Source organism: Hoplias malabaricus, chromosome 17 (assembly GCF_029633855.1).
Source record: "Hoplias malabaricus isolate fHopMal1 chromosome 17, fHopMal1.hap1, whole genome shotgun sequence".
NCBI classification, from domain to species: domain Eukaryota; kingdom Metazoa; phylum Chordata; class Actinopteri; order Characiformes; family Erythrinidae; genus Hoplias; species Hoplias malabaricus.
In genome coordinates, this window is record NC_089816.1 from 13160795 (window position 1) to 13363367 (window position 202573).

The 202573-nt window shown below is 40.5% G+C and overlaps 6 protein-coding genes and 1 pseudogene across 11 annotated transcripts; 2 read left to right on the forward strand and 5 right to left on the reverse strand.

Moving 5' to 3' along the window:
- Nucleotides 1–769: 769 nt before the first annotated feature.
- Nucleotides 770–7361, reverse strand: edc3 (enhancer of mRNA decapping 3 homolog (S. cerevisiae)). Of its 2 annotated transcripts, none has more exons than XM_066649667.1 (7): nt 7227–7361; nt 6450–6618; nt 6040–6332; nt 5434–5775; nt 5152–5305; nt 4851–5068; nt 770–4692 (listed from the first exon to the last, which is right to left on the reverse strand). In XM_066649667.1, the coding sequence occupies exons 2-7, from the start codon at nt 6611–6613 to the stop codon at nt 4358–4360; spliced, it is 1506 nt and encodes a 501-aa protein (XP_066505764.1). In that variant the 5' UTR covers nt 6614–6618; nt 7227–7361; the 3' UTR covers nt 770–4357. The 2 variants fall into 2 exon arrangements, with proteins under 2 accessions (XP_066505764.1, XP_066505765.1); XM_066649668.1 differs by having other exon boundaries at nt 6450–6663; nt 7227–7353.
- A 1773-nt stretch (nt 7362–9134) lies between these two features.
- On the forward strand, nt 9135–12006 carry kxd1 (KxDL motif containing 1). The gene is made up of 5 exons (XM_066649741.1): nt 9135–9382; nt 9871–9972; nt 10232–10384; nt 10814–10860; nt 11022–12006. The coding sequence occupies exons 2-5, from the start codon at nt 9878–9880 to the stop codon at nt 11267–11269; spliced, it is 543 nt and encodes a 180-aa protein (XP_066505838.1). The 5' UTR covers nt 9135–9382; nt 9871–9877; the 3' UTR covers nt 11270–12006.
- A 705-nt stretch (nt 12007–12711) lies between these two features.
- On the forward strand, nt 12712–19363 carry ergic2 (ERGIC and golgi 2). The gene is made up of 14 exons (XM_066649174.1): nt 12712–12883; nt 13798–13938; nt 14071–14179; nt 14288–14334; nt 14572–14639; nt 14730–14770; nt 14921–15022; nt 15586–15681; nt 15950–16005; nt 16313–16411; nt 16606–16703; nt 17058–17220; nt 17319–17398; nt 17753–19363. The coding sequence occupies exons 2-14, from the start codon at nt 13833–13835 to the stop codon at nt 17816–17818; spliced, it is 1131 nt and encodes a 376-aa protein (XP_066505271.1). The 5' UTR covers nt 12712–12883; nt 13798–13832; the 3' UTR covers nt 17819–19363.
- A 2302-nt stretch (nt 19364–21665) lies between these two features.
- Nucleotides 21666–23590, reverse strand: si:ch211-127m7.2 (uncharacterized). The gene is made up of 3 exons (XM_066650029.1): nt 23335–23590; nt 22487–22562; nt 21666–22327 (listed from the first exon to the last, which is right to left on the reverse strand). Exons 1-3 carry the CDS (start codon nt 23445–23447, stop codon nt 22013–22015), a joined length of 504 nt encoding a protein of 167 aa, XP_066506126.1. The 5' UTR covers nt 23448–23590; the 3' UTR covers nt 21666–22012.
- Nucleotides 23591–24758: 1168 nt separating this feature from the next.
- magi2b (membrane associated guanylate kinase, WW and PDZ domain containing 2b) lies at nt 24759–171296 on the reverse strand. Of its 4 annotated transcripts, none has more exons than XM_066648659.1 (24): nt 170925–171296; nt 137777–137893; nt 106383–106502; nt 96828–97043; nt 93700–93919; nt 91482–91561; nt 82137–82194; nt 81890–82011; nt 77381–77563; nt 69932–70440; nt 68244–68409; nt 58465–58496; nt 45373–45550; nt 43775–43810; nt 41539–41630; nt 40591–40786; nt 37853–38032; nt 37039–37224; nt 35490–35988; nt 34042–34234; nt 33728–33871; nt 33319–33457; nt 30180–30268; nt 24759–29006 (listed from the first exon to the last, which is right to left on the reverse strand). In XM_066648659.1, exons 1-24 carry the CDS (start codon nt 171220–171222, stop codon nt 28950–28952), a joined length of 4110 nt encoding a protein of 1369 aa, XP_066504756.1. In that variant the 5' UTR covers nt 171223–171296; the 3' UTR covers nt 24759–28949. The 4 variants fall into 4 exon arrangements, with proteins under 4 accessions (XP_066504756.1, XP_066504755.1, XP_066504758.1 ...); XM_066648658.1 differs by having other exon boundaries at nt 41515–41630; XM_066648661.1 differs by lacking the exon at nt 170925–171296 and adding an exon at nt 139005–139123 and having other exon boundaries at nt 41515–41630.
- Nucleotides 171297–176079: 4783 nt separating this feature from the next.
- On the reverse strand, nt 176080–181341 carry LOC136674099 (dual specificity tyrosine-phosphorylation-regulated kinase 4-like; annotated as a pseudogene).
- A 1943-nt stretch (nt 181342–183284) lies between these two features.
- On the reverse strand, nt 183285–198785 carry gnaia (guanine nucleotide binding protein (G protein), alpha inhibiting activity polypeptide a). Of its 2 annotated transcripts, none has more exons than XM_066648497.1 (10): nt 198722–198785; nt 198323–198572; nt 191433–191475; nt 191199–191340; nt 190910–191067; nt 188046–188174; nt 186033–186162; nt 185752–185905; nt 184630–184836; nt 183285–184435 (listed from the first exon to the last, which is right to left on the reverse strand). In XM_066648497.1, exons 2-9 carry the CDS (start codon nt 198438–198440, stop codon nt 184646–184648), a joined length of 1065 nt encoding a protein of 354 aa, XP_066504594.1. In that variant the 5' UTR covers nt 198441–198572; nt 198722–198785; the 3' UTR covers nt 183285–184435; nt 184630–184645. The 2 variants fall into 2 exon arrangements, with proteins under 2 accessions (XP_066504594.1, XP_066504593.1); XM_066648496.1 differs by having other exon boundaries at nt 198674–198780.
- Between the last annotated feature and the right edge of the window lie 3788 nt (nt 198786–202573).

The window sequence follows — 202573 nt, forward strand, 5'->3', positions numbered from 1 at the left end:
TCATATCCACCACTCTAAAAATATCCAAGTTGCTAAATGCCTCTATAATGCGTAACTTCCCCTCAGATCTCTCTGGGGTTACCATTAGTTATTTCGAATACTGAATCAAGCAGAACTATATAAAACTAGACAGAATCCCTCTTCAACCTCAGGTAACAAAGAGGACATCTCTTTCAATCCCTGGAATAAAATTAGTATTCTTAAAAACACATCATTGTAGAGTTCAGCCAATGTCTCTATAATGTCATGACATTCGGTTTTCTATCATGAGTACGTTTGGTCCCTACAAACCAATTCACACGCTAGTACGCATGCGCTGGTCGTAGGGGTCTAGCTACACTGAAAATGTGAGTCCTGCGACACCCTCAGTTCAGCTGGAGAACTGCAGTGAATGGAAGATATGGGCTGTAAATGCCAAAAAAAAAAAAAACATTTTTAAGGACATTAATAAGACTCGAAGGCTAATATTTTTTTTACTTCCATTTTAAAAAGTCGTCTTATGGGGAAAATGTCATTTTTCAGCATCGAAATGATTTAATATAGTGCTTAACTGATCATTCAGTACCCCCCCCCCCCCCCTTAAGACTAATGTCATTTCTTGTATTGGGAAAAAAACTACAATTTAGAAATAAACATAATTAGATTTAAAGACTTTACAATGATTAAAAGTATGCACAGGAATAAGTTTTGAGTGGGGAAAAATGCACTTCAGTCTCAAAAAAATTAATTAAATAAATAAATAAATAAATAAATAAAGGCTTTTGCTTCATTTGCTTTATTCACTCAGCTTCAAGGGTTCAAAACCCTACTGACATGTTAAGATTTTAATGCCTGTGTACAGACACCCAAACCATTCAGAACAGTATTGTTCTCCATGATCACTGAAAAAGAAATTCTTCCCTCAAGCTAAGTCAGATAGTAGTCATGTACTAAACGAAACCTGCATTATTTATTAAGAAATTTTCAAAATAACAGCTCATTAAACAAAGTGAAGTGACTTTTGTTACATGCCTTTTCTCCAGACTGTATAACAAAGAGGAAGCATGTACCAGAAGACGACAAAACTAAAGCATATTCAGAATCATTTTAAAAATCTGAACCGTGAACACGACCACACACAGAACAAGGCCCTAAGAATAAATGGCTTGTGTTGGCCAGGGTCTGACACTTTCTGCCTTTGCTGATGTCATTCACATCATATGAAAGAAAACAAATCCTTTACAAACAAATAAAATAAGACATTTAGAGAACAGTCACTGATATCAGTTATGTAATAACAGTAAGTGACTACAAAAAAGAATGAAATAAAGCATTAATGCTATGCTCCATAGCCATACGTCAGGACAGTTGAGAGGCTCAGAGTCCATTCTTGGTCTGTTTTCAGGAGACATGTAAATATTCCTGTCTGAAAATCAAAAAAAGTTAAACCTCACATTCAGGAATGGTTTTGACATAAGTGCATTTCTCTGCACCCAGCTACTTAAATTCTGCAATTCAAACACAAAATCAACCAGCAGTAAACTCCAGTGGATTCTGTCTGAATAAAAGTCAACTGGTGTGGGTTGAATAACAAAAACAAAATCTGAGAGGAACTTTTCTGTCCTCTGCAGTTAGAATAAATCTGGCATCCCTTGACGCACGCCTTATTTTTTGTTTCCAAAATTCCAATAGTTTTTGCTGTTTAAAAATATGTTAATAAAAATGCAGAGGAACAGCTAACGTTATCTGTTAGGATGACTTTCTTGATTATAAAGATACACAATCTCATGTTACAGATTATAGCATCAAAGCCCAGTTTTAGGAAAAAAATTTAAAAAGTTCAAGTCCCAAATCAGACTAGCTGTATTAAATGCCCGTAATTTTTCAAACAAAAGTTAGTATTGATTCCATTTTGACTCATCACTGTTCCAAGGTCCAGGCCAAGATATGACCTACAGTGAATGCCAATGTTGTTCATCTTATTATGATTTAGAAGGCTAAGATTTTATAACAAGGGGAAAATGAAATCCAAATCAAACTAATTGCTTCAAATTTTGCTGTATGGTCCATGTTGTTCAAATCTATCACCATTCAGGCAAGAACTCATTAAGAATATCAACTAAACATTTGCTTTACTACTAAAGCCACTACATTTGTAGTTATCGTATTTGAAATGTCCAGATACTAACAGTGACTACACAAAACCATAAAGTCTATTTGGCACATTTTTCCCCAACAGCCTTCAGTGGTTTTTTTTTTTTTTTTTTTTTTTTTTTTTTTTTTTTTTAAAGATATCAGCATAATTAACACGCATACATTCTTACACTCATCTCCCAACATTGTGAGATATTTTAGCCATTTGATATTCCATAAAAACGAATAGTCAAGACTCTTTTTTGAAATCCTTCAGCTCCACTGATGGATGCAAGTTGTTCACTGCATCAGTAAACACTATATTTAGGATACTATATGACAACAGAGACTAAACCTGTCACAAAGAAACATTTTATGATATGCAATATACTAATATTGTCCTCCATTAAAGAAGCAACATGTACACATGTGCCTTTTGCTGGCTATAGAACCATGAACACAAAACATGTATTGAACAGTTTTTGGAAATTTCACAAAAGATGGCCTATCTGGAATTCACGATACAGCCACTGTAGTACCACGTACACTAGAAATGGGGAGAACATTGTTTCAGAATAACATTAAGGCAGCTTCAAAGTCTCCTTTTAAACAAACGTCATGTCCAAAGATTTTTTTTTTTTTTTAAATACCACATTTTCCAAAAGATTGCATTACATAGGGAGATTCAATCAAGTAAAATCTCAGCCTTCCGAGTCTCCATGTTCCCCAACTGCCAAACAAAAAAAACATTTAAGTGCAACCTTCAAACAGAGAATCACAGAAGTAACAGACAGGTAGAATAACAGCCGCATAAGTAAGAAAGAAACAAAGAAAGAAAGAATGCAAGGACAAAAATAATTCAACCAAAATAATTTCTGCAAAAAACCAAAACAAAACCTCAAAAATCCCTAAACATAAACATACACTAAAAAAAGTTAACCTGTGTGAAGGAAGCAAGATATCACTCCCCTGAAATGGTTTAAGTATTAACAATTTACCTACACAGTTAAAAATGTGTTTTACCTGGAATTAATTCAAACATAAGTTACAATTCATAAATATTTTCTCCAACTAATAATTTTCAAATCCAAATTTAGAATGGAAATGTTTTTCAAGACACAAGTCACTTTAAACTAAAAAGAGCGTTTCAATAAGAAAGAGCATTTCAATAAGAAAGAGCTTACCTGTTTATCTATTTAGTTTCAAAGTTTATATCATGGTTCAGTGTATACATTAGTCCCACAATAAGGTCACACAATGCCATACAATACTTGTCAAATCAGATAGACACAACATTTCCACAGTTCTTGTAAAAATAGGCCTTTAAACAAACTATTTTGGTAATATCTGTTGGTATAAATCCGTTTTCCTGAAAAGAAACGTTCATATAAATTAGCCAATTGTTCTTGTTCAACAAATAAAACTAAGCAGTAACGTATCATATCTGATCATATTAAACCAGTTTCTATGAATCCCACAGAAGGTAAAATGTCCACTTTAAAACAATAGGGGAAAAAAACCCTGCCTTGTGCTCAGTGCTTGTGTGCTGACAATGATCACATTGGCACCAGATTGGAAAGAAAGGATATCCCCATATGCTACACATTTATCTTCTCAAAATGATACTGTGTTTATCTGAATACAAAGGAATTGATTATTTGAAATGAAAATATGAAGGGGAAAAAAAAAAAAATTTTGAAAAAAGTCCCGAAGCTAATTAGAGTGAGAACGGAAACCATCGAGTCCCAGGCAGGATAATTCTAGGTCTGCTCTGTGTGATTTTACACAGCTTGTAAAGGTTGAATATTACATCTCTGTGCAAACAGATCTGAGCCTGGCAGATCAAACCACTTCTTTAGTCTGTAAAGACTACAAAAATCATCCAAAAACTGTTCATTTCAAAATCAAAATGTTGGAGGTGGCAAATACTTGATGCTGGTTCCTCTGTAAATTCGCAGAAGGCGGGTGGGAGCCACATGCAGGCTGTTCTCCTCTGCTATTCTGCTTTATAAATTGAGCCTTACATTCCACCTCTCCTCTGTTTGAGAATTATGTTGCTTCAAAGAAATCAACAAAAAGATGCTGGATTCATTATGACCATAAAGTTCAATGATCACAAAGCTTATACAGAACTCTTACTCTCTTCTCCAACTCACAAAATAATAAAAAAAAGAATTTAAGGCAGGTTCTGGCTCAATACCCTGAACCCTGACTCAAGAGGTCGTGGGTGAGGGATGTTGTCTGCTTATGCTGGGTGCAATGGAATAACAAACTTGCAGCCAAAAGGGGAGTGATACTTGATGCCCACTTCCTGAAATACTTGCCGGGGAAGGCCTATGTCACACAGGTAAACACGGCCTGCTATCTCAGGCAGTGGGAGGGGAAGCCCCAGTGATAGGGACCACTTTGCTTCCACTGCTTGCTCCTGCCCATTCACTGGAGGATCTATACTCAGCACAGGGGCTCGGTTCTGGTTAGCCCAATCAGCAGCAGCCCGGTACCAAGGCTGGTCCCTCAGGAAAGTGTTCTCATGAGAGTCAAGGCAGTTTATGACCAGGTCAACGGGAGTGTCTGGCAAGTCTGTGAAAATTCAAACCATGCAAAGTCATTACTGATGATGCAAAACATGAATATGCCTGACACTATTTGTAATGATTAAAATCACTTAATATTAAGAAAAGCTTCACTGTGTAAATTGGGTTTAACTGGGATTCTGAGCTTTTGCTGTATATTCTTACCTTTGACAATGGAAACCTGTTTTCCATTTGTCTTACTGAACAGTGTTAGTTCACTGGTAATAGCTTCCAGCATCTTGACAAAGTTAGGGAGAAAGAGGATGACTTCTACTTCATGGTTGGCCAGGTGGCGGCCACAGCTGATTCCCTGAGCTCCTTGTACATGTGGCCCACACAGCAGTGCTACTGTCGGCCGTTGGTGCACATTTTTAGGGGTGAGCCTAGGATGTAAACATTTAAAGCATTTTTGGAAAATTAAATCACAACTGCTTATTTTTATACCAATATTTTTAAGCACGCTCACCTGTTTGGACCTCCAAGCAATGTAAGTGCCATCTGGCTAGCACAAACACCAGTCATCTCCAGCCTGCGCTCCAGAGAGAGACCGTAACTCTCTGCCATGCTTAGCAAGCGCTTGTGCAACTCGTATGAAATACTGGGGACCACCAGTCCCGAGTCTTGTAAAACAAAAAGGAATTTTATTTTTACAGTACCATCGTTTTATGTTTCAGTATTTTAATATGTTTATACAACAAATAAAACTTAAATTTTGAAAACAACTACAGTATCATTAGCACAAAGTTACCAGTGCTATATTCTTTCGTCCCAGGTTGAGGCACAGTGATTTGTCGGTAGACAACAGGTTTAGCTTCCAGAATGTTCTCATCATGGCGGTAGCGTGAGGGAGTCTGCTCTGCAGGAGTTCCTCGTGACCGTGCACCATTTCCTCGACGGTCAGATGACTCAATCTCTGAGAAAACAGCTGCTTTGTCAAATAGAGCCAGGTTCCCTTCAAAATCAAAGTCCTCATCTAGGACGTCATCCATGCCGTCTCCAAAACATTCATCATCTTTGTTTTTCATCTGACCATTCTTTGACCCATTCTTCTTTGGGGTGGCTTGATTTGCACCCTTACTGCTAGAGGACCCTGAAAGAAATTGAGACAACAACAAGTGCTTCAGTCAGTCCATAGCTGACTACAGTAAAAACTTTACATTCTGTAGACAGATTAAGCAGAGCCTATATCTGAGAAACTACATGTTTCAATATAGCAAAAAATGACTACAGAGTGTGTTAAATGCCTAAACACACAAACCAACCACAGTTTATGCAATAAATGCAAGCAAATTAAATGTACAATACTGAAAACTGTATTAACCGTACTTTTACTGGTGGTTTCCTTGATACTCACAAGAGTTGTGCCTTCGTCTGAAGCCTTTATTCTGGCCTGCTATGTCTACATGACGTTCTCCATAGCTCTTGGAATAGTGCTGTAAAGGTGACATCCCTCCCTCCTGGAGCCTGGGTTCAGCCTTAGTCGGTACGGTCACAGGGGCACTGTTGACTTGCGCAGTACCTCCACCCTTATCCTTGCGTCCATTGTAGCCAGCTGACGTGGAGTTTGAGTCAGGAACACTCCGCTTTGTGACTCCATTGGAGCCATGACGAATTTCCAAGATTTTGAGTTCTTTGATGTCCATAGCACTGTGAACACACCAGAGAACTAGCATTACACATCAGAAAACAGAAAAAATATGTGCCACAAATTTTTATAATTAAATGTACAAAAAAAGTGGTTTGGAAATAAGCTTCATTACCAACCTGAAAGTGACCTCAGGCACTGGACACTTGATTCCATTGTGAAATGGTTGTCTGAGGGAGATGGTTTGGCTGGACTGATCAACTGAGGAGACTTCACCTTGGTACACTCCTAAAGTTGCTCCACAATTGATTGAAACAAGACTGCCCAGCCAGTCTGCTGCCATTCTTTCTAATGAAATTAGAGTAAAGTAGACCAAACAACGATTTTTGCCACCTTCACATGAGTAAGAAGTAAAATGTAAAAAGACAGATATGGAAAGTTAGTGATAGAATTGGTACTGAGAGTTACATAATGGCAGAAACTGGAAGGGAGAGAAATTGGGAGTTAATGATGGAATGAGAATTGGTTGGGATTGGTTTATAGGATTTGGAGTCCAAAAACGTAAAAAAGTTTTTCTATGAGAAGAGCTATTAAATTACTGAAAGGAATGTAATGAATCCACAGCTCCGCACTAAGTTGGATGAAGAGGCCTGATTCCTGAAGAGCTAACGTTATATTTCAACGCAAATGGCTAATCAAAGCGGCTAGAGACAGCTGTCAAAACCTGGTAGAAATGAGCCTATAAGTAAACTACACACGTTTAATCATATATATGTACTAAAACAAACAGTTAATAAAACTGTAGTAAACGCGTCTTTTCTCCTGTTATTTAATGCGCGGCTGAGGCTAGCGGTGTTAGCGGGATACCGTTAAGCTATATAACGTTACTCCATAACTAACTTAGCGAGGGTCTGTGTTCTGTGCGTTTTAATCGGTGCGTAAATGCGTAAACGTACCTGCTGTTAACAGAGGCGCAGGTTTCCTGGAGTAAGTGTTTTAAAAATAAATGTTTAGTTAAATTCTCTCAGCACTGCTCTTCTGCTTGCTGAGGTTCTTCCTCGGTGTCAGAGCTCTAGTTCTTTACCGCCGCCACAGCCCTGGAGACAAACCGAGAAGTCACCTCGGCGACCGGAGCTTTACCAGTGCTGCTCGACTCCTCAAAACAGGGGAGTCGATTCTAAATCTGATTCACAGTTGTGAGAAATGTTAGAATCGATTCAAAGATTCGATTCCATGCTATAATCCCAAATAGTTACAAAAATTCGTACTTTGTGTACTGTATGTTTTTTTTTCTGTAGGGTAGTACTGCTGCGAGTACTGTTTTTATATTTTTTTGTTATGATATAAAACTACAGGTTAAGGACGCAGTGCAAACTACTTGCACTTAAAAAAAAAAAAGAAGAAAAAGAAAAACACAAGCAGCATTTTTCAGGGTGGTCAGAAGCCCAGTCCAGTCACCACTTTAGTGACATTAACAGTACACGGTTGCTTGGTTCAAATGCTGTATTTGGGATAGACTTTAATTTACAGATTGTAAGTGCCTCCCTGTGATTGTGTAAACTCATTTGGACATAAACAGTGGTTCATTCATTCACTCATTATCTGTAATCGCTTATCCAGTACAGGGTTGCGGTGGGTTTGGAGACTACCCGGAATCATTGAGCGCAAGGCAGGAACACACTATGGAAGGTGCGCCAGTCCTTCACACTGCAGCATACACACACAAACACATTCACTCACACCTACTGATACTTCTGAGTCGCCAATCCACCTACAAACGTGTGTTTTTGGACTGTGGGAGGAAACCGGAGCACGTGGAGGAAACCCACGTGGACACTGGGAGAACACACCAACTCCTCACAGACAGTCAACCACAGCAGGAGAACCACAGCACAAATGAACCACAGTGGTTCAGTTAAGATTATAAGAATAATTAATCTCAGTGAAAATATCAATCAATAAACAAATGAATTTATATTCACATTTTAATATCATACTCACCACCATCTTAGTTTATAAACAAAACAAACTTTCTAACTGGATCTCACCTATATCTCAAGAAATGTTTAGGTTAGTGGACTCTACTGAGCCCACATCATTGTAGACCTTACTGATGGCTTCAGGAAAAACACATAGAAGGTTCTTGTGAGCATAAATTTGATCTGCAAAATGAGTAACAGGATACACTACAGCTACTCAGTTTTGCATACATACACAGTTTTGGACCTGGAGTGCAATCAATTGTAAAAGGCTACATTTTACAAACACTTATACAGGAAAACCTTTAAATTACAAGATAGGTCTCATCAGTGTGCGCTTATTCAAAACCACAACCTGCAAGTGTGGAAAAAGTCCCCAACACCATATTAATGGATTTTGCTACTACTTTAGCCTAACTACTTTAGTAAGATGAGCCCTTAAAGAAGAAATCAAGTGAACACTTAAACAGCAAATTTAATGTATTTTCTGCAACTGCTTCATCCAGTTACAAATGCATACACACAATCATTAGGTGCAAGCTATGAACACAGCCTGGGCAGGGCCCCAGCCCATCACAAGCAGCAGAATGTGACCAAGTCAGACATTTCCTTTTTCCAACCCGAATAATGCTGGACAACGATGTTTATAAACTATAATCCACAAACCACTTCATGTTTTATATATAGTCTAAATATATAGGCCTGCAATCTATGGCGTCAGCAGTGCAGCTCGATTCCATACCGAGAGCCGACTCTTAGGTTCTATTTGGAACCCAGAGCCGACTCTTATATCTGGAACCGAACAATCGAGTATTTTTTAACCGACTCCTAGCCTTATTTTAGAAGTTTACTGATTCACGAGTGGATTTTAATTCTTATTTTAAGTCTATAAACAAACGTTCAAATAAGACAGCAGCGAATAAATTGTCTAAACGTGTTTTTAAAATTGGCTGCTCCTCCGGGTGTGACAGACTCGTCACATGACAAACAACAACAAAGATGTCTGCTCTCTGCAAACCGCTGCTTTAAGAATTTACGTGCCTCATAAACCCGCCGTTTTTGCGATTACTTGAGCTGTATATTAACATTTCTCCTTGGAGGTCCTGCTTGATTTGGAGTAGAAAACCACACGGGTAATATTCTATTAATCTATTTCGCCAGCTAGCATATATAAATCCTAACGTTACACCTTTATTCCAGACCCATAGAAATATAAGTGTAGTCTTTCTGATCGAGGGCGTAGAAGGAATCTCATATTTGTTTTTCTCCCCCCACATTTTCTACTTATTTGATCGTTTCAGATATGAAGCTATTTAAAAAGGTTAGTGAAATGGTGCTCTGTAAAATTGCCATCTCTGGTATAGTAAAACAGATTTCATTAAGGATGATGACTGTAACATACCCATTTTATGTCTTATATTCCCATTTTTTAAGTTGCTCAACTATTATTACATCAGAAAAATGATGGAATTACTGTTTTTAATATGTCCTTTCATATGACAACTGTCTGCATATGGACTTTGGATAAACACTTTGATCCCTACTTAAGTGTTCACTAATCTACAGGCATGAATCTACGGCTAAATCTGAGCTAACCCAGCTGTTTGTCTTTCTTTTAAAGTTGCAACATGGATCCTACTGCATCTGGAATCTTCTGCAACAGAATGCTGAGCATGGTCAACTCAGAGGATGTAAATGCCATCATTCAAGCCCAGAGACACATGTAAGTTTTTGCTGCTTATAATCATACATAGTAGAGTAGATAACTAATAAAAAATAATGAATTGTTGATTAAATGGTAGATTGAAAATCACAGTGCATCCCATTTCTACTGGGTAAGATAACAGTAACTTCAGGATACTTTTAGGAAATTAACTAGATCTGTTTAAAAACAATTTTCAGACTCTCTTCAATTAACACAGAATACATTATATACATTATATTGTGTGTGTGTGTATGTATATTTTAATCTCTTTATCCAGGCTGGACCGCTTTGAGAAGACCAACGAGATGCTCATTAACTTTAATGGATTGTCCAATGTGAGATTGCAGCAGATGAACGATCGTTTTCTGCTCCATACTCGAACTTTAATTGAGATGAAGAAGGACTTGGACAGTATTTTCCGGCGAATAAGGTATGGCCTCTTTCCATGATCCAAATTAGAGCCTTTATATGCTATATATCAACGTGTTTGCAGGCACTCTTCTAATTAGTGAATTCAGCTACTTAAAGTCCCAAAGCTAATACAGGCTTGCAATTGTGCAAAAACATGGCTTGTTTAATCTTTATAGAAAAGAATAACCAGTTGAAGAAGATGTTCTGGAGCAGATACTTAAAGATAACATAATTTCACTCTGCCCATTGCCAAACTTTGGAGAGAAGGGTATAAGTTGAAATGGTTAATGTCATTAAATATTCCCAGCAGTGATCAAACATTGAGTGTAAAACCTTCCCTGAAGAGTTGAGTCTGTTTCTGCAGCAAAGGGCATAAGGGGACAAATTCTCAAAAGGTTTGAACATATATGGAATCATTTGAAATAATGAAACTCATATCTTTGCCTAGGACGTTGAAAGGCAAGATTGCTAAGCAGTATCCTGAGGCTTTCAGCAGTAAGTTTTGCCCTGACAGTTTTACAGTGATCATTTTCTGCAATCACACAAAATGTATTTATTTGTTGTCTATCTATCTATCTATCTATCTATCTATCTATCTATCTATCTATCTATCTATCTATCTACCTACTTATTTATCTATTTATCTATCTATCTAGATGTTCATGAGTCTCCCAGTTTGGAGGATGATGATGATGAATTTGACCCCATTCCTCCCAGTGTAGCCACCACTGCCACAACAACTGAACAAAGCACAGAGTCATGTGACACAAGCCCTGATGTTATATCACCGACAATTAGTCGCTGCTCTGAGGAATTTTCCCAGGAGAATATAGATACACCTACATCAGACAGCCCTGAGAGGCCAGTGTTGCTGGATGAGGGTCCAGATTCTGCTGAGATCTAAGATTTTCTTTCAACATCACTGCATATTCGAGATACTTCAGTACCTCACATTACTAGCTAACAAATGGGCTGCGCGGGCTGAATCTACAGTGTTTGCCAAATGTAATTTTAAACAGTTATTTAATTTAAGGTCCTTGTCACTTTTATTTTTTTCCACAATTTTAAGGTCTCAGTGGGTAATACTGTTACAGACCGTGTGTGTTTTACAATATCAGAATAAGAGTTTATTTATTTTTGTCACATTAAAGTAGCACCATCTAACCATCAATTCTCAGTTAGGGACAGTTTCGCACAAATCTGTGTTGTTTTAATGCAAAGTATGTGACTGAAAAGCAGGGGAAATGCTCAGACTGCTTAGCTTTTGTTGTTTACACCAGTAACCCATTCCTAGGTAATCTCAGAAAAAACTGCAGCACATAATTTTGTTTTCCCAATATTAATCTGTTACAGTTTTTCTTGAGAGTGCTTAAACTGAAAATGCTACAATAAATTTAGAGTAATTATGAAGATTTTATGGTACTTCTGGGTAATGAAGCAGCATTTAATTGAAGATATTCTCAAACTGACCTTAGTCTTTACCCTTGGGGGGAAGAAAAAAATTTTAATACCGTTTTATATGGTATACAAAGATATTGTACAACTCTTTTAGACCTCCTGCAGGACATATGTATAAAGGATGGTATACCTTTATATTCAAATCCACCAGGTTTTATGGCTGTATTATTTGTGCTTCTTATCATGTCATTAAACTAATTTTAATGTAAAACATGTACATTTGAATGTTGGTGTAGTTATAGACAGTAATTAATACAGTACTATGCAAAATCAGAGACTGCACTTTCTTAGATTAATCTGTAGTCCAAAAAACAAACAAAAACAACAACACACATTTAGCTTAAAATTACACATAAGCCTGATTGGCTCACTATAATAAAACAATAAAAAATAAAATTTAGTAGTTGAATTTTCATGATAGAAATAATCTGAAATACACCTCAAGTTGAAAAAAGTGTCCATTATTGAGTGTGTGAGTGAATGTGTGAGTGTGTGTTGCCCTGTGAAGGACTGGTGCCCCTTTTCTGTGTTGGTATGAATGTACACTGATACACTGAGAATGATATATATACTCACTCCATTCAGTACTCCATTCTCTGACCTCCACTGACCACACAGTAGCACTTTTTAGTTTTACAATTACAGACTGTGTTCCACCTGTTGCTATACATGGTAGACTAAAATCTGTATTTGCAGAGTTACAAAGTGCTCCTGTGTGGTCAGTGGAGCTGATAGAATAGGCAGTGAATGTAAAAACAATGAGGCTGTCTTAATGATATGCAAAGGAAACCCGTTATCACTAAACATCAGAAACACAGAAAGCACAGCCCGCTGGGGGGCGGTATACACTTTATACACATTGTAGCATTGGTACCACGCTGTTGACGGGGTACTACAACTCCCATAATGCAACAGCAAGGCGTCGTCACAACTCAACATCAACCAGCGTTCTGCTCGGATAAAACATTCTTACACTGCGTTTAATGATTCCTAACACGGGTTCAGTCGGGTTGGGTGCCAGTTTACAGCCAAACAAATGAATTAAAAACAGTATTCAAAGGTAAGAGTCCAGTCTTGCTAAATAGCTGCAAGTTATAGTTTTAAGCTTTAGTGTGGGTTATTGCAGGTGTTAGCTGCTGCTAGTTTAGCGTGTTCTGTTATTTGCGCCTGAACTCCACAAGTAGACTGTAGTAACGAATATGGATGAAAGAAATTTGAATATACTATGTTATTACTCTTGTTCTAATAAAAAGTGTAGAGAAACGCTAAGAGACAATAACCCGTTAGTCAAAGAAAATGAGTAAGGCTGTTTTACTAGTAGTATATTAGCCTTTGTTTGAGTTTGAATTGATGTTTGAAGGTGTGGAGAACTTCTTTAACATCTGTGAATGTGGCTTTTCTACAGCGCACTTACCTTTTATGCTTTTGTGTTGCTGAAAACAAGGACTGAATAATCATATTAGAGTCATATCAGTATCAACAAATAATTGTTGATAGCACCCTCTGGTATTGATTAAACATTTAAAATCGTATTGTGACTTAGTTAACTACATTTTTGCCTCCTTTCTGTACATATGGATCGGTGAGTATGCAATTAGTCCCACCCTCTGTCTCCACTGCCTTCAGGTCAAAAGGATTTGTTCATAATGTTTATGATGCAAGAAACCCTGGATGTCGGAATCTGCTGATTTCAGACTGGCTTTTTAGCACTATGGTTTCAAAGCATAAATGCTCCGCCATCATGCTGACTGCGTGTTTTGTGAATATGTCTTTTGCATATTAAAACCACCACATGGACATGTTCACAACTTGATTTTCACTGCGGTGGGATTAAGGAGGTATTAGAGAGATCAAGATTTGATCAGTATTTCATGATCAAATATCACTGTCATAATCTATTTGTTTCATGGGCATCTATATCTCTTACTCAGTGCCAATTATAATATGACATTATAACTGTTTTCCTCATTACAGGTTCATGAAGGTATTGGTGGTGGATTGCACCAAAGATGCGGCGATTGTCCCGAAAGAAAGCCCTCAACTTTGTGAAGGAGTTGGATGCTTTCCCCAAAGTACCTGAGAGTTATGTTGAGACAACTGCTAGTGGTGGAACTGGTGAGCAGTCCCAGTCATATATGAATTCCCTTTCGTGATCCGTTTTCAGACTTTCATGTCCTTAAACCTTTCTGGAGAGTAATGTGAACACAACAGTTTTAACAAATGAAAATGTTGTCTTTCTGCTAACAGTATCTTTGATAGCCTTCACTGCCATGGCAGTCCTGGCCTTTTTTGAGTTTTTTGTGTATCGGGATACATGGATGAAATACGAATATGATGTGGATAAGGATTTTACAAGGTAAGGGATTTACCCAGGTATATAATCTGTCGTCTTTCTATCTAATCTGAATCTTAAATAATTATAGAGAAACCAGGAGACCTGACCTTTTTCCCCTCTTTTTTTCAGTAAATTAAGAATCAACATAGATATTACAGTCGCAATGAGGTGCCAGTGTAAGTATTTTTTCCCACAGAAGGTTATGTCTCATAGTTTAGTGTTGGTTTTCTAGAAAACTTCAAGCAAAACTGTATATTATTAAAAGTCCACCATTATAATTTAAGATCAAGAGCAGATTTTATTTGTCCTTGGAGTTTAATTTAGTCACATAAGTTCACATAATAAAATAGCTTGTTTTGTAAACAGTGTCACCTCCATTGCATTTAATCTTGGGATTTTCTTGGTTTCTCCAGTTGTAGGTGCAGATGTATTAGACTTGGCTGAAACAATGGTAGCATCAGATGGCTTGCTGTATGAACCGGTGAGAACTCATCACTGTGATAGTTTATTAAAACTGTTGTGTATTTACTTTATTTTAACGTTTTCAAGAGATTTTATGGCTCTTTTGCAGGTTGTATTTGAGCTGTCCCCTCAACAAATGCGATGGCACAGGTAATCCAATAATTCTGTCCTGCTGTAGTAGCAAGTTATAATTCCAAGTAGAAAGTTACTGTAACATCCTGTCATTTCATGCCCTTTAGCAAATGTGGCTAACCAACAGCCAAAACTCACGCATACTTTACTCTGCTGGTCTTTCACTAGGACACTTCTGCTGGTTCAGAACAAACTGCGAGAGGAGCACTCACTCCAGGACGTCATCTTCAAGAGTGTCATGAGAGGAGTCCCTACCGCACTGCCACCAAGGTCAGCCCTCAGTCCCTTTGTTGTAACACATTAACATCATGGTTCAGGTACGGGGCACTTGTTGTTTATAGAAAATGTAGATTATTGGTAATGGAATTGATCAGTAAGCAATTAATAGTAAACTGGAGGGTTTGTTATAATAATAATAATAAATGGAATTTTTAAAGCGCTTTTCAGTAACCCAAAGACGCTATTTCCAACACTTGATGTGTACTTTTACAAAATGTAATTTGTTTTCTTCAGATGTGACAAACATTGAAATCATAGGCTACAACACTGAGTAATGCAAATCCCAAGTCATTGAATTGTTTTGAAGATGTAATTTTGCTCTAATTCCATCCTCGTAAGTTTACATTGTCACTCATTTATTGCAGAATTTATCAAATATGTAGCACAGGAAGGCTGTGATTCAGGTTTGGATGCTGATCTCTGGAGCAAACATTCATGATTTGTTGATGTGCATTATGTATATTCACAGATATCTGTGAGCAGAACACCATCCGTTGTTTACAATTTTGCAGTTGCACAAGAGTAATTTAGGTAATTTTCTTTTTTCTATTCAGAGAGGATGATCCCTTGCAGCCACTAAATGCATGTAGGATACACGGACATCTATATGTTAATAAAGTGGCTGGCAATTTCCACATTACAGTTGGCAAGTACGCATCTTCATCTCCTTGGCATTTCCTACTAAATCCCCCTGTACATCAACCACTTAATTAAATCTCTGATTATGTGAGGAATCATACATGGTCTCCAGTATTTTTTACCTCTTCAAGTCATAAATTAGTGTATCTGGTTCAAATTATGCAGGTAATATTTGGAACCAGATATTATAATGACAGCAGACTATGCTCAAGATTCCTATCTTGATCTGTGTAGCTGGTTTTATAGATGAACTTTGTTTGTTTTGTCACTTCTTTGCAGAGCCATCCCACACCCAAGAGGCCATGCTCACCTTGCTGCCTTGGTCAGCCATGAAAGTAAGTTTGTTTGTCTGCTTAACATTCCATTCCATTACTGTGTTTGTCATGGAAAATAAAAGAATTTGGATGATGATGATGCATTTGCACTGGGATACCCACTGAAGGTATCTTGGTATACATTTGTAGAACTATATTTTCAATGGTGGAAATGTATGTTTGGGAATATAATAATTAAAATGTTTTGCATAGGCCAACATCAAATTTGGTATGTGTATACAGTGTGTTTTTTCTTTCTTTTCAAGCTTAATTGAACTGATTAAGCTAATTAAACAACATCCCGTGTGTTTCTATCATCCATCCACAGCATACAACTTCTCTCATCGAATAGACCACTTGTCCTTTGGTGAAGAAATCCCAGGAATACTGAACCCATTGGATGGAACAGAAAAAGTGTGCACAGATCGTAAGTGGATTTCAAACGCTTGCTAACGGTGATATAATATTGAACGGTGTCCCACTACACCACATTGCTATTTTACATTAGGTGGCATTTGTAATTAGTGCTTATTGATGTCTAAATAAATGATTTAATATTGTCATTCTCAGTTCCTTTTGTTTCATGCCTCTACAAATGTCCTGTTGTTTTCTGGTTGGTAGATAATCAGATGTTTCAATACTTCATCACCATTGTCCCCACCAAACTGGAAACGTACAAAATCTCTGCCGATACACATCAGTACTCTGTTACAGAACGGGTAGGTCACGGGGGAAATAAATCTGTTTGGTTTGTAGGATTAAAATAAACATTTAAACAGAACATTTTAAGAAAACTCCAGGATGTAATTAGCAGCCCAGGTTTTCCAGGAAGACACCCATTAAAACTAACAATGGTAATGCTTATATACTGTATTGTAATTTAGAAAATGTACTTAATTTACACTGCATATGCATGAATGTCTTTTTTAACTTGTATTTAGATGTTTGTATATTGTGTATAGGTTTAATAAATCTGTTATTAAATTTATTGAATGTTTTATGAAAATTAAACAGTCATGACTGAAACTCAACATAGCAGTGTAATGAAAGACACTTGGGTGCTGTGTCTGCAGGAGCGAGTGATCAACCATGCAGCGGGCAGTCACGGGGTCTCGGGGATCTTTATGAAGTATGATGTGAGCTCCCTCAGTGTCAGAGTGACAGAGCAGCACATGCCATTCTGGCAGTTCCTTGTGCGTTTGTGTGGCATCATTGGAGGCATCTTCTCCACCACAGGTATAACACCAACATATCAGCTTCCTTTTGGTAATTTACCTAGGATGTGGAGAGGAGAATGACCTACATTTGAATAAGAGTGTTCTGTGGTCTCTTAGGTATGCTGCATGGCCTGGTTGGCTTTTGTGTAGATGTTGTCTGCTGTCGCTTCAAACTAGGAGTCTATAAACCCCAGAGGGTAAGTTGTTTATAAACTAGCTATTTATTTCCACCTCTTTGTCACTTTACAATTATAAAGCAGGTATATCTCTTAAGTCTTAAGACGCACAAACATTTTGAAAGGTCAAGGTGCACTTAGGAATAAATTTGCGTTGGATTATTTCATGGGCTGATAAGAAAGGAAAAAAAAAGCAGGAAGTATTTGTTTACTTTTTTGGCTTCTGTTTATTTTATTGTTTAATATTTTTTCTAGTATTATTCCATTAAAGCATTGTTGCCAGGTGGATGTCTTGTGAATTGCGATGAGGACAACTGTTGAATCATGGACATTTTTATCCATCAACTTGAATGAGTTTCTGTTTTGTTCTTGTAGATCAGTCTTTTCGATGGTCATGTGAACAGCCAAACACCTTTACTCTCTGAGAACAGTGAGCACTAGCATAACCTGGTCCTGAGAATCCTCCATCCAAGACGCAAGCACACCAGCAGTCCCCTGTATTCTCCTTGCCAACGTGGTACTGCAAAGGGCCGTCCTCTCTAAGCACATAACTGTAACTGAAACTGTAAGACACAAGTATCGCTTATTACCAAAATCATGATTTATAATTTCTTCCCCTCTAGACATGAGATGAATTATTTGTAAGAAAGTGGTCTGATCATAGTGCACATTCATTATCTGTAAGCGCTTATCCAATTCAGGGTCGTGGTGGGTCCGGAGCCTACCCGGAATCACTGGGTGCAAGGTGGGAACACACCCTGGAGGGGGCGCCATTCCTTCATAGGTCACATTCTATTCATTTTTATTTATTATTTGTAGTTTAATTTTTGTGCTTGTGAGGGGCAGTTAATTCATCTGAAAGGTCATCTTTTAAAGGAAAAAATCCATCAGGTACCAAAGGCAGACATGTGTATAACAGATTACTTGGTGTTCCTTTCATACAGGCTTGATTTTAATCAGGAAACCCTGTAAGACACAATGAATCATGGCAGTATTATGATTTGCTTTGAATTTAGATGGTGTTCAGATTTATTTGTTTAACTGCTAGGGGAGGATAAGGTTTTATCTGTTGGACACTTTTCTCAGGATAATGTAATGATATTTATTTTTATCCTAAATCATGTCATTGAGATGATGGTGGTTAAAAATATAATGTAGATAAAAATTCTTATCAGAGGAAATGTTTGTCTGTTTACAGTTGGCTCACTGAAGTAGTTTGCAGAGTACAGATATTACTTTAAATTACAGAATTCAGTGAGCACTGTAATATGAAATCACAAGGTTCCTGGTGGAATGTATTGGTAATGAGGTTTAATATTGGGGGAAAATCTGGCTCATTTAGTATAAATTTTGTAGGGAACAAAGAAAGCAAGAAACACAAATCCACTTCAGTGGTACACTGGCAGACTTTTCATATTCATGTATGCAGCTTATTTAAACCGGCACTTAATTCAGAGTTTATTTAATATGGTTTGTCCACCCAGTTCATCGACCATTAAATTTTATGAGTCAGGTTTTATGTCCCCCTCCATGTTTCTGACAGATACATCTGTTAGTTAGTAATATTGGCCAATTCTGAGTACCTGCTGTTTTATTAGTGAAATTATTTTGTGAAATAATCATTGGTCTTGTACCAATAAATTATTTTCATGGTCATGGCATCACATCTATTTAATTAAAGTGGATAGTGATTAAAAATTTCCAAAGTATATGTATTTTTTGGACTGTGAGACCCTTGAGGCTGAGACAAAAAAACCTGAATGTTACGTTAGATGACCAGTAGTTTTCATCTCCTACTTCAAGACCAAGATGCAGTGTAAAGCAATGACGGAGGCCAGAGATTAATAGCTTAACCACATTTTTAGTAAAAATATGAAGTTTGGACAAACACTGAATGTCCGGGTGATAACCAAACAAAACTTTACATCAAGAGAGTTTTGTAAATTTTGACAAGCAGGAGGAGACGCTTTAACTGTGATGTTTAAATGTGAAGAATGTAATCAAAAAACACTTTTCCTCAACATCTGCTGCACTCCAGTCTTTTTGTTTGCTGGAAAAGTGTTGGATGTGAAGACTAGTCTGTCAGTAAACGAGTAAAATAAAAAAAAAAAAGGCTTAGTCAGACATGGTAGGATTCCTCTCTCTGCTCAAGGCAGAAAAACAGCAATGAGCTTTCCAAATGTTGAAAATCATGAAAAGAAAGGATGTTTGTTCAGTTTCAAACAAGTTTATGTGGTAAATCGAACTGAATAAATACTTACAGAAAAGTTCAATTTCAGCCACGTACAAAGAGCAAAAAGAGTTTCTGAATGTAATCAAACCAGGGAGAACTGCAGTTGCCCACAACAGTAGTCGTTCCCTTTAAATGGGCGGGTCCAAAACAAATACAACTACCAGACAAGGATTGAGGCTAGATTTGGAGGAAATAAATTAGGGTGGCATGACTTGAGTCCATGAAGTAAATATCTATGTTAAAAACTTTGAAAATGCTATAGAAGGCAAGAATCTGCATTAAGGGTTCTCACTGTTTGGCACCAGTTTTAAGGTGAAGGTGGAAGGTAGATGTTGGGGATTCAAGTGTTTCTTCTCGACGAAGGAGGCTGCCAAACTTTGCCCAATATGAATGGCCATATTTTGGCCACCAACTCAGCAGAAATGTGTGCAAAGCCTAAGACATCGACCAGTTCCAGCAGACCATTGCCAGCTTCTACTAGGCCATGCCCAATTCAGTTCTCAAATAAAAACAACCTGCTTCACCACAAGGATATTTCACTGCTTCTGTCCCTCAGGATCAGCTCCACTCCAAACCCCTCTGGGCCATAGAGAGCATCCGTCCAGAGCATTTCCAGATTATGAAGAATGAGATTCAGCATACTGCCTCCAACTCTTTGAACCTCAGCAAAGTCAGGCCAGACGAATCTCCAGTTCCTCTCGATGAACAAGACTTAGCTTCGTTAGTCAGTCCCTGCAAAGCCCAGCCATAGAAAGAGAACATAATTACTCAAGGAGCATCCAGACTACAAAGCATGGGCAACTGTGGCAGTATTTTCTTTAAACACCTTTTACTGTGGCTCACTACTGTACTCAAATATTTATCATACTGTACCATAAATGTCCAAATTTCAGCTTTGGCCCATTATTAATCCCTGCAGAAATGCACAAATGTTCCTATTACACTAACATACTAAAACAGTTTAAGTCTATCACAATGGTAGGAACATTGCTTGGTACATTCATTCATTATCTGTAACCGCTTATCCAATTCAGGGTCACGGTGGGTCCAGAGCCTACCTGAAATCATTGGGAGCAAGGGAATACACCCTGGAGGGGGCGCCAGTCCTTCACAGGGCAACACAGACACACACACACACATTAACTCACACTACGGAAACTTTTGAGTCACCAATCCACCTGCAACGTGTGTTTTTGGACTGTGGGAGAAAACCTACACAGACACAGGGAGAACACACCAACACAGACATTCACCTGGAGCGGGAATCGAACCCACAACCTCCAGGTCCCTGGAGCTGTCTGACTGCAACACTACCTGCTGCGCCACCGTGCCACCCTTGCTTGGTACAGTGTATATGTAATTTGTATGGTTCTGGTTATTAATGACCTCAACAACACAGATTCCCCCTATGGAGTACATTTGGAAAACTTGTCATTGATTGTGCAGCAACCTGTGGTAGATTGCTAAGATCAGGATCCTTAAACTGCACCATGCTGGACATTCTTTCTCTTGAGCAGTAGTAGATGGTAGATGAACGTCTTTCCATCTGCTCCAGATATTGCACCCCACCAGAGCTGGAAGCATCACAGACTGCTAGAATTGGACAATGAAAATATCTTCCACATTCTGGAGTCTCCAAATGCTTTCTGTTCTAAAGTGGACAAAGTAAAGGCCGTTCTCTGTGCCTATCAGGAGCAGCAGCAGATGCTGGCAAACCTCTTTCCTCTAATCCTTTATGTGCTGCACCCTACCAGAGCAGAGAAAAGCACCAGCATCCTCCTGGAGCACAACAATTCAGATAACCCATTGCTGGAGACTCTGAAGTGTACTGTCAAACACAAAATAGCCACAATCTGAAATATGTTGCCTTCAGCTTGATGGAACTGTAGGATTCCCTGATACCAAGCAATGGAAAAAATGTAGATAACATTTATTATTAAAAATGTCTTAAAATGGGAATTTGTTCCAAGATTATTACTTCAAACAAATATCTAATCAATACATTTAAAAAGTAGTATAATCCATTGATTTTTGTAAAGTTTATTCCAAGTCATTTTTGAAGTATTCATTGTGACGCTTTGACCCTGTACAAAAAGGCAACTGGTATTTTCATGATTCAGGCGCTCATATAACACAAAGCACAAAGAAAAAATTGAAAAGAAAGTAGAAAAAGCAACAACTATACAATATACATCTTTAAAGACATAATTTACAGGATAATTTATTATAATCTCTTTGCCAGTAACAAGAAAATAATATTCAACATATAATTTACAATAATATATAATTCCACTATAATGTACATGTATAATGTATAATGTATGCTGGGGAAGATAATTCCAGGACAAATCATAAAATACAATATTAACAGGATATACGTCTGACTCCTGGTCTGTGCCTCCTCAGCTGAAGAAGATGTCTCGAATGAGCTGCAGGGCGTCAGGGTCGGGGTCAGTTCTCAGAGACTCATCCTCAGAGTCAGACTCCTTCTCCAGAGCCCGTAAATGAAAAGGAAGCTGGTCTTTAGTGTCTGATTTTGTACTTGATCTTTCTTTCTCTGTAGAGGTGATATATGCCAGGGTCTCCTGCTCAGCAACATTCAGATCTGAGTCTGATATACAGCTCCTCTCCTGAACGTCTGAGTCTGGCTCTTCTTCTGAATCTGTCTCTGGAATAATGCTCACATTTTCAGTTTCCACTGGACAAACTTTTGCTCTCTGCAACAAAGAAAACCATGTGTAAGTCTTTCATATTCAGTCATGCACATTTTTTAATCCGTGACCAAAATTTCTTCATTCAGTCCTAGCACCTAACCCCGAGATAAAGGCACCGAGCTTTTACAAAACAACACGTGCTTTTCAATTAAATAAACCTACCTTTATTCCATTCCTCTTTAAAACACTTTGTGTTGTGTCCATGAGCTCAACTTCATTCATCCAGTACAACATCTTCCTGTTAAAGATAAGAATCTGTTTTCAAATCTGAACAGAACACGCCCCACAAACCTGTAGAATAGCTGTTTGACTAAAAATCCTTGAGGCTCATTTAAAATCCCATCCAGGCAATCCATTAAACCCCTAAAAACTCACTTGTGTTCATTAGAATTATTCATCCATCATTCACTGTCTGTACGCACACACTCACGCCTATGGACACTTTTTAAATAGATTATACATCTACAAAGGTTTTTGGACCGTGGGAGGAAGCTGAAGCACCTGGAGGATAACCATGCAGACACAGGGAGAACACACTAAACTCTGCACAGACCAGGGCTCAAACCCACAACCCCAGGACCCTGAAGCTGCATGACAGCAAAGCAAATTGCTATACCACCGTGCAACCCAATTCAGAAATTATTTATAAGAAATATTCACAAGTGGCTTAGTTGTAACCCTACACATGCCCGTTCATTCACTGTCCCTAGATATAGGCTACTGTTTAACTATCCCCACCTCTATCTCGACTCACCCCCTCCAATGCTGACCTGCAGCTAGAAAGCACCCCATTTTGAGTTCACGGGATTGGTCCCTGAGGTTTATGATGTAAAAAAACCCTGGCGGTGTGAATTCGCTTTTGATACTCTGTCATAAGAAACAGTTTAAAAGCAGAAATGCTCAGGCATGGTGTTGACTGCATATTTCTCTCAGAAGTTATCTAGCAAAATTCATCACTTGCATGTAATACAATTAAAACCAGATTTACACTGGAGGGACCTTTACGTTACCTTTCGGGACGTTTTCTTTTCCTTTCCCTTGTGTGTGTTCCTACTGTTTTTCTCTCGGAGTGCTTCTCACACGAAGTCATCATCCAGGAAGGGAGACTGCGTTTTACAGACATTACAGGGCAGGTTTTAACGGAAACACCTCGGTTTTATGTCAATAATTTACTCTATCTCTGTTACTGTGCGGCGCTTCACACAACAACACTCGCTGTTACTGAGTCTGTTTCATGGCTTTGTTTCCTTCACAACACTCTCTACCTGTGAGCCAATGTTAGAACTCAGGAAGTACACTACCAAGGGAGTATCGAGCCATTTGAGACGCGCTCTCTCAAACCACATCTCAGAAATACACAGACACTCGGCCTAGAGCGCCATCAAGGGGCTTGGGGAACAGACAGCTTCTATCTGAGGAGGTACGATATATGTTCTTTAATATCGAGCCATATGTAAAATATATTTAAACATTAGAAATCTCCTTGTGCACAAAAAGAAGGTAAATTTTGATTTGCACAATTACGTCTAAAGCTTAAAGATTAAAAAGCCTTTGCATATGTATTAAACAGAATTGTGTAGGAAATACATTCCTAATAACTCCTAAAATTCCTAAAAACTCAAATATCTTCCTAAAAGCAGCAAGTCTTTTGATCTGAAGATTCTTACAATGCCACAATGGTGCCACCTAGAAGCCTGAATGGAGATTTTGTACTAAATCTATTACAACATGGGCCCCTGTCTGGAAGCATAAACAGGGTCATTCTAGGCACTATAAATATATTATTATTATTATTGACGTTATAGAGCCAAATGTTTTGGTCACGTATACCAGTAAAACATATATCAGTCCCTAAACTGATGCTGGATGTACTCAGATGTTCCACTGAAGTTCACGCAGTACTTCAATCATTTCAAGCTGCATCTTTTTCTAATTAGTAATATTATTTTTTACTTTTTTGTCCAAATTACAGTATGTTACGTTATGGATTTTAGCCTGCCGTACCTAGTCTGTTATTGAAATGCCACATAGACTGTAGTAAAGTGAAATTTCACCCCATTGACGGCCATTTTGATGTCCTCCCTTTCTGACAGTTTCCTATGGGATAAGCTGAAGTGGCATTTGTAAAGCAGAACGTATCATCAGTATTGACCTCACTAATGTCTTTATTGTTGAATTACAGTTTTAAGCCTTTCCTAGAAGAGTAGAGAATGTTACTCCTTCAAAATACCTCTCAATACTTCACAAATTTCTGGAGCCAATCATGGCCCTTGATATTACATATATAACTTACATGACGTATTCAGCATAGTCTCTAAGCCCCTAAATGAAATTTAGTAGTTATCAGGACGTGATGATATGCTGTTTATTAATTTTCAAAAAGCTACAAAATACAACTCTCATTTCTGAGCAATTCCTTTATTTTTTTGTTGTCCAGTACCTTTGACAACTGCTCACACTCAGAAACAGACATGAGTATAATGAGTACTATAAAATGAATACTTTACACCATGTCAAGAGTTTATTTGACAGTGTTTCAGAATATCATACAGGTAAACAAGAGTTTAGCAAAATTTAATATATCCGCACTGTTGCATTTCATAAAAATATTTGATCACTTAAGTCTTTGAAACTATCAATAATACATTAAACCATATTTATAGGAGTACAGCTGTACAAGGTAAATACACATCTAACACTACACAGTAATATCGATCTGAAATGGGCCTCTTCAACGTGCCATCTTTCACAGATTCAATATTTTCCTTAGTAATATAAAAAATTTTTTTGTTTGTTTGTTTCCTTTTTTCCCCACAGCAGGCAGGATACAGCTTCAATAGTAAAAGCTAGAGCTGTGCAATAGATGCTCTTCTCTTTCTCGTCCTTTCTCCTCATGTAAACAGCAATTACATCTAGCACACTGCACCCACTCGTGAATCGATAACCGGTACAAATGGATGTGCTAGGTTCAAAACTAGCAGGAGCTTATGAACAGGGAGTGTTTTTATTGTAGCACATTTTTTTCTACCCCACCCCCTAAAAACCAGTGCACTGAAACTCATATTTGATTCGATTTGGTGAATATCATACAGGTCTGTGTACAGCTTTAAACTTCTGTATTAGTTACACTCCTTAGTGCTGTATTGGGTTGGCACAGTCGTCAGGCTGAGAGGAAAGCAGCAGAGGCCTGTGTATTTTAAGCTAATTGAACTGTACATGAAGGCAAACCAAAGAGAAGTGTTTTTTTATACGGCACAAAGTCCTCTTTCCCACCAGAGTACAGCATAGGATCCATCAACATGAACAAGAACTCATCATTCTGATACATTACTGTTTCTTCTTGATGCTTATTTTGAGTATCGGTGAAACAGAAGACTGTAGCTTGACAGATTGACTTTAGATTGAAATTGCATTTTTCAAATAGCAAAAACCACAATTTCATCAACAGTGCACAGAATGTAAGTGGAGAAAGTGACCTTGTAACCTGTCTGAAGATGAGCTGCATCAGTCAGAAGCAACTAAACTCTCATGTGCTGGAACATCACAAGCATCACTAACTTGCAGCCTGTCACAACATCCTCAGCATTCAATCCTTAGTAAATTTTTCCATCCTAAGCTTCTTGGCCAAAAAACAGACCTGGTCCTTCATTTGTAAAAAATAATCTTAATTTCTCAATTAAATTGCAGTTACAATATAAATCAGAAAAATCACAATTACCTATTTCCTCCAAATCTTTCGGCTTTAGACTAAGCAACGCTGTTTAACCCTTCACGGTCAGGGAGGAGATGCAGCTGGCTTGAATTGCTAGAGCAGTGATAGCTGGGATTCCAGACCCCCAGCCAGTAGTGGTGGAGTGGAATCCACAGAACAGAGCAAAAGCCAATGTTTGAAAGTGAAGATCTTTTGACATTACCAACTTAACCCCACTTTACTCATCTTTTCTTAAGAGAGTATTCATTAGTTCTGTGGCAAAGATCATCTTCACTGGTAGAGCAAGTACCACAATTTCTAATTAAGATAAGGGTTTGTATGATATCTTACTAAATGTGAGAGTTTCTGGGAGTCAGGCTCTGTATTATCTGTTGGTTTTGTGACAGTAGTTTGCTGAAAAGAAGACACTTTCTGTAAAAGCATCATTAATGTGGCATTTCAGGAAAATGCCGCAAGATAAGATAAACTTTATTGTCCTGAAGAAAATGTCTCTATGCCTTTTTCAAATTGTGATTCTATTACAGTGTAAAAGAATTTTTAAGGAACCTGAGTGTTTTCAAATATTCAGTTCTCTGAATTTCAAATAGTAAGTTAAAGGAAAGGTTCAGTGAAAAATCAAGAGGAGTGGCCAAATGTGGCTTCTTTAATTTAGCGCTGGAACTACCAGTGTAACTTTGCCGGCATGTTTTGATGCAAAAATACTTTCCATAAATCCATCCTAAACCTTCTCAGCACGGTCAAAATACAGATTTACAAGACAGATTACACTATTTCCACTGATTATTTAGGACTGCTGGTTACTGGCTCAAACAAGAGGGCAGTCATTTTATATTAAAAATAACCAATCGTTCTGCTCTCGCATGTAGATCACTACCTTCTGTCTGCACCCAAATGCATTCTGTCAACTTACTATTTGAAGTGCAATAAAACCTCATTGTAAAGCACTCAGCTGAATCAATTTTACACTGTGAAACTGATTATATTTTACACGTCTTTTCAGACCGTGTTATGTCTTGCCACGGTTTTTAAGAAAATAATAGAATAAAAAACTCTTTGATATAATTCCAGTACGAAGAGAAAGCTGGATGGAATGAGTAGGTCACAACTGCCGTCTTCTCTCTTTTCGTTATAGCGCCTACAGAAGTAGTTCCATACTAAAACAGCCACCGGTCTATTGGACCACTGATAATATAAAGTACTGTGAATATTTGCCTGGAGCGATGTATAATTTGAACAATGTTTGAACTCAATATCCACAAACAGATGCATTGTAAGCTTGAAGAAAAGCAACAACTTCTACGGTTGTGTGTTTTAATGAAATACTGAAAAACTAAACTCTATGCTTGTTCAAAACCCAATCGGATCCACGTTACTCAACCTTTTGGGTTGCCTCGATGGACAACTGATTTTCTGCTGTAAGGCACTCTGCCCCACGCAACTGGGTCCCCCATTCCTTTCATACTCCCATCGCTACTGCCCCAACATCCGGAGTCAAACACCTTCTCGTCCCCTTCTTCTTCACAAAGGGAGCATAGTTAAAACAAAACACTGGAGCTTTTCTACTCTCTGGATGTTAATCTCAACCCACGGCTTCCATCTACCAAGGTCCCTCCATGTTAGTGCCCTTGAGGGAAGGGAGTCAAGGGAGGGCTGCTCATCAGGATTGGGACGGGGCCCCAGCCCCACAGTGGTGTGGTTCATGAAGCACAGTACAGGGAGAATGAGGCTGGAATAACACACTGAGGCTTCAAGGAGTCCTGCAAGAAGAGTCGTGAGCAGGTTTGGTTCGGTACAGTCCACAGTCAGGTTAATACTGAGCTGCAAAAAAATTCTGCCTTCATAAATGGACTGCATTTCATAGTAATAGTAATAGTAGTACCACATGTTCCTTAGTTTCAGAGATACTGCAATACAGATGGATAGAGCTACAAGTCTTTATGATTGGGTCGCTAACTGATATGTTTTTATATGATGTTTTATTTCTCCCCCTCTCCTCCTTAGTGTTACTAAAAAAAAATTTCCTTCCACCTCAACCTTTTTATACCAATTGCTCTCATCCGAAAAAGCACTGCAATGGTTCACTTGGCCCTGTTTTTATCCTTCACACCAGGGCACATCAGAAGGTCTACGGTGGATTCACACTGACAAAAAAATGAAACACAACACTCATGTAATATTTGAGTTCATTGCGGATTCTTCGGTGGCCTGGGAATCCCCTTTCATGCTACACATAGATATCTGAATTGTCACCTTTCTCTTGTCACTGGTTGCTTCCACTGCTTCAAGAGCCAGGAAGGAACACAAAAGAATAGAAAAAATAAAGGACCTCTACATGAGGAACCATATGAAGGGAATGGTTCCCTTTTAGATGGTGGGAGGAGCAGAATGAGCGAGGATCCAGTGGGCAGGAAGGCCAGATGTGAAGAGTCCGGTCTGGTCTTCTTGGACAGTGTTTCTGCTATGGATCCTGAATCAAACTGAGCCAGGCTAGAGCTGCCATTAAATCTGGCTGGATGACACCACCAACATGTTTTTTCTTTAAAAAAAAAACACAGCCCTGGATCACGCAAAGCTATAGGGATGCAATCCTTCCCTTCATCCTTGGACGTCATGGGTTGTCACGCGCTGTTTGCGCTCGTTTAACTCCCCCTTGTCCTCCCTTTGTTCTTGCCGTCCTGTCTGGTAGCATCTTTACAGCACAGCTCTTCTGGATGGACCTGCCACCCCTTCTCTGTGTGCAGCTCCACAAAGCTGCACCAGGCGGAGCTGGCCTCCAGGGAGCAGCTTGTCTTGTCAGGAGCGGTCATGCAGTGCCTATGAGGGGGGCCGGCAGGGGGCCGGTGGGACGGAGCAGAGGCTGGGTGAAATGGTGGGTGATGGTGAAGGGTGTTGAGTTGCACTAGTGAGGCGACACTACTTTCTGCAAGGCAGAGGGGGCTGCAGGGACAGAACTCCGGGGGGCGGCACCGTCTAGTGGAAAACATAAAATGACAGTTAATGGCCTGCATAGTTTTAAACAGACAGAACTAAACAGTGCTAAACTTAACAAATAATGTCATGCTACTGTGCAAACTGGAATCACATTCAGGTGCGTTACTCTGCTGAAACCAGAGACCACCCTTCATGGTTTTAATGTCCTTTCAAGACCACTATCCAAGAAGGGAACAGAAACTCACATTTTTCCTGACAATTACCCAAAAATGTATGCATACATATCTTTTTGGAAGATCAGTGGAACGTTGCTTATTTCACTGTGTACTCGTATATAGTTGTAATGAGAAATATAAAGCCTCTTAACTCATTTCAAAATGTTCTGAATTTAGTTTGCATTTATTATTTTCAGGAGGTTTACTTCGAGTTTCTCAAAGACGTTCATTTTTTTGACATGTGTCACAAACCCTTTCTAAGGTCTGGAACGTTCCCTACACACCTTTATCCTTTAATTTAAATCGTCATGTCCCTTAGTGGCATTTACTGAACATCCTGGCTGCAGCCACATGACACTCTGTGAGTTTGTGTACGTGTGACCTCATTTACAGAGTGACAGTGTGCTTGGTGCATACGTAGATACCATAGAAATGCTTATTTTAAAACCATATTTACAGGTTTGTTGTGATGCTTACATTGCAGTTGGATTTTAACCCAAAAATAATTAAAGAATACGGCAAGTTACTGTTTTATATTCCTTATAATTTGGCTTTATGGTGAACTGAGTTATTATGGGTTAAGAAAAGTCCTGTTTTCTCTGTATCTTTAAGTCATTTGTTTTGTTTTGAGCTTCATCTTTGAAATGGCCTGTCTTTTCACATATTCCGCTTTGACTTTGCCCTTTCTTAGTGAAGTGGTGTCTGTAATCTTCTCTGAAATAGCTCTTGAAAATGAATTATCTTCTGCTTAATGCTCTTTTTGAGAAGAAGCTAAATAAATGAATGGTGCTCCCTGGTTTTGCACAGCACTCTGTCTACCCTATGGACAGATAAGGAAGCATCTTCACTCAAACCCAGAGCTGAGTCACAGATGTTCCTATGATTCAGACCATGTCATGCACACTCCTGTCCTTAACAACACATTTCAAATACAAGTAGTAAGTGATCTAAAAGGATAAGTAGAAGTAGAAACAGAAACATGCAAGTTGTCACAAACCGTGTCTTTAGAGTGTCCCATTATGAAGAAATAGGGAGAGGCAAGAGTGTCGCTTTTCATGCACATGGAAAGATTGGAAGGTACCATTCCTACAAGATAGGGAGTAAGATAGGGAATCTAGAGCATTACTGGAAATAGAGAAGAAGCAAAGAAAAAGAAAGAATAGAGGGGCTACTACATTGTCAGAAAAAAGGAACTGTACAGTTACATTTCTGTTCACTAAAGGTACAGACAGTACAATGGAGGCTTTAAAGTCCAAGTGTGTACTCTAAAGGTTAAACTACATACACCGTTATAGCAGAAAAGTGAATATTCACAATTATTTATATTACAGTTTAATTACAAAAAAGATAGGAAGAGAAATGATCTTAAATCTAGTTTCATATCCAATATTATTCATTACTTACAAGACTGCTATAATATTAAGATATTTGAACCAATTCCTAGACCATTATTTCTTGTTTTAAGTCATTTTATGGAGTGAACCTAGTTTATTCCATTAGCAAACTACTTGACCTGTTTCGCAAAATAACTCTTGAAACAATTCAAATGGTCTGACAATGGAATAAGAGAATTGTTCTGGATGAAACAAAAGAAACTTTCTAGAAATAGGGTGAATAATATGCTTACAATAATCTCATGAGGCTTTATTGTCTCATTTTAAGATATTTTCCTTTATCTTACGAGGGTGGCACAAGGACAGTGTCATTAGGGGCAGGGACAAGGGATGTGAATTTTGATTTTCATACAGTGACATGTAATCAGCACGTAAAGCAGAGCTGAATCTGAGGGATGCTTGACAGTTTAGAAATATATTTGCACATTTTTAAGCAATTTCTATTTTAAAAAGCAATACGATTCAGTTGTTAATGAAAACAAGGTCTTGGCGTGTAGTTACTCTTTAAGAAGATATAAGAAAGCGACTTGATGAAATAGCACATGTAAAATTGATGCTGAACACTTAAAAATCTAAAATTGCAATCATGTTCTTTAACTAAATGTACTGAAGACAGACTCCTGAAGGGACCACCCAAATGAGATGAAAAGTACCATTCCAGTGATATTTTTTCTGAGAACATACTAGAACCTAACACCTTATCTCTACTGGCCAGGGTTCAGACAGGCCACAGTAGGGCTGACGATATTCTGGCATCCCTCCATTGTCATTAGACCCTGTCCAAGCCTCCAGAACCTTGCTGAAACTGCGTAAAATCAGCAAGCTTTTCCTTCCCGACCCAAATCAAGAGGGGTGAGAATGAAGCTGATTGGCTATGGACCAGAGATCTGCATGTCACCTCACATACATATGCTTCATGTTCAGCGAGGTGATAGAAGCAAAGTTAGCCAAACACACAACAGACCACAACAGGTCCAGTCAACAACAGATTAGCCGACCTTGAGCTTGAGCTCCAGTTTTCTCCCCCGAGGAAGCAGCTGTTACATTTAACTTGCCTTAATTAAAGTTACTAACTTTATCAGTCAAAGACAAGTTTGTATTAATGCTCATGTTCTTGTGTACTTTTCATTTACAACACAGAGAGCAGCCAAAACACCGCAGACTATACAGACGAGCCAAGTCTGTGGGCTGAGTGAACAAAGAGCCAGTAGGATAAGAGCATAAGATTAGAGTCAGTTTAGAAGTGAAATCTACAATAAAAAGCCTTAGATGAGAGCTTCATACAGATGCAGGATAAATAACCAGCAATTTGACCAAATTTACCAAAAATGTAACAGAAATCTACCTCGAGAACCTACAGCAAGGGGTTTAAAGGGACACTAAAGCCAAAATTAAAAGTATAACTTCTGCTCAGTATTTGGTAAAAATGTTTATTTACTTATTACTGTGGTGCTGCAGTAGTCCTTAGGGTAACATTTTCCAGTGTAATCAGTAGTCAGTATACAATTAGACTTTATTTCAAAGTTGGAAAGTTTCAAAATCAACAAATTAAAATCATAATAAAATATCTCATTATATACAAACACAAAACTGATGTTGACTTTTCAAGTTTTCCGTCTGCATTTGCAATAGAACTGAATACTGATTTATTTTTGTTAATCCAGGTGATAAGTCAAATGTAATGTGTGTTAGCTCTACTCTAAAGTTACAGTTTTGGGGATATATGCAAAGATCAACCATAACATTATGACCACTTCCTTGTTTCTACACACACTGTCCATTTTCTCAGCTCCACTGATTAATACAGGAGCACTTTGTAGTTCTACAAATGCAGACTGGAGTCCATCTGTTGTTCTATATACACTGTTTGCGTCCTTTCACCCTGTTCTTCAATGGTCAGGAATCCCAGAGGACTACCATAGAGAAGGTACGATTTTGGAGGTAGAATAATATCAGCGTGATATGATATGATGTGGTGGTAGTGTGTTAGTGTGTGTTTTGCTGGTATAAGTGGATCAGACACAGCAGTGCAACTTGAGATTTTAAGCCCTCAGTGTCTTTGTTGGATTGAGAATAGTCCACCAACCCAAAATATATAATATATATCATAAAAATATATAGCCAGCAGCGTCCTGTTTCCACTGATGAAGCACTAGTGGATGAACACCGACTCTGCAGCAACCGATGAGCTACTGTCTCTGACGAGGTGGACCAATGAGGTAGGTGTGTTTAACAGAGTGGACAGTGAGTGGACACAGGTGTTTAAAAACTCCAGCAGCCACTTATATCAGAACAACACACACAAATACATTACCACCACATCAGTGTCACTGAAACGCAGAGAATGAACCACCTGCCAAATCAGACCTGTTTTGTGGTGGTCTTGCGGGGGCCCTGACCACTGAAGAACAGGAAGAATGGAGGAAAATAAAGCATACACAGCAAGAATTGAACTATAATTTGTAATCATAAAACTACAAAGTGCTCCTATATGGTCAGGGGAACTCAGATAATGGACAGTGAAGGTAAAAATAAAGAGAAGGTCATAGCTTTATGGTTGATATCCCACCCAAAACTTCAGGAGTCAACTTTATGGCACATTTCTCTATAGTCTCAAAAGCAGATGGTGTGCTGATTTAAAAAAAAATAATAATAATAATTAAATCGTTTTCATTTTTTTAATGCAGTGATGATATGTTATTGTGTGGCAACTATAGTGTTGGTGTTAATGGTGATACCCACCATATTCAGGCACCTGTCCAGTGCCCCGTTTCAGCAGCAAACGGACCCTGCGACCACCTGCCTTGATGAGCTCGATGGCACGGGCATGACTCATATCTCTCGTGCTCTCCCCATTTATCTCAATGATCTGATCACCCACCTATACACACACACACACACACACACAGCCTTTGAGAAATGCTTAATTTTCCTTTTGATCATATATTCTGTCTCTCCAAGCCTGTGCACGAATGCCTCCATGCCTTCTGCAAATAAATTACAATGTCCAGATTCATTTATAGAGCGCTTATATAGGAGGATCTAAGATGTACAACTCAGCCTGGGGTCATACTGCTATAGTCACAACCCAGTCTGGAACACAAGCTCATGCACACTGCAGTGCTGCAGAGGAAGATCATGCCAAACGGACCCTCATTCTGCCGTTCCGGATCGCAGGACCATCCTCGGCCAGCCGCAATACGAACAGGTCCATCTTGTACTCCCTCCCTCCTCTAATGCTGAAGCCAAAGCCCTTCACACTCTTCTCCAGCTCTACAGTGAAATAGTCATAGTCCTGCATAAACACAAAAACACAAGACATTGTTCAGCACGCTGATATATTTTCATTAGTCTTTACAACACCAGCCCACCGTAGTAAACCTGTGGGGTTTTGGAGAACTCATTGGTGGAAAGCAGTCATTACACACAACGTGGAAAAACAATTTATGAGATGTGTAGTCCTACCTGTGGCCTGTAGTCTGTGACTGAATGTTGTCTGTAGTCGATGAGAGGAGGGGGATGTCTGTAGTCCATAGTTGGAGGCTGTCTGTAGTCTGCTACTGGTGGATGTCTGTAGTCCACAGGAGGCTGTCTGTAGTCTGTGTACGGGGGCTGGCATATGTCTGGTTTAACATCCTGCCGAGCTTTAACCTCTGACCTGTAGATGCCAACATGTTCCAGTTAGAAGAAAGGCTATATGACAACAAATCACAGTTTAGGGCTTGATACTGGTTACTAAGAAGCACTGATGTATTATAAAGTAGATGCAGTGTACTGTAAATGTATGTATTACATTATCCAAATATTTGTCTGTCATTCAATACTCTGAGTCTCTCCAGTGCCAGGTATGGCTGTTCCATCTTAAACATAAAAGGGCTGCCACCACAGAGCCTTAACATAACATAACATAACGTAAGCTCTGGGAAAACTAATTTTCATCCGTCTTTGAGCAAGAACCAAGTTTGCCAAGTCTCAGTCTCTCGTCTTTCGCGATGCATAAATCAGAGCAGACCTGAGCTAGGCTTCAGTGTATGGTTGCTGAAGGGCTCCCTGAGCGGAGAGACATGTTTTATTGAGCAGATATCCACAGGTAAATAATTCAGAATGAAGACTTAAGCGATGTTACACAACCCAGTGAGAGAAAAGGAGAAGTGGTGCTTGCTTGGGGCAAACCTTTTCAGCACCTCAGGCCCCATGGCTCAACCCCAGGATTAGTGCAAAGGAATTATGTGCACACCAGTGGACAAACCACTCGCTGGTCTGCTGGTGTAACTAATGGGTCTCGGACTTGACCTAAATGTTTGCCAGCCCAAAGAACAACAGGAGCTGTCCAAGTCGAACAACATCCAATCATGCAGTCTGTTAGTGAGAAGGTATGAGGCCAGTAAACAAGGGGGCACCTTTATTTCATATCTCGGGCAGCAAAATAATCTCAAACTGTAGCTAGTCTTAGTTTATGAAATTAAATGGTCCTCTCTAACCATCACATATGATATACAGTAGTGTGAAAAACAATCATGGCATATATATATATATATATATATATATATATATATATATATATATATATATATATATATATATATATATATATATATATAAAATAATAATATTAGGGAATCAGATTACATTTTTAACAAAATATTTAATATTGTCTACACGGTTCCTTCATTCATAGTCTGTAACTGCTTATCCAGTGCAGGGTCCAGAGCCTACAGGGAATCACTGAGCACACAGCACGAACAAATGCTGGATGGGGTACCAGTCCAACACTGTGCCAGAGCAGCACTACCTGCTGCCAGGGTCTGATAATTTATTAAAATAAATACACAAACTGAAGCTGTATCACCAAAACAAAAATGTCTGAATATAAGACATGGCTCAGTTGTCCTAATGAGTAGTAAAGAGTGTACCTGCTGTCATGGAGGTAGAGTTGAGGCGGCACCGGGACGGGAACCCCAGCGATGGTGCTGAGCTGGACACCTGGAACTATGGGGACGCCTGAAACAACTGGAACAATGGGAACGCCCCCAACAACTGGAACACCAGAAACAACGGTAACTCCTGGAACACCAGGAACACCCTGGTCCATCCCAGGGCCTGGCTGGCTCACAGCTGGGCCTGACTGCACTGCCTCTAAGAGAGGCTGACTTCCAGATGGGCCGCTCTGGGTGCCTCCAGGGCTGGATTCCAGCTGCTGGAGGCAGGACTGAACTCCTCCAGGGACTGGCTCTAGCAACTGGGGACTGGGCTGAGTAGTAGCAGGGCTAGGGTGGGGGGCTGGGGGGCTTGGGTGGGCCACAGTGGGACTCTGCTGAGTTGCTGGACTGGACTGGGTCTGAGGGCTGTGCTTCTGAGCCACCAAGGGGCTTTGCTTCTCTGAGGTGGGGGCAGAGTGTGGGCCACTCACATCTGTGAAGTAGGAGAAGAACAAGTGGTGTTCAAGTGGAAGATTGTTTCATTTGAAGCAGTAAGTGCACCATTCACCAACAAACTTTATGGTGATTTCCACATTATACTGTATCTTAACTTTTGATAACTCACAGTTTTGTGTCAGATTTCCCAAGGTCTTAGTCTAAAAGGGCAATTCCACTAACAGTTCAAAATTTGGACAAAATGTAAACACACATTCAGAAAGATTTGATGTGAAGTGGCGCTAGAGATTTCTGTATAACTATGAAGCAGGGGGCTACGCAAATGTCCATTTTATTAAGGTATATGTTTTAAAGTTTTGTCATTTAATGGTAATTTATTGTCATTTTATTCAACAAAAAATAACCTACAAATGAAGTAGTTTGAAAATGAGTTGAAAACAGAAAATAATTTATTAGTCACTGTGTCTGTTATGAGCTCCATCGGATGAAGCGCTGCACAAGCCTGTGTACCAATATGTTCTTGGGAATAATATTGTATCCAAATATTAGCACATACATTATTTTAGTTATTATTATTCTTTAAACATTAAATGACAACTGTCATTTTGAAATAATGTTTGAATTATGATTTCTTTAAATTTGAACTACATGTTGCATAGAACTGTTTTAAATGTATTTGTAAACATAATGTATACTATACAAAATGGCTCACAAACCTACACATCATTTAACAAAAAAATATCAAAAAATGTTATGTTCTTTGGGAATAATTTTTCTTGTACTTGCATATCACAAAACTTCCGGTCAAAAGTTTATTGTAATTTCTGAGATTCTGAAATCTTCTGATATCTGGTTCCTATGTCCACCACTGAACCATTCTCACTGAGCTTACACTTTATCTTTGATATTGAATTCTAGACAAAGGTTCTTGGTCTAGAATTTTCTGACTACAAAATGCAGCTAAGCAATAATGAAGAAGGACATAGGAAGCAGACAATCAACAACAAATTAATTTAAGCCACAGGACATTTGGTATTACATAACAGCAGAAGCACTGATAAATTCCTGAAGCAAGATTCTGTCTGACCTTCCTCAGGGATGATGTGCAGGGTAACGGTCAGTCCTGCGTCTTTGATCAATTTCACAATGTCAGCGTGAGGCATGTTGATTATAGACTGACTGTTGACAGCCATGATGCGGTCTCCAACCTTGAGTTTTCCACAGCGGTCAGCCGGGCTGCCCTCAATGATCCGCCCAATCTTATGTGGCACAGCTGCAATAAGGTAGGTATTGAAATTACAAATCAATATTGTATTTCAGAAAGCAAGGAACATGTGAGATACAGGCAAAGAAAATGGAAAACATAACAAAGTGAATTTATTCCTTTCCTCTGAGTGGGCAGACACTCGTCCAGAAAGGTTTACAGTTTAAGTCATGTTACAATTGTAGGCTAAGTTAGCATTAGGAGTCTTGTCCAAGGATTCTTACTCATATAGTGTGATGTTCCAGCCTGAGTTGAAAACTAAACCCTCCTCTGTTACATGCAGGGCAGCTGTTTACACAGATTACCCAGTAATCTACATCACATAACGTTGGCACTCAATAATTAGGATCATTATTTTCTTGACTTAAGCCTAGTCTTGGGCTGCATTCAAACCTGTACACTTTCAATGTGTCAAAAGTAGTACACCCCTATTAAAATTTTATTTATTGTTACAGTATGCGTAATATTATAATATGTGGTTTATAATACAAAATAAAACAGCCCTGGACCATTAAGGATTCAGAATTAGGCTTAATCCTGGTCTAGAAACCCGACCGTTAGAGTTTAAGTTCACATGTAAAATCCTGAAAAATGAAAACAGATGCCAGTGATAAGTGATGGAGGGGGAGAGACTGACAGATTGTGGTGGTGTTCTCGGGTCTGTTCAGGGAGCTGATGATGACAAAGCCGAAGCCTTCAGTCTCTTTCCGGTGGATGACTACATCAGTGGTGGGTGGAAGGTTGACTGGACACACTGCGTGGCCTCGAGGAGAGCTACTTGGATTTGTCACTGCACCATTCTCTCCACAAGGCTGGCCTGCAGGGGGCAGTAGAGACAATCTCAGTCATTGCTATAGGGTTCAGTTTAGCTAAAACACAGTAAAGAGGTTTAATTCATCGTTGCTCTGGTCAGTAGCTGTATGGTTGACCAAAAAATGAGGCAATAAATACGAGTGAATGAATCCACAGTTTAGTGCCCGTACTGAATGTGAACTAATGTTTGGTTTGACAACTGTTTGTAGTTATTATGCTATTATCTGCTGCTTTAAAACCTTCACAGACGTGATCCCCATTTATTTACTGCCTTGTCCTGTTCTCTTGCTATTTTGAGTTGTTTGAGAAGAACAATTTGAACATATAGGCTGCATGATATATTGCTTTTATTATTATTATTTTATTTTTATTTATGTTTGCATTTTTATTGGGTTTTTGATACATTGCTTTTAAATGTGAGATGAAGGTTTGGTTAGGCACATGGACAATTTACTAAAAAATAGTATTTAATGTATGCAGAAAAGAGCTAATCGACTTTGGCACTATGCAACACAGGGCATATCCCAATACAAAGGCCCGACAAACAACTCCTAAATACGCAATAACTAAAGAATCTTAATATTCCAGGCCTGCTGAACCACTCAGTCACACTGGGCACTGGTACAGTAAATAACTGTTACAACAGAAATATCTGGATGTTTTTCAACTGTTGTTGAGCTTTTTAAAACTAGTCCCTCCATCAAGTAGGTCAGAGCTCTGGCCCATTTATCTTGTCAGATGTGCTGCTGGTACAAGCTCGTTTTGCTTTACGGAATCCTTTGTTTAATAGGACCCACATCTGCCTGCTCTGCCTTCTAGGAAATTAGCATTAGCTATTTACAGAACATTAAAACATTTAAAACATTACAAGAGGAACTCTTTTATTCCAAAGCAGCAGCCATACAGAGGTTGTCAGGTACTTTAGTCAGCCTCAGGCAAAGAAATTATGGACCTGCTGCTCTTTTACAAGCCGTACTGATCCAGAGCACTTAATAGGGAAAGTATTTCAACTGTTTTCAAACCACTTCAGATACTTACGGACCCATTTCCAGAAAAATGTGAACATTACGTATAATTAAATAATAATAATAATAAAAAAGGAGTGCATGAATAGTTAATTTGTTACTGACAAAAGCACAAAGAAAATTATTCTATTTTCTATAACCCTTTCAATTTTTTCACTTATTTTGCCTCATAATGACTGTAATAATATACAGGACGAGACTGTGGTTGTCATGCTCTGGCCCTGTCTTGGGGTTTCCTGTTTTGTTTGTGTTTTGTATTTCTAGTCTCTCTCTCTCTCTCTCTCTCTCTCTCTCTCTCTCTCTCTCTCTCTCTCTCTCTCTCTCTCTCTCTCTCTCTCTGATTAGTTTAGCCCTCTCTCTGTTTAGGGTTGCATTTCACTTTCTGTGTCCTTGTTTAGGTTTCGTCTTGTAGTTTCTGAGTGTTTGTATCTGTATAGTTTGGTTTGTTAGTCCCTCTGGTAACTCTCTTTTTGGTCTGTTTGTATCAATCTCTCTGGTCTGTTTGTATCTTTCTATATCTGTCTTGTCTGGTCTGTACCTCTTGGTAACGCTCGAGTCTGTCCGTATCTTTGTACCCTTGGTCTGTCTGGTCTATTTATATCCCTGTCACCCTTGGTCCGTCTGGTCTGTTTATATCTTTAATTCCCTTGATTGGTGTTTAGTCAGTAGTCCTGTGTCTGTTGACTTTAGTTCAGTATTGTTTGTACAGTCCTTTGTTTTTCTCTGTTTTTGTTTGCTTTTCTTACGTGTAATAAATTGTGTTATTGCATTTGTGTCCGCCTCCGTCAGTCCACCCGGTCGTGACAGTGGTGGGCCCTACGTGAAGCTATAATGGATTGGCATAGGATATTTTACATCTTATCCTGTGTATGATTATAACTACACATCAGTAATAATAAATGTTTCTATTTACAAAACACAATTGAGTTGGACAGTTAAAACATTGGAAATGTTTCCTTTGTACATTTATCAGTTAAAGAAATCTTCAAGAGAATTACAAAATCACTCAATCGAATTGCTTTGTAACACACTAAAATTGTACTGACACATTCCAATCTGTTTTACTGACAAATAACATAAGACCACTCTTCATTTATTACAGTCAAAACCCAAAACTAATCAGAAGTTTCAACTTCTAAATATGTCATTTGTGCAGTATTTTTAATGTCCACTCTTGATCTGTATTAAATGTTACATCCTATTTGAGAGGCTTGCTTTCAAATTTCCAAAAACTCAGCAATTATATTTTTCCTAAACACTAGAAGTTGGGGTCTTAGAGGTTGGGTTCACTTCCTACAACTCAGACAGAGTTAGAATAGTTTACCAGGTCTTGTTTGGTTGTTAGCAGTCCCATTTGTAATGCATTTCAAAGTTCTTTGACTTTTCCTTTGCTCCCATGCACTGGGAGGAAAGTTGTTTTGACTGGAGAACACAGAAATGAGGTGTGGTCTTTGACTTTTGCACAATACCGTATGATGATGTATTTGTTGGTTGTATTGCGTAAGTGCAAATAAAACTGATGCTGTCCAGTACTCACTGGGCTGAGGAAGGACCCTCCGTCTCACAGTAAGAGTGACCTGACCGTTGCGGGCGGCCGCGTGCATGAGGTCAATGACGTAGCGATGTGGTCGGCCTGCAACAGGCATCCTGTCTACTGACACCAGCTCATCACCTGGACGCAGACGACCATCCCGCTCTGCTGGACTGTTTTCGATTATGGCTCCAATAACGATCTGTCAGAGGACAAGTCTTCATATTAAAACTCCACACCTTTAAAACAAAAGTGGAACTTACAGGAGCAAGCAGTCACTATCATCTATGCTCCTTCTGCTTCCCCAATAATGCATGGACTGGATGCATCAGGGATTACTGAACTGTATTTTAAACATGGCCACCTAGATGTAGATGGCGGTAAAGTGACTGATTGCTCCTATGATGTTTAAATGATTGCCTGGTAAAATGGTTTTTGGTAAAACTCATTATCTAAACACTGCTATACATGTTTCGGCATCTACTTGTAAAATACTAAATGAACTCTGTATGTATGGGAATCGTGAAGGAAAAAATGGAACTGAAGGCATATTCTTGGAGAGCACATGGCATGGTAAAGCAGCAGCTAATTTGTATAGCCCAGACAGTGTCTTGATACTAAATTGCTTGAGGTTGAGTGGGCTTTATGTGGAGTGCTAGCCACAGCTAGTTTGAAAGGTGCAAGTGAGTGGGTAGCTCTATCTACAATAGCAAGCAAGTATTATGCAAGAAGGAGAAAGTCTATGTCTTTGCCAAAAGAAAGCAAAGGAAAGCTTTGTTGCCCAACAGTGGTCTATTGTTCTGCTGTTGTGTGCGACTGTTTGGTACAGATTATAATTCCCATATCCCACTCTCTTGCTCTCTCTCTGATTTGCTAAGCTGGAATGAGATGAAGCGATCGTTGGGAACTCCTCGGTCGCCCCATACGAGCCTTGTCACGAGCCTCCGGACTCACAGCCTGCACCGCCTCGTCCCCTCCCAGGATCCTGAAGCCGAAACCCGTCTTCTCCCTCAGCAGGTGAACCTCTACCTCCTGGTATTCAGCACCTGAGGAGGACACAAAGCTCAGTTTCACTTCAGACACATTCTGTATAGTTCAGCAACATTTCCGTCTAAAGGGTGGTTTCTGTAACACCAGTCAAAAGCTTGCACACATTCTCTGAATGATTTCCATAAACGAAACTCTCTTCGAACTAAAATCTCAAATGCATTCTGACATTGTGTCCTCTTTAAAGAATCATAAAGAAGTCCTGCTATGTTTTATATAAACACTTGAGTATAATATAGTCTGTAAACATCCTTAGCATTACACAGTGCACTAAAAGGACATCTATGAAACATAATCTGCAACAAGCAAAGCCAGTTAATTCACTCTATTGTAATGGCATAAAAATATTCATTTATCAACCTTCTCTGCCTACACCAGCTTTCCTCCAATTCATACGGAGGTGTTTCAGTCTAAGCCTAATTTTCTTTGTGAATGAGCCACAAAACAATCTGTTTGCTTACTAAAAATAGCAATTTGCAACACTTTCAATAACACGTTCAAATTTTCACTGCTTTCAGATCAATATATTTAAACATCAAGTACAAGCCACTAAAGCAATGAGAATCCACATTATTAACAGCAAAGGATAAACAGCACAGTCTTTATCATTGATCTTTAAGGGGTTAAAGCTCATGCTTATGCATGCTGTACCGCCTCTAATCAAGTAGTTCTCAGCTGCCAACAAAGTCTCAGCCTAAGCATCTTCTTCGAGGCTGGGAAACATCCCAGGTGACTCCTGAGGAAGCTGCTTGAGGGAATGTCAAGAGTGTACAAGGCTGCAGGAAAAGGGGGAAGTTGTTTCTAAAATATTCTAAAACCTATAATAGTTTTATTTTGTGTTCGCAGAGCACAACCCCATATGTAAGAGGTGTGCCCAAACCTTTGACTGGCATTCTGTCAGCATGCTTGAAGTAAACAGAGGTTTAAAGGAACATAACTTACTCACACTCATCTGCACACTCTGACTCAACAGAAAAACACAGGAAATCAAAGGATAACAACAATAACAGAATAATTTGGGAATTCAGGGAAAATACACCAAGGTTTAAACTTCCTGTGAGACTGTTCAGCCAGCTATCCTATAAACTACAGTTATCCTCGTGCATTTAGAACACGGCTCATTAACAAATCAAACAGACAATGGTTATTAGTCAGGAAGAACAAGCCGTCCTATCTAACCCAAATTCCAGATGCACAAATCATGGACTTGACATGCATTTGGTAAAAAGGTAGAACAAAATATATAGTATTAGTAAACTCTGATTCAAAGGCATACATCAGCGATTGAATGTGTTGTTGTTCCACTTTAAACTACTTCAGTGAGTGGTCGCCATAGTAGCTCACCAAATCTGCAGAGTCTACTTGCCACATGCCAGTACTGACACAGCCCTTCCCTTCCACCTGGGCTTAGGACTTGGACCACAGCCACACTGACCATCACTACTCCCAGTGGCTGTGCAGGGGACCCAGGTGACCACACCGGACTCCATGCAGGTAAAAGACCTGATGGGAAGGCCCTTTAGCTTTGTGTCAGTGGCACTGCCATGGAGCCATAGTCCTGCCACGTTAGCTCTTGAATACGATTACATTAAGGTTCAAATATGAATGTGAGTAATGTGAGAAATTCCAGAATCTCAGTTTGACATTTGAGATTTATACATTTGTATTCTACCTACATTTTACTCTTTTATTCATTCACAACAACACGGACAAATTTGTGTCTTGTATTTCCTTTATGTAAACGTGTGGCAGCAATGTTTAGACATGAAGTACGTAAGGATGGGATACTGGGAGCAGTGTAACAATAATAAATACTAAACATGTGTAAATTATTTAGAAAATTTGCTAGTTTACATTTACATTTAGAAGCTGATATAAGCCTTCAAATTACAGTTGAGAAAATACTATATATTTTGTAACTCCATAAAAGAATCTCTGCACTGTGCACATATGTAGGTCATCTCTCATCCTATACACAGCAGAGCTGAGCCTTGTGATGTAGTACAAAGCAGAGGCAGGCTGGTACACATGGAGTTAAATATAGACCTGCTATCCACTGGGATTTCACCATAGACAAATACACTAACTAGTCAATATATATGCATCATAACACGGAAAACAAACTGCAGGATAATCTACTTGCCTGTGGAGTCAATGAGCGTTCGTGGTGGCCCAGGCTCTGTGAGGAAAATAATGAGGAGATGGTAATCAGCGAGGCTTTATAGAGCTAAATGCTGATTTTTATGAGAATGAATGGCCTAGATTGGTCCTCATTCACACAGAATTACAGTAAGACGTGCACGCAAAGTCCTCACGCTTGCGTAATGTGAACGAAATTACTTCTCTACAGCTGGATGAATACGTGCTGTAATGACCTCTGCCTATTGCAGCTGAAATTTGGACATATGGGAGGCCATGCTGTTGTTGGTGGAGCAACTAGTTTGAGTTAATGAAATCAGCCTTTTGGGCACTGGTTATTGCTGTTGCTCAAAAAAGCACAACAAACAGAACTCACGTTCTTGGTCATGTCACCAGCAAACTGTGAAAGTAGCTACACAATGCTCTCAACACTTGTGTCTATTTAGACAAGAGAGAGTGCAAAGAAGTCAGCAACAAGCACACTGACCACTGAGTGACATCTGCTGGTTTAAAACTGAAAAGGGTGTGTAGTCAGAAAGTCTCAATCACACTTTTTAACCCTTAACTCTCATTGTGTTGCCTTATTCTCTCTGGGTGAGTAAAATCATCTTCCTACTCTCATTTTCACTCAGCACAACGTTAGCCAGTGTGTGACTCTGCTATCTAAGATCAGAATTCGGTAGTTAGTATCTGGTTTCACTTATCTCAAAGGAAGCACGTAATAGCCTTTGCTGTCCAGAGAAACATTTCTGTCTCCATTTTTGTTGATTGTGGTTTATTATATCATTTGAACACAGCAGCTGTCCTTCATGCTGTGTGAAAATAAATGATGAATGGACCAATAGAAATTCCAAAATTCCAAAATTACTTGGAATAAAATATTTTTACCTTGACCCCCATTGAAAGGTTTCCTTCTCCTGTAAAGTTACTTTTATGGAGATACATAAAAGTACATATGGAGAACATATGATTTAATCATTAATTCATTCATTGTCTGTAACCGCTTATCCAGTTCTGGGTTGTGGTGTGTCCGAAGCCTACACGGAATCAACAGGCACAAGGCTAGAACACACCCTGGAGGGGGCACTCAGACACACATTCACTCACACACACTGACACTTTTGAGTCACCAATCCACCTACCAATGTGTTTTTGGACCGTGGGAGGAAACCGGAGCACCCGGAGGAAACCCATGGGGAGAACACACCAAACTCCTCACAGACAGTCACCCAGAGCGGGAATTGAACCCACAACCTCCAGGTCCCTGTGACTGTGACTATGTATGTAAGTCCAGGATTTTATGGGAATAAATTGTAATAATGTTGACGTGAGCTTATGTCCAAACCCTTGACTGTGTTACAGAAAGATTCAAAGCATTTTAATTTTCTCTGTCTTTATCAGTGTCATTGTATTAAAATAGTAAAAAAATAGAAAATGTATAGATTTACTTTCCCTAAAAACAAAGTCTGGAAGTGTGGCAAAAGCTCATCATAATCAAACATCTTGGCTGACGTATATGAAGATACATATGATCTTGTTTAAAATTTAAGAAACTTCTCTTGCTACAGATTTTCTACACACTACACAAGCCTGTAGACTCACGTCTGCTCTCGTAAATGGCACGGGACTTCTCATACAAGTCGTAGGGGTCTGGCTTGCTGAGGTGGGCTCCCTCTGCTTCCGTGGATGAGGTGCAGTGGAGTGGTTGGCCGGGGTGGGGTCCACTGTGTGCTAGGCCTGTAGCTGAGAGGCTGGTCTGGGGGCTTCCCTGGGGGTCCCACTGCAAACACACACACACATACCACAAACTGGTCAGGACTAGAAATGTAGGTCATGCTGTGAGCCTTAAAGCTGCAGTCAGGGTTCTAGATGTTCTAGAAAGGTAGTAATTACCTTCCACTAACAAATTTATCAATTTAATCCTTCACTAAATGTACTGATAGAGTTGAACACATTCATGTAAAGACTGAACTATGATGAGAATTCATGCACCGATCCATGCATCTATCTTTATTTTTCTAACTGATTTATAGAAACCCTCCTTTAGTTTTACTTAATTTATTATAGAACCTCACTGCTCACTCAACAATGTCCATAGAGAAACTATTAAGATGTGGTGCTTACTTCATAGTATCTGGCATTTACTCAGTAATACCTGGTGATCACCAGTTTTTATCTAAAAAATAAATGTACATCCTTTCAAAGGCACCAAATTCAATTTCTTGTTTTTTTTATTGTATTGTTATAAACCCATCTGACATATTATTAAAATGACCCCCTTTTTCTACATTCTCTGTTCATTTTACGAGCTTCACTGATGATATAAATGCATGTAGTTCTACAATTACAGACTAATCCCTCTATTGCGCTTCATAATTTGTTTGACCATTTCTCTCTCTTGTTCAATGGTCAGGACCACCACAGGACCATCAGAGAGCAGTATTACTTATTACTACTGCTCTTACTTATTATGTAGTGGATCGTTCCCAGTGTTAGCGTCATTACCAGCTCTGGTGGGGTCTGGACAATTGAAGAAAGGAGTGAAATGCTGCTAAAAAAATCATGAAGAGCAATTAATGGACTACAGTCTGTAATTGTACAGGGTGAGTCATAAGACACAGGACACCCTTTTATCTGAATATCCCAGATAGTAATGGGTGAGGAGGCGTGTTTTAGGCTATGTCTGGAATATGGCTGCCATCTTGAAAGCTGGATCAAGGGCAAGTTTTTCCGCTGGGAAGGTGGTTAATTAGCATATCAAAGAAATAAAAGGGTGTCCCGTGACTTTTGACTCTCCCTATAGAACTACAAAGTGCATCAACATGGTCACTTGAGCTGATAAATTAAGTGTTATATAACAACAGGGTTCTTTTAATGTTTTTGCTGATTGGTTAATAGTACATATTTGAAGGAAAGTGGCAGTGGCACAACAGGTAGCATCGCTGTCACATAGCTCCAGAGTCCTAGGGTCGTGGGTTCAAGACCCATATCGGGTCACTGCCTTGAAGTGTTTGGTGTGTTCTCCCACAGTTAAAAACTAGTTGGTGGACTGGCTGTGCAACAGTGTCCGTAGGTGTGAGCATTTGGTGCACTGTGATGGACTGGCGCCCAGATTGCAGACAATGAATGTATGGTTAGGTAAGATTAGTCAATACTACTTTACAGTACTAAGTACCTGAAATGCATATTTGTTGTGTCAAGCGTTAAATAAAGTAGTAAACGCTTGAAGTAAATGTGTTTGTCTCTGACATTTGAGTTTATGAAGTTAGGCAAGTGATTACTGAAATTATTATTGTGTTTTACTAAATAATCAAGTTTCCAATGTCCAGTAAGCTATACAAGCTAAACACATAACAGTTACAGTCACACAGCTCCAGGGGCCTGGAGGTTGTGGGTTTGATTCCAGCTCCGGGTGACTGTCTGTGAGGAGTTGGTGTGTTCTCCCCGTGTCCGCGTGGGTTTCTTCCGGGTGCTCCGGTTTCCTCCCACAGTCCAAAAACACACGTTGCAGGTGGATTGGCGACTCGAAAGTGTCCGTGAGTGTGTGAGTGAATGTGTGTGTGTCTGTGTTGCCCTGTGAAGGACTGGCGTCCCCTCCAGGGTGTATTCCCGCCTTGCGCCCGATGATTCCAGGAAGGCTCTGGACCCCCCGCGACCTTAAATTGGATAAGCGGAGAGACGTGAAATACAATGATTGCTTTCTGTTTTTTATTCTCGTAAAAATACCATGAAATATATTACATATGCATATGTGTAACGGTCTGAGAGTGTGTGTGAGTAAGTTTTATAATGACTAAACTGGTAACGTTTGTGGAAAAGGGAACCTGCTCATTTTACCCATAAAGTTGGCTCCTTATTCAGTGACTTCAACACTCCTTTCCATCTTAAATGGCACAGTGGTAACATTGTGACATCTCTAATATTTGATTCCACCTTAAATGAGTCAGCAGATATATTCTAACAACTATTCGGTTCTGGACCAGCATTTACTTTGTGTCACCGCTTTGTTCCATTGGAAATGGTGCAGCAGTTACAACCTGGGGCCTCTACTATGTCGTACCACCTTAAAAGGTGCAGGCCAGATTGTAACTGTTGCAGCACTTAATGTGGAATATCTGAATAAGAAGCTGGGGACTAAGAAATTAACTTTAGCCTTATTCCTTTGGGATTAAAACCTGGCTCTCTATAAAGATGTAGGAAGACTCGGGAGACCTGGTGATCCTTTCAGGAGATGGATTGAGCTCACAGAGATTGTGTCTGTGAAGTGTGGTAGGAGATCACCAGTGCTGCAGTTAGATGCCTCAGGCAGAACGAATCCCCCACTACCTGTTAACTTTTCATTCTAGTCCTATCAGACTGCTAACGCTGCTCAGATCAACTCGAACAAAAGCAGAGTTCCACAAAAAAAGCAGCTCTGCACAAAATAATTTAATAGTCAAATAAAAATAACTGAAAAATTTTGGTTACGATTCACTGAAAACGAACAAACATGTACAAGCTCATAGATCAGCAAAACTCTCCCCATTCAATGAACAGTACTTCTACCAATCATCTTTAAATGATAAAGGAAATGACATACCGTATTTTTCGGACTATAAGGCACACATATAATCTTATGATTTTCTCAGAAATCAAAAGTGCGCCTTATAGTCCGATGCGCCTTATATGTGTACCCAAAAATGGCTTAAGCATTACGGCCACCATAGTCAGGATCCTCACTGAGCGCCGTGATACATACAGCTCTGTGCGCAGGAGCCCCGTGTTTCATTTATTTATACCAACTACCCCAAAAATGCCTCGTGTTAAGAGACATGCTTATGATGCAGATTTTAAGCTTAAAGCTATAAGTCATGCAGTAGAGCATGGAAATAGAGCAGCTGCAAGAGAATTCAACATAAATGAATCTATGGTGCGTAGGTGGAGGAAACGCCAGGTAAAGAAGACCAAACTGAGTTTCCAAGGAAACAAATCAAGATGGCCACACAACTGAACAAGTTGAGAGTTTCCGTGAAAGAGTTAAATAAAGTTTGACTTACGGTCTGAGCTTTGTTTTATTTAATGCGCTGTGCCTTATAATCTGGTGCGCCTTATATATGAACCTAGACGCCTTAGCAGGCCCTTATTGATAATGCGCCTTATAATCCGGTGCGCCTTATAGGCCGAAAAATACTGTACACATAAAAGAAGCAAATGTGCAAATAAAAAAAGCTCTGGGAGATTACAGGTTTGTGTCTGTGATGCCACAGCTGTCTGAAGCTCAGTATCCCTGAATGTGTTTATGATGACGTGGATCCTGAAAAGCAAACAATGGAACCAAATACTAAGACTGAACTTTGGAGGACTCCTGCAGATTTACAGTGAGAAAAGGCCAGTTTTCTGAAAATAACTGAACCTGTAATAAACACAGCCCTTGGTAAAAATCTGATGTATTTTTGTTCATAGCAGTCTCTGCTCATCTGGGAAGGTTATACAGAAGTGAAAATGCTTTTGCTGAGATTTGACTCATTCAGCTTTGAGAGCATCCTGAAGGTGCTTGATGGCTCCATCAGTCCAAAGAACACAATTCCACGGCTCCACATTCCAAGGGCTGACACATCTCGTTGACATTTGGCATTGTGCTTTGGCTGCTGCAGAGTGTCCTATTCTACACAGTATCCGACTGAATATGATTTTCTCTGGGGATTGGGGGAATTACATGGCAGTGTGTGTAGATTTTACACCTGTGTGTGCAGCAGCTGTGCTTTAATGGCCCTGCACTCTATTTGTCCTCATTGCTAAAATGTTATATTAGCAAGAAATATGTGATAAACTGCTGCTGCATCAACATTTTTGTTTAGTTTTATTTAATTTGTTTTGTGTCATTCTAAACGTCACATATCATGTTAATCAGTTAATGAACCCTAAATTGACATATTCACGGGAAACAAACTGACCCTTCCAGACATCAAACGCTCCACATTGCCCTACTTGATGTATATCCACTAGAAAATGTCTTACATATACACTTCAGTGACATAGAGCCCACAACGAGGAGCCGCATGTTTTGTAGTGGGTCACTGAGGGTCAGACAGCCGGAGGTAACTCACTAACTAGCAGCAGTAAAACTGCAGAAAATCCCACTACATTTAAATTTCTGTTTAAAGCATTCATATACGTCTGTAGATATTTACTCATTATTATTATATTCACTAACTTCTTAATAGAATTCTCACCTTAAATGGTAAAGGAGTTTAAAGTGTCATTTAAGGTGGAACAGCAAATTTGAATAAGATATGCGCTCTTGGCTTTATCAATTAGGTTTAGTCAATATGTAATCACACAACAAAGACATGATAAATACTGTGGACACATCTTGTTAAATTTTCCTCTTTGGGTTCTCATTTCAGCCTGCGCCACACTTGGGGAGTTATGTTTGACTCAGAGACTGTCAATCTGCAGGGGTCCATGCCCACACAGCAGAAATGTAAAAGGGCACAGAGAAAAAAAAAAACAACGAACAAAAGACAACATACTGCTTTCAGTGATGTTTTTGGAGAGTAAAAATCAGAAGGTAGCAAAAATATACACAAGTGCTGAATTAAGTTTCTCAGATTATATAAAAAATGTTTTCAAGGCCTTTAAAGCTACGCTACATGTTTAAATGCATGTAGCAACATGCAAGGTGCTTATGCTCTCTGAAAACAGGATAACACCAGTACATTCTCATATCTAAACACAGAATACAGGGATGCAGAAAGCAGCAGTACAAACTGAATTTAGAATTATGGTAAAATATTGTACAAAATGAGCACTGTAAATAATGAACCTACATTTAATGAATGTAATTATGCACTAAACATTTTTACAGTGATGTGCTGTTAATACTAGCTGAATTCACTAATTAGAGAGGTGTAGGGATTCTTCTGCAGATGCTGGATACAGCTCATTAGTGTAACTGATGCCTCCGCGATAGAACTCAATCAAAATCTACCATCCTTCAAAAAAAAAAATCAGTTATTTACAAATCTCACACAGAACATCATTTGTGTCCCCATTTGTTTTCCTAGTGTGGCCTCACCCCTTTCTTTATGCACTATTTTCTCGCTCTACCCTAATGTCGCAACAGCCTGCAAGTGGCTCTGCAATTACACTTCCAAAACACTAGGGCTGAATCGCAAATATCTTCCATCTACAATGTAGATCTTCAAAGGGCACTATTTAGGGAGTAGGGCTCTAATTTGAACAGAGCGTAGTTGGCATGTGTAAGGGGCGTGAAGGGATGAGGGGTGCGGACAGACGGAGGGTGGACGCAAACGCTAATAACACAGACTTTATTTACAAAACAAACACAAACGAACTAGAACAGGAAGCGGGCATGAAACGAGCACTAGAAACGAGGCAAACAACACGAAGAAGAACACGAAGAACAAACGAACCATACGAAGAACAACATGAGAACTATGAACGCGGAACAAGGTACAAAGCGTGTAACAAGGAACAAAGAACACGAAACCAGGAACCGAGAACAATGAACGACAAGAGGAAGTGAGACGAGAGGGCTTAAATACACTAACAAACGAGAAACAGCTGAAACGGATAACAAGGGAAAAGACGAGGAGGCGGAGACATGGAGATAAACAAAACAAAGCCATGTGTGGAGAAAGAGAAAACAGACTAAACGGGACGTGAGTGTGACAGATGCCCCCTCCTGAACGCGCAACTCCCGGGGCGCGTAACCTAGACCCCCCAGAAGCTGGCGCAGGAGGGAGCATGGAAAACAAGAGACTAAGACAAGGAACCGTGGGGCAGGAGACAAGAGACTAGAATAAGGACAGAACAGAAGACTAAAGACGGGTGGCAAAGCGCTGAAACGAAGAGAACGGACTGGGGACAGAACTAGAAACGGGACGGGAATCGTGAGAGGGCAGGAGACAAGGCAGGAGCAGACACACATGACTGGACAGTGTGCTGGACATGAGGCAGGACCGGTGACAGGACTGGGTGACGGGACTGGACTGGAGACCGGACAGAGGATTGAACCTGAGACAGGACAGAAGGTGGAAACGGGGACTGATGCAGGACAGGGGCAGAGACAGGGGACTGAGACTTGGACTGGACAGGCTGCTTAACATAGGAAGGGAACGAGGACTGGACATGCGACAGGGCGGAGGGTTGCAAAGGGGACTGAACAGGAGACGGGACAGGTAACTGGGACTGGACTGGGGTTTGGTGCTGGGAACGGACAGGAGCAAAGACTGGTGACGAAATAGGGGACAGGACAGAACCAGAGACAGGAGATTGGACAGGACTTGGCAGGGGAACCGGGATCAGAAGGTTTACGGGGACAGAGACGAACACCGTGACAGGGACAGGAATAAAAGTAAAAGCTGACAAGGGTACAGGGACAAGCACAGAGACAGGAATCAAGACAGGGACAGATATAGGAATCAAAATAACAAGGGGGTGCCCAGGACTGGCAAATGTCTGCGGGGCAGTCCGAGGAACCAGCCTGGGCACAGTTCTGGGGATCGACCCCAGAGTCCTTGGGGCCGTCCTCCGGGTACGACCAGAAGTGACCGTATCTACAGTTACCGGGGCAGACACGGCCGTAGCAACAGTCTCGGGCAGAGGAGCGGCTGGTCGCGCCGCTTGCACGAGCAGAGGAGCGGCTGAGGGAGCCGCACCCATGGAGACTGGAGACCCTGCGACGACCTCCACGGAGACAGGGGAACCTGCAGCGACGTCGTCCACGGAGACAGGGGAACCTGCAGCGACGTCGTCCACGGAGACAGGGGAACCTGCAGCGACGTCGTCCACGGAGACAGGGGAACCTGCAGCGACGTCGTCCACGGAGACAGGGGAACCTGCAGCGACGACGTCCACGGAGACAGGGGAAGCTGTGACGACGAAGAGGGGAGCGGCTGGCTGCTCTGCTTTCACGAAGAGGGGAGCGGCTGGCTGTGCCGCTTTCACGAAGAGAGGAGCGGCTGGCTGCGCCGCTTTTGCGTTGAGGGGAGCCTCTGCTGCTCGCCGGGCTCGCGCTGGGGCTTTAAAGGGTTTAGGGGGTTTAACAGGTTTTAACAGGCGCACTCTCAGAGGTGCGCCTCTGTTAGCCTCTCCTGCGTCGTCCTGAGGCTGAAGGCTAACAGCCCCAACCCGTAACCCCCCCCCAAAAATTTCCCCGGACTTGAGGGGACAGTCCTCGGGAGCAGAGGGTCCTGCGGAGCTGACCTCGAGAGTCGATCGCGAGAATCTGGCTCTCAATAATTCGCTAAAGGTCTCTACTGTAATATGCAGGGTTCTTTCTCTCAGCACGCGATCAGCCCACTGCAGTGCTATCCCTTTAAGAAGGGATCTCATGAACATTACCTTAATAAATTCATGTGGCGCTGGAACAGTCAGGTAATTAAGGTACAGTTGACATTGCAGCAGGAAACCCTCAACGTTTGAAGTTCCCTCAAACTCAGAGGGAACTCCCATAAAGGACGGCAGGGCAGCAGGTTGATCCCCCACCCTTACCGTTAGCGACTCCTGGACTCTCCTGAACGTCTCTTCGAAGGAAAAGTCCGTGCTAGCTGCGTCCATCTTTGGGTCGTTCATTCTGTAAGGGGCGTGAAGGGATGAGGGGTGCGGACAGACGGAGGGTGGACGCAAACGCTAATAACACAGACTTTATTTACAAAACAAACACAAACGAACTAGAACAGGAAGCGGGCATGAAACGAGCACTAGAAACGAGGCAAACAGCACAAAGAAGAACACGAAGAACAAACGAACCATACGAAGAACAACATGAGAACTATGAACGCGGAACAAGGTACAAAGCGTGTAACAAGGAACAAAGAACACGAAACCAGGAACCGAGAACAATGAACGACAAGAGGAAGTGAGACGAGAGGGCTTAAATACACTAACAAACGAGAAACAGCTGAAACGGATAACAAGGGAAAAGACGAGGAGGCGGAGACAAAGGCGGAGACATGGAGATAAACAAAACAAAGCCATGTGCGGAGAAAGAGAAAACAGACTAAACGGGACGTGAGTGTGACAGCATGAGGTGAATCAAATACATAGCTGCCATTTTTTCCAACGTGTACCCGCTCCTTGCAGCAAGATTTTTTTAATCTATTCGAATGATAATTTACATCTAATAATACTTTTATTCACCATGAATTTGCTGCTGCTTCTTCGGTTCAACTTGATCCATGTTCATCTTATTGTGGACCAATCACAGTCATTGAGGCCTGTATCAATGCGACACTTCTGGAAAGGAGTGCGTCAGACTATGGCGTAGGGTACAGCTACGTCTTAGAGTTTGTGTCTATGTGGGACATACATTTTGCTTACAGTGTAGGTTCGATGCAGAAGCATAAATTGGCTTTAAGGCCTACTCTATAAGATTCAACAGCATCAGGGAATGTTCATCAGTGTTCCCTTCTTGCTGCGATGAAAGTTTGTACTCTTTTGGGGACACTAGATGTTGGAACAGAGCTGCAGGGATTTGAGTGCAATATAAGGCTGAATTCACTCTTTAAAAAGATTGTCCAAAAATTGTTGGACATGGTTTAGCTCTGTCCCTTGTGAGTTTTGGGATGTGTATTCGTAAATGTACTACACTTTTTGTAGTGTTTCTTCTCTGGTCTTGTGTCTAAATTTGTTTCTATAATATTTGCAGTATTTCATTTTGTCTTATGTTTATTTTGCTTACAGTTCACGTGCATGCATCCTGCTCAATGCCACTCTCGTTTGACAAGTGACACAAGTCTCCCAATTTCACTGCCTCCCACTTATGTAGTGATTGGATGATTACACGAATGTGGTAGAACTGCGAAAAGGTTAATGAAAAGTAATTAAAATGCTGATGTGGTTGAATTTCATTAAACCATGCCTATGTGACAAATGGAGTGTATAAATGTTTAATATTGACTGCTATGTTGTGTTATAACAGGAAATGGAGGATGAGAGACACCTCATTATGTTTGTTATGGATTCTTTGCATCTTTTCCTGCCTTCAAGTGCTCCTCAGAAATTCCTATTTACAACTTTAGTTTCCAAATATCATATGATGTGTTCAGGAGGTTTAGGTCAGAAACAAGCCAGAGGAATAACACTTTTTTGTTTGCTAATATTTTCCTGCTGTTAAACAGACTTTATGTTATAAAGAGCATCTGTATTAGTTATAAATAATGCTTTTATTGAGTTGGGAGCATGACATATAATTTACTCGCATAATATTTTTATTCCTGAACTATATTTTTGTTGCTGAATAATAAAGATACATACAGTATTTACAATAAAGAGACTACAGTGGCCATTCCTTCAGTTACAACATCATTTAGACATGGTAGTTTCCTCTGTGATTTTATTACTGTCTGGACTGGCCATGTCTGTGTTATTCTCTCTAATTCCCTGAGAAATGTGAAGGTTGCCTACTGATTTTCACCAAACTCAACCATAGTCAGGACTCTGTCCCATCCTAATCAACACTAAGATGTTACTAAGATAAAGATTAATATATAATTGTAAATGATTACGTGGCCACATGGAGGGTCACAGAATACGATGTGTGACAACTTAGTAAAGCAATGCAATCTGAATATGGCTAGTGTAATGTTCTTCATCTCTACTCATCTTGTAAATATGATATTACTAACACTATATCCAGGAAGCCATATCTAACCAGGTTTAATGCGTACTTAGAGGGAGCAGACAAGAAGGAAATAAAAGATGAAAGGAAAAGAAATGTATGTGAAAGTGTTAAAAAAAAGCCTCCTTCTTGGAAATGATCTCACAAAGCGCTCTGGAGATGTTTCTAGTATTAAAACGCTGGGGGGGTTTTCAAGGCCATTTCAACATTGATAAAACACTGGAATAGAGTGCGGTAATAATCCACATGCAGGAGTGGAGAAGGGCTGGAAATCACAGTAAGACAGCTGTGGCGTTTTAGATTCAGCCATGAGGCAAGGCCGGGAAAAGCTTGTTCATGGTCTGGCAGAGCAATTCACTTCCTGTGACAGCATGATGAAAAAGGCAGATCTCGGGGACAGAGGTAGAGGAATATCAATTGAGAGTCATCTGCATAATCGTTGGGACTCTGAATAATTTCTCTTCATGACAAACACATTCTGCCTTCTCACACACACACACACACACACACACACAAATACACACATACACTTCGCTATCAGTTACAGGGCTTTGTTTGCTAATGCAGTAACATGGGAAGCATACTGATTTGGCAGGCCACCCACAGCGACTGCATTAATGTGTCTGTCACCTCACTTCATTCTCCTTTCACATTTCTCCACACCCTATAAAGCAGCAGATACAGGATGGAAGCAACCAGTTGTGCCAATGGTGCGGGTAACCACCAGCCTCCTTACACTGATCCCAGCTCAGCCCTATACAATCTCCTCAACCAGCTCCTAAACCAGGCTTCAGGGAAAGAGCTGGTCCCAGATCAGACTTAAAGGGCAAATTCCATTGGAAGCCAAATCCTATTATGCTCCACAAAGATGTGATTTGATCCCTTACCCCGCGAGACCGTCAGATCTCCGAGCACTGTCAGCGCAGATAGGGAGAGAAAGGCATTATATCTGTATTCATTTTCCACTGCCATTATGAGACCCGCCAGGATAGCCTTCCACCAGAAAACTCTGAGTGGAATATCGATGGGCTTTTAACAGGGCTTCAGCTCCTGAGATAATTGCTACCTTCTGACAGGAAGTAACAGTAGCCAAATCTGATTCTTTGTTTGGTCATTCATATTAGCATTTTAAAGGCAGGATGCTAAAATTGAAGAGAAGTCATGGGTATGGTTAAATAGTATCTATATGGTGTCTTGTCATAAACGGGAATAATCTGACTTAACTAACAACTGATTTTAATTAAAAACACATTCTTACAAAATGTAATCCTTTGTACTTTTTTCATTTAATTTCTGCTTGTGACCATGGGTCCACCTTTGGAACGTGTCTGTTCTAGTAAGAGATTAGGGCCCTCTCTATTCATACATTTAGTCTTTTCTGACAAGCAGATCATAATAAATGTTTCAAGTGCCTGAAAAAGAGGTCTCACAGTGGTTCAAGCAGTTCACAACAGTCATATATAATAATACATGTGTCACAACACACTTTGTTCAGTAGAGGTGCTCTGGTTTGCCAAGGGCCATCTCCACATCCAGCCATTTTACCTTTAAACAAACTATTCTATTGCGTACTCTGTGGTTTCTCTGGCTTAAGTGTTAATTGAGAAGTTGCAACCAGGGTAACCATAAAATGCCCATAATCCAATATATTCATTCAACCTGTTTAGGCAACATGTGTCTAAATGTATTTTCCTCAAAATTAGCAACTTTACTGAAGGCTTAGCTTCCTCACACAGACGACTATTACTGTGCAAGACTCAGGTGCATCGTGGGTGACACATGGGTGTCATAAGCAAGTGAGGATGGCAGCAAAAAAGTAGAAGGTGGACATAAGGAGCTATTTGTCAAAGAAACTTGTAAGTCACCTAAAGTCAGGTTCACTAATGAAATGAGTCCATCATAATAACAGCAGGCTAAAATCGTCTGTAGGTGTGATTAACAGTTTTTGGAATTAACTGCACAATAAACTGCCAATTGTCAGTTCTCTTACATTGTCATTTTATCATAAAGCAGAAAGAAAAATAACAGGGGGGAGGGTGGTGGGGGTGGATGAGTGGTAGATTCATAGGTCCCCACTAATATCAAGAGCAAATATATGCCATTGTTCTAAATACAACATTTGTGTAACCATGACGATGGTCTGTTTCCATGGATATTAAATTATCATGAAAAATACAACGATGACTTCTGACCTGTTTGGGCCACAGTTCACAGGTCACACTTCTGCATACTGAACGTATTCTGGATTTCAGTTGCACATAATGGGTAGACTCAAAATCCACACCGACTGATTCAGTTTTAGAGCTCACTATGTTGCAAACAAACATCACATATGACGAAAACGGTTTGGGCCAACTGCACATTTCCACAAGTGTGGACAATTTCACTTTGCCAGCAGCCTTAGCACCTGAACATGCAAATCCAATGCAGCTAACCAAGTATGGGCCTGGCCAGTACTCACATTGTAGAAATCCTAGCTTGGGTGGCTGCAGGATACGTTGCTGTTGAGGCCTGTGTCAATCCCAATACCAAAGTGGAGTAACAGGGACACTGACACTGAATAAATGTCACGACCCTTAGGATGAGATTTAAAACCAAGTTCCTGACTCACTGAGGTCATAAGAAAGCCCTGGGAATTTCCTCCAAAATAGTCCAGGCGTTACCACAATGTCCTGGCTAAAAACGGGCTCAAACCTGACTGCAGGCTCCCCTCTACCTGATGCGTGATAGCTGATGTGTGGAACGCCTACCGAACCAGATTGGCAGCTGTCACATCTTCAGGGTGGACGCTGCACATTTGTGGTGGCTGAGAAAACACCTCAATGGTAAATCACTTTGTGTGTCTGAGAAACAGCACCCCTTGTGGCACAATTCCCAACTGTGTGAGTTAACATAGGTGAGTATTTTTATGAGTGAGTGTGTTACAAACCAGTTTCTATGTTTGTGGAAGCTTCGCAGCTAAAAATACATGCTTTTATAAAACAAACACCGGTGACTTCATGATCACATCATCGGAACATGTCACACAACAGATTTTACAGAAAGATAAAACCCAGTAAAATATTTACCTGTTTGGTGCCGTCCCAGGGTGAGAAGTGTCCTAACAATGAGGAAACAAGAAGAGAGAGAAACAGGGAGAGTAATAGGGGAGAGAGAGAGAGAGAGAGACAGAGAGAGAGAGAAAAGCAAGACAAAGACAAGGAGAAACAGAAAGAAAGAGAAGAGGATTAAATCATATTATAATACTCAACTATCTGTCCCTTCCTGACCATAACCAAGCCTTGCTTCTTCATGAAGAGGACGATAACGTCGTTTCATAACAGATGCAAAATTATCTCCAGCCCTATCTCCTCTCTCTTTTTAAATGCTGCTTGCACTCAAATGCATGGAGTTTTGTTGCGTTTATTTGCAAGATAATTACATCATTAGCTCTGGGCAGGACTCAGGATTATAATTAATACGGAGATTTACAGAGTCTTACGTGCTGAACTGAGGGCTGAGTTCAGGATGGGCTAAATTTCTATAGCTACACAGCAAATCACCACAGATTGATGCAACACAATCAAAAACAAACAAGGCCAAAGCAGCCAAAATTAGGTATGTGCTGTATGATTAACCCTTAGAGGTTTGGAGTTCCTGTTGCTTTGCTACACCATTCAGAAGTAATTCCAGCATTATTTTGTTAATTACGTAACTGGTTTCAACTGAGCCTTTAACAGAATAAGAACAAATAGCAAGCTGGAAGTGTGTTTATGATTTGTTATTCCAAAATTATGATGTTTTGAAGTACATTTAAGCAATTTTTAAAGCAATTATAGCTTCAATTGTAAAAATTATTATAATTATCTGTCCTAAGCTGTCTTTTATTCTGAAGGTCTTCATAAATAGGCATCTATTTTGAAAATAAATGGAATCCCAGGACTTTTGTCTGAGGTTAACAAGAACAAATACTAGTTAAAAAACAAGGATGTTTTCAGTTCTTTCTTAAACAAATGTCTCAAAGGAAAAAAGAACAACTCGGAGGAGACCACGATTATTGAAATCACTTTATTTGCTTGATGAAATATTGGTGGCTTCCCAGGTGTTCACTGCTGAGGACAGTTGCTCATAAATCATAAAGTGGTTTAACATTTTAATAAAAAAACAACAACATGAAAGCACTATTTGTAATCTCTTACACGCAACAAAGCTTTGAAGTGGTAGAGGACAATGTTTTAATACAGCTCAGATTTGAGTGGTTTTGTCAGAGGTGTTAGGGTCAGTGGTGTCAGACCTGCCCTCCACGCGGCCCGAGGTTCAGCTCCTCGCTACAGAGAGAACACTATACTACACCAATAAATATCCCTTAGGCACAACACCTACCTCTGCTTTATTCCAACTCTGCAACATGATTCAAGATGTAAATTGCTCTGGATACCAACACATGTCAAGTAATTTTACCATTTTCCATTTTCAACTGACCATATAGGTGCACTTGGTAGGGTTAAAATAACACACTGTTTTTCATCTTATGGTCTGAATGTTTTGTTTCGCTCATTCGCACATGTCGCTCTGTTTTTCCAATGGGTAGGACACGCACAACTTCAGCAACACTTGTCCGATTCACTCGTACCAGTGCAACACACACAAACACACCACCACCACCACATCAGTGTCACTGCAGCGCTAACACTGATCCACCGCTTCAGTAACACCTGTCCTGTGGTGGTCGGGACATATCACACAGTATAAAGAATATTTTATACTTGAATTACAGGACAACATTTGTACCTGTTTTACCATTTCAATAAAAAATAAATAATTAGGTCTTTACATTCTGTGCCCCCAGGTTTGAGACTAAGCTCAACCAGAACTAAGCTCACCTGTTCTGGTGCCAACAGGTATGGCAGAAGTTTAAAGGCAGAACTGTGTGCACAACATACTTCATTCACCAAATTCAAATCTTTGAAATCTATTAAAATATATCCTCTTCTACGTACAAACACATACATGGTATGTTTTAAATCGTTAAAAACGAGACGAACCACTATCTGATAAAATCCTCTGGGTCTAAGGGTTAAATAAACAGAGCAAATGAAGCTGGGGACTGGACGGGCTTCGTACACCTCAGGTGAGAGGATACGTGTGATGAGGGCTGGCAGTAATGTGCGATGCAGGAAAGTGAAAAGAAAACTCTTGTGGCTGCAATGTCCTCTCTCCTGCCCCAAGGAGAGGGCATACGCCAGTTCGGTGGCTCCGGAGTCCTGTTGTTTATTTTGAGCAAACACGAGTTCACGTGAGGACAATGAGAACTGACACACAAGCGCGGAAGCGTTTGTCCTTCGATGTGACCTGATAGTGGATGTAAATATGCAATTATTGAATTTAGCTGCTTAAAGGAGAACCTACTGAGGCCACAGATGGTCACTTGCACACACACAGCTTGTATAATCTCCAAAGAAAAGCAGGAAATTAGATGAGACACTCAACATGAGTTTAAGGTCACTATGCCCAAAGCCAGACATCAGCTACAGGGGTTAAAAGCCCTCCACAACTGGGTTGTGGAGCAGTGCGACTGCCTTCTCTGCAGTGATAACCCATCTTCCAATGGTTCTGGGATGAGCTGGAGTGGTGGTTGTGATCCAGAACTTGTAATTCAACACCAGTACCTGACCACACTAACATGCTCGTAGCGGAATCACCTCAAATCCCCACAAAAAATGTTCTAACAACTGATTAGCCTTCTGGGGTGGACAAACACGCTCAACAGTTTTCATTAATAACATTGTGATAATACTCCACAGTTCAAATATTTCCTGAATCTACAGAGTCAGCTTTTTGGATCCCAACTTATCACACAATCTCACATGATTTATACAGCTAGGAAAAGGGTGGATCTGTTTCTCACCAAGGTGGACTGGTGTGTTAGTCTGCAATTTGTGTGAAATGTCCAATGAACACTTAGGAAATCACTACAGATCTACCCCTCACATCTGAAACCCTTCATTCTTCATTCAGTTGGTGACTAAGGAACATATGAAATAGAGCTGTGCCGTATTGATTACGTCATCATTTTTTAACGATAAAAAAAAAATCAATATCATAACAGTGATATTCTGATTGATTACCTAATGACATCATGCAGTTAGCCACAATATGGCATACGCTCTTCACATGAGTCATTTAGGCACAGTGAAGTACTTCTTCTGAATTTTGAAATTTTGAAATTTTTTAAATAAATAAAACCATTTCATATGATTCTCGAAATTAATAAAAAAGTTTTTCAGTGTTTTGTCTTATTGACAAGAATATCGTTATCGCCAAAATACCATATAACATCATGATATTATTTTAGGGCCATATCGCCCAGCTGAAAGAGTGTGGGCAAATTTTCCTGCTGCTGAAGTTACTCCAGCAGTTTTTGAAAGTGGTGAGGAAGATAACGAAGCCTTAGAACCTGAGGGGTTTGACTGATATACGGGGGTCATGCTCTATGCAAGTGCATTTAAACTTTAGAAGTTATCATCTCTGTTCAATTAATTATTTTTTTTGAGATACATATTTTTCTTTGGACAGCAACAATATGCATAAATGCCCTTTGACCCCAGAGGTTTACATCTTTCCAGAGGAGTAGAGCAGTGGAACAAACTACCCCTAAATCCTCTCAATTTCAATATACTTACTAAATGAGCAGGTGTCCAAAACTTTCAACTCTGTGTGTGTGTGTGTGTGTGTGTGTGTGTGTGTGTGTGTGTGTGTGTGGAATACTCAGAGGAATGCTGATCATGATCTTTTTAAAGGCCATGTCGCAGTGATAAGAAAACTAGAATGTGAGAAGCCTCTGAGCGGCTGACAGAGCTTTAAGCCTGCTTTTGTGCAATTATGTTGGATGTATGCAGCTGACATTTGGGGGATGCTTCTGTGATTTAATTAAAAGCTGTAAAGATTATAAATTAAACAGCCAACACAGAGGCCACAAGGTTTAGATCTGAGTGCTGAGCTGAGGGGGCTTCAGCCACCCATTCTTTCACCATGAAGTGTGGCTCCAGCTTGCAGTGCTCTGTTACTGCCTGGTCCATACACAGCAAAGATACAAGTGGTGGGCAAGAGGAAGATATATATTTTCATTATTGTCATAGTAACACAGAGAATCTCAACTGATGCCGCTGTCTGAGTGTTGGTCTTACTGGCAGAAGATCTTGTTCTTGAGTTCCCTCCCTAGGGAGGCCACAGACTGCAATCGGTCTTGTTCTCTGGGAGGGTGAGATGACCCTCTCTTTTCCACAAGTGACAACCTTGAAATCTGTCAGTTAACATTACAAAACTGGCCAGTTGGTGTTCTCCATCAAGTGTTCCATCATTATGTTGGAGGTATTTTCAGAAGAGGCATGTGCATGTGCCAGCCTTCACACTCCTTGTTTGGCAGCACAGTGTGACTGGGGTTTCCTAGATGAAGGATGGAACTGGCAATGACTAAATTGGGTGACAAGGGCTGCGTACTACTACACTAATACTATACTGTATAAACTATGTACTAGACTTAAAAGTGTGAGTTTAGCAGAATAGTACACAAAATACTAACATTCTACAGTTTCTTAGTAACAGAACATAATGAACTGTTGTTATGACAACGCACGTCACATCAAGCTGCAGCTGGAAGGCTGTCCATGTCTGAAACTCAAATATCTCTATCCACACTAAAGGGTTTAAAATAGTGCATTGTATGTCAGACAATAAAACAATGTATATTCAATATAAGCGTCACGTCCCTCTGTCTACCCTTTAGTGCACTGTGTGTAGTAGTATGGGCACTATTCGGCAGAGCCAACAGTTTTCAGACATCAGACCTCTGTTTCCATTTCCCATTGGACTGTAGGACAATAATGCCCCTCATTACTGTACTCAAAAATGGATGAGTTCTAAGTGTGCACTGTGGATTTTTTTAGTATACTCAACTTTGACACTTGGAACTATACTACATACTCAAACACTAGTTAGAATTAGTATTAAGATGCAGCTAAGGAAAGAGAATTGTTTCCTGTTTTGGAGGTCAACCTATCATATGTGGCACTTCTGTTTTGTAGCTTTGTGATGTTATGTATTTGCCCACTGTAATTAGACACACCATGTGCTCTGAGTATGTGTGTATGTCTGCTGTACACGTGTGCGAGGAGGAGGCGAGAGAGCGAGACATTTGTATGCCTGCTTAAACTAACCGGATTACATCAGAGGCTATCTGACCGGGACGGGGCTTGGCATCGCTTACGAGCTGAACGTGAAGCCTTTAGCGAATGTGTGCCTCTGCCAAACCACTGAGCTTCCTTCCTCTCACTCAACATGAGCTCGGCCCTGAGACAAACCAGCGGAGATCTGAGAGACGATTACACTGCGTACTTGATGGAATGTGTCGCTTCAAGCCGTATGTACGTTTTAAAAATGAATTAGTAGTGTGCCATGTACTTTGAAGTGTGCATTGGACTGTGTGCTGTTCATGAATTATTCAGTGCCAGGGAACACACTGTAAACTGAAGCTACACGCGGACAAATGCTTCACTGAAAGATAGAGATGGCTAGCGAGATTAAAATGACACGCAGATGATGCCTCGCTGTCTCAGGTCTTGGATTTCATTCATAACACTATTGCTGAGACTCTTTTCCCTGACGCTCTCTCCAGCTCTAGACTGTGGCGAGTGAATCATCAGGGATGTGGAGGATGTGGCCTCAGAGTGAAGGGCTCTTTCAGATGAGTTCAGAGGCTGGAGGACTGCAGGGAGCTCTCCGAGGTCCTGAAACAGCTCAAAGCGCTCACGACTGAGGAGAGTTGTCCACTGTGCTGAAATGGCATGAACACTGTGATACTAGAGTCGGGAGAGCCCGGAGACCTATCAACTCCGACCTGCCTCCACCATCATAACAGTGCAGTCAATAGTGGTGACAAAGGAACTTGCTTCTGTAGAAAGTTTAGAGTGCTAGACTGGACAGTAAGACAAAAAGACAAAGAGTTGTAACCCCTTAGATTCCTTACAATCTGAACTAACATAGTAGTTCCATAACATTCACATTCACACATTCACAGTTAGTGAACAGTAGGGCTGAGGATGTGCAATGTGGATTTATATCACACATAGAGGACTAATCATTGTTTAATTAATGGGGAATAAACTGTCCATTGTATAGTTTTAAATGGCTATAAATTCAAAACTTTTAAATACATGTCATTCATTTTTCAGAATGAAGAAAAAAAGCTCAGGTTCAACAGAAAGTGACAGTTAGCTTCAACAGTTAAATATCAAGTGTTCAAAGCATTCTAATTTCAGTTTTCAAAAAATAAATAAATAAATATATTTCTGAGATAAGTTGGTTGCATTTGGACGCTACAATCCAAGAAATCTCAGACATTTGTGTGATCAGACACCACTCAGAACACACATCTAGGTGTCACAATATTACTCGAGTTCACGATTACTGTTTCATCATTTGTATAATGACAATACTTTCTTAAATATATACATATATAACCATCCTACCTATTTAAATGCTGTTCTGTCACATTATTTAATAGTTTGGTGTGATTGTGAATGGATTTTATTGATGCTACATGAACAGACTGTATTTATTAATTTTGTTCCTTTTCAGTTATTAGCTCATCATATAATAATATTTCTTCCTTTGTTCACATGAACATGAAAACGGAAATCACCTGATTTCCACAGAACACAGTTTCCAATGTTATCCCTCCAGCGAAACAAATCTCCTTGGCAACTGCAACTTATAACACTACCTTACTTCAAGAGGAAAAACAGCTCAGTGGTTTGTTGTTGCTTTTTGGGTGAAAGGATTCTGGTATATGTGAATGAGTGAGTGTGTATGCATGTGAGTGAGTGACCTAGTGAGTGTGAGGGTGTGTATGTGAATTGCTGAGTACATAGTTTGTGTGTATGTTAATAAGGGAATACATTTGTGAGTATGTGAGTGCGTATATATGTGAGTGTTTGTGTGAGAGAGTGAGAGTGTACAGTAAATAGTGAGTGAGTGACAGAGTGAGTGTATTAATCTTAGTGAGTGAGTGAATTTCAAAATCTAAAAAGGCCTAAAGGGTCTTGAGCTTGTAAAGCCTTTATAACATCCATTAAGGGTCATTTGCCCAAGAGATTTAGGAACCCAGTGTAAGGTATTTAAGAAGAACGAGTGGCATTAATTATTTGGGCTAATTATGAATTATTAATGAATTAACTTTGACACTACTAGTATCATACATTTTTAAATAAAGAAATACAAAGTTTCCTTCCTTTCAAACATTCATTCATTATCTGTAACCGCTTATCCAATTCAGGGTCGCGGTGGGTCCAGAGCCTACCTGGAATCATTGGGCGCAAGCCGGGGAATATACCCTGGAGGGGGCGTCAGTCCTTCACAGGGCAACACAGACACACACACACACATTCACTCACACCTACGGACACATTTGAGTCCCCAATCCACCTACCAACGTGTGTTTTTGGACTGTGGGAGGAAACCGGAGCACCCAGAGGAAACCCACGTGGACACGGGGAGAACACACCAGCTCCTCACAGACAGTCACCCGGAGCGGGAATCGAACCCACAACCTCCAGGCCCCTGGAGCTGTGTGACTGCGACACTACCTGCTGCACCACCATGCCGCCCCATGACTTAAACAATACGTCTTTAATGATTAAATACTAAGCTTGTAGTTCAGAGTGTTAACTCCCATTGCTGCTTTACACCATGGATGCTTCTAGAAAACAAGCACGTTCATTAAGATTAACTGCAGCAATAATCACATCAAACCTTGGCGAGCATTAGTGAATTTGTCTTATTAATCAACTCCCTCTGACAAGTCTCGCTCAAATAACAGCAGCCTGCTGTGATGTGTTGGCTCCTGATTGGCTGGTTGTGTGCCTGCCCTGTCACTCTGATGAAGTCTGCCTGCTGATTGGCTCAGAGCGCTGTGCGTTTGTGGCGTGTGGCTCGGTGTGAGATCTGTGTGTTAATCGTGTGAACATGGCAACGCTGGCTGGGACCTTGGCAATGTGCCGACTGTGGAATTGAATGGTCTCACACCATCGGCCTGTGAGTCACTCTCTCCTACTGCGTGTGTGTGTGTGTGTGTGTGTGTGTGTGTGTGTGTGTGTGCGTTAGCAAGGTCTTCTAGGGCCACAGCTTTCACTAAAGTGGACAGAGCAAGACAGAACTGTGAGAGAAAGAGACAGAGAGGAGATGGAGAGAGAAAAAAAAAGCCCAGTCCAGACTGGGACACAGTTCTGAATGCAGCTTTGTTCTGACAGCACACTGCGATGGCTGGAGTGTGAGTAAGAGCAGTGATGGTTCATCAGAGAGCGGCCAGAAACCCAACCAAAAACACACACATGGCCTCTCACTCTAACCCTGCCTTCAATCTGGTCCAGCGCGACTGTTTGTTCTGACTTTAAGGAAAAGGTCAGACATGTATCGCTTAGAGAAACTCAATCCTTTGTCTGAACACCTTGAGCACCCAATCATTACTTTTAGAGACGGCACAGAACCTATTCCCTGTCTCAATATCAGGATGATTCCAGCTGCAAAAACTCAGGCTCTGATAATGGAGGTAATAACTCTGCTCTGTGTTTTGGCTCCAGGTAAGGGTTTAAATGCTTTAATAAAAAAAAAAAAAAAAAAAAAAAGGTCATCTGAATGTTTAATATTTTGAGCAGCAGCCGATACACAACATTGGCACTGAGATTGAAAAGTGGTATGGTGACATTTTTAGTTATTAGTTATTATTAGTAAAACCGAAACTTGAGGGAAAAGCCTCAAAGCAAACAGAAAGTATGTGTTTGCCACGTGGAGGTGGTTCCGAAAGCAACCGTGTAAAATATATTTAAAAATATATAGAAATATATATATATAATCAGTTCATCATCTGGAATGAAGAGATATTTGTTGGAGTCAAAATACAATAAAAATCCTCACTAACACCTGCCAAGACGCCCTGCATTCTCTCAACAGGATTAGCTTAAAAACCCTTCAAGGAGTCATCAGACATTTCCTCCAGTGATTCTACTTCACATTATGAAACATCCATCTTACAGACACGCGACGGCCTCTACGTACCATAGATTCTGTACAGAACCTGTTGAACATGGCCACCCCCACGTGGGAGCCCCGCTCTATGTAGTCATAAACTTCAAAGCATTAGCTTCTTCATCTTCCATGAGCTGCATTTTACAGAAGAAACGTAAACACTGTTAATAATGACTACTTTCCTAATTACCGTTTTTGATGCGCTGCTGTTAAAAACATGACGTGTTCCTTTTACTCAGCCAAACAATTCTCAAATGGCACCATGGAAGCTTCTCCCCATGCACGCACTCAAAGACACGTGCAATCTGAACCTGTGTGGTCAGTTCAAATTCTGAAGGGCAGTGTTTTGTGTGGAGTCCAGCAAGTTGTATTGCATGCTCTGTCCTCAGGCAACTCCCTCACTTCAAAAGAACATCACATGCCAAAGAATGTTTACAATAGACTCGGCTCAAACCGAGATAATCCTCGGGCTGGACATGAAGCTGACCGCTGCCACACAATGTGACTCAGAACGCACAAACAACAAAGCCCTTGAACAAAGAAGATAAAAGAATGATAAAGATGTTCCTAAAAGAAAACTTCCTGGCAGTACCCCGCAGTTTGGGAATAGTTTCACCTGCAGGTGAGAGGAAAAAATAAGCAACGTTAGCAGATCATGCTCTTCTTAGACTGCATCTCGAAATGTCTGCTCGAGAGTCGCATGAAGGGCAGTTCCATGAAGACAGCAGATCTAATGAACTGCGACATTTAATGACACCCTTGAGAAAAGAAAGGACGAGGCCGGTACCTGTGGCTGCTGCTCTCTGGACGACTAGAGTGGCTTCTGTGCCCACGGCACAGTCCTTCAGGATCTGGACCACCTGTGAGTGGTTGAGTCCCTGCAGACCCTGCTGGTTAATCTCCACGATCAGATCCCCCTCACACAACCCCGGACATCCCTGCGGCTCCAGCACCTACACATATCAGCATTTCATCAGGGACAACACAATCAGTAATGCACTCCAGGGTAGAAAACTTCCTAATTATCAGACTGTGCTGTGTATCACAAGGAGAATGTTTCTCTAGATAAGAACTTATAAAATGTAATCAAACATTTAAATCTCAAAATAAGATCCATATTCAAGCTCTTAAATACTATGTAGCTGTCCTGAGTCCAATTCAAGGTGAAATACACTGAAGTTCCAACTGAGAGAGTCCACCCGTTAATTTAAATGCTACTGATTATATTCCATATCTCAAGTTTTAATCTACAATTTGCAGGTACACCTCTCACAATTACACTTTGGTGAACTTTGAAGATCTAAAGTGTTTTCAGAAATTTCAAGAGACAGTTATTAACAGATCATAATTACAGTGTTTTTGCACATTAATTTGGGGATCTGGAACAGAAAGAGAACAAAAACAGGAGTGGAAGAGAACTGAGAACCGAGCTAAAACTGCTTGAGGGGAGGGGAGGTTTCCTACAGTCTTCCTAAGTTAAATAGTGCAGATTGTGCAGTGCTGAGCCCAGAGTATTAACGACAGTGCCTCTGTTCTCCCTATTGTTCTCCCTATTACAGCTCAGTGAAGCATAACTAGAACTTGAAGCCATAATTTAAAAGTAAAAATACTACTTAGTGTTGCTTTACACCGGACGTTCAGAACAGGGCTGTTTGGAAAGTGGGGAGAATTCATCTTTCATCTAGAAACACAGTTTAAATCACATACTTTTTATCCTCAGTGTTTATATTACACCCCACTAAATCCAGCCTGCTCATAAGTTGCTGGTGAATGTCTTTTGATTAAATGAACTGGTGAAAAAAACCACCCGCAACACACCTGTGGTACAATGAAATTATAACATTCTCCCCCTGGAGACTTTAACTGCTAGACTTTAAAGTAACAAAGCAAACTTCTCTGGTCTCTCAGCATTTGCAGTCTTTCACTTCACATTTCCCTATTACGTGAACATGCTGAGTTGTGAAGCATATTGCAAATGATGTGTATCTGTGTGTATATGCATTATTCTCATGCATCGTTATGATATCTAAATATGTGTGTATGTACTTCTGTATAATAATACAATTAAAAATTAAATTGTCTTGTCTTTGTCTACATTTTTTCAAGCAGCAACATTTTACATGAAACTGCAGTCACAGGGGGACCAAAGCTGTGCTTGTGCTACCACAGATCCACCTAAACCACCAGACCATGAGGAGCTCTGAAACTCAAGACACACCTGGAGAGAGCAAAACCAACCTGGAGGAACACGGCGACCAGTGGTTCCCCTAGTGGCAGCTCTTTCTGACGTGTTTTTGAAAAGCTTTCAATGTAGGCTAGCTTACCTGTATTGAAAAAGTGGCCCTACCGACACTAGACATTCTTATTAAGCTGCTTTTACTGTCACAATTCAACCATGTAAACTGCTTATCAACATCTGACGTGGAGACCTTGTTTGGGACACTCATAAAAACACACTAAAGTGAGGATAAGCACCTGTTTCACTCGCTGGCCTGTGGGACTGTCTGCTATGGTGAAGCCAAAGCCCTCAGATCCTTTTGTCATGGTGAGGCTCAGAATCTCAGGAGCTGCTTGAGCTCCTGCTGTTGCCCCTGACGATGATGCCATGGAGACACTGTCATCAGGCGGGGCTCCCGGTGTGCTGAGGGACGGCGGCTGAGAACCATCCAGGTGGGTGTCTCCGGGGTGGGATGTCGGAGGCAGTCCTTCACCATGCTCAGAGACCAGCCGGCCGCTCAAAGACATGTACTCCATGTAGTTATCATACGTGTTCCTTCCATTCAGCAGCAGGGGGTGGTCCACCAGGCCAAGAGGGGCCATGCTGGAGCTGGCCGACGGATCCTCAGGGTCATAAGGCAGGGGGTAACCCCGGCAGAGCACCAGGGTCACACTCTGACCAATGGGGACTGATTGGAAGAGTTTAACTACGTCCGCATGTGTGGTGCCCAAAACACAGATATCGTTGATGTAGACAATGACATCACCTATATAGAAGAGGATAGCACAGACAAACAAAAACACACACATTCATTTAAACCACTGCACCCTAGAGTAGAGATGGACAACAATTCAATATCAATATATATCGCAATATAAAATGTTTCAATAACAATGACATGATATTTTAAACAATTATTTGTATATCTCCATATACACTATTTAATGCATCTGTCACTGATAGACCTTCATTACAGGGCACTGTCTTTTAGTTAAGATAATTTAAAAATATGAATATTGACAAAGCCAATAGAGATGTCATGTTTCTTGTTGTTCTTGGCAGTTTTTTCTGGGGCTTATGTTGTTTATATTGATATCGGGATTATATCTTATCGACTGAAATGTAGAAATATATTGTGATAAAAACGTTGGCTGTATCGTCCAACCCTACCCTAGAGGGGAATATCTTTTCAGTTTGTAAACAATGGTTTCATTCTTACTCTTATTTACAGGAGGCAGTGTGTTTTTTTATACATGTCAAGCCTTTTGGAACACACTAGATGGCTGAGAGGATGTTCATCTGTGGAGTAGAACTGAGGTCTAAACATTTTTCCATGGAAATAAACAGTGTTTTAATGAAAAACCTTCATATTGCCTGGTGAATAGAACTGTTCCAAAGGTGATGTATTCTGTTCTGTGTATATTTCCCCTCTGAATACTAGTATATTTCCATTATACGGATCATCATTTTGATGATGCTACATGCATAATTTCATTCCTCTACATTTAAGGCTACATTAGGTTACCAGCCTCAATGTTCTGATTTTTTTTGCTCATATCAATTTTGCTCACTTGATGAAGAGGTTAAATTAGGTCAGATACAATGTTTTAGCAGCACTTACTGGCACTTTAGGTTTCAACACTTTATTTGCTGGAACAATGCATAACTGTGCAAGTACAGTGGTCAAAACAAATGAATTCTCTCTAAAGTTTATATGGCCAAGACTTTAATGTATGAATCTAATCTAAAAGTTGCTTGGATGTGATCTATCCAGATTTATCAGATCTGTACAGCTCTGAAAATAAAAGGTTTGTGAAACATTAAGGTAAAAACAGCATTTGTGGCACATAAAACTGGTAGAGAGACTCAAGAAGAGAAAGAAGCAGAAGAACTTAAAAAATGTAAAGGTGGATTACTAACACGAGAGAGAAAACATTTCCAAAAACCCCACACAAACTAACAAGCATTAGCAAGGATGCTAATAAAAGGGCTTTGGCAGCTGTAACTGGAGCGGTTGTGTAATAGTGTTGAAGAAGTGTACGGTTACATTATTAGACTTTGTCAGTTAAAGCTGGAGAATGCAATTTGTAGAAAGCAGCAAGTATGAAAATACACCACAGAAAAAACTCTACTTTCAGCCCTCCTTTCAAAGCCACTCCACCAAAACACATATACACACACTGCCTGACTACAGCTACAGGAGTCCAGAGAGAGAGAGAGAGTTGGACAGAGCACTGCAATATATCAGCTTCTACTTGTTTCCAATTTCTCTATGTTTAGCATTGCAATCTTTTGATGGGGTCGGGGTAACTCTCTTAATACCTTTCAGCTTAAGTACAGAACTGTGTAAAAGTCTCTGCATCTGCACTAAATTAAATGATTGGATGGGTTTTTTACAGTCCTGCAGCTACAACAGGTCATTTTTTCTTTTTTATTTTCAGGGGATGTAAAGAGTATGTCAAAAAATATAACCAACTCAAGCTTTAAATGTGCAGGAGTATTAGCTTGATTACAGAATGCCTGTAGTAACATTAAGAACATCGTAACTCAGAGGAAGTCATAAAATTTGAAGGGGGAGATGTACTTAGGACAACATTTACTAGATTTGAAATGGTTTTGATTTTGAAAAAGACATTCATTTCTGTTCATAGAGAAAGTGGCTCAGATTTGCAGGGGTGTTCTGGTTTGGACAGTCCAGCTCTCCACATGGTTCCGTTCCAATCTTTGGGTAAAACTCTTAACACTACATTCACTACATTACTCATCTGTTACATGAGTAAAAATGTAAGTTACACCACTGGTTTAAGGAAGTCATAGATGGAAATACAGTTTAATCTGAGTTCTGGAGAAGTCTGCAGTAAAGTAACTGTGTCCAAAGTCACTGTGAAAAACAGCACATGGTATCAATCCTATAACCAACGACACAAGACCTCAGAGGGTCTTAGAACTCAGCAGACGACACCCCCACAATTCCTCCTGCCCACCATCCACATCACAGACATACACAGACACAGTGGGTTCAATTTAGGGGCATCAAGGGGTGTGTGTATAAAGGACGAGTCAGCCATCTGGACCATAATGAGAGACCTCAGTGTTACAGACAACCTGAGGGTGATCTATATGCTGTATACTGAGAGAGAGAGAGAGAGAGAGAGAGAGAGAGAGAGAGAGAGAGAGGGAGAGAGAGAGAACCAAGATATCCAAGCCATTTTCCCTCCCCATCAAAAGAGGATAAATTAAACACATTTAAATCTGAACCTTGGTCACGCAGCGTTATGCTGAAGTAAATGCATAGCCAGTGTGTATAATTATGCATGAGGCCTCAGGAAGCAATGTCTCCACTGGAGCCTATAGACACGGCCCACTTACCGAGCAGCTTTTGAGAGCTCAGGGTGAAATCAAAGCTGAATTAAAACACTTCTACACTGACTAGATAAAAGAAAAAAAAAATAACAAAGCATTTCTGCTTCTCCAGCACTGGGTACATAAGCTCTTCAGACAGTAAAAGCTAAAGTAGCGTGGAATCAACCCGTGACGCCTCATAAAAGCACCTCTCTGTCAGAGAACAGTCTCCCACAACAAATGCAACCTTGCACATGGCGTGTACAAGCAAGAAGTGTTACCACACCGTTGCAACAGGAATGACATCTCCATTTGTGTTGTGTATGTGCATGAATTTGCGTGTCTCTCTCTCTTAGGGTTTACCATTACAGTGCCTGGTTTACAGTGAGAACAAGTGCCCAAGGAGAGTGTGAAACCACTGCCTCCGTAAACATCTTCAAACTTTCATGAGGCCAGAGCTCCATGGGCAGCAGATTTGATCAAATGTCTTTTCATTCAGCTGACAGGCCCACTTCAGTCCTCTGCGAGCTCTGTATGAAGACTCTCCACCAAAACTCTTCTGGAATCAGTTCAAAGTAAGTAAACTTCAGTCTGAGTCTTCACAATCAGACTTTGGTCTGATTAGACCCTTCACCTCACAGGGGACTGACTTCAATCCCTGACTCTCATGACTCCATACACTAACACCTATATCCTCCCATTTGTTAGGACTTCCTTAGTGCTATGAAAAAGCTAATGCTTACTTCCTTGGGACATGTTAAGCCAGCTGCCTTTCTTTATGAACCACAGCTATTGCAACAGACAGCTCAGTTGCTTGGAGGAGAACATTAACCCCTCTCTTGGACTGTCAGCCTCAGTTGGCTGAGGCAACACCTGGAATGACACTTGTTACCTTCCGATTATAGGTTTGTTATATGCTACTGTGCACAATTCAGCAACTACCAGAAAATAAATGCAATCTGGCTTAGTGAGGCCTGTCACAGTTACTACATAATCACGAGATCACAAGTATTACTGACAGGAGTTTCCAGAGCAGTTACTTTTAACAACCATTTTTACATGGAACAGTGAAAAGAGCCAGAATTTGGTGCTTTCAAACAGTTATGCTGAAGCATGTGCACATAAATAAATGAAAGCAAAGTGCACAACACCCTCTGAGGGCAGTAGTGAGTAATGTTTGTGTATTTAAGTAAGAGCCGTGTAACGTATAGTTAGTACTGTTCCCTGTCCTGTTTTGGTTTATTTTATGTTTTTTTTCCTTTTGTCATGTGACCTAACTGGTCATGTGATCAGCCTGCCATTTGTGTTACGTCTTGACTGGAATCCAGCACTGTGTCTGAAATGGCTCCCTATTCACTATTCTCAATATTACTCATTATACAGTGCACTATTTGGTGAACTAAATTCAGGAGAGTAGTGAAAAATTTCGAACACTAACTCATGCATGCCGACTGGTTTCCAGTCAGAGTTGGACTCCGTCAGGGCTGCCCGTTGTCACCGGTTCTGTTCACAATTTTTATGGACAGAATTTCTCGGCGTAGCCAAGTCGCGGAGGGTGTCCGGTTTGGTGGTCTCAGGATTCCATGTCTGCTTTTTGCAGATGATGTGGTCTTGTTGGCTTCATCGAGCCGGGACCTCCAGTTTGCAGCCGAGTGTGAAGCGGTAGGGATGAGGATCAGCACCTCCAAGTCCGAGTCCATGGTACTCAGCCGGAAAAGGGTGGAGTGCTCTCTCCAGGTTGGAAGTGAGATCCTGCCTCAAGTGGACGCCTCAAGTTGTTCACGAGTGAGGGAAAGATGGAGCGTGAGATTGACAGGCGGATCGGTGCAGCGTCAGCAGTAATGCGGGCTCTGTACAGGTCCGTTGTGGTGAAGAGAGAGCTGAGCAAAAAAGCAAAGCTCTCGATTTACCGTTCAATCTACGTCCAAACCCTCACCTATGGTCACGAGCTTTGGGTAGTGACCGAAAGAACGAGATCGCGGGTACAAGCGGCTGAAATTAGTTTTCTCCGCAGGATGTCTGGACTCTCCCTTAGAGATAGGGTTAGGAGCTTGGACATCCAGGAGAGACTCGGAGTGGAGCCGCTGCTCCTCCACGTCGAGAGGAGCCAGTTGAGGTGGTTTGGGCATCTGGTTCGGATACCTCCTGGACGCCTTCCTGGAGAGGTGTTCCGGGCATGTCCAACGGGGAGGAGGCCCCGGGGCAGACCAAGAACACGCTGGAGAGACTACATGTCTTGACTGGCCTGGGAACGCCTCGGTATACCCCCGGAGGAGCTAGAGTCGGTGGCTGGGGAGAGGGAGGTCTGGGTTTCTTTGCTCCGACTGCTTCCCCCGCGACCCGGACCGGATAAGCGGTGGATAATGGATGGATGGATGGATGGAACTCATGCATGTTTTTACCAAACAATGCAGTGCATTATGGGTATCTGCTATCCACTAGTATCAGCTTGTGTACATGGGTTGTACACTAACTTTTGCGCTGCATTGTGGGATTGTTTGAGTGCACTGAAAATTTTTGAACACTTATACAAAAAGGCAGACCCAAAAGTAGTGCACTATATAGTGAATAGGGCTCAGTTTAGGTGTTTGTTTTATAGTCTGTGTTTCTGAATGTCTGCCATTCGAAGTTGTCTTGTGTTCTAGTCTGGTTTGTCTCTTGTAAAGAGTTGTTATTTAATAGTCTTGCCTTTGCCTTTCATGTTTTAGGTATCTACTGTGTCTAGAGTTTTGTGCTTGTACTTTCCTTAGTTACTGTGCTCCATTGTCTATAGTCTTCAGTTAACCTTAGGTTTCCCTTGTGTTTAATAGTGTATCTGTTATCTTGTTTAGCTTAGTCCTGTAGTAAAGTTTACTTAAGTCTGTTAACCTTGAGTTCTCTGTCTTTTTCATATTTAGTGCTGTCGTCTGTCTGAATTAAGGTAATCTTGCATGTTTCATCTGTGGCTTGTCTCCTTGTGTGCATGGTTTGTATTTTGAGTTTCCTTATTTCTAAGTGAGGTATAATTTATCCTGTGTGTTCAAGTATATAGTCATGTATAGCCCTTATTATTGTCTTGGTTTGTCTCTGCGTTTAGTTTAGTAATCCCTATGCTTAGTGATTTTGTGTCTTTGCTTAGTTTATATTCTTTTGTGGTTCTTTCCTGGCCTTTGTATTTGTATTAATGAATAATACTGCATCTCTGCAAGTACTTCCATCTCCTTTGTTCCTCGCACCACACCCCCAGTGTGACAAGCAAGAATTTCTTATATGCTTTATATATTACTAGCAATTAAATAAATATGCTTGTTAGCTATTTTAGCCACTTACTTTTTTAATGTCAACCAAATAAAAATTATAAGGGTTAATCATTCATTCATTCATTATCTGTAAGCGCTTATCCAGTTCAGGGTTGCGGTAGGTCCAGAGCCTACCTGGAATCATTGGGCGCAAGGTGGGAATACACCTTGGAGGGGGCGCCAGTCCTTCACAGGGCAACACAGACACATTCACTCACACCTACAGTCACTTCTGAGTCGCCAATCCACCTACCAACATGTGTTTTTGGACCGTGGGAGGAAACCGGAGCACCTGGGGAGAACACACCAACTCCTCACAGACAGTCACCCAGAGCGGTAATCGAACCCACAACCTCCAGGTCCATAGAGCTGTGTGACTGACACTACCTGCTGCACCACCGTGCCGTCCCTTATAAGGGTTAATATAAAAATAAATAAATTGATAATTGATTATTTCAAGAGTGAAAATTAGAAGCATGTAGCTTGTAGCATGGAGTAGGTTATCTGTTTTAAAAACAGTTTTAAGTTTATTGAAATATTTTTACCACCCAGTAGCATGGGATAAATTAAATACTCTGATGACATAAATAAAAAACTTCCTTTTCTATATACACCACAGAACGTTAAAACAATTTCTACCCTGGCTGTCTACTAAATCACTTTGACCTCATGCACGCACTGAAGGCTGGAATCAGAGAGGGGTGCAGCACTGGTAAACAAACAAAAGAAAGATGGAGAGAAGGCTTCTAACAAAAAAAATGCTGGATGAAGCCAGAGGGAAACCCAGAGTGAAAATCTTTGTTGCTGTTGGGTGTTTTCTTACATGTGAATTAGACATGATGTAGGGGGGTGGTGTTTGAAGGTGGCTTATTAAACATTCCTTTGTTTAAGGGGAGTGGCTTTGGAAGGAGGGCTGAATGTAGAATATATAGAACTATAGTACAGGATAGTATAAAATTATAGTCTAGTAGAGTGAAGATTGTTTATAGCGGAACAATAAGCCTTAAAATTAATACTATAATAATATGACTAGTGGGTATTAATGAGGTTAAAGGTCAAGATGGGCCACAACTATTTGTGACTCACCAGTGGCCATCTTTCCATCCTGAGCGGCCGGTCCTTCGGGAATGACGCTCTTGACCTGCAGGAACTCGTCAGGTTCGTCTCCTCCAATGATGGTGAAGCCAAAACCCATACTGCTCTTCTGTAGTGCAGTGGAAAGAAATGTCCCCTTCAGTTGAGTGGCGTCCCGGGTAAACGGAGGCTTTTCTGTGAGATCCAAGCGCACACACACACACACACACACATACACACACACACACACACACACACACACAAACACACAAACACATGTGCACATACACTCATATGAATCTCCGATGCATCAGTTCAATGTATTGGATCGGTACTGTCACGAATACTAACACTATAAAGACTCACACACACACACACCTGTCGAATTTTACAGGCAACAAACACATACATAAAAAAGCAAACAAACGCATATAAGTGCCATCTTTCCCACCGAGCCTGGAACATAGAGACTGTGATAATGCATAAGTCCAAAGCCGGCTCAATTTTCTCCATTGTACAGAGGCATTAGAAATCAGGCTGACCAATCAGAGCTCTCGTTTCATGGCTGCAGTCCAAGAAAATGTGCATCAGAACAGCTCCCCTTGCTCATGGCAGAGCACAAGGGCTTGAACAACACACAACACGCTGCCTATAAAATGAAAGGAAATACACTATATGGCCAAATAAATATTGTGGATACATGCTCATCTTTCTCACCTCTGCTGAAATGAAAAGATACTAATGTGGAGTTTGTCCCCTTTGCTGCAGAAACAGACTCTACTCTTCTGGAAAGGCTTTAGATTAGATGTCAGAATATTTCTGTTTGTTGCACTACCCATGAGACTGTTAACAATGTTAGGTACTGTTGTTGAAATATTAGTTCTGAATCACAAACACCACTCCACCTCATCCCAAATACATTCAAAGAAGCTCCACCACTCCAGGGAACACAGTTTCACTGCTGCAAAGACCAATACTGGGAGGGTTTATATTTCTTAATCCAATGCTTGGTATTGGTCATGAGGACACGAAGCTCAAGTGCAGCCAAGTGTCCCATTTCATTTCATGCTGTTCTACAGAGATACAAAGCTGAACACGTTCACTTTACCACATTAACCTCTACAGTATTCATTCATTCATCTTTGGTAACCACTTTATCCTGATCAGGGTCATTGTGGGTCCAGGGCCTACCCTGGAATCATTGGGTGCAAGGAAGGAACACAAATTGGACAGGGCACCATCCATCACAGGGCAGCACACACTCAACCAGTCACTCTCACAGCTGTGGGCAATTTTGCATGTGTTTTTGTATTGTGGAAGAAAACAGGATCACCTAGAGGAAAGCCATGCAGACACAGGGAGGACACGCCAAACTCCTCACTGACTGTGACCAGAGGTGAGGCTCAAACCTAGGACACAGAGAACTTAGAGATGTGTGGCATCAACACCACCTGTTGCACCACAGCGTCATCCAGATTTAATAGTTTATAAAGTTTGAACTAAATATTATAAAAGCAAAACTTTATACCTGTGACTAATTATGAGGAGAGAGAAATTTGGGATGGTGTCCCTGTAATGAAATCTCTTTTGTTAAAGATACATATTCTATTTAGGTTCTGGTAAAATGCTTTTTCTAGATGGAGAAATTAGTTATCAAAACTACACATCCATGGGGTAATACATTTCCAGTGACGTAATGTATTAGGAATTATTGATTTCCTTTCAAACATATAAATAATAAATAAATAAATAAATATATAAATAAATTAAAAGCTGGTTGGGTTCAACTGTGGTAAATCGGGTCGTCAAAGGATGTCAGTACTCTGTAGCATTTTTATAAGTAATTTATAGAAGAATAGAGCTTAGAAATAGAACTAGAAATAAAAAGTGAAAGGAAGACAGCAGCGACCTCACCCTGACTGGAACTGGGCAAACCTCCAAATTGTGCCACGGGGAAAGGAGAAAGCTATAAGAAGACGCTACCAGGAGGTCAATCCCAACTCTAAAGGAGATCCAGACATATAATGGCACTAGGTTACCCTTACTCTGCCCCACAAAGTGCACAATGTGTGGTGTTACTAATCTCTGATATGGCAAAGGGAGCCAAGGCTCAAGAACATAAAGCATGCTGTATATACTCTACAGTATGAAAACAGTTTAATAGAGTTTAACACTATTGAAGAGTAATAAATCACCCTTTTCTTATTTCATTTCCTGTCTAAACAACCTCACATTACAGTGTATTCAAAACAACAAGTATTCATAAACACATACATATTCAACAACTGTACATAAAAACACATTTTCAGCATTTTGTGTCTCACATTTTACATTTATAACACCTTAGGTTCTTTTTAAGATCTGCAGGGAGCTCTTCCCCACTCAAAGTTCAGTCTTAGAAGTTGGTGGCATTTGCTGCTTCTCACAAACCAAGTAAACACATCCATTGAGGTTGTACTCTGTGGTGACCAGTACATTGTTCTGAAAACACCATTAGCTTTGCTTGATTGGCAAGTGCTTTTTTTGTCTATTTTCTTTTCTCAGTCATGGCTTCTTGATAATTATATATCCTTTCAGACCCATAGTGTTAGATGATAGATGTTAGACTAATGCAAGCTTTAAGCACTCTTCATCTGATGGGTAAAGTTTTTCTGGGTTGCCACATCTTGCATGGTTATTAGGAGTCCCATATTCCTTGTATAGTGTTCTGGAAACTTTTTTTTTTATTTGTTTTCCATTGACATTGGGTTTTGTGCATATCCCTATATGTAATTTCCTCATGCTGGCAATAGCAGATCTGACTGGAAATCAAATAAATGAAGTGTGGTCTCTTCATTACTGTGCAGTTCTACATCTCTGATGTGGTAATGTTGTAGGAAATGAACAACCCCTGATGACATTTCTCATTTTGAGAGAAATTATATCTCTCACTAAACTGTAGCCAATTTTTAGATCAAAATGTAAATGCACATCTGGAAAAGATGCAACAGCCTACATCCTAGAACATGTCTTCTCAGGATGAAGCCTCAGGTACACACGTTGAGCTGAAGAGAATAACCGGTTTCTTGGCTAGAAGTCAGAGTCTTTGAGGAACTTTAAGCATCACATTGAACTCCAACACAAACAAGTGACTCTGGAATACAAAGGGAAACGTCCTCGAGTGGCCTAGACAGAGCACAACCTACATCCAATAACACTGCTGAGAAGTAAACAGCGTGAATTCATTCATTTTGTGATTTTAATTAACTTCTTTTGTCACAACATTGTGTTGCATCCTCATGTGGGATTTGAGTTGTTGGTGTAATGAGGGAAATAAATCTCCATTATATGAATGTGGAGCTTTCGAAAAGAAAAGGAACCCAGCTAACTGTGAAAAAGGCTGCAAACCGAGGGCAACCGTTTGTAAATGAAAATACAAAGAGGGCCATACATCTGCAGAAGAGACATATACAGGGCTAGAAATGTGCAGAAACAGAATGACCCTGAGCTATTTGCAGGTCAACAGTAGTAAATCCGGAGTCATTTTTGTGGACATTCCACGCCTGATAAGAAAGACTGAATCATTCACTTTACTGCAAATCATCCCTCAGTTTTATTGCCTTCTTTTATCTCACATCCCAGGGGTTAAATGGATTCCACATTGTTATATGATACTCATATGATATCCATTTGTAGAATTTTATTTTTCTGTCTTGGAACCATAAAATCTGAAATATTCTAGTTCTGATAAGCTGATGCATGCTTTTTGGATTATAGGTGGACTACTGTAATGCTGATGGTTGGCCTTCCAACAATGGGCAAGCAACTGAAAGTCCTGTAACGTATTATCGAACCAAATACCTGTACCTCCACATGCCCTTCACACTTCATGTGGAATGAACCGGTAGAAATGGTCGAAAAAGACATCGGAAAAGATTTTGTTCTGTTTATTTCCAATCAAATTTAGGAGCGGTTCTCCTCCTTGTGAAAAGATAAGAAGGGCTATGAAGATAAGAGTTTTTGATCCAACAGTGACAACACGTTTAAACCAGAAGTAAATGTTATTTATGTGACACCTGTACAGCGCTGTATAACAGAGAACAATTCTATTTCATTCTATAATTTATTTTAAATCAGTGTTTTGAATCTTAAAGTGTTCATATCATTTTAATTAAGTATCACCTTTTATCCCTCAGTTTTGGAAACACTGCTAACTCATTGTCATTTCTTCACTGTAGTTAGACATTTTGATCACCTGCACTAGTGCAGTATGCTGTTAAGATAGAGCTTTTTAAATGGGCTGTGACACGATAAACTTTCAGAACACTGCGCTGGACAGTGCTTGTGAAAGACCTAAGGATAAATAAATGAGCAGAAAACTATCAAAAGCAACAGTAGAGAGGAACACTACAGTTGCCATCAGGGACCACTGAAAGTGAACCTATGAGTTTATGCATTAAAACCGAGACCTTGTATTATTATTATTATTATTATTATTATTATTATTATAAATAATAAACTATTGTTGTTCCAGTGGCGTACCTCTGTAGATGGTGGGCAGCGGCAGAGCCGAAAGGCCTTGGCTTTGCATTTGCTGCTGCTGCTGGACTCTCCTCTTGGCCTCCAGTACAGGGTTCTCGAACTGTGTCCTTCTGTTAATGTGGCTGCAGGGAGGAAAGGCAGAGCTCTCATTCAAACACTCATTCTCTCCATCTCTCTGCCCATACTCACACTCTCAGTTCATACAAGATTATACGCTTGAAGGAGAATGTGGAGTGACAAGACTTACTCAACATAGTAACTGCCATATATAGGGTCATCTATTTTCTCCCAGCCATACGGTAACTCTGGAAACACAAAAGAAAGAAGATTCAAATGACATAATACATCTTCATTACAACAGTGCTGCGCTGTTAAAACAGGGTTCTGCGTTCTTGGTTCTTTCGACCCACGTTAAAGGCCCAGAAGCATAAAGCTGAACTGAGCTGTTGTTCCTGTGTAAACACTGAATCACAGCTGCACACAAAGTTTGATTGTCCCACACAGATCCAACATTGGATAGAAAGCATAGTATTAATGTTTTTGAATCATTCTCCGTATTCTGTGTATTTTCTGAAACCTCACATCAAATAATAAGAGGCTGCTGAATTACCATGACAACCAAATAAGCATAACGTGCAGTGAGATGGAATCAGGATCCAAACAGAGGCTTCACAAGATGCGTTTTCATCGTTTATGGTCTTTTTTATTCAAAACCATATTCATAAACAGAACCACCGTAGTAAAATCACAGTGACTGGACTACGATGCAAATATACAGTTAAAGTCTCCTTTATGTTATCAGTTAACCCTCAGAATTAATTATTTAGAATTAATTTCCTAGAACATGTCTCCTAACACCTTAAAAGTGGCTTAGATATAACTCTACACTTACGCCATCATTCAGTACCCGCGGATCTAGGAATATGCAATTAGTCTTTGCCTTTATCTCTACCCAAGCCTCCACCAGTCCCCAGCAGTTAGAAAGTGCTGTTCCACAGGTTAATGTGATTGGTTGCTTACACTTATGATGTCAGGCACCCTGGCTTTGATGAAGAAATATTCAGCCATGGCACTCACAGCTCTTTTAGCAAAACCACCACAGTGAGATGTTAATAATGTAAAAAAGCTTATGTTCACCTGGACACACACTATCTGGTTATGAAATGTTTTATTCGGAGGTCATTCATTTTGAGGTGTTATAGATGTCTTTAATTTAACACAACTTTTATTAATGAAAAACACAAAATGTAAACAAAAATATTGCAACCTCGTGTGCATTTGTGCAAAAAATCTCACATTATCTCAAGAAATGATGCTACTGAGCTGTAAACAGAGGTAAACAACAAAAACGTCTGCTCTGTTTCATGTAAATCCCAACAAATCAACACAGAATATTTTTAATTCAAAATGTTATATAGATGCCTTCAAAAATATCAGACAGACCCAATCAAAGGTCTGTTGTCATAATTTTAATAAAACAAACAAAATAACATGCTTCAAGAAGGTCTCCCTGTGTGTTATATGTATAACTTCAGCAAATTTAAAACATGTAGGAAGTCTCAGTGTTGTTGTCCTTTTTTTTAGGTGTGCAAGGCTTTGATGAAATTTAGACGCAGTACTTTAAAAAAAACAAACAAAAAAAACCCCATAAAAAATGTCTTCAAGAACTACTTCTCCTCCTCCCACTCTCAGTGTTTTAAACACATTGGACGTCATGCAAAGGGTTCAGTGTTAAAAACAAATATCTTTGCTTTTACACCCAAAAAACAACGAGAGCAAGGGTGAGAGCAATATAGCTTTAGATTTGAGATGTTTTTAGACTGACATTTTAAGCCAAACACACTTTAAACACTATTCACAGGCAAATTCAAACCACACACGGCTGTAGTCACTTGGAACACAGTGAATTTATAATACATTCTTAGCTACTGGCAGTGCACAGGCTTTCAAACTGCACTTTTAAATCCTTCAAAACAACAACCCAACCCCAACACTGTGGCCATTCAACAGCTGAAAGCTCTGTGTGCACTCTGGCCTGGTCACTGCTGTCCTTATCTCATACTGGAACAGTAAACAGTAGCTTGTGAAGCTGTGAAAGCCCAGGATATGTAGAGTGAGAGGTCTAAAGCCTGAAGAGTCGGAAATTGAAAAGCTTTGACAGGGCTTAGCAATGAGGGTGGAGGAGTCTTCACACTTCAGCTGAAGGGTAATAGAAATCAATTCTTCCCTTAACACACATACACACACACACATACAGTGATTTGACCCTCTCTATAGTTCCTCAAAGCCAGGTTCTTTCAGGCTTTATATTAACAGAAGACGTGTTACTGCTCGAGCATTCGTCTGGCTGTAAAAGTTCAGCTGTGTATCTGCAAAAGTGAGAGAAATGAGTCACTCCAGAAACTCACTGCTGTCCACTCCTTCACCCAGATCACACAGAGTTTAATCAGCTTCACTGTTACTGAAGAGTCTGATTAAAGCTCTAAATGTAATCTCTAGTTTTACTTAACTGTTAACAAAACATCAGAGGAATCTGAGATTTCTCTATATGTCAGAGAACACCTTTCATTCCTTTAATTTCCAGTCAAAATGTAAAAGACAACACATACATTTTCCAAGATATTCTTCTGAGAAGACAATCTGCTAGACTATTGAGGGGTGATATCAGAAGAAAATAAATTAAACAAAACAGTAAAACCATCATTGCAAGACCTGGCGGCGCACCACACGGTCTTCTGTGAGACACAGGCAAATATCAAGCTTGACTCTTGCTCCAGAACTGAAAAGAAAATCCACAGTTGTTTCTGCCCATCCTTCCACTGTGACAATACAAGTGAACACTATGGGTCTGAAAGAATGTGGAGCTGTCCAGATGTTAAAAAAGTAGAAAGAAAAAATTAAGCATGGAAATCAAACAAAGAAACTGCTGTAATTTCAGAACAAGGAACCGGCCTCCCCAGAGCCCAGACCTGGATGTGTCTGAGATGGTTTGAGAAGCTCATGAGAAACAGAAAATGTAACCAAGTTCTAAGATTTAACCTTGGAGGTGTGAACATTTTCTTTTCTTTTTTTTATTTTTTAACTGAAAGCAAGTCTTGTGAGAAGAATGAATGCTGAAGGGTAGGAGTAATAAAAGCAAAGGGTAATATATACATATAAATGAAAAATAAATACATAAATAAATATACATTTTTGCCCTTTTTTCACCTTGTTTAGTGCTTGGGACCCCCACAGGACCATTACAGAGCAGGTGTGCCTTGGCTCATTCTCAGTGCTGCAGTGACACTTATATGGAGGTGCCTCACACACACACACACACGTAATAGGTACATAACGGTTTCTGGTTAATTCATTATTTACGCATTAGCCCGATGATGAGATGTGATGAGCTGGTTTTACACATTTGTAGTTGTCGAAGGCCCTCTAAATGTGATATCAAAAAGCAGTGTAGTCTTAGGCCCTTTGGAAGCATATTGGAGGTCATTTTTGGACTGTGTCTAAATTTTGAAGAACATAGTTCACAAAAAGCAAAACTGAAAAGCTCTTTCATGGCTGGCAGGCTCAGGACTGCTCCTTTAAAGCAGACCTTCAGCGCTTAATTTGAAAATGGACTGAGGACCACCGATCTCTTCATATATCTTACACACTTGGATTACCACAAATTGGAATTAAAAGTCTATTAAGGGGGGAGATGTGAAATAGAAGACCTTAAATACCCATCTCGGGTGAACCTCCTTAAATCAATGGTCCTTCATCGCTAGTTACCATGGCAACTACAGAAAAAGTCTCTTTTTCTGGCTTTTTCATTCAGAGTGTCTTATGTATATTTGAGAGCAAGCGCAAGTGTAAATATGTGTGTGTGTGTGTGTGTGATAATGTATGTGAGAGAGAAAACGTCACAGTATTCGGTATGTGACCTTTATGTCGTAGTATTCTTATGTGTCAGTAAACATGAATAGAAAAATTCTCTGTGTAGCATGTTTCTTGAATATGGCACAAAGAGCTTCTGTATAAAACCAGAATCAGCTATAACTTGGAAAACACAAATTTAAAAACATCTTCTTTGTAGTTTGAGTAGTTTGTAGTGGCATCTTGCCTTGGACAGCTAGAATAGCAGGTCATGTGTCCAGCAAAATGAGATTAGTATGTACAGATCATTCCTCGCAGGGGAGCTGTGGTGATGTGTGATGAGAGGGGATTGTGCTGAGGTCAGGCAGTTGAAGGGAGTGGGAGGGGGCCCTCACAAAGCTGATATTAGAACCTTACTGGAAAAACTCCTTGGTAATTTTAGTAATGTGAAGGTACATAGTGTATGCAGAAAAGAAAGTGCTTTTAAACCAGTAGATTACACAGGGCTGCTCTGACTAATAAGTGTACTGGAGAATGTACTCCAGCAAAAAATAGATCCCAGTTCCGAGCGGGAGTGGGTGAGGAGGAGGGGTATTAGTAGTCATGTCACACAGAAGCACTTAACAGGCCGCTAGAAAGAGATATTGATTTTCCTGGTGCTGTTAAATTGCATCCCAACTCAACAGAGGGTTTTAAACACGGTAGATTTGGGTAGCGAACACAATGATACATAATAAACACAGGAGGAGTTACGAGTGTTGGGCCTTTTACGAGGAAGTGTGTAGAAGTGTCTGCAGACAATGATTCTCACACAAAAACAATATCTACTTGTCACTCCCATTTGTTTGGTGTTTTGTTGGATAATTTACCTTGGGCCTGTAGATCCAACACAGTGCCTGCGTGAAGTGCGGCTTCCTCATCTGCTCTGCACAAACTGCTGCTATATTAATGCAGTCTTGATGGGAATCTCATGCATGGTAAATGCATTGTTTTAATCGGCACAGGGAAAATTGCTAAAAATGACTGAAAATTGCACAGTGTTAATAGAAACTGGACCTAAAATGTACAGTCAGCATGAGAGAACATGCTGATCGGTAGGGAAGATCATTATGTAATATTAATTTACTGTATTACATATATTTACAATTCTTCAGGCTGTTAACTACTCATCTGTGCAGGAATAATAGGGGCAAAAAAAGATGATCCCTTCCTTCCACTTTCACACAAATAAATTGGCTTTCGTATCCTGAGAGTGCATTTATATCTATGGTTCTATATGTACTTATATATACTTGGTCCGGACCAAACAAACAGGGCAGATTTCGAAAGACAATCAAGCTCCACTTCTGATTTATATCTGAAAAAAATTCCACAGATATTTATATTTTTCCACTTTAAATACACAACTAAAAACTGTCAAAATCCAGTTATTGAACAAAAGATGATAAAAGCAAATAGACCAAACACAAGACAATGTACAAGAAAACACTGGACTGAGGAGTGAATATAATGTTATAGTGTGGTTCTTAGGAAGGAACAAATGGCATGTAAAACACCAAATACAAAGGAAATACATTTTGAATCATGTCTTCCACCAGTTAAACATAGTGAAGGATCAATGCATACATTTACACAACATCTGAAGTTGTTCTTCATTTAAGGCATCAGATTTAGTGATGAGTACCAATGCAGTTTAATAAGGAAACGACATTTCAATCATATTTGATTTTTTTCACACCACTTATCAATTATTAATCAATCAATTGCCCTCCCCCATGGCCCCAAACTGTCTTTTTAGCTCAAAGAAATTGATCAAAATAACTCAAAGCTGGCAAACTAAACTAACCAGGTTTCTGCTTTTCTTTACTTAATGCAGTCTGTACAGGATTAACTTTTACAGTGCCCTCTGTGGAGTTCAGAAATGTTTATTTCAAATGAGAAAGAGCAATTGTAGAAAATATCATTTGCATATAAATGACTGCCCTATTTTATCTATTGAAATAAAATTTGAAAATGTTGTCTAATAATCCATTAATTGAATAGTCAGTCTCATATTATATCTACTTTCAATACATCATGTATTACCCTTTGCTTGTTTGGGAAGAAAATAACTGTACAGCAAGATAATGACCCCAAACACACTGCTGAGAAGTTTAAGACATACATATTATACACTTGCCGATGTTCACAGAAAAACAGACCAGCCAAACCAAAGCCCAGACCTCGCCATGAATCATGGCGCCTGGGTTTACTTGGGTTGTGAGAAACATAAATTGCAACCAACTTGTAAGACTGAACTTTTGGAGAAGTGGAAAAATATCCCTGGAGATTTCTTTGAAACACTGAAAGCATGTCTCCTGAATAGAACAGAAGATGTAATGAAGGCAAAGTGTGAACACGCTAAATGAAGAAAGACCTCATAAGTTTAGTTGTTGAGGCTTCTGTTTAAATATCTGTTAAATGTATGTTTCCTGACAGTGACCATTTTGACTGGAAATGTTAGATATGAAAGGGTGGTCTCTGCCCAATGCACAGTATAATATCTTTGGTGATATTGTAAAGCAAGTGAAAAACTGTGCACTACAATAGTTTTCCTATGACACAAAGCTGAGTAACAAATGTAAATGGTAACAAATGTCCTCTCATGCCTTGATGCTTATATATATGTATGGAGAGAGAGAGAGAGAGAGAGAGAGAGAGAGAGAGAGAGAGAGAGAAAGAGAGTTTAGTATATATTATATGTTGCATAATATATCAACTAATGAGGTCATGTGTGTACAGAGGATTTTATAACAGCTTCAAATGTAAGTTTGCATCACTTTAAAACTGAAACGATGCATTTTAAAGTCAGGAGTCATAAAGAGATGATGAAATTTTTGCAGCAAAAACTGTCAAGTCATTTGAGAACAAAAGGAGGTCCACAGAGTGGAGACAATGCTTTTGTGTTTGCTTTGTATGGACCTCTTTAGTCCTTTTTGTTTTCCTTCTTCAAATTAACTGCACCATATCATTTGCAAGTGGATTGGACTGACCTCCCCTGGGACATTTGCTTTGCTTGTTTGGTGCATCACAGAGTCAGAATGGCGTTCTTGTTTATTCTAATGAATCCCACTAGTGGAACAATAGCATCAGGGTTGGTTTAAATTGAATCAAAGTTTTGCTGTGTGATCAAGGAAAAATACACTGTCAGAAACTGGAAAAAAAATCATCTCAGCAAATCTACTGTTCTCTGAGGTCACAAACAAAGACGTTTTGTCAAGACTGCATTTCAGTGGTTGGTACAGTGTAGTAGGCAGCACTCTACAACAAAACAATATTTAGTTCCTTTGCAGAAACACCATGTGATACCAATGAGATTTCTTGGGCAAGACTCCAAGAGCTACATAATCCTACCCCTATAACATGATTAAAATTGAAAGTCGCTTTGGATAAGAGCTTCTAAAAATGTCATGATGTGAATGGAGTTATTACTGTGACTTTGTGTTTGAATTGGTTAACATTGATCTACCATTTGCAGCCATTCCTGAGTTTAATGCATTTAAAAGTTTTTTATTGTTTCTAAAGCCAGGCCTATTTATCTGGTGACACATAACACTGCAACACTCAATAGTGTGGTACATGCCAAAGTCTTCTATGTATCTGTACAAAAACATTTAGTCTGACTGACTTTTTGTAGTCTAGGGTGCTGAGTGCTCCCAATGAACGTCATACACAATCCCTATGGAGAGAAATGTCTATGGACAACTTCCAGTAACAGTAAAAACAACATGCAGAGTCCTATTCTACCAAGTGCTTCTGACACTTAGCTATGCCACAGTGCATAGTGAAAATAAAGGCTTGTTGATATTAGGAGTTTGTGAATGATAATAAACATCCAACATTGGTGAGCTTTATACCCCTCAAACCAACACCTAGAACTGAGTATGGTGAAAGTTTGTGTCCAAAATGGATGCACTTAAAATACCTGACTAAGTAGCTAAAGAATGTCCAAATGATTGACAAAAACACCCCTTGTAATTAGTGAAGACTTTAGTCAACCTTTTGGACATACAGTGTAAAGAGTCTGCATATGCTCCCTACGCTTTTCCTTCCATTTAGCCTACGCATGTTCACCTGTGTGGGGGCAGTGGCACTGCTTATCTGGAGTAGGTTTGGGCAGCTAATCAGGCATCGCCTCCCCCGCCACACTGCCATCAAACAACAGCGATCCTGAACAGTGGTTTGCTTGAAGCAAATCAGGCTTAAAAACAGACAAGTGTATGACTGGCTTAAAGGAATACATCTGAGATTTGTGAAAGAAGACAATAGCTGGTATCTAAAGGGCATCACTGCAATAAATAAATAAATAAATAAATAAATAAAAACTGTGTGCACAAAGTGACAGAGGGACATTGGCACAGAGGTGGCAAGATAAAAATCACACAAGCCTGCATCTTTCCCGGATGCTTCAAAAGAATTGTCAACAGATGAAAAGCAAACCTAACTCACTTTTTCTTTTTGATGTACTGTAACACACCATCTGTTATTTCAGTTATTATGTGCGGCGAGTGCATGTCCACATCGAGGAGACATCAGGAGACACCAGAGTGATGCTTCGTTATCTGTAAAGCTCTTCTTAACTGGGTTGATGATTAGCAGTCATAAACACTCTACAGCATACACAGGAGAGGCTTCAAAGTAATTACAGCTAATTTTCACTTAAGTCGAGACGCTGTGAAATGACAGGATGACAGACTTTGTTGTTTGGAGGTTCAGACTTTGGGAACACTGTGAATATCTCAGCTGTTATTTGGGGTAACACAACTTTTCCCAAATCTGGGGGAAAAGCCTCCTGTCCAGTGAAGCTCTAACTACTGAGCTATGATCGTGTGTTATGTAAGAGCTCCACAACAAACTCTCCCAGGGCACCCACATCACTTTCCTTACAGTTCTCTCAACATAGTAAACCTACTCCAGCTGTCCCATAGGGAAAGTCAGGTTATGACACAACAGCAGCACAAATAGAAACTGTGACAAACACAAGCACAAGTACACACACACACACACACACACGCACGCACGCACACACACACAAACAAACACACACACACTGTCATGTCTGGGCCTGTCTTAATATAGAAAATCAAAAATTCTGTTGTCATATAGTAACATCCTTAAAAATCCTTAAAACCTTAAAACCTGCTACACCAATTTAATCAATATATTATTGATATTTATTTAAAATCAATTTCAAACCAGTCAGATAAGACACCAAAGATAGTTCTAGCTACAAGTTTACTGCAATTACCTATTAAACCTGTTCACATAAAACAAAATATTACAGGTATACATATACATACAGAATAAATACAAATAAACACAAATACAGGAACAAACACAATAAGAATGTTATGGTACCCTTCCTCCATTCACAGAATCTGATCATTAGCAATCACTGAAGAAACAGAAATACGTTTAGCTGTCATTTAGTGATCAGCTCACTCAAGGTTGATGTGTCCACTAGGTATAAACAGAGCCTAAGCTTCACCAAAACTCAACTGCATGCTATGCTAAGGATTAAAAACATCTAATGTTTGTGGACACTTGCTCATCCAACATTTCTTCTAAACTAAAAGGCACATCTCTGAAATCATAATAACTGGCAGAAAATCCACACGTTTAAGATTAATATATTTTTCTAGTGAGTAGATGCACTAGAGATGACCAAGTGCACTAGCACACTTTAAAACTGGAGTACACTTACCATCATCTTCGCATTCCTCTGGTGGTTTGGCTTTCTTCGCTAATCGTGGATCAAGCCATGATGTTGTTTTGGTGTTGTGACTATGAAAACATAGAAAGAAAACAGTGTTAATGCATTTACTACTAAGGAAATGTTCATTTACACTCCAATGTAAAATACGGGCCAAGCCCAAAGTCAAAAAACATTACGTTATTATGAGCAAAAAATAGCAAAAAACAAGACATGAAGAGTCTATAAAACAGTTTAAAACATTATTTCAGAAACAAAAGGGATGTTTTTAGAAAATTCTGGTCTTCTTTGATAAGTTACATGACCAACTTGTTATTGGACAAACTTGCCCTTGATCCAATATGGCTGCTTTCAAAATGGTGGCCATGTTCCGGATTTAGCCATACTTATACATACATTATAGCGTATGTATATGTATGGCTATACCCGGAAAATGGCTACCATTTTTAAATACATACACACACCATTTTGTTGCTGTCCAATCTCCATTTTTATCACTTTTCAGTTTACTACATCATTTAAACACAACTGTCCTTCACACCTTGGAAATCCTTCTTGAAGAATGCACCAATAGGAATGTTCCACATTTAGTTAGTAAATTCTTTAACACAGGAATTTAAGGATTTTTTCCACCTCCTGGAATCTTGGCATTTTGGAGATACATGTATTTCATTGGACAGTGATGATATATTCCCTGAAGGTTTTAAATCTGGACTTTGACCAGAACAAGAGTGTGGTGGATTTCTCTCAAATAATTATGGTCATTTAGGAAAACAATTTTCAATAGTCTCCTATACTCCAAAGCAATTCTGCAACTGTCCTCGGTACTCTAAAGCTTTCCTCAATAGTCACCTGCACTCAAAAGCTTTTTTACAATATTCTATTCAATATTTGCTGTAGTACCATTATGAGTTAGTAGATTTTTCCCATTTTTTTATTGCACTGCATTTACTACTCACACATCCTACTGATTTATCAGATTATAAACTGGACCCTTTTTGACACAGACTAAACACAGGCTAAATGGAAGTTCTTCTACCTTCTCCTTCTGCACAGCTGGCTGCATATGATTCCATCAGCCAGCTGCTTATAAAGAGCTATTAAGGATTTCTAGTTAGATAAAGTGTTGCCGTAGCACTTTTAAACACATGATGAGTAAGATTCACGACTCCATATCCCACAAGTCCTCGCTACGGTGGGCGGCACAGTTCCAGCTAGCAGGATGGCAATCAATAATTTTAATGAGCCCCATGCCTCCCGTTACACAGAGAAAGAGGAGAAAGGAGGAGAATAATTCTCCCTCATTCTGTCCTTCTGCTGCTGTTTCTCTCACTTGCTCTCTCGCTTTGTCTCCCCCTTCTCCCACCATCTTTTGCTCCTTTCACTCATTATGTCTCTGTTTTAATAAATGTCTCACTCTCTGTATCTCTCATCTCTCATCTTTGTCCCTGTATCTCTATTCTCTCACTTACCATAGGTCTCCATCTCTCTGTCTCTCTCCCTAGTCTATCTCTGTACATCTTTTCATATCTCTCTCTCCTTCTCTCAATTTCTCTCCTGTCACTTCTCTCTCTACATTTCCATATATCTTTACATGTATATCTCTGTAGACCTTCCTTCCTCCCTGTCTCTCTTTCACTCACTATGTCTTTATTCTTCTCTATCTCTCTTTATGTACTTCCTTCCCTCCCTCTCTTTGTACTGTGCATTCTCCTCCATTTCTCTCCTGTCTCTCCCCCATATTTTTCGTCTCTCTGCCCATATCTGTGTCCTCTTTGTCCCTTTATCCATATCCCCTCCTCTCTCCCTCCTTGTGTTTTATACTTTTATTTTTATCTATATCTCTCCCTCTCTCTTTCTCTTTCTCGCTCAGTAATGCTGATGTATATTATATCATGTCTGGTTGAGAAATGTGCAGCAGTTTAAGGTAAATTCACTCTGCGGCACTACACAGCCACAGCTCAGCTCAGTATACTGTGTCGATTCACACTTAAACCATAGAGAGGCTGAGTAAAAAAGATCAGCAGTTTAATTTACCAAGGCAAACTTATAGGATTTTTTTTGTCAGTTTTTACTCATGTTCTCATAAATAATTCATGTAAACATGTCACCATTGAAAAGAGAATGCCCTCATTTAGCTGCACAAAAAAGTGTCTCCACATGCTTTGTCTCTGTTGCTGAAGCCTGCTTTGAAGTGAACTTCACTCACTCTATGAAGTAGACTTCTCCTTTCTCAGTATAGGCCATCTCCCAGTTATCGGGGAGTGGCCCCAGCTCATCGTTGCCCTGCGAGTCTGGGGGAGATTTGGGCGCTTCCCCCTCCTCTTCTGGGGCATCTGTGGCCATGAGTGTGGGGGTCTCGGGTGGGCATGACTGTGGGGGCACATCACCCGAGGCATCAGTGCTTTTGTCTTCATGCTCGCTTGATTCTGAGGAAGAGACAGTGCACAAGTGAGTCTGTGTTTCATAGGATTAGTAAGTTTTAAGCAATATTTAACAAAAAAATTAATTAAGTATTATTAATTTATTTCAACACACAAGAGACAAAGAATCAAAAAATTACTTTGTACTCCCAGAAAGAAACGGTTTATGGTCCATAGAATAGGTCTCCCATATGGGCCAGCCATGTTTAAATTACATTTAATACGGACCACTAGGTGTCAGTATAATGGCTCTTTCCCTGGACAAAATGACTGGTTCATTCAAGCCCTACTGGAGCTGGAATAGTTTTACTGAGTGAGATGATGTGATTTGAGGGCTTACAATAATGATCTGTGACAGTGGATTTTACAAGTCTACTATTCCAGAGAGAATTTCACTACGCGACAAAAAGTATGTGTACATTTCCTCATCCAACAATTCATTAACAGCTTCTACTTATTTGGGAAATCTCTGGCATTGTTCTGCTGAAATCCACATTTTTTTCATGGAAATTTCATGAAAATGGGGTCTGTAGGACAAATAGTGCACTTTTATAAATAATCAAACCCAGAGCACCTACGGAAATAGCAGTCCTGTTCGAATCAACCTCACTGTAATGTAATAAGAATTCCTGTGAACAGACAGCAGCAGCCTCAAAACAGACACAGTTCCTTTACTCTCCTGTTCTAAACAGTTTGACTGTAATCTACAAAGCATTTTTACTGAAGGTCAAATCAGGGGAAGAAGGAAATTGAAATATCTTGAAAGTACCTCTCATGAGGCGACCAATTTCACACACAATTTCTGTCCTGTAGGGCAGCATGTGGTAAAGCTGAGTGAGCCCACTTTACAAACCTAATAATGTTCTGTCTGCCATTAACCGAGAGTTAGCTTGTGCTGCCTGATGTTGTTGTTTGTTTAATTTTAATTTCATCGCTGATGTAGCATGCAGATGTGGGCCAATTCTAGCAGAGATGTGGCACTGCTGGCCCATTGTTAGTATGGCAATCTGCATGTGAACACAGATTTGCCCACATACCAAAAGTGCTCATTTGGCCTAAGTCACAAAACACATCTGGCCCACATCTGGAAAAGACATGTCTCTGCTAGTTGTGGTAAACTGGATGTGAGCCAAAAGTGGCTCCAAAAGTGACTTGTAGTGACAAGTGGCCCTATTCACTTGTTTATATGATCTTCATTTGGCAAGTGGGAGCATTCCACCCAAGGACTGTTGATCCGCTTGGCAAGTGGACCATGAAAATGAAGGACGTGCATTAGACCAGGGCAAGAGTAATCTGTGTTTGGTGTTTCAATGTGTGCAATCTGGGGAAATATGAGGAAAACCACTGGTAAGGAGTATAGACCGTCTAATATATTGAAAACTACATTGCCAGAAACCCCTCTGGTAAAATAATGCAATTTAGATAGGGCTTATTATTTTCTTGCTGGTCAAACATTTGTAAACACCCCGCGTCTTAATTTTTCTGACTGAATTACCTTGTTATTTTACTGTAAAGATTTTATTATATTTGCTATATCCAGTCTTATGTTCATTAACATGTGTCTAACATGTTCATTAACATGTGTCTCATGTGTCTTCCTTGTTATGAACAGCAGATTTTTGTCTAAATAATGATGACCATATTCTTTGTTAAACTGTTGACTAAAGCCCAGGTTAAAGCAGTGATTTGAAAACCTAAAAGGACTGAATGCTGATTAGTGCTGACAAGTCAAGAATGGATTAATATGTACTGTACATATATGACATAGGTTTTCTCAAAAATAATAAACCTGATGATACTTTAATATGGTACTTATTTAAACATTTGAAAAATCCCATGTCCCCAAATTTCTTACAAGGATTACAACAGGATCTAGGATGGTTTCTGATGGAAATTAACTTCAAAAGACAAAGAACGACAAAAGAAAATCTATAAATGATTTACTTCTCTACAGCTATATCATTCTATACATTAAAAACTGAACACATTCAGTACTGCAGCCTTCCAGAGATCCAGTCTCATTCCTCTCAGTGGTTGAAATTTCAAGCCTACATTAAAGCAACATCTTGGCACCAAAAATCCAATTCGCTAAATTTAGTTCCTACACAGAATTATCATAAATCAGACAAGTTTAGTGTCTGAAGCTTGCTTCTTTAGTTTTGTACTTCAGCTATGTGGCTAACGTAGCTTAAAGTAATGGTTTAGGTAGAACCATGGTAGAGGTTTATGTGCATCATTTAGCACTGGGAAAACAGCATGCCTAAATCATCACATACCAGAGCTGTTAGTAATCTCAAACAGACTTATACTACAAACACAATATATGTCCAAACATTGGCAGACATCTCTTCTAATGGACCTTCTGGGGACAGAAGCCCCACACAAAAGTTATGTAGAATACAATGACAGAAGCCTTCAGCTATCATGCTCAATGCCAAGTGTAGCTGAGCAGTGGAACTGCATTCTCTGGAGTGATGGAACTACCTCTACAGGCATTAGGATGAACTGGAGTTGTATTTACAATTCAGAACTAACTGTTCAACATAAGTACCTGTCCTCACTAATATATATATATATATATATATATATATATATATATATATATAATAATGCAAACAAATCCTAACATCAGTGTTCCAGTATCTAGTGTGAACTTTTCCAGAAAAGCAGAAGCTGTTATCACAGGAAAGTGGGGCTAAGTCCTCATTAACATTCCTGATTTCAGAAGAAACAATGGGTCAGAGTGTGATGTGGTGTAGTTGGAAACAGTAGCCGTCCGAGTTTGGTTCAGTTGTCTAACTGTGTCTATTCAGAACGTTAAACTACTTCATGCTGTCAGTGTGATGACTGAGTGATGTTTGACTGAGGGATGTTTGAAGGATGCTAATACATCTTTAAGTGTTGTTACTCTAACCTGGCGTGATGGCGATGCCGTTGCCATTGACGATGGGGCTCTCTTCCTGCTCCTCCTCTGGTGGCTCAATGCTGTCCTTCTCCATGTTACTGACAGACTTGTTCCTCTTCCTCTTCCCCTCGGCACTGGGTCGGGCCCCCGGCAGCAGCTGGTCAGTCACATTAAACAGCATGGGCGTGGGTTCGGCCGGGGGCTTGGGAGTGCCATAGAAGTTATCTAGAACCAGGGAGAGGAAAAACATTTCAGAAATGTTCACAATCTTACTGTTAAAAATCTAAATAAATTATGATCCGTTTTTAATGTTATTTGTTTATCCATGAAAAAAATAGTGATGTACCAATGTGCATATAACTGCCGCTGTAAATGCAATAGACCAGGCTTCACGTCCCTGCCCGGGTACCTGCATCGAGTGCTAACACTTCATTATTAGAACTGTACATTGATGTGAATAAGAACCAAATGCCAAATGCCACAAATGTAAATGTATAAAAGACTATTGTAGTTTTAATAGTATAAAATATAATAACATTTAAATGATGAGATGCAGGCCTTTGCTGCCCATGTGATATGTTCAAACCTGTGCATGAGCACTGGGGAATCTAAAGCAAAGTGTGAAAAAAATGGAAAGATTGTTTAGAAAAGCAGAGATGGTTAGGGTACCATTCTGCATGGGACAGATTTTTTAATCCACTCCCTCTAGTTTTCATCCCTACGCCGGCTGTTCCAAAAATCATTTGTCACGTTGCCACCGGCAACATAGATATTTCAACCCCCGCCTGTCTGTTCCCATTCAAAGGCCCATATGAGTGTCAGTGACATCCAAAATTCGACTCTATATATGATATTCATCTATTACATAAATGATTCTCTCCTGAAACAATACAGCTACTGAACATTAGGCCAATTCAGATTGTTTAGTGTAGGCTGTTTATTCTTCATAAATACAAGGCTATGCATTGCTTCAGATAAATGTTCACACAAATTTAGTGTCCTCTGTGAACATACAACTACACATTAAAAGACGCAGTAGACCATGTTAAAGGAACATTAGGTAATATGTTAACCTTGAAGTTACAGCTTCAGCATTGTTGTGATGTACATGCTGAGCTGTAATAGGGGGAACAAATCCTCTGTCTTTGCTACTCTGGGCTCAGCACTACTGTCACGGATCACGGGGCGGACTGACAGAAGCGGACGCACTTGCTAAAGCACAGAAAGTTTAATTATAACAAACGATATAACAAAACTACGACAGGCAACAGTAGAAACAACACAACACGAAATGAAACTAAACTAACACATAGACAGACTAGACTGGGGAACGAGACGGTGAAAGGAAACGAAACAACTGGATTTAAAACAACTAAAGTCAAACTGCAGAGACAGACAGACAAACTAAATAACACGACTGATACGACTAAGGACAAAGGAGAAATGTACGACAAACAGGACGTGAAATAAGAGGGCTTAAATACTGACACAAACGAGACACACCTGGACAGATAATGAGGAGGACGGGTTAACACATGGCACGGACGAGGAGGCGGAACAAAGGGGGGACGAGGGCGGAGACAAGGACATAAACAAAATATAGCCATGTGCTCCCCCCCCCCCATGAACGCGCAACTCCCGGGGCGCGTACTCCTAAACCTCCCAGGAGTTGGCACAGGAGAGGGCACAGAAAACAAGACTCAAGACTAGACAGGAACAGACACAGGAACTGGGGACACGACAGGACCGGGTAAATGAGATGGGACATGGGACATGACAGGAGACTGACAAAGGGGGGCAACAAGAGACTGATAAATAGACGAGAATGGACGGGAGTGGACACATGAAACTTGACGGGAGACTGGGGTTGCACATTAGACAGGAACTGTGACAAGACAGGGGACTGAACAGGTTTGGGGACAGAAGACTGGACATGGACAGGTGACAGGACATGGGACTGGAGTGGGGACAAGACATGTGACTGAACATTGGACTGATACGGGGACTGGACAGATGACAGGACTGGGTGCTGGGAATGGACGGGAGCAGAGACTGGTGACAAGACACTGGACCTGACAGAAACGTTAGACTGGAAAGGGGTCTGTGACTGGACAGAAGACAGGACAGGTGACATGACACTTGACTGCAACGGGGACTGGACTGGAGACGGGACAGAGGGTTGAAACAGGGACTGGACAGGACTAACAGGGGACTGGACATGAGACAAGACAGAGGGTTGAAACGGGGACTTGACCGGAGACGGGACTTGAGACTGGACAGGGGTTTGAAACAGAGACTGGACAGGGCTGACAGGGGACTGGACATTCAGGGGGACAGACACGAATACAGTGACAGGGACTGGGACAGAGACAAAGGCAGACAAGGGCACAGGGACAAGGACAGAGACAGGAACCAGGACAGAGACAGACAGGGGAACCAATATAACAGGGGGGTGCTCAGGACTGGCAAATGTCTGTGGGGCAGTCTGAGGAACCAGCCTGGGCACAGTTCTGGGGATCGGGCCCGAAGTCCTTGGGGCCGTCCCACGGACACGACCAGGAGCGGCCGGGGCCACAGTCACGGGGACAGGAACAGGAGCGGCCGAGGGAGCCGCCCTCACGGAGACAGGAGCGGCCGAGGGAGCCGCCCTCACGGAGACAGGAGCGGCCGAGGGAGCCGCCCTCACGGAGACAGGAGCGGCCGAGGGAGCCGCCCTCACGGAGACAGGAGCGGCCGAGGGAGCCGCCCTCACGGAGACAGGAGCGGCCGAGGGAGCCGCGCTCACGGAGACAGGAGCGGCCGAGGGAGCCGCGCTCACGGAGACAGGAGCGGCCGAGGGAGCCGCGCTCAGGGAGACAGGAGCGGCCGAGGGAGCCGCGCTCACGGAGACAGGAGCGGCCGAGGGAGCCGCGCTCACGGAGACAGGAGCGGCCGAGGGAGCCGCGCTCACGGAGACAGGAGCGGCCGTAGCCACAGTCACGGGGACAGGAGCGGCTGATGGAGCCGCCATCACGGAGACAGGAGCGGCGGGTGCCGCCATCACGGAGACAGGAGCAGCGAGTGCCGCCATCACGAAGACAGGGAGACCTGCGACGTCGTCCACGGAGACAGGGGAACCTGCGACGTCGTCCACGGAGACAGGGGAACCTGCGACGACGTCCACGGAGACAGGGGAACCTGCGACGACGTCCACGGAGGCAGGGGAACCTGCGACGTCGTCCACGGAGGCAGGGGAACCTGCGACGTCGTCCACGGAGGCAGGGGAACCTGCGACGTCGTCCACGGAGGCAGGAGAACCTGCGACGTCGTCCACGGAGGCAGGGGAACCTGCGACGACGTCCACGGAGGCAGGGGGACCTGCGACGACGTCCACGGAGGCAGGGGGACCTGCGACGACGTCCACGGAGGCAGGGGGACCTGCGACGACGTCCACGGAGGCAGGGGGACCTGCGACGACGTCCACGGAGGCAGGGGGACCTGCGACGACGTCCACGGAGGCAGGGGGACCTGCGACGACGTCCACGGAGGCAGGGGGACCTGCGACGACGTCCACGGAGGCAGGGGGACCTGCGACGACGTCCACGGAGGCAGGGGGACCTGCGACGACGTCCACGAAGACAGGAGAAACTGCGACAACGTCCACGGAGGCAGGGGGACCTGCGACGACGTCCACAAAGACAAGAGAAACTGCGACGACGTCCATGGAGGCAGAGGAATCTGTGACGTCGTCCACGGAGACAGAAGAGGCGGGCGTCGCGCTCACGAAGACAGGAGAGGCGCGCTCCGCGCTCACAAAGACAGGCGCGGCCGTTGGCGCCGCGTTCACGAAGATAGGCGCGGCTGGAGACGCCGCGCTCTCGAGGACAGGAGTTTGTGCTGCTCGCCGGGCTTGCGCTGGAGCTGTAGAGGGTTTAGGGGGTTTCACAGGCGCACCCATTAGATCCCTCAGAGGCTCAGTTAGCCCCACCTCCGTAGTCCTGAGGTTGGAGGCTAAAAGCCCCTACCCTTAACCCCCCCCCAAAAATTTCCCCGGACCTGAGGGGGTAATCCAACATCGACGGGGTTACTCCAGCGTGTTTCTTACGGCGACTCCTTCGATTTCTCCCGTAGGAGCAGTCAATCGATTCAGGAGTCGACTCTATTGAAGTCCTTGACTCGATTAGAGACTGGATTATATTCGCCTGGACTTCTTTTAGCTTCTCGCTGGAATAATCCATTGAGTCTCGAATCGAGTCCTCTGTAGGAGGGAAAGGAACCGCGCCGGGCCTGGGCTGGAGCCGTGGACTCCATTCTGATGCTGTTCTTAAAGCCTCCTCCACTGGATATTTAGGGCTTGTTCGAAATGGAGTCCGGCGAATAGCACCCCTCCTTACAAAGTAGTCCGAGCTAGCTGCGTCCATGTATGGGTCGTACATTCTGTCACGGATCACGGGGCGGACTGACAGAAGCGGACACACTTGCTAAAGCACAGAAAGTTTAATTATAACAAACGATATAACAAAACTACGACAGGCAACAGTAGAAACAACACAACACGAAATGAAACTAAACTAACACATAGACAAACTAGATTGGGGAACGAGACGGTGAAAGGAAACGAAACAACTGGATTTAAAACAACTAAAGTCAAACTGCAGAGACAGACAGACAAACTAAATAACACGACTGATACGACTAAGGACAAAGGAGAAATGTACGACAAACAGGACGTGAAACAAGAGGGCTTAAATACTGACACAAACGAGACACACCTGGACAGATAATGAGGAGGACGGGTTAACACATGACATGGACGAGGAGGCGGAACAAAGGCGGGACGAGGGCGGAGACAAGGACATAAACAAAACATAGCCATGTGCTAAAAGGAGCACATGACCGGGGACAACAGACATGACAGGTCGAATGCGTGACAACTACAGAAACTGTACTATGTTATTTTTGAAGAAGGGTAGGAAAACACCCAAACCCTCAGTGCTGTAAAAGCGAATTAAACTATGCAACTGTAGAGGGAGCCCAGGAGCAAAAAATACCAAATTTTACCTTAAAAGTGTATGTCATAGCTGAAATTACAAGTGCTTAAATATTAAATCAACATATTCCTGGATAATGGGCGAAACTATCAGATTTCAACATAGGTGGAGTATGTCACCCAGTGAAGAAAGGTTCTGCTCGCTGCAACTCTCCCTGAGGATCTGTCCACACACACTGAGGGCTTGCTCTGATGGCACACTGGATTTCTGTCTTACTCATTACGTTGCTGCTATCTCCATTTCATTTATGCTTGATAATAATTAAGTGGTCATTACAGTAATTAGTACTAATTTGCAGTATTTTTCTACATGTATGAGCTGCTTGCTCTGCTGCTGCACACACTGGATACGTTTATAGCCTGTTGATATTAAAATACAGTCCCACACTGCAAGACCATGTAGGTCCCACGAATCCCATGGAGTCCTGCAGGAATGCAGACATCTAACTGGAACTGTGGTTATTGACCTATTCTGCGTGATTTACTAAGTTTGGGCACCTCTGTATTCTATGCCTTTTGAAATCATATGTAAATTCACAGTAATCTTCCACATGAGTGCTGCTGGGAGACTTCTTTTAACAATGCCAGCAGCCATAGCAGCTCGACAGAGACGCAAGCATCAAACACATGATGAAGGAATATCTAACAACAGTTTAGCGCAAGTACAACTCTCAGCAGCATGTTGTTCTGCTGCTGATGTAATATGCAGACGCTGACTCTGTTATTTACTTAAGATGTATATTGTTTCTATTGAATGACAGTAGGATGTTTCAGTGGGAAATGCATTTATTAAAACCCCTCATCAGCACACAGTTAGTACGGTGGTCCTGTTCTTAGCTGGAGTAAATTGAAAGTTAATTTCAGGCTTATTGTGGGCTCACACTGCTGTGGCATGGAGACGTATTTTGTGCTGCGTCTGCACTCCCAGGTACATCTGCCTCCGAGCCTGGTGTTCACTGGTGTATTAGTGAACAAAATTTTGCAACAGTCACACCACTTTGGGAGCTGCTTAGTATGCGCCATGAAGGTTGCTGTGACTTCTTAGAGCAACTTTTCAATCATGTTTTGAATAACTTTGCCCGGTTCCTTTTTTATCGTAGCGTGTGTGATGTTTGTTATTAAAGGCGACCTCTCTCTCAAGGCCCTCGAACTTTTTCATTCAAAATTGAAAAGAAATCATGTGTATCGGGGGGAATCTGTTTAATGATTAAAAATTTAGCATGCGTGTGTGTGTGTGTGTGTGTGAGAGAGAGAGAGAGAGAGAGAGAGAGAGCGGCAGAGAGAGGCGCAGAGGCTTATGAATTCATCTGCAGGTCTATGGGGAGCCCAAGGAGAGTTGCTGAAGTCCAGAGATGTGAGAAAATGTCTGATTTCAATTACATACTGTGGCCCAGAATCACAGCAAGAGGACAGGAGCTCCCTAAAGCCCTCACAAATATGCTGATATACTGTAACCTCAACTGCTAAACAGGAGACAGATCAGACTAGTTTTCAGAGAGACATTCCTCTTAAGGGTAAGTATACACACAGCCAGTGGTGCTTAACCATTGAGCTGAAGTGTAACAGAGGACTGACCCAAACAGCACTTTACAGGCTTTGAACACTTCAACACTCCAGGTGAGAGCTTGAACACACACTGTGAAAATCACTCCTAAGCCATTACTATTTACGCATCACGTTTAAACATAATATCTCACATCTCAGGTATCTTTTTCCGGACAGAGGAACGGGAGAAAGGGCGGAGATTCTGAACTTTAATTGACAGAAGGATTCACAGAATAAATGAACAAACAAGTAAAACAGAGCTAAACGAGAAAAGGGAAGGTAACACTGCTAAACATTTCCTGAAGAAATAAACAGACAAAACAAAATAAGAAGACAGTAAAAGTAGCAGCAGAGGAAACAGAACAAACAGGAACACAACCACCAGGACACAAAATGGAGAGATAAAAATAAATAAAGAAAGAAAACATTAACAAATCACAGGACCAGAAACAGACTAAGACTGAGAGTTTTAGCTTCAGTAGCTTCCTCTGGCACTTTCTGAGGAGAGGTGGGTCAGTGCCTGGCATAAATGTATGAGGCATGGAATTAAATTACCTATTAATTCATTCATTCATTCGTTGTCTGTAACCACTTATGCAGTTCAGGGTCACGGTGGGTCCGGAGGCTATCCGGAATCACATGGCACAAGGCGGGATCACACTTTCACTAACACACTCACACACTTTTGAGTCACCAATCCAACTACCAACGTGTGTTTTTGGACCGTGGGAGGAAACCGGAGCACCCGGAGGAAACCCACACAGACACGGGGAGAACACACCACACTCCTCACAGACAGTGACCAGGTCCCTGGAGCTGTGTGACATAAAAAAACAAGTCCTCCTTGACTTCTGGCCTTGGGGGGCTGAGGCATATTCAGGGATCAACCGGGCCATCTCCACGTGATTAACGTTTAGATCACTGGGACACAATATCTTTTCTTATCCTTCTAGAAGACTCCAAATATCTTAAGCTAATAAATAGAAACTGATATGAATAATCTGCTGCACTCTTCACAAAATGTGCTAATAGCACAGGATGGTGAGATAGAAACGCTTGCGAGTGGTCTTCTGCTCTCTTAGAGCACAGTAAATGCTGAAACTGAGAGTCACATTAAAAAACCACATGCGTCATCAGAATGAAAGGAGTGGATTTGTAAAAGAGCGGCATGGCCGAGGGCCCAGTCGAGCCCCATCTCCCACTCACTGTCTTCAAACAGCCTGCCACTAGCAGCAGAGCCATGCAGAGAGAAAGACAACGAGAATCAGGCTAAAGTCTTCTCCTCCTTCTCTCCTAATGGCCCAAAAGAAACCTGCATCTGCTTGTGAAACTGGTCCACACCTGACAGTCCTCTCCCTGGGGCCAAGGCTGAACCGGGCTCGGAATCTGTTCCCTCAATGTCAGAGAGGACCGTGTTCCTGCCGTTCTAGGCAGCCATGCCGGAGCGCATTAAACGTGGGTGTGTATTTGCATTGGTTCTTACAGGTGAACAGATGTTTGTATGGAAAGATGTGAATAACACTGGAAAAAGATGGCCATCAGCAGCTGAAGGTAAATAGCAGGTTTGTTGATTTTATCTTACAATTTTGTGACATGGAAATATATATTAAATGTGGTAATACTGGCAATCTCAACGGTCAAGTTCTCCATCAATTTCAGGTGAAATTTTGTGAGATTTGCCTGAAAATTATAGTCAGGAGGCGGGGGTCAAAACGCTCAATCTCCCCGTGTGTAATGGTTCAGCCCAGGTCCCCAGGAGGGAGAAACCATGGCTGTTTTTTAGCATGCTTTCTTGTGTCTCCTTATGCTCTTCTGTTCTGAAGTTATCTTCCACTGCTCAAGTCATGGTTCATTTCTCAAGATCCCAAAACTGCAACTGTCTGTCAGTAAGTGCTGTTTTTGCATTTGGGCCAGAAGGGTCTCGCATCTCATTTTCGACTATTGTTATTTTTCTAGAAATAAACAGTCAACTGGTAAAATCAAATGTTACTCTTAAGGCTGAATTCGGCTTCAGTGTTCATTCAACCCCAAGTGTACGCCACAGCCTGCGTGAGTGCCCTAAACTTTTGTGAGCGTTTGTATTTTTGAGTTGGTGTGTCTGCGTCACTCTGAAAGTACACCACCAAAGCACTAGGGCTGAATCTTAAACATCTTCCTCTACACCGTGTCGTACACAATGAAGTGGTGTAGTAATATTAGTTTTATAATCTGTGAAGTGGGGCGGCATGGTGGTGCAGCAGGTAGTGTCGCAGTCACACAGCTCCAGGGGCCTGGAGGTTGTGGGTTCGATTCCCGCTCCGGGTGACTGTCTGTGAGGAGTGTGGTGTGTTCTCCCTGTGTCTGTGTGGGTTTCCTCCCACAGTCCAAAAAACATATGTTGGTAGGTGGATTGGCGACTCAAAAGTGTCCGTAGGTGAGTGTGTGTGTTGCCCTGTGAAGGACTGGCGCCCCCTCCAGGGTGTATTCCCGCCTTGCGCCCAATGATTCCAGGTAAGCTCTGAACCCACCGCGACCCTGAGCTGGATAAGCAGTTACAGATAATGAATGAATAAATCTGTGAAGTGCACTATTTAGTAAATGGAACAGAGCGTAGTTTATATGCAATGCTAGGAAAAAAACTAATATAAAGACTGTACTTTTCCCCTGTTCCCGCTCCTCGTAGAGTTTTTTTTCCCCAAGGTGTCTGTATTTTTCCCTTGTTCTACGTGTTTGTTCTTTCCTTGAGACCAAACCGATGTCTCTTCCCATTAATTTACTGCTGCCTGCAGTCTCTGTAATGTGATAAACAGGTGTTCAATCCTCTGTTCAACTTGAACCATGTTCGTCCCACTGTGGACCAACCACAGCTGTTGTGCTGGGCGTTAATAGAGAGGCTCGAGACTATGTGAGACCTACATGTTGCTTAGGCGTAGACGTAGGTTCAATGCAGAAGCATAACTGGCCTTTAGCATCCAAATAAGCTTTTAATGATTACAAAACATACTACTCACCTTCATATGTTCCGCTCTCGAGTAAGGCCCCACTTTTCTCCAATTCCATAAACCGATCAACACTCACAAAGTTGTAGTCCACGCCCGGGACCTCCCCCTCTTTAGGCTGTCGTGTGGTACCTGGGGAGGAAGAAGATGGGATTTCAGAAAATGAATACCCTTCGTGTGATTGGAGCATAATCAATACCTGCAATCAGTACCATTACCGGCAACTGCACTCTGAATGAGACTGAAGGAGACTGGTTAAGATCTGCCTCTCCTTTAAAAGGGCACTGAGACAAAAGGCAGCTCTAAGCCAAGTATCACACAAAGCTGATATAATTTAATCCATGGACCTTTTTTCTGTATTTTTTCCTTCAGCCTTCCAAATGCAGGCAATCTGCAGCAGATTCGGACTGAAATTAGTTTTGAAATAAAGTCTAGGGGAGTTGAACTGAGGATGAGGTAGAGTCAGAGTCGGGGCACAGCTGAGGGGGAGTTTTTACAGGGCCCCTGAGGAGTCGCACTCTCAGTGACAAGGCAGTGACAAATGACCTGATCAGACGGACAGCCAAGAGGCCAGCCACTGGACTGAGCTTCCTGCAGTGTTTCTACCAAACACCATCGCTGACCGTTCAAACTACCACCACTCAGAACCAAATAAACAGATACCTCTTGTCTTCCATTCTGCTTTAGAAGCTGGAGGAAGGTGAGTAAATTAAGGAAGAGATTTTCACGGAGCTCCCAGCGTCAGCACAGATCTGCTATTACATGTCTTCAGAGAAGCTTAATGATCATAATCAATAACAACAGGCATCCTGTAATCAGGGAAACATGATTACACCAAACCCTGCAGCTTCTGACCGAGACCAAAGACTGCACCGTGAGGTAGAAATGAGATTTGCACCGTGGTTAAGAGAAGTAGAGCAAACGGAGAGCTCAGAAGAAAACAAACAACTCTCATACATAAACCTTTTCTTTAGAAAAAAACAATCCCACGCATTTAGAACCTAAATATCCCTTTAGTCACCACTCATTAGCTCTCTGTTAAACCTAATGAGGAATGCAACAAATACAAAGAGAGAGCACAAACGTGCGTAGTGCGGGTCAATACGGTGTCAGATTGAAAGACAGACTGGAGGATGACCAGAGAGACAGAGAGAGTGGAGACGAATACATTAGGAGTGTTTATATATAATGAAAAACACAGGATTCCCACACTGTGATGTGTATATTGTATGGGTCTGTTGACCATTCTCAGCACCACAGAAACACTGACAGGGAAGTACTTCCACTAACCATTCAAACTGTACCTTGCTGTCTTCAAAGACATTGACAATCCATCTCTTTGTGTTGAGTTTAAACTGCTTTTTATCTCAGTTATACACGTTATTTTCACTTTTCTGTGTATCAGCACAGACTCCTGTATGTGGTAGTATCTTAGGTCAAAGCTATTTTGGACTCTATTCGCACCAGATGCATTCTCTGTATAGACAAGCACAGCACTTTTTAAAGTCTAAGTGCTAAACATCAGAAATAATGCGAATTAAAATGTAAACGTAACTGTAACGAATCGATTCAGGAACCAAAAACCAGTCAGTTTTGTAATCATCATCCTTATGTTACCTTTTTAGCTTCAAATTGTTTTATACCTCATTTTCTAACCATTGATAGGTGGTCTACTAAAATCGATATAATCAAATTATTCTGTGCAGGTTCGTTTGCATGCACCTGCCTCCTATTTAAAGAGCAACACCACAACAATTTAACCTTGCTTGCTGCCCCCCATCCGTTTTCAAGATCCTTCACTACCCTCCTGAATTCAGTTCCCTATAGTGCACTATGTAGTGAGTAATGCAGGGGATACTGAGTTTCAAACACAGCTTGGGTTAACTTCCATTTGTTGCCTTGTTGTAAAACTCAGTCAATGGAAAAAAAGTGCTTTGGGAAATGGAATGGAGTTATCGTCTGCATTTTGGACACACATCCACAGCAAAACGGCACTTTAGGTCGTGGTTTTTGAAAATAATCTCCAAGGACACAGTGTGAGCCTGTGAATGTCTGTTCCTGTTTACATTAGCAGAGTGTGTTCAGATTCAGCCTGAATTATGGCTAGTGGTTGGCTAGTTCTGTTCAGTCTGTGATTTATGAATTGATTCTGTTTTCGCAGCTAAATTTAGCTTTATTCATACATTACACTGTGCAGTGAAGGAGCCAGAATGTACCGCAGTCAGTTCTTTTGGATCCATCTGTCCAAAGGCACAAACTGTACTGTGAAGAGCAGTTTTTGAACCAGGTGTTATATTTTCTTTTCAGTTATTTGCTTTACCCTATATATTGATGTCATATTGTATAGGGTACTGTCACCCTTTATTGAGGCTGTCAGGCTCATTCCAGATTTCTGGATCATTTTGCATTCTCATGTGGATGTGGATGTGAAAATGATTTTGGTGTGGAGCATTCTGAATTAATTTATTTTAATATCCATGTGTGGACAGGGCTGTAGTGTGTGCAAAAACTCAAATAAAAACTGTTCAGTTTTGTGTGTGTGTTTTCACTACTGTTTCACAGGGATCTGATGTCATGGCACATGATTTTAACCAAACACTAAACAGGGACCTTAGCACAACACAAATTAATGGCTTTATGGTGACCACTGGTGAAGGGCTGGATCTACCACACTATGCTAAAGCACTGGATCCCAGTCCAGCTCTTATAAAACCCAAACTATGCACAACGTTGTGCTCTTCCTGAGCAAATATAAGTTTTCAACTCTGCTTTTACATTAACAAAAAGATTAAAAATGTGCAGAGCATTGGATTCCTCAGAAATGCTGGAGAACATTCTGTGCTGTCCTTCAGCTTGTTGGAGTTTTTCCAGTGTTTCCAATAAACCAGCCAATTTCTTAAGTATTTTTCAGTGTTTAAATTTACACAATTTTCCAACAATGCAAAAGAAATCTTTAGTTCCTTGTTAGATTCTGTATCTGTGACCTAATTTAGACCACTTAGAGACACTGGGCCTCAGAAAGCTTATTATTTTCCAATAAACATTCATTCATTATCTATAACCACTTATCCAGTTCTGGGTTACAGTGGGTCCAGAGCACATCTGGAATCATCGGGTGCAAGGCAAGAATACACCCTGGAGGGGGCACCAGTCCTTCACAGGGCAACACACACTCACACATTCACTCACACACTTACACCTACGGATACTTTTGAGTCACCAATCCACCTACCAACGTGTGTTTTTGGACTGTGGGAGGAAACTGGAGCACCCGGAGGAAACCCACGCAGACACAGCGAGAACACACCTCCTCCTCACAGACAGTCACCCGGAGCGGGAATCAAACCTTCCAATACACATTCATTCATTCATTATCTGTAACCGCTTATCCAATTCAGGGTCGCGGTGGGTCCAGAGCCTACCTGGAATCATTGGGCGCAAGGCAGGAATACACCCTGGAGGGGGCACCAGTCCTTCACAGGGCAACACACACTCACACATTCACTCACACACTCACACCTACGGACACTTTTGAGTCACCAATCCACCTGCAATTTGTGTTTTTGGACTGTGGGAGGAAACCGGAGCACCTGAAGGAAACCCACGCAGAGAGAGAGAACACACCACCTCTTCACAGACAATCACCCGGAGGAAACCCACACAGACACAGAGAGAACACACCACACTCCTCACAGACAGTCACCCGGAGGAAACCCACGTAGACACAGAGAGAACACACCATCTCCTCACAGACAGTCACCCGGGGGAAACCCACGCAGACACAGAGAGAAAACACCACACTCCTCACAGACAGTCACCCGGAGCAGGAATCCAACCTTCCAATAAACATGTTTCGTCAAAACATTTCACATCTCCTACTCTACAGCCAATCAGTATTGATCTCTGAATAATGAAAACTAGATTGATGAAAATATCACTGTTAAGCACATGACCTAGGGACTGGTTCCCCAGTGACCAGTGTACCTTTCAATAACCAGTTTTCCTAGGCTATGTTCTCTCCATGCCGACTGCTTAATTTATGAATTCCCAATTAAACATCCTATTCCTTCCAATATTTCCTGACTGAGGTGCAGAAGAATAACTCATTTCCTCGTGGTGCTCAAAGGTCAGATGCTCAACCTGCCACACTTTGACATCCTTAATCCCAGCCTGTGCAATCCCTCAGATACACAATTCTAATCACATTTAATCAGAGACAATGCTCTGTCACAGAGCCCTCATAATTGCATCATAAATATGCCGCGACACCTGTCACAACTGTTTATGAGAAATGAGATCATTGTGCAACAGATGAGAAATATTTGCCTTTAAAGTGCCTACAGGAGTGACAAATGACTGGACCTTCCCCAGGAGAGACTTGCTGTTGCTCTGTAACTATTGAAGAGAATAGAGGAGATTACAGATGAGACTGATAGCCAGCAGCAGCGTGTACACTGAGGCCACACTCCTCACCTAGTCCCACAGCAACTGAGCTGACAGAAAGGATAAAAAGAGCACTTAATGGAGACATGGCCGTTCACATGCAACAACAATCAGACGATGGACACGCCATTACCGCTGCAAGATTGGAAGTGGCAGCGATAAACGATTAGGTTTACTACACATAGAGGGACCTCGCTCTTACAATCCATTAATTGGATAAATAGCTCATTCCTGTTTCCCAGTAAGTTGAGACCATGGCTGAGAGACACCTACGAAAGAAATACAGCTCAATTAATTCTGATACTGAGACTTAAACATAGCATTAGTTTTATACCAATTTCATACAAGCTATTCTTTTTTAACCCAATTTTCTCTTAAATTTAGTCACAGTCAGTCACACCTTGTGGCTAGGGCTCTCCCACTCACATGATGGCACCGAGCTGGAAGGGTGAAGGTATCACAAGCTTTTTCTAACTGCCCAGTTCTGTGATGTCAGGTAAGAATGCCCAGGTTGGCTAGCATCCAAGCACTGAAACACTCCTTATAACGTCAGTGTGAATTGGTGAGGCTAAAATATGAGGAGGGAAGGACCCCCAGAACAGGAGCATGTGTTTTGTTCATATGAGTAGAACAGATTAGAATCTTGTATTTTATTTCTTTTTTCTTTCTTTCTGTCAGATAATAACACACAATATCATCCTGGACAAATGAGATGATTTGTCCTGATTCTAAATATACACGCAGTGGTAGTCTGCAAGTTTGTCGTAAGGGGGCGCCTTCCAAGAAAACATTTGAATGCATTTGGACTAAAGCTTTGGTTTTGAAACTATTCACAAACTACATATTATTATAATAATAAAAAATAAAAATCAGGCTTCAATCATTTTACTACACGAAAGAAAGAAGCCCAATTAACAGCAGCATTTTACACAATGAGTAAGTCACAAATATTTCAGGCTACATGTTTCAGAACTGGATCAGACCCTCCTGCTGTTTACACTCTGTTATTGAATCCAGCATTTTCTGCTGATATCAGCCAGCACTGATAGTTGGTGTCAGCTCAGTGCCATTTCTTGTTACAGCACCGTGCACAACAAGCCTAAAGCAGTCAACAGGGCAGACAGACCTTCTTTAGAACTACAAAGCCTGTGTAAATAGGCCATTCCTTCATCAGGCAAAGCGAGCTAATGCATCAAGGCTTCTTTCTTTGCTTTTCTTATTTTGTAACAGAGCATCCAATATGTGTACATGCATATGTAGACTTTCTGCCCTCTGCTGATTTTCATGTTTTATGCATGATGCCTGGCGCATATTACGTAAAGATGGGCCTAAAAGGGGCCGTCCGTCCCAACTTTAGCTCAGTGCTTTCAGGTGTTGCTGGTTCTTTTTAAGCAAGCGTCCACAGACTCACTCATGATTCAGAGGAGAGGTGTGTGTTACATCACAGAAATCGCTGCTAGTCCAGGTTTCTTTTTTATCATTAGGTATAATCTGAACAAGAAAAGTCCATTTTGACTTAAGGCCTAAAAAATGTAAGGAAGTGGCTCTGAAAGGCCAAGACACTGATCACAAAAAGCAGGACACCAAGCTCAAATAAGTTCAGTTAACTGTACAGAGAGAGAGGAAGTGAGGAAGGGAGACAAAGTGAGAGGTGAAGAGTGAGTGAGTGAGTGAGTGAGTGAGTGTATGAGAAAGGGAGAGAGAGAGAGAGAGAGAGAGAGAGAGAGAGAGAGAGAGAGAGAGAGAGAGAGAGATGCATCATGCTCAGCTTATGTAATATGCAACACAAGAGGACATACTGTGGTGCTGAATATTCAAGAAGCAACTCTGTCTATGTCAGTTCTCTAGAATATTCTAAATGGCCCTAAATATGGAAAGTGAATCCATTTGAATATTCAGTGCTGCTCTGGGGAAGGAGGAGGACTAACGGCGAGAGATTAAACCTGTTTGTATTGAAACAGTAAAAATAAATAGTGCACAGTGGCACCAACCTGTGCATTTTGCCACTCATCACATCATTCATTCATTCATTCTTTTTCTGTAACCATTTCACCCTGATCCAGGTCGCTGTGGGTCTGGAACCTACCAAGTACTGTTGTGTGCAAGGCAGGAACACAAAACAGGTTACCAGTCCATTACAGGGCAACACATTCACACACTCACACCTGTGGGCAATTTCACACACTCACCCAGTCACTCATACACTCCCACACTTTCACACACTATTTTTCTGCCCTCCACTTATCTATGTATATATATATATATATATACACACACACATCGACGGTTATCTTTTTATACAACCTAATGATTAGTAAATTTGAATTTAATCAAATCAAATTTATTTGTATAGCACTTTTTAAAACTGATGATGTCACAAAGCAGCTTCACAGAATTCCAGTAAAGGCAAAGTTTTGACATGAAATGTAAAGATGTAAAGAATGTAAACACCCCCAGGTGAGCAAGCCAAGGGCGACCTTGGCAAGGAAAAACTCCCTCAGAGCTGAGGAAGAAACCTTGAGAGGAACCAAGTCTCACATGGGGGGAACGTATCCTCCTCTGGTCAATCTACTGGTAATAATAGTTCAAGAAGTCCAAGAAAACTTCAGCGTAGGGCGGGCAGCTCCAAGGCAAGTGGTGGTGGCTGGAGCGTGGGCAGCTGGTCTGAAGCGTGGAGCAGTCATCCATCAGTGTCAAGCCAGACGGGTGGGCAGTCGTTTACTCAGAAATAGGTAGAGGGATGGAATTAGTTTTGATCTGTTTGGGTGAATGTAAAGCAGAGAATGTGAATATTCCCAGAGTGCGGCTAATGACTCTGGCAGATCTGACTACAACAGCTTTAACTAAAAAGAGAGAACCAGAAGGAGCATTACCTACCAAAGACTAAACTAAACAAATTAGTTTTCAGCCTAGATTTGAAGACTGCGATTGTGTCTGAGTCCCAAACATATTCTGAAAGATCGTTCCAGAGTTGGGGGGCTTTATAAATAAAAAGCTCTTCCCCCAGCTGAGGCCTTCTGAATTCTAGTAACTAATAAAAGTCCAGTACTCTGTGATCTGAGTAATAGTGGAGGCTCATAATAGGAAATAATATCTTGAAGGTATTCAGGAGCGAGCCCACACAGATAGAACTGGACTGATCTGTTCAAGTTTTCTTCTTTTAGTAACTCCCCTGTCTGCAGCATTTTGAACTAGTTGAAGTTTACTTAATTTTTTTCTGGTGCATCCTGACAGTAGTGCGTTACAACAGTACAGTCTACAAGGTCTACACTTTAAGGTCTACACGTTAAGCTGTATCACAAAATGGAATGAATATCTCTGGAGTAATTGCACATGAAGCAATAGTTAAAGTGCAAAATGTCAAGAGCCATCTACAGGGGAATAAAGCCCCATCACTGGGCTGTGGAGCAAAGGAACTGTGTATTTGGAGCTCTATCCAAACACCTCTGGGATGAGCTGTAAGAGCTAATCCTCACATTAATGTTCCAACATCCAGTGTGAAGGGGTTTAGAGGCTATTACTGCAGAAAATGGGACCAAAATAGTTATTAAAACTCTATGTTTCAGAAGAAAGGCATACAAAAGCTGCAATGCTAACACTAGATTGTTTGTGTACCTTGGTACCAATATGGACTGGGAGGTTCACTTTAAGAAACTAGAGTTAAAAAGAGTTAAAAATAAACTACAATTTACAAACCACTCTGAGAGAGAATCTTTTGCTGTAGTCGCCACTGATGTTAAGGAGCTTTTGGTCATTTTCAGTGATTCTGGAGCAACTGTGGCCTTAAAGTTAGAGGAGTGTGCTGAGGGCTGGAAGCATACCACTTCAGTCCCCTTGACTGGCAAGAAAAATGTGGGTGGGGGTTTTAAACATGGCGGCCCTATGTGGGGGACCCACTCTATGTTGTATAAGGTCTAAAGTTCATTCAGGGACTACAAAGCTCTACAAAGTCTGTTCCTTCAACTCATAGGTTGCCCTTTACAGGAAAATAATCACTTTCCGATGCACTGCTGGCTCAAACATGACTTATTGCTCCTTTAACAGAGGAATACTCTGACACCGATTTGTGTTTCTAGAAGCTGCTGCAAAACAGCAGACGCACGGTAAATGCATTGCTGAGACACAATGTGCCGACACTCCTGTTATCATAACCCAAATACTATCAGAAGCACTACACTGTACAGTGTGCTTTTTATCTGATGTAACTGCCTGGTCATAATGTTTCCATAATGACTCCCCTGACTCATTCGGAATTTTAAACAGCTCCCTTTTTGCAAGCTTTTATTTTGTTTGTGGGAAACAGCTTGTAATACTAGCTTTTGTTGCTACATATTACATTTATCATGAGAGCGAGAGAGAGAGAGCCAGAGCGAGAGAGAGTGCACAAATTAAGGGAGAATTATATTAGTTTTCATCACTTATAATTAGTTAATACTGCACATTTAAGGTGTACTCATCATGGACGCAGACTTAGAGCTGTAAATAATCCCCTTAGAAAATTTATGAAATGAAATGGACCACACGGGAGCAGCTTATGATCATCTTGCTCTAAGCCAACACTAGGCAACCGGGATATACACCCCAGCACTGGGCAGTGAAGAAGTGAAACCCCAGTGTCTTTGGGATGAGTTGCCGTGCTGTTTGTGATCCAGAACTAAACATCCAACATCAGCACCCGATGTTCTTGTGACTGACGTCCCGACCACACGTATCTAGATACATACAAAAACTGAGATTTTTTTCCCCTCCATTTTCGAAAATATCTACATTCCTACATTTGGTTGCATTATAATTCCAGTCCAATAGGGGGCCATAGTCCCACTTACACAGAGACATCATATCACCAGGAAACATGAGAGAAACTCACAGATTAAATCCCAAATCACTCCATACTCCAATGTAGTGCACTACGCAAGTCATGAAATTACTGACTCTAGATCTTAAACATGCATATATATTTATAATACAGTATCAATTATATTTATTCATATGAGGGAATCTAAAATCTTGTGCAATCTACATGCACTTGTATAAGTCACGTAATTCATTACATAGGGGAGGCACGCTGGCGCAGCAGGTAGTGTCGCAGTCACACAGCTCCAAGGACCTGGAGGTTGTGGGTTCGATCCCCGCTCCGGGTGACTGTCTGTGAGGAGTTTGGTGTGTTCTCCCTGTGTCCACGTGGGTTTCCTCCGGGTCCGGGTGCTCCGGTTTCCTACCACAGTCCAAACACACACCTTGGTAGGTGGATTGGCGACACAAAAGTGTCCGTAGGTGTGAGTGTGAGTGAATGTGTGAATGTGTGTGTTGCCCTGTGAAGGACTGACGCCCCCTCCAGGGTGTATTCTTGCCTTGCACCCAATGATTACAGGTAGGCTCTGGACCCACCGCGACCCTGAACTGGATAAGCGCTTACAGATAACGAATGAATGAATTCACTACATAGGGAATTAGGAGTTATTTGGATTTCATTCACAAACAGGTATGCTGTGTGACATCAGTGTTTTTGAAAAGCTCTGTTTTGGCCATGAACATGACACCACTTGCAATCTTCACCTTGGAGATCGTTTACATAAACCTCCATTTTCAGTGACTTTAAATGCAGTTTTCTTGTGGACAGAAGGTCAAAATGCAGACATTAACATCTTAAAATGTTTTAAAAAATATCCAGATGTTTGGATGGGGCCTGAGTGCAAACAAATCTTTACAGCAATGTTCCAACATTTAGTGTAAAGCTTTCTTAGCAGATCCGAAGCTGTTACTGCAGAATAGTGGGGACAAACTACCTACTGACAGCCTTGATACTGGAAGAAATGTTGGATGAATAGGTGTCTACACAAGATTACGATCATATCGCCCCAAACTGTCGGGACTCATCGGAGAGGCCTTGAACAGCAGACTTCTAACACATTCAAGAGACGAATTTGAAATCAAGACAATATCCCCTGGAGCCATTCCACTGACTGATTTGGGCCTACGTCTCCAGTCAAAATATGACACAAAGTGGCGGCGGAATACAATGGAATATCAAAACGCTCCATATGACTGCTAAGCGCTTGAGATTATCTTCCATATGTAGTGACTCATCCTATCACTTCTTTTTTGTCTTGGGCGACACTTCCTCTCCCTCGCTCACTGCTGCTGTCTCATTACGAAACCTTTCGAGAAAAAAGAAATGCAAATAGAAAATGCAGCAATTAACCCATCTGCCTGAAGAGTGAACTGCAGCAGTGTCCAGCTGTTGCTATATATTCATGTATGACATAACAAATCTGCATGTGAGGGAGAGAGAGAGACAGAGGTAAAGAGACAGAGAGTAAGATATATATATATGAGTGGCAATTGAGGATGATGGCGCGTTTCCACCCTCGGTGCACGTGCAGCTCGCGTTGCTCACAAAAGGCCTGGAAATGACACGCAGGAAACGGAGGGAGTGCTCATTTGCATGTACAACATGAATATTTATGAGCCTCATCGGCCGGATTAATATGAAGTGCCCTCCATGCAGCTTTTTGGACAGAAAAAAGGGAAAATGTCTCTCTTTTTTTTTTTTTTGAGAAGCTGAAGACTGAGACGGATATAGCTGCTTATTTTGATGTTAATTTCTCACGCGGATAGAAGCAGCTGGAAGAGAGAATCCTGTGTTTAAGCCGGTTAGTCTGTACTGCTGCATATGTTGGACCTTCTGTCTTGCTTTAGAATTTGAATTTAAATGACCTGGGTTGGGGTGGGGGTGGAACTTGAGCTGACAGTAAATTGATTGATGAATCATTGATGGTCAATTTGGTTGAGTTTTGGGCAAAGGACAACACCCAAAACACCTTCCCTGCCTCAAGCACCGATTTAAGTGTGGTCCTTATATAGTCATGTAGTTTCAAATAATCAAAATTTGTATCCTCAGAATAGTACGTTTTCAGGGAAGGAAATATTTTTAACTTTAAATGAAAGATAATTGAACAATATTTTGCCCTGTGAAGGACTGGCGCCCCCTCCAGGGTGTATTCCCTCCTTGCGCCCAATGATTCCAGGTAGGCTCTGGACCCACCGCGAACCTGAACTGGATAAGGGTTACAGATAATGAATGAATGAACAATATTCTTCCAAATTATTTCTGGCCCATTTCTATTGGTCCAGTCATCATGAAATATTGACACAATGTAAATGGAAGCATGAGATTCCTAGAGCACAATTGGCTTTGCTGTAAGACAACCCTCTTTCACCCATCACTGTCCGCAGCGCTGGCTACCACAGGGGTCTGTCAGCTAACATGACGGATGTATGGTGTGCGTGCTGCTCTGATGCTCTAAATTGTTCAGTGGTGTTGCATCAGTGTCAGTTCGAAAAGAAGCCTTGGGCTGCCTCATGTATCTCAGCGGAAGCACATATCCACATCCCCAATCCCACTTTGTTAGGCGAGTGAGGGGAGATTCAGGGAGATGGTGGAATTGGAGACAAGTAAAAGCCAACAAAACTGGAGACAAGTAAAAGCCAACAAAACTGTAGACAAGTAAATAAAGTAATTCATACTCTATAAAAATGAATGATTATTATTGATTTAATCTTATGCTTGATGCAGTTCCACTTAAAAAAAAAACAACCAAACACACAAACAAAACAAAAAAAACTGCTTCAGAGCAGTGTGTTAATGAGCAGAATCTCAATGCCCAAGGTGAGTGACAATTAAAAAACATGTGTATCTTTACCTCTGGGGAAATGATTAAATAGATCCACAGAATAAATCTGATTACAATGAGCACAGGGGGCGGTTCAGTGCCCCATGACACACACACACACACACACACACACACACACACACACACACACACATATACACACACACACACATACACACACACACAAACATACTGATCTGATTATAAGGAATGATAACAGTTCTGAAACAGCATGCAGATTTAGCTCCTCTCGGTCTCTCACAACATCGTGGGGCTCTCAAAAAACACACAATCATATAAATACAAAATGATTTTGCTCTTAAAGGCATTTGAAGGTGGATAAACTCAGCAAAAAGGCTTTCATCTGAAGCACATTTGTCCACATTTTCAGGAGAAAAGGCTTCCGTATCCTCATTGTCCTGTAGATTCAGTGTCTGAAAGAGTTCTATTTGGCAATGACAAAGGTTAACGAAAATATATTTTAATTCAATTCCTTAAATAAACAGTGATTAGATTCAGCCACTCCATTCAGAAATAAATTAAATGAAATACAAGGATTAAAAGAATGAACTAATAGCACAGATACGAAAAAAATAAAACCTTCACAGGCAAGAAGCAGAATACATTCAGGCCCTCGAGTAATTTTTACTACAACCCAGACAGCAAATAAATAAATCTCCTGGACACAGGCTAACTGGGATAAATAAGGTCTTTTCTTTTCCTTTCTACCTCCATTTTAAAGTGTAATTTTCAAATTTCTAGCCTACATTATTTACAATCTTACGATTCTTCCCTCCTCAAAAGGTTACATAGTGGTGTTTCTGCAGTGATGAGGCCAGAGTAGCAATTTCAGGGGCTCTATGCAACCAATTACAGGTCACAACTATCCTGAAGCTGTAATTTTAAAGTTACACAGTGTTCCTTTAACTTAAAATGGAAGTTAATTGAAAATGTTTTTTGTCCTGCACAACCCTTTTATCATAGTTCTGTACAGAAATGTAGATAAAGAGTTCTACCTGGCAGTGAGGAGTCCTCCAGACACTAACCCAAAAGTGTCAGGACATCTCTTCATCAGGACCCGGGGACATGCCTCGTGCAGTCATGCGTGTGTGGTGGATGTTAGAGCGGTTAGTCTTAGTTCACTAGTGCACTGTGAAGGGAGTCAAACTTCAAATCACAGCCCTGTGAATGTGAGCCAGCAGAAACCCCACAACCACTTTTCACAAACACCTCTTATGATCAGCACTGGCTCATCAACCTGTCCTGTAGAGCTAAGGTTTGTGGTAATTGAAAGGATTTGCCCACAAGCTGAGATGGCACAACAGCCTTTTCTCTTTTCCCACAGTGATAGGAGTTCAAACCCCTGAGTATGAGCCGATATGAACACAGGTCTGATATTTTTTGCATTCATCTTCTGTAACCACTTCACCTAGATCAAATTTAAGGTGTGTCCAATGCCTACCCTCAATTACTGAGCTCCAGGCTGGAACACACCATGGACAGAGCACCAGTTCATTGCAGGTCATCACACACTCCCACCCAGTCACTCACACGTGCAAACAATTTCAAACAGCTAATAAACCTGCCAACACGGGGATCAAGGACTGAAACCAGGAACCAAAGATTCAGAAACACTCTGCTCCCCCACAGGACAAAATGCACAAATACCAAACGCTGAAGTCCAGAACACTTCTGACAAGTTCTAGAAAATTCCAGGACTTTCAGTCTAGTCTCTAAAAAGAAAGCAAATCTATTTGGGCTTGAATACCGCTTGTGTTTTTGACCTCAGATATTCATTCGAGAATCCAACTGGTAACCCTTTCTACCGAAACACCACACAGGCATCAACAGCATGGATCAATGCTTATATTGACCTCTGAAGTAAAATATTACCCTCTATGTGAACCGAATCTCACCAATGCAAAACAGAAAAGGAGCCTACCAAAGATTAAGTTGGTTTTATATGTGATTTGGACAGCACTTAAGTTTCTAATTCTCTTTTACCTCTATCTGTTCAATGCATTCTAACCACTTTCATATCAGCTCAGAGTTCTAACAGACTGGACTAAGGCAGGTGGAGAGTTCCACAGAAAAAAATAAATAAATGGCATAGAATAGCAAGGGTCCTTGAAGAATGAGCCACAAAACTGTCCGAATAGTGGGTGTCTGTGTGTTGTGAATACCTGGTTCTAGTGTGCTCATGGTGGACGTAACTCCTTTCAGAAGCAAACCTGAAATAACTCTGCCAGTTGAGGTCAGATGAAGGCTGACAGTGAAGGGTGGACTTAGTAGAGCGTTGGCGAAGCAGTTAGGGGGCTGTAAGGGGGGCTTTAAGAAATGCTGTAGACCTGGAGGCCTAGAATTTGCCTGTAATCTTCTGCAACTCCGTTGCTGACTCTCCGTGACGCGGGGGCTGCACTCCCCTTGAATCTGTGGTCAGTCCAACCTTGAAGCCATGCGCCACTCTGCATGCTGAATCACTGACGCCTCAACAAGGTACTACTCCAGAGTGAACTTCAGGCTCAGGATTAGCGCTCACAAACTCTGAATGGACGAAACTGTTTAACACTTATTCAAGATCTGTTCGCCCCACAGGAGACTAGGCAACTTTTAGAGCGACAAATTATAAAAGCAGCTCATGAAATCCCTGAAGGTTTTTTTTTTTTACTTTTTTTCTTCCTGCTCAAATACATGATTATTACAGTGTCCCTAAAATGCCCTTCATTAGGAAGGAAATCTGCAGTTCAATCCCTCACCTGGCAGTGTGTGTGTGTTCACTGCCATAGATGGGTAAAAATTCTCTGCACTGTTGTAAAATTACTATATTAATGTCACACTTCCTGCTCCATTTCTGTGTTTTCTGAGTTCCCTTGGCCCTGTGTTTGTTTTTGTTCCTGTCTCCACTTTAGCCCCACCTTGTAATCAGTGTTTCCAGCTGTGCCTCCTTTGTGGTCCTGCCCTCTCATTATCTTTCCCAGGTGTTTCTTGTCTGTGTTCCTGCTTATACACCCCCTAGGTTTCAGTGTCCCCTTGTCTGGTGTTGTGTATAGATGTATGTTTGTGTCTTATAGTTTTACTATATGTCTATACCAGTTCATGGCTGTTTCCTTTTTGTTTCTGCTAATCCTGCTCACATTTGTTTTCTGATGGTGTTGCTTTGTTGACTTTTGTTTGTGTTAAGGGCGGCACAATGACGCAGACGGTAGTGTCTCCGTCACACAGCTCAGGGACCTGGAGGTTGTGGGTTCAAGTCCTGCGCCGGGTGACTGTCTGTGAGGAGTTTGGTGTGTTCTCCCTGTGTCCACACGGGTTTCCTCTCACAGTCCAATAACACACGTTGGTAGGTGGATTGGTAACTCAAGTGTCCATAAGGGTGAGTGAATGTGTGTTTGTGTGTGTGTGTGTCGCCCTGTGAAAGACTGGCCCGGACCCACCGCAACCCTGAACTGGATAAGCGCTTACAGACAATGAATGAAAGACTGTTTGTGTTAATAAATTCCTTCCTTACATGTACGTCCACCTCATTGACCTCCCTCAGTCGTGACAATTAACTAAAAAGTGATGTACACTTAGTTTAAACAAACAAATTAATGAAGAAATTATTGGATTAACGATTGAATGAATAAACAAACAAATTAATGAACACTGCCAAGAGATGTTTGGTGTGCAAATCTTGTTTTTTAGTTTTGCACTGGAGTTACTAAAGTCTAATAAAGCTAAAGTAATATATTTAGGGATGTGATAAGATTAGATAATGTAGTGAAGATTGAATGCTAGCAAATACAGTCTAAATACAGTTCAAATATAATATCCTCTTTTATAATTTACCAAAATTAGTTTAACTTTATTTATTTTAACATGGCTGCAAGCTGTTGTGACGTTTTAAACATGACTGTGATTCACACTGCAAAATGATGCATTAATTAACATGACAAAATGAGCATAGCATACATAATGTAGCACTATGCACAGCTATCAACTATAAATGTATAGTTTATAACCTTCGTAAAGTTAAATTATCATAAGTTGGAGTGTTACTTGACGTTGTATCTTGATGTTAGTGTGAATTAAATGCTAACTACATAAAAGTGCTCCCAGCAGCAGTGAATGTAGAACATATACGCTCATCATAAGTTCAGTTCCACGTGAGACTACAGTCATCCAAGCACAGGGGTCCAAAGAAGCTGGACCCCCAACTGAGCGATTCGTGACTCATTTTGTCATTCACTGATTCATGCGTCCAAATACATATCCACATATGGAGACGGCTCAGTTCAGCGTGGGGTGAAACAGGTGGTCTGTCTCTGCTTAAAGCCCACTGTCAAACACCATCAAACAGACTCAGGGGAAAACATTCTGTCAGTAAACTAATTAGGAAAATTGCTAATAGGAAAACTGATGATTAAGGAATAATAAAGCACTTGAAAGTGTAGTTTCATTTGCATGAGATAGTCATCAGACTCATGCAAATAACAGCTCAGTGATCAGCGAATGGGAATGTGTATTTGCGCTATTTACATTTTCGGTGATTCCTTTTAAAAATGGAACAATACCAGCTTTTTTGATACTGATATTGATACTGATATTAAAGGGGATATGTTTTATGGAAAAATCACTTTTTCAGTGCATGTGTGAAGTCATTATTGTATCTGCAGACTACTAACCCACAAAATCTGAAACAAGACAATGTAGCAAGTCTTTTGTGATCTGCCTGTCAGAAAGAGATAAAATGAGTCATTCTGATTTCGCTCAGCTTCCAAAGTCATATGCAGAGACACAGTGAGCACAGCAAGATAAAAGTGCTGATTAAATATGGAGAAAAATGAAAGGAGAAGAAAAACAACCAAGTGAAAATGACTAAAAACCAGAGTGTGTACTCCTTGTTCCTGGGCTCTCACTTTCTCTCTCACTTTCGCTCATTCTCATTTAAAGGAACAGGCACTGAAATTTACAGGGCTTATTCTTATTTACAATATACAGTAAACATATTCTTATTTACAATAACAGCCTGTCAATATAATTTGAAACTGGCCTAAAAACAACAATATTTTGCTTTTTATATATTGACCTGGGGCGGCACGGTGGTGCAGCAGGTAGTGTCGCAGTCCCACAGCTCCAGGGACCTGGAGGTTGTGGGTTTGATTCCCGCTCCGGGTGACCGTCTGTGAGGAGTTGGTATGTTCTCCTCGTGTCCGCATGGGTTTCCTCCGGGTGCTCTGGTTTCCTCCCACAGTCCAAAAACACATGTTGGTAGGTGGATTGGCGACTCAAAAAGTGTCCGTAGGTGTGAGTAAATGTGTGTGTCTGTGTTGCCCTGTGAAGGACTGGCGCCCCCTCCAGTAGTGATGGCTGCAGTAGCAATGAAATATATTTGAAGAAGAGATATACTAATGCTGATACAGGCCACTTTGGTTGGAGCACAGGCCATTTTCCCAGAAGAATTATCGGTAAAAACTTTATTATCACTACGAATAGAGACTAGTGTCCTGAAATCCTTTATACTAGTTTTCTATAAATCTTAAAGCTACTTAAACTATCATTATCCAGGTCTGTTCTGTGAGTAAATACTTAACAGGTGTGGGATTTACAAGGAAAATCCATGGGCTAAATAAAAATACAATAACTCTCAAAGAGACGTATAAAAAAGGCGTGATTAGGGGGCCCAGCATGAAGAGAATTTAGACAGATAGAGAGAGTGATAGATAGGAACTGTAAACATCTGTGTTTTGTATCAGTGTGTTATAAACATGTGCAGCTTCAAATTATTATTATTATTATTATTATTATTATTATTATTATTATTATTATTATTATTATTATTATTTTATTAGCCAAACTGCTCTTTGGGGCTGTACTGTTTAAACACAAGTCATTTGACAATGAAAGTTTATGCAGTTTTTTGTTACTTTTGAGCCCCAAAAAAGGGCCTATTATTACTCTTTATACTTTAAAATTCATATTGTAATTGTGAATAATTTCCACATGTAACTAGGGCTCAATGTTTCAATAAAAATGATATGATTTTTAAATTAATTTTCAGTATTTCAATATACATTATTTACAGCATCTGTCACTGACTGACGGTCATTGCGAGGCAATTTCCAGTTCACTGCCCTCAATTTTAAAGTTAGTTTAAAAATATGAATATTGACAAATCCAAGAGGTTTGTTTTTATGGGGATGTCATGTTTCTTGTTGGTTCTGGGCAGTTTTTCTGTGGCTTTTCTGCTGTTTATATCAATATCAGAATCATATCGATTGAAATTTAAAAATATATCATCCAGCCCTACAAGTAACTATTGACCATCTTCACTGTGAACACCTATAGATGCTTAAAATTCTCAACTTTATCAATATTTTATATTACACCGATATTTATAGACCCTATGATACATATGGAGATAGTTTTGGAAACAGAATGCTCTATCTTCTACTACATCTCCTTCTGTTTTACCCTTTCTCTCTATCACTCTTTCTCTCTGTTTTTCACTCTCTCTCTACCTAACTGCCTGGATGCCAGGAAGGATGAGGCGAGTCATATAACAGGGTGAAGTAGTTGGGAGAGGCATTGGGAGAGAGAGAGAGAGAAAACCCTGGCGGATTCAAAAGCTATTAAAGTGTTTCATTCTGTCACCCAGCGAAGAAGACGTAAGACGACTAAGCCCTGCCAAGCACACTCCAGCTGAGGAGAAAGAAAGAGAGAGGGAGAGAAAGGAAAGAGAGAGTTGCTAGTGTGTTTAAAGACAGTGCAAATATAGAGCTGATTCTCTTTTCTCCATTCTTCTACCAGCAGAACGTAGTCTGTACTTGTTCTGAAGTTACAACTTCTGTTTTCCTCAAACCCACGATGTTCTTCAGTGAAGCTGCTTTCTGCTTTCGTTTGTTTCCATTTTATTACATTAACCTGGTTTACAAACAACTCAGTTAATACCCTGTGACATGAACCTAACGTTAACCACTGGAAAACAGTGTAGTTACAATCAGCCCAAGTAACTGCTTGATTTTCAAGAACCTACAATGAGTAATTAATAATAAACTGAGCTGGATTTTGCTAACTGAGGAAAGAAAGCAGTGGTGAAGAGAGGGAGTAATAAGTGGAGTTTATTAGAGTACCACACTTAAACAGGACATAGTGGCTGTGTCTGAAACCCAAGGTAGAAACCTCCAAGGGCCTCATGTGTCAGTGCCTCACAAGGCAGTGTTTTGCCATAAAGTTTCTTGTACACAAAGGAGATATGTTACTAAGGCAGGCAGGATATAGATACACATACTAAACACAACTATGGAATTATTGGAGCAAAATCATTGTATACAAACATTTCATTCAGACATAGGTTATCAACTTTTCTTCCTCAGAATACTGCCTAGACAGCATTTATGACATTTCAGACACAGTCCATTTCTTTGATGCTGAGAAGTGACAAGCAAGCCCTTAAAACAGTTCCTAGAAGTAACTAGGTGCAAGTAGTGCCACATTACAGAGAATTAATTAACTGTGAGTATGTATGAGTCAGACAGTTACCGCTCAGTTCCACGTGGTGCTTGGAATTTTGAAAATCGATGCATTTGTCCTTTCTTGAGTAATAATTCTATGCAAACTTAATATCTTCCACCCGATGACACTCGGCTTATTAAAGAGGACATATTATACCCCTTTTACACAAGTTAACAGTTTGCTGGGGTTTTAATGACACACTTGTAAAAAACCACAAAGATCAAACAATACAGCACTGTTCTGCCCTTGTCTAACAGCCAGAACATCCCATTTCTGCGCCTATTCCTTTAAATGATAATGAGCCACAGCTTGCCCCAAATCAAGCACCCAGGAGCGAGAAGCAGCTCTGGTTTTTAGTCATGTTTGCATGGTTATACATCTCCTGTATTATATTTTCTCCATACTTACTTGCTTCTGGTGCTCAATGTGTCTCTTTTGCTCTGTTTAACCTCATCTTGGTGCTAGGTTTAGAGATGTGATTGGAGAGGCACAGACGTGGACGATTCGAAAGTGTCTGCAATCTATGTAAGAAACCCATGTTTTCGGATCCTGCCCCAACAAACCTGAAAGGACAGTCTTATTTCAAAATTTCAGGGATTTGCACTGGCTCCAGATCTCCACATTAATATGCAAATGCACATAAAACATGAATTTTTCATAATATGTCTCCTTTAAGGAGTTTCACTGCAGACCATTTGGATCATCAGCTAGTTTGGTACTTCTGCACAAAGTGTCTTCCATTACATTAACGTGTACTTGAGTTACAGTTCCACACAAGTGAGAATACATTCATCTGAGTGTAGATTTGTGTAAAGCAAGTGCCTCTGGTCGCAAGCAACACCACATTCATTAAACGCATCACAGTGTCCACTCACATATAAACACATAAGAAGGAAAGACGTTAATAAATACTACTGAAGATATACAGAGTAATCCTGAGCAAAAACCTATGGCATTCTTCTGAGGGAATTAGCCATTCTCCTCTCATCATCAATCAAACTGCAGGAGCTTACGAGCACATCAAAGAGCAGCGGAGGCTTGTAGCAACTCTTAACAAGAAGAAGCAGCGGAGATGGCTTATGACACTCTCATCATCCATATTTCAGAGTGCCACATTAAATGAGGCCGGGCACAAACAGAATAATCAGTATGACAAAGGCCAACACAGGAGACGTGTATCACATCAGGGCAACCCCGGTCTGTATCCACACACTCGGCTACTGAAGGGAATACCCAGAATATGCTAATGTTCCTCAGAATAAATGAAATTAAGTCTGATCTGTTTAGCATTATGCAAATGAGCTCATTCTAATGGAACCCTGCTAGCTTTCATTCAATGTTAACTGTGTCTGAATATTTGCTATGTGTCTGAAGTATTCTCACATACTGGCATCATCCCAGACCAGCTTCCACTGCTCAGCTTCTACATTCACCACATTATGTCTGATATCAGCAGGAAGGCATGTACACCGTTCATTAATAACTGGTGGGAAGCAACTATTTTAGGACTGATTTCACTGGATCTGTCTCTTAGAAACCAACATTTCACAAATATATAAATCTTTAAGGCAGCAGTGTAGATGCATCCATGAAAAGATGATGACATGGATGTATGGAAACACATCATTAAATCTCGATAAAAGAGAGATTAGACACAAGAACAGCTTTTCGACAGGGTCCACCGGTGGCTAGATGTCCACCACCTTCAGAGAGTTTTTGATATCCGAGTACACATAAGAGCTAATAAAAATAATATTTGGGTACAGTTGAGGAAAGAAAAAATAACAGATTGTAAACAAGTGTTTAAATTGATTTACTGGTGCAAGGACGCTACAGCATCATCAGCCATTTAAAAATACTTTACATTCAAACAGCAAAGGGAAAATTTTCAGCCACCTTGCTCAAGTAAACAAATGAGTGATGCACTGAGCTAACACTAGAGCCAACCAGTGCAACATTAGATAATCATAACCCACCGTCTACAGAGTTCTTTTATCCTCCGTGAGTCATACGCCAACAAATTTATCAAGGGATTACTGAGAATCTCTAATTTGATACAACCAGAAGCCAGCTAAAGGAGTGTGCATAGTTACAGAAACCCATCTACTCAGCTACATCTTTGAAGGGAACATCTACGATTGTGGGAAACTGCAGTTCTCTCTGATCTGTTTACGTTCAGAAGCTCCGTGTCTTTAAAGTGGAACTGTATGTTGGAAGAGACAAATGACTACCATTTGTACATAGCTGAAGTTAAAATTGTCTGTAAGTCTTTATTCACTGTTTGAATTACCACAAAAACTCATTTATAACTCAAGTTGTTTAGTTGTGTAGCACGCTCAGTCGGTTTTCATGCAGTTAGCAGCCTCCTGAATGTATAACTACCAACCTAAATAATTTGAAACAGAAAAAAATGGTCAGTATTACCCACCTAAGGAGCAGGAGTAGAGAAATATCCTCATCTCTTTTCATGATTTTCAATGTTTGGAGGCTGTTTTTCTGCCATTAGCAGAGAAAAAGGGAGCCTAGTATATGTGACTGAGCCAATATGGTTTTTTTTTTGTACTTGTTTACTGAACAGGGCTTCATAAACACATTAGACAGGTTTCCGGCATGCAAACAGATTGGAGAGCTTCTGAACTTTATAAAAAGTGTTTTGATTGCAATGGTGAAAGTTGCCTTCAAGAAGCACAAGCTTGTTCAAGGCTGTAGGCTCTTTACAGCCCCTTACACTCGGTGGTATACACCATTGGTATACTAAAACCTATGAACACTTTTGAATAGCCAGTCCACCTACCAATGTGTGTTTTTGGACTGTGGGAGGAAATGTGACCACCCAGAGGAAACGTGCACAGACACTACAAGAACACATAAAACTCATGTCAAACAGTAGCCTAAGGCAGGGTTTGAACCTCTAACACCAGAGCTATGTGACAGCGACTATACCAGTTGGTCCATTATGCTGCCTGTATACACCAGACTATATTGTCAATTCTAATCCCATTGACCAAATTCTTCTGCCCTGTAAACAGGAGACCATGGTGGCTGAGCAACAAAATGTCAGAAAATTTCCCCATGCATGGCACAATAACACATGTACATGCTTTAATAATAGCACATTAATAGCACTCATACCGATACAGTGCACACTAACACACCACCACCAGATGAGTGTCAGTGCTGAGAGTGACCCACCATGCAAATAGTACCTGACCATTGAAGGACAGGGTGAAAGACATCTAAAGAAGAATGCAGAGCAACAGATGGTCAATGGTCTGTGTAGAACAACAGAAATGTGCTCATGGCCAGTGGAGCTGATAAACTGGACTGTGAGTGTAGAGGCAATTTTAATGTATTGGCTGATTGATGTATGCAAGAAATCTGGCGTAATATAAGCAACAAAGCCAAAAATAAGCAAAGGGGAAAAGACAATATCACAGCAGGTACCAAAAGCCAGGATTTGAAATGAACAGAGGATAAAGACAACAGCCGAAGCTGAGGAGCAATGAACAAGGGACAGAGTGGCCCTAAGAGGCCTTGAACACTCTGTTGAATATGTGCTCTTTTCAAATGACTCCAAACTCATCTACAGCTGCTCTGAGTGAAGCACTCAACTAAATGACGATCCCTCGCTGAGGGGGAGGTAAGAATATAAATTGTTCATTAAACAAAATGGTGTTGCCCTGGGGCGATGTAGGTTAGTAATCGCAGTGACTCTGTTCTTTAGTGGTGAAGGCATTTGTGTGAGATGTGCATTCAAACGAAAGGAGCCATCCGCCACCAGATCCTCAGCTCCAGTGTTTACTGCAGGGAAGGTATAATCACCAACTAACAACGTACAGTCACACAGCAGGGTGTTTTTAATATTCAGAGGCTGAGGCTATTAATAGAATGCATTTCAACTTGCAGTTACCAGTGCAATTCTTCTTTGTGTCTAAAAAGCAAAGTAACCCCACGATCCTTATGGTACAGTTCATTATCCCTGGAGTACCCGCTTTAGACGGAGTAGATTTGTTCCAGCCATGAGCTGTGTAACCTTTCAAAGACAATATTTACCTGCTGATCTGAGAATGCACCCACAGTCTGGTACCCAGACTAATTATCCTCAACGCAACAAACCCAGTTTGAAAAAAATAAAAATCGAACCAATGATCCAGAGGACTGGGCTGCTAAAGAGTATTGTTGCTTTGTGCTGTTCGCCTCATTAGGAAGAGAACCGGCTCAAACAGGGCCGTAAGCCCTCGAGGAATTCAAAGCCCTCACAAATCCACTCTCCATTCTTTGGGTCTCATCTGCACATATCGATTGGTTCGTATTCCCTCCGCTCTCTCATCCGCCTTAAATCCGCCACCGCCGTCCAGGAGAGACCCTAGTGTCCGGCGGCTCAGTGTCCGCCTTAATGAGGCCGCTTGCCGGAGTTTAATGGGTGACTTCAGCACATTCTAAGACTGTGAGAGAGAGAGAGAGACTGATCCAGGAACAGATGACTGGAAACCTCTGTGTTGGGGCTTGTCGTCACTTTACAGACTGTTTGTCTTCAGCTTGTCTGGAAAAGCGCTGAGGCCCTTTCCAAGCGTCTGTCGAGGCTTACTGTGAGACACTACTGTCCAACTCTTCACACAGAGCTGAATAAATATGAAGCTGCACATGCACAGTATACTGTGAACACAGTCTATGTCTGGGGCATCTCTACATGTTTCCAATGCATGCACAGGTCTGGATCGCACTCATCCCTGAGAGCATAAGTGAGGTCAGTTATTGCAAAATTATAATGAGTTCCACTAAACCACGGCTGAGAAATGGAATCTGGAGGAATTTGGCTAAAGAGAGAGACCGCTGAATATTGAAAAGCATGAAAAGTGTGGAGGATGTTGCTTTATTCCTGCTCATATATATGGGTGATTTTGACCCATTTTTGCTGTTTCAGATGTATTATTTAAGGTGGAACTGTCTCTGACCACTAACTTTCCATGAAAGTAAACTAAACAGTAACTAAACAGCTCGAGTTACAAATTGGCACTTTTACACTGCATGGAACCTATACGACTCTACTCGACTCGGCTAGGCTCTTTTCCAAAATCCCTGCTCACTCCAGGTTCCAACCGTGCCGAGTACGTATTAAATGGTGACATGTAAACCCTGCAGAGCACTGATTGGCCAGAGAGATATGTCTATCACCGCGAAATGCAGAGCTCATTCAAATCCAGCACAAACTCACCACTTGTAGGGCAACTAAGTTACAGCAGCGTACACATTTATTTTTATCGGACTCAATGGCAGCTCATAACTTTACCTCATGGTGTTTTGAATAGGTTTATATGGTCCTTGGGCAGATGGTCGATAAAAATTCCCAGCAAAAGCCAAACGTGCAACAAGGAAACCTGATCTGTGAGAACTGGGGCGCTGTGTCCAGTCCAAAAAACACAAATACTTGATAAGTAAACAGCAGTTAAATTTACCACAGGCACTGTTTGGGATTCCAAAGCATGTGGTTCCCGTTAGAAACAGGGTTTTTCAGCATCACCGGCTCCATTTTGCAGGGGAGGTGTACTAGTGAAAAAAATCAACAAGCTTTAAAAGAGCCAAGCCATGCCGAGTCGAGTAGAGCTGGACTCATGCGGTGGAAAAGCACCAAATCAGTGTCTCAAGTCATGTAAAGTTGACAATGGTGCAGAATAGGGTTATTCTCAACCCCCCCCCCCTCCTTTTTTTTAGCACAGTGCTAGTCAATGCTTGTGGCTGTTAGTGTTCTCCTCCAAGCGTACTGCATCCACACACTGCTGAACTGGACAGCAGTGGGTCCTAAGCAGTGATTAAAGGACTAAGGAATTTATGGTTAGTGTGGCGATGAGTGATTGGCTCAGGAACTGATGTCAGTACAGTACAGGTCTTTTGTGCCAGGATACTACACTATACAAGCAGTAACATTAAGCATACTGTATATACTGTTTCAGTATGCAGTACACAGTATCCAGTGCACAGCATGCTATTTTGAACACGGCCCATTTCTTTCCGGACTATGCAGCTGAGTGGCTTTGTCAGCACGTGGTGGCTGAGTCCCAGGAGAGTCGCTTCCACTATGAGTATCTTTCTCAGGAAGAGCTACGGCTCTATAATTCTCCCATCTGACAGAGTGGCAGGGCAAACCCACAGCATGCATAATGCACGTGCCCTGTAGCCAGCACTCTCCCTGCACCACCATCGCTCCTCCAATACAACACAGCTCTCCAACAGCAGAGTAAAACACACCAGCACCTGAACACCGCCAGGACCTGCTCTTTCCAAACACTCTGCTCATTTAACATCACTCCAGAGGGACTACAAATCGCACTCAGCCAAGAGCCATCAACAGTGCATTATTAATGTACAAAGATTCACTAAAAGAGTCAATTTAACAGATATTTATTAAGGCAATTTTTATTTGATGCTGAAAAAAGTTTTTAATGCTTTTTTAAGATGGTTCATCTTTGTTTTCTAAATTTGAAGCCAATAGTCAAAAGATAAATAATGAAGCCTGAATGTGTCAAATTTATTTTTGAATAACATTATCAATATTCATAATAATACTAACTTTACACAAACAGTTTCATTCTAACATTTTCATCACCAACACCCCATTACAGACAGTCACCCGGAGGAAACCCACACAGACACAGGGAGAACACACCACACTCCTCACAGACAGTCACCCGGAGGAAACCCACACAGACACAGGGAGAACACACCACACTCCTCACAGACAGTCACCCGGAGCGGGAATCGAACCCACAACCTCCAGGTCCCTGGAGCTGTATGACTGCGACACTACCTGCTGCGTTTCTTAATCAAGAGAAACAGCAATGAAAGCTGGTATATAAAAACTGTACGTGAACAAGAGAAGTACCGTCTCTGAGTTGTAAAAGGCCTTCAGGTAGGAACTACAAATGCATAAAACCATTAAATATGCTAATGATTTAATAATTCATTGTTAATGTACAATTACAGTGTAACTTTGGCACTACCATATAAAATAGGCAATAGATTCCATATTATGAAAACATATACATATTACTTACATATATGTTTGGCATAGTTTTTTCATTTAAGATTTCTAAACATTTCTGAGCCATTTTCTTTTTAGAAAACACATCCAGTGCTCTTATTCAATTTCTGCAAATCCAAAGATACAGATTCAAAAAGAAAACAAGGGCAATGACACCAGAAACCCATTTTATTCAACATTCACTATGCAGATTCCATCTCTCACTTGTGTCAGGAACATCTGCCAGAATCCCAACACAAGTGTGAAAGAGAAATTAAAACACTGACACAAGTTGCGTGCACGGCATCGCTCCAAAGTGGAGGGCCTAAGCTGGTTTAGTAGAACTTTAAGCTGAGGCAACTCAGTCACCTGCAAATCAGCTCTACTCTCAGCTGAAGAACATGCCACAGTTATGACAAGCAAAAGTAAAGGCTTCACACAGTCTGAGACACCACCACAGAAAAATCTACAGGAATCACCTGCTGTATCTCACTCAGCCACACAGCTGTCTCACTGTCTTCATTTCCTCAGTCTCATCTCCTGCTCCCTAATTACCCCACATGACACATGATAACGTAGCACCGTACCATGGCTGATGCCGGCTTAGGGGCTTTGCCTGCTCCGTGGTGGGAAAAAAAGGCATCAATGCACTGATCTGACAGTGGCACTTTAAACTTAGCAGGTTTTAAAATAGAGTAATAAAATATATGGTAATATTTTACTGTAATGCTCATTGTACTTTATGCATCATAATACCTGCAATAATATTTTATGAACAACCTACCACATAAAACAGACTATTTATTATACAGGCCAACAAAATACGTGATATTTTATTCCTTAAAGCACATTATGGTGATGCAAGTTTGCTGTAACTCTAACTTTTACTCTGCCACACGTTTAAAACACTCAACCTTAGCATAAAGATTTGTTTGACTCTTTTTTTACAAGTGAGTTAATGATAGAGTAGTTTTTTGTACCATAGCAATGCCTTCAAGTGTATTTTTATAAAGTTGTATATGTTGCCCATATAAGTCAATCACAAAAAAATACATTCTTATCTTACATTTCCAATCAAAATCATGTCCAATGTCCAATTAAAATCATGCATCTCCCAAAACAGCAAATTTACAGGTGAAAGAAAAAACATTCTTAACTTTCAATGGAAGTGAATATAAAAAGATTTTATTCCTTAATTCATTTTGGAGCATTTCTAATGGTCCATTCATGATGAAATTTTCACACAATGCGAAGAACAGCTGCTGTGTTCAAATGATGCAGTAAATGAAAAATCCACAAACATGGAGAAATGTGTTTTTATTTGGACAGCGACAATATGCAAGAATTGAATCACGTTTTCATAAAGCTCTGCATTATTTCTTCTGATGAATCATAATCACGTTAAATGATGAGGTCAGAGATTAACACCCCTGATGACAGGTAAATGCAGGGTCTTAATTGTATCAAAATATAGTGAGTGAGAGACAGAGGGGTAAATAGGCCTAATTGAAGTGTGCGCTGTGTTCTCGTCATGGCCATGCTGCCCTGCGGAAGAGCTGGCCTTTCATGATGCATCCTGACGTCCGCTCGTCAAAGTGACTGACAGAAAGAGACAGCGGAGCGGCCGGCGGCGGGAAGAGGACAGTCCCACTCTGAGCTCTGACCGCTCGAGCCAGTGGGATGGCACTGAAGCACTGCCTCAAAGTAGAGGCCCAGCAGAATGGCTTCAGTGCTCTAGTTCCTGCGTTCTGAACAGTTGTCCCACAGAAACAAGCCTGGGAACTGTCCATACGGCGTGTACCCAACATCCGAGTGGCAACAAACGGCCTGCGTTTTTATTTTTTCCATGTCATTGGCTAGGGCTAAATTATTTATAATTTGCACGCGCACACACACACACACACACACACACACACACACACACACACACACACATATATATATATATATATATATATATATACACATACATACATACATATATACATACATATTCATTCATTCATTCATTATCTGTAAGCGCTTATCCAATTCAGGGTTGCGGTGGGTCCAGAGCAGGGGTGGGCAATCTTATCCGCAAAGGGCCGGTGTGGCTGCTGGATTTAAGTCCATTCAGGCTCAAGCACACCTGATTTCACTCCTTTAATTAGTTGGCTTGAGTAAAACAAATGATCATGTGACCTCCTGGTTGGTTGGAACAAAAACCAGCAGCCACACCGGCCCTTTGCGGATAAGATTGCCCACCCCTGGTCCAGAGCCTACCTGGAATCATTGGGCGCAAGGCGGAAATACACCCTGGAGGGGGCGCCAGCACTTCACAGGGCAACACAGACACAAACACACACATTCACTCACACACTCACACCTACGGACACTTTTGAGTCACCAATCCAACTGCAACGTGTGTTTTTGGACTGTGGGAGGAAACCGGAGCACCCGGAGGAAACCCACGCAGACACGGGGAGAACACACCAACTCCTCACAGACAGTCACCCGGAGCGGGAATCGAACCCACAACCTTCATTAATTACTACCAAGTTATGCTCATTTGTATTTGGCTGTTGCCTGTAGAGGATGTGTTAACTTATTTTCATTGAGAAAAGCAACAAAACCTGAGGTATTCTAACTTATGCCTATGTCCCCATATACCCCATATATCTCCAGTGTGATTACAGTCTCCTGGAGAACTGAAAGGACTAAATTCTATGCAGAGAGAAACAAACACATTAGAGGAGCATGGCAGGGGGTCTTTCAGTAATCTGCAGCTGTGCATAATAAACAATAGCTTCTGTGTCACTAGATTCATACACACATGGCCATTAAGATGGGCACTGGTAAGTAGGTGGCACGGACAGAGTTTCTAAAATTAAACAAGCCAGCCCATGACCTCTGAACCAGGAGGGAGATGACATGATGTATTTATGGCTGATTTGGCTTCACTGGGTTCAAAACAGCATGTGGCCGACCACAAGAGGCAAAAAAAAAAAGAAAAAAAAAAACTGGCAGAACAAATGTTCATAGAGAGACAGTCTGGATGTAAACAGAAATATCCCAGTCAGCCCTGGAATTCACCAACAGAGCAAAGCTGTGGAGGGTTACACCAACAGACACAACTGATTCAAATCCACATAGAATTGACACTGCTTTAATTACCAGTGACACGGAATCTCAGTCAATGTCATTTTTCCATAGAGACTGTGAGACAAGAGTAAACAAACCTTAATCTGAAATGTTTTTAATCACCCTGCGAAATCCGCCACCCAAGTCGCCCTCTTGTTCCTCCCTTGGCAAATATGCGTGGTATGTCTAACGCACAGTTAAAGCATTACCCTGTCCTGTCTCTTCCAATCCCTCCTCCTCTACATTTCCTAGCGGGGCTGTTCGCTTACATTAATGATTCTCTGTATGGCAGGAATACTTCCAGAACCGCACGCTCATGACTGCGCAGCACGAGCATAAATCAAAGGCATCATTTTAGCCAGCCGCTCCGTAATTGTGATGTGTTTTGTGCTGCGCTATGGAGGGGGAGGGGGGGGACTGTCGGCAGGCAGGCCTGGAGAAGAGATGGTGGTTGCCTTGGAAACCTTGGGCTGAGACACAGAGCGAGGGAGAGGACGAGAGAGTGAGACTGAGCAGGCGGAATGAGTGAGGAAACTATAGATGCAGAGCGGAAGACAATATCGAGGTGATGGGGTACGCTGTAAGCAGTAGGATGGAAGGAGGAAATGATAGAAAATGAATACAAAGAGTGACTGCTGGACAAAAGATAGAGACAGATATAATGAGGAATAAAGAGAGGATCTATGAGCACAGAACCGAAGAGGAAAATATCGACTAAACAACTGAGAAAAATAAAGAACAGAAATAATATTAAACGAGAAGAAAGAGCTTATTCAAATAGATACCACTACTACAGAAAATACAAACAACTGTTGAAGAATAGCGGCTGTAGCTGAGCGGTTTTTCTCACCCTGGTTCAACAATATAGCAGCTAGTCATTATTAGTTATGTCTATCTGTAAAACTCAAAAACTCCTCCTCTCTTCAAGTCCCAGTTGAATAATGATCGTCAGATATTATCCAGGTCACGGCACCAATTTAAAAAGGCTTGAGTGTTTCAACTGCTATCTCTCCAGTTCAGCTTCACCTAAATCCGAAACACTGGTCCTGTTAACACTGGGGCTGAAACCAAGCATGGAGTTAGAAGGACACACCAATTCAGTCTTGCCTGAAGTGAGTCAAGACAAAACGACTAAGCAGATGACAACCTTGTACGAATGAAAGTCAACATCTCACAAATAAACACACATATCCAGATACTAAAATCAGCCTCCTGAGGAGTTGGTGGACAATAGCAAAATGGATCAGCATGTGGACCTGGAACTTTCTGTTACCAGGAAACTACCATATTTTCTATCACTACACAAACTGCCTTTGTTACATTCCTCTTCTTGAGGATTCCTCTTCTTTCACATTAATGCAATTACATCCTTCTCATCTTCACTGACAGTGATACAAATATTTAAAAGGTTGTTGATAGCTTTGCATAATTAACTTCACCAGGTCAAACAATCTAGGAAAATAGTGTTTAGGTTCAGCATGGAAAACCAAAAGTTCATGCCACCTACATTCAGCCACTCTGCAACAGCATAAAAAGCTCAGCCCACATTCCAAACGTTCCCAGGTTACATCAAACGTGTTTAAGCAGTAAAAGCACACCTTATGCAATTAGTCTCAAGTAGATACGGGATAAGTACAGTAGATCACCATGTTACTCACAGGGCACAGTGCGGAGGTAGAGGTTGTCCCGTATGATCTGCTGGAGCTCGTGGTCCACTGATCCCTTCTGAAAGCGAAGGTTAAGGTAATGGCGAAGGTCTTTATCCACAACACCTCCTGCGAATAAAGAAAAGGATGTATAATTTTTTTCCATCTCATTCCTCCTGTTTGGTTTGAAATGATCAGAGGAGAAAATCGAGGGCTGGAGTGGTGCCTCAACATCCTTGACCATGTTCTGAGCTTTTGAGAAATCTGAATGGATATCAGCAGAAATCTGATTCGCGGAATAATAACGAGGACTCTAAACCGCTGGAGGGGATGAAAGGAGTGATTCAACAGAGTGTAAGGCTTTGGAGTGCTCACAGTTTGCCTTGACACCATAACATCATGAAGCATGTAACAGTGCATCTGAAGAGTTTACCTACAGTAGGAGACACTACTTGCCGCTCAAGCGGTTTTCCATATTTGATCAAGTCTCAAACAAGATGAGTATCCTGCAACCTGCCATTTTTATAAGTTGGGACAGAGAATGTTGAGAGGTCACCCTTGCCCATGTCTTCTCCTCTTTCCATTGAGCCGGTCATAACCTTGACTGATCAGTAAAGCTGGGCAACATGGCCCGCCATAAACTGACGGGTACAAAACAGCCTCTCCAAGGGGAGCTCAGCTTAACCGTGTCTGGTGTTAACCGGTGCATAATTACACAGCTCTGCCGCCAACATAACCCACACACTCGCGCAGGTGAACAAAAGAGGGACAAGCCGGCATCTCTGACATCATCTACACACCAAACCTCGACCTGCCTGCTTTGTCTTTAAAGCACTGCGGCGATGTCGTTGATGCCCTGCGAGCAGACGCGTGACCAGTTTGTGACACATGGCAGGCACTGCAAGGGCTATCAATCACGCGCTGCTTTGACATTGTCAACAGAATGCAGTGATGGAGGGGGGAAAAATGAGGCCAGGATTGCACAGCTGTTGCAGAGGAAAAGAAGCCACTTCCGACATGCCATCACACAGATCCAGCACAATGGAAAAAGACAATGGAGCATGGAGAATCACCTAGAGGAGATTTTCCTCAATGGAAATTACACATCCATCCTTCGCTGATCCTTATCCATAATTAGAATCCCCGCTTTCTGTCTCCCCACCACCACTACCCTAGGAACTATTGTATCTCAATGTAAATCCTGTGCCGTGCTTCTATAGATGATGTTCTACTTACTCACCAGTCCCTGTGGCCAAAATCCTTCCCCCTCTTTCACTTGACTCCGATTTCAAAAAATCTAATCCTTCGTGTATCAATGGAAGCTGCGATGGAGTCCCCCCTCTCTGCATCTAATTTAGCCACAAGCGGAGAGAGGGGGAGACGGTGTGTGTGTGAGAGAGAGAGAAAGAGAGAGAGAGCGAGTGAGAGAACAACACAGAAAGAGGGAGAGGCAGAGAGAGGGAGTAAGAGAGACAGAGAGGGGGAAGAGGGAGATGGAGAGTCGTCGACAGTCAGGAGACAACAGTGAAGAGAAAGCCTTGCCAGTGAGGAGCCTATCACAATGATTCCTGTTTTCTGATTGGCCCGAAAGATAGCAAGGTCCTGCAGTTCCCCCTGTCTGTCGGTTGAGGAACTGCTCTGTCTCTGTGTGTGTATGCACATGATACAGATGCTTTCGGACACACCACCAAAAAGGCCAGCCTGTTCGCACCAGATGCTGTCTGTTAGCTGCCACTGGCTGAACTTGCTGACCTTGCGAAGACATCAGTGTCAAGTATGAAGACAGGAAATAGCAGTGATCTTTACAACTGCCGCTGAAGAGCCGCCACTTGGAAGAGTTCCTCGCTGCTGAAGCAGTTCTGCTGTGCTTCGAGGAACAGCATTGACCTGTTGGGACTGCTGCCTCTTAATTCCTATTGAACTCTGGCTTATTGGTACAACGAAAAACAAATGAAGGCAATTGGCTGCAGGTAATCACCAGGATTCCACACACAGCCACAAAATAAACTACACAAAGGGAACGGTAGAAGTCATTTTAACAGTAGCAGGGGCAATAACATCATAATAAATGGCATTGCGTTTCTGAGTATATAATCACTGCTGAATCAAAACCTTGTATCTCCAAATACCCTTTTTTATCGATGTGTTCTGCCAATGTCTGTGTGGGTTTCCTCTGGGAGCTTGTTTGGTAGGTGGATTGGCTGTGTGACATTGTCCACAGGTGTGAGTGTGAGTGAATGGGTGAGTGTGTGATGCCCTGTGATTGAACCTCACCCTGTCCAGGGTGCATTCCTGCCTTGCTTTACCACCGCATGGGTCCAGCTTCACACAACTCGAATCGACACAGCTCGGCACGCTTAAAACTTGTCGCTTTTCCACTGGCAGGGCTCTCCGGCGAAATGGAGCCAGTGATGTCAAAAAAATCCTGTCTCAATAGGAATCGCTGTCTTTGAAAACCACAACAACGGTGGTGGTAAAGTTAAAAAATATGGTGCATTTTTGATTAATTACACATATATAGCGTTTTTCTAGATACTCTATACTAGATACTGTATATTCTTTGGGATATTAAGGAGTCACCTCAACCATCACCAATGTACAGAATCCATTTGGATGATACGTCGGCCGCCGATCCAGACTAGTACACTCAGCACACATCAGCTATTAGGCAGCAAGGACAAAAGAGGGGCTGATTAAACAAGTTGAAGATAGGAATGATTAGGAAAATCGAAAGGACATCAAGGACATCTTTTGTGACTTCAGAGTGTCAGGACCTTGGTTCTACATCTCATATGTAAGACAGCACCACTTGTTCATTTCTCTGTCCCTGTCAATGCACTTCGGTATTAGAATCCATAAAAACAACGGTGAAAGCACACCCTGTTGACCCTACCAACACAACCAGCTTTCCTTGGATGTCTCCCAATAAAGTACTGGCCAAAACGCAAACCTGCGTAGCTTCAGTGGATTTCATGTTGTGCCGTTCAAAAGCTATGGCTGCCCCTTCTGAGGTAACGCATAGCTAACATTAGCTGTTAACAGCTATTGTTTTTTAGCTAACATGTTTGTGTCCTGTTCCAATAAGTGACATTACACTGAAAGAGAAACACTTGGAAACACAGCCTGCCATTTTTTATTCTTTTGGCTCAGTTTTGTGTTGCTGGCTTAAAGTTACTGTAACAAACTTGGGCACACAATTAAAGGAACATTACAATACTGGTCTCCCTGAATCTGTCCTCTCTGAACTGACTTTTCAGCAAAGCTCCATTTTTTTTCAGACCTTGTTTCAGGTAAGTGGAAACTGTACAGACAAAATGGTTATGGGCATTATTTGTCTGAGCATTCAGCGCTCAACACTGGAATAAGCACATTAATAAAAATGCTCTCTATAAAATCATTATTCCCAAATCCAGACAAGTCTCAGCTCTCCTGATTAGTGCAGTGATCTCACGCTTTGGTGCGGTTTGACCGTGGAACTGAGGACAGCACGTCCCACTGGTTGCAGAGACCCAGAGTGTGAGATGAAGGCAATAAATCCTGCCTCATTACATTTCTGGTTATTTGATTTACAGGAGGAAAATGGCAAGCCAATGCTGAAACAAATGAGAAGCTGACTGCCGCTCTGCTCGAGGCTGGTTACAGCCGTAAACAAAGCGCGTCAATGCTTCCAGCAGTCAGCTGGACGTCACCACGCTGGAAGCTTCTCATGCCCCCCAGGCCTCCACTCGGGGAAGCTTAGACATGTTGACAGCACAAGGGTTATACTCTCAGGAAACATTCTGGCTGGCTTTCCTTATTTTTAAACACATTCTTATCGAAGGGTAGAGACTGCAGTCCAACAGTTTACAGCAACAAAACAAAAGATTTGAAGCATCAGTGACCTTTCCATAAACAAGCTATATCCAAATGTGTAAACCCTACACCAAAGAGATGGGGACCCATTTTCAGCAAACATCACAGCACCAAGATCCCTGTAAGATGGCAGAGAGAGCATCCACTTTGATGCACTGAGATTAGCACAGCACTACGGCACTTTCTGGGGAAGAAGGGGCAGATTAGTTAGCCTCTGATCGCTCATGCGTGTCTGCTAGCTGATGGAAGTACTATCTGCCATGCTGAAAACATTTTTTGAAGCCTTTTAAAGCCTAAAAGATTCACTACATCAATGTATGGCATGTGCAGAACCGGGTGGTTTTGATGTTCTTATATCTCCAAAACAGGAAGGTGAATAAAGATTCTTAAATGTCTATTTACGGGCGGCACAGTGTCACAGCAGGTAGTGTCGCTATCACACAGTTCCAGGGTCCTGGGGTTGTGGGTTCGAGCCCCGCTTTTGGTGACTGTCTGTGTTCTCCTCTCATGGTCCACAAACACACGTTGGTAGGTGGACTGGCGACTCAAATGCCTCCATAGGTGTGAGCGTGTGAGTGAATCTGTGAGTCCTTCAGGTGCACCCCCTCCAGGGTGTGTTCTGGGTAGGCTCCAGACCCACCACAAACCCTCCGGTTTCCTCTCACGGTCCAAAAACACACGTTGGTAGGTGGATTGGCGACTCAAAAAGTGTCTGTAGGTGTGAGTGTGTGAGTGTTGCCCTGTGAAGGACTGGCGCCCCCTCCAAGGTGTATTCCCGCCTTGCGCCCAATGATTCCAGGTAGGTTCTGGACCCACTGCGACCCTGAACTGGATAAGCGGTTACAGATAATGAATGAATGAATGAATGAATAATGGTATTAAAGTGTTTGAAAATTAAAGACCTCTATACCAAAGGAACAATGTTGTATCAACATACATGGTGGGCCATTTATATGGATACACCTTAATAAAATGGGAATGGTTGATGATATTAACTTCCTGTTTGTGGCACATTAGTATACGGGAGGGGGGAAACTTTTCAAGATGGGTGGTGACCATGGTGGCCATTTTTAATTTGGCCATTTTGGATCCAACTTTTGTTTTTTCAATAGGAAGAAGGTCATGTGACACATCAAACGTATTGGGAAACTACAGATACTGGAAGCCTGTGCTAGCATTTCTCCTGCAGTGTTGCTATCAGTGTGGGAAGAGTGGGAGAAGAGGGTTGCATTGACAATCCAACACAATGGGCAGCACTTTGAACACATTTTATAAGTGGTCAGAAACTTGTAAATAACTCATGAAAGAATAAAGTTACGTTAATACCAAACCATTGTTTTTCTTGTGAAATTCCCAATAAGTTTGATGTGTCACATGACCCTCTTCCCATAGAAGAAATAAAAGTTGGAAAAATGGCCGACTTCAAAATGGCCGCCATGGTCACCACCCATCTTGAAAATTTCCCTCCCTCCCATATACTAATGTGCCACAAACAGGAAGTTAATATCACCAACCATTCCCATTTTATTAAGGTGTATCCATATAAATGGCCCACTCTGTAGACTAAAGCTCCTATGTTTATTCAGATTTTGGGGGATTCAGACAGGAACAAATTGTTAGGATCTTCAAATCTCATTGAAACAATGTTTTACTTGGTATGTCAGTAAAGCAAAGAAAGAAAAAAATAATAGTTATTACATATCCTAAATATCGCCTGTGTAGGGCACAGGGTGACACACACTCACACATTCACTCACACTCTCACACCTATGAACACTTTTGAGTCACCAATCCACCTACCAATTTGTGTTTTTGGACCGTGGGACGACCGGAGCACAGGGGTGGAGCCAGGCACCTCACCACCACAGAACCAATTTTTGCAGAACCATTTCTGTAGGGACGCAACTTAACAGCACACCTCAAGCAAGTAGTTCTCCAAAGCAACAGATGGTCGCTCTGTACTCAAAGCGTATATCAGTAAATGAGTGAATGATCAGGAAACACTACTAGATTCACAGCAACTTCACAAAGAAAAAAGATAGCATAATTTTCTGTGCCACCCCTCAGTCTGGCCACTCCTATGAAAATTGTCTGGCTCCACCACTGCCGGAGCACCCAGAGGAAACCCACACGGACACAGGGAGAACACACCAAACATCTAGCAAACAGATAGACATTTAAATTTTTTCTTATTCATTTCCTTGTATTATTTTCAGGTGTTTAGTCAGTCATTCTAAACACATTCTAGTAAGTAATTCAACCTGTTTAAATATAGAAAAGTCAATCACTCTGCACCACACTGAATATGAACCAATGAACACAACGAAGAGAATTGCCTGATGAGGTCAGATGTCAAAATATTATAAGCAAGCATGTTAAAGGTTAATGCAATAGAGCCATCTTCAAGAAGCTTCAAGTTCCTGAACCTGATACTGAAAACTTTTTTTAGATGTATGGGTCCCTGGGACTTACGTCAGACTCCCTAGGTGCAGAAACAAGAGTAAATTAAGCCGTGTATTGGACAGAAGTATCGTGTGAACGGTAGCTAGAGCTGAAAATTTCCAAAGAGACACAAGTTAAACAATTATCAAAGTTCATTACCTCACTGACCTACCTAGTTTTTAGACTGCAGGAGTAAACCAGAGCACCTGGAGGAAACCCAGAGTGACACTGGGAGAACATAATAAACTCCTCACAGACGGTGACCGGACAGAAGCTGTGTGGCATAATTAATACCTGTAGCACCACTGTGATGCCCCTCTAGAATTTCACAGATAATCCCATTAGTTTATCAGTACCAATAATCATAAACACCAATGTTATGTGACACCTATACCAGTATAAATGTATGAACAATGACATCTAGCATATTGCTGTAGCCTTCCTGATGGATTACTCATGAAGGTCCTCTACAGAAATACAGAAAGTGATGGACTGAAGGTAGCACATCAAAGTCCAGCTCATCATGTGTCAACAATGAGTGACAACAGAAACAATAGCACTGACAAGAACAGATGAAGGACAAGCACCCAGTAAAATGACCATTTGAAAGCTCTCTCAATTCTTCATTGCTCTGATGCTCAGTCGGATCCTCAGTTCAGTCACATCCCAGCTGTTTCCAGTGCTCACGACAAAGGCTTGATTAACAGATCAATAAACTGATTTATAATATCAGACATACTCACACACACACACACACACACACACACGAGAGACAGAATCTGAGTACAGAGATTAGAATCTGGCATGTATTATCACACACACACACACACATTTCCTAGTTCTTTGCTGAAGCAGATAAATACGGTATGTGGCCTCACTACTTCAGACAGGAGAAAGAATTGCTTAGTTTCAAAGTTAAAGCTTGATTAATTGTATTATTTATGACCAAACAGTGTGTTTGTTGGCCTTCAGACATCAAAACACAGAGAGAAAAATCATCGGATAGTGGTGGCGCTGATCCAGTTCTGTCCCAGAGCTAGCCTGAAATAGTACACCACTGCTTGCGGCATAGCTAAACGTAAAGCAAAGTCAGTGTGTCCCACAAGTACAGCATTAAGCAATGGCTCGTTCACTGGTTTAATTCCAGGTGATGCCTCAGTGTCCCCACACTTTATGTGTATATTCCAGACTATACCACTGCAGCCCTCTCTTTTAAGTATAGCTTTATGATGGGTTTTTAAAACTAGAGGTTTACAACAAGAATTTGTATCACAATAGACACGTCATCAATAAAGTTATATAAAAGTGCAAAACGCTTCATAATGGACAGGGCAACAAGTGACACGCAAACAGCCAATCACAAGCAGCAATCTGTTTCCTCTTCAACTGTGTGGAGAGAGTTTATTTAGCAGTTAGCAAACAATTAAAAAAATTACACCTAATATTATGCAGAGGGGGCGGCATGGTGGTGCAGCAGGTAGTGTCGCAGTCACACAGCTCCAGGGGCCTGGAGGTTGTGGGTTTGATTCCCGCTCCGGGTGACTGTCTGTGAGGAGTTGGTGTGTTCTCCCAGTGTCCGCGTGGGTTTCCTCTGGGTGCTCTGGTTTCCTCACACAGTCCAAAAACACACATTGGTAGGTGGATTGGCGACTCAAAAGTGTCCGTAGGTGTGAGTGAATGTGTGTGTTGCCCTGTGAAGGACTGGCACCCCCTCCAGAGTGTATTCCCGCCTTGCACCCAATGATTCCAGGTAGGCTCTGGACCCACCGCGACCCTGAACTGGATAAGTGGTTAAAGATAATGAATGAATGAATGAATTATGCAGAGGCCAGCATACAGTGCTACACGCTAAATAATGTCATTAAAGTGTCTATAATTGGTAAAGTTGAGCACAGTGGAGTAATGACGCCAGTTCAGTTTTAATTGCCAACAAGCTAATTAGCTGATTAGCACCAGCTAACAACAACAGCATAAATACAGACATAAATATATTATAGTCTCCCAACAGCTGAGATTTTACATGTCACTTAGTTAACATCTGCATTTCAGGGGAAATGCTGCGCTCTCTGGTTTGTTTACATTTAGAAGCACCACATCTTTTAATGTGGAACCGTATGTTTGCGGAGAATAACGACCGTGGCAGAGGTTTTACCTGTCTGTAAGTTTTTATTTGTTTGAATTAGCATAAACATAAACTCATTTGTAACTCAACTTGTTTAGATTTGCAGTTTGTTCTGTCCTGAATTTAGAGTCAGTTCCACCTTAAGTAATCTAAAACGGCCAAAATATTTCAATATTACCCACCTATGCAGCAGGAATAGAGTAATATCTTGATCCCAGTTTGTAATTTTCAACATTTAGAGGTTTATCTGCAATCTATGCACCTCCAGATGCCGTTTCTCTGCCATGAGCAGAGAGAGAAACCTAGCATAGAAGAAAGAGACCTTGGCATCCTCAGAATTTTTTGTTTACAATGAAAAGAAATGGTTATGAAATTGCTTTGCTTATGTTCAGACATGGTTAAATGTAGTACTTTTATTCTCTGGGGTATAGCCTGCATATTGAAGTGTGGAGATTAAAATGTTTTCACAATGTACTCAATGGCACAGGACACAGATTACTTTATATATATATATATATATATATATATATATATATATATGTGTGTGTGTGTGTGTTACACTTTTCCAATGAGTTTTTCATTTTCTGGACAGGATTTAGAGTTAGTGAAATGTTTCCTTGTGAATTTAATTTTATGATTAAATATTTCATTCATTCATTATCTGTAAGCGCTTATCCAGTTCAGGGGCGCAATGGGTTCAGAGCCTACCTGGAATCATTGGGCGCAAGGCAGGAATACACCCTGGAGGGGGCGCCAGTCCTTCACAGGGCAACACACACACACTCACACATTCACTCACACCTACGGACACTTTTGAGTCACTAATCCACTTACCAACGTGTGTTTTTGGACTGTGGGAGGAAACCGGAGCACCCGGAGGAAACCCACGCGGACACAGGGAGAACACACCACACTCCTCACAGACAGTCACCCGGAGGAAACCCACGCAGACACAGAGAGAACACACCAACTCCTCACAGACAGTCACCCAGAGCGGGAATCGAACCCACAACCTCCAGGTCCCTGGAACTGTGTGACTGCAACACTACCTGCTGCACCACCGTGCCGCTCTTGATTAAATATTTGAATAAATAAATAAATATAATATATAATAATAAATGAATATAATAAATTTTTTAGAAGGATTTTCTTTTAAAACTGTGGTAATGTTACAATATTTGTGTAATTTACAGTGCTGCTGGAGTTTATAAACCACTGAAAATAGTCCACCAACTAAAAATGGCCACTGATGAAGGACTAGAAAATAAGCAACACAAACTATACAGCAACAGATGAGATTCTGTCTGACTTTACATCTACAAAGTGGACCAACAAGGTAGATGTGTCTAACCAAGTGGACAGAGAGTGTATAAAGTCTTTAAACACTCTAGCTGCACTGCTGTGTCTGATCCACTCATACCAACGCAACACACACTAACACACCACCACCACTTTAGTATCACTGCAGAGCTGAGAATAATCCACCACCCAAATAGTACCCGCTCTGTGGTGGTCCCATTGGCAGCCCTGACCATTGAAGAACAGGGTCAGAATACGGAGCCACAGATGGACTAGAGTCTGTAATTGTAGAACTACAAGGTGGTATTGTATGGTCAGTGGAGCTGATAGGATGGGAACTTAGAGATGGTCAGAATGTTATGGCTGTTTGGTGTATATACATCAATATGATGTGATTTGAGAACCCCTGGCTAAGAGGTTCATTTGCAATGACCAATACAATTATACCAAATCAAAAACAATATACTGTTCAGCCTTCATCCAGTCCCTGCCATCACCATTAAGGTAAGGGCTGGATTATAGCTGAATATTGATTTCAGTAGAGGTCAATAAAACATTCCACACTGTTTTGCTGTGTTTGTTTTTTTGACAGCATAATCATGACTGACACTCCTGGCCTAGCTAAAGACGACGGAACAGGAAAGCACATTATTGATCCAGAGAAAGTTTTTTCCCTCCCTCCTCAGACCACTGGAGGACAGCAAAGCATTTGCAGCTGGAAGCAACTCCAGGGAAGTATTCACACAAAACCTCGGACACAGAGAGGAGAGGGGGGAAAAAAGAGTGTGTGATGCCATCAAATCAATATCTCCCTCTCTGCCATTCACTCCTACAACAGGTCAAATCACACATCTCGTTAGCAGCATGTGGAAACACACACACACACGCACAGGGTTCTTTCAAAGGCAAACAAAAGCCCACCCCACCTCTCCAGAACAAGCCAGTGTAAAACTGAAGTCTGAATGACAGTGGTTTAATCGCATTGATTCTAGACTGATATTTCAGGAATTACAAGCGATTATTATAACCTTCAACAGAACAGACAGTGGTTTTTTCCTCCAAAATAAAAGTCTCTGGCTATTTTTAGTATCACAGTTGTGTATTCTAGGCAGTTCTTAATCATCCCAAAATAACTGATTAAACCAGGGTGATATCTGATTCTAAAGACATTCAAATACTTCAGAACAGCACTGTATAGCCAAAAGTTTGGGAACATTTAATTATCCAAAACTTCATCCAAAATCTTCTGACATGAAGGTTATAAAAAGGTAGCTTATCCTCAGTTTGCTGCAGTAGATGTTTTATGCTAGCACATTTCAATGAGGGTCTGAACAAAAGAACACTGGTGAAGGGACTTGTGTCAAGTGATTGTCCTGAATGATAAACTCCACTAAAGTTCTAATACTTTGGGGCATCCAAAAAATTTAAGTCAATGTGAGGTCAGAGATTTTGAACCCCAGGTGTGAAGGCTGTTATCTAACCACTGGGCATGTGGCTCACTTACCTGACCACATCTCAATTTCAGCATCTGCACAAGGGCGATAAGGCCATGCCACAAATCATTACAGTCAAACAGTGCCCTCTCTTGCTCTCTGTCTGTCTGTCTCTCTCTCTCTCTCTCTCTCTCTCTCTCTCTCTCTCTCTCTCTCCCTCTGTATGATACTGAGTTATATAAAAAAGGAGCCTCGTGATCAGCACATAGAAGCAGTTAACAGGGAGTTGCTTTGTTTTGCTATTGAAATTCAAATGTAATAACGAGTGCTGCCAAGTGATTAATATAAACCATATTGGATAAAAGCATTATTAGATAAAAGTGGTTAATTGCTAATGTTAAGTTGTGATTAAAAAGTGAGTGGAAAAAAGATGTATATATTACAATCAGTAATTCATTTTCTACAATTAAATCATGTGAAGGCGTCCTGAACATTAAATTAAAGTGAATGAAAGTTCCAGTTTTTATCAGCATCCAGTGACAGTGACTCTGTGAATGTAGCTCTACGTTTTGATGGGAAAAGGTTATTGTTTTTAATTTACTGCTCATTGATTTATCCACTCTTTGTTGGACTGGCACCCTGTCCAGAGTGAGTTCCTGCCTGTGATTCCGGGTAGGCTCCGCTGTCCAGTGTAGCTTGCCAAATGCATCTTCCAGCACTAAGAAAACAAATGTTCTTAATATTACTTCTGGTATGCAATAATTTGCATTCAACAACATTCAATTCTCAGAACAGCAGCTAAACATAATGAATCCAGAGAGCCATTAATAGATGCAGCTACATAAATCTGTGCAAGAGAAATATAGTGGCAGGGCCTTCAGGCTGGAACTATGGAATGTTTAAATGTTCAAAATAGGATAATTTGGCATTAATAATTTTAAAAGTACTTACACAACTGCTGAATTTCAATTTTATTTACTTCTAGGTGTCAAAAAAGTAACATTTTACTTTTGGTATTAATTTTCATGATTAAATATCACAAAAAGTTAACAAAAAAGTTTGAATCAGAAAGTTCCAAAAGAATACATTTTTACCCAATGCAAATCATACTGGAATGTCTCTGATCTCTGTTTATGAACAGAAACATGATTTATATGATACAGATATGGTATAGTTATGGTGTAAATCAACCTTACTGCAATGAGCTATTTAGGTTAAAAATATGTCAAATAGCCGGTGGAATTGTTTGAAACTTAACAGGGTAAATGTGTTGAAGTGCTTTGACAGCATAAATAGTTTTGCTTTTCTTTAAATATCAATCTCATCATGTACACTTAAACAAAGTGAACACAACGGTCCTTATAAAAGTGTGCAGCAGCAGCAGGGAGGAACAGGCCCGGCTCTGACTCACTCTGTTTATCCTGAGACTGTGTGAATAACACTGTATAGCCACTTGCCATTCTCATTACAGCAGGCTAAATAAAGAGTGTTTCTGTCCTGACGCCTCATGTCAGGAGTGTCAAACTCACAGCACTCCACTAACACACTCCATTCAGCCTGTGAATGTTTCTGTAATTTGTTGATGAGTTCACTCAAGTGTGTTGAAGCACAGAAAACATTACATCTCTGGTCCCCAAAGATAAATAGGTTTATCACTTTTATCACAATCATTATATAATCGTCTGATTGGAATTGTTTAGCCAGTCCCAGTTACGCCAGTGTGTTCCCGCAGTCATTACTTTTCACAGCTGTATCATGATGCAACAAATATTTCCGAGACAAGCTGCTTAAAGCAGCAGAGTTTACTGGTTATTTAGCCAATATGCTTAGCAAATAAGTTTCTCAATGGAAACTGCAGAGATGTTTTTCAGCCTCTCCAAAGTTCAGTCTGAAAAGTTATTGCATTTTCTGATTCTCACAATTCAAGGAATCCCAAACACATTTAATGTTTTTGGAGGCCAGGGCTCTGGGGCGACTACTCCAACATTCTGAGAAGTGTAGGAGTTTCTTCTTAGTTAGATTTTTTAAAAAATGCTCATCATCTTTTCCTCAGCAACAGCTCCCTGACAACTCTACATCCTTTCAGACCCATAGTGCTGAGTTACTTTCCTCACATTAGAAAACCGTCCTGCTAGCAACATCATAAATGGCTAGCACTGCACTGGAAATTCTGCTGTCCAATAACTGTCAAGAAAGGTAGACAGTCAGTCTGCTTCAGAGAATCTTTCATTCTTTCATTTTCCATAACACCTTCATCCTGACCAGTGTCACAGTGGGTCTCGAACTTACATGGAATCTTTGGGTGCAAGGCAGGAACACACCAGTCCATCAGAAGGCATTAAACACTTACTCAGTCACATCCACCTGTGGATAATTTCACACAGACAATTTACCCACCAACAGGTTTTCTTGGATAGTGGGAGGGAGAAATTTGTCACTTGGAGGAAACACACAGAGATACAGAGAGAACACCAAACACCTCACAGGAAGTGACCAAACGTGAAGATCAAACCATGACCCTGAAACTATGGAGCTGTGTGGCAGTGGCACTTCATGTCAAATTTAATTTAATGTCTGCTTTGTCAATCTGCTTTTACATACATCTTGGTGTAAACTCATGTTCAGCTACACCCTCCTGAGGCTGGAGGCAGTGTGTGTGTTTGGGGGTGAGTTACTGACGGGAGGACTTGGTGAGAAATTTCTACCAGTTCAATGGCTTTTTAGGACAGTGGATACAGGGTTACGAAATGTTGTATAGTCAACAAACATGTCTCCCATTTTCCCAACATTCAGTTGAAGAACTGATCCGTAACAAAAAAAAAACAAGAATTACATCTCAGTGACCATGGTACTGTGCTCCTAACAATCAAACGTTATGTCATATATATTTTCCTGACTGCTCTGACATTCACTTAGATACAAAATATAAACAAATTTGGACTGAGCACAGCCCTGAAGACAACGAGATTATAAAATGTTTCCTGATCTTGGGCATCTTTTACAGCATTGTGAACAAATAAAAATGTTTGAAGTTTAAATTTATTGACAAAAATATTTAACTTTTTGAGGAAAGGTTATTATTGAGTCTATGGTCACTCAAGCATTATTTACATTTTTATTTTTGTTCTTTTGTTTGTTTGCGTGCATCCAAGAACATCAGCTGATTCCTTGTTTCTTCTGCACATTTTCCTTTTTGTTTCTACTTCCCTAACTAGGTAATGGCTTAACGACAACCACCTTTTCTTTCAGATGCATAGCATTGTGCTGTTGCCTCACAGCAGAAGGACTAACAGAAAAAACAAGTGTCTAAATCTGGATCTCCCAAATGCTTTGAGGATGCTTTACGTACTGTTATTGTGACATGGGGGGTCTATCAGTCCTCGCATGGTTGTTATGAATCCATCTTTTTTTGCAGATTTTCTCAGAGGTTTATCTTATATCTGTCCTCCTTATAAATGCAATCAATAAATTGTATAAAATAGCCACTTTGACTGGAGATATTTCAAAACAAGATATGTGCTGTTACCATTACACCAGCTTTTCTGTAATCACACATGCTACACAAAGGACAGGAGAACAGCTTGTGGCTGTATTTAAATTTCTGGGCTGCTCTGCAGGCTTAACACGATCAGAGGGATGAGTGTGGGAGCATGTACAGAGATTAAGATTTCATTCAGGTCTTCTCCAGTCGGGGACAGTTTTCAAGAAGGGCTGATAAGAGTGAAGTGTCCTCACTTAGACAATGTCTGAAAGCTATCAGAGAGAATGTGTTTGACAGTGCCTGGACAGGATGCAATCAAACAGAGCCATGTTTTTGGGAATATGAACGAGGATGGAGGGTTCTGCTCCTCTGATTAAACAGAGTGCTCTAATGTATTCAGACTGCTGCCTATTAAAAAGACGGGCATCATTTTATCAGTGTGCATGAGTTCAAGACTTCTGTTCATTAATCCACTGGACCCAGAGACACTGGACTGAAAGCTCTGTGGAGTAATGGCCAAGGTTGGGTGGCTTTAAAAAGAACCAGATCCTATCAACATGCTATAAAATCTCCTTTCCTGAAAAACGGTACCACAGTAAAGGTTAGGAACTGACAATTCAAAAGGAATGTTGATTTTCTAAGGAAAGATAAATCCACATCCCCATAATTCATCAACATCTGCACATTTACTGTAAGTTTGAGTCATTGGTCACTATACTTAATGACAATAGCTGTCTACAGGAGTATAAAGCTGCCAAGCATTGGGCTGGGGCAACGAAACTGCATTCTTTTGTGCGATGGCGAACTATAGGATATGAGTTTGTGATCTAGGACTAATTATTTAACATCAATATCTGATCTAACTAAGGTTCTCAGGGATAAATGCAATCAAATCCTAACTGCACTGTCCCAACAACTATTCTAAAGCCTTTTCAGAAGATTAGAAACTGTCATTGCCACAGTCCGCCCTGGAACACCCCACCACCACCCAAAACAAAAACAAAAACAACAACACTGACATGACTTGTTTCTTTTACAGCAGACGTGATAGGTTTCTGAGGTGTCATCACATTGTCAGGAAAAGCCACAGGAGATCTCGTGTTTGAGAAAAGCTTGTGTCCTGAGGCATATTGAGGCTGGCAGTGTTGGATAACAGCAGCTCTGACCACACAGATTAGGCAATGTGATGCTGATGTCATGTCAAATATGTCCTTTCCTAGAGGCGACCCACTCAGGAGGCCGTCCCACCCACGGGCCAGCATCCAGCATCCAGTCCCATATAGCAATTTCCTTCAATCTGCCTGAGAAAAGTCACAGTTCTCTCTTTTTTTAATCCAAAAACATCTTGAATCAGGGATGATTACAGCACAGTTAGATGACTAACGCTGCTGACCCAATTTCACACCAGTGACATAATTCCCTCCTCTCCTTTTCCATGTATTGGCCAGAGCCTCTTACAAAACCTTCTCCAAAACTGAAACACTATGTTTCACAGGTCCATTCTGTTTTTTGACAGAATGGTACAATAGCAGTCTGAGCGCAGGCTCTTTCATATGGAGATTCGCATATGGAGATATGAGAGTTTGATCCCTGGTGATGCCTCTGCTATAGTTTGTGTTTTGTTTTGTTTTGAGATACACATGAATTACTTTAACTTCACAAATCCTGATGGATAACAGTTCTAACAACCATAGATTTCCATGGTGAGACTAGGGTAAGCACACCAAGTTACATCAATAGAAGTCCATGTAAACTCACAGCAGGAGTAAATAATGTGTGTAAACTTACTAAAGAAGTATTTGTACAGGATACGTTTTATATGGAGGGCTGGAATATATCACAGATTGAACACAAAGTGCACAAAGTGGATCAGACACAGCAGAGCAATTAGATTTTTAGCCTGTCATACTGTTTCGATAACAGTCCACCTACCAAAAATATTCATCCCATTAACGACCTTATCTTCTAGAACTTCGTAACAGACCATGGGCGAGAAGATGGCAGAAGATAATGAATAAATGAATGAATAATTATGAGAATACACAGATACACATCAGGTCACTTGTGGATTTGATTGTGGAACGTAATTCAACCTCCATCCTTGAGAAAAACGCCTCTACCACTGGTTATGATGGAATAATCTCCCTACATTTCAATTCACACTGGATTAATAACCTGGGGGTATTGTAGAATAGGCTCCTGAATCTGTTCTGAAACGGAAGCTCACACTCAGAATAAATTACTCAAGTGGTTTATTCTAATGGGATTAAATCTACTGATATATCAGAAACAGACTGGAATGCACATGCTAATCATAAATTAATACGTCTAAGGAACACAGTAACACTCTAGGTAGTGCAGATGCAGCATTATTCATTAGTTCAGCTTTCTTCAGGTTGCAGCAGCTGGCAAACAACCAAGGAAAAAAAAGGCAATCACAGTCAGCAACCAGAGCCATGACAAAAAAAGGTAAAACAGACAGACTTTCAAAGCAAATATTCTTTAGGGAACAATTCTGGATCGCTCTGATGAAGCACCTGCTATGGGATATTGAACAAGGCACTGGAGCCTAAAGCGACTGAGAGATTTAACGCCAGAGAAAAGCCCTTCCACACAAGACTAACCACTGCCTTCTCCCATTTATCCTTTCTCTGAGCAAATCTCAAACAAGATATTCCTCTCTGAGTTACGCATGAGCTACTAATCCCAATGTCAACATTCCCTTCATTTGCAGCATGTTGAAAACAAGTGAATGTTCCCAGCTCACGGAGAGAGTACATCACTGGACAATGTAAAGAAATCCATGTTAGTTTAGATGTCACCATACAGTTAGATATATTTTATTCAATTTTATTCAATTTAGTTATAGCCATTTTAAATCATTACCTGAGTCTCCTCTATTCACACACTATTCAGCAACCTGGAAGAGTGAGGGCAAACACGTTTCCTCTTAAACACCTTTTCAAACCGCTGGTAGTATAACACAACTGGTCACTGTAAATGCTTGGAGGAGAATGTTAATTTCCCAGATCTGCTATGCTATCTAACAGCCGACTGCACTGGCTGCCATAGTGCTCGAAAGGCTGAGGTATAACTGTGGATCAAACCAGCAATCTCCCAAACAGAGGGTCAATACTTATATTACTGCACCACTTTCGGTGGATATTAATGTTGTTAAAGCAGTCCATTTTCTATTACTCACTTGGCACCGAGGCTAACTTCTTTAATTATTTGCAAGAACAGTTGTGTCAGTGCACTCAGAAGAAAGGTTTCCACCCGGAATTACCCTGAAATGAATAACTGAAATATCTGAAGGCTGTGTTTTCATCAGTTCTGTACAAGGGCATGAATCCTCGAACCATAAACACACAATCAGATCCCTGAACAAAACTGCTAGAAGAATAATGAGTGAATAACTGTAATGTGGGAAGAAATCTTGTGCAACAAATAGAGACAATGAATCTAAACATACTATATGACGCAAATACAAAATGGTAATTTATTGGAGAACCAAAAGCTTCCAAACTTTTAACATATGTTAATCTAGCAGGAGTTTTGAAGCAGGTACATTGGCCAATTCAGGAGCTTTGAACACAAGGTAAAGAAAACTGCCTAAAAATATAAAAATGACAAAGACTTTAAATACTGCATTTTCTTGCACCAGGCCCAAAACCATCTGTTTCTGACCAGTCAATTTCAAGAGCACTGTTTCTCTGTAGAAAACATATTTCAAAGGCATTTAAAAAAAGCTCATCTGCAGAAGCTAGTGAAGTGTGTGGAAAGCCAGAATCTATTCCTGTAGCATAAAGACCAGAGCATTAAGAGTGATCAAATACGGCCTGAGCTGTGTGTATGAAGAGTTGTGGCATGTGCCCAGTCTCCTCTTGCCCTGTATTCTCCAGGATTAATGTCCTGCTGAGTGACAAGGCGACATGCCTCTCCAGTTCTGCATTAAAGAAAATGAAAAAGACTGTTTTTCTTATGACAATCTGGCCTGGCGTCTAGAGTAAATGAAGCAGGCTCTTATTGCCTAACAAACGCCAAGCAGCAGATCCCTGGGGTCCAAGCAGAGACTCGTCAAAGCCAAGTAAACCCATCAACGTCATTAACTTAAAGGTGACCTTCACAGAAAAGACAAGCCGTGTTTTCACACATGTCCTTACAACACACAAACACAACTCAATGAATAATTAATCCCTCCACTGGCTTGCTTACACTGCTCAAGCTGGGGAAAAGACTCAGTGAGCTTTAGATATGATAAAATCTCTTACAAAAAATGTTACAAACAGAATTTATGCTTATAATTCACAGTTATCGCTTTCAGTATCAGAAACAACTAAAAGAATTTATAATTCTTAATATTAATTATTTCTTACTCGTAGCTTATTGAAGAAAGCAAAGGAATTCTGTGCAAAGACTCTGAACTTTGCAACATTTGTCAGATGCTTTTATTCTGAGCGACTTATTTTACTACAGATGCAGGTGAATGTACCGCTAGAGTCTTGCCCAAGGACTCTTATTGATATTGAACATAGACTTTGCCTAGGTCAGGTATGATATTAACCTTCACAATAATATAAGGCAGTAATAATAGTAGTAATTTTCATAACTGATTATTCAGCCCGTTATGATCTCAATAAACTTTTAAACGTTATATATTTAACATTTTCTCTCACTGTAAATAAAATAATACATGAACAACTTAGTATTGATTAACATTATTATTATTAACTCTTTAATGATAAAGAAATCTGTATTTTTAAATGTGTTTTTTCAGACAAGATGAACCTGTTTCACTCACTCGCTCACACGTTTAGCAGGCTTGGCATTCTCCACAAGGAGGAGCTATTAGCGCTCAACTAGCTTTTGTTACCCTAGGAGAAACTAATTAAAAATGCACAATGTTTTAAACACTATATCTAGCATATGTTCTAATATTTTGCAGTGATGAGTCAGGTATATTTACGTGGCAGATAAGAAAGTGGCATGTTTGAGTGTGAAATATCAGCTCCAGCTGCATTTTCTGCCTCTGTGATCCACAAGCCTAATCCGTTTGCCTCAGGCCTGAGAAAAGCCTTCCACCTGATTGGTTACAAATTTATTAACATTGGAGTCACACTACTGATAACAGACCCGGCTTTACTTTCTCTGCTGAAATGCCCTTTGCAAGTGTGTTCCGTTGATTGCAATCAGACACTTCTCTTGCTCATGTGGGCATGTTATAATCATCACACCAACAGGAACCAGTGGCTGTCAGACTAATAACCTTTCCAGAGAATGGGGCAGTGCTCCAAGCCAAGGTCCAGTGTTTTGAATTGAATTGTTTCTTATGACGTTCTGCCATATACTCCTTCTCTTGATTGGACCTGTACTTGATCAATGTCAGAGCTCCCAAGGATTTGTGTTATCATGAATTGTTTGTGACGTCTGCTAGCAAACATAGACCAGGGCAGTTCTACTAAAGTGCAGTGAGCTGTGCTTAGGGTTGTAAAGGGGTGGAAAATGTCCGAAACAGTTCCAGTAAATTACCATAGGAAATATTCAGAAATGTAAATTTCCATGGAAATTTTGGGAACATTGAGAATTTATTGAAATTAATAGGAAATAGGATTGAATATAATTAAAGGAACTATATCATAAACTATCATCAATGTACCATTTTTATTTGTCAACAGCAGACATGAAGGTATAACAATACAAATAATAACTATGACACCTATGATGTCATAGTAGATGCATGTGGTATTCTTCTGTTCAATAAAAATATAAACTCACTAAAGCTAATGGTCTTCAAAATGTTAAAAAAATTGTTAATAAGTATGAACTCTTGGTTACAGAAACCCATTGAGGCAAAAAATACATATATCACTTCATATATATATATATATATATATATATATATATATATATATATATATATATATATATATATATGTGTGTGTGTGTGTGTGTGTGTCATGTGCCATATGCCTGGGATTAAGGAGCAGCCTTGCTATTCAACTGTTTTGGTATCATATCTAATTTTAGCCAAGATTATGCTTCAGTATATTTTTACAAACTATATGTAAGTTTCTCACGTTTAGCTTTGAATATTCCTGTTTTTTATTCCCATTAATTCCAATAATTATTCCCAGAAATTCCCAGTAATTCCCATGGCAAATTTCCCAACTTTGAAAATTCCCAGAATTTTGCAGCCCTAGCTGGGCTACAATACCATAAACAGCAGTTCAGAAAGAGGCAGTGGTTTCACATGTCTCAGAGTATGGGAAAGCCTTCACACTCCTAGTTTGGTAGGGAGACCCTAGTTTGGTCATGTGACCCTACCTCCTAAAGTACAAAATGCTTGAAAATGTAGATTATATATTTTAATGTACAGGTAACACATATATGATAATCTTAAATTAATTCATGTGTTATGTTTCTTTTTGGATTTTAAACTGTGGAAAAATCATTCACATCTTAATAGGAGTCAATGAAACAAATCTGCTGGAAAGAACAATTTCTTCATTATTACTCACATTGGATTATCAACATTTGAACCTCATTTTGCTAACCTTACTGTGCTTACTTTGTACTTAACTTGGCTAAGCTCAGTCCATGGTGTGATTAAACTTGCGATGCCAGTTATGCACATTCAGCAGGGTTATTAATCTGCACTATGTCTGCTATACAAGCTCAAAAGGGCAATTAATCCTCGCTGCACCTGCCCCATGAGCTCTGTATTTTGATTAAACCTATGACCACTACACGGTGTGATTAAACCTCACTATGACCACTCACCATATGATTAAACCTGACCATGACCACTCACTACAGTGATTAAAACTGACTAAGAACACTTCGCTGAGTGATTAAACCTCACTATGACCAGTCACAGGAGCGATTAAACCTCACTATGACCACAAACTGGAGCGATTAAACCTCACTACGACCAGTCACAGGAGTGAATAAACCTCACTATGACCACAAACTGGAGCTATTAAACCTCACTATGACCAGTCACAGGTGTGATTAAACCTCACTATGACCACACACTGGAGCGATTAAACCTCACTATGACCAGTCACCGGAGCGATTAACCCTCACTACGACCACACACTAAAGTGATTAAACCTCACTATGACCAGTCACCGGAGTGATTAACCCTCACTACGACCACACACTCTAGTGATTAAACCTCACTATGACCACACACTGTGGTGATTAAACCTCACTATTACCACACACTGAAGTGATTAAACCTCACTATGACCACACACTGAAGTGATTAACCCTCACTACGACCACACACTGGAGCGAATAAACCTCACTACAATCACACACACTGGAACGAATAAACCTAACTATGACCACACACTGGAGCGATTAAACCTCACTATGACCACACACTGAAGTGATTAACCCTCACTATGACCACACACTGGAGCGAATAAACCTCACTACCATCACACACACTGGAGCGAATAAACCTATCTATGACCACACACTGGAGCAAATAAACCTCACTGTGACCACTCACCAGTATGATTAAACCTCACTATGACCACACACTGAAGTGATTAACCCTCACTATGACCACACACTGGAGCGAATAAACCTCACTACCATCACACACACTGGAGCGAATAAACCTATCTATGACCACACACTGGAGCAAATAAACCTCACTGTGACCACTCACCAGTATGATTAAACCTCACTATGACCAGTCACCGGAGCGATTAACCCTCACTACGACCACACACTAAAGTGATTAAACCTCACTATGACCAGTCACCGGAGTGATTAACCCTCACTACGACCACACACTCTAGTGATTAAACCTCACTATGACCACACACTGTGGTGATTAAACCTCACTATTACCACACACTGAAGTGATTAAACCTCACTATGACCACACACTGAAGTGATTAACCCTCACTACGACCACACACTGGAGCGAATAAACCTCACTACAATCACACACACTGGAACGAATAAACCTAACTATGACCACACACTGGAGCGATTAAACCTCACTATGACCACACACTGAAGTGATTAACCCTCACTATGACCACACACTGGAGCGAATAAACCTCACTACCATCACACACACTGGAGCGAATAAACCTATCTATGACCACACACTGGAGCAAATAAACCTCACTGTGACCACTCACCAGTATGATTAAACCTCACTATGACCACACACTGAAGTGATTAAACCTCACTATGACCACACACTGGAGCGATTAAACCTCACTGTGACCAATCACAGGAGCGATTAAACCTCACTATGACCACACACTGAAGTGATTAAACCTCACTATGACCACACACTGGAGCGATTAAACCTCACTATGACCAATCACAGGAGCGAATAAACCTCACTATGACCACACACTGGAGCGATTAAACCTCACTATGACCACACACTGGAGCGAATAAACCTCACTATGACCACACACTGGAGTGATTCATGAGTGAGTCCGTTTTCTTAGTGTTGTCAAACAAACACAAACCAACACAAGCATAACTGTCCAGTTCACGTGTCATACCTGTGAGTGATAGACATAAAATGGTATGAAATTTTATTATCATGATTATTGTGGCCAAAATGATCAAAGATATCAGTATATCTCAATATTGTTAAATCATGCTGAAAATTTCAAAATGTACACACATTTAAATTATTTCACCAAATTTTACATTTAACAACAAAAATTAGCAGCACTGTATACTTATTTAAATAAAGTTTAAACAAAAACAGATTTAAATGAACAATAAACTGTGCAGTCTTGTTTTTCTGTTTGCCTTCCCTAAAGCTGTAAAAGTCCTGTGGGGTTAAGACAGTACTCATTGTATTCCATTGAACTCATTGAACCATTAATTATCATTAAGTAAAAGGTATACCAACTTGGCTTATTAGAATGAGCTGGCCCATTAGTCTGACCACTATCACCCAAGAGTTGGTTTAATGGTGAAATATTACCAGGCAGGCATACTTTTATTAAACCTATTTCTGGTTCAATTTTACAGTTTATTGGAAGCTATTTTTTAGCAAATTTTTGAAACACTCCATTTTGTCCTACCTACCTTTTAGAAGGAATCTCAAAGAGGTCCAAACAAAATGGTGCATTTTAAATAAGCACAGAGAACAATATTAGGACTTAGAATAAAGTGGTAAAGACATGTCCCCTGTGGCCCTGCCTTAAATAAAGCATGGTATTCAGAGAGTTTTAAGTGACTTTGAAGAATGATGAAGCACTATGGATTTCACATTCACTGATCCTTAGATATTCTTTTTCTCCCCTGATAGTGCAGTGTGGATTGCATGTGTAGTTCGTAGGAGGATCATTACATCATTCTGAAGTGTGTCAGTACGCTCCCCCTCTTCTCTGTATTAAATCAGTTCAAATCAGCTCTCGCTGTATCTGTTCACTCGCTGTGCTTATACATATAACATGAAAATGATGAGTGCAGGAATTAGGAGGATCTTTTTAAAACTGGTCACAGTAATAGAGAGGAGACCAACAGCATAATTTAAAAGACCTGCAGAGGAACCAAAACTGTAGACATGATGGAGTTTTGGTCAAAAATAATGTTTCATGCCACATATTGACAACATCAGAACAAAACTTAGCACCTCAGTGTAAGTGAATGTAATGAGATATAATTTCACATAATTTTGGATTGTTTATTTTCGTCCATCTGTTATAAAATTCTGACACCATGTAAACAGCAGCTGGTGTTTTAAAATTATGTAAAAAAAACAAAAACTCATAAATGGAGAGAAACGATGCTATGTTTTAGTATTAGCTCATTTTCCAGTCTACGAACTGGATAGGTACATATGTGCATTTAAGCCTAATAAGGCCGACAACGTCAGTACATACAGGTTTCTACAGAACTGTCCAGCTTCTGTTGTGTATGGACTGGCTCCAGTGTTTAAAGACACAGATTGAAAAATATATTACAATAAATAGAATGCTGTAATTAAAGATTAGAAAATGAAAAATGAAATAGCAAAACATCTGTGTTGATAATTTTTCCTAACACAGCATCATAATTCCACTTCAAAGCGAGACACATTTTTTGACCCTCCGGCTAGAAAAATCTTCCAAGTGTCAAGTTTGGGCTAATCCCTTTACAAATCTATTCATACACACTATACGTATTACATAATTCAAAATGACATCTCATGTCAGGTCATACTGATGGCAGTTAGTAAAAATAGAGCAGGAAAAAAAGGAACCCTCAAAGACAATAAAGAGATTCAATAAAATCAAGAGATTTTAACCACTGCTAAATCTTTTTGTAAAAATGTCCACTCACATCTTAAAGAAGTTTCTAGATGTTCTGGTTTAAAGACAAACAGAACGCTTCTGAAGAGAAGGGGAATGCTGCAGACTGGAGACGAAGTGGGGCAGGTTCTTGGGGGAGGAGCCTGTCAGTAATTTTTTTCATCAGCCAATCTAAACAGATCTCGGTAAGTCCAGCCCCAAGGTTTTTAAGGGTTGGTTAGATGGTGAGGTGAATGAGATTTGTTCTCAGTGAACTCATGTCAGTTAGTAGATGTTGTGAAGTACATTTTGAATGTCCTGGTTATGTGTTAAAAGTTCTGTTAAAGGCTAAGCAGCAGCTCTATGAAAGTGTCAAACAAATAAATACAATGGAATTTGAGTTCCTAACTTATGTTTATTGATAGTCAGAAAACACGTTATTTCTTTGTAATTCAAGCAATAAGGTTTAAAAGGACCCCCCCCCCTCCCAACGGTGTTAGCAGACTCTAATTGGCGTCTTGCCTGTGACGTAGATGGTGAACAACAACTCTAGAAATGGCACTTAATTTAATGCAAAATGACGAAAAGGTGTGTTGTTTTTGGCTGCAATAATTCAATGTACACTGGTACATCTGTGCATAAATGGCCCAAAGATCCCAAAATATCCAGAAAATGGACTAAATTTGTCAACTTTAAACGGGCACTTTGGAAAGGACCATCCGCTCACTCCGTTATCTGTAGCTCATTTCACTGGTGCTTTTCCAACAATATGGGCATGTAAGGAAACCAACGAAAGGTGTTCAAGAGCCTCTGTAACATGGAGGTAACCAGGGTAAGGACACTTACTTCACCTGTTTTAGTTGGTGTTAATTACAGTTAGCTTGACTTGCTAAACTCGGTGGCTCAGATTATACTCGGCTACGTAGCTGCATTACGGAGGTTTATAGTGTCGGATGAATTCGAGTTCGACTTCGATCACATTTACAAGAATAACGGTACCTCTAAATTTGAGTTTAGCTCATTGCTAGGCTATTGTCATGAAAAATGTTGGTTATTTAGCTAGCTAGATACTGTCATAACAATCAGTCATAACGGTGTTTTACAGCAGCGTTGTTCAGCTGTTTTCCACCAGTGACATCACGGTTACGTTTAAGAATTTTCGTAGCGAATTCGGGTTTTTCTGTCAATTTAATAAAATTGTCAGTTTTAAAGCAAATTAAGCATGCTATTTTCATTTTAATTCATACTTATATATGTCAGTCACTAAAATAATGTGAAATATTCATGGAGGTCCATTAAGTGGTGCTTAGCCTTTAATGTGAACTAAAACAACACAGTAAGAGAAATTTAACAAAGTAAATAACCGTTTTGTACCAACAAGCTTCTTGTGAAGAGAACTCCACTCCCCTTAAACCTTAATATTTACATCCAGAGATTAACTGAACTTTTACATGAACTTCCATGAGCCGGACAATAACCCGGAGTTGGAAATGAGACACAGACATATTGCCATTTTTGCTCTTTATTATACGCCCTAACAATAGCGTATTGAACAGGAATACATTTTCAAATAGTATTTGTGCTTGATATGTGCTGGGACCAAAGCCGTATTCCACCGTCGGCTAAAACATTCTAATGCTCTGCCCACAACAGCCGCCACACACTCGGCCCAAAACACAGAGAAACACAACAAATAAGCTCAGCACAGCATTAAACCCCAAAATGAAGCCATGAACTGTAAACAGTGGAGCTGATAAAGAGTGCCAGCAATTCCCGGACCACACTTTCCTTAAAACCTTTGGCAATTTCTGACTGGCAGTTCATCGGTGATATGCGGTTGGGTAGTGCAATAAGTGATTGACAGTATCTCCACCTATTCACTATTCCCATTGGTTTTCTGGGCTACAGACACACATGCATGGCTTCTGAGGGTGCAGCAGCAAGGTCAGAGGCTGTTTTGATATTTTTTTAAATCAACAAATTAAATGAACAACTGAACATATGAGGAGGATAAAAAGCTAAAAGCTTGTTAGCAAGGCAGCTATTTGGACTTATTTTTCTGTCTGTGGTATCCGTTCTGTGCTGAATACAGGTAAAACTGTTGTCTTCCTTATGATTCTGTTCAACAACTGAGAACAGACATCAGGATTGTTTGAAACCAGAGTATGTATTGAACCCTGGGGGTCAAAATATGGAGAAAATAATTGTATACAGAGTTAGCTGTGTACATAAGGAATGTTTAAGCACTTCTGGTCAGAAGTAGGTCATTACGACAACTGTACCATCTTTTAACTGCCTATAACCACTAAACCATAAGAGAGAACATCCTGGTAAAGAGCCATCAAAACCAGCAACACACACCCGCATGCACAAACACACACACACACACACACACACACACACACACACACACACACACACACAGCAGTCTGCCCCCATTAAATCAAAGTCTGATCACTTCCAGCAACATACAAGAACTGACTACTTCAGATGTGTTAAGAATGCCTATATTTGGCCCACAATATTGCTCAAGCAAGTCCTCAAGAGCTTAATTTCTTACACTGGCATCCAACAGTGTACTGAGTTGGCAGCCTCTGCCACTGACATGCACTGTTGTCTGTCTATACATAGGAAGGGCTTTGCACCAGTAACACACACACACACATCACACTGTTGTCAGAAAAAAAAGGAAAGACAAGCAAAAGCCATTCTGAATTTCAATGTGCACCTATCACACAGTGTAGAGAGCATGTGGTGTGTTATAGCGGGGAAAAGTGGAGCTACGTGTTTTTTTTTCTTTGGAAAGCAGAAATACATTGCCAGTCATATCAAGATCTTCATAATAATTCATTTTTAAAGTATTTTTAAGGTACAGGGAGAAAATCTAGAGCAAAAGCCTGTATTTTGTCTGACTATTGTTGATAGGTTTGACAGTACTACCAGTCTTAGACTCTTTAAACCTGCTCAGTCATGTTTAACATGCATCATGTAGATATATCTCCCATCAAACATCACTTATGTGTGTGTGGGGCTGGGGGTGGGGTGTTTTGACCTTTACTGATGACTTTACTGATGATGGGGATTGTTGGGACTGGGAGAATATCAGCCTCTAAAGTGTACACACAGTGGTACCAAACCCACCAAACCAGAGTGAATGACAGAACATGTCTTGTTAAGGAAAGATGTCACAGGAGAATGGCCAAACTTCTTCAAGTTGATATGAAGGTTACAGTAACTCACACTTCACAAAATCAGAAAGGATTTCTCAACCCATGACTCATCTAGTCTTAAGGTGGACAAACTACAACAGGCAAGGTTCAGGTTTGATGCCGGTCAGCCAAGGACAGGAGTCTAAGGTGATTCCACAGTGGACAGAGGCACACTAAGGATTGACAGTTAAAGACCAGAAAACTGTCACATGGTCTCCCATCAAAATATGCATGAAACCATGCACCCAAATTGTTTGGGCAAACAGTTCACTTTCAGCTATGCTTATTATTGCTGACCATGTGCATCCCTTTATGGCCACCTTCAGCCTTTATTCCAGTGGATACTTCCAGTACGACAATGCAAGCCATCACAAAGCACAAAGTCATCTCAGACTGCTTAGACAAACGAGGCAAATTTCAGAGTGCTTCAGCTGCACTCTGTTCCCCGTTCACCAGATCAGGCTTTGTGATGTGGTTATGGGAGATTTGCAGCATCAATGCAGCTGATGAATCTGTGACATATGCATGTAAGCTTCCCAGAGAAAATAATTAGCTGAATGCATCATTCCTTAAGCACCCACTTGCCTTAAATGTGACTAATTATGAAAAAATGAAAATGAGTTTACCAAGTCAAAAACTGTGAAATAAGACCACATAATTTTAGAATTGTACCACTCCCTGATCTGAGTATCTCCAGTCACATCACTGGACCCGTATTTATGTGAGAGTGTAAAGGGGAGGTTAAACAGAGCAAAAAAACAAAACAAAACACAACAAGCACAGACAAGATTTTACAGGTGCTGAAACTGGCCGTTCTGAACAGGGCGGTTTAGACATGGTGGGAAGTGCACTGTGTTGTTTGAACCTTCTGAAATTTGAACAAAGCAAGTCAGAGATGATTAATTAAGACCCCATGACTGTGTCCACATTTGGATAAGAGGTATAAAACACCATATGGACAAAAGTATTGGGACACCTACAGGAGCCTATAGGAATGAATATGGAGTTGGTGCCCTGTTTGCAGCTATAACAGCTTTCACTCTTCTGAGAAGGCTTTCTACAAGATTTTGGAGTGTATCTGTGGGAATTCTTGCCAATTCATCCAGAGGAGCTTTTGTGTGGTCAGTCCCTGAATTGGCTCCATTCTAGTTCATCACACAAATGTTCAGTGGGGTTGACATCAGTGCTCTGTGTGGCTGAGTCATGTTCTTCCACACCAAACTCAGTCAATGATTATGGACTGCTTTATGCACTGAGGCATGGGTATGCTGGAACAGAACAGGGCCTAGGCCAAACCAGTTCGTGACTTCTACACACTGTTCACCTCAGGATTTGGGTGATCCTGCTCTGTAACTTTACTTGAGTTGTTGTGGTTCCTAAATGCTTCCACTTTTCAATAATCCCACTCACAGCCCTTCGTAAAATAGTTAGGATGGACAAAATGTCACAAACTGACTTGTTGCAACAGTGGCAACCTATAACAATCCCACACTTGCATTTAATGAGCTCTTAAGAATCACCTGTTTTTTCCACAAATGTCAGTAGAGTTAAGCCCTATTGGAACAGGATTAGTTTTACCTGTGGACGTGGGAGTAAAATAATTAATTTCTGAGTATCTCAGTAGTTTTAATCCCATCCAAATAGACCATTTCAGTCATTTTTTCGCAGTGCACACTACCGTTTCAGGAAAGATTCCTAAGCCTTTTACCTACTGTAAAGTGAGCAGTAAAAATGACCCCAGGTCATATGAATCCTGTTCGGATTGATAATATTGATAATATTAGTAATGCTGCATTTGCATTTTCTTGAGAAGGAAGGAGGAGCGTTTAGTGATGAATACAGGGGTTGAACAATGAAACTGAAACACCTGTCATTTTAGTGCGGGATGTTTCATGGCTAAATTGGACCAGCCTGGTGGCCAATCTTCATTAACTGCACATTGCACCAGTAAGAGCAGAGTGTGAAAGTTCAATTAGCAAAGGGGAAGAGCACAGTTTTGCTCAAAATATTGCATTGCACACAACATTATGGGTGACACACCAGAGTTCAAAAGAGGACAAACTGTTGGTGCACGTTTTGCTGGTGCATCTGTGACCAAGACAGCAAGTCTTTGTGATGTATCAAGAGCCACGGTATCCAGGGTAATGGATAGGCCGGGCTGCTATAGCCAAACCTTTGGTCACTCATGCCAATGCCAAACGTCGGTTTCAATGGTGCAAGGAGCGCAAATCTTGGGCTTTGGACCATGTGAACCATGTATTGTTCTCTGATGAGTCCACCTTTACTGTTTTCCCCACATCCGGGAGAGTTACGTGGTGGAGAAGCCCCAAAGAAGCGTACCACCCAGACTGTTGCATGCCCAGAGTGAAGCATGGGGTTGGATCAGTGATGGTTTGGGCTGCCATATCATGGCATTCCCTTGGCCCAATACTTGTGCTAGATGGGCGCATCACTGCCAAGGACTACCGAACCATTCTGGAGGACCATGTGCATCCAATGGTTCAAACATTGTATCCTGAAGGCGGTGCCGTGTATCAGGACGACAATGCACCAATACACACAGCAAGACTGGTGAAAGATTGGTTTGATGAACATGAAAGTCAAGTTGAACATCTCCCATGGCCTGCACAGTCACCAGATCTAAATATTATTGAGCCACTTTGGGGTGTTTTGGAGGAGCGAGTCAGGAAACGTTTTCCTCCACCAGCATCACGTAGTGACCTGGCCACTATCCTGCAAGAAGAATGGCTTAAAATCCCTCCGACCACTGTGCAGGACTTGTATATGTCATTCCCAAGACGAATTGACGCTGTATTGGTCGCAAAAGGAGGCCCCACACCATACTAATAAATTACTGTGGTCTAAAACCAAGTGTATCAGTTTCATTATCAAACCCCTTAAATCCACAAAACGACATGTAGGTATGTTTTGTCCACACTAGTAGCCTCCATACGTGTTATGAACTTGTGTCGTTACCACTAAACGGGTTATAATATTGGTTATAATAACTGTGTTAAGGGGTAGTAAAGTTTTTTCCACCTTCTCGCCCGTTGTCTGTTGTGAAAGACTAGAAGATAAAGTCGTTGAGGGCTGTATGCGTTTGGTGGGAGGGCTGCTGTCAGAACCGGTGTGACAGTATAAAAACTCCTGTAGCTCTCGCTGTGTATGATCCCCACTATGTGACGGCAATGCGGGAATCAAGTAGCTTCTCCCTTTGGTTATTTTCACAGAGATTTCTTATCCAGTGCGAAACCACCATAAACATTACTGATGTCTTGTGGAGAAATTACATTACCCCAGCTCCACATGTTAAACTAATCCCGTCCGAATAGGGCTTTAGACTGCATTGCTAGATGTCTTTTTAGGGGATTTTTTATATACACATGTGGCAATAGGATTTAATGAAACACCTGAATGTTTAACACAATCCAAAAAGCTAAACCAGTGACTTGAGAGAATTCATGACCATGTTAGCCCACTCTCCAACTAATTTTACATGAGTACAAGAAGAACACAACATGAACACTCCCACCTTCCCGGATGATGAATACAGGGTGTCTGTTTATGACTGCTTCCACAGACGGGACGATGGGACACTGGGAGAGTTTGGCTGACTCACCCAACCTCAATCCAAACTGTCAATTTGGAACACCTACGCTGTGCTTGAAATGACTTCCTATTCACTATTCCTACATTACTCCCTACATAGTGCACTATTATAGGGAATGTAATTCAGTAGAGTAGTGAAGACTATACCTGATGTGAGTTTTTATGCCACAGCACAGTGTGTTATGGGCATCTCTTACCTACTAGTGTACATGGGTGCACTAAACATTGACCACTATGTTTTCGGACACTAACACAAAATGGCGAAACGGCAGAACCCCAAAATCGTGCACTATATAGTGAACAGGGCACAGTTCTGGACACAGTGCCTGTGAGAGGAAGTGTGGAGTCCTTACTCAACAGGGCTGATGCTCTTAAGACAAATGGACACATAATAAACAATTATATGAGAAACAATCCATTTTGAACCTTGTTTGTGTACATTATATGGCCAAAATGGTATGATTTTGTAAAGAGCTCATGAGAACAATCTTCCACTGCTCCAATGCCCAGCATGGTGACCTTAAATTTGTGCACAGCTACTCCAATGCGTTCCGTTTAATTTCATGCTTTTCTTTGGAGATTACAAAAGCTAGTGCATATAAGGGTTGTGCCTTAAAGCAGCTCATAATAATGTATATCAAAATAATGTATATGCACAAATACACGTATGTGTATAAATATAAGCATATTGTGTTTTGTGTAACATCAGAGACTGCTCTCTACCTCTAAGTTCTCAAAAGAATTTATGGATAAAAACAAATGTGAACTATTGCCCAGACTGTGGTCACTATCTGTATGAGGCTCCAGATGAGGAGTGGTGTCTCTTAGCAGTCTCTCACTCACTAAGACACTTTCACTGCTCCTCATACAGCTTTGTGTCCCTTACAGAGCCAAAGGCATTTTATTTTAACAGCTCAGTGAAAGCCAGCACAGACTGCACAACACAAAGCACAGACGGAGAGAATGTGTCTGTGTGTGTTGTGTCTGTGTGTGTGTGTGTGAGAGAGAGAGAGAGAGAGAGAGAGAGAGAGAGAGAGAGAGAGAGAGAGAGAGAGATAATGTATGTATGTGAAAGGAACAGAGAGAGAATATGTGTGCCTATTTGAGAAAGAGAGTGTGGGGACAGGGCTGCAAAATTCATTAAAGGCTGTTAGATAAAGAGCTGGAGGTGCTGGACTGATGGTGACACAAACGAAAATGACCAATGAAAGCAACGCTATGGACAGCAGCAGCTCCACCTACTGAACCAATAACACAGAGGAACAGGAGGCAGGATCATTCCTGCTGTAAACACAGCACACAGTGTGGCCTAACGTCGCTGGAACAGCATGCAAAACCAAGACAGTCTCTCTCTCACACACACACAGAGCACGGGAATGCACACACGCACGCGCAACCCTGATGTTTACGCCGTAGCCGCCGTTAGCCTGAAGCCGCCGCCTCACCTTGCTTCACACACTTGAGCCTGAAGGGGTCTTTGCAGTGCTTAATAACGGCCAGCACGTCCCGTGTGGTCAGCCCCGCCACCGGCGTGTCGTTGACCTCCAGCAGCAGCTCGTCCTGCGCCAGCTTGCCGCTCTGCAAGAGCACTTTGCCCGGCCGCACCTCGCCGAAATACGGGAAGTTTCCGTTCTCGGCGCCGCCTCGCAGCTCGAAGCCCAGCTCACCGTCCTTGTTCCTGCTGAGCAGCGCTTCGTGGACTTTGTTCGTCCAGTGGTTCTTCTTCTTCAGGCTCTTGGACATCGCGGACCGCGCGTACTTAGCCTTTCCGCGTGTGACTGAGAGCCGTGCGGCGCTTCATCCCTGCGCTGCCCGCGCCGCTGCTGCTGCTGCTCGTGCCGTCTGCTCCGCGTTCTGCTCGCCGGAACCGTAGCGCGTGCAGCTGCAGCGCCGTTCACCGAGAGCTGGGCGCTGCGCAGCGCGTTTGGGCTTTTTTCACTGCACCCGTTTTCATACAAGACCCGCCCTCTAGTGTCGGATTGGACAGTACTGTCCTGGGTTCTTGGCCAGGATTGGCTAGGAATCATCTAAAACCTACACTGGGATTGGCTAAAAGGATCCGTTATTCTGGACTGCGATTGGCTGTAGTATTTCATTCCTGTACCGGGATTGGCTTCTAGAATCCCGCTCTGCTGGGAAAAGATATTTAGAACCAATACGAATAAAATGTTTTTTTCTTTTTAACGGGGAATGGCTTAAGGGTTACAATTAGAAACTATGACCATCTGTAATAGTTTTGCCCTTGTAAATATGTTTTATTTTTGTGCTGCATCTGTACCACGGATCATGGTTTTCGCTGTTGAAATAGTTCATAGCGGACAATTCTATGGAATTGACTTGAAGTATCCACTGGGACTGTAGGAAGCCATGGTCTGTAAAATGATTTCCTACAATATCCATGTCAAGTAGACAACTACAATATTCTGTTGTATATTAATGTAGTATCCTAATAACCCTATCCTACAGTCATTCACTAGAGTTCTGTGTCCTGCCGTTAGATTGGCTAGTATCCCATATCAGTGCTTTGGACTGGTTTGTGATCACACTCACAATCAATCTGCCAATCAGATAAATAATGATTTATAATTTAGCACTCACCAGACCAAATCTAACTTTACGTGTAAGACCTGATGCACCTCCCCCAACAGCAATCCATGCGAATAAGGATTAACTCAAGATTAAAACAGGGACTTTTAAACAGTTTTGATGATTCTAAATTAACTTTTTAAATAGTTTTATGGTCATATATGGGGTCTTATATATTTCTGTATTGTCCCAAATGGGCCCTTTAAATAGTTGTATGTGGACCCTTTAACCTGTTGGTTTCTGCCGGTTCTCCTGTCTGAGGTTTTGTGGCTAATGGAACTCACTGCTCGTGAGAGTGAACTACTGGCCAATCCTGGCGTAAGGGGCGGGGCTTTGCCTGAAAACGGGTGAGGGGAAAACAACGTAGGCAGCGGAGGACCAGACAGACACACACTGAGAGAGAGAGAGAGAGAGAGAGAGAGATACACACACACACAGAGCGAAAGAGAGATTCACACACACAGAGCGAGAGAGAGAGACAGACAGAGATTCACACACACACACACACACGCTGACTGGCGAGTGACCCGGATGTGATGTGTACAAAAGAAAGACTGAACTAAAGAGGAAAAAAGGGGGTTCAGACGCTATGGCCCTGAGTTGCTTTACCACGCTCTAAATTAAAGATGTTGAATCAAACGCTTCTCTCTCTGATATACACCCCGAACTTTAATTTCCTGTGGTGCGAGGGCTGTATAAAACTGTCTGGAAAAACTTGGACAGACTAGTTATAATTAAGATTTAGAAAAACGTGAAAGAAATTAGTGTCCAGTAGTGTCCAGATCAATTTCCCTGAAAGGTATACCACTGTCCTTTAGCTCCAGCTGGGCTCTTTACATGTGTTTCGAACACCATAGACCATGATAAATAATGATCTGTGAGTGCAGTTCTCACTGTTATTAGGCACTAAGGGCTGGTGTAGCTTTACACCTCCCCCAGGCCAGTGGGACAAGAGGATAACTTTACAATTCAGCTTCTAAAACGAAACAAAAACAAACAAACAAAAAAAAACAATCATGACAGTTGGTGCAAGGTGAAGGATTTTATCGCAGTACAATAAGGTGCAGTTAGAGTGTATCTGGAACCTACTCTGGTTTGAATAATATTTGTTAAGATACTGTAAAGCACTGTTATAATTTTAACTTCAATCTGACCTCTCATACACTACAATTCACATCCAGTAAGTATGCAAGTGTCCAGTCAAACCCTTATACCAGAAATTGGACTGAATGTAAAAACTAGTATTTTGTCAACAAACAAAATGGCTGAAAAGACTGCAAACCTTATTTGCACCTTTATATAAATACACCCTCAAATATTTTAATATTTTATTATTATTTGTTATTTTTTATTTACTGTTGTCATTTTTGTTTCTACCGAAGTAGACAAATAAAAATGAAAAACAATGGGCAAAAACCAGCCACATTTAACTGACCAGTTGCTACGCTGATTGTGAAGCTGTATAGGTTGACCACAGTGTGCAGCCCTTACCAACGAACATTCTCACCCCGACATTTATCTGAACTGAAAGACACAAGTGAATTCTTTGTTGTCATTACTTTTTAATATCCATACAAGGGTGACAAGACATAGTGCGGACGTTTCATTCAATATTAAAAACGCTGTTGAGAGCTTGGAAACGTTTGTTCTGAATGAGAAAATGCACTCAGGCCTCTCCAGTCATAATCCTGAGCCTATGCCCCACTTTTCTCCCCAAAGACCTTTTTATTAATCTTCTTCTTATCCTGGCGAAGGCTTAAACATGAGCAGAGAGGGTTTGCATGGAGGATATTTCTGCCATCGGAACCTATTTTCTCAAACACATTTCATTTTCATTTATTACCCATTACACTGTTTGCAAATACAATATGAGCCAAGATTATTTAAGGTTAAACATAATTAGATTTAAGAGATAATATGCAGATTAGAGGATAATGTGATCCCGTAGAGTGGATACTGCTGTAATCTGGAATTGTCTGGATTAGGATTACTGCCATCATGCTCCAGGTCCTGGTTACAGAAACATTAGGCCTGAACACAATGATTTGGCTACTTTGTGGAAAATGTTTAATAGTTATTGTTTACAGATTTAGATATTATTGGTGGATTTTAAAAGCTATTAAACTGAAATGCTAATGTTTTTCCAGATCCATGGCCATTTTTAACTCATTCAGTCCTACACACATTTAACATGTTCAAACATTTGCAGACAATTTTATTAAATATTTCTTCTGAAATCAAGGCTAGTGTAACAGCAGTAAGAGCTTCTGCTTTTCTAGGAAGTCTTTAGAGTAGATATGGAATTCTGCTGTGTTGATTTGGTTGCATACAGCCACTATTCTGGAACACAGAAGTCAATTTATCTCACCTGAGAAATTTTGGAGGATGCTCCAAACTCCAGACTTTCTGCAAGACTCTTATTATTGACTTTAGGCTCAGGTGCAGCTGCTTCAGAGTGTCCTATTCAGTTCACAATGCTTTTCTGTGGAGACTATACAAGTTCTATGTCAGCTATACGTGCAAGAAACTGGAATCACTGTCTCAATGTCTTGCCACAGAATTTTTTTTTTAAATAATCTCAAAATCTCCACTTTTTCATTCACATCCATCAGCTTGCACTTGCACCAAATCTGACTGTGGAAAACAGGATCAGGATCAGAATCAGAAATGCACAGAAGGAGGTATACAATGCAAAATAAAGTCTTCTGTGGGACAGAAAACATTATGTTACTATGCTGTAATTATGTCAGTGTTAACGACTAAATATTCAGGATTAGACTCTGCAGAGTTGGCTTTATTGAAAAATACACTGCAAAACTATATATAATTAATAAAAATAAGCTATAACACAATAACCACAAATCTTTAGATACTAGGGTATAATCAATATTTATTAGCATACTTTCACAATATTTTTCACTTCATTTAAGATTTAAGATCCTGAAAGGCACAGTTGAAGCAAAGTCCTGGAATATCCTGTAACGAGAACACACCCTCTATATCAGCAGAGTTTTACTGAATGCAACACTTATATTTAGAGCAGTAAGCATTCTTGATAGGCCATGATGTTTATGCCTCGGGTTTTTCTGAGCATGTACTACCTTGTGGGCTATCCCATGAACAATGAAATGTCAAATTTTGTCAAATTCTTTTTTGATCACCTGAAATGCCTAAATGTAAGCCATGCACACATTAACCTACCTGGTTTTAACCCCAACACATTGACAGATGTTGCTTCTAAAACTATGGACAGTCTGGTTCTCTGGTGCTGTTTTCTGGTAGTCTGTAGGTGACATGTAATGAACGTTCTCCTAACGAGCCCTGTTTGCCTGTGCAGTTCCAGACACAGCCTTCATTCTCCTCCACTGCCAAACAGAGATATACTGTCATTAATAAACCCATGCCACTTTATGGGGTATGTACATGGTTAAATTTGACAGCAGGTATTAAAAGTTGTAAAAATATTGTTATTTATTAAATGTTATTTATGCTCTTGTATCCAGATGAAGAACCAGCTCCAGAAGAGTTTTTGTAAACCGCTATTCCATTGGGCCTTTGACACAAGCAAGGGTGCGGTGGTAGTCCAAACATCTGAAATATCAAAAAAACATCAAATAGCATAATCATATACTAGAAATGCTGAATTACATAGTGTATTGGGAAACAGGAATAAAATATGATCACGCCCAATAAAATAAACCAGTAATACCAGCTTAACCTCCCCATCCTACAACCCACAACTATCATCAAACAAAATTGCTCAACTAGCTCCGAGATCCTCCCTGATGTTGTGAAACAGGTAACAACACCGATTATAAATGTGACTTCCTATGCAGGTTTTGTAAATGCTGCATATTTAACTAGAAAAGCAAAGTGTGCCTTTACCTACACCATGCAGGCACCCTACTCATCCTCTTTCTCTTCAGGGATGAGAGGCAAACCTGCGTGGAATTCAGCCAGAATACAACCCAAACTCCACATGTCAACAGCACAGGAGCAGAGCTGACCCAGGATTACCTGGCAAGCTTTAATCATATTAAACATGAAGTAAAGACCATATAAATGTTGGTTTCTTTTTGTATTGCTAAGACCTAAACCCATGAACTATGAAGAACACTTAGCCATGCATGAAATGTCAAACTGTATGACCTTTGATCATGTTAAATGTCTAAATTTAAACCAGTAACCTGCCTTGCCTCAAACTACAATACACTGGCAGGCGATTATTCTAAAAGTAAAACGCTCTGGGCGGTCTGGCTCATTGGTGCTGTATTGTGATGTAAATTAAATACCATGATATCAGGTTATATTTAATATATTAATTAAGATTATTAAAAGTAATAGATTTGGATTAATAAAATGTATAAGTTAAAATTAATAAAATAATAATGTCATACTCCCTAATGACTGGTGACATGCTGTGACATCCAGCCATCTTCTTCACAGACTGGCTATTGGGTTGCTTGTTTTGGTGCCAGCCAAAGCCATGGATGCTGCAAAGCTTCTTCTGGTGTAAGTCGCTTCATAGGGTCCCACCTTAAGGGGTTGAGTAATAAAAAAATGCACACATGCTCCATTAACACAGAAAGTAGTTAAGCAGCATACAGGACTCGTTTAAACGGAAGTTTTTAGTGATCAGGTACATCAGGCAGCCCTTGATAAAGTCCAAGAATGCTGCGTCTTTGGTCTTTAGAATACTTTGCAGGTTTTTGGAGCTGGGTTTTCGGCCTTTGCTCTTGGGTGTGTTATAAACTTTCCCCTCAGAATCTGTACAAAAACACAAAACAGACCTTTCAATACCATATTATTGAATGGGATCATGGCAAATTGTTAACCTTCTCACATCAAGTGCTCACCAAAATACAGGTGTCTCCTGGAAGCAGCCTGGAGAACTTCAGATGGTGGCAATCCAAACACCTGAAATATCAAAATAATAATAATAATAATAAATAAATATATAGCATATAATCATATTGGGTTGACTTTACTACTGCTTATCTAACCAGAAAAGCAAGCTGTGCCTTTACCTCCATGATGCAGGCAAGCTGATCATTCTCATCCTCTCCAGGGAAGAGAGGCAAACCTGTGTGAAGTTCAGCCAGAATGCAGCCCAAATTCCACATGTCAATAACACAGGGCTGGGCTGACCCAGGATTACCTCGGGGGAGCGGTAAAACCGAGTCTGGATATATGTGTGCACTAAACAGCAAGATTCAGATGCAGAGATAAAATATATAAATATTATTTAATATTTTGCACACACATATACATGTACAGGTACCCAAAATTTATTTCTCTCACCTCTCTGATCTTCATAGAAGCTGCTTCCAAAATCTATGACCTTGATGCTTTGGCCATTCTGTGACAACAGGATGTTCTCCTTTACAGATAAAAGTGACAGGTGATGAGCTCATATGACTGACACCTTAACACTTAAAAAAGGGGTTATTTCTGCTGTTTAATCTTTCAATTTTAAACCAGAATCTGCAAATACAGACCACACTCGTGAAGGCTGAAATGGGGAGTGAATGAAAAAAAAAATGAAAAAAAAAAACAATAAAGGCCTTTTGCAATACAATTCCCATCTGAATGTGCTTGCTCACTCGTAGAAAAATACCACAGTATAAAAAGAAGTTCTTGATTTATGTGGATGTAACTGTGTATGTGTTACAAGCAGAATACAGATTTTAATAAACTAAAAATGGGACAAGGCAAAGGTCTCTGAAAGTAACACTAATGAGGCTTCAGGGCTGAAAGGTTAAACGGTACAGAACACGAGACTGTTTTAGAGCTGTCACACTTCCGTTGCTTCTGATCAGTCCTAGTATGATGCTGCATGCTTTTACGCTCTGCTGTGAGGTGGATGTGATTTTACTCACAAGCTTAAGGTAAGCGTGGATGATCTTCTCCTTCTTCAGCATTGTCAGGGAATTTAGCAGCATCTGTGCCATGCGGCGCACATTTACTTGACTGAAGCCACGATAGCTGTTCTTCTCTAGGTTCTCATCCAGGTTCGGCCTGAGCAGTCAACGAGGAGCAACATTAATTCCTTGATTATGATAACTAAACACAGGCAAAAGGACACCTAAACACATTTAGAAATTAAACTAAAATATTCAGGCACAATAAAGGTTTATGAATGCCTTCTATACAGCATTAACTAATCAGCAGTAACATTACACGTCAATTAGACACTTTCTCCACCAAAAAGATGTCATATAGGTATAAAGACATGTAATAAGACAACAAAGATTATATGAGTAAATGTAATATATTTTGACTTCATTTGGTTTTGAATGACTTTGATAGCTACCATCTTCTTGGTTTTGTGATCCAGGCACTTGAAGACCTTTCCAAAGGTTCCTTCTTCTATCACGCCCAAGACTTCATAACAGTACGCTATATGGTCATGGATAACCTGAAAACACAACAACTGCAAACTTGATCTTTTCCCTTTGATCTAATGAAACGACAGACAGGTTATGAAGCTGTTCTTCATGCAATAATGAGCTTGGCTCCCACCTCTTTGTAGGTTCCATTCTTATCATCGTAGCCAGAGTTATAGGCCTTGCCAAGAGATCCCTTAATCTTTTTGGCTTTCAGTCCCAGGTACCAAATCTCAGAGTACAGCAACATCTCATTCTGTTCAAAATCATTCAGCCTCTTTCCAAATTGCTGCAGTGCATCTGGAAGAAACACACAGAATCATTATTAAAGTCCTGCAATTCCATTTCATTTCCTAACAGATGTAGTTGTGATAAGTACATAGATACTAAGAGGTTTAGAGACACTTCTTGGGACATTACAAGGACACAATTTGAAGAACATTTTCTATAAGCAAGTAGTGATAATTCATGGGAGATGAAGAAATTCTTGCCACTGAGGAAAACATACAGATCATTTTTCCTAGTCTGAGATGCTTCCTAAACATAGGCTCTGGTCCAAAAAATTGTTTTACCTGTTGGAGCCATGGGGAGTGCAGAACACTCCAGGTGCCTCTGCCTCTTGGAGGCACAGCGATCTGGAAGGTTCTGCTGAACGGGCTTTGTTTCCTTATAATTAATACACCACAGACAATGCATAATCAGATAAGTGAACTGTAAAAGTAAATTAAACTTCAGTGAAATGTGCAGGGCCTTTAGAGACTAGACTAATTTTTGCAGAAATATTTATTTAAGACTCTTTGATTAAAAAAACAAAAGGTCCCAATTAACTTTTTATACTGCTCAACACTTCATTTTGGATGTGTAAGTGCCAGGGTGGTAAATGAAAGTTAAGATGCGTAATTTTGCTAGCTCCTTTATATAAAAGCATAAATACTAATTATTCAGTGCTCCTCTGCAGTGTCAGGATATCTCAGGTTTAACTTTTTAAAATATGCTAATGATTTTAATAGCAATGAAATAAAAAACAACAAAAGGTAGATTACTTACAGGATTTAGAAGTCTGTGTATTGTCATATAGCTGCTGGACTGACTTTTCTTAGTGATGTGGGGCAAACCATTGTCTTGGACCTTGGTCTTAGCGAGGTCAGCAGGCTGTGGCTTTGCATCAATTTTTGGAAGTTTGTCTCTTCCATTGCTCTACAGAGAGAAAAGATGAATTGGTGGCCATGGCATTACAGTCACATGTGTAGATTGCTATTTCATAAGCATTATACAGAAACTATGTATTGTAATGTGTGTAACTCATGCAGTACTCCTCTTGATATAAACAGGAAACACCTAAGTGTTTTGGGAACTTTGTGAATAGGTGGTACAGGGAATCCCTTGCAACTAGGCTTTACCAATGCATGAAATAGTCTTACCAGCATTCTGGGTCGGGTGGATCCCGGTTGAGCATTCTCAGCTTGTTGTTTGTTAAGCCGAGGGAGGGCATCAAGCTTCCTCTGCTGTGGAGGCAAATAAGCAGTGATCAGTACATGCTGAGATAACTGACACATTCCTTCACACAATGAACTGGAATAAGACAGCAAAATGGTTGATGCCATGAGAATGTCAGTCAAGGTCAAGCCAAGTGGACAGGTAATGTGGCTACATACTGTGAACCCACAGTGCGCTGTGTGTAGATAAGTGACCACTTATCTATTACAGGGTAAGCAGGGCTCACCCAGAAGTGCAGAGGAATAATCCTGGCAGTCAAAAATTTGAGAACACTGCCTTGTGGGTGGTAAAGGAACTCTTGTGCAAGTGGGCTTTATCATTACATGCATGAATTAACAGAGGTTTTACCTGCATTCTGGCTTGCGTGGATCCCAGCTGCGCATTCTGAGCTTGTGGTTTGTAAAGCTGAGGGAGGGCATGAGGCTGAGATACCTGAAAAAATATATAAAGATTTTTACACAATCTTAGTTACACAAATCAACTAACATCGCAAACATGCCATTCAAAGTCTATGGTTAGCACAGATTCAGCTGTATACACAAGCCAGTGGGCAGGTAAAATGGCTGTGCACTGTGAAACTGAACACTGGGCACTATGTATCATGAGGATAAAGGTGTCTAGAAAGTTTCCCAGCTCAAGAAGAGCTCTGCTGTACAGCTATTATTACTCTCCTTACTGGGCAGGGGAAGATTTTCAAACAGATAAAAATGGTTTAAAAAATGCTATGCTATGATAATGCTAAATTCAGTGTTATGTTAGCGCCAAATTAGCTGCAGCGTATTTCCCACACAGGGTTTAATACTAGCTGCAGACATTTGAAGTTTCTGAAAGTTTAAATTCAGGTTTAAATGATTCAATACTTGTCATAAATGAGCATAAAACATTAACATATTTAAGCATATTAAACTGTAAATTAAAATTTTACAGCTACAGAACAAACCAGAGCTAACATGTTTAAGAAGTTAATTTAGCTATTATCTGTAGATAAATTATGTTGGTGCTGACAGTATCAAGGGCCGCATCTATTTGTCTATTAAATTGTCAAGGCACGAGAACTATTTCATATAGAACATAAAATACTAACTTTAATCACTGGGAGCAAGGCAGGAATTCAACCTGGATGGGGCTAGCTTTAAGTTCAATATTTTCATTTGAAAAACAGTGCAATTTTCATGATGATGTGGATTAGAAAAATTTTCTCATGTGACATAGTCCTAAATATTTTAGACTGAATGTAAATATATTCATTCATTCATTATCTGTAACCGCTTATCCAAGTCAGGGTCACGGTGGGTCCAGAGCCGACCTGGAATCATTGGGCGCAAGGCGGGAACACACCCTGGAGGGGGCGCCAGTCCTTCACAGGACAACACACACACACATTCACTCACACACTCACACCTACGGACACTTTGGAGTCGCCAACCCACCTACCACCGTGTGTTTTTGGACTGTGGGAGGAAACCGGAGCACCCGGAGGAAACCCACTTCACAGGATCACCAGCAGATGGCGACAACACCGCACTTAGTAAAAAGAACAGCGGAGATAGTGAGTGGTCAGAATAAATTAAACTACACGCAGAGCTCCACACAGAATCTATTTAAGTTATTAGAACTAGTTAACAGTCATCCATTGTGAGTCTTTTAATATTACAGGAGTCAAAATCCCCCTGTCTTCCAGCTAACATGACAAAACAGGGTACTTAGTTTTCCCCTTCAAGTGTGTTGAGCTGGTTTGAAAAGAACCAGTGGTTGGCTTCACACCTTGAAGGAAGTGTATACTAGGCTTCTCCCTGTCAGCTTGGTTTGTGTGTTGTTGTAGAGAAGCATTGATCAGTAGAATGGGATGATCTGGAGCCCGTGTATACTTAGCCCAAGTTCATCAGTTTCAATACCAACTTTGAAGGGGCACAAAGCTCGCAGTACTGGGCTGTGGAGCAGTGAAACTAAATTCTCTGGAGTAATGGAATTAGAGAGCTCTAAAACATCCAAAATCATCTCACTTGCAGCACAGACGTTAAGGCAGTACAATGCATCATGTGATGCATCAGACTCTTTTTGAGACTGAGTTTGAAATTTTTGTCCCAGTTTTGGACAGTAGCAAGGCTTTGTATTAGGTGCACCATATCCTTCCTGGTACCTTTGTTTTTGTTCTGGCTCTCTTAAGCACTAGTTTGATCTCACCGGGAGGCCTAAAAGATTAGTCAAATCATTAGACTTAAAACCCCAATCCACCCCCAAAATAGAGTCCCAGTCACATGAACTCAGCTGAGGCAGTGAGTGGGGAGATGGAGGGAGGGAGGGAGGGAGGGAGAGAGAAGTCAAGAGCCTTGGACCTAATCCTTTTTTTTTTTTTTTTGCATGAGAGCAGTAGATCCAGAGGAATTTATACACATCTGCAAGTTACATGATTATGGTTCAGTTAGTCAGAGTTGGCAGATTACATAAAAAAAATCTGGCAAATTCCTCACTGAAAGAACCAATTTATCACAGGACAAGATCCATGAAATTGATCTTAATTATTCTTAAGAAATCTTTATTTCATAACTGCTTTGATTGTTACAGTGAAGTATCTTGTGAATATTACCATGTGCAGCAGAAAAATGGAATTGAGTGAACAAGATACAAGTTTCACTTCTTTCTTTGGTTAATATCAGACATACTTTACAGCTATATGGAAAAAGCCATAAAATAATAGAGTCAAACAGAAGTTTACCTGAAAAATATATTCTAATTAGACATTGCCCATTTTCATAGTGTAATAATTAGGTTGTACTTCCAACACTGATTACTGAATTATTGAGGAAAAAAAATAGAAACAATTGATTTTTACTCTGATTAATTCAGAATAAAAACAAATGATTGTGTGCCTCAGAATGATCCAATGGCCCAAGTTATATTCATAGCACAAACTTATACTAATACCACGTTGAATTTATTTGAATTAGTTAAAGACGCCATAGGGGGAGTTGTACTGGGAGATTAACAGTAGAGGGCAGTGTGAGTCAATAATTGGTCATAGATAACCCACTACAGAAACACAACCCGAGGCAAGTTTTATAGGCAATAATAAACATGTGTCTTTGGAAGGTATTAGACACCTGCTTCAAATCGCAGCCAGGGTGAATGTTTGACACTTCTTATCCAACCACTCAACACAAAACTTGATCATTAAAATACCCAGAAAACGTACAGATAGATGTGTTAATGGAATGACTTTTAATTCATCACAAAATTGATGGCTGTGTAGTTCCTGACTACCTCCAACAGACAGGAAATAGAGAAGAAAAAAAAAAATCTCATTTGTCCATTTAAAAACAATACACTGAGGAAAGAAACAACACACAAACATCCATTTCATTATGCCATGATTTAATCACAGCACATTTTATTAGCAAAATAGTGGATATTAGTCAACATCTGTTCCCAACCAACGAGAACAAAGTGAGGGACATAATGCATAAAACCATTAGAATTTGTCATAAATAACTGTGAGAATGTCTGGTATGTCACATCATGTTTTCTAACAAATTTAACATGTACAGGCAGTTGAATAGTCTAATATGAAAATTATATGGGTGCTTGTTTGCTACAGAAATTGTGGAATAACAAAAACATTTGGTCCCTTTAAAACTAAAAAAGTAAAAAGAAGAAGAAGAAAAAAAAAAAAAAACCCCAAAATGACTCCCTTTGATCAATAAATGCCCATCTCGATGTCTACATCTGCCTACAGAATGACTTCGGATGTATTCCACGTTCCTCTCTGAAACTGCACTGACTGCCCAGAGCAAAACTATTTCCTTATTCTGCCTCATTCCAACTACCTTTAGCTATTTTCAGTCTGAATATGCATCTTGGTCATCAGTCCACACACCAACTTACAGGCGAATTTCACATGATGCATGCAAATTCAATTTAACGAGAGCTGCTCTGAAAAAGCCCTGTGTGGCTGAGAGAACCACACATGTAGGAATCTCTCAAACATATTCTAATCAGACTTCACAGAACGTCCCTAGGAATTTTCCGTCTGTTATTTGCTTTTTTTTTTTTTTTTTTTTTTTTTTTTTTCTCATTAATCAGGGTCGTGCCTACAAAAAACACACTCACATTAGGCAAGTGATTACATATTGACGACTACAGCTACTCAAGCACGGCAACTTTAACTGCAAACATGCAAGGCACATGTACCTTCATATCTAAAGTACAGTAGAGAGAGTGGAAATAAAAAAAGGAAGATGTTCCCAAAAACCTAAAGAGTGAAAAAATACCCTTCAAAAAAGACCTGTAAATTATTTCAAAAAACAGTGAAAAATTCCAGCAACAATTACAGTTGTACAAATATTTTACACAAAAGGTTCTTTTCCTAAAACATGATTTAAAAATGTTCCGAGAACATAAATAAAATGTTTACGTAACGCATTGTGTTCATGGTTGACCTCGCTCCAGCGCTGCTTCTCCCAAGGATGCCATTTCGTCCAATTCTCATCCTGTTATGAACATAAAAAAAAAAAAAAATACAAATAAATAAACACTATAAAAAGTCCATGATAAGCAATGTTAAATAGTCACACAAGAATGAAGTAACTATATTTACATTTGCAGTCCTTGCTTGAAGGATTGGGGATCATATCAAGACTGGCTGCTTTTAAGATGATGCAAATCGTTATTGATTCCTACTCACCTTGGGATGGCGCACTCTAGAACAGTCCACAGTCCTTCAGGTTGTTCTTGATGATGACGTCAGTGACAGCGTCAAAGACAAACTGCACATTCTTGGTGTCTGTGGCGCAAGTGAAGTGGGTGTAGATCTCCTTAGTGTCCTTCCTCTTATTCAGATCCTCAAACTGACACTGGATATAAGCTGCTGCTTCCTCGTATGTGTTAGAGCCTTAAGAGAACAAGAAAAGAAACTCGTGCTTATTGTACTAATACACTTATATTCTGATTCAGAACTTTGTCAAATTGAAATGTAGAGACATTTTAAAAAATCTTTCATATGGATTCTTAAAAAAGCTGCAGATACAAAAATGAAATTAGTAGGAAGCTAAAAATGCAATACAAGTGTCCAGAATGAAAATGTAATGGCAAAATGATTGCATATTATGATGATTATCAAGAGCGCCAAATGTTGACATCTGTCCCTGGGAAACACAATATAAGCAACACCGTCTTTAATGCTACAGTAAGACAGCCAAATCTTGTGAACGGTAGCTCATTCTCCTGCCGGCCACATTTGTGGATCAGGTTGCATTTGTATTTGGATCGGGTGAAATGCGAAATAAGTCTCAAAATCCAAAAACCAGCGAGAGGAAATGAACAGATGCACGTCACGGAAAACATGTGAGTGACTTGAGCCACAAATAAAGATTCAATTTACAAATACATTTTAAATTTGAGACTTCGACTTAAATATATGCATTGTGAATGTAAACAATGTATTTTGGCATGAAATATGAAAACCAAAACATGTATTTATAAATTTAATTGTATTTGTACAAATTGCAGAACGTGACGTATTCATTTGTGAATAGTGAAATGTATTTGTGAGTTGTGTTTAATTTGTGGAATAACATTTACGCATTTGTAAAGTATTTTGAGACTAATCTCTTTCCATACTATGAGGTTTGTTTATTAAATTGTGACCTGGGAAATTAATAAATAAAGCCAATATTACACCAAACCTGCCCACCAAGGCTACAATTTACAAAATATATCAACTTTGCATCATTAATAATCTATCAATCTCCACAATCACCCTGATAAACAAAGGAAGCAGCATTATAAACACTGATGATGCATATACCAGCATATTCTGGGTAACAGATGGTGAGAGGGCTTCTTTTGATCTTCTCCTCAAACAGATCCTTCTTATTCAGGAAGAGGATGATGGAGGTCTCAGTGAACCACTTATTATTGCAGATGCTGTCAAAGAGCTTCATACTCTCATGCATGCGGTTCTGCAATGAAAGAGAAATCAGTACATAAACTGAAAGGAAAACCCTTCTGTCACATGATATGTGGCAGGCAGCAGGTAGAGCTCATGTGGCGTCATGGGAAAGCAGGCCCAAGTTTTTTGTGACCTACCATTTCCTCATCCTCAGCAAGAACCAGGTCATAATCACTCAGAGAAACACAGAATATGATGGCCGTCACCCCCTCAAAGCAGTGGATCCATTTCTTCCTCTCCGATCTCTGGCCTCCCACATCAAACATCCTGAGGGGGGAGCATTAACGCCATTAGAAAGCACTCTAACACTGCAGCATTTTCATTAACACTCAGTTACACACCACCATGATAAACACACTAATGGAGCTCCCAGAAAAGAACAGGGACTTCCTAGAAATACCACAGGAAGTTATTGTGTCTGGGGATTCTGCAACACCCACAATGCATGGGATCAACACCAAGCCAGCTAATGATCACTGTATAATAAACTAAATAAATAAACTAATTTAGAATTAAAAAAAAGTTTTGTAAGTAATATTTGAGGTTTTTTTTTTATGAAGCCTTGTAGCAGCAGTTGTAGTGTATTTAAAAAATGCTATTTAAAAGCTAATGATTATCATTATTTTTAATGTTAGTATAGATTAATTTTGCAGTCTTTAGTCCATACCCTAGTTGGAGTTATTAAAACCCCCAGGTGATTTACATGTCCCTTCTTTTACACATTCCCAATCTATGACTGTAAAAGTTGTTTTTAGGTTCAGACATAAATAAGGTAATTATTTGTCAAGAAACATAACAGTACGATCCTTCATAGATTATTTCATGATTTTCAATACCCCAAAGATTCCCACAATACAATTTGATGCCGTTTTGTTTTGATATGACTAAATTTCACATATATGAACTCACATATAGAAACAAAATATAATTTGAACATTTTATCTTGTATATTCCACTCCTCACCACACTGCCCCAGTACTTACTCCTGTGTGTGTCATCACAATACATTCATTTGTCAATCACCGCTGATGAAATGACACAACATGGTTACACACGCTTCAGTTGTACATGATGTCCAGCTATCCTTTGTAATTGCAACTCGTCCTGCACCCATGAGCTTGCGTTTAATACCCTCCTGTACTTTATACAGCTTAGGGATGAAGGTTTCACTGAAGTGTTGTCGAGTGGGAATGTTGTATTTCAGCTCCTGTATGCACAGGCTCACAAATGCCTTATATTTTACACTACACTGAATGACCGCATGTCCTTGCAAATGAATCTGTTATTTGCAAATGCCCGTTATTTTTGCAAAAACCGAAATGTTTTCACAGCCATTATTTGTAACCTACTGTAGAGTGTATAGCTTGGTTTCCGTGGCTGCTACTGCTCAGTCAAATGGTAGACAGTGCCTACATTATTATTCACTGAACACATTTATTTGGCTAACTGCAACATGCTGCCATACTGTAGGATACCATACAGAGAGGAGTCATGTCAATGACTGAATATTTGTGTCTCACACTGGGGCATCGGAGCATTTGCTGTTTGGGTTGGTGCACCAATACAGATCGATGGACTGTTACATCACTAACACACGGCAACATATTGTCTGATTAAAAACACGCATCTCCAATTTTAGCAGTTTTTTTTTAAAAAACATTAAATGTGGGCATTAATCACCATCTGTTCATAGCAGCCAATATAAAACTGACCAATGAAAATCTGAAAAATCTGTTTCTTTAACATGCATCTCCATTGGCTGCTAGACCTGCCTGCTGCAAGCTGTGCTTACACGGAGATGGACGTGACTCGTTGGAATTCCCTAAAACAAATACATATTTGTCAATATTTGTCTACAATACGTCTTTTCCTGTTCTTGAAAGTCGAGCTTTTTGGAGATACGTGTTTTTAATCAGACAGCGACAATAGTCTGGAACAAAAGCACACGTAGTGTAAACAGAAAGCCCATTCTCTGGACACACAGTCACACAGCTTTCAGAAACAAAGTGCACATGAAACATTGGACAACATGCAAATGACACTAACCACCAGTGTATTTTAATATTTTATCTGATGTATGAGTTATGAAAGCTGTTAAATGCACTCCAGCTGTTACATGGGCCAGTGCTTCATTTCATAGAAATGCTTACTTAAAGTGAAGATCCTTGAAGGTGAAATGGGTCTCCACAATGCCAGTGGTCTTCACCCTGGTCCTCAGCACATCTTGCTGAGTGGGGACATATGAGGCACTGGATATCCTGTCCAGATCATTAAGGTAGCTAAAAGAATGAACAGAAAAAAATGGCAACAGTGAAATAGAAAAAATTTAATAAGAGCCTCATCATCGTATAAAATCAGCTGGATGTCAGACATTTGTCAAGTTTCAGCTCAAGCTGCATAATTATTGGTCCTCTGCATTTACATGTTCTCAAAAACCACATTTTTTCAATCTACGGTAGGATTAGTTTGAACCTACAAAATGGCACGGCTCTACCACATACAATACTGGAAATGAAAGTCCTAAAGTGAGAACATATCCCGTGTGCCTGTGCATCACATGCAAAAGGTGAGGTTTTGTCACATCATACTTCTGAACACGTATTCATGTTATTTGCATTTTTGAAAATTTGCATGAAGTATATTTGAATCTCGATGGAGATCACTGAAGAAACTTAGCCAAAACAAATCTATCAATAACCCAAATACTTAAAGTAAAAAAAGATCTATAACTCTTAAAAAGATGGAAGGTTAAGGGGCTGTTGACGAAGTGAAAGAATGAAATGAATATGAGATGTGTAGTATAAATCCAAACTAAGGATATTAAGGGTAGTCTCATCTCCAGACTTGATTCCCTTTTTGTCAAATAATTTGGTTGAAATTATAGGAACTATAGAAACAAAATTGTCTTAGCAACTTAATCAGTCATACAGTCAATCCATTCACAAAAGAAAAAAGATCCGAAATATCAAACAATAAAACCACAAACCTTCAAACAGCATGGCCTTAAAGAATACAGATTTAACAAAAAGGTGAAGCATATCACAACACTCACCCTAAGAAGGGCTCTGTCCCTTTTCTAAAATCACTAAGGTATTTTACACTACTGGTCAATCTTTCTAGGACTGGGTCTAGTTTTGGGTAGGTATTTGAGTGGGGAGGGCATATACAGGCTCACCAACACTGAAAACAACTCTTCTCCCAACCCCCTAGCCTGGTATTTCAAAGTGGGTATTGGATGTGGATTTTCCGAATGACAATACCGCCCCGAACCAATATTACTAGAAACCTCCAATGTCTCTTCTTTAGGTGCGATTTAAAATGAAGCCATGTCAATTGCTTCAAAATGGGGTCAAAAATGTAGGGAACCAAAAGGAATCTATAACAGAAATAATTTAGAATTTAATTTCCATTATGCTTCTTCACATAAGTTCTCTCAGTTTCAAAACCACCTTGCTTTTTAGTTCAAATAGCTTCTTGCTTCTGAGAATTGGCCCTGTTTGAATGCGAGGGCAGGATCTAGTTAGCCGTTGGCTGCTGTAGATAAGCCCTGTCAACTGAGAACTTTCTACACATTCTGCTTCCCCAGCAGAAGCCCATGAGTTTTAACCTCCTTAGATTCTGGTAGTTCTACACTGTCATCTTGTTTAGTCCTGGCCCTTGGGGTTGTGGTTATGAATTCCAGTCCAGAGGACCCACTTCATAAATAGTTTATGAGCTAGATCAGATGTTTTGAGAAAAACTGTGGGTCCCCAGGACTGGAGCCAACAACTCCTGATACAGAAGGGAAAATTCTATGTTATGATTAACATGAAAATGTATCCATATATAGACCCCACAGATAAGGGTCTATAAACTCATACAATCAATATTACCCATTTCTTTTGTAATATAACTGGTTTCATTTAAAGCTACTTTGTAACATCTGTTGTACACAGCACTAATTTAAATGATATGATTGGCAGATTCATTTTAATCTTCAATAATATACTTTAACATGTCTTAATAATCATCATCATCATCATAAAAAAAAAATAATAATAATAATAATAACAACAATGTAGCCCTGAGTCCAGGTGCATTAACATTTTATCTGTAGACATTTGTGCGTTAATAACAATTTTTCCCTTTGGTAAAGTTTACGTATATGATTTTTTCTCAATTTGTTTTTTTTTTAAGCTAATACTTTTTGGTACATTTTCAAAGTGTCTCTGTTTTAACTATGTGCTAGCAATGTGGGCTGAACTGGAATAAAGCTGTCCATGCGGATCAGTTTTTTTATTTAATTTCTGTTTCAATTTTGTCAGGTGTTTTGGCATCACATCCACACAAAAGTTTTAGGTCACTGAAAGCAGAGGCTTTAAAAAAAATGCTCTTAGAGGTGGAGATTTTTGAAAATGCAGCTGCCACTGTTATTGCCCGCCTCTGACCGAAACACAAATACCTCTTATTCCCTATATAGTGAAGTACATAAGTCATTAACATGTACAATGTACATGCAGCTAGCATTAGACTTCAGATTCACATATGAATGAAGTATAAATGATGCTGTATTATAAATACACAGAATAATGCACTATTAAGGTCTAAATTCAGTAATTCCATGACTTGTGTAGTACACTACAAAAAGAGTATGGAGTGGTTTGAGATTAAACCACCGTGTTTCTCTCATTGATCTTGGTATTTTGTAGTCTCTTTTTAACCAGGTACCTACTGGTTGAGCATGAGAATGCAGCCATATTTGTCTGGACAGGGATATTCTCAAAAATGGAGAGAGGAAAATCTTAATTTTTAAATAAAAACAAATCTGTGTGAACAGAACATGATTTGCTCCATCACTGCTGGTGCCATAACCATAAAAAGAGCTATATATAAAGCACACTATTTTAAGCAGCAGACACAACACAGTGGGTCACATCAGTATTAACTTAAACTACCATGTTAAAATATACCCATTCTATTTGCCAGGAATTGAGTCCTGTGTGAGAAAGGGAGAAAGAAAAAGTGTGACACCCACTATGAAGCAGAGTCGTTGAGCTGGTATTCCCTGGAGCGGCTGAAGCAGGCCTGCACTCCTCCATCCTTCCAAAGGCGCTGGATGATGCCGGCCAGTTCTCCTGTCATGTAGCCTTCTTCAGCAGAGCCCGCCAGTACAAACAACTGTCTTGCATCATCCTGAAACAAACATATACCAACCACAATCAGCCAGCATTGTTCTGTTTTTAATCTAGTGAGATCATGACTGGAAATCTTGGGCTGTTGGTCACAGTTTCCTTCCCCTCATCAGCATCAATGGCAACACTTACAGCACGAGAAGAGTCAGAGAAGTCAATCTTCAGGCGGCCCATAGCCCTGATGATGGCAATGATGGACTGGATGGTGTTGCTGTACACCACAGCCTTATACTGCTTACACTCTTCCTCCGAGTAGCCTGCCTCATGAATGATTCTAAAAAAGGATAAATGAAAGCAAAAAGTAGTAAGGTTACATTTGCCAGCAATTTATTTATTTTTTGTTTTTGGAAAAAAAATTAGACTTACTTCATCTGTTTGACAATTGTACTTTTTCCAGATTCACCAGCACCTGAGCAAAATAAAATAACAGACAGAAGAGGAATGAGAAAGGTTAGCCAAGAGCACATGCATTGGCATTCCTCTGACCCCTCCTTTCTCTCCACGCAAGGTTAAGCAGATGGGCCTTTGGCTAAGACAATTATGACACAGGTCAAACACAAAGCACAAGTTTTTCTCTCCCACTGTGAGATGATACAAAATCTTCATTCAGTTAATAAAATAATCTCTTTTCCCTGCCCATGTGAAAGTACAAACAGACATGAAATTCCTGTTTAGCAAAAACTGAATATGTACAGCCAGTGTTTTTAGTCCCTATTTGTAGAAGACAGACCTGCATCTGCTACTTTCACTACTGCTGTGTTTTGTGAGTTTAGTCAAAATGTCAACAATTTATCTATGTTTACAGTATATTTCTATATTACATATATACAGTAATCCCCTCGCTACTTTGCGGTTCATCTTTCGCAGATTCGCTACTTCGCAGGCTTTTTCAAGGGGGCTAATGGCCACTATATCGCGGATATTGAGGGAAAATTTAGGAAAACTGTGAAAGAAATTATTTTTATTATTTACATGTATTAGACTAGGCCTGTAGGTGGCAAAATATATCATATACAAGTATTTTACGTACAGTACATGTTCATGTCCACATCCGAGTGAAATTTACTTACGCTAAAATCACAGCTTAGGAATTACTCTATTAAAGAAACTGGTAGGATATCACATGTAGTTCCAGAAGAAAAATGACTGGTTAATGCAAATGGTGGGTTGTTAACAGTACAGGGAGGGTTTTAAAAGTCCAGGTACTCGTTAAATACATAAAAAAATATCTTTAAATACATAAATATATACACACACAGGGAACCATAGGCTTATAACAAATGAAGGAGGAAGCCATGCAATATGTGGCCCTTCTAAACACTAACCTACTTCAGCAGCAGTCACAACTGGCCACACAATGCAAGAAAATCCAACGGGTGTTAGCCTTATTGGATTAATTAATCACAACCTGGATACAATGGGATTACACATAAATCTCAGTAAGTGGATTATGCATGTCTTGATTAGCGTAACAGGTCTTAATAAAAGTAAAAGGTGTGTATTCAGGGAGGAAAGTGACACTTCATTTGGAATCAGAACTCGACAAATAAAATATAAAGAAAACTTGCTTCATGTTGTGTAATTTGTTCAGACATGAGTTGTTGGGGTTATGAACTGACATGACAAAATGTTACAAATCTCTTAACAATTAAGCTAAATTACTGTAAGGATTTTTAGCAGTTTTATAAGCGAGTGCATTAGAAAACCTGTCCCACATCCACTTGCAGATTTCCATTTTACATGAACCCAGCTTAAACTCCAAAACGCAGCATAGAAACAAACGAGACGAACATTATCAATTAAACCCAGATATGATAGTCACTGAAACAAACTCCCACTGCAGTCATCCCCTGACGTAATACTCTGTTTCCAGTGGGTTAACATGTCCACTCCATGACATTTCAGAATCATGCAGAAACAAGAAGTTTGTTGCTGCAACAACAGACAACCCAAGCGACAGTGACAAGACAAAAAAAAATAAAAAAAGAGCACATTTTGTCAAACGAGTTTCTAAGCAGAGTCAGAGCCACACAAAGCAGTCAGACATGAGTTCCAGATACCTGCAAAGCAAAATAAGTCACAAAAACCAATGCCACTATGTTCAAGTCTGCCTCAGTGAGATGCTGCAGTACCGATGTGACCTACAGCAGCAGAAGGGTGGACTAAGCAATAGATTAAAATATGTATTACTTATATCAGTTTTTCATTGCACAAGTCAAAGAAAAATACCTGTATTACCCCATTCTCATTACTCCTGCGGATCTTTTAAAAAGTCTGCTACACTTCTTATAGCTGACAAGAAAAGTGTTTTTCACTATTTCACCTGCAGCAGGTCTCTAGGCCATTGCAATTTGACTACAGCTTCGCGTGTTTCAATTAGTCACAGCTCTTCCCCAAGAGGCATTTTGGGAACAGCCTGAGGGGGCCTGCTGCACTTTCTCTGAGAGTCCCAAAGCACAAACAACAGCAATTAGGCAAACTCAGCACCTCGCACATATGGCCTAAAACACAAACGCTCCAAACTCAAGGGCTCACAGGCACAGCCACAAAGGATCTGATCATGGCTGAGAAATGAACCACTCTGATGAATGGCCAGGGATACTAAACTATTCACACCCTGTGGTCACATTATCTAATTACAATAATGGAAAAGTTAACAGTTTAGTCAGAAAACAGTGACATGTAAATTATTATATAAATACTCAAATAAACAGACAAGTGGTTAGAAAAAGTCACCCAGATCTGCCTCAAACACTGTTTTTTGACACAGAAGAAACGTCAGTGGACTACAGTTTTGATCAGTAACAATTGCTTAATTAAAAAATGTGATTCTTAATGGAGATTAAGCTTTAACATTTAAGGTGCTCTAAGAAATGAAGTGTTTATTAATGCAAACATTTGCAGAAATCTTGTCTGAATACAATGACTGAACAATGAATTTCATGTTTTTAGGCTAACATTTTTAAATGATTATGGTTCATTCACTCAATCTAAGCTGCAAAAACAGTCAATTTTGAATAGATGTTTTTTTCAGATATCCAAAATAATGTATTTACATATATTTCATCTACAGCCAGCTTGTGTGAAGATAGGGCGTTTTTCATTTGAAAAATCGGGGCAGTAAGAGTGCATTTGTTCAGAGAAATTAAGTAAATACAAATAAATGTAAGTAAACATCAGTTTTTGTGACTTCAAGTGACTATGCACATTTTTTTTTTTGACAACTGCAAAAACTTTCCTCAAAAGAAACCCATTACTAATAGTCATTGAATACACAATTTGTTTAATTGACAAGTGAATTTAAATGAAATCTGATGAAGATGATGTTAAATCCATGTGATTTCATGCAGTCAGAGACAGGCAAACTTGCATACCCTAACCAGCTCAAGTAGTCAACAACTATGAATTTTTGTGTGTGTGTTTTTGCACAAAACGGTATAATCAGGCCTGGCCATAGCAAAACTCTCTCCACATTTTGGTACATAATATCACAGTGCTGTCATAAGTGGATATAAGAGAGGGAGAAGGGTGTGTCTCTGTGGTCATCTCCAAACAGGTGAGGCCCATTGATTTGTTGAAACCAATTATTAATTTCAATATTTATCCTTTATCTTTGAAATAAGTAAATGTCATTAACGTCACATGGCTTTTGTTTTTTTAGAACAGGTGTTAAAGAAAGTAAACAGCTGAAGACCGAGAGGCATCTGGCAAGGAAATTCTCACAGATATCATTAGACCCGGGGTGGCACAGTGGTGCAGCAAGTAGTCACACAGCTCCAGGGACCAGGAGGTTGTGGGTTCGAGTCCCGCTTCATGTGACTGTCTGTGAGGAGTTGGTGTGTTCTCCCCATGTCCGCGTGGGTTTCCTCCGGGTGCTCTGGTTTCCTCCCACAGTCCAAAAACACACATTGATAGGTGAGTTGGTGACTCAAAAGTGTTCGTAGGTGTGAGTGAATGTCTGAGTGTGTGTGTCACTGTGTTGCCCTGTGAAGGACTGGCGCCCGCTCCAGGGTGTATTCCTGCCTTGCTTCCAATGATTCCAGGTAGGCTCTGGACCCAACTTAACATATGTGAAATATGAAAGAACAAGAACACTGAACTAAAATGATGGTGACAGTGTAGGGTAGGTTATAAAAGGTCATACAGCCTACCAGATGTTATTTAACTCTTGCAGTGTGGAAGTTATTAAAAAGGGGAACTCCAGATTACTCAACATTTCAGCAATTTAGAGACTAAAACCGTATGTATTTAGGGAATTTACAATGGCGATGCAAATATAAGTGTTTAGAACCTACACAGCTGAGTTATATGGAAATGCTGGGAAACTAAAGTATGAATTTCCCTTCAAACACTACGCATTAACCCCTTTTAAAGATTAATGCATACACATATATATATATATATATTATATATTAAATATATATATATATTAAAAAAACACAAGCTTTAGCCAAATCACTATACAAGCAGGAATAGTACTCTGTACTACAAACCTTGCTCAAATGTACAAATAGCATGCTGTATCTCCATGTGAACTTGATTCCCAGAGCACTAGTTTCACCTTTTGTTTAGCTTGCTCCACCTGCCACTTTTACAGCACGGTAATTTGAGCTGGTTATTTTGTTTCCAAGCAACCCGCTGAAGCCTGGGAGACAGTGGAGGGCAGTCTGAGGGTAAACTGACCAACAGCTGCCAACACACATCCTGACCAAAAGGTTTAACACATCTTCCTTCAATTCCGCAATTCTCAATTACCAATGTAGAAAAGGAACAGCTGAGTAAACAGCCTGTTGCAGAAGCTGACACTTAAAGCAGGAGAGTCTAAGAAATGCCCCGCCCCCATACACACTTATCTACCACATTTACCCACACATCTGTTTCTCTTTATTTTTCCTCTTGTCTCTGCTATCTTACTTCCATTAGGATGAAATTTGTCAGATTCCAATTTCTCTCAGATCAAACTACTCAACTGCTGTTTGTTTCAGGTGATTCAAGTAGAGCCTGCATGCACTTGCCTGCATCATGACATATAAGCTACTCATCAAAAGAATAATTTATTATAATTGGGCAACTGCCTGTGATATTAACAACACTGATTTAGATTATGGCCTAGACAGCAGTGAGACCATGTGATAAGTGAAAAGACATAAGTAGATTGTTTAAGCCATGGTGAAAAACAAACTCCAGCCACAGACCCATAAGTGTGTGTTGACAGATGTGGTACTCCACAACAAACAGCCATTATGGCAGAGTTTAATCTGTCTGATGGTTGGCTATTTTACCAGCTCCTACTGGCGTTTGCGTATCTGACTAATTGGTAAATGAACTTATTCCCAAAAGCTTGACAACTTGGCAGCTGTTAACAGGCAATATAGGAACTAAGCCCGGTGATTGAAATAAATTATTTATTTAAAAATAAATACAATATATATATATATATATATAAATAATGTATTTACTGTTTTGGTCTAGCAGTCTTTTCAAAAGTGAGAATTTGTTTTTTATTTGGATAGACTACACAAGCCAATGTATTGTATGCCCAACATTAATATAACAAGTGCATTACTGAGACACTCATATCCATATTATTCAAGGGTCTAGATTAGGGCTGACCAACTTTAGGTTATCAGATGTAGCCAAATTCCACCCTTCTACCACAGATGGTGAAACGCTGTATAAAAGTGATTATCCCTTCATTTCTTAAGTGCTTGTTTAGTATCTAACGATGTTGAAACAAGTGCCCCGATATGCGGAAAGGGAAACGCTTATTTACGAAGATCAGAGATCTTTGAGAAGCAGAATAGAGGAAAAGCTAATATAATCCACTGACCTACAGACATTAATCCACTAACTGAAACTAAGAGATTGTATGCTTTCCGTTACTGGTTCGAGGTCAAGGCCGAGTAAAGCTACCTGCTTATCTGAAAGCTGGCTAATCATATAGCGGCTAAACATTAGGGGCAAATGGCTCCTCAGCTCAACTAGCAGCTAGCCTAATTAATAGATATCAGTATAAAGCTACATTACGTTACTGAGAAACAAAAGCAAAACAAATTTGGATCCACCGGATTAGCCAGCTAACTAGATAGCTAGTTACCATTAGCTCTTAGCTTTTGCCGCGCCTTAACAGTTCATTAGTATTAAATGAAGATAATTTTGAGTACTTTGTTGATTTATGGGTCAGCACAAAATGTAGGGTGTGACTTATACTATATGTATTACAAACGGTTCAGTTACAACTTTCTGTAAAAGTTTAATTTGGGTATATTTTGGACCAGCGCTAACAAGTCTTCGTCGAGCAACATTCACTAGGAGTGAAACTCAAATGGCTCTCTAACGTTACCGTACAGGGTGCAGAAAGTAGCTCGGTAAATAACGGTTTCTGAACATACAATAGCACTAAATGTTACATAGAGAATGTAAACATTAATTTCGTAACCTATACAGCGCACTAGTAAGGGTTTAAGGAGCCATTTGATATTCAGCCAATGTAACGGCTTGGTACCTATCAACACTTAAAATAAATAAATAATTTTTTAAAAATCAGTTGAGCATTGAAAGGTACGAGCTTTAGCCACAGAAGCGCATATAAAACGCGACTTTTATAACAACACTTCATGTATCATCACAAGTTTGAAAAAAAAAAATCTTCATTTTTAAAAAAGGAACCCAATCTATTTCTTTTCTAAAATGGAGGCCCTATAGTAGAGATCATGTCCCTCGTAAGAGAGCGCCGTTTGGGCTCCTTCTACTGGAGTTTGGTTTCTGTGTGTTTTTTTTTTGTCAAAGATTTTAAAGCCGAGATATATATCTAGTAATACAGCTGTAAACACATACAAGATAGTGCCGATGAATCCTTGAAATTATACATAATATATTTTTTAAATATTAATATAGCTGTTTTTCTCCACTGTGCTTTAAAAGGACAAACCCGTCGATGCGGCATTAAACATTCCACAATCGCACAACTTTTATTTATCCATATTTAAGCTTTTCTGATACGTAAAGTCACTCTCATAGTTGTTTTGAATACTTCTGCGACGAAAGGGCATTGTAAAAATATGATAGCAATACTAAAAGCTCTCAGAAATTTAAGTTGGTGAAGGCTGAAGTCGCATCAGATTCAAATTTTTCATTCCACCTTAAATTGAGCTGCATTGTAACCGCTGGACCATTTAAGGTGGAACGGAATATCAGAAGGGGCTGGTGAATAACAAGCTAACGGCATAGTTTTTCACTGTCGAGCTATAACTCACCGAGCAGAAGGAGCTTGACTTCCCTTGCTGCCTTTTCTCCGTCGTCTCTCAGATTCCTGTCGATCATTTTACTCCTCTCCTGAGCCACTTTATCCTCCGAGCTCAGAGTACACCCCATCTTTGTCCAGGCCTTCTACTCTTCAAACAGTGGGAGCGATAGGGAGGAACAACCTCATGCACAAGTTGATCAAATGAAGCAGCCACACGCCCAAACTCTCTCAGTGAAGTGTCGACACGTCGAGCTGTTCTCCTGTTTTAATAGTAAAACCACACGCCCAAGTATTCAAACTCAGAGAAAACCAACTACAAACCAACACTACCCCTTTCTGTTCATGTTCGACTAAAACACACCGTTAAAAAAGACAGAAATCCGAATAAAACTTCCAGGGAAACACTGACCGAGCTTTCCTCTCCCCGCTGCGTTGAGGAGTGACTCTGCCCCTCTTCCTGTTCTTTCATACACTGCTCTCACCTGAGGGGGCGCTAGAAACAACGGGTTTATTTCAGGGACGAGCCGCTAGTCTTCTATTCTGTTCTATACAACGTAACTCCAAGGCTCATATCCCAGCAGAAGATGTTTTTAAATATGTCTTTGCACACGTGAAAAGGAGAATTCTGTTCGTATAAAAAAACATAATATAAAGGGTTAAATTTCAAGAGGCTGCGTGAATTAATACTATTTTTGCATTTAACGTTTTTAAAAACATTTTTTTCTCTAACATAAGTTATATTATTTCTAATATTGGATTGATATTACCCAATTACTCGAAAATCACATGTTGTTGGACAGACTCTTAATACAAAATTATCCACAGGTGCGAGCGTGTATCTGCCCGTGACATACTGGTGTCCTGTCGAGTGTGTTCCTGCCTCATGCCCAAAGATTTCAGGAAGGCTCAGGACCCACCATAACCCTGAGCAACATGAAGCAGTGATCTTCATTCAGAAGATGAATAAAGATGAGTTTGTGTCATGCTTTCCTATGTGTAAGCAACATACCAGCATTTACTATATTTGGCCTGTAGAAATATGTCCTTTGTATGATTTTCCCGTGTACAAGTCGTAGCAACAATTGGGGGATATTAGCTTATGCACAAAACACTTTCTGTTTAAACACCTCTAAGCTAAATCAAGATTTGTTGGTGACAAATCACTGAAATCAGAGGACTAACTGTGGTGGGTGAAAGTAAAAAAAAATGTCAAAAAAATATAAAGGCATGTTTAAAGTAAAAAAAAAATATATATATATATATATATATATATATATATAACATTTGATATATAAGATGTATTTTATAACATTCATATAATTTCCATATAATTTAATTTATAAGTATACATTAGGTATAATAAGTGCAGTATAAAATGTAGCTTGTTTCCTCATTGACTGAGTGTGAAAGTAGGTTGGATGAACAGGCCAAATCAGACAAAAAACAGAGGGCAGCCCTGCTCTATATGTTAAACAGCAGACAAACAAACTGGAAAATCAGCTTGTGCACATTATCCTTACCAATTGCATTGCATCTGACTAGTCTTGGCATGTCAGTTATGTGGATGAAAATAGGTCAGTTTGTGTTAGCATTTGTGGGTTGTAAATTATACACCTTGCTCCAGTAAAAGTACTCATACTTCAGGTTAATGAATTTTGAAGATCTAAAGTAGCCAATATGAGTAACATCTAACATCTACTTCTACATCCAGAACCCTAATGTAAAGTGTTCCCTACAGAGCTGCAGTGTAATGCATTGTTTTGGTCTAACGTAAAATGCAAGAACTTTAAAGGAAGAGATTCCGGGTGAATACAACATCACAGAAGCAAAATAATAATAAAAAAGATTAAAAAAAAAAAAAGGAAAAGAATTGATGTGAACATGAAAGCATTAAATGGAACCAAAATCTATCAGAATCTCATGTATTTAAAAGGGAAAGAGCAAAAATACCTATTGGTAATATATTTATGCAAAATATAGGGCCTTCAGCATATCTGTGCTCACGTACTCTACATTTTCTGTTTTCTGGCAAAAAATGGTGATATATTTGTTGCATGTCTCTGCTGTGATAATCACACGACATTCACATAGAAGGATATGTTATTTTTCAACAGTAGGATTACATATATTTGTTATGTTAAGTTTGTTAAGTAATTTGTTATTTGCAAGCACAAACACAAGAGACATATACAAAGGCATATATGTCCAAAAAACTTTACAGGAGATGAAAACATTTAATGAAAGTTCATGAATTTCTGTTCCTCAATATATCTTGATTTTCAAACAATATATAGAGCAAGTGCAGATTAAATAAATGCAGATTTGCAGATTCAATTAAAGTGCCATGTCTCTACTAAACACTCAGTACTCTTATTATTAAGCACCAGAGAGTCTTTTTACAAGTATAAAAAGTTTGGTTGGAAAGCGCTCGTCTAGATGACAATGAGCAAGGGCAGGGTGACGCCTGTGGCACACCTCTACGATTTTGATCACAGAACCCATTCAAATACATTCAGATGCTGAAGAATCACATGAATGCCATAAAACCATAAGCAGTATCAAAAGATGCCCTGTTCCAGAGAGTGTGGAAATATTCACATCATCGTTGGCCTATTTGTTTTACATGCTATTTACATTTTAAATGGGGTAAGCATGCAAACCAGAGAATGATGTTTTCCTATATGCCCAGCCGCCAGTGTATTTTACTAAAGAACCACAATGGAGCAGAGGAGATGCCTGCCACCCCATCCACTCGGAGCCAGAGCCAACATTATGATGATGGATTTCACGTGACTCTGTGACATGCCCTTTTTATGAAGTGTCATATACAAGGGGATGTCATAACAGTGTGTATAAACAAACAAAATACAAGGTCCTCCAGGCCTGTGGGCAATATTTATAAAAAGTTGATCACAGATCAGTTTGAGGTTAGATTTTACAAAATGCAGTATTGAATACTCATCCAGCAATTGTTTTAAATCAAATGTAGTGAGAGGGAGTTTGTCATTCCTTAGCTGCAGTAACATATAAATGTCCACTAGACATTGGAACATAGCTTTAACACTTCATGGCATTCGGCAAAAAAGTATTATTGTTTATTTTGATCAGATCTTGATGGTTAGTTTGGATCACAAATGTCACTTCAACTCTTCCAAATACTGATGAGAAAGTTTCATTCATTCATTCATCATCTGTAACCGCTTATCTAATTCAGGGCCGCAGTGGATCCAGAACCTACCTGGAATCATTGGGCGCAAGGCAGGAATACACCCTGGAGGGGGCGCCAGTCCTTCACAGGGCAACACAGACACACACACACACACACACATTCACTCACACCTACGAACACTTTTGAGTCACCAATCCACCTACCAACGTGTGTCTTTGGACTGTGGGAGGAAACCGGAGCACCCGGAGGAAACCCACGCGGACACAGGGAGAACACACCAACTCCTCACAGACAGTCACCCGGAGCGGGAACCGAACCCACAGCCTCCACGGCCCTGGAGCTGTGTGACTGCGATACTACCTGCTGCACCACTCTGCCGCCCCGAGAAAATTTCAATGGAAGTCAAAAGATTTTATTCCATATAATCCATGGAGCATTCCTATTGGTCCAGATATTATGACATTTTCAAACAATGTGAAGCACAGCTGTGTTCAACTGATGTAGTAAACTAAAAATCAACAAAAATAGAGATACATGTTTTTAACTGGACAGCAATATATTGGCTGCAGCTCCATCAATCCACAGAACACAGTTTAACTACTTCACAGCTCACAGCTGTAGATTTATAGATCTGCAGATAGTTCATCTAATGTGAAGGAGATGTAAATTTAAAAATATATTTTCTCCAAAGGCTTTACTTTTCATTCATTGTCTGTAAACGCTTATCTACACTGGAGATCAAAATTAGAGAACAACACAGTTTCCTAAATGTCAAGGTCACTGTGTAGTCCTATGTGAATTAAAAGAGCAATATTTTAATCTTATTTCATGAGTTGTATATATTCTAAAGCACAGTATAAAAAACTTATATGAAATCATTGAAAAAGAACACTGATTAAAATTAGAGAACACCCTCAGATACCTGCAAGTTATCAGTGTTAATCAGGCACCTGGTGCTAATTTGCTTAATTATCTGACAAACCCTATTTAACTGGCAGTCTAAATTTCCAGTTTTCTTGACTTGGCAAGATTGGTGAGCCGTTCCAAAGTGACTGAAACCCTCTGGCAGCAGGTTGTCCACATGAAGGCCAA

Coding starts and splice junctions, on each gene's coding strand:
- edc3 (XM_066649667.1), bottom strand. CDS start 6,613: ATGGCAGCAGACTGGCTGGGCAGTCTTGTTTCAATCAATTGTGGAGCA. Junction 5,069..5,151: donor TTGCTTGGAGGTCCAAACAG/GTGAGCGTGCTT, acceptor TTTACATCCTAG/GCTCACCCCTAAAAATGTGC. Junction 4,693..4,850: donor ACAGGTTTCCATTGTCAAAG/GTAAGAATATAC, acceptor GAATTTTCACAG/ACTTGCCAGACACTCCCGTT.
- kxd1 (XM_066649741.1), top strand. CDS start 9,878: ATGGATCCTACTGCATCTGGAATCTTCTGCAACAGAATGCTGAGCATG. Junction 9,973..10,231: donor ATTCAAGCCCAGAGACACAT/GTAAGTTTTTGC, acceptor CTCTTTATCCAG/GCTGGACCGCTTTGAGAAGA. Junction 10,861..11,021: donor GTATCCTGAGGCTTTCAGCA/GTAAGTTTTGCC, acceptor CTATCTATCTAG/ATGTTCATGAGTCTCCCAGT.
- si:ch211-127m7.2 (XM_066650029.1), bottom strand. CDS start 23,447: ATGTCTGTAAAACGCAGTCTCCCTTCCTGGATGATGACTTCGTGTGAG. Junction 22,563..23,334: donor AAAAGAAAACGTCCCGAAAG/GTAACGTAAAGG, acceptor TATCTTTAACAG/GAAGATGTTGTACTGGATGA. Junction 22,328..22,486: donor TAAAGAGGAATGGAATAAAG/GTAGGTTTATTT, acceptor TCTTTGTTGCAG/AGAGCAAAAGTTTGTCCAGT.
- magi2b (XM_066648658.1), bottom strand. CDS start 171,222: ATGTCCAAGAGCCTGAAGAAGAAGAACCACTGGACGAACAAAGTCCAC. Junction 45,551..58,464: donor CCTGGGACGGCACCAAACAG/GTAAATATTTTA, acceptor GTGTGTTTGCAG/TGGGACCCCCAGGGAAGCCC. Junction 33,872..34,041: donor TCACAGACTACAGGCCACAG/GTAGGACTACAC, acceptor GTGTTTATGCAG/GACTATGACTATTTCACTGT.
- ergic2 (XM_066649174.1), top strand. CDS start 13,833: ATGCGGCGATTGTCCCGAAAGAAAGCCCTCAACTTTGTGAAGGAGTTG. Junction 14,640..14,729: donor ATGGCTTGCTGTATGAACCG/GTGAGAACTCAT, acceptor GCTCTTTTGCAG/GTTGTATTTGAGCTGTCCCC. Junction 16,704..17,057: donor AGTACTCTGTTACAGAACGG/GTAGGTCACGGG, acceptor CTGTGTCTGCAG/GAGCGAGTGATCAACCATGC.
- gnaia (XM_066648497.1), bottom strand. CDS start 198,440: ATGGGGTGTACTCTGAGCTCGGAGGATAAAGTGGCTCAGGAGAGGAGT. Junction 191,341..191,432: donor ACAATTGTCAAACAGATGAA/GTAAGTCTAATT, acceptor ATCCTTTTTTAG/AATCATTCATGAGGCAGGCT. Junction 191,068..191,198: donor TCTCTGACTCTTCTCGTGCT/GTAAGTGTTGCC, acceptor TGTTTGTTTCAG/GATGATGCAAGACAGTTGTT.